Below are 231112 nucleotides of genomic sequence, written 5' to 3'. Positions count from 1 at the left end.
ATGCAAACTCCTTTGTCGCATTATCTATCAATGTCGTGTCCTTAATTGCATGTTTCTTTGCATGCACTATTAAAAAAAATAATAATAATGAAATAAGAAATTTAGGAAAGAAAGCTAGATTTGCCATTACAACAATGTAAAAATAAATAAAAATAAAAGGTATAATTGAGGATTGTATATGCGATTAGTGAGACTTCCTATATACAACCTTGGTTCACGATAGAAAAATAATCAATTCCCTCGGAAATCTTTCCCACTATTGAATAGAGATTATAATGTTTAATTACATCAGAACTAAAAGGTTTTTGTGATACTCATTTTTGTGTAAGCAACCATGATAAAATTTAAAAAAAAAATGGGAGAAGATTAGTATAAATTCCTCCCATAAAATTCTTAAGAAGTGTTCCACATTGCTCGCATCTGAAAACCAAGATAGACAAATTTCAGCCATAGAACTGTTATAGTGTAATTTAGAAATAAACAAAGATGTTTAAATGTATCTGTTCCTGTCCAAATTATAAAAGATTGAATTGCGTATATACGCTGAAGTAATTCAGACTGACACACGGAGTTCAGGTTAAAATAACTTCGAGGAAATTTATTGGCAAGTCAAGCAAGAGCGGGCTCGCAGGCCCTTTTAAGGGGAACTTTGCATCATCATTGATTATCGAGATATCAGTAAATAAACATCGTTAATTGGATTAATTGTTAAGTGTTTGTGTCAGTGACCACCCATCAATATGATTAATTGGCTCAAAAACTAAGTGGTTAGCTAAGTGTCCACCCACCGAGAGGTGGTATTGTTCTGGACACGGGTGTGGACAGAAGGCTCAAGCGCCATCTTTCCCAGCATGAGGTTTACTCGGTGGAAAGGGGGGCTTGAGCGTCATTTTACACAGTTAGTGATGTCAGTCTTGTGGTCAGGTGCAAGGTTCTCTTATGAATAGAACATTTCATTAGTACAGTGTTCTCATGGCCTTCAAATTATACTATGTTGCAAATTACAGGAGATTCAGCAATTCCTGGGTTAGTCATGTCTTTATAGAAAAAACAGTCTCTGTTCATTGTATTAAGTGTTGTTGGGAAATTCTGTCATGTAATGTAGTTTAAAATGGAGAATCTGTCAGGTAATGAGGACAAAATGGAGGGTCTGTCACAGTGTGAGGTTAAAATGGAGTTAGTACAATAATTCAATACAAGTTCAATAAAGATTTTTAATAATTCTACATCAGTCCCCCCTATGAAATGTTAGATTCTAAGAGATAAACTTTATTTGTTAGTACCAGAAGACGTGTTAGCCCAAAGGCACAGAAACCCTGTGGCCGCTAGCTAGATGTTAATGCAAAGTGCAACTCTGTCCCTAACTCTGACCCTAATAGGCTAACTCATCGTCAGCATGGCTCTCGAACACTTCACTCCCATGGGTGGCCCATGGTGGCTTGTCCACCACTTCTCCACACGGGGTCTTTACCATTCACTGACAGATGCTGTCCCTAAGTTGGTCCCTTCCTAGAACTCTCACACTTTATCAACAAAAGGGATAGTTTGCAGCGGTATACAGGGTGAGTTGAGATCTTGGAAATCTTGGTCATCAACTTCGAGATGTGTGAAAGTAGGTGCCGCTTGGTCTACAGTCTTCATGAGGGATTTTCTCAGACAAGGGAGGACACAACAAACGAGAAGAGCAAAGATAAAAAGAAAAATTAGTATTGCTATACCAATATGCATTAAAGCTTCTTGCCATCCTGTCATCCAACCAAACCATCTGTCCCAGGGATCTTTTATCCCAGAATTCCTTTTTAACTCTTCAGAGAGTTCATTCAATTTCTCTATGGCTAAGGTAACTTTACCATTGGGGCCTGTGTTTTCTGGGATGTAAGTACAACATGTCATGGTGTCGGGCAAAATTTTACATACTCCTCCTTTTTCGGCTAGAATCATATCTAAGGCCATTCTATTCTGGAAGGCCATTTGGGATGTTGCCTGCAACTGTTCGGCTAATCCCTGGAGGGCATCCCTGGTGTAGTTAACAAAGCGCTGTTGGTTATAATAAATGTAATTTATCCAATTCAAATTCTTGTTTGCGGTAACTATGGTAAAAAGTGATTCAAATCCTGCAGCAACTTCATCTCTTGCATTAAATTCATTGGGCAACCCCCTAGGCACCCCAATGGCATCAATATAAATGTGAGGATCAAAACTTCCTTTTACTGGGGCTTCGCGCTTAACCTTGGCTGGGGTGTGTTTGGACTCATGGGTGTTGGAGTGTGTGTCAGAGATAATGTGTATAGGCATAATGGCTTTAGCCAAAGTACACTCCCCCCACCATTCCTTGTCCATTCTGTTTCTTAGCTGTAAATCCCCACACAACCAGTAAATATCCCCTAATGACCTAGTATGGAACTGCAACAAGTTCATGGAGACATTTCTGTAGGTAGCACAATACCCCTTAGAGAAGTTACCCAAGAATTTACCAATTCCATCATAATTAGCATAGCAAGTGTAATTACCTTTATATACTGTAATACCATCTGGGGGTTTCACATCCTTGGCTAGAAGAGGATACTCTACTGTCCATGCTTTACATATGGACCTGTTGAAATCGTAGTGATAGGCAAAAAGACTCAAAACACATTCTTCTATATCTACTGGCAGGGTTAAAGGCATGGTGCCCAGGTGAGGCCAGGCACCGCCACACACATAGCATGCGGTTTTGTTATGCTTGTTGGCATTATATTTCATCCATTCTAACCATAGATTAACATCATTAAAACCGGTTTCAGCGGCCATGGTATCTTCAAAAGTGGGGTTAGCGATGGCCATCATGTCCTTAAAGGACTGGATGTGAGGTTTTAATGGATTTGAGACCATATGGGTGGCCCCTTGCCACTCGGAAGAGTTACACATATCTTTAACCCCTTAAGGACCAAACTTCTGGAATAAAAGGGAATCATGACGTGTCAGACACGTCATGTGTCCTTAAGGGGTTAAGGTAGAAATGCCCTAACTTGTTATAGGAACCTTTTTTCCAATACATTCCCATTACATACTGGTCTGCATCGGTTGGGCTTGGATGCTCAATGTTTAGAATTAATTTCATTGGTGTACCTCCTCCAGGCTTTCTCAGAGTCATTCTTTGGAGAAGGGATCTACCATGATCATCTACTTTAGACAAGGCACTTTTTGGTTTGTAACCCCAGGCAGGTCCGGCATTCCATCCCGCCGCCCCCCAATGGTCACAATTATGCCCCCATTGTTTGTCAACTACACAAACATAGGGGTCTTTTCCATGAGGGATATCTCTATAGATATTCTGAATCTGTGATGTAGGGAATGGGCATTCTACGATATCACAGTAATCAAAAGTATAAGTAGACACATGGGTACATGATGAATTATACCAGAAGGTGTACCCACTAACATCTTTGGTGATGGCTACTTGCTGGGCCTTAATTAGGCTAATTAAGGAGATAATGTACCAGAGGTACATGGTTGTGCGGTATCTGCTTCCTCTGGGGCAGGAGTCTTCTTGCAGTGGGAAGCGTGGATCCAATGTGGCCTGCCGGCCAATTTGACGGAGGTTGCGGTGATCAGGAGAACTTGGAATGGACCGTCAAATCTTGGTTCCAGGGTTTTTTTCCGCACAAATTTCTTGACCAGAACCCGATCTCCGGGAAGCAGGTTGTGGGTACCTGTATCCAAATCGGGATCTGGAATTGAAGAGAAAACTTGGGCATGTATTTTGTTTAAGGCACTTGCAAGTTCAGTTACATAGTCTACTAAAACATCAGATTGAAGCTGCAACTGTTGCGGATAATAACAACCTAGTCTGGGTGCTGTCCCAAATAGAATCTCATATGGGGATAATGAGTGCTTCACTCTAGGTGTGTGCCTAACGCTGAATAAAGCTATTGACAGGCTTTCTGGCCAGGGCATCTTTGTTTCTTGTGACATTTTTAACATTCTGGCTTTTAAAGTGCCGTTCATGCGCTCCACTTTACCACTACTTTGTGGGTGGTAAGGGGTGTGAAAGGCTAGGGTCAGCCCCAGAGCAGTCCAAATTTCTTTAGTCACTGTTGCTGTAAAAGCTGGGCCCTGATCACTTTCAATGACTTCTGGAAGTCCAAATCTACATACAATGTCTGTAAGTAGGCGTCTTGCAGTTGTTTTTGCAGTGATATTGGTCACTGGGTAGGCTTCTGGCCAGCCTGAGAACATGTCCACTATTACTAGTGCATATTCATGAGGCCCACTCTTGGGCATTTGTATGTGGTCAATTTGAATTCTCTGGAATGGGTACATGGGTTTAGCCAGGTGTTTCGAGGGCACCTTGGTTGGCTTTCCTGGGTTGCATTTTGCACAAATGACACAGGCCCTACAGAAGCTGTTGATCAATGTTGTGATTCCAGGTGCTTCATAATACTTTTGTATGAGGGCGGCCATTAGGTCTTTTGACAAATGTGCAGGTCCATGTGCCCATTGGACAACTGCTGGGTATACATTTTTAGGAAGGCAGAATTTAAAGTTGTTGTAGTATATTCCGTCCTTTAGGATAGCTCCTTTCTTCTTCCATTTCTGGATTTCTTCGGGGGTAATTGCAGCTTGCTGTTCCCGCAAAATTCTTAGGTCAGTAGGAAGGGTCTGCAGGGTAAAAATAGGAACTTCTTCTTCTTGTCCGGACACTTCTTTATCCACTTCCTGCAACTCTCTGGCTGCTTGCTTAGCAGCCTGATCAGCCAAATGGTTGCCCTTCGCTTCATCTGTTTCCAACTTCCCATGTGCCTTGACTTTCAAAACGGCCACTTCTTCAGGGAGTAGGAGGGCATCCATTAGTTCCTTGATTGCAGAGCTGTGTTTGACTGGTGTACCGGCAGTGGTAAGGAATCCTCTTGTCTTCCAAATGAGGCCGAAGTCATGTGCCACACCCAGAGCATATCTTGAATCTGTGTAGATGTTGGCACGTTTTCCTTTGGAAATTTTGCATGCTGAGGTCAGGGCTTGCAATTCAGCTTCTTGTGCAGACATTGCTGGTGGTAAAGGTGATGACTTGATAACTTCATCTGTTGTGGTTACGGCGTATCCTGTATGGTATTTTCCTTCTTCATCAGCATACCTTGAACCGTCCACAAACAGGGTAAAATCAGGATTTGGTAATGGATTCTCATGCACAGTTGGCAAGTGTATTGTCTCCATTTTCATCTGTTCAAAACAGTCATGAGGTGTTTCTGGGTCATAATCATTCACTATGACCAGATCTTGATATTCTTTTTCCAGGAAATGGCGTGGCCACGCTTCAAGAAGATCAGTTGCTGGGTATTTGGCAATGCCATTTTCCTGTAGTTGTGATTCATCCATGGTGGCCCATAATTTTGCCATGGGCCCAAGATCATTCCATGATCTTGTTTTCAACTTGGTGACAGAGATATGTGGAATAGCAGTATCCCAATGGCGGTACAGGTAATTGAGTTCTGGGGGTAGTTGGATCAGGACCATGCTATTGCCTTCAGAGTCACAGTAGAAATCTTTAGCAGTGAGCTTCGCTTCCATCCAATGATAAAGCTCGTCTTCATAGCAAGGCTCAGGAGTAATGTTTGGCTTGTACCACATGGTACAGAAGGCATAATCAGGGCCTTCACAGAGAGGTGTCTTTTCTTCATAAAATGTTAAATCAGGATGCATTCTCTTGATGCATCCACAGAGAAGGTAGATGTAGGTTTCATCTATGATAAACCCATAGTAGATACCCCCCTCAGGGAGTGGAAGAAGAGTGGATGGATTAAGAACTTGACATCTTTGTATGGAAATGTTGTCAGGGAGAAGAAGATGACACTGTAGACGCAGGTGTCTGGCAGGAGACACGTGCTTGAGCTGGACTTGGTTGATAATGGCAGAAATGTCATGAGGGGCCAGAACAACCAGAGGGTGGCCGAGGACCAGGTCTGCGGTTCTTTCAATAAGTTCTCTTGCAGCAAAAACAGCCCTAAGGCAGGAAGGGGCCCCCCTGGCCACAATATCCAACTGGCAGGAGAAATATCCAATAGGCCTCTGGCGGCCTTTTAAGTCATTTGTTTGGGTAAGGACTCCTGTAGCATGGCCTTGTCTTTCAGAGACAAACAATTTGAAGGGTTTGGTATAGTCTGGTAGGCCCAAAGCAGGAGCAGATGCAATGGCACGTTTTAGAGTGCGAAAATTGTCCAGGGCTTCATTGGTCAGGCAGAATGGGTCTGACTTGAGTGCATCATAGAGAGGTTGCATAAGCAGAGAGGCTTCTGGGATCCATGCTCTGCAGTAGGAAATGAGGCCTAAGAAGGCATGAAGAGATTTTGAAGTCCTTGGAGGTGGAATATCCAGTACTGTTCTGACTCGGTCCCGAGTAAGATGTCTGGTACCTTGAGATAGGCAATGACCAAGGAAAATTACTGAAGGTTGACAGAATTGCAGTTTGAGAAGTGATGTTTTGCACCCTTGTTCTGCCAGATAGCAAAGGAGACTAATTGAACAGGCTTCAGTTGTGGGTATGTCATCTCCACAGAGTAGTAAATCATCCACATACTGGAGCAAAATAACTTCTGGGTGGTCTGCTTGCCATGGGTCAAGGATGGAGCACATGGCTCTTGCAAATTGGCTTGGAGAGTTTTGTGCCCCTTGGGGCATGACAGTCCAGGTATACTGTTGCATCTCATGGGTGAAAGCAAACAGGTATTGGCAGGTTGGAACCAGTGGGACAATGAAGAAGGCATTAGCCAGATCAATGACTGTGAAGTATTTTGCAGATGGTGGGACTCCAGAGAGCAGAGTGTGAGGGTTTGGTACAAGAGGGGTGTCCAGGACAGTTGCTTCATTGACAGCACGGAGATCCTGAACCATTCTGTACTTCTCTGGCTCACCTTTTGGAGTTTTCTTCTTCACAGGAAATAATTGAGTGTTACATTCTGATTTACATTTCACTAGAGCACCCTTCTCCAAGAGTGCTTTGATTTGAATTAAAATAGCTGCAGCCTGAGCTGGTTTTAAAGGATATTGTGGTTTTCTTGGTAACTTTGCTCCTGGAATGAGCTTTACCACCACAGGTGGGACATTTAGGTGACCTATGTCCTCTGGGCCTGAGGACCATAATTTAGCAGGCACCTTTGTTTTTAACACATCTGGAAAGTTGGACCTCTGTTCCGCTGCTTCCCCACGGGGTTCTTCTAAATGCAGCATCAGAGGCAGGGAGCACAAGGCTGAGGTGTCTGATTCAGATAGAGGTGTAGACATTTCTACCTGTCCATCTGGAGTGAAGGTGATAGATGCCTGCAGGCGTGAGAGGACACCAGCGCCTAACAGGTTAATTGGGCATGTGGAGGATACCACGAAACGAGCAAGCAGGCTAGGGTAGTTGCCAACTCGTAATGGAGTTGTTAAAGGACTGTGTCTTGGCTGGCCATCCACTCCAACACAAGAGACATCAATATTTGACAGAAAAGATGGGTCTGGCAGGTCTTGTTCTCGTAGAACACTTCGGGCTGCACCTGTGTCAACAAGAAATGTGGTAGGTTGACCCTCAATGGGTAAAGTCACTGTGGCAAGTGCCCCCCCCCCCCTTATCCCCTGTAGACACTGCCATGACAGGGGTTAATGACACAGGCTTGCCAATTTCCTAATCATCTGGTTCTTCAACTATTGGAACTGTTTTCGTGGCCTTGGGGGCAGGGGCAGGCTTAGGCAGCCTCTTGGGTTCAGGGCAGTCACTTCTGAAATGTCCCTTAGCCCCACAATTAAAGCAATGTCCATCCTCAGGTTTGGTGCCTTTTGGGACAGGAGTGGAGCGGGACACCATGAGAGGAGCTGAACTGGGCCTTCTGGGAGTCTGGGCAGATTCCAGACCTCTAGCAACTAAGAGTAAGGTATCCAGAGGGACTACCTTATATTCAGGGCGTGCAGCAATGATTCCCTTGCGTATGGAGTCCTTAACACCTTGGACAAACGCACCAGACAGCATTTGTGAATGAATCTTGTCAGTAAGATCAAACCCCAAATCTGTAAACATTTGGTACAGTCTTGCATGAAACCTTTCCACTGATTCTCCTTTATCTTGTATAATATCAGTAAGGCCAGCAGCCTGATCTGCAAGTTTGTCCTTAGCCCATTCTCTCAGTTGGTTGCAAAAAGTTACTCCGGAGGGGTAATCAACATCACTTACAAGTAGATCTGTACTGAGGTGGCGGGCCATGCTGGGCCAATATGCATCCCCGGCTTTAATAGCACAAATGCTCAGTAAATCACGCCATGCTGCGGAATAAGTCTTTTGAATCTGAACTATCCCTCGGTAAAAAGGCATAGGCTGCTTTTCTGGGTCGGGGAGTGATTTCATTAAAGCACTAGCTTGAGTGGGATTAAAAGCAACATATTTAGGAGGGGCCCGTTCTCCCCGACTTTATGTCCAAAAGGATCATCGATGGAACGGTGGGCAGAGGCCCCCGCAGCTTCCAGGGAGTCCTGGGATACCCCGTCATCCTCATTCTCATCTATGATCTGGGCCCTGCTACGTAAGGGGACCACCTGAGGTGACAGAACCGGGGGATGTGAGGGATTCCCAGATGCGGGGGTGGCTAGTGGGTCATAAGCTTGGGATGAATAGTCATCGGGGAGTACCGGCATCAGGGGTGCTGGATGACTGGGGGCCGCCATATTGGAGGCGTGAAAGGAAACTGCATTAGGGTTAAGGGAAGAAGTGGCGGCCATGTTGGATGTGGGCACTTCCGGGGCAGACTGTGCATGACCGGGATCTGGGGAGTGGCTTGGGGAAGGGGGTATGGATAATTCGGATAGGGCAGGGACGTGGGGTATGGGAAGGGGTATGGCCAAGCCATCTGGGTGGGGATTGGTGCGGAACCTGGGGAGGGCGGGACAGTAACATAGGGATTAGGGAAGGAGGTGGGAACTTGGGCCGTGGGAGGAGTGAGTAAGGGAGAGGACGAAGAGGGATTAGTAGAGGTGGGTGTAGGAGGAGGAGCCGGAGCGGGTGCAGTAGGATTGGCAGTCGCAAGGGAGGAGGGGTCAGTTAGTTGGGCGGATGCAGATGGGAGGGTAGGATTATCAACGGAGAGAGAGTGTAGGGAAGAAATGGCAGATGAAATATTCGGATTAGACACAGAAGGTAGTGCAGGGATCGATGAGGATGATGGGAATGTTAGGGATGGAGAAGGGGAAAAGAAAGATCCATCAGAATTCAGGACCGGGCAAACAGGGGAGGTGACGGGATGGGTGTTGGGAGGATTGGGAGTGGGGAACATAGTCAGCTGGCTATCACCTATTGCTGACTGAACCTTGGGGATAGACATCCCCTGGGCGCCATTTTGGGGCGCTGGCTGAGGGAATACCCCAGCAACACAATTATTATGATATACAAACAATTTCACACCTTTGTGATTAATTTCTTCCTCAACCCAACCTTCCTGCTGAATAGCCTTCGCTACTCTGTACCATGCTTCAGCAGTCTTCAAAAGATCGTTATCTGTAAGCTTGCCTTTCTTCTCTGTCAGTAATCTACGCCAGCTTTCTGGCTGCAATCTACCACATGAAGGCACAGCAATTTTACACGCTTTAGCAATCTTTTCAACACCTTTAACCATCTCCTCTCCCTCTCTGTCTTCAACTAAATCACATGCGAGCCAGCCCCTACTGGGCTTACTCAATTCCTGGCCCATATCTCCCCCCCCCCCCATACAGGCGTCCCAGATATAGGGAAAGAAAAATGGAACAGAACGTCTACAATGCTCGACTGCCACTCAAGAAGGGTGGGTCCCCCCTAAGTGTGTCTTCCCAAAACGTAGACTAGTCACTGAATCCGCCTACCCGAGGTGGTAGACACGGATTGGAGCGAGGTGAGAAGTGTGTGACCAATCACTTCTCTATCAAGAGAAATAGGAGTGGATAGAGTAATAATACAGGAAGTGTAGGAAAAGTACGAAGTGAGGTGAAATTTAGAGACAGACACAGGAGTTTGAATGACTCCTAATTAAACAAAAACACAACAATACAATTGAAATACAGTGCATGCATCACAGTTCAAATAAAATCAACAGTATCCCTTTCCTTTACTCGTGTGACCGAAGTCACCTCCCTCAACCTCGTAGTGTCCCCGCTCGGAGAATGACTTCCTCAAGTCTCACTACCAGCGGCCACAGGAAACAGCAATCCTCTCCGACCCGAATCCTGTCTAGCCTCCCTCGTTACAGCAGTCCACTAAGTGTGGCCACCTCTATCCTCACTCCCGTAGCGCCCCTATGAACCCACTCATAAGTCTCACTACCACGTGGTGCTGGAGACAAGCAATGCCTGCTTGAATCCGCCCGCCACAAATAAAAAAATTGGAATTCCACCAGCCTCAGCGCTCGAAGCTGGGGGTTACCACCTCTCTGCAAGCAGAGTTATGTGCACAATGAGGCTAGCTAGGCTATCAAAGTGACACCATGGGGAATCCCCAGGAAGCAATGAGTCTACACCCCTCCACAGATTCCCCCCTCCTCTTTTTCCTTACAGCCACAGCCACGAGGCTCCTAAAAGAGGTAAACAGGCAAAGAAGACCCCCAGGAAAACATCCACAGGTCCACCCCCCTTTTTCCTTACAGCCACAGCCACGTGGCTCCTAAAAGGAGTAAACAGGCAACAGGACTCCAGGCAAATCCCCCGGGTCCACCCCCCTTTATCCCAAAAGGGGTAAACAGACAATCAGGCAAACAGAGGACCCCAGGCAAAACCCCCCGCAGGTCCAACCCCCTTTATCCCAAAAAGGGGTAAACAGACAAACACTCTACCCGGGCACTTAAACTGAAACAGGCCAATTCAAACACACCCAGGCAACAGATAGACTAAATGCAGGTAAACAAGTGAGTAACAAGACACCGGGCAAGATATTACCTGTCTTTGATGTCCTCCCGGGAAGCAGTCACAGACACGTGGACGGGTCAATCAAAGGGGCCGGAACATACCGGTGGCTCTGCAGAAGTCTCTACCGTGTAATTGGAGGTGATCAGTCTCCCCTTCCTTCCCCCTGGATTCCTCCGTCCAACATCATCTTCCTTAGGACGGCTTACCGGCCAGAGGCCATAGCCCGATGCCCCACGTTGGGCGCCAAATTGTTATAGTGTAATTTAGAAATAAACAAAGATGTTTAAATGTATCTGTTCCTGTCCAAATTATAAAAGATTGAATTGCGTATATACGCTGAAGTAATTCAGACTGACACACGGAGTTCAGGTTAAAATAACTTCGAGGAAATTTATTGGCAAGTCAAGCAAGAGCGGGCTCGCAGGCCCTTTTAAGGGGAACTTTGCATCATCATTGATTATCGAGATATCAGTAAATAAACATCGTTAATTGGATTAATTGTTAAGTGTTTGTGTCAGTGACCACCCATCAATATGATTAATTGGCTCAAAAACTAAGTGGTTAGCTAAGTGTCCACCCACCGAGAGGTGGTATTGTTCTGGACACGGGTGTGGACAGAAGGCTCAAGCGCCATCTTTCCCAGCATGAGGTTTACTCGGTGGAAAGGGGGGCTTGAGCGTCATTTTACACAGTTAGTGATGTCAGTCTTGTGGTCAGGTGCAATGTTCTCTTATGAATAGAACATTTCATTAGTACAGTGTTCTCATGGCCTTCAAATTATACTATGTTGCAAATTACAGGAGATTCAGCAATTCCTGGGTTAGTCATGTCTTTATAGAAAATACAGTCTCTGTTCATTGTATTAAGTGTTGTTGGGAAATTTTGTCATGTAATGTACCGTATATACTCGAGTATAAGCCGACCCGAATATAAGCCGAGGCCCCTAATTTTATCAAAAAAAACTGGGAAAACTTATTGACTCGAGTATAAGGCTAGGGTGGGAAATGCAGCAGCTACTGGTAAATTTCTAAATAAAATTAGATCCTAAAAAAAATATATTAATTGAATATTTATTTACAGTGTGTGTATAATGAATGCAGTGTGTGCGTATGAGTGCAGCGTGTGTGTGTGTATGAATGCAGTGTGTGCAGGGCCGGTGCAAGGATATTTGCCGCCGTAGGCAAAAAAATTTTTGCCGCCCCCCCCCCCCCCCGTGGTCCTGACTTCCCCTCCTCCTCCCTCAGTGGTCCTTACCTCCCCACCCCCGTGTTCCTTCACCCCCCCCCCCCGTGGTCCTGACTCACCCCTCCCCTAGTGGTCCTTACCCTCCCCTCCCCTAGTGGTCCTTACTTCCCCCTCCCCTCCCATAGTGGTCCTTATCCCACCCCCTCCCTCTCATAGTGGTCCTTATCCCCCTTCTCCCTCCCATAGTGGTCCTTAACCCCCCCATCCCTCCCATAGTGGTCCTTATCCCCCCCTCCCATAGTGGTCCTTATCCCCCCCTCCCTCCCATAGTGGTCCATATACCCCCCCCTCCCTCCCATAGTGGTCCTTATACCCCCCTTCCCCCCCATAGTGGTCCTTATCCCCCCCTCCCTCCAATAGTGGTCCTTATCCCCCCCTCCCTCTCATAGTGGTCCATATACCCCCCCCTCCCTCCCATAGTGGTCCATATACCCCCCCTCCCCCCCATAGTGGTCCTTATACCCCCCTCCCCCCCATAGTGGTCCTTATCCCCCCCCCCTCCCTCCCATAGTGGTCCTTATCCCCCCCTTTTTTTAATATTTTTTTATTTTATTTATATATTTTTTTTTTGTCCCCCCTCCCTGCTTGATATATGGCAGGGAGGGGGGCTCCTTCCCTGGTGGTCCAGTGGCAGTTCAGTGGGGGGGAGAGGGGGGCTGGCAGAGCTGTAACTTACCTGTTCTGCAGCTCCTGTCAGCTCTCTCCTCCTCTGAGCCGTCCGTGCAGCTCCTTCTATCACCTCACACTGTAAGTTTCGCGAGAGCCGCGGCTCTCGCGAGACTTACACTGGGAGCTGACCGAGGTGCTGAACGGACGGCGCAGAGGAGGAGAGAGCTGACAGGAGCTGCAGAACAGGTAAGTTACAGCTCTGCCAGCCCCCCTCTCCCCCGGTCTGTATTATGGCAATGCAAATTGCCATAATACAGACAGTGACTCGAGTATAAGCAGAGTTGGGTTTTTTCAGCCCAAAAAATGGGCTGAAAAACTCGGCTTATACTCGAGTATATACGGTAGTTTAAAATGGAGAATCTGTCAGGTAATGAGGACAAAATGGAGGGTCTGTCACAGTGTGAGGTTAAAATGGAGTTAGTACAATAATTCAATACAAGTTCAATAAAGATTTTTAATAATTCTACATCAGAATGATGGTCATTAGACTTGATTTTTTCTATCAAACAAGAGGATTGTCTGAAATCTATTAGACTAACCAACAGGAGGATGGATTAGTTCGATATCAATCAACTTTATTTCCGTCTCTCCCTTGCTTCCGTCTATGTTTTATATGTCTAATTCAAAGGCATATTTATCTGTTGACCAAACTTTAATAAAGGGTAATAAAATAAATTAAAAATTGCTAATTAAGCCCTTAAGGACACAGATTCCGAAAGCCTTTCTTGTACTTGGGGACACAAGCAATTGATGCATTTTTTTGCTGATTGTGTTCAACTGCAGGTAGCAATTTTCTCATTTATTGCACCAACAAGTTATATACCATTTTTTAAAGGAGAAAAGGGACTTCAATATGATGTGATATATATATATATATATATATACACACACTTTTTTTTAATAGACTTTTTAATAGACTGTATAGGATGGAATAGTCCCTTTAAAGACATCTGGTGTATCCTGTCCAATATGAATGGAATCTCTCACTTGGATGTGGTCAGAGAATTAACATGGAAATGAAACTCACATGTATGAATTAACACTTCACTTTGATCTATATAGTATGGAAAACCATGCTACTCTACTTGGAATCCACGTGTAACACAAATAGACACATCATATATACATTAAAAGATGTGTACATAAATAATGCGTTCACATTCATGACACTGGAATTTCACTTTGAAGAAGAAAAAGAAAAAGTTCTGAGTGGTCTGAAACAGTATTCGTTTATCTAATGCTGATGCATGTACTCTCAACCCCATAGCGCGCGCACCTCAACAATGGGAACATAATTTTATGCACAGCTACTTGCAGTATATGGGGACTGCAGGCAACACAATGCCAGAACTCCTGACAGATGGCATCAAAGAGGTCTCTTCAGCTTATGCAGGAGCTTATTAAGGAGAGAGCGCAGGTAACTTTTCTTTGGATTTTACTATATGTATTAGCTGATGTGTACTGTAGTCATTGCATAGACCATTTTATATAGTACAAAAAAAAAAAATATATACATTTGGCACATACAATTTCCCCAAAGCAAGTCGATAGGTCACTGAAATACATCATAGCTACAATTAAATAATTAATGTTTGCTAATGTATATACAATTTACTTACATCACCACTTTTGAACCTTATCTGCCCATACCCCTTTCCAGTGCCTGTAATAAGCTTTGCATTTCATTCACACGTAAAACTGGGAATTTGAGCAATTGTGCACATTGAAGAAAAAAAAAAAATTATTATAGTTAAAATTGACATTTTAATCACAGAAGAGAAAAAAAACAACCTTCATATTTTTGTTGGGAACTTGTAGATTATAAAAATATATTTATTGACCACTAACCACAAGGAAAGATATGTAGAAAAACCAAAATCAACACAGTAACTATACATATTTACAACGGAGGAAAAGAAAAAGTCCACGTGTTGTAAAGTTCCATGTTGCAGCTCTGTTTACATGATGGGCCAGAATAAGAAACAGGTGAGGTAGACAATAATGGTTTAGAAGGGGAGGTGAGGGGGGAAGAGCAATCTAATCAGAAGACATGTTTTGTCAAATTTGTCATGAAATTCACTGGCATCCGACTGCATTAGTTTCAGCAAGTCCCTTCGATGCAATGACTTTTGGATTTGTGGCAACACTTTTTGTGGTATTATGAGTCTTATAAATTCCAATCAGTCTGTCGGCAATCTCAAACATGTTGTTCCGTAGAGATATTATTATGAACTGTGCATTTTTAGTTTGCTCCTATAACATAAAAAAGACCATTAAAAATCTAAAAGAAAATTGCATTACAGATTAGTCTGAAAATGAGAACTGTGTCAATGGTACTAAGGAGATTTATAAAAGTCCAGATTTTTCTTGACAATATGACAGGAATGTCCCTTTATTTTTACACAAGATGTTTTTAAAACCCACTATTTCAAAGCTGCTTTGTTGTCTGTAAAAAGTATTTTAGTCTTCAGCCAGGTGTAACTAAAAAGACTTATCGATAATTGCACTATAGTACTTTAGAGGAACTCAAGCAAATAGGTCTTTAAAACTAGCCACTAGCACATATTTTAACTTGGGGAAAAATGTAAGCGCACTCTGGCGATAATCTCCTATTGACAGCTGACAAGGCATTTCTGCAGTAATTTACAAAAGTGCTGATTAAAATGGAATAATCAGCAGCTTTATAAACTGCAATCAAAATGGGAAGGGTCCTGACACATACAGCACATCAGCAATCTGTGGTATTTTAAAGGGACACTATATAGTCACCAAAACATTAAACATTTTTATCTCCCGTTCTGTAAATTGAATTTTAATTACATACATGAGGCTCCTGCAGGGTCTAGCAAGCTATTAAAGCAGGAGATAATGAATTGTAAATTAAACAAAGTGTTAACATAAGATAACTTTACAGGAAGTGTTTAGGAACACTGTGAAAGTCACATATGCAGGGAAGTGTGACTAGGGCTGCATAAACTGTGATTTAACTCCTAAATAGCAGAGGATTGAGCAGTGAGACTGCAGGGGCATGATCTATAACACAAACTACTTCATTAAGCTAAAGTTGTTTTGGTGACTATAGTGTCCCTTTAAAGTTGAGCTGAAGTGGTCTGGCTGCCTTTCCTATATGAAAATCTCACTTTCTGAAAAAGTTTGAAGTCCAAACACACAGGAAAGGTCACCATTTCAGCACCGTGGTCAAATTGTATGCTTACTGGTCCAAATGTGCTCAAGACATACAAGCTTTATAGATTACTTACATAAATATAGAAAGCCACGATGGATACATTTTTGAAGTCCAGAGCTGCATCAATTTCATCCATAAAATAAAGAGGAGTTGGTTTATAATGATGAAGAGCAAATACCAAAGCTAAAGAGCTCAATGTCTTCTCTCCACCTGAGAGGTTAAAGATTTTCTTCCAGCTTTTCTTTGGTGGTCGGACACTAAAATAAAAGTTTTACATAATGAAATAAAATGCTTTAAACATTATATTTTAGATTATAAAATGAGAAATAACCGAACAGGCCCCTCCATGCCTAATAGAACAGTGTCTCTCTCAGCATCAATGGGACTTGGAAAATCTAATTGTTTTAATGCCAGATTGGTCAATTCTACCTAAATGCTGCAGAAAATTCTATTTTCAAACAATACACACACACACAGTTTTCCGGCTTTCTATAGGCCACCTACACAAACTGATTTTTATTAGATTTAAATATAAAGACCAATATTTTAGTCACTTCAGAGTCTGATCTAACCTCCTGAAGTTCACTTCACACACAATCTACTAATGATAAAGGTCATTAACGGACACCTTTAATTCCTAAACTGATTATGCAGTACTCACTGTAGCATGATCCTGCTGTGTATATTCAAGTACACATTGGTGTCCATTACAGCATACACACACACCTAATATTTGCAATGGCAATAAATCTATGAATTAAACAAAAACAACCCCCCACCCCATACACACCAGGGAACCAGTGCATTATGTAAGGAACACCAACTTTAAAACCAAATATTTTTACATTTCTTTAACATATCAGGTATATTAAGTTCATATGGCCAAGAAGGATCTATCAGAGATCAGTTTTTATGGATTTGTCTGGCAAACAGCTTTGAAAGGCTACTAGTTAGCCAGTAGTACAGAAAGGACACATAGGAAGGTTGTATTGCATACCGAATACTTTTGGAAGATTGTAAGGGGAGGCTTAGACTATTTTCCAGGTGGCATAGAGGCAAAACTATGGATATGGAGGAACAGTATATAAAAAAAACAAAACCACAAACCTTGGAGAAACAGATTTTAGTGGTTAGAAAGTTAAAAAGTGACCACTAAATGATTAAAATTTAGAATGTGCCACAAGTCATGATCCTACAGGAAGCCTGAGACTGTGGAGAACCAAAAGAAAAACTGAGGCAAAATCCTGACTATCGCTCCCTTCATTTTCAATGCTCATTGAAGTGAAATGATCATGAATTGATCAGATTTTGGTCAGCACACAATTAAAGCAGTCAACTCAGCTTTGCCCTTAAGAGAATGGAGGATCTCTGCATTAAGAGGGGTCACTGATACATAATGCACACCTGGGATTACCAAGAGCAAGATTACCAGCATTATAGAACTATTAGTAGAATTCCCATATTGCTATGCCAACCTCAAAACTGGTTCTACAACAGCTGAGAAAGAATAATTTGAACAGCTCTAACATACATAAACAATACTTTGTATTGACATATACTTTGGTTTATGTTACAATATGTGACACACCAAAAACACATACATTCACATACTACCTACCTAAACATAATGCCTTCTGAAAATGGATCCAAGCTGTCTACCAGTTCAAGCTCAGCATCTCCTCCTAATGTCAACATCTGGTAATTTTCTTTCAGTTTATTTGTTATAATATTGAATCCTGCCATGAACTCATTGAGCCGTTGCTTACGAAGATCTTCATATGCTCGTCTGAAGTTATCTCTTTCATTTGTAATTTCATCAAGTTCTGCAACTCTTTGTAAATACAATTCTTCCTGTTTAAACAGAAAACATAGATGCATATTTAATGAAACTATTCAAAGACAAAAATACTTGTAGCTAAAACAGCAGATTTTTATTTATGAATTTGGCAAAGTTTTTGACAGTATGTTTACAGTATAAAAATGGTGTCGGCTCTCGTTCATCTGCCACCTCAGATATTTCTATGTGCAGTGTTTTAAATTGTAACACTTCGCATACAGACTCATAGTACCATGACCACTTCAACTCACCATATTAGTAAAGGTGCTTGTTGCAACCCTTTAAGGATGCTACATGCTCATTTATACCATGTCATTTGGAGCAGCTTACCAGTCCATCAAACGAAAGAGTAACCTGATTTGCCTCAGATAGTCCTTTCGTAAAAGCAACAGAGGTGAGGGTACTCCTACTTATCACTACGTCATACACCTGTGCAAGTTAAAATGCCTCATTCAAAACCACAGAAAAAACATTTGTAAATAAGGAGGGGGCTTTCAAATTTATAAAAACAAAAGTATGATCTCCCAAGATGGCAGCTCTCACCACCCAGTTTGTGTAGGAGAGAAGTAGTTCCACAAGTGTTAAAAAAAAAAAAAAAATTATTTCACAATGATGCTCCAGTTGCCTTTACCTTTGTGCTACCTGGAACAACTCACTCCATCTCACACGCGTCAAAAATACATTTTGGAGGGGGTTTAGAGGTAGGATTCTGCCAGGAGATTAGGACACCTCTTATGAAAGAAACTCAGAGGGCCAGTGCAGGGCAGCTTGACCATTGTAACTGCTACATGAACTTCATTTGGTGCAGCTCCAACTATTAGTTGAAGGCCATCTTTGTAGTTATGCACATTAATGTATCTAGATGATCAAACTTATACAATTTGCTAGAAATTAATGCAGGTAGAACACAATGGATTATTTGTGATCCAAGTTAATAAATGAGGTTATAAGGTGTAAGAGTCTGCATTCTGGAAGCCTGAGAGCTATTCGAGGGATAGGGTACAAAATCCTGGGGGAAGAAGAATGCGTCAATACATGAAAGTTCAATGGGTAGAAGGCTAGACTTTTCCCTTTAGAAAAGTTGCATTGGTTCCTGGTGTCAAAGGAAAAGGGACAAACAGCCAAGTGGGACAGTTCGGTGGACCAGTCTCCACTAGTTCCCATTAACACACCATGACTCTTGCAGTACTTTGAAAAGAACATTATGTAGTGCATTTTGATGTTCATGTAGTTCTGTTACCAATAGCATTTCCAACTACTATTTTTATGAACACTACAAAAGCCTAAAAGCAACTCAACTTACTCAAGAGCTTTAGAGGTTAACAGAGTGCCCAGTCTTTAGGACTTCTCCGGAAAGAAAATCTGTACCTATATTAAGTGCCTTAATTGCATACTTTCAGTTGTAGAAGCGTGTGCATCCTGATTGTTTTGTGCCCAGGACAAAGCAGAAGGGGAAAAAATTAGAATGACATTTCTGCCAATTGTTTAACAAATAGGTTCTGAAAATTTGGTTAGTTCACAAACTAACTGAATCAAACATTTATAGAAACATAGAATGTGACGGCAGATAAGAACCATTCGGCCCATCTAGTCTGCCCAATTTTCTAAATACTTTCATTAGTCTCTGGCCTTATCTTATAGTTAGGATAGCCTTATGCCTATCCCACGCATGCTTAAACTCCTTTACTGTGTTAATCTCTACCACTTCAGCTGGAAGCCTATTCCATGCATCCACTACCCTCTCAGTAAAGTAATACTTCTGGATATTATTTTTAAACCTTTGTCCCTCTAATTTAACACTATGTCCTCTTGTTGTGGTAGTTTTTCCTTCTTTTAAATATAGTCTCTTCCTTTACTGTGTTGATTCCCTTTATGTATTTAAATGTTTCTATCATATCCCCCCTGTCTCGTCTTTCCTCCAAGCTATACATGTTAAGATCCTTTAACCTTTCCTGGTAAATTTTATCTTGCAATCCATGAACCAGTTTAGTAGCCCTTCTCTGAACTCTCTCTAAGGTATCAATATCCTTCTGAAGATACGGTCTCCAGTACTGTGTACAATACTCCAAGTGAGGTCTCACCAGTGTTCTGTACAATGGCATGAGCACTTCCCTCTTTCTACTGCTAATACCCCTCCTTATACAACCTAACATTCTGCTAGCATTTCATGCTGCTCTATTACATTGTCTGCCTACCTTTAAGTCATCAGAAATAATCACCCCTAAATCCCTTTCCTCAGATGTTGAGGTTAGGACTCTATCAAATATTCTGTACAGATCCCTGAGGTACCCCACTGGTGACAAGCCCAAGCTTCGAACATACTCCATTGACTACAACCCTCTGTTGCCTGTCACACAGCCACTGCCTCACCCATTCAACAATATTGGAATCCAAACTTAAATATTGCAGTTTATTGATAAGCCTTCTATGTGCAACAGTGTCAAAAGCCTTACTGAAATCTAGGTAAGCATTGTCTACTGCATCACCCTGATCTATAATTTTAGTTACCCAATCAAAAAAATCAATAAGATTAGTTTGGCATGATCTCCCTGAAGTAAACCCATGTTGTCTCTGATCTAGAAATCCATGTGTTTTTAGATGTTCAACAATCCTATCCTTTAACATGGTTTCCATCACTTTCCCCACTACTGAAGTAAGGCTTACTGGCCTATAGTTGCCTGACTCCTCCCTATTACCTTTCTTGTGAATGGGCACAACATTCGCTAACTTTCAATCTTCTGGGACTACTCCTGTTAACAATGATTGGTTAAATAAATCTGTTAATGGTTTTGCCAGTACACCACTAAGCTCTTTTAATAGCTTTGGGTGTATTCCATCAGGTCCCACTGACTTATTTGTCTTTACTTTTGACAGTTGAAATAGAACCTCTTCCTCTGTAAACTCACGTGTAATAAATGACTCATTTATCCTTTTTCTTAACTGAGGTCCCTTTCCTTCATTTTCATCTGTAAATACCGAACAAAAATATTCATTGAGGCAGTCAGATAGACCTTTATCCTCTTCTACATACCTTCCTTCTTTTGTTTTTAATCTAACTAATCCTTGTTTTACTTTTCTTTTCTCATTTATGTATCTAAAAAATGTTGTCCCCATTTTTTATTGACTGTGCCATTTTCTCTTCTGTGTGTGATTTGGAAGCTCTTATAACTGGCTTAGCCTCATCTTCTAGATCATTCTGTCTTCCTCACTCTGGTTTTTTTTTTATAATTACTAAATGCTAACTTTTTGTTTTTTACTATTTTGGCCACATCTGCAGAGTACCACAGTGGTTTCTTGAATTTTTTGCTTTTACTGACAAGCCTAATGCAATTTTCTGTTGCCTTCAGTAGTGCAACTTTTAAATAATCCCATTTCTCTTGGACGCCATTTAAATTGCTCCAGTCTGATAATGACTCCTTTACACATATTCTAATTTTAGAAAAGTCTGTTTTTCTAAAGTCTAAAACTTTTGTTTTTGTGTGGTGTGACTCAGTCACTGTTCTTATATTAAACCACACTGATTGATGATCACTGGATCTTAAACTTTCACCTACAGTAATATTGGATACCAAATCTCCATTTGTTAACACTAAATCTAGTATGGCCTCTTTAAGAGTTGGCTCCTCAACAACTTGTTTTAGAGACAATCCCAGCAGGGAGTTTAGAATATGTGTGCTCCTGGCACAAGCAGCTAGTTTTGGTTTTCCAATTCACATCAGGAAGATTAAAGTAATCCATGATGGTACCTTCCCCCTTCATTGTCATTTTAGCTATTTCCTCAACTAGTAGATTATCTAACTCTTCAATTTGTCCTGGGGGGCCTATAAATTACACCTACACGAATTACTGTGTGATTACCAAATTCTAACGTAACCCAAACGGACTCTATGTTCACCTCACTAACTTTTATTAGGCTAGATTTTATGCTATCCTTCACATACAAGGCCACCCCTCCCCCTTTCCTGCCTTCCCTGTCTTTTCTATATAAAGAGTACCCTGGTATTGCTATGTCCCAGTCATTTTCCTCATTATACCATGTCTCAGTAACAGCGACTAAATCTACACTATCAGTTGCCATTAGTGCCACAAGTTCATGGATCTTGTTCCCTAAACTGCGAGCATTTTATATTAACAGCCTTTTGCTAATTTCGAGGATTCGGATTTGTTTAATTTATAAACCACTTGAATATTTGTGATATATTAGTTAGAAGATTGTAAGGAATTTTATTCAGATGAACCACCTGAAACTAAATTTTGTACAATTCAATTTCTCATAGCTCATTAGATCTTGGTTAACCCTTGTTTTAAGGCATAATTTCTAACTAATAAGAAAAACACAAAGAATTGAACCCCTTAAGGACACATGACATGTCATGATTCCCTTTTATTCCAGAAGTTAGGTCCTTAAGGGGTTAAAAGGGTTAGCGTGATAATACCAACTACCACAAATGACAACTATTTTGTGTCTTTAGTCCATTTCTGATCTCTCACATATATAAGGCATTGTTAAGGCCATTTGCTGCACAAGAGTCAGTAAACATCTGGGTTCTGTAAGCAGGTAAACAGAATCATTGGTCACAGAACAGTTTTTCAAAGAAGAAATATTGAACTCCAATAGTAATGGAAATAGAGAAAACTAGATTTTCCAATTCAAGACAGACTCTGTGGCATATATGGTGAGTTATACATACCTTCTTTTTATATTCTGCAATAGCACCCAGGTTTGGCTTCATTTCAGTACTTTTCGCCTCCAGTAGTGCAATTTGATTTTTTATTTGATCAGGATCTTTTATTGCATCTAGTTCTTCCTGTGTTAGTACAGGAAGAACCTCTTCTGGATTATCTTCTATCCTATGAAGTGTGATCTTTGATATCTAAATTAGGTAAATACAAACATCTTTATAGAATGAAATTATAAAGACAAAAAGTGTTGCAATGAGACAAAAAAAAAAACCCACAAAAAAAAAACAAAAAAAAACTTGAGGGTTACCTCTTTTTGCCAGTATTTGATTTTTGACTGATGTTCTGATATGTGACTGTCAATTTGCTCAATTTTGAGTCTAATGTTAAGCGCTTCCTTTTGGAGGGAATGCTCCTTATCCTGAATAACTTTGATTTCGTGAAGCAAATCGCGATGCTTTTCTTGAATTTCTGGAAGAGAACCCTAAAAAGATAAAGAGAAACAAGAATATGTTTATGTAATACAAGAGGATTGCTTTTTTTGGACCCAACAGTGCCTGCTGGGTGAAGATCACAACTGTAGATCTCCAAGCAAGCTGAAGCTTAGGGGTTTGGACTGTTACCTAGGCTTCACAATAAGATCAAACAATCATACAACATTCCACCTGAAAAGCAATCATTTATTGATTGTAATGAACAATAAACATCAAATTTCTAAGTCAAGAAAAAAAAACAACAACAACAAAAAAACATTTGCCGTTCTTATCTTCAACATATCCTTTTGCAGGTATGCCCTGAGAAAAAGGAGCCCCCCCAAAAAAAGTCTAACAGTGAAAGGCACCCAAAGCATAACCAGAAGCCTCCAGGACCAAAAAGATAAAAGGGCAGGAATATATAGCCATGGCCAAGTTTCATTTCAGTACTAGCCATTGGGGAGTAAAAAATAACCCCTGCTGTGACTCTCAGACCAAGTGCCCTAAGATAGGACTACCCGGCAATCTATCTATGCAGACTGTGTCCTCTGGAGCAGACTGTCAACTCACGATAAAATGGTAGTGGACAGCGCACTGGTATACCAATAACCAATTAATAGTGCATAACGTGATGAACCTTTAACAGGGTGGAGATCCTACACTGTGCTACTTTTATACAGCGGACAGGTTGAGTTATCTGGGGATGCATGACATGTAGGGTTTTTACCGGTGGAGAAATTTAGGTTTTTTTTTGTCAATCTTATTTTTATTAAAGGCATATAAGATGGGGTACAGAAGAGAAATTGGAGGAAATGTACGAGTGATTTACAGCATAGGGTAGATACAACAGTCAACAAAACAAAGTTACATTCCTAAATTGCGATGCCTCATTTTTTATGTTTTTTTTTTTTTTTTTAAAGATAAACAAGTTGTTATATCACGTTTGCTGCAGGTCTCGTCAGTGTATAGCAATCAGCGTTTTACAAGGAAGAGGGGTGATAGACGTGACCTGCATAAAATAATGACTAGCACTCTATTTGACACGGTGAAGTTACACGGGATTAAGTCCCAGGTCATAGGTTTCTATGCATTTCGCAAGTGGGTCCACATGTTAGCTAGGGCATAATAGGCACAAGTGGAGCATATATATGTTGGTAAGGCTATAATTTTAGGCATTGTAAGCAGTATTAGCAGTTTCTAACTCAGGAAGAAAACAAGTATAGCATTCGTTTTTGTGGGAATGTATGTCAAAGTCCGTAATCATCGTGGGTGGCCATTGAATTTGTACGGTTCAGACACTTTACCCGATGCCTGCCTGTGGGTGTGCAGTATCCTGCTGCCATGTTGCTTGCCGCGGGCGTACCCAGCCCACAGTGGATCGGCAGGTGGGTGCTGTCGGTGGAGGGGTTCCACCTGATGCCTTCTTAGTGATGTGCCTGCAGTTGTATCCCCACCGATGTCGCGGCGGTCTCTCAGGAGGGTTCCCGCTTTTTGCTCTGTGGTTGTGAGCAGGGTTGCGAGCAGGCTGGGGGAGTCGTCGTCGTCTCTGGCGCCATTTTCCCAATCTTTGCCGCTTGAGGATAGCTTGTCGATGGCGGGAGCTGGGTGATGGTACGTCGGGCAAGGCGACTGTTGGCTTGCAGGGCTGTTCCTGTTCCAATTTGTCAGCTAGTTTTACCCAAAAGGCTGCAAAGGTACGCTCTATCCGCTTCAGGATATCAGGCTCCTCTGTGTCGTGGCTTGTTATCCACGTGGCGTCCGCCATTATAGTTTGCTCAGTTGTCGCGGGCTGACTGCGAGGTCCAGTTGGCTGTCCGCAGTATGGCCGGGCTTTCTCCCATGGTTGGACCGGGATAACCCCCACCGGTCCGGGGGGGGGGAGGTGGGAGTATCGTGTCTCCCGGGCCACCAGCGAGAGGACGGGGAAAGCGGCCGTCTCTCCCCAGATCCAGTACCCGCAGGCCGCGGTTAAACATCTCGGGTTGCTGTACACCGGTTCTCAGACGAGTGGTACCGAGAGGTTCACGCGTCTACTCAGGAAGCCAGTCAGGCTCCGCCCCCGAAATTTAGGTTTTGTGGTATTTTGTAAGGATCCCTGAAGTCTGGAGGTCATTTAGATTGGCAGTTCTCAATCTAGCCTATTTCCCAGACAGAGGCTCCTGGGAGTAATTTGTGTTGTTTCAGTAAACAACCCCCCTCCTGGGGTTCTGTGTATAAATGTATGAACTGTGACCAATGAAGGCAATTCTATTTTCACCCTTCATCAAGTTTCATGTATGTATGTATGTATGTATGTATGTATGTATGTATGTATGTATGTATGTATGTATGTATGTATGTATGTATGTATGTATGTATGTATGTATGTATGTATGTATGTATGTATGTATGTATGTATGCATATACATATATATATATACATACACACACACACCGTATTTATCGGCGTAAAACACGCACCGGCATATAACACGCACCTCATTTTAAGGAAATTTCCCCACTCCCATAGTGTGTCCCCCCACCTCCCCTCATCCCATAGTATTCTCCACCCCCTCCCATAGTGTTCCCCCCCCCCCCCCCTTTCCATAGTATTCTCCACCCCTCCCAGCGTGCACACTTCCTTTCAGTCCCGCCGGAAACTGAAATTGAAGTTCCAGTACCGCGGTGCGCGCTGAACACCGGCCCACGCTTCAAGACAGGTAAGTAAATATGGTATATCGGCGTATAACACGCACCCATCATTTACCCCCTATTTTCATGGAGAAAAGGTGCGTGTTATACGCCGATAAATACGAATATATAAGATTGCACTTGAGGTCTTCTCCATTAAAAAAACAAAAAACAAAACATTTTATTGAAAAAAGTTAAAAATACAGACCAACGGTTCAGTCCCTGTCTGGGACTTTCATCAGGATCAAGGATGATGTTCTGTATATTACCTTTTATTTTTTTTTAAATGGGGAAGACCGTGAGTGCAAACTTTTCTGGAATGATCTCTACATTTAATTACCCCTGCTGAATGCATCCGGCACTTTAAATTATCTACAGTCTGAGTGCAAGGAATATCCAGTACATCTATTTATATTTCTCTCTACCTACCCCTATATCTCTATATATCTACTCCCCAATCTGTACACACACACACACACACACACATTATCACCTTGCTGAGAGATATCTATCTCACACAGAGAGGAGAAAAAAAAAAGAAAAAAAAGTGCTACCGTAAAGGATTAACAAATTAAGTATTTTCTCTGCAGTTCAACTAAGTGGAATCTCACAGGTATGCATCTGTTAATCTGTTAATTAAAGGAACACTTCAAGCACTATAAACCCTACAGCCTGCTGGCAGTAATGGCACACACTCAGGCTAAGCAGCCAAATAATTTAATAACTTTCCAGGGGTCTGCTAGGCGTTGGAAATCACCTAGAAGACTCCAGGTAAGTTCACAAACTGTATGGCTACTTACGCAGAGAGGGCAAAAACATAGCAGGTTGATGTGGTTATGATGCTTTGAGTGTTTCTTCAACCTCCATGACTACTTCTGCTTTTAGAAGTGGCCATGGAGCAATCTACTTAAAAATTTGCATGTACAGAGTAAGCTGCACTTTTGTGCCAAGGTCTAGTTGCACCCATGGGACACATGATTTAGGCAGCCTAGAATTTTTTTATGGATTGCCTAATGTTAACTCTGAACAAAAACTACACCTGTTATCCGCACATACCGACTTGTTGGTACTTGTGTGATTTTCTTTAAACACCCAGTATAAAACTATGGCAGACTGCAGCGTTGTCTATGTACTGTATTTGTTTATATGTAAATGTTTTAAACTGAATACATGGAAAGAATGCAAAGCAAAAGTGACATGTCTACAACTACCAAAATTCTTTCAGGCAAACAATACATTTTTTTTTTTTAATTAAATAACTGAATGCAATTTTGTTTACAAAAAACAAAACCACAAACCCAGAAAATTAGAAGAGAAACCAATTTATTAATTTCTTTTACCAACATACCTCAGCTTCTTTGCATTCATTCATTACAGCAGTGGCTTTTTCTTCAAGGTTTTTAAGCTCTTCTGTCAATGCCTCAATACTTTCGTCATTTTCTACAATTTCCTGTTCAGTTCGGACAACAGTATCTTCTGCCTTTTTGAGATTTCTTTAAAAATTAAAAACAAATACACAGGCTCAGGCTCTTTCCTTTTATGTCTGCTGTAGTTCTATGTGCATAAATGTGTACTCCTTTAGAGAGACAGAAGACTGAAAATTACCGTATATACTCGAGTATAAGCCGACCCGAATATAAGCCGAGGCCCCTAATTTTATCCAAAAAAACTGGGAAAACTTATTGACTCGAGTATAAGACTAGGGTGGGAAATGCAGCAGCTACTGGTAAATTTCTAAATAAAATTAGATCCTAAAAAAAATATATTAATTGAATATTTATTTACAGTGTGTGTATAATGAATGCAGTGTGTGCGTTTTTTGTGTGTGTATGAGTGCAGCGTGTGTGTATGAGTGCAGCGTGTGTGTATGAGTGCAGCGTGTGTGTATGAGTGCAGCGTGTGTGTATGAGTGCAGTGTGTGTATGAGTGCAGCGTGTGTGTATGAGTGCAGTGTGTGTATGAGTGCAGTGTGTGTGTGTATGAGTGCAGTGTGTGTGTGCATGAATGCAGTGTGTGTGTGTGTATGAATGCAGTGTGTGAATGCAGTGTGTGCAGGGCCGGTGCAAGGATATTTGCCGCCGTAGGCAAAACATTTTTTGCCGCCCCCTCCCCCCCCCCATATGTCCTGACTTCCCCTCCTCCTCCCTCAGTGGTCCTTACCTCCCCACCCCCGTGTTCCTTCACCCCCCCCCCCCCAGTGGTCCTGACTCACCCCTCCCCTAGTGGTCCTTACCCTCCCCTCCCCTAGTGGTCCTTACCCTCCCCTCCCCTAGTGGTCCTTACTTCCCCCTCCCCTCCCATAGTGGTCCTTATCCCACCCCCTCCCTCTCATAGTGGCCCTTATCCCCCTTCTCCCTCCCATAATGTTCCTTATCCCCCCCCATCCCTCCCATAGTGGTCCATATACCCCCCCCCCCCCTCCCTCCCATAGTGGTCCTTATACCCCCCTCCCTCCCATAGTGGTCCTTATACCCCCCTCCCATAGTGGTCCTTATCCCACCCCCTCCCATAGTGGTCCTTATACCCCCCCTCCCTCCCATAGTGGTCCTTATACCCTCCTCCCTCCAATAGTGGTCCTTACCCCCCCCCCCCCCCCCTCCCTCCCATAGTGGTCCTTATACCCCCCCTCCCTCCCATAGTGGTCCTTATCCCCCTTTTTTTTGTTATTAATTTTTTTTTTTATTATTTTTTTTAATTTTATTTATATATTTATTTTTTTTCGTCCCCCCTCCCTGCTTGATATATGGCAGGGAGGGGGGCTCCTTCCCTGGTGGTCCAGTGGCAGTTCAGTGGGGGGGAGAGGGGTGCTGGCAGAGCTGTAACTTACCTGTTCTGCAGCTCCTGTCAGCTCTCTCCTCCTCCGCGCAGCTCCTTCTATCAGCTCACACTGTAAGTCTCGCGAGAGCCGCGGCTCTCGCGAGACTTACACTGGGAGCTGACCGAGGTGCTGAACGGACGGCGCAGAGGAGGAGAGAGCTGACAGGAGCTGCAGGACAGGTAAGTTACAGCTCTGCCAGCACCCCTCTCCCCCGGTCTGTATTATGGCAATGCAAATTGCCATAATACAGACAGTGACTCGAGTATAAGCCGAGTTGGGGTTTTTCAGCCCAAAAAATGGGCTGAAAAACTCGGCTTATACTCGAGTATATACGGTATACTGAGTATCTTGGTAAAAGTAAACAAAACGGTGCAGATCTAATTTTAGAGGCCTTGTGATTGAAACATTAACATGACTATCAAATAAGTGATCAAGATATATTGCACGATAAGTATTCAATTTATGTTTTAAGCTACTCGACTGAAGCTTGCTTCCTAGTCTACTTCAGTAGACTTTGTATATGTGTATATGGCATTTGCAATGGAAATAAAGGAATTGTAAGATTTCCATGCTACTGACATACCTATGATTTATATGTTTGTTTACAGGGTAGGTGCAGAAGATTTATTCTTCATTAATATGGAAAAGTTAAACATGGACAAGAACTAACAATTTAGGTAGCACAATGTAATTATCACGTGCCTCTATTCTATCTCTACATGACTGGTAACACGTTCAACAGGGAGGTAGACCTCCAAACCTCTGTATGAATGGTTAGAGTAGGTAGGTATAGGTTTATGTAAAATGATCATACCTGTCTGCAGTCTTGATTGAAACTTGTGCTTTGGTTATAGCAGATGTGCAGTCGTCTATCTCCTTGCTGATTTTATCCAACTTATCTTGCTGAGCTTTCAACTTGTGATTGTTAATATCAACAATGAGCTTGTGCAATCTTTTAACTTCTTCTTCCACTTTTCCTGACTTCCCTGCTGCTTTTTCATATTCTAAAAAAAAAATAAAAAAATTAGAAGCCAAACTAAATGAATAAAGATACTAATTCTACTCTTGTAACTTCAGTCAGTGTAAATTACTGAACTAGAAAATAAAATACACTGGATAGGAACTTTCTACCAAACTATATAAAAGACATTTTATTTGTTTGCAGATTCCATTCTAGTGCAAGCAATTCCAAAACCACATTATTCATCACAGGCACAGCACTGAACTACAATGCCAGATGGTCATTAGAAGCTCATGCAGCGTCAGCTGTCAACACCATCTATTCAGTTGTGATGGTCACTGAGGGCTCAAGGAGTAAAGGCCAAACAAGCGTATGTACACTGAATGTTCACACCAACAAGATGGCGCTGAAGTCAGTTACCAGGCTACATGACATTGTTTGGACTACTCCTTCAACAATACTCATTCAAATTATTTCTGAAATGAAAGACAGAGGGGTGGTATAAGGAGAGTATGCCTGCCCCGCTTATATAAAATTATTCTCCCCACCTAGACAAGTACCACTTATTCAGACGAGAAAATATTACATACACTTCACAACCCCACGTTCACTCTTAAGTTGAGCATTTTGTATTTTCTCATTTCACATAAAACAAATCCAGAAGGTCTATAGCTAGCTTCTACAGACTGAAGTATACAGACTATAAAATACCTAAAGCAGTAGCCCAATCTACGTATTAGTCATGGCAATCAACTTATCCGGACTCTTAAAATAATGTAAAATAGGAGAATCTGCTTAGAGCCCTGGACATTGACAGTTATTCACTGAACTGCGATATTATGGAATTAAATCAGAATGGAATAAAAGTGTTGGGAAGAGGGGGAGGAAGGAAGAAACCTGATCTGGCAAACCTACTCAAATCCCAGTTAGCGATCACAGCTGTATCATATTTCTCTTTAAAGAGGTGTATTTTAGATTTATCCTCATCTAACTAAAGAACAGAGTACGTCTATCGGAAATGCTGTGCATACTACTTTAAAAAGTTAAACAGTTTTCTAGCTAAGGGCCGAAAGTAGAGAAAGACACTACCAATAAAGCACTTCAGATAAGATGTTAGATGTCTCTTCAAATAAAGTGAAGACACCCGGGGTCACTTACAAGGTGAAAAAGACAGAATTATTAAGTGTAGTTGCTGTTCTATTTGAAGAAAGAACAAGAAGCAGCAGCAAGAATAAGCTACCCTTACCACTGAGAAACAAAAGACTTAATTGACTTGTCACTCCCACGTTACTTGCACTCACAACTAGAGATTCACAGTATAGCCTTCCCTGTGAACTCATCCATAGTAAAAATCCATGCCATAGACAGTATACATCACAAACAAAATACTGGTAGGACACATTTGTGGTGGGGAGTAACATTTAGGTCTGGCTAGTAAGTTAGGACTTAAAAGTAGCTTGAATTATTTGAATGTTTGTTACATTTATACATCTTAAACCAGATAACCAATTACTTATGCTCATTCCATGAAAACAGTTACAGTATTTACTCGAGTATAAGCCAAGCTTTTCAGCACATTTTTTATGCTTGAAAAGCCCCCCCCGCCCCCGCTTATTCTAGAGTGAGGGTCTGTATTATGGCAACTTACATTGCCATAATACAGACCAGGACCACCGGGCTCATGGCAAGCCTGGCAGTCCCAGGTGGCCGCAGAAGCTCTTACCTTCCCAGCAGCTCCCTTGTCTAAATCTCGCGAGTCCCACAGCCGTCAGAGCGTTGCTACGGGTTACCATGGCAACACTCGACGTGGCACGCAGACCGCGAGATTTACACAGGGGAGCTGAAGGAAGCAGCTGGGAAGGCAAGTAAGAGCTTCTGCAGGCCCCCACTGCACAGCTCATGCCACTGGACCACCACGGAATGCCATAGTCCCCCTCCCTGGCCAGGTAACAAGCAGGGAGAGGGGACCAAAAAAAAAAAAAAAAAAAGTTTAAAAATGTAATATTTAAATAATAAATATTAAAATAAAAATGCCCTCCCCCCACCCAGTTTACACACACACACACTCTGCATGTATACACATACACACACACACACACTCTGCATGTATACACATATATATATATACACACACACACACACACACACACACACACACACTAAATAAATATTCAAAAACATTTAAAGGGACACTCCAGGCACCCAGATCACTTCTGCCCATTGGAATGGTCTGGGTGCCAACTCCCACTACACTTAACCCTGCAAGTGTAATTATTGCAGTTTTTATAAACTGCAATAATTACCTTGCTGGGTTAAAGGGACACTCCAGGCACCCAGACCACTTCGGCTCATTGGAGTGGTCTGGGTGCAAACTCCCACTACACTTAACCCTGCAAGTGTAATTATTGCAGTTTTTTTTTTTAAACTACAATAATTACCTTGCAGGGTTAAGTCCTCCCCTAGTGTCTGTCTGTTAGACAGCCACTAGAGGACACTTCCTGCTTCATAGCACAGGTTTTCTGTGCTAGAGCGTCGCTGGACGTCCTCACGCTGTGTGAGGCCCTCCAGCGTCGCTCTATTCCCCATAGGGAAGCATTGAAATTCATTTTCAATGTTTCCCTATGGGGTGCGCTAATGCGCATGCGCGGCATTGCCGCGCATGCGCATTAGGTCTCCTCGGCCGGCCGACGTAAGCAGAAGGAGGAGCGGCAGGGGAGGAGGAAGCAGCGACGTGGGACCTGTCGCTGACCCTGGTAAGTCACTGAAGGGGTTTTCACCCCTTCAGCAACTGGGGATTGGGAGGGAGAGGGACCCTCCAGTGCCAGGAAAACGGATTGTTTTCCTGGCACTGGAGTTTCCCTTTAACGCCTTCTCTGGTGGCAGATTTTCTGTGCTATAACGTCGCTGGATGTCCTCACGCTATGTGAGGACCTCCAGCGTCGCTAAAATCCCCATAGGAAAGCATTGAAAGCATTTTCAATGCTTTCCTATGGGGAGGTCTAATAGGCGTGTGCGGCATTAGGTCTCCCCCGCCTGCTGATATGGTGACGGGGAGGAGCGTGGGCGGACCAAGAAGCAGCCCCGAGGGACGTAGTCTCTGCCTCTGGTTTTGACCCCTTCAGCAACCGGGGAGGGGAGGTGTGAGGGAGAGGGGAACTGCAGTGCCAGGAAAACGGATTGTTTTCTTGGCACTGGATAGACCCTTTAACATACTGATGCCTCAATTAATGTAATTTTATTGGTATCTATTTTTATTTTTAAATTTATACACGAGTCAATACATTTTTCCATTTTTTGTGTGGTAAAATTAGGTGCCTCGGCTTATGCTAGAGTATATACGGTATACATTTTCTAGGACAGGAGTGTCAAACTCAAATTCATCGGGGGCCGCATCAGCAGTTTGGTCACCCTCAAAGGGCCGGTTGTATCTGTAGGACGACAGACAGGACAGACACACGCAGACAGAGACATACACACACACACACACACAGACAGAGACATACACACACACACAGACAGAGACATACACACACACACACACACACAGAGACAGACAGACAGACACACAGACACACAGACAGACACACACACACAGGTTCAGGAGGGTGGCTTACCTGGGATCCAGAGTGCTGCCTGAGGTAGTTGGGAGTTGGAGGAGCTGGTCCTGTCCAGCCCCCCTCCTCTCTGCCCTCTACTGTCTTCTTGGGAGGATTTCCTCCCAGGCTGACGTGAGGGGGCCGGCGGTAGCTCCGCCCCTGCTGGGCGCCAGCCGCGCTGTGTGCTACAGAGGGAGCAGGGATATGACGTGTTCATATCCCCGCCCCCTCCACACAGTCCGCGGCACTGCAGCTTGGCGCTCGGCCACGCTACAAGAAGTGACCGTCAGGAGAGGAGAGCTGTGCGCTTCCCTCCTGCCGGTCACCCGGACATTTGCGCCCCCGGGCCGGTGCGCCCTAAGGCGGCCGCCTGAGCCGCCTTATGGACGCGCCGGCCCTGGGTGAAGGCTGGCGGCGGCTACACGGGCCACATGACGAGGTCTGGCGGGCCGGATTCGGCCCGCGGGCCTTGTGTTTGACACCCGTGTTCTAGGAACAAGCATATCAAATCAAATGGGTTATTATACTAGACATTAAAGTGACTTAGCAAAAATAAACTCATCTGATCTTTTTCTCTATAGCTTCCTGAATATTTGATTTTCCTGAGCACTCTAATTTTCATTACATACAAGAAGAGACTACTTTTCCTACTGTATAACAGTCAGATTGACAAAACATGACAATGGATGTTATTAAAGCAAGTTTCAGTTACCAATCAAATTTACCCACAATCCAAAGTAATAAGAAACAAATCTCTCAGTTTAGGAGCCAGCTTTTAAAACTAGCGGAGTATAATTTATGAGAAATACACAATACTTAAACTGACACTATAGTTAACAGAACCACTACAAGCTTAATGTAGTTCTGGTGCCTATGACCTGTCCCTGTGGCCTTTTTAATGTAAACGCTGCCTTTTCAGAGAAAAGGCAGCATTTACATTGCGGTCTAGAAACACTTCTAGTGACAGTCACTCAGACGCCAACTAGAGAGTCAGGGCAGCGTCTCCACGCTCTGCGTGGACGTGCTGAATGTTACCCATAGAGAACATGTGCAATATCCTCCCAATGCTTTCCTATAGCAAAGCACTGGTTTAGCTGAGATCTTAAAGATTGATTATATCAGACATGAAGGCAGTACAAGCTGTGGAAAACTGTCACGAGTGGGAAAGAAGGGGAGTAAAAACACCTCTTGAGACCGGAGGGGTGCAGGTTCCTAAGCAGACACACAAAGACACCCACCTACAGCCCGCGACAAACACCCTGAAATAGACACACAAATTGACATTTTCCAGTTATAATCCACACAGCCTCCCTGCCTTTGGGAGAAGGGAGTGGGGACTGGGGTCCAGTGTGGGCTGTTCGCTCATCCTACGTGCGAGGGAGCAGTAATTTACATGCTGCTCCCTGTAGTGATGCCAGGGCTGGCATTACGTTGTATTCAGGCACCCAACATCACTATACAGCACGAGGGAGCCTCAGGAAGATTACTGCTCCTTTGTGTGCTGCCCCAGCCTGCCGCCTCCAAGCAACCCAGGACGGCTGCCTCCACGATCCCAGAGTCATCCGTCCGGCTCCACTGATCCACCATTCTGCCTTTAGAATTCAAATCCCAGTTGGCCGGGCAAAATTTCTAATTGCCATGGTGACCTGGGATTTGTTGAGCCCTGATATAATGTACTTAGCATCATGGGAAACCCCAACTTGAAGCAGCTGTAGTGCTAAGGTAGCCTTTTTACCAGCTATTTTAAAAGCCTGAGTTGCAGATCGTTACATTCTCAGGAGATTGGAGATTACACATAAGATTTGTGAGCCTAATAGTATTGTATAAACAGAAAATACCTGCTTCTTAAAAAGGGACATGCATCACTTGACAATTATTTTTTTAAAGCAAACACTTTTAACCACTTATGGACCACATGACTGTCTACACTGTCATGAAGTGCATAGCTTTAATGCCCAGTGACGGCATAGAGGCCATCATGCAGTAAAAGTACCAACAGGGGTTAGATCCCTGCTGGTACCAAGGAACCCAGAATTAGTGGCCCTAAACTGCAATCAATGATTCATATCCCCACAGTTACAATGCTATGGGCAGGACAAAACAAATGAATTGCTTTTCTTAAATGGACACTATAGGCACACAAACCACTTCAGCTCAATTTAAGTGGTCTAGGTGCAACGTTTCTGTCCCCTGTAGTTCTGCAATGTAAATGGTTGCAGTTTTAGAGAAACCGCAATAATTACATTGCAGGACCAAGACTGCCTCTAGTGGCTGTCAGTAAACAGTTAGAGGCATCTCCTGCTTGCTAAGAGTCTTTTAGTTGCCCGACGCTGGACATCCTCATGCAGAACATGAGGACATCAAGCGTCTGTAAAATCCCTATAGTAAAGCATTGCTTTTCTATGGGGAGGGCCTAATAAGTTTCCATCACAGAAATGGCAGGAATTTTGAAAGAGCATCTTTATTAAGAATTTTTATAATGCATTACATTGAGCATCATTCATTATATAGTATCCATTTAAAAAAGCTGTAGTTATAAAACATATCTGCACTTAAGTTATGTAACGTGCAATAAGCAAACAGATAAACATTTTTTTTTTTTTTTTTAAAGATTCTAATTTGTACATATAAAAATAGTAGCATACCTTTTCTAAAGCTTTCCAGGTTTTTTTCCATTTGTTTTTGTTGGTTTTTATCCGGTACAGTAGCAGCGACATTAGCTTCTAGCCCTTTCAACTGGGTTTTCAAGTGTACTTCTTGCTCAGAGAGACTCTAAAAAAAAAGTTACAAAGAAGGAAGTTACAAAGAATAGAGTAATACATTTATCTGATCTGTTACCCTACTTCAAATTGATTCATACTTATTGATATGAAATGAGTTGTAAAAATTAAGTACTCAGCTATCCATTTTGTGTCATGGTATTTTAAAGACTTGAAACCCTTTCTACAAACAATATCACAAGTCAAAATCATTCATCAAGTCAGGAACAAATAACTTAAAAAGAACCTGTCATGACATACAAATGTTTGCAGTTTACTAACCATCTATCTTGACTCATGTTATACAATTAAAGGCACCTATAGGGTCACGAATACAAAATGTGTGTTCCTGATCCTGTAGTGTTAAAAAAACAGTTAAGGCTCTTTGCCCCTCCCTAAATTGTTAGGAAGAGTTCAGCTTCTCCATGTAGAGTGTGGAGATGCTGAACGTTGATGCTGATGTTTTTCTCATAGGGACACTAGTCACCTGAACAACTAGAGCTTAATGTAGTTCTGGTAATTATATTTAGTCTCCGCAGAATTATTACTGTAAACACTTCTTTTAGAGAAAAGGCAGTACTTGCATTGCTACCTAGGGACACCTTCAGTGGCAGTCAGACGGCCACAAAAAGGTGCTTTGTGGGTCAGCGTCTCCATGCTCTAAACTTTCCCCATAGCGATGCATTGAGTCAATACCTCTTTATGAGGAGATGCCGATTTGCCAGCGAGATTTGCAGCACATGCCCAATAGCCTGCCAATGCTTTCCTATGGGAAAGCATTTGATTGGCTGAGATCAATGATTATGAAATCAGCCAAGGATGCGGATCAGGGGACAAAGGAAGCCAGGGGTTTTTACACTACAGGGTCAGGAATATACGTTTGTATTTCTGACCCTATAGTGTTCCTATAATACCATTAAAGCTCATATTTTAATTTAATTCCATTATCCCTGTCTCCTCACGTTTTCAATGGGACTTGCCTCTCTCCTGCCTTCCCCTTTTTAAGAAGCACAGACTTTTTACCCCAAAGCTTTATGGTATGTAAATAAAGCTGTTCTAGCTCTCCACTCTCAGATTCTCCAAAACTCCTGCAATAAATCATTCATGTTCTTTATCTCCATGCTGCTTCACTCACACAGAGCCTGCCATTTCTCCCCCTTGCAAGCATTGCTTTCCTTTAGGCTGAAAGCAAGCAGAACAACCAAAAGAAGTGTTTCCCTGATAACAGACACACAAAGCACAACACTCTTATCTGTGCGGATTGGCAATGACTGAATGGGGGAGACATATTTATCATGATAGGAACTCTTAAAGACTACTAGCATGGTTTATGTACCTGCAGGCTGGCTGTATATTTCTCAAAAGTATTTTTCATCTCTCTTGTTGCTTGGCGAAGTTTGGTTAGCTCCTCTTCCAGCTGTACTTTGCGTTCTTGTATTGCAGCGGCTTTATTGGAGTCAGAATTAAGTTTGGATTCCATTTTTTGTAACTACAAAAGAAAAGAAAACCACCAAAATGAAATGTGTTGCACTACAAACATCTGGTTCTGGTGACAATCAATACCAACCTGTTCATCTGATATTTCAACCATAACAGATGATCCCATTCTGCCTTTCATAACTCTTCCCCCACCACCTGTCATAGTACCTGGAAGCAGAATTAAAAGGAATCATTAAATATAAACATGTTTGCAGGTTTGACTTAAAAAGTATTACAAGGATATGGCGCCTAAATCAAGTCATTTGGCTGTGTTTCTGGAATCATATTAGCCATTGCATAATGGTTATATATACACACACATGCACTAAAAACATTAAACTTTACTGTAATACTTTTCTGTTTGTTATAGGATTAAACATGGACACAAGCGTGTTTATTCACTTAAGCTAAATTACAGTGGCTAAAAGCTTTAGCAACTGGATATGTGCTTTACACATAATGTTTTATTGTTAGGCATTTTCCGGACTTTCCATTAGAAGCCTATAACCCTTCCCCTTTCAGTTCTTATATGGTGATGCTCTTTTTCTTCTAAAATTGCAAAATATGAACAAAATGTGTACAAAACAAGAAAGCTGGAATGTCTGCAATTGAATTTCTTAAAATGTGTCGGAATAGCCAAACTGTCTTTTCAATTCTCAATTAGCAGCACTTTATTCAGTAAGCTGTGAAGTATTTGAGGCTAGTTTCCTCCACAACGCAATCGAGCAAACATTTAAAAATAAATGGGTATTACCAGACTGCTCAATAATTTGTCCTTGCAAAGTTACAACTCTCCATCTTTTATTCTTCTGAAAAGCAACTCTAGTTGCATGGTCCAGATTATCAGCAACTAATGTATCCCGTAACGCAAAGTAGAATGCTGGTCTAATTTGTTCATCTTTTAGTTTCACCATATCAAACAAGCGTGGAATATTTTCAGGGGTCTGAATCTTGTCCATTCCTTTTCCCCAGACCTTCATCTGATTAAGAAAATAAAGCATATAGATCACCAGAATGGAAAAGAAAAAATATACATACATACACAAAAACAACACATCAATACCTTATCTAATCCAATGAATGTTGCTACACCAACATTTTGCTTTTTCAAAAAATTTACACATTCTTGAGCTGTATCGATTGTATCAACAACAATATTATCCAGGGCACCACAGGATGATGAAATAGCCACGTCATACTTCTCATCAATAGCTCCAAGGTCACCCTAAAAGAGAAAAAAGGTATTATTTCAAACTAAGGCACTGTGTGATTAATGCAAATTTGAACAGCCTTTAACAGTATATTTCCTGTTGAAAACAGAAGATGAAGACGGAGCTAAAATCTGCAGATCTGGATGGACAACCGGGTTGCAAATTAGGTTGTCTTACCATAATGTTTATTAGGCATGTAAGTTGTCTAGGTGCTTTAAAAATCTCTGAACAGAATATACAGTGTTTAAAGGGACACAAATCCAATAGGTTTTAAAAGAGACTGTTCTCATTCAGCAAGTAGAAAAAGCAGGTAAAATCTGATTGTTTTTCATATTTACCTGCTTCTTTTGCATTTCATGTTCCAAGCCACTCCTAGGAGGGACACTGATCTTGCTAATGGGTTTCCTATACCTAGGTATCATGTAAAGTAATATTGCACATGCAATGATTTGGTGCCTTGATCATGCTTGACCCAAACTGGGATACCCATTCAATTTACTGGGGTGCTAAGATTTTAGGAGTAAACTACGAATTGTAGGAGTAATCCGGTCTAAAGATGCATTTTTAAAAAAAAATGCGTTTGCAGCCCTGAAAGACTGGAATGGTTCGTTTACCATAAATCTCTTGAAGTTAGATCCTTAATTTATGTATCATGTCACATAATGCTGTGATTGGCTTGTTTTCTGTAGCCTTGTAATGACATTGTATCTTTCCATTTGGTCTTAAGAGTAGAACAAAATAATCTGGTGTGTCATAATGGTCTAAAAAGAGTCTAATCAAGTGTAAACATAGCCTGGTCTTGACACGGTGTCTGAAGTTAGAATATATTTGTTAAAGTCTATAACACCAACAGGCTAGAAGACATCTTGTGTGCAGATTTTCTATCCTGTAGGATTCATGTGGACTAAAATGGACCTGGATTTAATTGGTCTAATAAGAAACTGAATGTCCCAGAAAGAATATGAAATAAGAACAGCAGTCTCCAACACCAATCTGGAGTTTCTCCTTTTTCAGGATAAATGCAAATTGCTGGTATAGGAAGCAAGGGGTAGCACCTTACAGTGTTTCTCACATTGATTAAACATGTTGGCATTTCTTTTTACTCACTCTCTCTCTATAGGAGTCAGAATAAATACAAATTTATTTTAAGACACCCTGGATCCTCCTGCTTTTAATTCACCATACCCTGGACACCAGTTTCCTAGGTGGGGAACAAACCGACTAAGCTGTTTGGATTGAGCAAAACCCCATTTTGCTCCACACTTGTAAGTGATTATCCTACTTGTACCAAGAGACATTACAGTGTGCACTATATTTCTGTTTTATCGAGATATATAAAATAGAGATATAGAGATATATAAAATAGAGATATAGAGATATATAAAATAGAGATATAGAGATATATAAAATAGAGATATAGAGATATATAAAATAGAGATATAGAGATATATAAAATAGAGATATAGAGATATATAAAATAGAGATATAGAGATATATAAAATAGAGATAAAAAAAAAAAAAAAAAAAAAAAACTTTTACAAACTAATAAAATCTGTCAACATTGAAGTTGCTGTTTAGTAGATAGGAGAGTGCGCTGGATCTTGTGTATTTATTGTATAATATGGCCCCCAGCAGCACCCCATTTAAGCATGTTTAGGTGAGTGCAACCATCCCCCCATGGTTTTATATATATATATATATATATATACCCATCCACACTATGCAGAGAGGACTGTCACTCACCAGCATCTCCCAGAGTGGGTATTATACCACTCCATGCTAAATTGTTGGAGTCAACATACAGGTATCCATACCACGTGAGTGCATTTGCATTTCACCTTTTATGCAGATATAATACACTAGATTAGTGAGATAGAGATATAGACACACACCTATTGTCCTCCCCCTGGCCCCCACCCCTGAGTGGCAGCTAATAATAATAATAATAATAATAATAATAATAAAGGGGAGGGGTAGAACCTATTGTCCTCACTAGCAGGTGGGGGCCCTAAATTATAATGGGGAGGGGGGTGAGGACAATAGATCCCCCTTATTGTTTAGGGCCCCCACCCGCCACTCATGGGTGAGGGCAAGGACAATAGGTTCTCCCCCTTATTATAATTTAGGGTCCCCATCCGCCACTCAGGGTTGGGTGCAATATGTCACCCGTTCAGTGTAATAGGCCCCCACTGGCGCGGGAGGGGGGGACACTAGGGTTTGTGTTTTTTGTTACAGTGAGCAACCATCGGCTGCTCACGGTTTACTAGACATACCCCTACTTGCAGTATAGAGAGCAAGGGGAAATTTTACTAATACCACGTAATCTTCACTTAGTATTAGTAAATTTAGGTCTTTCAGCCTTTTGGTAGATCGCTCTCTGATACTGTGTGAATTAGGGAGCAAGATGCAGCCGCGGCACGAATAGGATCAGAATTTTTCATATGAATGAAATTCCGATACGAACAAAGTCCCGAAATGCACTCTAACATGAATGAACAAACTGTTCTCATTCTGTTATGATGAAATTCTGTAGCTTCGCTGGCGTTCTGTCTAAGTGACAACGTTCGGGAATACCGACAGGAAGCATCGCAAGATCATGGATCAAAGGTGAGAATTGTGGGGGGAAAAATTTCACCACCGAAAACTAAGTACACTTTGCTCCTCCGCTGGTCAAGCGTAGGAAAACTCCATAAGACAAAGTAGTCACAGTGGCCATCCAAGGAGTGGCCACCTGGAGGTGTCCCTAGGGGTAATGTAAACACTGCCTATTCTCTGAAGGGAACCATTATACTCACCAGAACAACTACATTAAGCTGTAGTTCTGGTGACTATAGTGTCCCTTTAAACAATATACTAACCCAGGAGTGGGGAACCTTCGGCTCTCCAGATGTTTTGGACTTCACCTCCCATGATGCTTTGCCAGCAATATGTGTGTAAGAGCATTATGGGGGATGTAGTCCACAACATCTGGAGAGCCGAAGGTTGCCTATCCCTGTACTAACCAGCTGTTATCTTGAAGGGAAGTCAGTCTCCCTGACATACATTACAATTTAGGAGATTATGTTGAAATCCAATGTTATACATGATGTCGAATCGACAATACTCCTGGTACCTTTAATGGAGCACTACCTCACTATCGTGAATTGGAATATATTTTTCAGTGCCATCTTATGTGTTGCAACCCCTTGACTTTTTGGAATTCCAATACGGATACACCCTCCATTACAGACTATATACATCCTATTAAGGAGATTTACACCCTCAATCTACTATGATGTCCATCTTGAACATTGCCTTTATCATTATATGATGCGGTCCTGGTACAACCGTCCGGGTGTGTACATCCATGGTTGGCGGTTCATACTTTATTGACAAGCCACACTTGACACATTGTCCATATCCACACCCCTTTAGCTATACACCTCACAAGAAGGACGAACAGGTGAATTGACACTTGCGAGCAGACCCTCCTCAGATGTAACCACACATCTTGGGGCATCCTTAATAATATCAAACTGAATTTGGATAAGTGGACAGATTTTTCCTCAGACTGACAACCATTAGGGAATCACTCTCTCCTCCTGGCTGCAATTGGATATCACCATTGGGTGTTCCTTGAGACGAACCACTTTACAGCCAGACTTGGTTAGCCCTTGGACAAAGGTACAGCAGCACAAACTCAGTGTCTCTTACTACCTCGCACTCAATTTGACACTTTATTGCACACCAATCACTGCTCACATTAAAATTCCTTTTTGCACTCTGTATCCTGTCTAGCTAGATTTCAGGTGGGAGAGGCAGATATAGTAGGCTGACTAATGACTTTCACTTACAACTGAGGTTTTCTTTTCTATTTTCTTAGTTTTAATTACGTACCTCTAGATGGTCAGTGTTGTGATGCATTACATGCTGACTATATTGAAGGATGGCAATAGGGGCGCTGTAGTACTCTTATTACCCTTAGATACGAATTTACAAATAGTGATCCTTGCACTTAATTATATTTTTTGGCATACATTTGAATACTAAATATAAGGTTTAGCCAGTAGAGGAGAGTATCTATTGTCAGTCAGCTAATTTACTCCCTTTCTTAATGTATTATCGCCATTAAGAGCAGATTTCCTGAAATATGTTTTACATGTCCAAATGTGAACATTGCATAATTTATACATCATTACTTCTGGAAGTACATTTATTTCACTTTTTAGTTACATTGTACATATTTATAACATTTTTGTACATATTTCAAGTAGAGATACATTTATTACCAGGTTGAACTATCCTGTTTTCACAGGACTGATCTTTATTTTTGATTACTTCATACAAGGGTCAAGTCTTAGTAGCCCTGGTCCCCCTGAAACATTGCTAAAAGTTTCGGACTCATTTGGAGCTCATTATTAGCAGGGAAGGCTTTTCCTACAAAACAGATATGGACTGGACATGTGTAATCTTAAGTTAAGCAGATGCCAAAACAGAGCGTAGCTCCTGTGAATTTATATACAGTACAGTTAACAATATAGTGAGCCACAGTAAAGCAGATAGGATAATTGCTACTGCATTTTAAACTCATAAGACCAGTCACCAAAGACTAGCGTTTCATCCTAAAGATGCAGTGAGATTCACTAAGCATTGTACAGACCACCTTAAAACATTATGTAACTTTTCTGCAGATTTTTTTCTTTTTTAATGCATTATCTATATAATGCATTAAGTGATTTTAATTGTTTTACCCGTAAAAAAAGGGACTTTCACATTCTAAAGTATTTTTAAACCTTACCAATCTTCCATAAATACCAGGAATTTTTCCAGATTTCTTCTGTTGAATCAGAGCATCAAGAACCTTTCCCCTGCTTTGGTTGGCAGATAAAGAACTCTTTGCTTCTTCTACCTTCTGCCGCAGCTCTCGAACTTGGCTCTTTATATTATTTTCTTCATGCACTAACGATTCATATTCACTTTCTTTCTATATAATAAAAAGAGGAATCATTGCTTGGTTAAACACAGTTTAGTAAAAAGGCTAAGTAAGTTTTAAAAAAGGTTTATTTTAGTATTCCTTCCCTCGAACAGCAAAAATATTAAAAGGACACTCTGGGAACCATACATTCATCTCAAAAACGCTATGGCACAAGGTCCTAGGTGTCGTCTTACCTAAAGGAGTTACACACGAAATTCAAACAAGGATTTTTCCTGCTTATGTTTTATAGTTACAGGGTAGCCTGGTATGCGTTGTTTTCTTCCTTTTCTCCTCTTAGCTTTCTTGAACATGCAATGTGTTCATTGCCTAAATATGATACACTGATATTATATGTAGTTTGGGGAAGAATTTTTTTTCCCTAGGATTTCTTCAATATGTTGTATTATTGTATGTTTTATCTAAACAATGGTGTTTAAATATATTTTGTTATACTTTTTATGATGTTACATGTGGTATAAGATTTTGGCCTAATTGTCCAGATCGGATTTACGATTTGATTGTATGGTCCTAGTTACATAGCTGAAAAGAGACTTGCGACCATCAAGTTCAGCCTTCCTCACATATATGTTTTTGCGGTTGATCCAAAGGGCAAAAAAACTAGTCTGAAGCGCTTCCAATTTTGCAACAAACCAGGGGGGAAAAAAAAATCCTGCTTGACCCCAAAATAGCAGTCAAATGTCTCCTTGGATCCAGCAGCTATTACCCCACTAACTAGAAATTATAGCCCGGTATGTTATGTTTTTGCAAGTATTTATCCAATTGCAGTTTAAACATCTGTATAGACTGATAAAACCACCTCTTCTGGCAGAGAATTCCATATCCTTAATGCTCTTACTGAAAAAAAAACTAAAAAAATAAAAAAAAAAAAAATAACTTTGCCTTAGATTAAATCTCCTTTCTTTCAGCCTAAATGCGTGAGCTCGTGTCCTACTTGTAGCCCTGTTTATGAATAGATTTCCAGTTAATGGTTTGTACTGTCCCCGAATATATTTGTATTATGTTATATCCCCTCTGAGGTGTCGTTTTTACAAATTAAAGAGGTTTAAATTTAACCTTTCTTCGTAACTAAAATGCTACATTCCTTGTATCAGTTTTGTAGCTCGTCTCTGCACTTTTTCTAGTGCCATGATATCCTTCTTTAGAACATGTGCCCAAAATTGCAGTATATTCAAGGTGTGGTCTTACCAGTGATTTATAAAGAGGAGGGAGAGAGAAAGAGAGAGAGAGTGTGAGTGCACACACACACACTTATTTACAGTATACTGATTTATTGGTAACAATTGGAAATGCCTAATTGTCATTTCACCATGTAGATGATATAAGCCCAATTTTGTAGCAGACCAATTTGTTACCTTTTAGCAACTGTGTATGCACTTATGAGCACAGCGGTTACGAAGTATATTATTTGCTTTTTAAAGGTTTTGTTTTAAAATTATATTACAGTTGTGTATGAATAACTTCTATTTACTTTAATTACATTTTTGTGCTGTGTACATTTGAGTTTTACACAATAAACTTCATATTTAACATGGAACCGATTATATAGAGCTTCTACGAAGTTGTTCTGATTTTGTGGTCAATGTAATAGTTAAATTATGCAAAGTAGTTTAATTTTTTTTTTTTTTTAACAATCCAATATGGTTGCTGAACCATGTAACCAACTGACAAACTAAAAAAAAAAAAAAAAAAAATATCGGAATCTGGTTCACATGACTGCACAGCCATGTGTAAATATCCAGGACAATTAATGCTACAGAAGCAGATAATCGTAATGAAAATTATTCAGCAAAATCAAGATGCTTGCCAGGCTATGTGATATATGACATGTGTTGCAAAAAAATATAGTGCACAGGTCTCTACCGTTGTGCCACGTTTTAAGAGTTTTTGATCAACAGTTTGGCTTTTATAGGCATTGGAATAATAGAATCGTAAGAGGGAACAGTCATTTCTCAGGATTTGTAATTTAAGCCTTACTTTTCCCCCTATAGCAAACAAATATGCACTTATGAGGTGTGAAGTTTTAAAAAACAATTCATGGATCCATCACCTCTGCCACCATCTTGCCCTTTCATACTGGCTCGCTGTTTATAAGTTACTACTTGCAGTTTCAGGGAACCATTCAGGTTATTCATAATGGATATGAGTGTGGTGGAACCAGCCTCGCCACTGGGCATTGGAGAAGACTGATTGCCAGCCTCCTGCCATGTGACTATGGCCCCTGGGATGTATTGCCCTTTAAGGAACTGATTAGGGGCTTATGGAATTGTATTGGACTGTGTATGGCCCTTTATGAACTGTATTTGGGCATAATGGATTTTTATTGTACTGTTTCTGGCCCTGTAAGTACTTTGGGAAAGGACCTGCAGTTCTGGCATGGCACTTCGGATGCAGCCAAAGTAGTTGCCATTAGAAAACCAAACACATGGCAGCGGCCATTTTGATTCATTTGAATGCAGTCAGCGGTGTGTGCCGTCAAACTCATGGAACTAAAACCGGCTACAGAACGGCACGAATACCACTGAAGTTTTACCTTCCCTGGAACTAATGCATTCGACAGTTTGACAATGGTTGTCGTTCGTCTTTTTGAACTGACTTTAACATGGGAAATGGACCGCCCGCACAGCCTGATTCTCTGGAACTGTTTTGGGCATGAAAATGTGCTTGCGGTCGGTCATAAAGGACTTCCAGCTAACTTTTTAACCCCTGGACGGAATTTTGGATATGTTTGTAATTAAAGTGTGCTGAGTTCGAATATGCAATTTTTATGAAGATTGAATGTATATTTTTAAAGTTACAGTGTATGTGTAAAAAGTGTATTTTTCCTGCCTGTGATAGTTACATTAACCCAATGTGTTCAGTAATTATATCACAGGCAGAGGGGAGGGTGTGTGTGTAATTGCTGGGAGTGTTTTATTGTAATGTACGTATTTTATTGGTTGTTTCACAAAACCCTGTGGGCGGTATGGTGTGCGTAAAATGGGCATAAAAGCAGAGTGTTGGATTAAAAGTTAATCTTATTGGGGCAATTTGCTACAAGGGATTGCTATGCTTGTCATACTCCCCTGTTAAATCACTACTAAGCTTTTGTAAGAGCTTGTTCCTGCCTTGCTCTCTGGAGGAGTCTACGGTGGTTATTAAGTCTGCTGGAGTGCTTGGAGCCCTCAGGAAGCGCTAGGAGCATCCATCAACAGAGGTACCCAGTCGGGGTGCCAGGTGATCCGTTACAATGAGCTTCCTTGTTCTGTGATTCAGTGTTGGAAGTATGTGCAATGATATAACTTCCTCTCCGTGCTGTCAAGATTGTTGGGCAGGGCAGCCAGCGGAACACAAAAAAAAGTTGCACTCCTCTCCAGAGACTGTCCACCCACTTGAGGAGGTGTGAAGTTAACTTTTAAATTCCCAGTCATCATTAGGTAAGTAAAAGCTGGCCAGTAAAAAGTAGAAACAAATATGGAGATGTCAATCCTATACCTCCATAGAGCAGGTTTAAGATTTCTAGCATAAATTAATCTAATTTCTGAGCATACAATACTTTCTACTGACACTATTACTAGGTTTCACTATGGGATGGTTTTCAATTCTCTGGGAATTTGAACGTTTTTGTGCCAACAAAATTACATGAAAACGAAATAGTGGGGGGCGGGGCTTGGGCATCATGGCGGCTGGCTGCACATCGCCTGAGCTCCTGATCTAAACCTCGCAATCTGCCCGACATCGGGTGCCCAGCCGACCAGCGGTGCCCAGCAAAGCTGCATATAGCTGTAGGCGAACCTGGGGGAAGCCCCAGCGATTTTGCGGACTTACCCGATCGTTTCATCCCACAGAGACCACATTGCGGCCTACCTCCGCTGCCGGGCGGGTGAAACGGCCGCTCACCTGCCCCACGCGAGGCTGCCACAGGGGAGGTCTACCACTCGCCTCGCTGCCCCCCCTCTGGGCCGGGAGGGATATCCCGGTCCCCACTGAAGGACTCACACTCTCAGCACATCAAGTAAGGGGCCGACTCGGGACCCAAGTGGCGCACGCAACATGGCCGCCGTCCCAGTGACTCAGCACCCACTATCAGGCATGAGGACACAGGACTGGCTCACTGCTTTCAACCAAAGATTTGATGACATCTGCCAGAAATTCTGGAGCAGGATCCATGACCGAGCTCAAAGGCAAGCCTCTCATACAGATCACCAGTCCCACAGCAACACAGCCGAAGCACACCACTCACCCAAGCTGGAGGCTATGAAGGGACACGGCTCGCATATACTGACGCCTCCTGCAGTGCGGATGGGAGGTGATGGGGCCTTCCACGCCTGCTCCTCTTCCGAGCCGGGGGCTCTAATGGAGGTAACCCCCCCACCGCCGTCCATATACCCAGAGGGCCGCCCGGAACCCGGAAAACCCATGGGCCCACGATCCTAAGGAAGGGATCAATGGACACCAGGCACGGGCTCCCACAAAGGCCTTGGGCCGAGGACATGGCAGACGGAGGCCCCACGCACTGATACCCAGCCGACGTGAGATGGCACATGACCCCCACGGACTCGGTAAGCTGACGGGCGTGGGATACAAGAGAGAGCCCTACCAAACATGGCATGGACTACCACGAATCCCAAGGGAACTGCCACACACAGGGATTGGCTGATAGCCGGGCTTTTCCTGGATGATGTCGACCTGTGCAACCGAACTTAAGAGACTCCTCTAACTACCACCTGATATGCCTATTATGCTTTAGTTAGGCCTGTTGCCCATTTGTTTTACATTATATTATTTTATGCACCCCTTTGATATACTACATGATCGACGTACACCTGACCGAGCTCTTAGAGGCCTCAGTGGATTAACCATCCCCTCTCTCTGCCGCACCTTTAACCACCCTTATGCATAACAACTGCAACTAGAGAGAGAGCATCACATAATGTTTGCAACTTTCAATCCTTATTTCACACGCAGACATAAAGGTCTCAGCTAATCCTACACCACATTAATCTCTTGCAACCTAACTGCACTCCACAGGTATACTACACTCCATAGCAGTACGTTGTCAGTTCACAGTCAGTCATTTCCACAAAGCTTGTTAACACTCTAATGTGAACCCAGCACGCATACATATAAACCGACGCTGCTATCACGTCTGACATATCACTGCTACCAGCAAAAACCTGCTACTCATGTGCGACCTGTGCAATTGCTCCTGACTATACCTAACATGACAATTCCTGAACTAGCTGGGACCTTGTGTTTAGATCAGCATCTTTCATCCTGACATAAAATCTCAATATTTAGCATGACACTATCATATAAAATTGTGCCGTTTCCTCACATGCCTTGTTAACTACTGTTCAAAATACGCTTATTGATGCTGTTGTGGCACTGTAAGACGAAATGTTATATGTTTTTCACATGCACAAGAAAAATAAAGAATTACAAAAAAAAAAAAAAAAATATTACATGAAAACAGCATTTAAGTGCCCACATCTAATCCGTTATGCTGTCATCCCAATGTCTGCCTGTAATAAATTGGTGGGTTTGAGTCATGGTAGCACCTTTAAAGCTTAAACATAGGAGAAGCAGAAGAAAGAAATTATTAAATTCACCTTCTTAAGGTCTTCAAGAGATTTGGGTAATTTTGTGTCCAACTCTTTTACGGCAGCTGTTCTTTCTTTTAGAGTTGCAGAAGCAACATTTAAAGCCTCCTTAGCTTTGTTAAGTTGTGCAACTGCTGTGTTGTGGCGACTCAAATATATATCCAACTCTGACTGGGCCACATCCATCTTTGAACGAGTTTCATTCACAGCCTTGCTTAGTTCCATCAATTCTTTCTCTTTACCCTTGAATAAAAAAAAAAAAAAAATCAATACAAAGTTAAAATGTGATTATTTTTGTTGTGTTTAGATTGTAGCTAACTGAAACAGCATCAAAACAATGAAGTAAACTATGGAGCAATCCAATATGAAACAGTACATCAAGTTCATAATGAGCTCAGAATTACATAGTTCAATAGACTAAAAAGAGACAAATGTCCATCAAGTTTAGTCTTTCACACATCTGTTTTTTGTAGTTGATCGAAAAGAGTTCCAGGAAAACCATAGTAGGGAAGAAACAAAAAAGTCAACATTGCTCCCTTTTTGTGTGTGTACTTTTATCATTACATTATCTAGGACGCTATATATCAGGTTACACTATTGGTGTCGGTTTTTCTATCCAAAAACTGTCTGTTTCACATCTCTACTAAAAAAAAAAAAAAATATTTTTTCAGGAAGGAGGACAACAGATTGACCTCCAAGAATACTATTTCCAGCAGATTTTATATTTATACCATATTCTTATTATTAGTCAACATTTTTCTGTGGGGGTGGGGAAGGCAGCATGTTTCCCTTTTCCATCATTTTGGATTGTTAGGGTATCCATACTACAGACCTGCTGCCTGTAGAGTTAGCGCTGTATCTATCGCCCCCTCTTTTTTGTATATTAGTAGGGAATAACCCCTTAACATAGAAATGACAAAAAAAAAAAAAGCAAACTGGTTGATTCCTAGAAATGGTGTCCTCCGTTAAAAACAGCTTAATATTGTTAAAACGGTACTAAAGGAAGGAAGGATAGATTCCTGAAGAGAAAAGATCCACAATTTAAAAAAGATAATTTATACTGAATTGTCCAAAAAGGACAGAAGACAATAAAATTACAAGTCATCCTTACTAGTGCAAAAAAAATACTAATTGCATAAACAAAAACTATACCAGCTGCAAACTCCTATAGAGACTAGGTTCTTATTAAACCTAATAAATTAAAAGTGCAATATCATGGCAGGCACCTAGGATACAGTTGCAACATGTAATTATAAGGATGATAAAAAGGTTAACAAATGAATTATTTTTAAGCAGATTAGACTATTCTCACCACAACCAATATTAAGGGCAGTAGTGGGACAAAATTCCAATGAGAGATAAGATGTTGTAAACCAGGTTTATCATAAATTTCCAGACGTTCAGCTATCTTCAACGAACAAATCAAAAGAAAAGCAATTGAAATAGCTTAGCAACGATTGCCTCAAGTGGTTTCTTTAAATTCAACTGAAAATGGAAGCTCTAATGACTTATCAAGTCTCACAATTATTCAACCCCTTTATGGGAAGCATCTTTTATACTTGGTAGAGTACCCTTTTGCGGTTATGACCTGCTGCAAACAAGATGCATAGTGAGAAACCAGCGTTTGTAAACATTTCTAAGGACACTTAGCCCTTCAGCAATGGCCTCCAGTTCAGAAACATTATTGTGTTTGCATGCTGCAACCGCCTTCTCCAAATCCTAGATTTTCCATGAGGTTCAAATATGGTAACTGATGGTCACTTTAGAATTGTTCAGGACTTCCTCTGCAACCAAGCCTTGGTGGAATTTGAGGTACGCGTTGGATCATTGCATTGTTGGAAGGTCCATACTCAGACTGTACGGCATTTTCTCCTAGGATTTCCTAGTACTTTAAGGCATCCATCTTGCCCTCCCCATGATGTAGGTTTTCAAAGCCAGAGGATCACTGAGCCACCACCATGCTTAACTTTAGGTAGTCTTCCTTTTAACGTATGCTTCATTCTTCTTCCTCTAGACATACCGCTGAACTATTAGGCCAGAAAGTTCCAGTTTTATTTCATCACTCCACAGAACAGAATCCTAAACGTTCTGTGGCTTATATAATTGAGTTTATTGGGTCCATTATTTTGTACATCTTGGCGTTCTGGCATGGAAGCCTTCTGTGTTTAGCACGCGCCTTACTGTGCTCACTGAAACCTCAGGGCCTGTTGCTATTATGTCTTGCTGGTCCTTTGAAGTCACTCGCGGGGTTTTCACAACCTGCCCTCTCAGAAATCTGGTTACAGCCATTGATAGCTTCTTTTCTCTGACCTTTTCAGATAGTGTAACCACTGTTCCATCAACTATGAACTTACGAACTATACTTCCAACAATGCCTCTAGGAACATTCAGTGTCATCGCTATCTTTTTGTATCTTGTTAATGAAGGGCGATCTTTTCTCAGCTTTGTGGACCATTCTTTTGACTTTGCCATCTTTCTAACATGCAGTCAAACGTGACTTCTAGCAAATTTATGTATTTCAAGAATTCCAGCTCAAGAGAACCTTGTGCAACTTATGAAGCTCTTCATTAGTTACATCAGGTGTGCTCGAGAACACCCGTTTTGCATATTTGTGCTGTTGTGAGGTATTTTATTCAGAGGGTTAAATAATTTTGAGACCGGATAAGTCATTATAAGATGCTTCTTTAATTGAATTTATGGAAATCACCTGAAACTTTTGTTGTGTTGAGCTATTTCAATTGCTTTTTTCATTGCAAACAGCTTAAAGTCTGCAAATTTTGACAAGAAACCTGTTTATGAGGGTTGAATAATTTTGATTCCAACTTTACAAGATATTAGAGGATTAATGTTAAACAAAAAGAGCGTTCAATCCCCTGCAAAACTAATAGGAATTGTTAACCTAAACTAAAGTGTCCTAACGTGTCTATTAAGGCACCTATGAAACTGATATATTGGGTTTATTGTAAAAAGCCAAAAGGAAACTAATAATCATTATACCAAAGCCATACTATCAACATGAAAGGGTGAGGTGAGCTAGTATAAACATCACATAAATCAGTATGAAATATGAAGCTTGGCAATAGCAGAGTCACGGAAGTGCACATTTTGCCAGTATTTAAAGGCTGTGTTGGTAACTTGTTGCACTAGTAAAAAGGACATTTCATTTTAGCACTTTGTCAACAGTACTTTTTGGACAAGTCAATATAAGTTATGTTTTAAACACAAACATATCCTTCCTTAGTACCATTTTAACATAACTAATAAAAAAAAGTTATGCTTTAATTTAGGACACTTTAGTATATTTACACTAATGTAAATTTTCCACACTTCCATCCTGAGATTCTAAAGAATTAATGCATGATTATTCTAGAGATTTTTGCACACCTTATCATATAGTGTGTTATGAACCAAAGTTACTAAAGCCTATGTTATGTGTATGGAAGCATATTCCCAGCTTTTACTTTTCTGCTAGATTTGTATTGTATGAAAATAAACAGGATTATGGACTACAATGCGAAATCAAGGAGTATTTAAACAGAATTTTTAATTTGAGGTAAAAAATAACCAAACTGGAAAAAGTCAGCTATATTTCCAATCTGGCTACCCTGGCCTTAAATTTGAAATTCACTTTGAAGTATTACAGGATTATTTACCAAAGTGTTAATTCAGATCGTTCACATACATAACTTTAGCAAGCCAGTAACCAGCCTTATACTGACAAATTGCTTTACCTACAAAACTGATCCATGAGTGGTAATCTGGCTTTGCTTCTTGAGCTAGGTTTGAAAGTTTTTATATACAGCAGACATACTCCACTGAATCCATGTATAAAGTGAAGTAAAGGATGCCCACCTAGTTTCCCTTGCGGTGGTAACAGCACAGAAAATGGGAGGTTACTTTGGGAAAGAGCAAGTCCTATGGCTGTACTAGTGTGTGCAGATCTGTGTTTAACAATTTATTTGCTTTTCACTGACTTACGGTTAGAGGGTTTTCACTGACTTACGGTTAGAGGGTTTTCACTGACTTACGGTTAGAGGGTTTTCACTGACTTACGGTTAGAGGGTTTTTCACTTTAACCCACCATAACGCAACTGGTTTGTGTACAAACACTCAAGAAATGAATGAAAAATGTATGTACCTCTTTTTCTTCTTGTAAGCCTTGTGTTTCTTTTTTAAGGCTATCCATGACTGCTTTTAATTTTTCTTCTTCCTTGTCTTTATCTTTTTCCAGTACTTCTTTTCTACTTGTTGCTTCTGCAATAATTTTCTGACTGTTTGCAGGCACACATTTTAATTCTTCCACCTAACAAATAAAAACACAAGTTAAAAAACAAAAAAAACTTTTAAATAAATGATTGCTAGACATTACTAAACATTCTGAAATATTTACTTAAAAACTATACCTTCTCTTTGTCCTTCTGAAGTTGTTTTTGAAGTTTTTTTACTTTGCTTTTTGCATGTTTCAATTTTTCACGAACATCCACATCTTGTAAGTCTAACTGTGTAAATTTTTCTCTGTTTTCTTCAATATATTTTGTAATTTTATTTAGTTGCCTTCAAGAGATATTACAAAGTAAGATACAGCAAAACAGAAGTGGAAAATACATGCAAGAATATAAAAAGATTTCAAAATTAACCTGACACATACGTTTCCACATCTTTCAAAGCCTTATTCTTCACTTTCAGTTCTTCAGCAAGTAATTTACTTTTCTCATTTGTTTCCTTTGTATCTTCTTGAATCTTTTCTTTTTGTGCCTCCATATCTTGACTACGCTTTTGCAAATCATGTCTAACAAAAAACAGAGTTTACATTTCATAATTTTAATGGTTTGGTTTCTATTTAATGCCAAATATTAAAACCGTAAAAACACCAAGAATTTGTCAATCCACTATAAAGCATCATATAAACAAAGGACCTCTGAATAGAAGGATTTTGTTTCAAGCCCAAAGTTCAGCCCTAGAGTGCGTGCATGGAACATCATTATTACGTTTCACTTATTATGCAAGTGTTCCTATATATCATGCTGTGCAATGAGAGGATCAAAGCAATGGGAAATATGAAAATTCAGCCAAGGGTAATAACATTCTGTAGCAGACTTTAGTGAAATCGTTGAAATGGTCTACAGCAGGAGTTCTAAACCCAGTCAAGGACCCCAGGACCAGTCCAGGAGATTACCTGGGTGTGTCCAAGGAAAAAAAAAAAAAAAAAAACACCTTAGACACACCCAAGTAATCACTAAATCCTGGACTGGTAGGGGGTCATTGAGGACTGGGTTGATAATCCCTGGTCTAGAACAATGATTGTGCAATACCACATTTGCCATAAATGAAAGCATTTACTTACATATAATATTGACAGATCTGATTCTTCTTCTTGAAAGTTTCATTCTCTAGTGTCAGGAATTCAATGGCATTGTTTTTCTCTCCTTCTAATGCATCTTTTTCTTTCTCTACCATTTTAACTCTATTTAACTGTTTAGAAAAAAAAAATTAAAAAAAAATGTTGACCTGGAAAATTATTCTACGGATTATTAATGGATTGTTCTATAAATCATAAACACAATATTTTTCAAGATCTTTAATACAGGTTTATCAGTTTACATATACTTTCATGGAAAATAAGGGTGCTAAACTAAAAATATGCAGTATTGGACATGAGTGAATTTCTCCAGCCATTAAGCTGTCATGATGTATAGATTATGTCCCTGCAGCTTCACTGTTCAATTCTATGCCATTAAGGAGTTAAAGTATCCATAGCTCTTCCAACTCCCCCCGCCCCCACCATTTTACATTACTTAAGGTAAAGAGAAGCTAATAGCACCAATAAGATATACAAAAGTTGTTTTTTTTTCTTGTGCTTAATCTTAATACCTGGGCAGAGCCATTTTGTTCTACTCTGTCTTTGAGGTTTGCTGTCTACTCGTCTAAGATTGATTGTACTGATGGATTGTAGCTAAATGTTATTGGTAATTGAAAAAGAACCATGCTTAAAGGAACACTCCAGTGCCAGGAAAGCAAAACGTTTTCCTGGCGCAGGTCCCCTCTCCCTCCCACCCCCCATCCCAGGTTGCTGAAGGGGTTTAAACCCCCTCAGTGACTTACCAGAGTCCAGCGCCGATGTTCCTCGGCGCTGGTCCAGGGTCCGCCCACGCTCCTCCCTTGCCGATGTAATCCGGAGGGGGAGAACGATTGCGCATGTGCGCCCGCCGGCAGGGTGAGACCTAATGTCTAGTAGACAGCCACTAGAGGAGTTATGAAAACTGTAATATTTACAAATGCAAAGTTAAGGGTAGTGGGAGTTGGCACCCAGACCACTCCAATGGGCAGAAGTGGTCTGGGTGCCTGGAGTGTCCCTTTAAAGCTCCACATATTGTCCCTGTTTTGACAACTTGACTATACTTAAAGGAACACAAACTGATTTCTGACCAGATCGTGTTATGACCACAATTTAGGTGGCTTGCCTCCCTATTAAAAAGGGTTAAAACAACCTCTTTCCAACACCGTGCGGATCGCAGTTGACGTCTCTGCCCCTGATCCGCTTTTTTGGCTGACAGAATTTATGATTCAGCCAATCCAATGCCTTCCCATAGGTAAGGCTTTAGATTGGTTGAGATTGCCAAGGAGGGCTCAAACGCCAGCCAGGCCAATCAGCATATCCTTAGATATGCATTGAATCAATGCATCTCTATGAGGAAAGTTCAGCGTCTCCATGCAGAGCGTGGAAACGCTGAATGTCAGTGCTGCATACTGTACCGCACTGCCTCATGAAAAACCTCCAGTGGCCATCTGAGGAGTTGCCACTGAAGGTGTCCCTAAGCTTTGATGTAAACACTGCCTTTTATCTGAATCAAACAGTGTTTGCATGAAAATGCCTGGACGGACTGTCCAGTCACAGAACAACAACTCATTGTAGTTCTGGTGAGTATATCGTGTCCCTTTTCCTTATGTATTTTATGAAAACTATAGCAAGTTAACATGTACTGGGATTTATACATACAGATTAGATAAAGTTTAATGAAAATGAAAGAAAACCTGTTGGTGCTTAGAGTGGGCCTTTAAATAATCAGCTAAAATATGTCCAACCTGAGCACATAAATTCTGATACACTCCACTAAAGAATATGCAAAACAAGAGGGACGGATGAAGAAAGTGCAGACTAAGTAAATGTCCTATCAGTTATACAGAATGTAAAATCTTGTAATGCATATATTAGCATATTGGGATTCCTGACTTGCAATGCCTCTAAAGGAACAGCCTGATGTTCTAACATCAAATTTCCTATCAAAACGTGCTTCCCCTCACAACACGCCAATCATTGGAACTCCTCCCTTGTGAATTCAGTGTCTGAAAAGCCTGCTTGCCAGATCCTGCAAGGTAAAGTTACGGTCACACTTCCACTCCACTGCAGCACTGGGACATATGTAAAAACTTGGACTAAAATTAGGGTTAGGAACTAATTCAGCCTCTCTCAATTCATATTCTAACCCTAGAAGTAAAGTTAAAATTAACCCTGGGTACAATTGCCAATTTTTTCCCCCCCTATGAGTCTGTAATCTGTAAATGAATTACTTCCCAAATCTGAACCCAATTTAGTGACCCATGTTCCAGTGAACTCTTTTGCCATAAGCAGACAGTAACTTCGCTTACTCAGCAAGACCTCACCAACCAGCCTTGTCAGACATATGGATGGGGAGGGAGAGCGCTGTGTGACCATACCTCCTAATTTCAGGCCTCAAGTGTATTACAATGTTTGTATTTACAGACTGTGAGTGCAGCTAAAGTTTGTTGCTAGAGATAAAAATGTTATATAAATAAAGATTTTGCACTCCTACCTCCAGCCAATGGTACCGGGTGCCAAGCCACACTGCAATATAGAAAACGATAGATTTTGCCGGCACACGCTGGAGGGAAGAGGGGGGGAGGAGGGGGGGGGGGGGGGAGAGGCGAGGGGCTCTAAACAAGGTGAGCACTTTAACCTAATTTTATCTATATGAAATCATCAAAGATGCTACACTTAGCTTGAAAAAAATCTGTGTCTTTTATATACGCGGTGGAGAGGAACATACGCACTTTGCCTTGGATAGAGGGGTCGTGTGATCTACCCTAAAAGACAGACGCTTGGAAATTTAGAGCCTAATTAACTTGAAAAGGCTCTAAAAAAAATGTGAGTGTAGACTCATCTGTTAGTCACGTAACCCTTTACTATATTTAACATACTGCACAATTATCTGTATATATTTCTGTTTTCTTTTGTATGTACATTACATTGGAGAATATAAAGGATAATTGTCTCTGAAACACAGGTAATACACTGTGCTCTCACAGATTACATAGCGCTGCACTCTTAAAAAGACAGAAGACCTAAGGGGTGGAAACACCCATTAGGCCTGAAGTCTTCTGTTTCTTGGTGATTGTCTTTGTATGGTGGGTTTTGAGGAGTACCCATAGAGTGTATACAGCAGCTAGAATTTACTTTTCACATTTACTATATAGCGCCACGTATTCCACACCTATTGTAAAAATACACACATCTATAGCTATCTAAAAAAAATCTGTATAAAAGAAACCAAGAGGGCTGCACTCACCTAAACATGCATACATCATAGGGTGCTGCTGAGGCTAAAATATACAAAATACAGAATCCAGTGCACTCTTATTCACTAAACACTGACTTCAAATCTTAAATCTTAGAGATTGTAATAGTTTTATTTAAAAACACCCCATACATAGAGATATAGATTTTATTTTTACACAGATTGCTTTTTAAAAAACTGAATTTTTTTTTTTTACCAGCAGGGGGACTGCCTGTTAGACAGTCCCCCTGCAGGCAGATTCACGGACGCCTATTGCGGCCATGTAACCGCTCTTTCAGAGCGATCACATGGCCGCTGGGTCCTAATTCGTCAAGGGGGACTGCCTGGGCTGTCAGGCAGCCCCCTCAGACCAGGAGCAACACTGTTAGAGATAGATCTATAAATATATGTTTTAGTTCCATGATAGTTAAATTGGGAAGTGCATTTGTAGAAGTTATTTTTAATACTTTTCTACACTGTATATAGTTATTTGAAAGCATACATTGCATCCCTATAATGCTGTAGGTTATCTCCTGGTCCCCCATGTTTCGATAAATGTATAAGAACATTCATTTCTTTAGTAGCTGTCCCTCAATAGAAGAGCTAGAGATTAGATTTTGTATATTTTGCACGTAGCACTTTTAACACCGTTTATATTTGCTTATACTCACATTCCTATACATTAAGCATATACAGCCACTATTAGGCTTCTATTTTTTATATGAGCACTGGCACTTTAACTGTACACACCTTAGGGTGTCATATGGAATATTCACGGATATACTTATTGGAGTGATCATTTGCACATACATATGGAAGTCACTATTTTTAAGACCGAAGAGCAGCCATTTCTACTTTGGAGCGAAATATATATATATATTCACTCCAAAGTAGAAATGGCTGCTCTCCGGTCTTAAAAATATATATATATTATACACACTGTGCAACAATTCCTTTACATCAGTACATACAATCAATTAGCTTCAATTTAGTATCACATGTAAAAAAAAAAACAAAAAAAAATAGGGCAATATTGCCAGTTCACATAAAGTCATAAATAAAGGAAAGAGAAACAGACAAATATATTCATCCAAATAGGTAGCCGCACTCACAGATTTTAAAAGTCCAACATTTATTGATAAATGTTTAAAAACATTCATCAGGATCAAGTGTTTTACTTAGTCTGTTTTTTTTAAACATTTATCAATACATTTTGGAGTTTTAAAATCCGTGAGTGCAGCTACCTATCATACATACATACTATCCCCATCTCTTTCAAGGGCCCTATACAAACATGGCACAGCAGAGCCCCAGAACGAAGGTCTAAAGTTATTATATTAATCACATAGGAGCTGACAATAAGTTGCTAGAATAAGACCTCCCAATAACGGGAAACATTGGTGTTGTGGCTGGTTTATGCAATGTATCAACATATACTGTAACTAAACCCCCATTAATTTTGTCATGTATTTAAAACTCACAAACTAATTTATTTGAGTTGATGTTTAGTGAGTGCACTAGATCTTGTTTTGTGCTTACTTACACAAACAAAAAGTACTGCTCCCCATCCAAATGAGGTGACCCATATCCATTTTGGTTTGTGATAGATATTCTTATGCATACAATTTCCAGTTATTTTATTAAACAGGTGTCTCATTAGGACAATACATATTATACAGACTGCCTATATACAAAAAAAAAAGCTGCACAAGCATATTTTCTGTTAGTATGCCTTTTGTTTATAAAAAAATAAATAAATTATATATATATATATATATATATATATTTTTTTATATTAGATAGCACTCTGGAGTCTTCATAAAGTAAATTCAAACTGCTGCGTTATTAAAGCAAACACAGTGATAAACACAATAGTCGACGTTTCAGTCTATGCAACGTCGACTATTGTGCTTATCACGGTGTTTGCTCAATAAAGCAGCAGTTCGATTTTACTTTAGCCAGACTCCAGAGTGCTCTCTACTAGGTATATATATTTTGGTTGGAGATTGTGCACCGGAGCACACACACACACACATTAGACATACAATTTGTCCCACTGTTACCTTTTCTCCTCTTTGCTCATTTAAGAGTTCAACTCTGCGGCAGAGAATTTGAATGGGCTCCTTTAATCTTTCTGATCCAATTATATCCTCTAAATATTCCAGCATTCCCTCATCATGTTCAGTTTGACCTTTTGGCTTCATCATTGCTATCTGTTCAACTTCACCCTACGGTAGGCCAACAAAGCAAGTTACATTTTGTTTTTTTTGGCGAGACAAAGACAAGACAAACAAACCACCTCACAAAGTCACACAATTTAAATATAGGACATTCTTATAACTTGTATGGCGTAGCAAATTTACGACATGTTGCTGGGATGAAATTTAAGGCTACTTTGGTAAGCAAGTATGGACACGTGTTCGAAAAAAGAAAAAAAGAATACAATGTGATTTTATTAACGCTGTAAATGTTCATAATAGAACATTTGTTAAAGATGGGCTCTAAGAATGTTACAAAACTAATTTTTTTTAAAAATAAGAAAAGTGTACAAAATAAATCAGGGTTAACTACCACACGGCACAAATATGTAAAAGCAAAGATTTGTAGCACACTAAAATATAATTTTAATTGTACTTGTCATGACAGTGTCCCTTTATTTAGAATGAAAATTCACCTATACACTTTCTATTTGAATTACTAGAAATAGCATAAGTGTTAATTTAGTTTAAACATTAAAAGATTGACCTTCGTTGTAAAGACTACAAAACATGGAGGAAAGGTGCATTAGTGTACGTAGTCACAGCACCTTCTAGTGGTGCAACATGCACTTGCACGCAAGGGAATGTAGGGATAGCAGTGAAGTAGCTGCCCAGTCCATTCCAAGTGTCATGTTAAGTGACGAGGAAGTGATCTTCAAAAGTGAATTAAACATGTCAGCTTCACTATTCACTTTAATAATAAGTAAATATATTTACCTATTTTAATACGTATATAAATTATTATATATATAAAAAATATATAAAATAGTGAGGGGAGATACACAGAAAATACATTGACAATCACTACATTATTCAGAGTCAAGAGAACCAACAGTGTTTAAAGACTTTTACACAATGAAAATCCTAGATCGTACTTGTCAAAATATATTTCAATATATAAAAAGGTGTAATATCCAATAATTTATTAAGAAACATGGGAACAATTTTTCCCACCTCAATAGCAAATTTCTTCTGGCTGACAAATAACTTGGTAATATGGTAAGGAAAAGTCACCTTAAGATCCTGTAACTTTGTTTCACTTGAGAGATTTAAAGCTAAATTTAGTTAACCATTTCAATCCCAACAGGTATATGCAGGTGTAAGAAATAAGAATCCATATCCAAACTCCTACTATACGCTTTTCTCACCGCTGTAATAGCTGAAATGAACAGCGAGCTCTTGACTTTAAACTCCGTTATTCAGTAGACTGCATTCACAACAATTTCTAAAGATTAGGCCGGAACAGCAGAATTAGAAATATTCTCCAAGTCATTACAGGTTTGGCCTTACATTTGAAATTCACTTTGAATTCCCAGTAATTCTCAATTTAGTGAATAATCCTAAAGGTTTTAATGGTTTGTGGCCCCCACCCATACACACAAAAATGCAAAGCCATTTTAAGTTCAAGAAATTTAAAAGAAAACCCATGTATGCATAGTGTTGGAGACATCTATTTTAGTTAAAGAGTGAAAATGTTCAAAAATATTCAGTAAGAAATTGAATTTCAAAATAAAGTAGAAAATTCTGAGAATGCAACCTACATGCTTTGCATACAATAAGTCATTCCTACATAATGGCTGGCAAATCACCAATTACTACTATATGCTTGAATTGTTTAATTTGTTTCATATATTCTGAATATAGTATGGCTGTCTCATTGTTAACCTTGCTGTAGTCAATATTGCTATTCAAAAAAAAGCGAGAATATAATTATATTTAAAAAAAAAAAATATATATCGATTTTAACACTGAAATATATTTTTTATATATTTTTAAAAATATCACTGTAGTTAAGTTACTAAATAGTACTAGCAATCACAAAAACAGGTTAAAAAAATAATAATAATAAAAAAAAAAATATATATATATTATATATATATATATATAAGCACAGACTGGCAAAAATGAATTAAGTTGTAATAGATGGGAACATAAAAAAAAAATCCATCATAACTGTAAATTCTATTGATGCAATTACTGGGAGAGTAAGCAGTGAAGGATACAAATTAAAATAAAACTCCAAATACTATTGGGTACTTGCATCAATATCTTCCCATAACACTGAGCAAATATATACATGTGTTATTGCCATGCTTCCAATGCTACAGAATAGGAGCATGGGACAGCACACCATTTATAACATACCTGGTTGTGCCTTGCCAGTCTTTTGTTTCATAAAAAAAAAAACCAACCTAAAAACAGCAAGGAGGGTAGGGCAACCCATGCTCTAGATTTATTACTGCTGCTTAATGTGTTGCCTTTCACTACATTGATGTAGGTTTTTGAGGCAGTATGAAGCTTTAAACAAAATCATGTATTGCTCTAAACTGAAAGTAATAAAAACCCACAATATTAAAAAAAGTTTGCATAATGCCCAGCATTTTGAAAATGCATAAATATATTAACATATTTTGAAACAAATCACTGTGTATTCTACTTGACATCAAAACAATTCTAGAATAAAAAAAAAAAATAAGCAGAGAAATGTTGCCTTATAGGAGGTCCATTTGTAAAGCAAGATAGTTGGTCCCTTGGGCATTATTTGGCATATTACCCAATATATAAGAAGTCTGCATTTGTGAACAACAAATAGACATCTGGCAAGAAACACCACAAATATTTTCAAGGTAATTAAGACCTATTTTAAGGGGTAGAACTCCTCTGCATGCTACACACAGCATAAAAATTACATGCTTTGTGAGACTCATGTGATTGAGTAGTAAAGTGTGTGGTAAATCATGTATTTTATAGTGAGTAAACCCATTTAAGTTTTAATTTTTAAAGGTGTGCTACTTATGCAGTAGAAATTGACCGTTTGCCATCATGAGAGAAGTGATAGCTGTATTTGCAACTTTCAGAAAAATGTGTTCCTCATTTACATATACATTTCACCCTAAGCAGAATGAGATTTTCATTAAGGAGTTTTCAAACAATAAAAATAATGGGGTGCATGTATTATTTTAAAAGGTTACCATTTTTCATTTTAACTGCACATTTGATGATGACATTTTCTATATTATTTATGATGTAGCTGTACTCAAATGTTCACTTGTTATACTGCATATAACCCATTGTACAGCGCTACAGAATTTGCTGGCACTATATAAATAAAATAATATGCAATATTGGAAACCAACACATTGATTCAGCTATAAATATCTGGACAATTAGGATACGAGAAATATTAAAGTCACAAAGGCTCTCAACTAAATTTAAACATTAACCCAATATTGAATATTTGCAAAATCATCCTACTAATCAGTTTTATTTGTCTGGCTAAAAAGCTAAATCAACTGTTTATAGCATGACTGAACGATTCCAAATTACTTTTCGAAGTTAACCCTTGTCCATCCAGTATTGGATCAAGAAAAAAATAAAAATGTAAACAAAAACTATATATCAAGAACATTTCACTAGAATGCCAAACCTCACAATAGTGTCTTTATTTGAAAAAAAATGGTATGTAGAGTGACAGCCTAAAAAAAAAATTAAGAGATTATCCCAGTGCTGGAATAATGTTTTTGTGTTCAGGTTCTTTGCAAGAAGAGGTTTATCTTATCTTTCAACAGTTTATTTATCATATATTTTTTTTAAAAACAGATTTTTCTGATATATATCTAGATATCTATATTTTTTTTTAACACACATTACATCAATACATCACTTAAAGAGAACATTTATTTTTCATTATTACCCCACACTGCATACATATAAACAAAAATAAAAAGCAAACTTTCTAGAGTTTCAAGAAGTGAAAGGTGTCAAATTGAACAGATCATAAAAATTACAACTAAAGAAATGAAAGCAAACTATCTTAAACCACATAAGTCACAAGTTTAAATTGGAAGGGGTGGGGGGGTAATTAAAAAAAAAAAAATAAGACTTTAAAAGAGCTTTAATTCATGAGTGAATATATCAAATCTAAAAACATGTACAAACCATAAAAGGATTTTTTTTTAACATATTGTTCACATAGAAAACAAAACAGACTTCTGAATACACATTGCAACTTTATTGAAAGCATTGATTACAAGGGCCAACAACTAAAATGCTATCTTCTATGGTGCAGCAATTTTGGTCTTGCACATTTAAGACAGTTCTAGGACAGTCATGCAGTTGCACATTCATTTGTGTGCATCAATTATCAGCATAGCATAAAACCATTTCATTTTTGCAATATTAGGATTCTGGATTGATTGTATTATTTATTTCAAAGTACACAGGTTGATAAAAAATAAAATAAAGTATACACGCTATAATATATATCTATTTCTACACACACTTACAATGAAGGGTGTGTGTAGATACACACACACACACACACACACACACACACACACACACACATCTATATAGCAATAACTATACACATCCCAAAAAAATAGAAAGTTAGTTGCCCACAATCCCAAATCCCAATGCATATTTAACTAAGTGGCCATTGGAGTGATACAAAAAAAATAAAATTAAAATAAAAACCTCCAGTTATTTAAAGGTGCATAGGGATTTGGGATTGTAGGTAAGCTTTTTGCTTTGGTTTTATTGTATGTATTGGGGTTGGTGTGTACCATTTTCATTGCTGCCGTCCAGGAGTAGTGGGAGTTTGAGCATAGGGCCTAATTTCTTTATACATACATATATATATATATATATGTATACATATACACAAATAATTTGTTGCTATGATTTGGCTAGATTTATTGGCACCAGTGATCTCAAGATTATACCACTGCAAGCTTGTCTTTTCTTTAAATTAGCCTTCTTCCCAAACAACCACGATGTAAACTGATTTAAGAGGAAATTGTGAAGTATTACAGGTAGAGTCAACTTTGCAACCTAAAAATACAGCTGCAGTTGCCTGACAAGTAACAGACTAAAAACCTTACTTCAGAATAAGTTCTTACTAAACATCATATGGCAGAATAACTACACCCCATGACAAGCTACCTAAACAAATATCAATGCATTAAATTAGCATTTGCATTACATATTAGCTGATCATTTATCTATATAAATTTATCTTTGTGGGAAAGACTAGAGAGAACAAAATTCTGCGACTGTATATGCAGTCATCACCAATGCTACATACATTATGGTGATGCTACATACATTTGAATTTACAGGGTATGCATTAAAGAGGAAGTTCATGCTTAGCCAATGGGAGTGCTGTGTTATGCTGCAGAGCAGTTAATAGAAAGGCTATTCTGGAAAAGGAAAGGTTAAACAGACATAAAATTAGAGTTTGCTTACGCCTTTTTAAATAAGGCTGAATCAATCCGCTTTCTGAGAAGTAGAATTTATCCCGAAGTCTACAAAAACATCACAGGCGGTATTTTTGCTTTGGCAGAATTAACCATTTATTTGCATATATGTGCCAAACGGCTCTATATTAGCTCACACTGAAGTCAAAGAAGTATTGTATGTAAAGTGATTTGAAACACAAAAAGTTTCTCTGGATAGAATTTATATTTATGGTTTCAAATAAGGTTTCTTTTTTTTTTTTTTTTTTTTTTTTAAAGCGTCGAGTTAGGAATTCTAAATGAAATGAACACAGATAAAATTTTAAGGATGCCGGAGCTTGATCCTTGCCACGCTTAAGCAGCACAGTAATATTGGGGTTCACCATTTTATCACCCAATATTTACGTGCTGCTAATGCGGAACAAATATGTCATTACTTTTCTTCATCCTTTCAAAATGTAAGCAAGTGCCAAATGATAGATAACGTCCCCTAGAATCCTGAAGCAGCAAATAATGATTAGTATCTTTAATGTAGCATGCAAATCATGATGTGCTGCTACAGATTTTTAGGGCCTTCCAATATCATATGCTGGGAAAAAAAATTATTTACATACTTAACAGAGTACACTATCCAACTGAAATCTAAAGACAAGACTACAACATGCAAGAGACATGAACCAAGTTCACAATAAATCAAACTTGTAAAAGCCAAAAACTCACCTGCAAAATTAAGAACCTATTATGATCCAAATCAATGCCATGACTTCGTAGCAGCACACCAACATCCTTAAATGTTTTTTTCTTTCCACTTATGTGGTAGACAGAAGAATTATCTTTACAGGCCGTTCGGGAAACATAGAAATTGCTGTTAGGAACAACATCAAAATCATCCCCTTCCTGTTTTGAAAAATTTTAATTAGTATTTTATAAATATATTATATAAAATTAAGCAACTATGTATCATTTGCAAATTTACAAGGATTTATTGAAATTATGTATAAAGCACTGACATTCTGTAGTGCTATCACAAAAACTTACAAACAGACATAAAAAGTATATTGCTGAAAAAGTGAAGAATTATCAACAATTCTAAAATATTTGTCACCATAACAAGACTAGACTAATTAATCAATAAAATATCAATATTTTGTTATAGTTACAAAACATCTTAAACCAATATATTTTCTAAATAAAATGTATGATCAAATACAGTTTTATTTCATAAATAATAAAAAAATTAAAAAAACCAAAACAAAAAACAAACCACTACAAACCCCAATATCTGAAAATACAATTGCGAACTAAGTAGTCAAACATTTTTTTTTACCAGTCAATATTGGCATAATTTCTGTAGCCAATTTTATCTGCATTTCAAAACCATACACTTAAAAGTTACACTGGTGGTTGACACTAAATTTATAATATTACGCCTCATTATATGGACGTTAGACAACAATGGAGAGAGAACATCAGCATGCAAACAGGAAACAAAACTGGGAGGGGAAATCCCATACGAAAAAGTAACAGATTCAAAATAGAAGACACAAGAACATTAAATATAAGGACAGCTACAGTCCATGATTTTACCAACGAAAAAGAAAGGAAGGAGAGCTTCACGTGCGCAAAAAAAAATGAGAAAATATTCAGACAATACAATAAATTGCTAAACAATATTCTTACAATTAACTTATTACCTCAGACCACAGACTGAAACAAAAATATAACCAATTCCCATTAAATTTTAAATTAAAGCACTCACTAACAGATTCCCACCAGCAAAAAAAAACACCATTTGAAACATTTAATCAAACCTAGGAATCAAAACAAAATAAGCCAGTTATGTCTTACCTTGTCTATGATCTTTTGAAAATGAACTTCTACTGTACAACTTTGTACATCTTTGTGCTCATCGGAATTATGTATTAAAACAGAAAGCTTTTTGGATCTTATTTTTTGTGCGCGATATCCGAAAACAAAGAGCATTGAATCGATCACATTGGATTTTCCACTACCATTAGGCCCAATAATGCAAGAAAAGCGCTGAGCAAAATAAAAAAAAAAAATTAACAAGCCATTTAACAAGAGTCATAACTCAGATGCTACAAACATTTGTTATAAAATAAATATGTTACTGTACTTTTTTTTTTTATAAATAAAAACGTTTTGGGAACATTGCTCTTAAAATATGCATAAGCCAAACGTATACCATTTATATCTTCCTAGATCATTTTCTGAGCTACGTATCCAGCTGAGGTACACTGTAACCATTTTCATATTCTAAGGAGCAGAAAAAAAATAATCCCCACAAAAACACATCATCCTAAGGTATGAAAACAAGATAATACCTTATGAAAAGGCCCCAGAATCCTTTCCCCAGCATACGATTTGAAGTTCTGGTTTACAATATGAGTTATCATGAGACGAGGAGCTCCAGCTTCATTGGTCATTGCTTGAGGTGGGGGAGGAGGGATGCTACTCAAAATCTCCTCTAAAGTTCGATTATCAACCACCTCATTTTGGGGCTCTAAAACACAATAGAAAATGTATTCTTTAAAAGTCAGGAGGCAAGTAAACCTGTAAATCATTAAACAGTTGACAAACAATTTTACAGGAATCACAACAGTATTACTCACAAACGCCCTTCTTTCACTGCCCTTTACGCCCCTATTCCTTTAAGGCACCAGTGGACACGCAATGACAAACATACAAAAAAAAAATTTCCAATAAAGTTTTCATGATAATGTTGAGAAGCTGTACCGTAACAGACAGCATCAACTGTTGCCCAACGTTTAAATGTATTAGATTCTACAGGCAATCAACTGAAAGTAAGAAAAAAAAAAAAAGAAAAAAAAAGAGCAAATAACTGATCTATCAAAGACAATGCATTACCAAGACAGTACACCATTCAAACTTACTTGGAAGCATCGGCACATATGTTTAACTGTACAAAAAAGCTCATACAAGCTCACAAGGAGTTAACAGCCCGGGTACGTTATTCTCTGCTTCTGACACAAAGGACACCCCCATCGCTTGCCGAGCATGCAAACTGCCAGCTCCCCTAAAGGTTACAGTCGGCAGAGCAAGGGGTGTATTAGGGAGGCAGCAATGGAAATAACACCCCCACCCCTCATCAGATCACTAGATGACATTGACTCTTTCCATTCCTGCACCTCCCTGTTGGTTATAGCTTTTAAGCAAAAGACTTACACTGGTCAAACGCACTTTTGAGTATAGATTTCTTTCTCTGCCTAAAAACAATGTAGCATTGCGACATTGGCAGTAGTGCTACCCATTTTAAGGGCTGTTCATGTCCTCAGATTAATACAAGGCTAAACGCCCCGGTTGCAATGGAAGGACAATGCCCATCACCTAGTATTCTCACAAGGGGTGCTATCCAATTCAAATTCAGTGCACAAATGCAATGTCATTAAAACATACATCTTAACACAAAAGGTCTTACTTTTTGAAGGTGCCTCCTTATCTCCCTGGGCTTCTTCAGACGACGGGACTGCGTCAGTTTCTTCTACTGGATCCTCACTAGGTTTTGGGGCCACTGCAGTAGAAACCTTGGTCTTCTTGGGTGGCATGATGATCTGGGTATCCAAGACAGGGTACGTGAAGAGTGATCCCTGGAGCGTATTTCCTAAACCAGTGGTAGTTAACCTTTGCAACACAGATGTTTGTAAACCAATTCCCCATGATGCTCAGCCAGCCACGAGGCAGCTGGTTCAAAAACATTTAGAATGCGAAGGTCATCAATGACCCAGTCTTACAGGTGTGCCACTAGACGAACAAGCCAACAGTTTTACTGTTGTCACTGGTAACATTTGGCACCCCCTCACCCCAGAGCAGGCCAATTCACAAATAGTACTACTCTACCACAAATGAAGTCAATAGTAAAAGATATGGCGTTTTTTTTTTTAGAATCCTGGTATCTTAACACTGTAAATGGGAAGTCGTCAATCAATAATTAATAAAAAAAGGGTAAAAAAAATACATTTAGTGCACCTCAAAATTGATCATACATAGCCATTTTAAAATTAACAGTAGAAAGTATGATAGGATCATTATAATCCGAAAATATGGACAACGTCACCCCTGCAAATTAAATAAAACGTGGTCCTTAACCCAGAGAAGGACAAAAGGTAGTCCCCACCATGCCAACTGATGTAGAACTGCAACTCCAGCAGAGCTGTCAGCCTTTTGGCAGACAAAGCATTATGGGAGTTACAGTTTTAAAACAAGAGTTTATTCAACGGATAGGAAACTGGTCCATTAAAAGCAAGTATAAAGGCATACAAAAAAAAAAAAAAAAAGTACACAACAACCCACACTTGAGAAGAGGAAAAAAAAAAAAAAGGGGGGGGGGGAATCTCAGCCAGTTAGTAAAAAGACATGACACTGATAATACATATTCTTATCTTAACCCAGTAACTTAAAACTAACAAGAAATTTTCCACATTAATCAATACCATTTGAATTAACCCCGTAAGGACCAAACTTCTGGAAAAAAAAAGGGAATCATGACATGTCACATGTCATGTGTCCGTACTTAAGGGGTTAATAACCCGGATTCCAGAAATCAAGTGAAATTTTATATATGTACACACACACACACACACACTTGATGTTACAGTTGTGAAAAGAAAAATCTCTGCAAATTTAAAACAAAACTACGGACCAAAAAAAATTAAAGAAAAAGTCAGTTTAATTGAGAATAATAGTAAACGGCCCGGGGGGGGGGGGGGGGATAATATCTGGTGTCATGTCAGCACGGTAAGGGTTAATAAAAGCCCGTGTCACGTCACAAGGACATTTTTATTTAATTTTTTTGACACCCGCCTGCTAATGAAGTTAAACACCCCCCAAAACTTTTTTTGCGGTTTTAATTTTTTTTTTTTTTTTTAAATAAATCAGGCAGTCTGAATAAATGGTGTGACCCCCCGGGAGGTGTCTGGTCCCCCCTGTATGAGGGTGTGGGTGCTGTCAGAGCTGCGGACAGGGCTCTGTTTACACTGTCAGCTCCCAGACCCTCATCCCGCTAAAAAAAATTTAAAATCTCCATTTGAGCTGAAAATCACCTGAAGGAAAGCTCCGGCCGCTCCGCCTTTTCTCCAGGGGGTGCCTTGATTTTTTTGCGGATTTTTGGCGTTGTCCCGGGGCTCCGGTGACGGGGCTTTTTGGAGGTAGAGCTCCTGCTATTTTTTCCGCGGGATGCCCAGACGCTGCCTGCTCCCAGCTCGGCTGCTCCACTCGAAAATGGCGCCCAAAATCCAAACTCGAACCGAAGTTCGTTACAAACGCGCAGGGGATTCTGGGAAGTCACACTCTCTCAGATTTGAAAGAAAAAAAAATGGGGGCGGCGGCCATTTTCCTGGAGAGGAACCAGCGCCTCAGAGTGTAAGAGGGAGATCTATCGCATTCTAACGTCTTATTTGAATCGTCTCTAACGGACGGCGCTCCTTACACCGGATACGTGGATTATGTAAGTGGATCTTTGAAGGGGCCAATATTGATTAATTTTATTACGTTATAAAACTGCCAAGTGTAGCGGTTTGAGAGGGGTGTGGCTTCGTTGCGCAGCAACGGGACCAGGGGGGCGGAGTCCTGGGCGTGGCCGACGAGAACTCCCAAAGTGGGCTGAGCTAGCGGTACTAAGGCGTCAACAAGAGGAAAGCGGATTGTGATTGGTCGGAAGCGAGACACGTGATATCTGTGGGCATGGTTCAACAGTTTCCCTATTTGAATCTGGCAAGAAATAACTAGAAAATAAAGGAATGACAGTTGAAAGCTTGCAAGACGTGTTCAAGCTGAAGGGAATTAAAAATAATACAATGAGGTGGAATGTTACAATAGAATGCCTGTGACAAAAAAAACCCCACAGGATGAAGGGGCGGATAGGGAATGTCTCATGGCATGATTTATCCTGGATTACATAATTCATGATTCCGTACTCTACGTACTGCATTTCATAAACAGTGACGTGTATATACGTCACGCCTGTCGCCAGGTGATCCAGCAGCCCGCAGGAGGGAGAGCGGGGACAGTCTCGCGATAGGTAGCCATAGCAACAGAACGCAGACCCAGCTTTGCAAGGGAACCGCCGCTGCAAGGAGGAGGAGGAGGCCTGCTGGATGTAAGCGGGGTGCGGGTCATGTATTCAGTAGTTGAGGGGCTCTGACCTGGACCCCCACATTGTCTGGGGTCCAGGCTGTGGGACATGTATGTTTTCAATGAGAGTGTGAGTGATAGCTCAGTGTGTGCATGGACTGACACTGGTCATGGGCTAGGTTTTATTTTTGTTCCAGATTTAAGGTAAATCACTGGGGTTGATGCTCTAATGTGGGCTTCCCCCCCCCCCATGGATTGTATTGTGGTTACAGTGCCTGGAACTGGAGACTGAGAAGAGCTGTGAAAGGCTGGCGCATGCTAAGAAATGTGCATTGTGAACACATTTCAGTACGCAATGTTTGTTTTAGAATAGTGGATTTGACCCAAAACTAGATTTTTCATTTGTTGGAATAGACACGTGAGGGTCCAGGCAGCTGCATTTTCACTGTATGGGTTACTGGGTTCCCCAGACAATGCTGAATCCTGGTATACTGCTTATTGGAGGTGTTTTGCTCAATATGTTTTATTGGGATTGAAAAACAGATCACTGAACTAATGTTAGAATTGAAGAAAATGTCACTTTGCTAATTCCATGCATCCAATTTGAGCTCCTGTCAAAGAGGTTTAAATCGAGCCTGTCATAGACCCAGGACACTTGATCCCTGACAGCTAACCTGTTTTTTTTTTATTTTTTTATTTTGAGCCCCAGTACCCAAATTGCAACTTGCTTGACTCAAAGTGCAAAATCTGCAATTAAACCTAAAAACCGATGATGAAAAAAATAAATGTGTATATATCTACAGATGTATAATACCCTTTATTTATTTTTTTTAATACATTTTTATCCTTTCCACAGGCCAATGCACATATGTGTGCATACACACAAACACAAACTCAGTGGCCCATACACTCATACTCCCTTCTTTATATTCATGCACAGTGTCGACCTCTGAAATGCATCATGAAGTTATATCCTGGTGGTCGCAACAGTGCACAAAGATAACTGTGTGTATTGCGAAGAGCGGACTAGCCTGCTACTTCTCTTCGCACCTTCCCAAGTCCCTATCGCTGGTGGCTCTATGCAGTGTATGATAGCTATGGTATGCAGCCAAGAGGAAGGTACACAGCGCTACCTATAGCTCACCTACCAGCAAAGATACCTCTGTTTACCAGCTGTGGCATATGTGCCATATGTTTGACATCATTGGTGTAGGTGCAATCTACACACTTCATTGGACATATCTACAGGGACTGTAGAGATACATATATATTTACCTTAAGTCAATGTGCCCATACCTCCCAAGTGTCCTTGTTTAGGAGGGGCGGACCCTTTTTTTGTCCAAATTCCTCCTTTTCTGTCATAATGTATCTCTGTTCTAGGAACTCCATATTGTTGGTATGTCTGAGCTCTACACCAATAATTCTCACAGTAATTTGTCTTTAAACGTCAATGTGTTTAGAAATCAGTCTGTATAAATAAGATGTTGTTCTTGTTCTAAATTACATTTTAGTTGCATAAATTATGTCACCTAAAACTTCCCATAACAGCATTGCCCCATAAATGAAAGTGTCCCTCTTTGTCCATTTGACATTTTGGGAGGTATGTCTGTGCCATTAGAAGCTATGGTGGCTGTACATAGACTTAACAAACCTCAAGCATTCGAGCCCATGGCACAGCTGTAAAGTACAAGGAGGTCGGAAATGTGTATAGATAAATAACTTTTCATCTGTACATTTAGGCTGGCACAATGTAAAGATTAAATGTTTCTCATGATAGGAGCACTGATTTAGAACTTATTTATGATATTTGCTGAAGTCACTTATTGTGCGTTTTTTGATCTGTGTTTTAACCCCTTAAGGATGGAGTCAATTGTACACAAAACCTGGAATTTGCGCTGTATGTTTGTTCAACCATATTTTTCCTCTTTCATATTACGTGCACCCAGACATATTATATATCATTTTGTTCAGGAGAAACCGGGCTTTCATTTCCTATCAAATATTTAAAAACTTAATATGAAATTTTATTTGTAAAAAATGTGAAATTTACATTTTGTTATTTTTCAAGTTCTGCATGGCATATTAACTGTGAATGTCACAATACTGTTAGATTTTGCTGCAATAAAATACACATATTTGTGTTTAGCGATGTCTTACGAGTACAAAAGTATCCACCATGTACAGGTTTTATGGGAAATTCGAAAAGTTACTGTGTCAAATATAGGGCTTTCTCCTTTTTCATTTTTACACATCGAAATTTGCCAGATTGGTTTGCTGGGCCTATGCTGCCTTTGAGACTGTATGGCAGCCCATCATATCATACCATTTTGCAAAACTAGACAACCCAGGGTATTCAAAATTGCATATGACCAGTCTTTTTTAGTAGCCACTTAGTCACAAACCCTGGCCAAAGTTAGTTTTTTTTTGGAATTTTTCACACAAAAACTGCGCTTTCACTGATGATATCATCATTACAAGTTTTAGTGTTCTAAAACATGCATATTTGTGTTCAACGGAGTCTAATGAGTATAACAGTACCCCATAAGTACAGGTTTTATGGTGTTTTGGAAAGTTAAAGATAAGGCTTGTAAATTAAATTAAATGGATTTTCTGCCTGGGTTGTCAGGCAGGTCCCTTGAATTATAATTAATAACATTAATTATGTACAAATAGATAAATATGCACATTGAATTTTATAATATATTAAATAAAAACAATATATGTGTAATAAAAAATACATAAATTAAAATTATATGTGTGTGTGTGCGGGGAAATGTTATGGTGGGGGGAAATTGTGATTGAAAACCCCTTCTGCCTGTCATCTATGGATAGTCAATACAGTGTTAAACAAAAATCTGCACACCAGTCAGGCCTTAAGACTTGCTTTTCACACAGGAATCACAAATTTGGAGTGATGTTACTACCGCAAAGGATTCTGGGTGTGCATATGCAAATTAATTCAACAAAGAATCACATTTTTGCCTCGTTCCATTTTAAATATGGATTCCTTTGAGTCTGTTTGCTGTATACAACAGCTTTGAAACACAACTTGGAAAAAGATGCAAAGCCAGTGGACCACTCTCGTGGACAGCTGTTTCATTGTTAAAGCATTATCAGCATGAGGTTGGTTACTGGCTTGCTATTGAGGCTTGGCAGTACTTGAGACCCAGAATCCTTTGCGGTAGGAACATCACTGCAAATTTGTGATTTCTGTGGGAAAAGAAGTCTTATGGCTTGACTGGTGTGCAGATTTTATACATACATACCTTACCACCCTCCCAGCGCTGGTCTTTGATGCTTAGCTCTCCTGTCATGATCTTGAGCAGGTTAAAGAGGAGACTTATGCCAGGGTTGACGTCAGGTACTTTATTTGTGCTCTTAGACATAGTATGTATATCATAGTATCATATTATTGTATTAGTAGCCTTTTGGAAATAGGGTTTTATGAGTGAGCACCCTTATCTGTTTTAATTGCCTTAATCTATTGCATAAGGCTGACAATTGGGTGTGCCCACCATTCTTTTGTTAACGTAGGAAAGAGAGAAAACAGAAATAAAAGGGTTTAGGCAATATGCCCTAAATAGATTATAAAGAGGAATGAAAGTAACTAATAAGAAAACCTATAGATAAAAGTAAAAGGTTATAAAAGGACGTCTGGGGGACCAGACGCCCAGACCACTTAATTGAGATGAAGTGGTCTGGGTGCCTATAGTGTTGCTTTAATGTGATCACAATGCCAGAACCATGCACAAACTCATTTTAACACTTTGTTAGTTTCCCGGGCCACTCATGATACTAAAACACAGCCTGAGTTATTGGCAAGGGCCTTCAGATAGTGAGAGAAATAGGCTTTGGCAATGGCGTGGAGGCACTTAAAAAGGTTCAAACCTGGAAAGTGGCTTTAAAAATTGGATATGACCAGTCTTTTTTAGTAACATATAATACACTGGTTAATTGGTGTATTAAACAAAATACAGTACTAGGGCATAGAGACTGGTAGGAATGAAGGAAGGAAGAATATTAATGGGCAAATAGGGTGAAAAGCCTTGTAAATCATATTGAAGAGAAAGCTTTCAAAAGAAAAAAAAAAAGTCAGAAGAAGACACCAGAGAAGACTATGATAATAAGGAAGACTATGTGATTGAATTAAAGTATATATATATATATTTTTTTAAATCTTTTAATTTATTCGTGCATAGGAAGAACAAACACGTTTGCACTGCCACGACAGCTGGTGCAGACAAATATGTAAACATATTATAACATTGGTATGGCATCGAAAACATAGCACATTTTTTTTGTTTTTAAGATTTAAATTAAGTAACAAGTTGAGTGTTGAACATGCTTATATAGTTCGAGCTACTGCTAGTTTACATGTTTTTAATTGTATTGGATTGGAGAATGCATATAATTAGGCAAAACAATAGAGAATAAAGCAAGAACAAAATATTACTTAGCCCCCCAAGCCTGCCCGTCTCCAGTGCCTGATTAGTTAAAGGGTAGTCGATAATTACATGGCATTGTCACCCCTGCTGATGTAGTAATAGTAAGTGCAGTTGATCTGGACGTGAAATGAAAGTCTCTAGTACCAAGACAAGTACTCGGCAGGTGTTGGAGTCAGAGGTGATAGTCAGGCACCATGCTAGAGACAAAGTCCCGTTCTCCCTTCATCTGACGCCATTCACGGGCAGAGCAAGGTTCCCGTGTTGGTGGACTCTTTGTTAGGCTGGCAGGGTACCTTGGTTCCGTGGGTGTTGCAGCTGGAGCCCTTCTGAATCTGCCCGGACCAGCCCTCCTCGCTTGTTGTGAGCCTGAGCTGCGATGTAGCTGCGATGACTGCATGTAATGTTTCCATGCTGTACCCGGCATGTCTCGCCAGACTTGCTTTGCGGTCCGTCGTCGAGGTGGATGGCATGATGGTGCATAGCTTGCTGTTGCCGCCATCTTGTAAGGTAGGCCTTGGGGGTCTCGTGCCGCCTATTCTCCACTCATCTTGAGCTTTTCGCGGGGTGGGGGCCGGGATGACCCCCCGGCCCACAGGGGGGAGGAAACGGGACCGGCCAGCCTCTCAAAAAGCTGGTGTGTGGCAGTTAGGGAGGGAGGCAGGGCGGCGGCCGTCCACCCCGCTCTCCTCCCGAGTAGGCCGCAGCTCCCGAAGCTTCGTGCTTCCCTCAGGGGACCCAAATCTCCCGATCTTGGGGTCCACCGCCTCTTCCCCCACCGTGTGAGTATCTTGTGGGCTCATGTCGAGTACCAGGGCTGTGAATTTTGGCTTAACAGTCCAGATTTATCCGGAGCCTGTCCTGCATGCGACCAGTCAGCATGGCGGTCCGGCCCCGCCCCCGCATTAAATGATATATATAATCCCAATGTTATTGTAGTCTCTAATTTAAGAAACTTGTAAAGTATTTTTACAAACCAATGTCACATTAATGGAATAAACCTTGGAAACCATGTACCATATGTTTCCGTGTATAAGACTACCCCTATTTTGTAAGCCCAAAATTATGAACTATATATGTAACGGATCCCAGTACTCCAGCTGAGTACATCCGTAAAGAATCTCCCAAGTGCCGATTATAAGTGTAAATATAGCTCCCAATCCCCCAAACATGAGCCTAGACTTCATGAAGGTGTAAGGTGATCTGTTTAATCCAGGCTCAATGGCCTGCTTTTATGCAGTACAAGGACACAGAAAACAGGCCCATGACACTCCCACACAAACCAGGGTAATCCCTCCACTGTGCCTCGGAGATAGTTGAATCAGGAACTGTCCAAACTCAATTATCTCCAGGCACAGAAAAACACACAATTTACAAACACCCCAAAAGTACCTTCAAAACACATGGAAACCCCACAAAAGTTGCATCCCCTGATAGTCCTGATCTGGGTGATCAACATATCCAAAAATCACCCAGATTGGTTCAGGGGTTTGACCAACCGCGCACATGGTCCTATGCCCAAAACAGTTCCATGAAATCAGGGCTAATTTGGTAACAGAAAAACAAAGTTTAAATGGATTCCCGAACTGAGGAAGAGAATGGCCCATTGGAAGGCAAAATAGGGGTTTTGTCACAATACATTTTAAACAAATAGAACAACTTTAATATTTTAGAGGTGACTTGAGGAGAACAACATACTTCTGATTCTCATGCCTCCCCTGAGCTATGGTACTCTGTGAAGTTAATGGCTCCATAGTACATGCTGGGAGACTACAGCTCCCAAAATACAGCAGGTGGTGTGAGGGCATGCTGAGACATCACAGCAGTATTCTGCTCCCTGATACTCATTTCCTTTTTATATATATTATATCTCTATCAGAAAAGAAAGACCTACCTGAGGTGGAACATACTTAATATGGCTGCTCCTTTTATGGTGTGGCATGTCTCTGGAGCTCCGTTGGTGGTAAGTGCTGATGTCTGCTGCTGCTCCCACACATATAGGGACCTCTTCCTCCTTGCCACAGCATCAGGAAGGAGGACAGGTATGTGTGTGGGCCGTGGCACACTGAAATGTGGCAAGTGCCATCTTGGCTTAGCCCCCGCACAAGTATTTTTTAGAAAAAACAGTCTTATACATGGAAAAATACAGTAATTAAATAATCTGATTAGCATATTTTACATATATAATTTAATAAGTGGATTTTAATAAATAAATATATATATATATATATATATATATATATATATATATATAAAAGTAAAATTAGAAATCCAGCGCACTCACTTATCAACTAAACAGCTACTTTGATGCTGACAGATTTGACTAGTTTTATTAAAAACACCTAATCTAGGCAAAAAATAATGGGGGTTTAGTTACACTATATGATCATACATTGCATAAGCCTGCCACAAACGTCAATGTACCCCATCTTTGGCAGGTCCTACTCTCACTGCCAACTTTCTACTAAATGAGCTACTCACTTGGGGAAATCCTTCCATCTCGAGTTTTCTGCAGTACAAGGCTTAAATAGGGTCCTGAGATGAGACACCTGTGACAGGGGGCGGTGCAAAACCAAGGAGCTGGCTAGACTCCTAAATATATATGGGAAAACAAGGGACTGGCTGCACTCACCTAAACATGCTTAAATGGGGTGCTGCTGGGGGCCAATAAATACAGTAAAAATAGAAATCCAGCGCACTCACTTATCAACTAAACAGCTACTTTGATGCTGACAGATTTGACTAGTTTTATTAAAAACACCTAATCTACGCAAAAAATAATGGGGGTTTAGTTACACTATATGATCATACATTGCATAAGCCTGCCACAATGTCAATGTACCCCATCTTTGGCAGGTCAAATCTGTCAGCATCAAAGTAGCTGTTTAGTTTATAAGTGAGTGCGCTGGATTTCTATATTTACTGTACTTATAGGCCCCCAGCAGCACCCCATTTAAGCATGTTTAGGTGAGTGCAGCCAGTTTTCCCATATATATTTAGAAGTCTAGCCAGCTCCTTGGTTTTGCACCACCCCCTGTCACAGGTGTCTCATCTCAGGACCCTATTTAAGCCTTGTACTGCAGAAAACTCGAGATGGAAGGATTTCCCCAAGTGAGTAGCTCATTTAGTAGACAGTTGGCAGTGAGAGTAGGACCTGCCAAAGATTAGGTGTTTTTAATAAAACTAGTCAAATCTGTCAGCATCAAAGTAGCTGTTTAGATAAGTGAGTGCGCTGGATATATATATATATATATATATATATATATATATATATATATATATATATATTCCAAAATACACTTAAAATTTAATTATATATGTATTATATATTATTCAGTTGATTTAATTCACTTATAATATATTATACATAGAATAATAAATTATATACATAAAACACAAACGTGTGTGTATGTATGTAACTTTACTTACCTTTTCACCCTCCCAGCGTTAATCTCTGATGTGTAGCTCTGGCCATCTGATTGGTGCAGTGCATCATTTTTTTGTGCATGCGCTCTAGACTCCTGATGCTTTCCTCTGGGAAAGCATTGGATTGGTTAAAATCATCAATACCGATGATTGCAGCCAAAGAGGCAGAGCAACACATCAGAGACATAGTTACATAGCTGAAAAGAGACTTGCGTCCATCAAGTTCAGCCTTCCTCACATATGTTTTTGCTGTTGATCCAAAAGAAGGCAAAAAACCCAGTCTGAAGCGCTTCCAATTTTGCAACAAACTAGGCAAAAATTCCTTCTTGACCCCCAAAGAGCAGTCAGATCAAGCAGCTATTACCCCACTAATTAGAAATTATATCCCTGCATGTTATGTTTTTGCAAGTATTTATCCAATTGCAGTTTAAACATCTGTATAGACTGACAAAACCACCTCTTCAGGCAAAGAATTCCATATCCTTATTGCTCTTACTGTAAAAAAAACTTTTCTTTGCCTTAGATGAAATCTCCAGCGCTGGGAGGGTGAAACGGTAAGTAAAGTAAACACGGTCAACTAAACGGCCACTGAGGCTGCCCTGAGCTTCTTTCTTAAAGTTTAGTCTGACACATTTCGTCCAAAACATAGCGATTTAATCATATACAAAATCACTAAACTACAGTTACTGTTTTTACATTTAGCAAACCAGACTCCTCATACAAACAATGGAGGGTCAAAAAAATATAGCAGATACCTAAAAGTACTGAATACACATTAACCCCATCCTCACCAAATTAACTTAAAGGGACTCTCCAGCCAAGCCTCTTTACTCACCTGGTTCCAGCGCCGGGAGCCTCGTGAAGCCGCGCCCCCTATTTCGTCAAAATGACGAAATAGGCGGGCGCGAGCAGGGAGCAATCAGTGCACACATATGCACATACTTCAGAGGGCGGCATTCATGCCGCCCTCTGAAGTCCTGAGCGCACTACGCGCGGTGTGCGCGGCCGCAAGCTGAGCTGAGTGACAGCTCAGCTTGCGGTCTTTGCCCGCCCCCCTCCTCTGCTGACAGGCTGGAGAGAGAAGGCGCGCACACAGAGCCTTCTCTCTCCTACACATGTCAGACGTATTTTAATACGTCTGACATGTACAGGGCCTTTTTAGGGCCCTGCATGATAGGAAGTCCCTCTGGTGGCCGTCTGAGTGACGGCCACTGGAGGTATTCCTATCAATCAATATAAACACTGTATTTTCTCTGAAAATACAGTGTTTACATTCGATTGCCTGCAGGGAGCTATAGATCATACCCGAACAACGACATTAAGCTGTAGTTCAGGTGACTATAGTGTCCCTTTAAGGAAGAAAACCTAAAATAAAATAAATGCTGTCATAACAGAAGAATAAATCTCTAGCACTACGAATGAAGTACATGTGACATAAGTTATATGATATAATATACCAACAAATTGTAGAAATAGTAATCTAATATCCCCAACATGCGTAAACACAAACTCATTCAAAATAGAAGCTAACATCCCATTCTTGATTTATTCCTAATGTTCTCGTACCCAAAGTAAATTACCAATAACTTCTGTTTTACATAAGAAATGTGATCTTTCCCCTCTAACTGGCAACCCTCTTACTTGTGTGTGTGTGTGTATCTATCACACGACATCCATCATGTATATGTATGTGCCTATTTTTCTTCAGCTGCCTTAATTCAGCTGTTTATAGAAGCTTGTTTTGTGAAAATCATTCTTCAAATAGCAAAAATGTTAATTCTGTTATATTAGCACATATTTTCCACTGCAGCCAAATTGCATATACGTTTTGCTATTTGCATTCAATTTGCAACTAAATCCCCATATTAATCTGACCCTATACTTTTTTTTTTTTTACTTATTTTCTTTACATTCTTTATTTGTAATATTTTTTTCAAAACAAAGATATCAAGATAAACAGGAAATAACAATTATTAGCACAAGTCATTGAATAAGGAAATTGTATTTATTTTTATTATTACTAGTTAGTTTTAGTTCACCTGGTAAAAGCATGCAAATAAAAACCCTTACGAAAAACATCTTCACAATTCACTGCTTGATATGTGTCAACAATAATCAAAAACATTTTTTTTTTCATATCTGTGTTTTAGCGGGCACTAAATTGTTTTTCTAACTTTGTATATTTGTGTTACATATCAGATCGTGCCAGGAGAATTAATACACAAGTTTCAATTTTGTGTCAAATCTATGATTTTTCCCAAATCGTGCAATTCAACAGTGCATTCAGAGCTTGGTGAATTACCCCAGCCTTACATGCTTCATCTTATCTGCGTTCTAGTTAATTATGCTAGTACCATTTAGTGTACACTGTAAAGAAGGGCAGAAGCACACATCTACATTATACATGATAAAAATCTTATAAGGCTGCACAAGAACACCTTTCACAGTTGAAAAATACAGAGAATCACTTATGCAATATGACCATCTCATGGCTACAGCTAACTTCTCCGGTTCTAGTGTAATCCATGGGTAGATTCATCTTCTAAACTGTATTACTTACATTTGGGCTCAAGACTCTTCTTCTTTAATTTATATTTCCCTTCGGACACTTAATGGGGCATCTGTGTGCAGCAGATGGAGGCTTAACCCAGAAGCCTGGTCAAGGCTCGATATACAAACAATACAGGGAAGAAAAGCACTAACCTAAATGTGCATATTTTAATTCAAGCGCTGGTAAAATGACCTAAAATTTATACACAAGGGTATAAGCACACATCTGCATGGGAAAAGCTATAAATCTTTTAAGGCTACATTTAAACACTTTTGTAAAAAAAAAAAAAAAGATTAATTAGCCAGTAATTGCGGGAGTGGTGCTGATATCCTTTTGTATAACTTTTTTTTGGTAATATTATATATATTCAATCTTTTTAACAGGACTATGCAAATCTCTAATGTACTAGAATATGAATATATATATATATATATATATACACAAATGAAGAGAGCACCCACTCAGCCTTTGTTGAAGCAGATTCAGTGTCACAGCAAAAAGTTTGTTTCGGATATATATATATATATATATATATATATATATATACACACACACCCCCAACAAACTTGCACTCAAGGACTTAACGGTGCTAGTGCCCTGTGCAACAATTGGCAGACAACCCACTTTACCAAAAAATATCACTCCAGGGACTTTGTACCCAAATACTGCAAATTATTTATTGGTCAATGTTTCATATGGATATAGCAAACTGTGTGGGTGTTTTTGTTGTTGTTTGTTTTTGGTAAAATATGTGTTTATTTATAAAGATATCTATCTTTTTCACTGGTGAGTGACATGGTCAATTAGATATAACACCATGGAGGGTACACTGTAGCAAAGGACTATAAACTTGAATATATATATATATATATATAGAAATCAGAAAAACGGGAAGCACTCACAGGTCTTCATATAAGTGAACAAGTGGTGTTTAATTAATCCATTAGATGTAAACAAACATCGACCGACGTTTCGACCCTGCCGGGTCTTTCTCAAGATCATTGAATACAAGGCATACATGTGCTTATATACAAAATATGAAAAATAACACTTACCAAACAGTAACGTGAAGTGTCTCTGCCCGTTAGAACCCGGAAGTGAATGGGAGCCGCTGGTAGTGTCACGTGATCCAGACGCAACTTTTGAGGCTGGATTTCCTCACGCTATAGGGAGCAATAGTGCCAGGAAAACAACTTTGTTTTGTTTTCTCTTTAAATCATTGGTTAGTTTTGTCAAAACCGTGACAAGTGTGTAAATCAGACTGAAGTGAATAAAGTAGAGGGTTAGATTGTAGGACGTCTTTTAGCTCTATATACCCAACACTTTTGAGTGTCTTTGTGACAAATGGCAGCAGTGAAATAAACCAGTATTTGGATGTAAGTGTCGGGCTAGGTTCTATTTTGTTTTTTTGGGGGGCGGCTGTAAGGACTGGAGTTTAGATTGCATGCTTAACGGGTGCAGGAAAGACACCAGAGGAGAGGGAGAGAAACAGAAAGGCAAATGTTCGAATAAAATTCAATCAAGGAATAGGTCATGGAGCAAATTAGAAACATTTCCTATGTAATGGTTATCAGTAAGCTTAGGTCTGAAGAGGGAGAGTGTGAATGGGGGAAGGAGAAAGTGTTGAGAGCTCTTTCCTGATTGCGGCTTGGGCACACAGAAGATTGCTGCAAAGTTTGAAGCAGTGGGGTTAGTAGGAAGGGGGTGGTGATGGGGCAATGCTGTGTGTTTTAAAATGTCAAAAATGCTTTTAGGTTCTCAGGAGAGTGTGGTTTATAAGGGAATTGAAGTGACTTTCACTGGTGAGGGAAAGGGGCCACACTGTGCAGCACTGAGATAGGAAGCACTTCTAGTGGTCTGAAAGGGCAGTGTTTAGATTGGAAAACCTGCAGGGACAGGCTACAGACATCAGAACTACTACGTTAAGCTATAATGTCCCTTTTAAACTTTTCATGTTTTATTCATTGCGTATAAGAATGACCGCAGACTTTCTGCTTTTAATGTCTGTAGAAGTTTGTATTGGTAATTTCTTTTCTGTCTTGTCTTTCTAGGTGATTATTTGTATTCCCTGTTCTGAAAAGGTTGGTTCCCTCAATTTTGAATTGGAGCAGTCAGAAAAATGAGGCTGAAGTTGTCGTTACTAAAAGAAGCAAAACATATCCTTTAATTGGTGAAAGCCAAATTTATGTAGGAATATGAAACTTTAGTTAGATACTCTGCCAAACCTAGTGTCCAAACTAATCAATTTTAGAAAAATAAAAATCCAATGATTTAAAGGACTACCGTCACAGATGCTCAGGGACCTAAACCTTTTACAGCATTAGTTAATCAGCTTAAGGTTCATATCCTCATCTAGCAAGACAGGGGTATCTATGAGACAGAAAACATTATATTTGCAAGACTGTGTTGGCAAGTTGGAAAGGCTGGAAAACCTCTTGCAGTCTGTTCTAAATAATTATCCCTTTCTCTTAGAGGGAAATTATCATACGTGACTAAGTGGGAGGCAGAACTAAATAGTAGTTTCACTTTGAAAGAATCCCTTGCTAGAGCACTACTACGTATCAAGGTGTTTATATCATTAGGAAACACTGTAAGCTTATTATGAAATGGTACCTTACTCTGACCAGTCTTGTCCGTGCCTTTACTGAAGCCACTCCTCTCTACTGGTGATGCAAGCAAGCCAACAGCTCCCTCTTACATATTTTCTGGACCTGCTCTGTGCTAGCTTGATTTTGGAAAGCTATTAATGCCATACTTTTCCCATGTACAGGACTACCACTAGAACCCTTTCGTATTGGTATGCTCCCAGCTGATATCCATTGCTCCTATCAAAAACGTCATAGAATTAATATCTTGATAGTTGGATATTCAACTACGGCAGGCTACTGGGGAAAAAAGCAGGAGCCCTACTCACTAACAGGGCTTTAGCTAAAATATTCCAAATGCACCTCTATGAAGGAATGTCTCAGAGTATTTTAGGAAGTAATAAATAAATACAATAGGTAAATAATACAATAATACATTTTAGGAATAAGACCTAAAACAACTCAGAAATACACCTTTCCATCATGCCAGGTTCACCATAATAAGCAGCTCTCGTCTTAGGGAGCAGTATTACAATGGTAGACCACTTCTCTTTCCTTTTTTTTTTATCCTATTTTGTTACCTTGCAACCTGTTTTTTGTTGATGTTTGAAGCCAACAATTATAAACATACATTTGTACTGAAATTCAGTTATTTGTTTGGCACTCTCTTATATTTAGATAAGCTTTTTGTACTGTGAGCTCATTTACAAAATTACAACTTCTTAAACAGGACTCCATAAAATATAGGCCTCGATTATTTTTTTTTTTTAACAAGCTTTTCAAATGATTTCATATTATGAATATATTTTAATAGTTTGATACTTTTTTTTATATATTGATACATATTTTTTATGTATATTTAATATTTTGAAAAAAATAATTTTAAAACATTCTTAAATGTTAATCTAAAACTATTAAGTCATTTGAAAGGTGTTACCCACAAATATTTAATCAAAGTCATCATTTAGGAGAATAAAAATAGACAACTGCCATTAAATTTTCACTTCTCATTTTTGAAAGAGTTTATTACATTTAACGAAACTTAATTTTTCATTTTTATTGATTTTCTAATTAAAATTTGCTGACAGTTGTCCATTTAAGGAATAAATGCCAAGCCAGATCTTCATTTTTTTTCTGCTTTTGTTTTGTTTGGCGTTTTGCTATTACCGCTTAATTATTTTTGGGGGGGGAACAATAAATGCCATGCACCCCCTCCTTCATATAACCCTTCCCGTACATTTTTATAGTCACACGTTATAGCCATACAGTTTCTTCGTTTTTCAGCTCTATAAATGTTCCCTCTTTCTGGCAATCTGTAACATAATACTTGTGCAATTACTGTTTGCACCATAACTATTTATAAGTAATATCTAAGATGTTCTTGTTGGCTCGTATGTGGATTAAAGCTCTCTGGAAGTTCTAGTTCCTTAAACCCAGTAAAGAGTTGTGATGATACTCATGAACACTAAGGCGTCTACAGAGAAAAGCTGTGTCAGTGTTTGTACGCTCAGGCATTTCTGTGTAGAAAAACACCACAGGAGGTGCAAGTATGGGGAATATGTAGTAACTTGAATTAAGTAACTTGAGCATTAGTGGCTCTATGTGGATCTTACGCACTTAATGTAGGAGAAAATAAATCCTCATAATGAGGAGTTTCAGCCCCATAATGCTACTAATGAGGAGTTTTCCTGGGCCTTGTTACTTCTTATTCTCTGTACCTGCGCCTCATGTGGTGTTTTTCATTGGTATCTTGGATGGAGAAGAGTCTTCTGGAGTGCAGCAAGTTGGGAAAGGAATTAATATACACTGATAAGCCACAGCATTAAAACCACCTGCCTTATATCATGTGCTGCCAAAACAGCTCTGATGCGACTCCACAAGATCTCTGAACATGTCTGGCACCAATACATTAACAGCAGATCCTTTAAAAGTACACTATAGTGTTATGGATACAAAACTGTATTCATGTCCCTCTCCCCAGCATATAAAGGGGTGAACTAATTATTTTTCACTTACCTTACTGATCTGCTGAGATCAGTGATGGGAAACCTAATGCGCAAAGGCAGTGATCAATGCGCATTAGGCCTTCTCCAAAGGTAAGCATTCACTAAATGCTGTCCTATGGAGGATTTGAAGATAGTGGGCGTCCTCATGCAAAGCAGTCTTAACCCTAAAACTGCAATATTTTACAATGCATTTAAGTGGTCTGGGTGCCTATAATGTCTCTTTAAAGTAACACTACAGATGTATTTCTAACACAATAGTGTCACTCTACCCACCGCCCTCCCCACGCAGCATTTAACATGTTAAAAAAGACACCTTTAAACTCTCACCAAATTACAGTGCCGAGGTCCATCAACGATGGATCCATCTCAGTCTTTTCCGATGTTATCTTGAGTGCGCACATGCGGCGAGTCCTGCACGAGCATTAGGTATTCCCCATAGGAAAGCAATGAATCAATGTTTTCCTTTAGAAATTTAGAAGGCACTGGATGTCCTTATTCAAAGCATGAGGATGGCCATCGTCGTTTCATGGAGTTAAACACTGTTAAACACTGTGAAAGAACAGGAAGCACCTTTAGTGGCTGTCTGGTAGAAAACATTGCAGTTTCTCTAAACCTGTAGGCACCCAGACCACTTCAGCTCATTGAAGTGGTCTGGGCGCAGTGTTTCAGGCCCCTTAACTCTGCAATTGTAATTATTGCAGTTTTTCATGAACTGGAATAATTACCTTTGAAGGTTTTTCGATGTTTTAGACCTAGTGCTGCAATGTTCATCATTGCAGTTCCAGAGAAACTGTAAAATTGATTCAATGCTTTCCTATGGGGAGGTCTAACGTGCACATTAGGGCATGCTCTTTGCGGGATATCGGAGGGTGCAGAGCGCCGGCCCTGCGCTGAGGGACATCGGTGCTAGGATCAGGTAAGTAAAGAAAAGTTTTTGTATTCCTGGCACTATAGTATACCTTTAAGCGAAAATAATCTGCCACAGCTCTAATAGTGACTTTTAGTCATTCTCCTGGGGGACCAGTGATGACGGAGCTACTTTAAGTGAATGGAATCTCCCTCAGCACTACTAGTGCCTTCTATTCATTCACCTGGGGAACCAAAGGTTTCAGTAGTGGCCAAGGTATTGACTGCATTGTTTGTCACGTCCTGGCTAAAACGGTTTTTATTTAAATTCACAATCTATGTCCTGCATAAAGTAATGAATAAAGTACATTGGAGTGTCCCTCTAGTATCTTGTGCTAAGCAATTGAAACATTTAATAACTAACTTAACCTGCTCCTTATTTGAAAGTAGGGATTGACAGATATAATTTTCCAGGGCTGATGCAGATACAAATTATTGGTTGCCTTTTGTCTATAACCGGTGCGGAGATTCTGTACATTTAATGTTTTGAAAAAGCAACACCATTTCTTCACAAATCTGGCATGAACCGAAAATGATGTCGGCATGCTCTTATCAGTCTCTGCCAGGCCAGTACATAACCGTAGATTATTCACTGTCTCACCTCAAAGGGAGGAGTGACTTGAGGTTGTGACGTGGCCTCTCACTGGCTGGTGACTACAATTTCCGGATGGGGAAGAAGGTGCGCGTTGACAGAGAGAAGTGAGTAAGTTAAAATAATAACAGGCCACATTTTGATAGCTGCCACCTCTTGTTTGCCTAGGTACTGGAAATCTAAAGATATGCCATCACTCAGAGAATTACTGAACCTAATCCTAGAAAATAAAGCACACGAACTATCACATAGAAGTAACTCGCACCTCTTTGCACAATTAAAATACGATTAGGATATGTGGGAAGACGAAATTAAAAAGACCTATAGTCTGTAACAATTTGCCCTATTGTAGCAATGTGTCACTCGAATTGTATGCCTTTATATATTACTATTAGTGATGTCGCGAACATAAAATTTTTCATTTGCTAACGGCGAACGCGAACTTCCGCAAATGTTCGCGAACCACCATAGACTTCAATAGGCAGGCGAATTTTAAAACCCACAGGGACTCTTTCTGGCCACAATAGTGATGTAAAAGTTGTTTCAAGGGGATTAACACCTGGACTGTGGCATGCCGGAGGGGGATCCATGGCAAAACTCCCATGGAAAATTACATAGTTGATGCAGAGTCTGGTTTTAATCCATAAAGGGCATAAATCACCTAACATTCCTAAATTGTTTGGAATAACGCGCTTTAAAACATCAGGTATGATGTTGTATCGATCAGGTAGTGTACAGACCAAACTCCCCGTTTAACGGACCGCAAACAACTGCAAACAGTCCATTTGCACAACCGCAAACTCCCCATTTTCACAAGGTTGGATACCAAGCTAGCCATGTCCCGTTCCTTGTCCTCACTGATGTCATTGAAGGTCTCTTCCTCCACCCAGCCACGTACAACACCAAGGGTCCCCGAAAGGTGACAACAAGCCCCCTGTATTTTTTTTTTTTTTTAAATGTACACTACTGTTACACCAGATATGTGTTGCACTGTTGTGACACTGTGCCCTGGCAGGCCCTGAAACACACACATGTGAAGGAAACTGACTGCTATTATATTACAGTCAAAAAAGTTGTTTTTTTTAAATGCAAGCTATTGTGCCCCCAAAACGTTCGTGTGTGGGGGTGCTGGAATGACGTGGGCCAATGGGAGCCTGAATCAACTTTTGGCTCCCACTGCCCCTTTAAGAGCGAGCTTGTGACTCGAGCCTTGCTTCTAGTGCCAGACGGGCCACGTGACCGATCACTGCGGTCAGTGCACGCGGCTAAGTCAGAAGAGGAGATCAAGCCGCATGCGGCTCGTGTGGAGGCAGGAGTGATCGAGCCACGCGCGGCTCAAGCTTAGGAGCCAGGTCGGTCCCAGGATAAGGTAAATACAGCCACAACCACTTATCCCAATCACACACCTTTCCTAATGTCCTATCCCATTAAAAGCATATTACCGCATATTTAATAAAACAGATAGACCCCCTACTTCATCCAGGTTACCGATCGATGGTTCGATATTCTGAGCCCTCTCTGATTTACTGTACACGACTATTCGATATTCCCACAAATTTTATATAGCATTTTATGTTTGTTTGTGACCACCTTAAAAATATTGGATATCGCTAAAAATCATGATCACTATATACTTTCTCTACAAACCTCTAAAACGAACCAAACTACTCATCCATCCACTATACCACTTTATCCCACCTAGAACTAGTGCCCAGTTAAAATACTTGATTCTTACTTACCCACACTCAGTCATGCCACACACATTTCACCACTACTCTCACTGAATCCCTCTGACTACGGCTAAATTCATCTACATCAGAACACTACTCCTAAGATTGGGTTGTATCCATGTCTCGGGTCTTTCATTTAGAATAGGGGCAGCTTCGGTCTCCTTAAACAATGACACTCCAGTGCATATTATTAAAAGATTGGGCAGATGAAAATCCTCAGTCTACAGCCGATATATTCCTCATCCCGAGAAAGAAATGAGGAAAGCCTTTAAAAGTTTGGCTTTGTAAATTTGATGCAACAAGTGTCTTTTTCTTTAATACCTTTTCACCCTCTTTGCATGAACCCGATTTACATATATTACTAATATGTTTCTGAACATATATATTATATTATTCACTCACTCACTCTCTGGGCCGGCCTAAGACATCATGCTGCCTAGGTCCAATGATAAATGACTATGGGGGATAATGTATAATAAACACAGGTTACTGGCTATGGGGGGGATAATGTATAATAAACACAGGTTACTGGCTATGGGGGGATAATGTATAATAAACACAGGTTACTGGCTATGGGAGGGATAATGTATAATAAGCACAGGTTACTGGCTATGGGAGGATAATGTATAATAAACACAGGTTACTGGCTATGGGAGGGATAATGTATAATAAACACAGGTTACTGGCTATGGGAGGGATAATGTATAATAAACACAGGTTACTGGCTATGGGAGGATAATGTATAATAAACACAGGTTACTGGCTATGGGAGGATAATGTATAATAAACACAGGTTACTGGCTATGGGAGGATAATGTATAATAAACACAGGTTACTGGCTATGGGAGGATAATGTATAATAAACACAGGTTACTGGCTATGGGGGATGATGTATAATAAATACAGGTTACTGGCTACGGGGGGATAATGTATAATTAACACAGGTTACTGGCTATGGGGGATAATGTATAAAAAAGACAAACACAAAAAAAAATGAATGCAGCTTCAGAATTAATCTAAATTGTATGCTGTCTAGGAGGTGGGAGGGTCTGCTGCTGATTGGCTGGAATGTGTCTGCTGACTATGAGGTACAGGGTCAAAGTTTACTCAATGATGACGAATAGGGGGCGGACCGATCATCGCATATGTTCACCGTCCGTGGTGAACGCGAACATGCTATGTTCGCCAGGAACTATTCGCAGACGAACCATTCGGGACATCACTAATTACTATATTAATCGTTCCATTATATGGATCCCCCTCTTTCTTCATCCAAGTTTCCCTTCCCTACACTTGTTACAATGTTTTTATAAACTGTTGTAATCTTACAAAAAAGAAAAACTATTTGAGTGAGTAAGTTATCGGTAAATTACCGATTATCCGAAATATGGCTCTAATTATCAGCTGAACCAATAACCTGTTTCACAGTATTTTTTTTTTATTTAATTAAATATTTTATTATAATATATATATATATATATTAACCCTCCTATGAAAGATCCTTTTGGCAGCTGCATATAAGCTAGAGAAATACATTTTTGTATTGCCCTTGCTTTGGTTTTTCTATGATTCTCTATCTATCCATCCATCCATATCCCATGATTCCTTCGTTTGTAATGTTAATTTCAGAATAACTGATACTTTAGTAGTTTAAAGATGATATTCAAAAATGTTATCCTTTTGTAGTTATTAATAGTAAATAAGTCTAGTCTTTTATATAGCTTTTAAAGAAATAGTATATTTTTCACTGTTGGCTTTAAAATGTTTAGGAAGCATTTCTAGTAGAAATAGAACCCAAGCACAAAGGCTCAGTTACAGAGATTGTCCCATGAAAACAGGGATTTTAGTCTGGTAACCTTATCAAACAAGCAGAATAGGAGTGATCTTATTCCAAACGGCAAAACTTGTGTGTGCAGCGATACAGCTGGTGCATCAGTGAGGACCTGGCCCCCAGGGAAAACCTAGGTCAGGACCTTGTTAGCTTGTGCTCAATCAAAATTAACTTTTCACAATACAGAGAATATGCATTTAAAGAAAGCCATTGAGAAACATCTGGGGCCACGTTCCATACCCCCCAATGGGTAAAAATCCCCCCCCCCATCCCTGAAATTACTTTTTAACAGCTGTTTTACTTTTCTGTTCCTTTTGTATCACTCAACTTATTGCAGGAAAACACCCATCACTCATCCCTCCACACATAAGTAGAGAAATCAATGTTACAGATAGAAAATAAAAGGATTCTATCGGACCTGGATTAAAAGCTGATTGAGCCCTATAGTTTTGGCCTAAAACTTTATGGGTGGCCCATCTGAGAAACAAACAAAAAAAATGGTCATGCTTTTAAGCTCATGTATGCATGTGCAGTATTTCTAAACTACCCCCCCGCCCCCCTTTAGTGCTTCTGAATATTTTATATCAAAGAGAGAAAAACCTGTTAAATAAAATCTAAATATAAAAATATTCCTTGACCCTGCCCATCCTTGTCCTACTTTCTTTCATTACATTTTTCTATATAATTTTATCTTTGTTCCTTTTCTATGTCTTTTGATGTTTTCTTTAGCAGTTTTTTTTTTTTACTACTTCCTATGTATACTACTGCAAAATTCTTTCATTTAACTTTGAATTCTAAAAAGAGTAATCATGAGATATTTAACAATCTTTTGTGTGTTGTTTTAAAAAAAAAAAAATATATATATATATATATATATATATATATATATATATAATTTATTTATTTTTTACACTGGATCCACTTGTTATATTCCTTAATTCCTCTGCACATCAGGAACTGGTTAGTTGTGTGGGTTGGACCTCTGCTGATGAGCTGTATTCCTGCAGTGATGACCACCAGATTCTGAAATGGAATTTATTAAATAGCGAGATAACCTTGGTTGTAAAACTCCAAGATGACACATACCCAATTAACCTTCATTGGTTCCCCAAAAATAATGGCAACAAGAAGCAATCACAGTCTGAAATGTTTGTGCTGACTAGTTCTGATGGTGAGTTGTACAGTAGTTTTTGTAATTAACTATTTGGTAAGTTGTTCACTACTATATTTAGTGTTTGTATAAATGAATCCTTGCTAAAAAAAAAAATAATACGTTTTTTTTATGGCCTTCATAAACCCAAAATACTTTATTCTTTATTGTTTTTTTGCAATTTAAAATCCACTGGTCAGTCCTGCAAAATTCCTGGTTTATTGAATAATCCTATTTGTGTATACTATAAAGTAGCAAAGGACCAAAGGAATGTTAAATAGAAAACAATATTTTACACATATATTGAAAATAGACAGATTTGTCTAAATAAATAATCCATTCCTGATATGGGTAAATCCTAATAAACTATTTGGTGGTATATCATTGTTTCCTGATCACATTTAATAATTCTATTTTTAGGAAAATTCCATTTAATTTCCAAGTTTGGGAGGGTGGAAAAAACCGTGGAGGCTCATTCAGGTGCAGTAATTGCTGGCCGATGGAATTATGAAGGAACAGCTCTGCTTACAGGTAATTTTCTTTTCTTCTTATTTGCTTATCCGTAAACATTTGGAACATTCAGAACATAATCTCCGGGTGTCTCATATTATCCATTCAGTACTTCACTTAAAATTTGCCTTTCAATTATCTACATTGTTGCTGTTCCCCACAAAAATTTGAATTATATGTGGGCATTTCAGGAAATCTCAGGAGGGGATTAGTTTCATATGCCACTCAAAAGTATTGTTTGCGGCACCTCTTAAACCGTTCTTAAAAATCTGTGGGGTACATTGATAGTGTGTACCTTTTGGTGGCCAGGGAAGACTGAGAAGTGCTGGTTTAGAGGACCATTTAGCATAAATCTGATGATATGACTTTGAGTTTAGTGGGTGCTCCACCAGGAAGGCATATGCAGCTTTTTATTTGGTCTAAATCTGATTCATCCAGTTCTTTCTTTAGTCAAAAAAGGGACTCTGCAATGTACGGTTTCTTAAACCTCCTCTACAAGGTCTTACATTTGCCCAGTATATGTTTCTGTTCCTAGTGTATGTTCATGCTGCACTAGGCCCACCAAGTCAGTGCACCCTCTATATTCATACCATAACACATCACTTACAAATCTTTTCATCCAGACATCCATTCACAGATTTACCATACAGATGCATCTAACTACCATAGAGAAATATATAATATATACACACACATATGCAGTCATGCTCACAGCACTGTCTGTAAGTAAAGAATCTAATTTCTTCTTCTACTAGTGTGCAGAGTGTTTTTGCACAGAATTAACATTAGTCGGTCCGAAGCTCCAGGACTCCAGCACTAAGTCACATGAGCAGGGTATATAATTACACCCTTGTACAAAATGAGAGATTTCTCTGTATAGGCTGAAACACTGCACATAAGATTGCTACCACCATAATCACTTCTAAAATCAGAAGTGGTCATGATGCTTAGAGTAACCCTTTCACTATTTGGGTAATGATAAATAGATGTACGTCTGTCCCACATGCACATCTTTCAGCACTTCTGTGTCACTGCTCTTCATCCGTCTCTCCTAGCACTATGTGCACTTGAAGCAGAGTAGCGATTACCTTTTGTTTCATTTCAGCCAAAAATGAGAATATAAAAATGACTGGCCTGATTCTTCATAGCTGGGTTGAGGTTATGTTTCTTCTTTGTCGGCTTAGCAATGGCTTCCTTATGAACAAGGGGAAGCTTCATTGTTCAACTGATGCTCTGACTATGACGTTGAGCAGTACTGTAATTGCTGAGCTCTGGAATTTGGGAAGGCTTGCAGGGTAAGCTTCCAGTTTGTAAGACAGTTTCATCAAGATGGTGTTTTGATGAATATCAGGTAGGGATGTGCATGGGCAAAAAATTTGGTTCGGTTAGGAAATTCAGGTACGTAAAAAAATTTGTCTGCTTCGTCCATTCGGACCAATGGCATTCGGTTTGGCAATTCGGAACTTCGGCAATTCAGACCCTAACCCTAACCACTTGTTTTGCCACTTCTCAGAAATCCGAAGCAATTCGGAACTTCGGCAGTTCGGTTCGTCACTTTGTAAAATTCGGCAATTCGAACTTCGGACATTCGTAAGCATTCGAATGTCCGAATTGCACGAAATTTGTCCGAATGTACATTCAGAACGAATTGCACATGTCTAGTATCAGGTGGTAGTCTATAATGTGGTAGTTTTTATTACTGTTCAATTTTTGGGTAGATGAGAGATTTTTTTGCATCTGTCTACTGATCAGTCTACATTTTGCTAATGATTATGAATTATAATAATCGTGACCATTAACATGTTCAAGAAAGTTGTCTTTACAGACTATTGGGTTTAAAGTGATACTCTTATAACGGAGATAATGTATTTGAAGCAACATGCCAATAATAAGCAGACGTCTGAACTTCTTCATTGGGTGCAATATGCCTATTCTATAGTTCAGTAGTTGCAAGTCATACATAAAGACATGAATGAAATGAATCTAATAGTTTAATTTCACTGTGGAACTATACAGCCGCGATGAGTGATCAGAACAATCACTCATCGAGGGTGTGATGGCTGACGGGTATTGAGGGCATAACCCTAAATAATAACAGATAAAGAAGATGCTGGAATGGGTTAACTAAAAAGTGCTCCCAATTGCAGTCTCTATACCCTGAATGTGACTGCTCCGTTACTGTAGAGCCATAAATTGCTAGTCATGGAGCATAAATAGAACTAAAAATAAATACACTTTATTGGTCCCTCTTAAGGAACAGAAAAAACACAACGAAAATCCCAAACTAAAGATAATGTAAAAAGAAAAAACTTTGGGAAGTACTCAGTGTATATACAGTGTCTTAAAACCGAAATAGGATCATCTGCTATTGTGCAAAACTGTTAATCATATCATATTTAGTGACCATTTAAATGTTTGTAACGATGACTGATATAGATAATCGTTGCCCGCTTGTTAATAACAGTTACTGACAGCTTGTATGCAACATTGTATCAGCAGGATAAGTAAGCAACATATAGCCACTAAAGCGATAGGCTCCGGGTAAACCCTTTAGCGCAGCCAAACATATATCTGCACGTGCAGTTGCTGCCTAATCAGAGTAAGAATATAATGAGAGTATTAAGTATTGCTCAACATCAATTCTGGAGAAACAAAAATACTATTAATCAGTAGGTGTATATATAACGGGGTATCTGGGAACAGTGGTCAGCAGTAAAGCCCGAACTATAAATTAGTCTAGATGCTAACCGACAAAGTACCTACAGTCCCGATTATGACACCCCCATATAGCCCCCAAAGTCAATAGATGGTAGGGAGAATGTGGGGTGCAAGTAATATTAAATCCGGCCGGACAGTGAATAGAGGTAAGCGTAATCCTCTATGGTGATATAGATAAACCTTCAGATTAATCCAAACTCATTAATTCATAGGGCGAGCAAAATCCCTCAAGGAGTCTGATTTATAGCCCAGAAGGATGACTAGTATAGAACAACCTAAATAGCAAGTTGAGAGATATCTTAAAGAAGTCCTACGTATCAAGAGCAAACTAGCTAATGCTCCTAAGACATAGTCGATAGCTATCTAGCTTGATTAGATTGTAAGCCCTAAGTGGTATATAAACAAGCCTCTATTGTAGTAAGCCCTAAAATAATATAAACGAACCCCAGATACTGATTAAATAGTGAGCCCTAAATAGTATAGGTGAACCCTAGACCAAACTAGATAAGGCAGAATAGAAGATGATCCTAAATAAGATTAGTAGTAATCAAAAAGTAACGCTCAATGCGCGTTTCGGCACAGACGTGTGCCTTTGTCAAGAGCTAACCGATTGTGAGGATAGCGCCACTTTTTAAACCTAATATTACCTGCCCCTAATTCATGACATCATGATGGTATTCCGACGGCGCTGCACGTCTGTGCCGAAACACGCGTTGAGCGTTACTTTTTGATTACTACTAATCTTATTTAGGATCATCTTCTATTCCGCCTTATCTAGTATATATCAAGTTTGGTCTAGGGTTCACCTATACTATTTAGGGCTCACTAATTATTTAATCAGTATCTGGGGTTCACTGTCCGGCCGGATTTAATATTTACCTGCACCCCACGTTCTCCCTACCATCTATTGACTTTGGGGGCTATATGGGGATGTCATAATCGGGACTGTAGGTACTTTGTCGGTTAGCATCTAGACTAATTTATAGTTCGGGCTTTACTGCTGACCACTGTTCCCAGATAGTATACCCCGTTATATATAGCCACTGATTAATAGTGTTTTCGTTTCTCCAGAATTGATGTTGAGCAATACTTAATACTCTCATTATATTCTTACTCTGATTAGGCAGCAACTGCACGTGCAGATATATGTTTTGCTGCGCTAAAGGGTTTACCCGGAGCCTATCGCTTTAGTGGCTATATGTTGCTTACTTATCCTGCTGATACAATGTTGCATACAAGCTGTCAGTAACTGTTATTAACAAGCGGGCAACGATTATCTATATCAGTCATCGTTACAAACATTTAAATGGTCACTAAATATGATATGATTAACAGTTTTGCACAATAGCAGATGATCCTATTTCGTTTTTTAAGACACTGTATATACACTGAGTACTTCCCAAAGTTATTTTCTTTTTACATTTAGTTTAGTTTGGGATTTTCGTTGTGTTTTTTCAATAAAGTTTATTTATTTCTAGTTCTATTTATGCTCTATGACTAGCAATTTATGGCTCTACAGTAACGGAGCAGTCACATTCAGGGTATAGAGACTGCAATTGGGAGCACTTTTTAGTTAACCCATTCCAGCCTCTTTTTTATCTAATTTCACTGTGATATAGTAGTGCGTGCGTGCGTGCGTGCGTGCGTGCTTGTGTTTTATTGCTGATTATCCCAGTTGGTCCACAGTCTATCACATAAAATGTGACGGCAGATAAAAACCTTTCAGCCCATCTAGTCTGCCCAATTTTCTTAATACTTTCATTAGTCTCTAATATCTAGGATATCCTTATGCCTATCCCATGCATGCTTAAACTCCTTCACTGTGTTAACCTCTACCACTTTAGCTGGAAGGCTATTCCATGCATCCACTACCCTCTCAGTAAAGTAATACTTCCTGATATTATTTTTAAACCTTTGCCCCTCTAATTTAAGACTTAGTCCTCATGTTTTGGTAGTTTTACTTCTTTACTGTGTTGATTCCCTTTATGTATTTAAATGTTTCTATCATATCCCCCTGTACCGTCTTTCCTCCAAGCTATACATGTTAAAATCGTTTTACCCTGCAATGCATGAACTAGTTTTGTAGCCTTTCTCTTAACTCTTTTCAAAGTATTAATATCCTTCTGGAGATACTGTCTCCAGCACTGCGTACAATACTCATTAAGCTATACTTTTTATACTTTATTAATAAAAAATAAAAAAATCATAACAAAATCAATATAAGTATAAGGTAACTGATAAACATGTTTCACTTGATCATCTTCTTTCTCTTAATATTAATTTAAATGTAATGAAAAATGAAATAAATAACTAAATTGTGTGTCTTGTCTTTCCACAGTTGGTGAAGATGGGTACATAAAAATGTGGTCAAAGAGTGGTATGCTGAGGTCTACTGTAGCCCAGACGGGTAATAATGACATTGATGCTGATTTTGCAAGACCTTAATATAAGGTTTTTTATTTATTTGTAATAAATGTGATTGTTTTTACTCTTCTAATTTGATGTTTGCTTGCGCCAATTTATTAAAGAAATAAAAAAATATATGATGATGCATGTCTTGATCATTATAAGTCTTGGGGTCAGGTAAAAATAAAATCCGATCAAAAGACTTTGCATGAAAAATATTAGGTCATGGTAGTAAAATACATTTCTGTTTATATTCCAGTGCTCACGAGTACTTGTTAAACCTACATATGAAATTTATTGTATTGGGAAATAAAAGCTTTTGAATAATGTTTAATAAGATTAATAAAGAACAATTAATTGGACAAATAAAAATGCGTGACTCCTTTAATGTTCACATTGTCCAGTAAACACTAATAATTACTATATAATTTTTTATTTCTTCGTCATTTATTTAAGGTTCACCTGTTTACTCGGTGGCTTGGGGTCCTGATTCTGAGAAAATACTTTATCCTCTAGGAAAGCAATTGATCATCAAACCACTGCAGCCAAATTCCAAAGTTATACAGGTAATCCAGTAATCAAGTGCCAGTTTGAGAGATGGTGTATTATGAAGGAAGAGTAATTTGCATTGTTGGTACTTTCACATTTTAGGCCAAAAGAACTGTATTGGTAACATTTGCCAGTTTGGATATTTTTTGCCTAAAATTTAATATTAATGTTAGATTTATGGTAGTTCACCCTTTATTGAATAATCTTGAGACTGTATCTCACCAGATAAATGTGCTGTCCAATATAAGCCATCAGTAACACCATATTATCTAATTTAGCCATATTTTGTTCTGCTGATCCACCCCTTGAGTCATTAACTTTTATTTAAAGAGGCCTACACAGAGCAATTGGTAAAGATGGTAAAGGTTGTTTTTTTTTTTTTCCTTGCAGTAATTAGAAAGTGCTTAAAGCTGTAGGGTGCTCTTGTCAAGACACATTTTTTTTTTTAGGGTGGTGAAGGGGTTCGATAACCCAGTGTCTAGACTGATACAATAAAGCATGTTCAAAAGTTTCCCCATTGAGTATTTGTTTAAAAGGGCACTCCAAGCTCCATAACATATGCAGGTTCTTTTTCAAATAGTGATTATGGTGTGATGCGTTTTTGGGTGTCATCATTCTTGTTTCTTTTAATCTGTTATAAGCAGTTTGCACAAAACCAGCGCTCTTCTGGCCCTAAAGATTGTTCCCCTTTTGACATCAGCATAAGCTTGTCAGCAATGATAACCCTAAAATACTGCTGGAGGCTTAGTCCAATGCTCTTAGAGCATCATTGTCTTCCAAGGATGGGTTCCCAACTATGGTACCTAAGCAATGCTTGCACCATAACTAGTACAATGAGCTGTTGTGCTTATAGTGTTTAAAGTGCCTCCAAAGAATGGAATCTTACTTTGGCTCACAGTACTATTAAGTGCTGTGCTAAAGTAAAAAGTGTCAAAATTGTGCAAAAGAAAAAATACAGAGGTGCAGTTTGGAATTGCTAGGTGCACAAATGTTTCTGGCAAACACACCCTTTGTCAATGTAAGGTGCCTCCTGTCTAGTTTGAGTTAACATAATGCTTTGAGCAAAAAATAAGTGAGCAATATCTGTGCCATTAATGGTTTGATATTGTTTGAGTTTATGTTGTCTTTAAATTCTTTAACAGTGGAAAGCCCATGATGGTGTCATTTTAAATGTTGATTGGAACTCCGTTAATGACCGTATCCTGTCAGCTGGAGAGGACTGTAAATATAAGGTGAGCTGCAAATCTTGCCCCCTTTGGTGCATTTAATTTAAGATGTTATGTTATAATTTTGTGCAGCCTGAATAATCTTTGTCTCTTCTTACTTATCGTTTCTATAATTTCCAAATTTCCAAATCTTATATCCTGTAAAAACTATCCAGATTTGGATACCCTGTCCCACTTTTTTTGCGTGATTTCACTGCGTCTACTAAAAATGAAAAACCTCACTAAAAGTTTTATTCTCTGTGCATGTGTGTATGGTTTTCCATAGTTCTCCTGGCATCTACAGGCCTTGTTTAATGGTGATGATTGACATGTCGACACAGTTATATGTATGTGACGTGCTCAAAGGCTCCTAGTATTGGGAGGTGTGTGACTGACCTAATGTATTAATTCCAAAGATGATATCATTTCTGCTGCAATGTAATAAATCCTGTCTTTGTAACAGCACTTTGATTACATTGAAAAAAAAAAAAGTGGGAGACCAACAAACACAGGGTCACAATCAGAAATACATGCATCCAATTTCCTTTAACTATTCAGTATCACCAGGCTTACTTTCCTGGTAATAACGAAAGTATCTGTATAAGGTTATAAATATAGTCTAATTCTTGAGCACTTGAATTAATACATTAAAGGATCTCTGTTAAGTACCATGCTCACTGCTTAGGATGTGGTGCAAGGATGTTTCCTTTTAGTGTTATCCCTGCAAACAGTATCTTGTAACTGCAGTGATTTACAAACGTCCTGCAGCCCCATGTAAAAAGGAGGAAAGTTTGCTTTATCCTTACTGGTCTTAACCTACGTAGTGTTTACTTGCCATGCTGTCTCACGAACATATCCAATCACAAAACTGTGCATGGGGCTGCAAATAAACTGATCAAATCTGATGAGTGAAACTATTGCATTTAAATTGACTACATATCTGATCAACCTCTTCTGGACAGGAGTCATGGGATAAAAAAACAACAACTTCAGACTCTAATGAGAAGCTTTTAATCCGTAGATCATTTTCTTGGTCTGTTAGGGGTGTTTTGGTTTCTGACACTTGCCTGTGAAGTGCAGCAGTTTTATGAACTTAAAAAAAGGTGAATATCTGAAGTTGACTTTGTTACCCTCAAGTTTTGCATCTTGCGGTGGAAATTTAAAGGGACGGTGCACAAATACAAAAATTAAATAGTACATATACTCTCAAATGAAAACATGCATGCATTTAATTATGCATTTTTTTGTGGGTATATCTACAAAACGCTTGCAAGGTTAGTTTATAAAAGTGACAATTTCTATTGACATCTGCACTTTGTGTAAAATGAAAAAAAGCAGACACACTCTTCACACATAACGCAATTCAGCAAGCTAAAGTGGAGTGTCCCTTTAAGTTGCAATTGTTCCACCTCAAGAAGGCTCCATGCATGAAACCAGAGAGAAAAGATGTAGGATTTCCCAGCTGCATCCTGTTAGCTCCTGATAAGAGTACAGAACCTTTTTAAAAAAAAAGGAAAATAAATTATCATATTATGTTTCATACCATGCAGCAGTGAGCTTAAAGTTTGTAATACTAACAAATTCTTAAGAGATTAGATACTTATCTTAAATTTAGTTTCAGCTTCATTAAAATGAACAATCCTCTATTGCACTGACAGCTTGTAATGCGATAGATAAGCTAAGTCACTTGGTACTTTTATAGTACAAAACTGATTTATTAATCGGAGTGTTCCACATAAAATTTTAAATGTTAATAAAGGTGTAAATGTTTTAGACTCATAAAAACTACAAGGCAGGAGAGATCCTTATTTAAAGGAACACTATAGTGTTAGGTATACAAAGCTGCATTCCTAACACTACGGTGTCCCTCTGCGCCCCTCAATCACGGGTGCCCCCTTAATCACAGGCGCCCCCCCTCAATCACGGGCGCCCACCCCCCCCCCCCCCAACCTATGGCAGTTAAAGGTTTAGAAACACTTTAAAACACTTACACAATTCCAGCTTCTTTAAATGTCAGCGCTGAGGAGAAAACTAAAGCGAATTGCGCGGTCAGCCCCATGCACGCATTAAGCTTTTCACGTTGGAAAGCATTGACTCAGTGTTTTCCTATGGGGTTTTTCAAGACATTGGAGGTCCTCATGAAAAGCGAGAGGACACCCAGCATTGTTTCATGGAGTCAAAATCTGTGAAACTGCAGGAAGCGCTTCTAGTGGCTGTCTGGTATAGTCTTAACTCTGCAATATAAACATTCTAGTTTCTAGGAAACATCAATGTTTTACATTGCAGGGTTAATATATTCAATTCCACTTTTTTTTGTTCCTACATTTAAAGTGCTTACTTTTATTAAGTATGTCCCCATCATGGAATCTGTTGTTTTTTTGTTTTTTTTTTCTTACTTACATCCTCCTATTTAGAAGTAACAGATGAATTCAGGATATTATGTGTTATAAAACCTTTGTTGTCAAACGTCTCTCTTGAATTCAGTTGATCTATTTCATTAGTGTGTCTACCCATCTCAATATGTTAGCATAATCGCTAAGCATAATATGGTAATTGGAAATAAATCTTTTTATTTTATTTTATATGAAGGTGTGGGACAGCTATGGGCTCCCTTTATACAGCTCTGCTCCACATGAATATCCGATAACTGCAGTTTCATGGGCACCTGATGGAGAACTGTTTGCTGTGGGATCTTTCCATACATTGCGACTTTGTGATAAAACTGGGGTAAGCAATGTTTTATGCACAGACCTGCCAGTTACAGCAGTGTGAAGATGCTGACTTGGTTGTGAGATGACAGATAACAATATATTTTTATTTTTTTTCCCCTTGTTCCCATCGTTTTTTTTTTTTTTGTTTTTTTTTTTATATAGCTCATTATACTTAAAGAGCATTTGCCATGTTAAAATATAAATAGCAACTCTACAATGGAGTTGATTTGCTAACATTTCGCACCATTTTCCTTTTGCAGCACAGGTTTGCCAACAATTACTTGTAGGAGTATCTAAACTGCTTTAGCAGAAATAAATCTGCTTCAAGCCAGAGCAGAACTGCTCCTTTTTAAACTATAGAAATAATCTACAACATTAACACACATTTGCTAGATATTATACACGTTTTCTGGTTGCAAAATACGACTCTTTTCTGTTAGAATTCATGGCAGTGGAACCTTAGGTAAAAAAAACTAAATGGGCAATAAAACAAATTAATTTATTGTATTATTAGGTAGCTAATAGTGCTGCTCACGTATGCTATTTAATCAGTTAGATATTTTTTACAAGCAAGCTGCCCCAGCACATAGGTGAACAGCACTCGGAGCCAGCCTGGGAATAGGGGAATAGAGCTGTGTGCATTGGCATGTACAGCACTGCTCCTGGTAATGTAAAAGCTGATTTAGCAGTACAAATGTTTTGGTTATGAAATGAGGAAGTAAAGCTTCCTCTAACAATGTCAGAATCCAGGGGTGGACTTGTGGCACTCGTCAATCTGCAATCTATTTAAAAAGCATGGTCGTTTTAAAAGATGAGTGTGCAGGGACAGAATCCATACAATGTAACCACTTCAATAAATGCTAGTGACTGCCCTCACAGAACAAGGTTAAGCCAGGAGATTCAATGAAAAGTTATTAACTGACCAGTATTCACTGCAAGGTAGTTCATACAGAAAGTGTATCACATGCAATCTTTCATTTTAAACAATAATAAAAAATGGTGACCGTTTGCTTTTTAACTGATATAACAGCAAGAAGAGATCCATATATGTTAAGAAGAATCAGTCAAGTCAAAACAATTCGTTTAAAGACGAATATGAATTAGATATTCGTTTTACCTATCGTTAATGGTACTATGTGGAGTTGTGGTAGAAATGCCATATAGATGTTGGCTCCGTCCTGTAGCCTGTGTGACTTGTCTTTGATGCTCTCCGCATTGATAAGATGAAGATGAGTTCAGTGAGGAACCCAGCTGCCACATAATGCGCAATTCCAAAGCTTTCGAGATGGTCTAGAGCCCTTTCCTGTCCTGCTTAGTTCATTCGCCAAACCTTTGATATCAGCAGTAAGTCAAGAAGTAAATGCTCTAACAGTGCTTGTATGAGGAAACCAGCCAAGTTATCCTGCAAAACAAAAAAATCAATTTCATGGGTATTATTGTGATTTATCACCAGACAATATCATGTTACAATAGGTAGAACATTTGGCACATTTTTTCTTTTAGGCAGCACTATATCATTCTTAGCATTGTATCGTACTGTCTGCAAGCCATGGCAGGGTAACGTGTTCACATAAGTGTGCACCATTACTTCTATATAACATTACATAAAATCTCTGCCTCAGCTCTGGTATGCTTACCTCTGTTATTACAGTACCCTAATAAACTAATAGTCTCTCTCACAGATTTGTGTGAAAGGGTATGTATAGCAACCACGCACATATTTGACTGCAATTACTGTTAATTCATGAAAAAATATGTATGCAGCTGCATACTGTTGCTTCTAATAGCTTTGAGTAGTTGGACTACTAGCGACTGATGTGGGGGTTATGAGATATCCATAGCTCTTCAATTAAAAGCAATGTGAGGATTGGAACAGGATTGACTAAGAAACCTCAGCTAATGGTCAGCCCATAAGCTGCCAACGAGAGAAAATGCAAACATATCACTAATTCATTGATGAAGGGTGGCCAGTTCCAGCCTGAAGTGCCCACATTTTATAATTTAGTTTTCTTCAGAGGCTCAACTTTAGATAGTGGAGTATATTAGTTTATTTCTATTTCCTGTAAGATTCACACTCCCTCTGCTGGACAAAATACTCTAAATAAAACTACACCAGTGTCAAGGGTGGTGGTGTTTGTTGGTTTGTTTTTAATTGGAATATACATTACACTGGCTGACCTTTTAGGTCACAGTAGATGCATATTCAAAAAGAAATGGTTGATATGTCAACTCTCTCACGCCTGCAGACTCTTTTCACTTTTTTCCAAATGTATTCCTCAAAGTTCCTTCCTAATGGAGGATACCTGATTCAGGATTTCTTCCAATCTGTAATACAGGAACTTTGTGAACCAGTGTATATTGGATATCTGTCCCTGGAAGCTTTACCTTATTTTATAGTAAACCTTATCTATTTTTTTTGGCAAAAGACCCTAGTGTCCTATGTCTTCCATTGATGCACAAATCGCATGGTTCTCATTTTGATTGACCGGAAATGTTTGTGAAAGCCACCATCTTATATCTTTTCCATTGTTTTTATTTTGAGTATGTTTTAATTATTAAATTACAATTTACCATGTAGCATTATTTAAATTTCAATTGTGACAGTTCTGCATTAGTATAAATCACTTCTTCCTAAAATGGCATACCGAAAATGAACTGGGATATATATTAAAAAAATATGATACAGTGCACACATTTGAAGTCAGACCTATAATAAACGTATGGTCACTATTCTCATCTTGTTTTATTTATTTTTAACAAAGTATAGCAGAACCCTACTCCAGAGCATTTGACACCCGGGGCAGATCCTGTGTTTGGCATACTTCCCCCTCTCTTGAAAATGTAAAAAACACCCACAATATTTTTAAAATGTCCTGCCCGCCGTTCTATAAAATGCATGTCCTGTCCCAGTTCTACAAAATCTCTGCACCTCCCTTCCACAAATCCCCTGTTCAGTCCCCGTTATACAAAATCCCTGTCCCCTGTCTACAAACCCTTGCACCCCCCTTCCCAAAAAGAAACTGCCTCTCCCTCTTAAGCCCCTGCTCAGCCCCTTACAATAGAATTCCTTCAGAGTCCAGTCCCAGGCATATAGTTACAGGCAGACAGTCGCACACCATTACAGGCAACAGTCACACATACATTTACAGGCAGACAGTCACACATACATTTACAGGCAGACAGTGTCACACACACACACACACACACAGTCACAGGCAGGCAGTCACACAAGCACACAGTCACAGGAAGACAGTCTCTCACGCACACACACAAGCACACAATCACAGGCAGATAGTCACACACACACAGTCACAGGCGGACAGACACACACAGACATTTACAGGCAGGCATTCACACGCAGACAGTCCCCCCACACCCACACACACACACACACACACATTTACAGGCAGGCATTCACACTCGCATAGTCACAGGCAGACAGTCCCACACACACAAACATTTACATGCAGGAATTCACACACACACAGTCACAGGCGGACAGTCACACACACAAACTCACAGGCAGACAGTCACAGGCAGACCGTCTCTCTCTCTCTCTCTCTCACACACACACACACATATTCACAGGCAGTCTCACAGACACATTTACAGGAAGGCACTCTCTCTCTCTCTTTTGATTGCTTACAGTCAGCTTGGGCTGGAGGAGGAGTGGATTCAGTCCCTTGCTTTTCCTTGATGTGCAGCAGTAACAGCAGCGGGTGGAGGCCCTGTTTAGCTCCACCCCTGCTGCCTGTTTGGTTCAGCTGCCGATTAGCCCCGCCCCCATTTTTCTTACATGTGGTGGTTTTGAAGTTCTGGGCTGCCTGTCCCTGCGTGTGTGAGCTGTGCGGCTGTCATAGCAACCTGTCCCTCTTGCAAAGCTCACACATCCTAAGGCCGCCCTGGTCATGGCACCCCCCTAGTGAGTGGCACCCGGAGTGGACCGCACCCCCTTAGTACGCCACTGACCCTACTATAAAATACAATATAAATGTAACAATAAATTGAGGGGGGGGGGAATTCAAGTTGCATATGTTTTATACATTTATTTTAACTTCACTATTTATGTTGTCCTATGTTAGCTAAACCTGAGTTAAAGGTTTTTCTTCTTTAGCCTCTAGATTAGAGTAGCTTTAGTGATACTGATGTAAGAGTTGATGTGGTTTGGTGATTATTTTTCTTAAGGGTCAAGATACTGTATGAATATTTGAGACAGAACATACAAAGAGGTGATGAGAACTCTGGTCAAATTAGCTTATTATTATTTACATAGACTCATAGAGCCAACAACCCAAAATGCTGTGTAGCGGAGTTACAATTAATCATTGTCATTTTAATAGCTCCAACATATTTTGTGGCGCTGTGCACTGTACTTGCCATTAATTATACTTTTATAGTGCCAGCATATTCCACAGAGCTATAGTATCACTTTACATTTAATCATTATTATATATATATACATATATACAGTACCAGTATATATTTCAGAGCACTGTGCAAGGGACTTAGAATTAATCACCTTAGCAACCATTCCTCTAGTCCTTCTACTTGGCGATCTATTTGTGTCCATATTTACTTTTGTTTTATTTGCAGATATATTACAAATATAAATATTACTGTACTTAGGTTCATCGTTAAATCCAAATTACATTTAGTAAGCAGCAGGAGGCTGTTCAGGGATGAAGGTTGATTCAAGGTTACTAGAGCCAAAGCCAAGCAGAGTGTGCTGACTCAGCAGTAGCTACAAACACTTTTAATTTTTCCATCTTCACGTTTTCATTTAGCTCCCAGGCAATGCAGCTCAAGTTTTTATTTGCATCAATCTTATATGAATTGGTCTGAGGCCACATAAAGGTCCGTATATTTTCAAATGTGGTAAAAAGTTTACTATCCTGAGTGTGCACTATGACAGTTTGAAATTACAGGCTAAATTACCTAAATATTAGCATTTTAAAATCTATTGGGCTGAGGTCTGTTTGAAGTAGTATATACTATCCTCCCCTGTTTTTCCCATATTCCCAAATCAGAGTATGCAATGAGAGGAGATAAATGACATTGTCTGACTTGAGGGGCCCAGCCAAGCCCTCTGGCAGAGTCATTACTTTTCGGCCATTAAATCATTATCTCCTCAGACAAGGCAAACGTGCTCCTGAGAATACAGGCTCCTTTTTCTGTGATAAATATGGTTTCTCTATTATTATCAAATCCTATTCTCTGCACTTTATGCCCTAAAGATTTCAAAGACCACATTTTTTAGTTAATAAATATGTTAATACATTTAAAAAGCAAATAATAACCTTTTTCAGTAATGCAGATTGATCGACTTTCATTGGGAATGATATTAGGCAACCTTAGGAGGGGAGACGTTTTCACACCACTGTGCATGAATTTTCCGCAAGTGTTTTTTTTTTTTTTTTTTTAAAGCTCATTTAAACAAAATTTTAAATAGTTCACTGCAATAAGAGGTAGTTCTGCAATGTTGGGATATCTACCTATTTGCCACCCCTGGTATGAACTATTCTTAGAATAACAATGGAGTTTTCTCTCTGTGTTGTCATTTTTTTTTTATATATATATTTTTCACAGTTCAGTATATAACCACCCGGGTTGCAGACAGTAGTTCCTGGCAATCAATAATGTCTGAGATTTGCAACGGGTAGACCTAACAGGTGATCTAGAACTACAATTCCCATTGCACCTAGCCAGTTTTAACATTGGGAAAACATTTTGGTAGTTGTGGTTCTACCGCAACTGGGGGTGTACACCTTGGCCACCCTTAAGTAATGTATGCGGAAACCTTGACTCAGTGATTGGTAAGCTTGGCTCTGTTGAAATTTATAGAAAACATTTTTTCATGATGTTTTGTCAACCTAAAACATGTGTGTTTAGGAAACCTAAAGGAAATGTATTTCACAAACACTTGCATTGTCAAGGTAATGCATCTCTGCCTTAGCATTTTGTATTAAGACCGTCCGTCGGGTAATAATTTTGCTCATTACGTATACAAACCTATACAGAATTTAAAGGGACACTGTAGGCACCCAGACCACTTCTGCCCATTGGAGTGGTCTGGGTGCCAACTCCCACTACCCTTAACCCTGCAAGTGTAATTATTGCAGTTTTTTATAAACTTCAATAATTACCTTGCAGGGTTAAGTCCTCCCCTAGTGGCTGTCTATTAGACAGCCACTAGAGGGAACTTCCTGCTCTATAGCACAGGTTTTCTGTGCTAGAGCGTCGCTGGACGTCCTCACGCTGTGTGAGGACCTCCAGCGTCGCTCAATTCCCCATAGGAAATCATTGATAATTCCAAAGAACTTTCCCACGCTGTGTAAAATGATACAGAGCACTGTGATTGGATGGATTTCAAGCCACCCAATCAGAGTGCTCTGTGTCATTTTACACAGCGTGGGAAAGTTCCATAGAACTTTCCCACGCTGTGTAAAATGACACAGAGCACTGTGATTGGATGGATTTCAAGCCACCCAATCAGAGTGCTCTGTGTCATTTTACACAGCGTGGGAAAGTTCTTTGGAATTTTCCCATGGTGTGTAAAATGACAAAGAGCACTCTGATTGGCTTAAACCAACCAATCTTTGTAAGCCTTCCCCCGCCCTGCAGATCTCAGTCTGCGCGGAGCCCTCCATGGGTGAAGATGGATTTTTCGTCTGGATTTTTTTTTGCGCTCGGGTTTTTTATTTTATTTTAAATTCGACGGGTATGATGGCTTTTTATTTGGCCTTTTTTGGGGCTAAAAAATTAAGATTTTAGAAAAAAGACGTTTAATTTTTGTTTACAGGTTAGTTATTTTATTCCCCCTCACTATTTTGTAGGGTGGGGGGGTAGTTAGGGGATAGTTTTATTTGGGTGGGGGGTGACTAGGGGCTTGGGACCCCTAGTCACCTTGATTGGGGGGGGGGGGATTTTTATTTAGGGCCCCCACCCGCCACTCAGGGGTGGGGGCCAGGGGGGAGGACAGTAGGTACCCGCCCCACCATTCTTATATAGGGCCCCCACCCAATGCTCAGGGGTGGGGGCCAGGGGGGAGACCAGTAGGTCCACCCCCCTTATCCTTATTTAGGGCCCCCACCCGCCGCGGGGGGTGGACAATAGGTCCCCCCCAATTGTGATTTATAACCCCCACCCACCGCGCAGGGGGAGGGGAGGACAATAGATAGGTAGGGGCGGTGGGGGAGGACAATAGGTCCCCCCCTAATTGTTATTTAGGGGGCCCCCACCCACCCGTGGAAGGGGGGGGGGGGTGGTTAGTAGTTTTTTTTTTAAACAGTGAGCAGCCACAGGCTGCTCGCTGTTTACTAGACATGCCCCTACTCGCGGTATAGTTCTAAATGTTCTAAATTTGCCCTCCAAGGGTGCAGCATCTCCATGGCTTCTGTGGTACGTTAAGGGGGGAACAAGTAATTATTTCCACTCTATGGATCTGAGTGGATAGTAGATAGTTTCTGAAGTGCTGACCACTCTGCAGCCTTAATTTGCCAACCTGCTTTAGGATTGTTTATAGATTACCTCTTGTACAGCAATGTGAGTGCAGGTCTTATGAGAGTTTAAAGAAATCTTAGACCATACTTTGTTTGTAAGGAGCATGCTAGGACCACAGTCCACTCCTAGGTGTTTATTGTTGGGATTTGGTGCCTGAAGTAATCTGAAAATCTGGGGTGATAATTTTACAAAGGTGGGGGGGTAATCTCTTGCCTGGGTGACAGCAGGGATAGGGGTAGATAAAAAGCTAGTCAGTTGGAAATAGTGAAATCTATCCATAAAGGTGTGAGTCAAAATATCAGTCAAACTGACTAGCAGTTGGAGCCACTCCTCTGAAAGAAAGTTGGCGATAACTACCCTGGGACAAGCTATTCTGCAAAGCCTGTATATGGGTAGAGGGTTGGGTCTGTGAGGTTTATGAGATATTCAGTATAGTTGGGAGAGAGGTGGAAAAATACCTTTTATAGACTTGTGCAACAGTCTTTTTCTATATCTTAAAATATAAGATCTCAAAATAGCTGTATTTTTGCTTGAAATGTTTTATATTTATTTAATTTAAAAAAATGCTGTATTTTGCATCTTAACAGGACACTCACTGCCCAAATAAAAATCAAAAAATAAAATTAACTGTTTAGTAGTCACTGTTTAGTAGCAATACCCGGAAGGAAAACATGTGTGCATTTAAGTATGCCTTTTTTAACTGGTGTTAAAATAGCCTGCAAAAGCTGTAGTTCTCTTGTCTGAAGCCTCTGCAAGGCCCCCCTTCTTCCCCTGCCCAGACTTTTTGTGGCTGTCCAATCACAGACTCCCAATGCAACGCAATGAGAAATCTTGGCAAGGCAGGTGCTCTTAGCAGTTTCTGCCTCTTGAGTTTAACTTCACTGAACTAACAAACCAGGAAGCAGTTGGGCCTGTTTTTTGCTTGAAAGCCAGGGGGATGTAACAAGATTTATTTATAAAAGTGCCAAATTCTGCACTTCTTGTTCAGTGAAAAAGAAGACACACTTTTCACACTTTAAGTATTTCAGCAAGCTAAGGTGCTTCAGGGGTCTGGAGTGTTTTTTGTTTTGTCTGTTTTTTTACTACAGGTTCTGATACCGGAGAAACTGACGGAAGCCAAGCACAGAGAGATGGACACAGGTTTCTTCAGGAAGGAAGAGATTCTTTATTGGATCACCGATCGGGACTCAGAGGGACTAGCGTCACCAAAATACAGCAAAGTCTGAGTACTGAATACATAGAGTACATTCCTTATATAGCACTGTAGCTCCTCCCACAATTAACTACACCCACACATACCCTTAACCTATTTAATAAATAGAGTCTAAACTCATCCATCCGGTCTAACCACGTGGCTCATCTGATACAAAGGAGAGGGACGCGTAATTCCAGTTCTTACATTCCTGCACCTGGTCAGTACAGTGATAACAGTATCTTAGCTACGTGTAATTAACTAACTGATACTACAAACACATATACATACATATGCCTTGTGGCAATCTTAGCCTGCTAAACTTGTATTTTACTGGAATTACATCACATTCCCCCCTTTGATGCCTCTGATATTTCACAATTACTTGAGGCATCACTTAACCTTGGTTTGCATATACCTCAGGTTACCATGAACCAGACCAGACTTATCTTATGATGTGAATCTTTTAACACTCATCTTCCTGCATTGGTTCTCCTTGATCTAGAGCCTTATACTTATATATCGCCATTATCTGTGCAGCAGCCTTCCTCTCTGCTATACTTCCTATCAGGCTTTGCACAGACCTAACTACTAAGGGTATAAGACACGGTAGGAGTAGACACAACAGTAAAATCAGTAGGACTCCACCTACCACTGCCTTAAGCCCTCCAAACCACTCATACCAGCTACCAAACCAACTACTTGGATTGTACCCTTTCCATACCTGAGTAGGCACATGCACTAGTTTAACCATATGGCTAGTAAGCTCAGCTATTGCTTGCCCTTCGTCATCTATTTGAAGACAGCAATTGCTCAGGTTAAACTTCCCACATACACCTCCCTCTACTGCCAAAAGGTAATCCAAGGCTAATCTATTTTGGTACACTGCTGTCCTCATCCTGGTATTATGCTTCGCTAGAAGATTGAGTGCTTGTGAGGTCTCATTAGTAATAATCTCAACCACCGCCTGTAATCTTATAATACGGTTGAGCATATAAATTGGGGTTCTATAACCAAAGGTACCATCTTCTGCCCACGTGGCTGGCCCATAATAATCTATGATACGCTGGGGAGGCCATTCATTATCTTCCCAGGTGCCTATCTCTAAGGGTCCCCTTTTCTTCCTATGATTCACATCATACACTTTAACACCTAAAGTCTCACCTGTTTCAATCGGTAACAAGAAGAAGGATGGTTTGAGCATACCCAACACACATGCCCCTTCCCAGTCCTGTGGCAACTCCGAATAGGCTTTCTTACCACAGATCCAGTACAAATTTGCTGGGGCTCTCCAGGTAGATGTGATGGATAAATCAAACCACACATCCTTTAAACTGGCATATCTAGCAAACGGGTTAGATGGTTCTGAGACATTTGAAGCCGACCACCAAGTTGTATTTTTAGTATCATCATCATAAGCTTTTTGCCCTAGACAAGTTAATTCTCCTACAGAAGTATTATACATTATTCCTTTCCTTGCTATGCAAACATAACCTATGATGGAGGTCTTTAATCTCCACTCAGATTTACCTCTAACACTCAAATGATAATCGGCTTGTGTAGATATTAGTTGGTCAACTGCCTCAGAACCGGACATTACCTCCTTTGCTTCCCAAGGCCATTGGTCTCCCATGTTAGTACCTCCACACACATAGCAGTTGGTAACATTAAGACTACCGGCAATACTTTCAGCTAGGTCAATGAACAGGTTTTTAGCGTTATGGGGGATCTTATTATCTATACTCATCTCTTCATAAAAGGAATGGTATACTTGATGAGTCTGGGAGGATACCGTATCAGTCTCTATTCCTATAAACAATAATGTCCCAGGATCTAAACCCGTCCCGTATATCTGAAACCCAAATAAATTTCCATACTTATCTAGGAACTTGTCGGGGTTATTAATAAGTATATGGACTGGGTTGCATTCCATAGACTTACAATAAGGGCTAGTCGGCAACTTAGTCACTATCATGTCTTTATCTACTGTCTGTCCCCAAGTCGCCCACCCCACACAAGACCAATATGGACAAAAGTTATAGTCTTTATTTGGGCATCTAGGACTCACATATTTATTTTTACTACTGGGACAAATATATTTATCATTAGACCCATACGTCCTCTCCCATCTAAGATCCCCACATACATTCCACGGTTTTCTACCACTTGATATCGCCTTACATGCATCAAATAGCAGAACACCCGAAGAATGTACGGATTCTAACACCGTCTTATTAATTAGGGTCCCCTGAGGATCTCCATTCCTGAGAGTCAACCAAATTGTACGAGGTTGATACTCTGGACTGAAGCACTTAGGTTCTCCTACTCCTAAATGGCACACACTATAGTCTATATTTAGGTATCTACATCTTGATACCTCTCCTTTACATTCGTATTGTGAATGCCAAATTAGGGTTTGGGAAATATGGTTACCTGTTCTCGTAGTCTTAATGCATACCTCACAGCTAGGAGTGTCGGTACCTCTACCTTCCTGAATATAAAAACACATATAAATAAACACAATCAAAAGCACATCTTTCGCCGTCATCCTCAGTCTTCGTCCGTGCGATGGAACCTCAGCTTCCAGGATGTGAGGGCTGCAGGGAATGGAGTTCTGCTCGTCTTCACAGGTGTCCCTTCGAGACTTTCCTGGCTTATACACTATGTGTTGGTAAGCGGACAGGCTTTATTATGGCCTTCTCACTCACACCTGTAACAATAAAATTTGTAATCCACAATAATTCCTCGTTACTCCGACTGAGTAGTGCGTTTCAACCGGATCTTGCAGGGATTCTCTGGATCTGCTGTAATTTGCCAAGAATCGACTGCTGCTGGTTTAACCCTGGAGTGATGTATCCACGGAGTTACTTCGGCTACTTTTATCGCTGTAGGGGTAGACAAAAGAACAACATAAGGACCTCTCCACTTGGGCCCTAACGGTACATTATTCCACTCTTTAATCCACACTTGGTCTCCTGGATGATAACTATGAACAGGGGGATAAATATTCACAGGTAATCTATCTTGTACCCATTTCTGTACCCCCTCCATAGTCTTACCCAACTCTACAACCTGCTGCCGGGTAATTCCTTCTCCCAACTGACTCAAGTCCCCCCTTAAGTTACCAAGTACGGGAGGTGGTCGCCCATACATGATTTCAAAAGGAGAGAGGCCCATCCTTCTGGTAGGGGTACTGCGGATTCGCAATAAAGCTATGGGTAAGAGAACGTTCCACTTAAGTTGGGTTTCCTGACACATTTTAGCCAACTGGTTCTTTATAGTTCTATTCATTCTCTCTACCTTACCAGAACTCTGGGGTCTATATGCAGTATGAAGCCTCCACTTTATACCAAGCATATGAGTCAGTTGTTGTAGGCACTGATGAACAAAAGCTGGACCATTGTCCGATCCTATAGAACAGGGTAGTCCATATCGGGGTATTATTTCTCGTAGCAGGAATCTTACAACTTCTCCTGCTTTCTCTGTACGAGTAGGACATGCTTCTACCCAGCCTGAATAGGTGCACACAATTACCAACAGGTAACGATGTCCACCCGATTTAGGCATTACTGTAAAGTCTATTTGTAGATCGGACATGGGGAGTCCCCCCATAAACTGGACTCCTGGTGGCTTTACTGGTCCTTGTCTTGCATTATTCTTAGCACACGTTACACATCTGCGTACAATGGCCTGAGTCAAGTTGGACAATCTTGGTATGTAGAAATGTTTCCTGAGAGATTCTTCAGTACTGTCTCTCCCAGAATGTGTCCCGTTGTGATAATTTTGGACAATTTCTACCGCTAGTGATGCTGGTATGACTATTCTTCCATCTTCTAGCTGATACCACTTGTTCTCCAAATACTTTCCCGGTTCAGTCTTTAACCACTCCTCTTCTTGAGCTGTATAAACTGGAGTCCATTGGGACAGTGGAGTTGGTATAAGAGCAGCTATATGCCCCACATACTCCTGTCTTCCTGATTCAGCAGCACGCTTAGCTGCACTATCTGCCATCCGATTTCCCTTGGTTACATCACCATCTCCTCTCAGATGCGCTCGACAATGTATGATACCGACTTCTTTCGGCTCCCACACTGCTTCCAATAGTTGTAGGATTTCAGCTGCGTACTTGATTTCTTTGCCTTCTGAATTCAGTAGTCCTCTTTCTTTATACAAAGCTCCGTGGGCATGAGTGGTTAAAAACGCACACTTAGAGTCCGTATAGATATTTACTCTTAAACCTTCAGCCAATTGTAACGCTCGTGTTAGTGCTATTAATTCTGCCTTTTGTGCTGATGTTCCTTTCGCCAGTGGCCGAGCTTCTATCACCTTGTCTATTGTTGTCACTGCATATCCTGCATAGCGGATCCCTTCTTTCACATAACTACTGCCGTCGGTGTAATATTGAACATCGGGGTTCTGGATGGGAAAATCACGAAGATCTGGTCTACTTGAAAATACTTCATCCATTACTTCCAAACAATCATGTTGACTTTCAGTAGGTTGCGGCAAAAGGGTAGCTGGATTTAAGGTGTTTACAGTCTCTAAATGCACTCTTGGGTTTTCACACAACATTGCTTGATACTTGGTCATACGGCTGTTACTAAACCAATGATTTCCTTTGTAATCCAACAACGTCTGTACTGCATGTGGGACTCGTACATAAAGTTCTTGACCCAGAGTGAGTTTATCGGCTTCAGCTACTAGCAGGGCGGCTGCAGCTACGGCTCTTAGACAAGGTGGAAGTCCGCTGGCCACTGCATCCAGTTGCTTAGACATGTAGGCAACAGGTCTTTGCCATGATCCCAAGTACTGTGTCAATACTCCCACAGCCATTCTTCTTTGCTCGTGTACATATAAGTAGAATGGTCGTGTGTGATCAGGTAGACCTAATGCTGGGGCACTCATCAAAGCCTTCTTCACATCTTCAAATGCCGTTTGCTGTTCTTGGGTCCATAAGAAGGGGTCGTGCTCTGTACCTTTGATGGCTGCGTACAGAGGTTTTGCCAGTATCGCATAGCTGGGAATCCATATCCTACAGAAGCCTGCTGCCCCCAAGAATTCTCGCACTTGTCTTCTATTCTTGGGTATTGGTATTTGGCAGACAGTTTCTTTTCTCTCTGGCCCCATAATCCTTTGACCTTCAGAGATATGGAATCCCAGATACTTGACAGTTGGCAAACACAACTGAGCCTTCTTCCTGGACACCTTGTATCCTGCCTTCCAGAGAATATGTAGTAGATCGTGCGTTGCTTGCTGACATTTTTCTTTTGTAACTGCTGCTATCAACAAGTCATCTACATATTGTAACAATACACATTCTCCTGGGATAGACTCGAAATCCAGTAGATCTTGACTTAGAGCTGAACCAAATAGGGTAGGTGAATTTTTAAACCCTTGGGGCAGTCTTGTCCAAGTCATTTGGCGTTTTGAGCCCGTTACAGCGTTCTCCCATTGGAAAGCGAAAATACATTGGCTTTCTGCGGCAATTCGGAGGCAAAAGAAGGCATCTTTGAGATCTAAGACTGTGAAGTAAGTAGCCCCGCCCGGAATTAAAGCAAGCAGGTTATATGGATTGGGTACAACTGGATGTATGCTAACAACCGCATCATTGACTGCTCTTAAGTCCTGTACAGGTCGATACTCATCTGTACCGGGCTTTTGAACAGGCAGCAATGGGGTGTTCCAGGGGGAAGTACAGAATTTTAGGATACCATACCGTATGAACTTATCCAGATAGGATTGGATGTTCTTCTTAGCCTTCTGCGGAATGTGATATTGTCTTAGGCTCACTGGATAAACCCCATGTTTCAGTTCAATTTTTATTGGTGGAATATTGCGGGCCAGTCCTGGTGGGTTGTTCTCTGCCCAAACTCCTGGTATGTTAAACAATGTCTCATCACTCCTAGGGTTTTGGCTAGTCAACACTGTATAAAGTCGCCACTCTTCTTCCTTTGGTACGGATAAAGTCATAATACCTGAAGGTCCATTAAACTTTAAGGATGTTGTTCCATTTGGTAGGAACGTAATCTGCGCTTGTAATTTTGATAGCATATCACGTCCCAGCAATTGGACTGGACATTCAGGCATATAAAGGAATTGGTGTTTTACTACGTGGCCTCCCAATGTACAGAGTCGACTTTTAAGAACCGGTTTTTCAGCACTTCTTCCAGTTGCTCCTATCACAGTAATAGTCCTTCCAGATGGAGGAGCAACTAGATTAGTCACCACTGAATGTTCAGCACCAGTGTCGATCATGAACGCACTCCTTTTCCCCCCTATTGATACATCGACCATAGGCTCCGCTCGACCAAGGGGGATGGAGCCCGGTCGGTATCAATAGTCCTCCATGACAGTGTCAGCCAATCCTACAAAGTCCCTACCTTCTCTATCGCGGGACCTTTGCGCTGCTGGAATATACCTGTCTTCCCTAACACTTCCTCTGTTCCCATTACTCCCTCTATAACCATTACTCCCTCCGGGGCCTCCTCTACCTCTCGCTCTACCTCTAAAGTTTCCGTAGCCTGCCCTGGGTTGGTCTCTCTCGTACTGCTCTCTTTGCGGACATTCGTTCCTCCAATGCCCTTCTTCCTTGCAATACGCGCATTGATCCCTACTCAAAGGCTCCCTACTCCATCTATTATTGCCTCTATCTGGGCCCCGTTTATCTACGCCTGCGATCGCTACCGCTAGCATATCAGCCTTTTTACGCATCTTGCGCTCTTCCTCTTTCTTACTTTCTGTATCCCTGTTCATATAGACCTTATTTGCTACCTCCATTAGTTGGGTGATGGACATACCTGCAAACCCTTCTAACTTTTGTAGCTTGCGCTTAATATCTCCGTATGCTTGGCTGACAAAGGCGGAGTTAACCATTCGGGAATTGTCTGCGTCTTCCGGATTAAAGGGGGTATACAAGCGGTATGCCTCCAATAATCGGTCATAAAAGACACTGGGCGCTTCATCGCTTTTCTGGATCACCTCAACTGTCTTCGACATGTTAATGGCTTTCTTTCCTCCGGCTTTCATGCCAGCAATTATAGCGTCTCTATAGGCTCTGAGTTGAACCATATCAGCACCATTTACGTTCCAATCGGGATCGGTGTTGGGATAGTGTGTCGCGGCCCATGCTGCTGGATTGGCTTGGTTCAAAGCACGGGCTCTATCCTCTAATGCTTTAATGGCTGCTTGATTTATTCTTGTCCTTTCCTCATTGTTAAATAAAGTCATTAGTAACTGCTGGCAATCAGCCCATGTCGGATTATGCGTCTGTACTATTGAGGTGAACAGATCAGTCATAGCTTGTGGTTTCTCAGTATACGAGGAATTATGGGTCTTCCAGTTTAAAAGATCGGTTGTGGTAAATGGGACATATACGAAGACTGGGTCAGCGTGTGCCATTTGACCTGCGGCATCGATATAAGCTGACCCGGGATTCAGACGAAGAGGCATCTGATAGTGCTTTAATTGTTGGGCACCAGTCAACTGTCGGGTTTGGATGGGGCTACGTAGAGAGGCGTCAGTCATGGGTTCCGGTCGGGGAGAGATAGGGTATGGGGATGTGGGAGGTCGGTTTTGGGAAAAGGTCGTAAATAAAACACTTCGAGCCGAGCTAGATGAAGCTTGACCGGAAGTCTGAAGTGGCGCCAAATCAGGATATTCGTTTCTAATGGGGGTGGATTCTGGTTCCGGAAGGGGAGATTTAGTACGAGGGGGGGTGGATCCTGTACTGGAGGAGGAAGCGGAAGTGGATGAGGGTAATGAGGGGAAGGGTGCAGGACTTCCTGCGTTTGCGTCACTTCTTCTTAACGGAAAGTAAGGGGGCGGCAAAGGGATCTCGGACTCAGGGGGCGTGTCCAAAATGGGCCTAACACCAGTCCTAGTGGACGAGCAAGTCCTAGCTACCATGAGGCGACACTGCTCCTCGTGGCATGTCTGGAGCCATTTTGGCGAGTCATTTACGGCCTGTCTCCAACAGTCAATATAAGGAAACTGGCCGTAAAGTTCAGGCCTACCCGATACAGCCACGTGTAAGCGCTGTACCAGAGTTGGATCCAAACTGCCACGTGGCGGCCATGCCGCAACCAAAGTAGGCCACTCCCTAGTACACAAAGTGACCAAACGTACAGGAGACATCTTTACCCCAAAATCACAAACTTTGAATCCCTTTTTAAAATTCTTAACCATACATCCTAAGGGATCCGGAATCGTTGACTGCGACGCACCCATACTTAACAATGGAACGTCGTCGACAACGAATACTATACACGCGTACTATTCAACAGTCACACCCGTTTCCTCTGGCAACAGCACCACGTGGTACGGTTACCAAGTGAAACGTACACAATAACAATAAACACTCAGGGAATTCCCGTACACACACAGCTGTTACACCAGTCACTATATAATCAATATTATGCCCTTTGGCGTAACTATACAGTCACCCACGCTATAATTCTCTATATACGAATTACCCGTCTATAACACACCCCAGTAACATCGTCTTTTACAAATAGCGGTTACAGTACGGTTAGCATAGGTCAAAGCACAAGTTAAGGTCACAATACAATTATTAGTGGTTATGGTGTTAAACATGCAATGGACGACAATGATTAGTACTTATTATATAATGTCAGTAAATATACAGGGTTATGGTACCGTGCACTATAATACAGCAACACACTATTAACACTCTCGCTAGACGGCTGAGCTCGCGCTATCTAACAAGATATACACTTTACTAAAACAATCGTTAACACATTTACAATTCCCAACTAAACTATTGGCCAGTACCTTGAATGGACTACCTAAAACTATATACACCCGTTTTGGTTAGCCACACTGCCCAATCACCACATATATAGCGAGCTAGAGAACCGAATTTACACAGGCGCCTCTTAGTCGCACTATCAAAAGTCTAGTGGGTTCCAAATTTACACGCCTTCCCACTTAGCCCAGATAGGATGAGAACTAGCGAACCGAATTTACACAGGCGCCGCTTAGTCTCCCGGTCCCTCCGACCTAGCGAACGTAATATACACCCTAGAACGCTAGTCTAGACAAGACACCGGTGTCCGGCTAGGGCTATTTACACCAGGACCCCGCCTGACTAACCAAATCAAACGGTCTGACTAAAGAGCGTTCGATCGAGCGGTGCGCCTTCGCTCCTTCCCTCCGACAGAGGGGGCAGATACACTGATTCAAAACCCCTTTGGGCCTACCGCACAATCGGTATACCCCTAGTGGGTCCTGCCGTCTAAAACAGCAGTTGTCTTACCTCCTCGTTCCTGAACCTGAGTTCACACTCATCGACGGGGACACCCCAGCACTTCTCACGTAGAGGCCGATGATCTCCTGGACAACAGACCAGTGGCGCCGAGACGAAGGGAGGTCCACGCAGAAGTTCAGGGGTGCAGCCGTAGAGAACGTGGGCAAAGATAGACCGTCTCACGCCTCTGCCTCTCAGCTACCGTTGAACGATGAGCTTCCCGGCCAATGCACCAAATGATACCGGAGAAACTGACGGAAGCCAAGCACAGAGAGATGGACACAGGTTTCTTCAGGAAGGAAGAGATTCTTTATTGGATCACCGATCGGGACTCAGAGGGACTAGCGTCACCAAAATACAGCAAAGTCTGAGTACTGAATACATAGAGTACATTCCTTATATAGCACTGTAGCTCCTCCCACAATTAACTACACCCACACATACCCTTAACCTATTTAATAAATAGAGTCTAAACTCATCCATCCGGTCTAACCACGTGGCTCATCTGATACAAAGGAGAGGGACGCGTAATTCCAGTTCTTACATTCCTGCACCTGGTCAGTACAGTGATAACAGTATCTTAGCTACGTGTAATTAACTAACTGATACTACAAACACATATACATACATATGCCTTGTGGCAATCTTAGCCTGCTAAACTTGTATTTTACTGGAATTACATCACAGTTCACTTACTATTATATTTTATATATTGTCCAGGGATGTGGAATTTATATTGCCCGATGCCTGGTACTTGCAGTCCTGGGCGCCAGGCAGGAAGATCTTTTTTTATTCTTTCAACCCTGCCTTTAGGTAAGTGGTAGGGCTGCCTTGGGGGTTAGTTAGAGCTCAGGAGGGACTGTATCTCTGCCAGGTGTCCTTTGATGCTGTGACTGGGGTGAGCTGCAGCTCGCACGGAGGTTTGAGGAGTAGCCGCAGCCGACCCCTCTACACAATGCTCAGTACTAATGGCTGCCGAAATTCAGCATGACGTCATATCACTCATATATAATAAATATATATATATATATATATATATATATATATATATATATATATACGGCAGAGTGAGCATAGGACAGGCTGAACATCAGCTGATACTAAACTGTGATGCGTGTCAGAGAATGTGTAGTGTGTGTATGGGTCAGTGTGTTTGTTGTATGGGTAATGTCTTTGTGGGGGGGTCAGTGTGTTCATAACCACATACATACACATGCAGCCAGCACACACCACACACCACGCATACACATCAAATGCAGCCATCACACACGACACACACATCACATAAAGCGAGGACAACCCCACTCCCTCCCTGACACACACACACACACACACTCTTATCATCATCATCATCACATAAAGCCAGGACACACCACACATGACATGCAGCTAGCACACACACACAATGCAGTCAGTACTCTCCGCATGCACATGAGAGAGAGCCAGTACACACTGCACATTCACTTGACATACAGCCAGAAATCACTGCACATACATGACACACAGCAAGCAATTACCACACACCACACACAGTCAGCACACACTGTTAAAAAGGGGGGAGACTATGGGAGGGTAGAGAATAACATACTCTGGGTAATTCACAAGACTCTGAATTTTTGCTAAAATAAATTCAAATGGCAAAACTGTGGCAGAAATAGCCATGTTGTGACTTTAGCAGTTAGCAAATTTTTACTCATTATTTTTGCCTCCATTTTTCCTTTCATTATGAATGCCTACGTGCCCAGGGCTTTTGGCAGTGGCCCCAATCTTTTTATTTTAAACTATTTTAGTCCGGCCATGTAGATTGTCATGGCAGACAAGTAGATTGGCTACAACTTTAGTTCTTTGGACAAGTGAATTTTTTTTTTTTTTTTTTTTTAAATGTCCACACTCCTGTTAGTCATACAATACTATAAAAATACGTTGCCATTGCCTGCCCAATGTACATTCTGTTGTGCCTATTTCTGGATTTCATTTTTGCATGTCTTTAATTTAATTTTAATTTAGTAGCATGTACAATAATATCCGTTCCATTCAGAGAAACATATTACCTTCTATCCATAAAAATTCCATACACACTTATTTAAAAGTTATGTATATTTTGTAATAGTTTTAGTAAGGACCCTTATGTGAATCTTATTCCACACACAATTCTTGTCTAATAATTGTTGTTTTTTTTAAACAATATTACATTATGTAGCTATGATGTGGTAACCTTGAACACTTTAAATGATTTCTTGAGTGCTTAAGCAGTAAACATCTGCATTTACTTGACTTTTTCTCCTGGTTGCTCAATCATAATTTGATAGAAAGGAAACTCTGAGATTTGAAGGATTGACAGCCCAGATCTGATGAATAAGCACTTTTGAAACCATGTGCAAAAGGTTTATGTCAGCACCCAGAAGGCAACATTAACAGTGGAGAGATATACAGTATATCTGATAGGCCAAACTGTTCCAGGCACAAAGAAAGACACTTAACTGAAGCCAGCTGGACTCCTCTCCTTAACAGCCAGAAACACCAATTTATGATGTAGCCTCCCTCCAAGTCTTCCTTCTTGAGCTGTTGTTTTTTCCCCCTCCTGATACCTAATGTAAACCAAGATTCAAGGAATAGGCACTCCAGGACTGGTAGGGGGTTCTGGTTGACTGAGAATGAGTCATATGCCACCACTCTGATTAGTATATGAAGATAACCAGAGCAGCCTATCTGGTCAACACAGTTTTGTTTTTTTTAACATGTCTGATGTAAGATAGCTGATTCAGCAAATTGCCCTCTTGGGATTGTTGTAAAAACCATTCATGTCATTAACCCTTCCCCTGCATGTGTGTTCCATTACACAACTTAATTAAATTAAATCTGTGTATGAGAAAAGAAAACACCAAAGCTGACCTTGGGTAGTGTTTAGCGCATGGTATTTATTTATGGAATCCATGCAACCAGCAAGCGTGCTGGAATGGCCATGTTAACAAACGATGCAATGTGTATGGGAAAATTATACCACTTCGCCACAAATACACAGCAAAAAAAGCAAGCTTAGAAAATGTATATGGTCACATATAGGGGATGAGTAAATATGAAATACAAATCATGAGAAGATGCAGTTCCCCTTTAAATAGGTTCCAGCCTCAAAGTATTCTCTTCAACTACGCTATTTCACTTTGAGTGAATATGCTGTGCTTTTACCCCAAACATTATATGCTCTCTTGACCTTTCATGTGACTAGCATATAATGTTTTTTTTTTTTTATATAAAAAGGATCACTCTAACCAACAAAATCACTTCATCTTAATTAAGTGATTTTTGACCATAGATGCTGTGCCTGTAGCTATGCAAGTTAAAACAGTGCTGTTTGAGAGAAACAGTACTGTTTACATTTTGAAATCCGGACGCCTGCCAGCAGATGAAAGACAGCCACTAGGGACTTCCAAAACGTAGATTGAGTTATTGAATCTATTTGAGTTCCACATAAGTAAAGTGTGCGATCACTGAACACTGGTTGTGTAAATGATTCTCTATAACAGGAGTTTGCAACTGTTAATAGTACTATGCCAAAACAAAATCTTAAAGTCCTTTCGCATGCCGACCCTGTTTTTTATTTTATTATTCAATTGAGCTGTGCATGTTGCTATATTTGCTTGTAGAGAGCAAAGAAAGGTTTAGGCACAGCAAGGTCCAACACAGGCAAATGTATTTGAACCAAATGACAAGCAGCAACGTTTCGACCTTTTAGGTCTCAAAGGTCGAAACGTTGCTGTGTATACCTATGAATGTGGGCTGTGTATGAGGGCTGCTTGTGGAATTGTGTGTATGGATAATATGTCACTTTGTGTTTTTGGTGGTCTGGCTGCTTGTGGTATTGCATGTGACTTGTGGGGTTGTTTGCGTGCATGTGGATTGTCAGTGGTGTTTGTGGGGACTGCGTTTGTTTGGGCTATTTGTATGAGGGGTTGGCTTATTTTGCAGCTTTGTATAAATTTAGGAATGTGGTTTCCCTGGGGTCCAGTGGGGACTAGACTGGCAAGGTCAGGAGCTAGGGTAACTACTGTAAGCTGCTCTACTCCAGTGCCGATTTTCATTCGCAAGTAGGAAGTGATCTGAGATCACTTCCTCTAATTGGTGTAATGCGTGAATTAGGATTGTCCCTCACCACCTGCAATCACAGCTTAGTTTACACTGAGACTCCTGAAAGGTCAGAGCCTGTTTGGTTCTGGCATCCTTGTGTGCCATAGGTTGCTGATCCCTGCTATATAAGAAGATTATGCGATTGCTGTGCACGTGCCATGTGACACTACAGTCACCAGGCCAACTACAGCTTAATGTAATTGTACTGGTCTGTATAGTCAGTCACTGCAGGCTTTTTTTTGTAAACACTGTCTTTTCATAGAAAAAGCTCTGCATGGATACGCTGAAATTTAGAGACGCATTGATCTCTATGAGGAGATGCTGATTGGCCAGGGCAGAATTTTCCCCCTGCCCACCTCCTTGACAATCTCAGCCAACCCAATGCTTTCCCTTTGGGAAAGCATTGGATTGGCTGAGATCATCAATTCTGATGATGTCATCCAAAGAGGCGGATCCCCTGCAGACCAGTGGAAAGCTTGAAATAGGGGAAGTGGTGTTTTTTTTTTTGTTTTGTTTTTTTAGCCCTTTTCAAGGGGTGTTTCTTAAAGGACCACTCTAGTGCCAGGAAAACACTCGTTTTCCTGGCACTAGAGTGCCCTGAGGGTGCCCCCACACTCAGGGTCCCCCTCCTGCCCGGCTCTGGAAAGGGGAAAAGGGGTAAAACTTACCTTTTTTTTCCAGCGCTGGGCGGAGAGCTCTCCTCCTCCTCTCCGCCTCCGTTCCGCCCCGTCGGCTGAATGTGCACGCGCGGCAAGAGCTGCGCGCGCATTCAGCCGGTCGCATAGGAAAGCATTTACAATGCTTTTCTATGGACGCTTGCGTGCTCTCACTGTGATTTTCACAGTGAGAATCACGCAAGCGCCTCTAGCGGCTGTCAATGAGACAGCCATTAGAGGCTTTGGGGGAAGGCTTAACCCATTAATAAACATAGCAGTTTCTCTGAAACTGCTATGTTTATAAAAAAAAATGGGTTAACCCTAGCTGGACCTGGCACCCAGACCACTTCATTAAGCTGAAGTGGTCTGGGTGCCTAGAGTGGTCCTTTAACACTATAGGATTAGGAATACATGTTTGTGTAGTGTTCTTTAATATTTCTTCATGAAAATAATCTGACTTAAAAAAAGTCCAGTTACCTATATACCTATAGACGGATCAGGCTGCATTGAGGATTGTGTCCCATTGCTGGAATAAAGGTAAGATTATAGCTTTTTTTTTTTTCTTTTCCTTTCTTTTCTTTTCTTTTTTTTCTTTTAGCCAATTTAAACAAATAAATCAACAAGGCCCTTACCCTATAAATATTAAGGAACACATCTAATTAAAAATATATTTTAATTAGTGTTCTTTTAATATAGCCCAATATGTTGTGCACCTGCGTTACAAGAAAATCATATGTTAGACAATACAATTGATTAAAAAAATAATAATAAAGATTTTGAGGACCTTGCTCACTAAAGTATTCAGTCTTTGTCTCTATTCAATCTAAATATAAACATATTTCCATATTATAGTTCAATAAAATGTCAGGAACACATTTACCTCAGTACCTATTCAGTGGCATAGAATAATATATTCATTATTTGAAACAAGAACTGACTAATCCACATCAGTACACAGTACTTGGCTCTAAACCTTCAAGAACCAATGATGGAATAATTCTGTTATAACAAACATGCCTTTTAACATCCTATATAATATAGAACATCCCACTCATTTAACATTGTCAGGCTATATAGAACTGCAAATGTGAAATAAGCAAATATGGGCTTTAGGGACCAGATCATGATGATGAGATGAAATATCATTGGTCCTTAGAGGAGTTACTCCCTTTTGGGCATTACTGACCCCCTTCAGCAGAAAAAAAAATAACCTTAGTAAAAGCAATTAACTTACCTTGAATCCAGCACAGAGCAAAGCTTCCTTGGCATGTTTCCATGTCTCTTCTGATGTAATAGCTCCCTCAAACAGCCATTATGGGGATAGGGAGGCGGGGACTGCGAGAAAGTATTAGATGAAGGAGGGAGTGGAGATGCAAGTTTCCTCTGGCAGGCGCTGCCTGGGAGAGTAGAAGCTTTGTATGTCTGTCACCAGAGCTCTGTACACACTGACGACAGATGTAGTTTCTGTACAGAATTTACATTAGGCAGCCCGGAACAGTGTGCCAGGAGTGTAACTAGCACCCGGCAAGTGATTACATCTCTGGATGTGTAGCATTTCAAGCGGAAACACTGCACATACAGACTCCTACCAACATGACCTTTTCTAAAATCAGAAGTGGTCATGGTGGTTGGAGTAACACTTTTAAACAAATACTGTCAGATCCCCTTCAAAAATTGTATGACTTCTTACAATGAAGACTCCTGGCATTATCACCACTACAGTGAGATGTAGTGGGTTATGGTGTTTGAATTGTTCATTTCGAGGGGTTAAATCCTCTGCTTTCCTTTCTATCCAGTGCATGTGTTTGGTGAGTGTATGTATATATATATATATATATATATATATATATATAACAATTCAGGTCCGGAACCAAGGTGTTAGTCTTTGTCTTAGGTAGTTAATACAAAGACAAAGTTGGTTGAGGTGTGCCAGAACCACTGGGCAGGTTAAGCCTGTAAATAGAGAAGCCTACTATAGGATGAGGTTTATCCAGAATGCCTGTGGTACACTGGGACGAGGAGTCTGAGGAGAACAGTAACCCCTGATAATCGGCCCTAAATTCCCCGATACTAATGGTAACCTTGTAGTAGGAGAAAACACCGGGGAAAGGACTCACGGTACTGCAAACCTTCCCTACTCACTACATCTTCCAGTATACTGTGACCCAGAAGTCCTGCAATCTGGAAGTGCTGTTTTGTCAAGAATGTTCATGGTCCTGACGTTCAAGCCACAGGGCAGTTTAAAGTCCGGATTAACCCCTCCCGCAACTACAGGCCAACAGCCTTAACATTTATATGTATATTTATCTATTTATTCAGGCAAACGTCTGAAAGCCTATCCTCTAAAACTACAAGGATTTGACTTTGTCCATCCCCGGAATCTGATTTCAGGGCAGTTTATTTGCATTGTCAATCAAAAAGTCGTTACTTCTACTTGTAAAGTCATTTATATTAATATATTAGTAAAACTACTGCTTACAAGATTATGTGAACAAAGCTGTATATATGTGTGTATACAATAAAATAAAACGAATATATATATACATATATATTTTATAGATGAATTACTTTTTACTGTCAAACTTGCAAATATTTTAGAAAGAAAATCCTTATAGCAGCCCATGCAAAAGCCTTGACAAGCTGTAATATATGTCCTGCCATATGTTTAAGTAGCTAATAGGGCACAAGATCCTTATCTAAAGCACCTTTTACATTAACCAGATGTTTCTTTGGTGAAAGAAACATTTTACATGTTGAGCTCTTGTCCCATGTAAATGCTATCAATCCTTAATGGAATTAAATATTTCCAGCTCTCCACATCTCTTAAAAAAAAAAAAAAAAAAAAGGCTGCAAAGAAATATATGAGAACCGGGTCTAATTCTAATTCTCCCCCCCCCCACAAGGGTCATTAATATTAAAAATCCACTTTAGATGCTAGAAATTGTGCTCCATTCAATATAAAGCTTACTGTTTAGAAGGGTATGGAAGGGGCAGGTACTAAAACTGCTGACGAAATTCGCATAATGCAGTAATCAACAGAACAAAGTTCAGTATGATAGAGAACCACCACAGTATGTCCAATGACCACAGTGTAACTTGTAAACTAAAATTACTTAAAAAAAATATTCCAATGTATCAATAGGCTTTTTATCTTTAAATAAAACTTCAAAGTTCACTTTGAATTCAGGAGAACTACCAGAGTTTATATCTTTAAAATAAGCCATGGACCAGGGGTTTATTGAATAAATTCTATCTTCTTCCCAATTTCATCATCATTTGTTATATGCTTGTCAATATCGTCTAGCATTCGCTGGAAAATGAAATAATCAATCAGGCAATGTTGTTCCCTGAATGAGTAACAGTTGGAACTAAACAATGGCTGCAAGTCCCACGGGAAAAATATGCTGCATATTAACATAATGAAATGGTCTATTCCCTGGTTTTAGGCTCTTTTACTGCACCTGTAGGACTACGTCATTTCCTTACTGTGTATACGAACACTGTTTCTTTATGTGGCACCCCACTAGTTCGACTCCGCCATCAACTCCTTTCATTATATTTTTCATCAACACTGAGCACATTCTGTCCTTTTTGAGTGTGTGTGTGTGTGTGTGTGTGTATATGTGTGTGTGTGTGTGTATATATATATATATATATATATGTGTGTGTGTGTGTATATATATATATATATATATATGTGTATATGTGTGTGTGTGTGTGTATATATATATATATATATGTGTGTGTGTGTGTGTGTGTGTGTGTATATATGTGTGTGTGTGTGTGTATATATATATATATATATGTGTGTGTGTGTGTATATGTGTGTGTGTGTGTGTGTGTATATATATGTGTGTGTGTGTGTGTATATATATATATGTGTGTGTGTGTATATATATGTGTGTGTGTGTGTATATATATATATATATATATATTTCTTTTGCATGTCCTCAGCCTTTTGCTTGAATTTCTTTAAACTATGTGATATGACTCAGATCACTTAATCATGCATATATACAGCCATATTTTTATTTTTACTTAACTATAGTTTGCTTGTTCTTATAGTCCCAGTAAAATCAAAGGTTTGAAAAAGAAAACTTTAAAAATATATATATATATTTTTTCATTCTTCTGCTTTTGTATTCTGGACCTTTGGTCCATGGTTTAATGCTTTAATATACAAATATATCCTAAAAGCTTATTATTATTTTTTTTTGGGGGGGGGGGGAGGGGGGGATTGCTGCCTGCAGAGACCAATTAAAAATCATTCAGGTGCATCCTTGTTTTAGAATCCTGAAAGTTTTTCATTCTGTAATTGTTTCATTTCCACAATTAGAAAGGCTTCAATTGAAATTTGATATGTAAAAGTAAATTTTGTACAATGCATCATCTTCAATGCTACATGAAATGTATTATGTGCAGTTTACCTGTGTCTGTTTCAAGGCTTGTGGATCCATTGCAATTGCCCAAAATGTTGTCCCAATTTGGAGCTTAAGAACCATTGCTGTATAACAGTCAAATACATTGTGTGTTTAATTGCATTAAATGTGTGTTTAAATTAGGTTGTGCCAATAAAAGGCTTACCCGGGGATTTACACAAGTCTATATATATATATAGCTATCAGAAGGATATTGTCACCTAAAAACCTAATTTACACTACCCAAAAATGAATAATTACCAATTTGTAAAATTAAAACACACTTTTTTTTTCTCAATATGTGTATTCTGCCCATTGCACAGTGCTGAGGGATGGTCTGGCACACTAAATATAAACTCATAATAACATAAACCCCACATCTGTGCATTGAATTAGGTATTAATACTTGAGTTTCAAAATTCTTTGTTTAAATACCAGACTAAACCACATATTTTTCGATGTGGTAATCACATTTTTATTGTGCCTGTCATATCTGTGGATTTTAATTATCCATGTGATCATCTGTGCAAGCTAATGTTAAAAAAGAAAGGGGTAGATGGTTAAACACATATACAGGAGATTTTAGTTCCTCAAACTAAAGTCCTGGACTAGTCACTATGCACATCTTTTTCTGTCTGCACTCGGGAAGTGCATCTTTTCCGAAAAACGTGGTTTAATACATACACGTCTTACCATATTTACGTACAATTTAGTGTTATATGCAGTTATCAGGGAGGTACCTTTTTTTCTTATATATAATCCACTTTTTATTTTGCTACCATTGTATCTGGTGCATAAATCTTCCCTTTGTTTTGCACAAATTTTGGTGCAACTGTGACTATTTAAAATGGATACACCCAGTCTTCTGTTTCCAAATGGTAGAACCAAGGAGAAGGGAGAACATTAATGGTGCAGACTTTTAGGGTCTTGTGGATGGTATTTGTGAGAATTTTGATGCAGTGTATTTCAATGAATATGCACAGCAAAGTGGAGAACTTAAATCTCTGCCTTGATGCACACATCAAAATTAAATTGTATAAACTACAGCTACTTATACATTTAACACAGTCGTTAATATAAAATAGTAAACATATGGATATCAAGATTTTGACTCTGAGATCTTCAAGTTGTTATTGTGATGTGTGCGCTAATATTAAATTATACAGATGCAGGCCACTTAGAATTTTGATGGGGTTAACGTGGGTTTCTTAAAAGTTTTGGAGAGGATAAGATAATTTAATATGATACTTTTATTAATAATGCCGAGTAACATACCGTATATACTCGAGTATAAGCCGACCCGAATATAAGCCGAGGCCCCTAATTTTACCCCAAAAAACTGGGAAAACGTATTGACTCGAGTATAAGACTAGGGTGGGAAATGCAGCAGCTACTGGTCAATTTCTAAATAAAATTAGATCCTAAAAAAATTATATTAATTGAATATTTATTTACAGTGTGTGTATATAATGAATGCAGTGTGTGTGTATGAATGCAGCGTGTGTGTATGAGTGCAGCGTGTGTGTATGAGTGCAGCATGTGTGTATGAATGCAGCGTGAGTATATGAGTGCAGTGTGTATGAATGCAGTGTGTGTGTGCAGTGTGTGTATATGAGTGCAGTGTGTGTATGAATGCAGTGTGTGTTTGAATGCAGTGTGTGTTTGAGTGCAGTGTGTGTGTATGAGTGCAGTGTGTGTGCGTGTATGAGTGCAGTGTGTGTGTGCAGTGTGTGTGATCAGTGTGTGTGTATGTGTGCAGTGTATGTGTGCAGTGTGTGTATGAGTATGTGTGCAGTGTGTGTATGAGTATGTGTGCAGTGTGTGTATGAGTGTGTGTGTGTGTGTTGCAGAGCCTTGGTGGGGGGTGGGCAATTTTATTATTCATTTTTTTAATTATTTTAATATTTTATTTTATTATTTTTTATTATTTTATTTTATTTAATTATTATTATTTTTAATTATTTTTATATTTTGTATTGTTATTTTTTATTATTTTATTTATTTGTAATATTATTATTTTACTTATTAATATTTTATTATTTAGATTTTTTTTTCCGTCCCCCCTCCCTGCTTGATACATGGCAGGGAGGGGGGCTCTCCTTCCCTGGTGGTCCAGTGGCATTGGTAGTTCAGTGGGGGGGCTGTGGGGGCTGTGAGAGAGCGTTACTTACCTCTCCTGCAGCTCCTGTCAGCTCTCTCCTCCTCCGCGCCGTCCATTCAGCTCTTCTGTCAGCTCCCACTGTAAGTCTCGCGAGAGCCGCGGCTCTCGCGAGACTTACAGTGGGAGCTGACAGAAGAGCTGAATGGACGGCGCGGAGGAGGAGAGAGCTGACAGGAGCTGCAGGAGAGGTAAGTAACGCTCTCTCACAGCCCCCACAGCCCCAGTCTGTATTATGGCAATGCAAATTGCCATAATACAGACTATTGACTCGAGTATAAGCCGAGTTGGGTTTTTTCAGCACAAAAAATGTGCTGAAAAACTCGGCTTATACTCGAGTATATACGGTATATTATTTTGCAATTATTTATCATGTATAGTATACCTGATCATCTCTTTCTACTTTTGCATTTAAAAATACATTTTAAGTTGAATATAATATTTAAGTTCATCATCCGCTTTAAAAAAGTTGGAAATTGAATGTGAAAAGAAAAAAAAAAGAAAGGTGCGTGGGTTGTTAATATTTATTAATTGGAATAAATATTTAGATTTTTTTTTTTTTTTTTTACTTCTATTACTAAAAAATGGAAATATCATTGCTCATGAACTGCTAAAAGCACACTTTTCTTTTTTTTTTTTGGTATAAATTCTTTAATTTTTCACAAATACAAATAGACATAGAACAAACATTCATACCCACATCTTTGTTATATTCTAAATAATTATACAAATATATTAAAACATGCATAAAAAACCTACGTAACATTCCAAAAAAAAGCACACTTTTTTAATGTTATGTGTTATACACACACAATACCACAAGGAGCCTCCACATACATGCAACACCACATGCAGCCGTCCGGCACACATGCCATACAAGAAGCAGCCTTCGGGGAAACACACAAAATAACACATACAAAAGAAAATGATTTGTTAGCCATTACACTGATGCTGGGCACGTTTAGGTTAAAAAAAAAAAAAAAAAAAAAAGGGTACTCTGTCAAATGATCTTTGCATTATACTACAAATCTGATCTGTAGGAAAGTGTGTTATTATTATTATTTTTGTAACACGTAATTTCTGAAGCTCAGTACAATAGGTACAGTAACAGACAACTATTTGCAACAAGACGAGCTAGACACACAGGACCTGGGGTATTAGAGGGCTCTGCTCAAACATGCTTATATTCTAGTTGTTGAACTATGAAGTAGTTTTACTTGCTTTGTGGTGGTTGTAAAAAGAGCCTGAAGCACATGGTTTTATTTTGCTTCATAACCTGTGAAAAACACTCTGAATGTGTTAGTGTTGCATTTGTGATGCAAATATTAATACAGTAAGAATAACTAAATCTGAATTGAATGGATTGCGCAATATTTGCGTTTCTTTTTCTTTTTTTTAATTTAATTAATACAGATTGCTTCTAAAACTAAATTGCCCAAAGTCTGGGGAACAAAGACGCTAAAATGCTAGTAAATCATTTGTTTTGTAAAAGGAAGGTTAAACCTCACATACTTTATAAATGGAGTTTAATAAAGTACATGTGCATGTCGCATATCACCATGGTCTGAAATGTTAAACTAATGTTATGGGTTTTGTTAAATATTTTTTTACATCTACCATTTTTTGTCAATTTGAGGTTTGTTTGATTAAAACAACTTTCCTTGCTCATTCATCCTTAAAGACCACACTTTTTATTCACCCCTGTACTAATTGCTCCCAGATGTGTTTTATCGTCCATACGGTGCAGAAGTCAATAAATAACATTGAAACCACACTAAATACAATATTGAATATATGTAGAATTGTAAGTTGTTCTGTCATCTCTAAAGACTACACTAAAATGCATGCACAGACACCAGCTAGAAACAAGGTGTTCCACTGTCTTAAAGGGAAACTGACACTTCTCTGGAAATTATACTTCTTTTTTATAAACTATTAGAAATCACAACAATTAACCTTTTTATGTCTTGCTCTATATTCGTTTAAATTTATCTTAATGATTTAGCAAATTGCATTTTAACCCCTTAAGGACACATGACATGTGTGACATGTCATGATTCCCTTTTATTCCAGAAGTTTGGTCCTTAATATATAATATATAATATAAAAAATCATAGAAAGTGTCAATATCCCTTGAAAATGTCACAAACACAGTTGAACTATTTTCTTTATTCTTTGGCAAATTAATAAATTAATCATTAAAGATTATCATTCAAATTATCATGTTTTTTATTTTATAGACAACATAGTAGCAATTGTTAATGTTACAACTGTAGAAACAAATCTGTTTTTAAATCTTATTAGTTTTATAATGACAGCGACGATCCTGGGTGGGTGCAAAGAGGTGAAACGGAAGGTAGTTTAGTGCTAGGCTCCCCCCTCACATTAGGTTCCACCCCCTCTCGGTAAGCTAGAACCAGGGTCGGCCCTGCATAATGATAAATTATATCTGCTATTTCTACTGTAAGCATCTGTAAACATCTGCTTTATTTGAAACACTATAGTGTTAGAAACATAGGAATACAACTCTGTACCCGAACGCTAAACTGTTCCTGTGGATACTTGTAGGCAGGTCCCCCCTCATGCAAAACAATGCTAAAAATATTAAGTTTTACTTACATTGTCCCTTGGCAGTGCTCAGTTCTCCTCCCCATCAATGTCACGGAGGAGGTAGGGCCTCATAAAGTAGCAATCATGACCTCATGTGCAGGACCAGTTTTTATTGGTCTGTGCAGCAAAACCGCCTCTAGTGGCGGTCATACTGCCCGCCACAAGAGGAGGACTTAACCCTGCAATATAAACATTGCAGTTTCTCACAAACTGCAATGTTTTACATTGCAGGGTTAAGGAGACAGAGCCAATGAACCCAGTCTACTTCATTAAAGGAATACTATAGGCATCAAATCAATTTTCGCTTAATGAAGCCGTTTTGGTGTATAGATTGTGCCCCTACAGTCTCACAGCTCTCTGCTATTTAGGAGTTAAATGACTTGTGTTTCTGTCCATGCTGCCCTAGTCACACCTCCCCTGGCTGTGACATACATAGCCTGCATGAAAACAATGGTTTCATTTAATTCAACCACACATAGGAGGTTCCTACAAGGTCTTGAAGGCTACTAACCGAGCTGGAGATAAAGAAATCTAAATTAAACAGACAGTGCAATAAAGGGCGTTTGAACAATGCATCTCTCTTGCAGGAAGTGTATAGGAGGGCTGTGTAAGTCACATGCAGTGAGGTGTAATTTGGGCAGCATAAACAAAGTGGTTTAGCTCCTAAATGGCAGATAATTGAGCAATAAGACTGCAGAGACATGATCTATGCCCCAAAACTGCTTTGTTAAGCCAAAGTTGTTTTTATGCTAATAGTGTCCTTTTTTTGTGCTAGTGTCCCAAAAGGATGAAGCGGTGTTTGTGACAATAGTATTCTTTTAACTTACGCACTTCCCTTATCCCTATTATCTGAGCTTACACACAGTTTTTCACTGAGGTATGTATGACTTGCTGTAATTTGAAGATAAATTTCAAATTTTAGGTAACAATAGGCAAATTTAAAAAATAGAAATTTAGCTATGTTCTTTGGCTTAAAATGTGCTTTCTGTTCAGCATCTTCGACACATATAGAGCATAAAATATCAGAAATGTCCGGTACTTAAAAGTAACAAATGTCAGGTAGTTGAAAAGTAACAATTCAATATCATTTGAGTTAAGGCTCAGTCATTGTGTTTTCTGACATCTGATTCAGTTTTACATTGTTTAATGAAATGTACACATATGATTATCAATGCGGATTATTCTGATTTTAAATTAAACTTTTTATTTACACATTCAAATTGGAACCAAATTTTCTTTCCTTTCTGCCAAAAATGTCCTAACAACTCATATTTCTAAGCACCTCAGGACACCTGGGAATATTGAGAAAAAAAATTCAATGGTTGTAGTGGTTTCTGTTATCCCGCAGAATTTATTAGGAACCAAGTGCTAAGCCCCGTTAATACCCTCTGTGTTTGATCGAAAATCCCCTGCTAGGCACATGGGAGGTAAGGAAAGCTGTAGCTCTTTGAAAGAACAGCACACTACAACAGTAGACTTGTAGCGGGAAATTATATGTGAAACGGCTACTTCATTTTCAGCTCTCCTAATATACTCTCTAGAGACTGATCACATAGTAAACCAACGGAACTACAAGCTATCCAACAGGCCAGGGATAAGGAACATCTAATGTTTTTATATGACTCTTCTGCTTTAACTCTTTCAATATTACAATCTTGGAGCAATATATTTATAGAGATATTGCAAGAAAACTAGTTATGAGAGCAGTGAACCTTATCAGGACCAACACATGTTTTTTTTAGACCCTTATCTTCATTCTATATTTTTATTTTTCCACATAAAAGTGACTATAAATACAAAAAAACTACAGATTGCTGAAGTGCTTTATGTGTGAAGTGTCTTTTTTCCATTTTTTTTTTTTTAAATGTACAGATTTCAATAGAACTTGGCATTTTTATAATTTCACTTGGTCACACCCTCGCCCCTGGCTTCCAAGCAAACAACTGGTCCAGTTACTTAATTTGATTGCGCAGAGGAGCTAAACTCAAGAGGAATGCAATAGCCATAGCACCTGCCTTGCAAAGATTCCTCATTGAGCTCGCTTGAGAAGTCTGTGATTGGACAGCCCCAAAATATCTCAGCAGGGTTAGAAGAGGGAGAGCTTGCACATTGTTTTAGCTGTACCTGAAAAAAAATGCATGATAAAATGGAAACCTGTTTGCATTGGGCGTATATTTACTTAGAAGTGATTTGATTTTTACGTTTTTGTTAGCGCATTGGAGTGTCTTTTAAATATGTAAATTAACAACAATTGCCTCTCCATTGCCAATGAAAAAAAAATCTATATTTAATAGAACTATTAATATATTGCAGGCGGATGTGGCTCTATTATTAGGCCAGTTAAGCAACAACCTGAAGCCTCATACTTGTTGAGGCCTTGCCTCATGTCCATCCTAGAGTCTTGCTGTCACTGTGAGCTCATCAACCAAGGTTTCTTTTTCGAATTTTGCCCAAGGCCTCTCAATCTTTAGAGCCTCCTCTGGTAGTAGGCAGTAATGGCACCTGTTGGCAGCGTTGTACTGAGGTTTCTCCTCCAACACTGCTGGCAACTTAAAGTTAGGTCTTTAACAGATGCTGTTCACCATAAGAAACCTGTGTCTTAGCCACAGTTGATGTTTGGACACTGTAAATAAGTAGTTTTTTTCTTTAGAAGACCTCTCAAGGGTTTATTCTTGTGAGGACTCTTATTTTTGCAATATGTCATCAAGTTCCAAGATAAAAAAAGAAACTTAGCTTTTCCTAGTGTATCTTAATGGACCTACTGGATTGAATAAAAAAAACTGGAAGAACATTACCCACCTGAAGAAGGAGTGACATGGTTATATTGAGGGACAGTTACATTTTTTGCATGCCTAACCACAGGACGCGTTGCACTTCTTATTTTATGATATACGTAAGCTTGTAGTGTCCCGTGATTAAACATAAGTGTACCAAACATTAAGCAACTTTTCTACGCACTGTATAGCCATAAAATAAATTGACTAGCAGTATTTTAAAAGAGTACTTCAGTTGCGCTTTTCTTTTCTCATTATATTTATATATCAACAGTTGACAAGTGTCCCTGGAGCTTGGTATTTTGTGGGTTCATGTGGACTGCAAAAGAAATTAACGTGCTAAATATGGCAAAAACATTAAATATCACTTCCCTAAAGTACAAGACGATGTATCCAGAATTTTGTATTTGGACGTAACAGATGGGGGTTGCTTTTCTTTCTCATTGTGGTTATTGAAGAAAATTCCTTTTCAGTTTATGATTAATGAGTATTTTAATTGCATTTTTAATGTCGGTCCTGTTTTCTTAAGCTGCATCGCCGTATTTATGCTCAATATTATATCAATCTTCATACCTCTCATACACAATGCTAATGGCTCTCCCAGACTTGAACTGCTTCCTCTGTTTCTTAAATATGGCAGGGGTCCTGGGGTCCTGTACTAGCGTGTCTGTTGTTTCATATCCAGCTGTTGCAGGTGCACTTTGACAAAATCAAAACATACTTTTTAAACCTTTTGTTCACAGCAAAACATTATTGATGTGTTTATTTTGAAAGGCTATGAACCCTTGGTAAGTTAATCTGTGGGGTATCTTCTGAACGTCTCTATTCTATGTTTTCTTGCAGTGGTCCTATTCCTTAGAAAAACCAAATACAGGTAGCATCTTTAATATTGCATGGTCTGTTGATGGCACCCAGATGGCCGGGGCTTGTGGAAATGGGCAGGTTATCTTTGCACATGTTGTGGAGCAGCATTGGGAATGGAAGAATTTTGAAGTGACCTTGGTCAAAAGACGGGCAATGCAGGTTCGATTTCTATTTATTTTCCACTGTTGAAAGATATTTTGCTGTGTGTGTTATTTATAAACTTTCATTTAGAAATATACTTATATGAGTTTTAAAGGGACTCTTTAAGCACCATAACCACCACAGCTCATCACACAAAAAGCACATCTCTATTTTCTTCTATAGATATATCCTACAATCTTTGTAGGTTATCCCTTAAAAGTAAAAATAAACAAAAAACTCACAAGCAATCTCAGTATTAGTGCAGTGGTGATAGTTAATAAGCTACCATTAAAATATGTGGTATAGGGACATGTAAACTAGTGGGTACATACTCTAACATGCAGGTGTTGACGAGATTTATTTTTTTGACAGGTACGCAACGTAACCAATGATGCTGTCGATTTACTGGAATTCCGTGACCGAGTCATTAAGGCTTCTTTGAACTATGGACATTTAGTTGTCTCTACCTCTCTTCAATGCTATGTGTTTAGGTAAGTGAGTTCCATGTCTGGGAACTGTTTCCTTTGATGCAGCACTTCTCAATCATGTCCAGGACAAAGGTCTTTCAACCCAACACAATACGAGAACTCCACTCCTTTGTTCAAAAAACTGTCATAGGAAGCAGGTGGTACTGTTACTGCTAATCTATTCTCAAGCACTGAAAAGTCAAAGAATCAAAACATTTGTACCAACGCCAAGAAAAACCTTTTTAAGTAATTGTTTTCGTTCTGAGTATGATGATCTATTTACAAAGTGAAAAGGGGTGGCTTCCAGCAACATTATTATAAGGTCACGTTCTAGGCCAGGGATGGCTAACTTTGGCACTGCACTTGTTTGGGAACTATAGTTCATATGATGCTCAGCTGGCCTACTTCACAAACATCCAGAGTGTCAAAGTTTGCCGTTGTTGTTGTTAGGTTATTTATATAGCACTGTTAAATTCATCAGCAGTTTACAATGTGTAAACAAAGCTTTAAAGTAATTGTGACAAAACCAGTTTAGCTTTAAGGCACACTCTAAGCACCTTAAAAAGATTCTATAGTGTGAGGAATACAAAGTTGTATTCCTTACACTATTGAGCCATCTGGTCCCCCCCTCCACACAAGGCCCCCTCTGGCTCTCAAAGGGTTTAAAGTCCCCTTTTAACACTTACCTGATTCTAGTGTTGATTTCCTTTGGCGCTGGGTCGGCGCTATACCTGCTCCGATGTCACCCGACAGGGTGGGGTTAATGCACATGCATGGCAAGTGCTTCAAGGCTTTCCTATGGGATTTTACTGACGCTGGATGTCCTCATGCAGAGCGTGAGGATGTCCAGCATCAGTTAGGTGACCAAAAGTCAGTTAGCCACCAGGAAATGCCTCTGGTGGCTTTCTCATTGACATTGCAGGACTAAGTGGGACTGGGACAGTGCACCCAGACCACTTCAATGAGATTAAGTGGTCTGGGTGCCAATAGTATCCCTTTAGTTATCTATTATGGTCTGCTACATGCCCTTGGGGCATACCATCCAAAGAATGTCTTCCAAATTTGGGCAATACTGACATTATTAATGAAAATGTTTAACTTCTGCACTAGTAATATCTAGAGCAAGGAGTTGAGCCATTTGAGGGGTTGAGAGGTTTATTTCAAACTGCTTGAATATTGTTTGACACAGAACTGAGGGATGGTACCAAGGCCATGCAGGAACCATAACCTTTATAGCAGGCTATAATGATTATGGCACCTATAGTGCCCCTTTATGGGTCAAGCGGTGATAAGGGCTCTGCTCAAGCAAGCTTTAAGCCATAGCGCTTGCTATGGATATATGTTGTACCATATGGTTCTAAATTTCCTCTGACAATCCACAAGTGTCTTCTATTAATCCTAAAACTTTAATAAATGCTAAAACAACGTTAATCCAGATCTAATTCAGCTTTTCAATTAGAATAAATTTTTACCTTAATTTTGCAATTCGGATTTTCATTTGCTACAATCTAGAGTTTAGTGTGTAACCCAAGTGTGAGCCCATTCCCCCCCACAATATATCATTTTTATTGAATACATTTATCAACAGTATTGAGACTTAGTGCATAACTTTTGTGTAGACATCAATGTGCGTACGTTGTACAGTTGTTTTATACTTTATACAGTGTAGTCCATGAATACTGGTCTTAGCCTACATAAGAGCAGGAACTTGCATCAATAGACATTTAGATATAGAACACATCACGAGAATGGTTAGTATAGAAGAGAAAATTGGTTCGTTAAGCATGCGATATGACAACCTACATCCACTGCTTCGGTACCCAACATACATGGTCTGCAAACGTATCCACGCTAGATACAACATTCTGCCTAGATTCATCATGCTGAGAATTACAGCCTAGAGAAAACATATTTGGGGGAAATAAGGGTAATTAACGATGGAGATAGGTTTTGGAGGAAGGATATTGCCCTTAGCTGTGTGGTCGAGACTTTATAGTTAGCTGCTGATGTGTGGGTGGACCTTTTGGGCCTCCCAACACCAAGATTGCTAGGATTTGGTTTACGCTCCTTGGTCGTCTTGCCTCAGTTTGCGGAGTATGGTGTGGTCTGGACAACCAGCTGGTCCATTTTTTCCCCCTGTCATTTGTTGTTTATTAAAGGTTATTCATGGATACCAGACCTTTCATAGCGACACTACATACATTGCGGATTACTCCATTTAAACATCATTGGTGCTAAATTAACATAAGCTATGACCTATACGTGACAAGCAGCACACATTGACACTTGGAGTGGTTACATGTTCAGTAGTTGAGTACAGTAACATGTAATCTGATCTATATGCGGCACGAGTGATACCAGTGTGAAGGGTCAGTCTGTCCCTACATATGTTGTTGTCACTTGCTGTGTCTCGCACTTGTCTCGACAGTATCCATAAAGGTTAGATAAGGAGGGGGGGGGGACAGAGGCGGCTCTAGACTTTATGAGGCCTTAGGCGAAACGCAAACATGAGGCCCCACTAACAAAAAAGTGTCACATATACACATTGACGCACTGTCTACCTGTGTATGTGCCTGAGAGTGTGTCTGACAGAGAGTATCCTTGTGTGTGCGAATGTATGTCTCTGTGAGCATGTTTGTGTTTTTGTCTGAGACCCTATGTGTATGGGGTAGCTGATGGTGAGAGGGAGCGGGGGGTGTGATGGTGAGAGGGAGTGGACGGTGATGGTGAAAGGGAGCGGGGGGTTGATGGTAATGTGAGAGGGAGCAGGGGGTGATAGTAATGTGAGAGTGAGAGGGGGTAATGTGAGAGTGAGGGGGTTAATGTGAGAGTGAGAGGGGGTAATGTGAGAGTGAGAGGGGGGTAATGTGAGAGTGAGAGGGGGGTAATGTGAGAGTGAGAGGGGGGTAATGTGAGAGTGGGGCGCGTAATGTGAGAGTGGGGGGGGGGTAATGTGAGAGTGAGAGGGGGTAATGTGAGAGTGAGAGGGGGTAATGTGAGAGTGAGAAGGGGGTGATGTGAGAAGGAGGGGGTGATGGTGAGTGGGGGGAAGCTGAGGGTGGTGACGGAGGGTTATGCTGAGGGTGGTGATGCTGAGGGTGGTGGGGGGTAATGCTGAGGGTGGTGAGGGGTGATGCTGAGGGTGGTGATGCTGAGGGTGGTGGGGGGTGATGCTGAGGGGGGTGATGCTGAAGGTGGTGGGGGGAGTGATGCTGAGGGGTGGTGAAGCTGAGGGTGGGGTGAGGCTGAGGGTGGTGGGGGGTGAGGCTGAGGGTGAAGGGGTAATGGTGAGGGTGGTGGGGGTGAGGCTGAGGGTGGGCAGGGGTGAAGCTGAGGGTGGGCAGGGGTGAAGCTGAGGGTGGTGGGGGGTGAAGCTGAGGGTGGTGGGGGTGATGGTGGGGAGGGGTGATGGTGGTGGGGGTTAAGCTGAGGGTGGTGGGGGTGATGGTGGTGGGGTGATGGTGACGGTGGTGGTGGGTGTAGCTGAGGGTGGTGGGGGTGAGGCTGAGGGTGGTGGGGGTGATGGTGGGGAGGGGTGATGGTGGTGGGGGTTAAGCTGAGGGTGGTGGGGGGTGAGGCTGAGGGTGGTGATGGTGGATGATGGTGGTGGGGAATGAGGCTGAGGTTGGTGGGGGGTGATGGTGACGGTGGTGGGGGGGTGAAGCTGATGGTGGTGGTGGGTGTAGCTGAGGGTGGTGGGGGTGAGGCTGAGGGTGGTGGGGGTGATGGTAGGGAGGGGTGATGGTGAGGGTGGTGGGGGTGATGGTGGTGGGTGGTGAGGCTGAGGGTGGTGGGGGGTGAGGCTGAGGGTGGGGAGATGGTGGTGGGGGTGAGGCTGAGGGTGGGGTGATGGTGGTGGGGTGAGGCTGAGGGTGGTGATGGTGGGTGATGGTGGTGGGGAATGAGGCTGAGGTTGGTGGGGGTGATGGTGGTGGGGGGGTGAAGATGGTGGTGGTGGTGGGTGTACCTGAGGGTGGTGGGGGTGATGGTGGTGGGGGTGAGGCTGAGGGTGGTGGGGTTGATGGTGGTGGGGGGTGAAGCTGAGGGTGGTGGGGGGTGATGGTGGTGGGGGGTGAGGCTGAGGGTGGTGGGGGGTGATGGTGAGGGTGGGGGTGAGGTTGATGGTGGTGGGGGGTGAAGCTGAGGGTGGTGGGGGGTGATGGTGGTGGGGGGTGAGGCTGAGGGTGGTGGGGGGTGATGGTGAGGGTGGGGGTGAGGCTGATGGTGGTGGGGGGTGAAGCTGAGGGTGGTGGGGGTGATGGTGGTGGGGGGTGAGGCTGAGGGTGGTGGGGGGTGATGGTGAGGGTGGGGGTGAGGCTGATGGTGGTGGGGGGTGAAGCTGAGGGTGGTGGGGGTGAGGCTGAGGGTGGTGAGGGTGATGGTGGTGGTGAGGCTGAGGGTGGGGTGGTGGGGGTGAGGCTGAGGGTGGTGGGGTTGATGGTGGTGGGGGGTGAAGCTGAGGGTGGTGGGGGGTGATGGTGGTGGGGGGTGAGGCTGAGGGTGGTGGGGGGTGATGGTGAGGGTGGGGGTGAGGCTGATGGTGGTGGGGGGTGACGCTGAGGGTGGTGGGGGTGATGGTGGTGGGGGGTGAGGCTGAGGGTGGTGGGGGGTGATGGTGAGGGTGGGGGTGAGGCTGATGGTGGTGGGGGGTGAAGCTGAGGGTGGTGGGGGTGATGGTGGTGGGGGTGAGGCTGAGGGTGGTGAGGGTGATGGTGGTGAGGCTGAGGGTGGGGTGGTGGGTGTGAGGCTGAGGGTGGTGGGGTTGATGGTGGTGGGGGGTGAAGCTGAGGGTGGTGGGGGTGATGGTGGTGGGGGTGAGGCTGAGGGTGGTGGGGTTGATGGTGGTGGGGGGTGAAGCTGAGGGTGGTGGGGGGTGATGGTGGTGGGGGGTGAGGCTGAGGGTGGTGGGGGGTGATGGTGAGGGTGGGGGTGAGGCTGATGGTGGTGGGGGGTGAAGCTGAGGGTGGTGGGGGTGATGGTGGTGGGGGGTGAGGCTGAGGGTGGTGGGGGGTGATGGTGAGGGTGGGGGTGAGGCTGATGGTGGTGGGGGGTGAAGCTGAGGGTGGTGGGGGTGATGGGGGTGAGGCTGAGGGTGGTGAGGGTGATGGTGGTGGTGAGGCTGAGGGTGGGGTGGTGGGGGTGAGACTGAGGGTGGTGGGGTTGATGGTGGTGGGGGGTGAAGCTGAGGGTGGTGGGGGGTGATGGTGGTGGGGGGTGAGGCTGAGGGTGGTGGGGGGTGATGGTGAGGGTGGGGGTGAGGCTGATGGTGGTGGGGGGTGACGCTGAGGGTGGTGGGGGTGATGGTGGTGGGGGTGAGGGTGTTGGGGGTGATGGTGGTGGGGGGTGAGGCTGAGGGTGGTGGGGGGTGATGGTGAGGGTGGGGGTGAGGCTGATGGTGGTGGGGGGTGACGCTGAGGGTGGTGGGGGTGATGGTGGTGGGGGTGAGGCTGAGGGTGTTGGGGGTGATGGTGGTGGGGGGTGAAGCTAAGGGTGGTGGGGGTGATGGTGGTGGGTGAGCCTACCTTTCCCTGGTGGTCCAGTGGGCTCCCTGGTGGTCCGGTTGCCCCTGCTCCCGGTCTGCAGCTCCACAGAGCTGCAGACCGTGTAATCTCGCGAGATTCAGAGCGTTGCCGTGGTAACCCACGGCAACGCTCTGATTGGCCAATTCTCGCGAGTCACATGGTCTGCAGCTCTGCACACTGCGGAGCTGCAGACCAGTGTCTGCGGTGGCCGGCCTGGCAGCAAGGAGGGGCCTCGCACCCGGCGGCATACTGGGCAAGCCGCCGGGCCCCCTCCTGGTGTCAGGTCTTCGGTCACTGACCGAGGACCTGACACACTCTGCTAACAGGCGGTTTAGGCGGCCGCGAGGCCCCCGCCAGCGCGAGGCCTTAGGCGGCCGCCTAAACCGCCTAATTAGAGAGCCGCCTCTGGGGGGGGAGGGAGAGAGTAAGAGAGTTCCAACAAACCAAAGAAAGGTAGAAGATAGACACGAGGGGGGATACACTAAGGGGTCTCTCTAGGCGTGCATGTGCCTCCGTGCATCTCAGGGGGTCATCTATTAGATTGTAGATTATTTTTTTTTTTAAAACATTTTTTCTACGGTCTCCTTCACCTTAGTTAACGTCTAAAAGGCGTTTTCTTTCTACTATCCAGCTATTCCATAGTTTCTCGTGTGTACTTGGGTTGCCTAGTACCTTACTCATAGTTTTTTTCATACTGATATGTGAGTTCCAGTTTTTTGTGTGAGCCCATTTTAACTTCATAATGGTTTACGAATCTATTTCTATAATATCTAATAGAAACATAGAATGTGACAGCAGGTAAGAACTATTCGGCCCATCTAGTCTGCCCAATTTTCTAAATACTTTCATTAGTCCTTGGCCTTATCTTAAGTCTAGGATAGCCTTATGCCTATCCCACCCATGTTTAAACTCCCTCACTATGTTAACCTCTACCATTTCAGCTGGAAGGCTATTCCATGCATCCACTACCCTCCTACCCTCTCAGTAAAGTAATACTTCCTGATATTATTTTTAAATCTTTGCCCCTCTTGTGGTAGTTTTTCTTCTTTTAAATATAATCTCCTCCTTTACTATGTTGATTCCCTTTATGTATTTAAATGTTTCTATCATATCCCCCTCGTCTCGTCTTTCCTCCAAGCCGTACAGGCTAAGGTCCGTTTATCTTTCCTTGTAAGTTTTATCCTCTAATCCATGAACCAGTTTAGTAGCCCTTCTCTGAACTCTCTCCAAAGTATCAATATCCTTCTGGAGATACGGTCTCCAGTACTGCGTACAATACTCCAAGTGAGGTCTCACCAGTGTTCTGTAAAATGTCAAATTGCCACAGCTCTGACCATTTTTCTAGTTTACCTAAATCATTTGACATTTTGCTTATCGCTCCTGGAACATCAACCCTGTTGCAAATCCTAGTATCATCAGCAAAAAGACATATCTTGCCAACAAGACCTTGTGCAATATCACTAATAAAAATATTAAAGAGAATGGGTCCAAGTATAGATCCCTCAGGTACCCCACTTGTAACTAGAGTTTGCTTTGAATATACTCCATTGACTACTATCCTCTGTTACCTATCACTCAGCCACTGCCTGACCCATTCAGCAGTATTGGAATCCAAACTTAAAGATTGTAGTTTATTGATAAACCTTCTATGTGTAACAGTGACAATCTATTCTCTACAGTTAAACCTCACATGGATCAATTACTTTGGGTGTGGATTAAAAGGCATTTGATACGGACAGATCAGTCCATAGAAATGTTTCTGCAAGTCTATTGGATAGAGTACACTGTAGGCATAATTTCAGATGATCAACTGTTAGAGCATCAAATATTACTGTCATGGGTTTAATTACACAATGATATCGTTTTGATATTAATAGATATATTTTAAAGTTCATTTATAGAACTTCTGGGTCATTGTAACGTCAAAGTCTAAAGCATTGCGATTTCATTTTTTTTTTTTTAATCTGTATATTTGCTTTGCTAAAATGCTTCTTGAAGGCTTAAGATATGCACTTTGTATGACAATCTCACTGAAATAATGTGTATTTTAGATGTTAAATATATAAGTATGTATTATATTTATTAAATATTTAATATAAACTCTGTTTCTTCCTTAGCACAAAGAACTGGAATACACCATTAATCTTTGATCTTAGAGAAGGAACCGTTACCTTAATTTTACAATCTGAAAGGTAGATATTTTTTGGCGGGTGAGGGTCGGAGTTCTGCAGTTGATGTGAAATATGTAAATTCAATATTAATACAACTTTTCCCTTCATTTAAAGGAACACTATAGTCCCCAAAACAACTTTAGCTTAATGAAGCATTTTTTGTTTATAGATCATACCTCAGTCTCACTGCTCAATTCTCTGTCATTTAGGAGTTAAAGCACTTTTGTTTCTGTTTACGCAGCCCTGGATGTGACTGACACAGGCTGCATGAAAGCAAAATGATTTAATTTTCAATCAGATGTAACTTATGCTTAAAGTTTTTATCTCCTGCTTTTGTGCATTTAACTTTAATTACTTACAGAAGGCGCCTGCAGGATCTAGCAAGGTATTAACAGAGCAGGAGATAAGACATTCTAAATTAAACAGAATTTGCAATAAAGGAAGTATAAACATTAGATGACTCTTTACAGGAAGGCTGTGCAAGTGACTTGCAGGGAGGTGTGCCTAGGGCTGCACAACCAAAGTTATTCAACTTCTTAATAACAGAGAATTGAGCAGTAAGACTGCAGGGGAATGTTCTATACACAAATACGTCTTCATTATGCTAAAGTTGCTTTGATGACTATTGTGTCCCTTTAATTTAAGGTATTATATTATTGATATAATGATATTGGTAATTTTATAAATAAGCATGCCAAAGATATGTGTTACATGTTAGCTGTAAAGAGGTTCATCCAAACTGCATTCCTCAGACATTACATCTTTTTTTAATAAGAAAATAAAATTAGATATTTTGCGACTTAAGTGGCACTTATTAAATTCATTTTCCATTACACCAAACGTTCCATAGATGCATTGTATTATAGCATCATTGAAATAAATTTCAGTGCAACTATTACAGAACATTTAACCGAAGGGAAAACAAAACAAAACCCTTTCATTGAAGTGGTTTTTCTTTATCATTGTGTACACAATTTAAATTTTGATGTTTTTTTTTATTTTTTATTTTATGATACACATCATAAATATGAATTAATCATGCATTGTTGTTTTGGTTTTATAATGCATTGTATAAAACAGATTTGTTTTAGTACTGAGAGGGTTAAACAAATACTGCACTTTACATACTTGAACATGCACATGGCTAATTTAAATCAGGATCCCTTGTAAGGCATCCTATCCAATAAGCCATATGCTCAGTGTTTGGTAACAAATGAGTGACATTCCTTTCTGCATTCCTTATGCTCTGTTGTTATTAAAGGAGTGGATCACATGCTTTTTTAAACCTACTAACTGTAGAACTAAAAAAAACAATTAGTGGAACTGTCCTTTACAAAAAGTTGTTTAAAATGCAATCTATATATTATTCACATGTGAATATATTTATTATAAATTATGCCTAGTTGAACTTTACTTCCTGACCATGTGCTAGGCACGGTGAGATGGTGTGTCCTGCATTCTTAGTATATACTAGATACATACACAGCCCACTACAGGAGCCATATGTACGTTTTATGTTGTCGTAACATACTGCTAATTAAAATCTATTTTTAAATCACTCCCCCATTTTGTCTAAGCAATTGATTTAAAAATTATAGCTGAAAATTAAAAGTAAAAAAAATGTTGTTGGTAAAGTTGCTAGCATTTTTTTTATAGCACACGGTATATAGAGAAGAGACTATTACTACCTTTTAAGGTGCTAACATGTTGTATTTTTATAAGATGTGTATATAATTTGACCAGTAATCTCCATTAATTTTTAGGCAATTATATTCCCTTAATAGTAATAAAGAACATGTTGTGGCGGTGTGGCTTTTTAGGGTTAGATTGGCTGTCATTTGCTAATAAACTACATAATACTAGGAGACTTCTCCCCCCCGATTCTCTCCCCCCCCACCGCATTGTACTGAATAGCAAGGGAATATAGACCATCGGCTGACAAAAATCTCCAATTTAGCTATGTCATGTGGGGTTTTGTTTTACCTTATCTGTTTCCTTTCCTTATGTCCCTATTATCCTAATGATTATACTCCTTGCATTTACATGCACCTTGGGTCGGACATTGATTTAAGCAACTCTATGCTAGACTCTATCGCCCTCCCTGCTTCACAGAGCAGTGATATCATCAGACCGACTTGTTAAATTCATACGCTATCTGACACAAAGTGCATGTATATGACCTAAGGATCCTGTCACATATTACGGGAGGGATGATTATTTACTAATTCTCTGTATTTTATTTAAATTAACCTTTTTATATAACTTTTAACTACTTTGGTGTGTGATGATCTTTTGGGCAAATCCATTCTCCAAATATATTGTTTGTTTGATCATTATTTTTCTATGTTTACATGCAGACATTTCCTTCTAATGGACGGAGGCAGTTTATTTCTGTACTCTTATGAAGGTCGCCTCATCTCCACTCCTAAGGTTTCTGGAATGAGAATAGATAATCTGAATTCGCAGACTGTATCTTTAAGCAATGACACCATTGCTATTAAAGACAAAGGAGATGAAAAGTGTAAGTGGAATGCTTGTTGCTGTAACAGTGTCCATTAAAGACACACTCCATTCACAATAAACACTAGATATTATAGTGGGTAAGGTGACAGGACTCTGTAGGTAAAGTCTGTTTTTTGTCAAATCTTTTTGAAGCATTTAAAACATGCCCTATCAACCTGGGATGCCATCCCACGACATTTTACAGCCCTCATTTTACTTCCAAAATATTCGTACAAGTAGACCGTATTCAGCAATTCCAAAGCACCATTTAAACAATGTTACAAGACGCTTTGGTTAAGTCAGCAATGAAATAAAGGATGCCAGCAATTTATGAGAACTAAATCCCACTTAACAAAGATATATTGTATGTATAATAAGCAGAGGCATAACTAGAAACCACGGGGCCCCAGTGCAAAATTTGCCCTGGGGCCCCCCCATACATCTACCTCCCACTCCCCCCCTTTCCCCCCACCCCCACATCCCCACCCCCACATCCCCACCCCTCCCACACACTCACAGACATATACATACACAGACACATACACAAACACTCACAAACACAGACACACACACATACACTCACAGACACACACACACTCACATTCAGACACACACACACACACACAAATTATTCATATTTTTAAAATTTAACATTTAAAAATGTCCACCCAGCCTCCCTACCTGGAAATCTGTCCCTGGGGTCCAGTGGGGCTTCAGTGCAGCGGGCAGCTGTGTTCCAGGCAGAGACGGTGAGGGAGCTGTTTTCTACCTGCTCTGCTCCCTTGTGCTGTGCTGGCCGTCTACTGATGCCAGGAGCCGGAATATGACGTCATGGGGAGATGGGGGGATACTGGGAACGAGGGGGACTAAATACCTATTTTCATGGTCTGGTGGGCTCCCTGGTGGACCGGTGGCCATGGCTGTCAGTCTGCAGATCCAAAGTGTGCAGAGCTGCAGATCATGTATCTCGCCAGCCCCATTGTAACCCACGGCAACGCTCCGATTGGTCAAATCTTGCAATACACATGGTGTGCCCCTCAAAATAATTCAACACACAGCCACTAATGTCTAAACCGTTGCCAACAAATGTGAGCACAGTGGAAATGTCCAAATTGGGCCTAAAGTGTCAATATTTTGTGTGGCCACCATTATTTCCCAGCACTGCCTTAACCCTCATGGGCATGGAGTTCACCAGAGCTTCACAGGTTGCCACTGAAGTCCTCTTCCACTCCTACATGACAACATCATGGAGCTGACCTTGCGCTCCCCCACCTTCCTTTTGAGGATGCACCACAAATGCTCAGTAGGCTTTAGGTCTGGAGACATGCTTGGCCAGTCCATCACCTTTACCTTCAGATTCTTTAGCAAGCTTCTTTAGCAAGGCAGTGGTCGCTTTGGAGGTGTGTTTGGGGTTGTTATCATGTTGGAATACTGCCCTGCGGCCCAGTCTCCGGAGGGAGGAGATCATGCTCTGCTTCAGCATGTCACAGTACATGTTGGCATTCATGGTTCCCTCAATAAACTGTAGCTCCCCAGTGCCTGCAGCACTCATGCAGGCCCAGACCATGACACTCCCACCACCATGCTTGACTGTAGGCAATATACACTTGTCTTTGTACTCCTCACATGGTTGCCGCCACACACGCTTGATGCCATCTGAACCAAATAAGTTTATCTTGGTCTCATTGGACCACAGGACATGGTTCCAGTAATCCATGTACTTAGTCAGTTTGTCTTCAGAAAAACTTTTTGTGGGCTTTCTTGTGCATCATCTTTAGAAGAGGCTTCCTTCTGGGACGACGGCTGAGCACATTCACTCAACTTCTTTGGTCGACCATGGCGATGCTTGTTCTGAGTGGAACCTGTCCTGTGAAACCACTGTATGGTCTTGCCCACCGTGCTTCAGCTCAGTTTCAGGGTCTTGGCAATCTTCTTATAGCCTAGGTCATCTTTATGTAAAGCAACAATTCTTTTTTTCAGATCCTCAGAGAGTTCTTTGCCATGAGGTGCCATGTTGAACGTCCAGTGACCAGTATGAGAGAGTGTGAGAGCGATAACACCAAATGTAACACACCTGCTCCCCATTCACACCTGAGACCTTGTTACACTGAGTCACATGACACCAGGGAGGAAAAATGGCTAATTGGGCCCAATTTTGACATTTCCACCTAGGGGTGTACTCTCTTTTGTTGCCAATGATTTAGACATTAATGATTATGTGTTGTTATTTTGAGGGGACAGCAAATTTACACTGTTATACAGGCTGTACACTTACTACTTATATTGTAGCAGAGTGTCATTTCTTCAGTGTTGTAACATGAAAACATATAATAACATATTTACAAAAATGTGAGGGGTGTACTCACTTTTGTGAGATACTGTATGTGTGTGTATAATATATATATACCAGTAGAGAAGATGACCAGCACTCTCGGATTCCAATAAGTAATTAAAAGTTATACATTTGTTAATCCATCTTAAAAAAGCTGCTCAACGTTTCAGTCCACGTTTGGGACTTTCATCAGGTTCATATATATATATATATATATATATATATATATATATATATATATATTTGTGGTCGGAAACATGATGGTAATATGCGTAATATGTCTTAACGTACGGGTAGGCCTGTAATAAAAGAGGGCCCACCAAGGGTAATATATAATGCATAAGGGGTGCGGTGGGTGGGGTGACGTGAAAGAGGGTTATTGTTTTTTTTTTATTGGTCCACGATAGATTTAAACTTCTCCCACAAATACAGGCCTTTGAACGTAAAATAAATATATATATATATATATATATATATATAATATACATATACACAACAGCATGAAAAAGGTTTTGAAAATTAAGGACAACATTTACACACAAAATTATTGCACTATAAGTCACTGCAATAAGCTGTAGTAGTTATAGTGCTTTGTATGTGTGTCTCTTTAACCCCTTAAGGACCAAACCTCTGGAATAAAAGGGAATCATGACATGTCACACATGTCATGTGTCCTTAAGGGGTTAAATTTCTTACTATTGTCATTTGTTACCTGTTCAGAAATGTCAAAACAGATACTGCAGAACTGCAGCGCAAGAATTTTTTTTTTCTCCTCCTTTTTGTTTCCCTTTCAACCAGCCTTTTTTTCCACCACCCTTCTGTTACTTACCCTTCAACAATTTTCCTACCTTTTCACTTTATTGTTCTTCCTCTTCCCGCCTCTATCTCATCTTCTCCAGTCAGTCTTTTCTCAGTGGGGGCACTTGGACATTTCTTTATGCTCCTCTTGTTTTCTTCCCCATGTTGAACTGGTGTGATTGCAGTGTCCCTGTTCCCTTAACACTGCAATGTAAAACATTGCAATTTTAGTATTAAAACTGTTTTGCAGGGGGCGGGGCTTACCAATCGTCCTGACCAGACGCCATTTCTGAAGCTCCCTAACCTAAAACTCGAATCCAGCAGATATCTGCAAAACCGAACCCAATCCGGCTTCCACACACCCATACACCCATGATGTTCTCTCACAACAGTGAAACTGACAGGTCACCATTACGAACCCATGGCACCTCCCAAACTCTCTGACCCCGTATAGGATTGAACAGCTGTACCTTGATGGAACCTGACATTTGTTTCACACCGTAAACCTCCATGTAAGCCTGCTTGTGTGACTAAGGCCTAGGGGGTCGCAGGCTTGTTGAGCTATAGGCCACCACTTTATCGAAGTAATAATCGTTGCCACTTATACACTGCATAATATCGCAATACATGGTTAAATGCTTGTACTCCATACCTGCACTGTTGTATTATACTTGTTACAAAAAAAATAAAGAGAGGCTGGTTTTTGCTGGAGCTCGTTCCCCCTGACTGCGTTCAGGACCAAGCGAACTCCCATTGTTATGATTTGTACTGTATCATTTAACTGCCTCACTAAAATAAAGAATTTAAAAAAAAAAAAAACTGTTTTGCAGGAGGATGTGCACCGTCTTTAAATCCCAAATAGGAAAGCATTGAGTCAATGTTTTCATATAGAGAAAGCCAAATGTGAGTGGTCTGGGTGCAGTGTTCCTGTCCCCTGTAGACCTGCAATGTAAAAACATTGCTGTTTTAGAGAGACTACAATGTTTACATTGCAGTGTTAAGACTGCCTCTAGTGATTGCCTACCAGACAGCCAGAAACGCTTCCTGCTGTTTCACAGAGTTTGACTTCATGAGACAACGCTGGAATTCCTCAAGCTATGCATGAGGCCATCCCGCACCTAGCAAAACCCCATAGGAAAGCTTTGATTTAACGCTTTCATATGGGGAAAGTCCTAATGCGCATTAGGTCCACACTTTGGATTACGCCGGTGGAAAAGGAGCGTGATTGAAAGGTGTTCCTTTAACCCCTTAAGGACCAAACTTCTGGAATAAAAGGGAATCATGACATGTCACACATGTCATGTGTCCTTAAGGGGTTAAAGATCAACTGTCCTCATATTTTCACTTCTTGGGTTTTTTTTTTTTTTTTTAAATGTTCATTACTTTAAATTAAACTTAAACGGAAACTATAGTGTGTCTTTCCCCCTCCCCAGTGCAGAAGGGGTTAAACAAACTTTCTGTCACCTGGGTCTTACCCTCGGCGCTAGCTCGTGTCCGCCTCTGCACCCTCCTCCACCAATAACAGCCTGTGGGGGAGACCTAATGCACATGAGTGGCAATGGCCACGCTCGCATTAGGATTTCCCCAATGGAAAGCATTATACAACGCTTTCCTGTGGGGATTCTGGTGATGCTGAATATATACACACTTTTATATGCACACTTGATAAGGATTTCAAGAATGATTTGCCAGGCATGATAGCTCTTTTACAAAGTTTACTGCAAAATCATATTGTCTCTGCTATGCTCATCAGAAATACCTTCTGGATATTCTGCTTTTGTACATTAAAATGAGATATGACTTGTTTATTTTCCAGTTATCTATCTATTTGATGCCTTATCAGGAAAGCCACTGGGTGATGGAAAACCTCTCACTCATAAGGTAATTCTTATAAAAGCAGTGGTAGGTGTTATATTTTTCACAAATGTTTTCTGTCAGTTTTTTTAAAACTATATGTAGTGTTTACAATAAAAAAATCTCAAGTAATAAATGAGAACGCAAATTACTTATTTGGTATAATGCCATCATTAGGGATTAATGACAGCGCAAAGGACAGGGCATCCCAAATTAGTTTTAGTGACATTTTACTGCCCCTTTAAGGGATGGTAAAACAAATATCCAAATTTCTCCTATAGAGAAACTAGATATTTTGTAACATTCAAAATCATACATTTGGCCTGGCAATAAGTATTTAATTTAACATTATTCTACTTGTCTGGAGAGTGATAATGTCATCTTGTCATCTGTCAATTTGAAATGTGCACTCCTCATTGCTATGTATTTAATGTTTGAAAATCTAATGAAAATAAAATGTACATAATAATTTGTTAACTGAAATACATCAAATGTTGATTTTTAAAGGTTTAATTTTATTTTTATTTTCAAAAATAAAAATAAAATTTTAAATTAAAACTGCAGGTTGTACAGTGTAATCTAAACCTGCATTTATATAGCCATCTAGCAGCAGTAATTGGCAACATGCCTGTTGACCACTTTCTTTCTCACACTGTACTGTCTCTCATTGGATGTCTAGTTTTAATATAAAATTAGCTGGGTGAGTTCTTGTATGGCTCCTCTATAGATTACTAGGTTGACTATTGAGGCAGCTAAAATGCCTCATTTTATTCCTATAATTAGGTTCATTCATTTTTATCATTTAGACTGTTAAAGCGGCACTGTCATATCGAACTTGCCTTTCTTTAATCGGTTCCTCTTCTCTCCCTCTCTCAGGATCTGTTCTTCATTTATTCCTGTCTGCTCTAGTTTTATTTAAAACATAAGACAAAGTAGGGACTACTTTGTCTTATGGTGGTTTCCTACACCTGACCAGCTATGACCAGCGGAGGAGCAAAGTGTGCTTCATATCCAATGATCAAAGCCATTTTCCCACAATTCTCACCTTTGATCCGTGATCTCGCGATGCTTCCTGTCAGTATTCCCAAACATCCTGTCACTTAGACAGAACGCTGGCGAATCTACAGAATTTTGTCCTAACAGAATGAGAACAGTTTCTCCATTCGTGTTAGAATGCAATTCGGGACTTTGTTCGTATCGGAATTTCATTTGAATGAGTGAAACTCCGATCCTATTCGTGCCGCTGCTTGAGCAGCAGGTGGGGGCCCTAAATAAAAATGGGGGGACCTATTGTCCCCCCCGGGCCCCCACCCCTGAGCAGCGGATGGGGACCCTAAATAAAAATGTGGGGGGAGAAGACCTATTGTCCTTTCCCCCCCTCCCCCCGGCCCCCACCCCTTTGTACCCCCCAAAAAATCAATAAACCCCTACCTACCCTCCTCACCCTAAAAAAATGAGGGGGGGACAATAAAACTAAATCCCTGTAAATAAAAAATAACTTACCATTTGATGTCTTCTTTTTTCTAAAATCTTCTTTTTTTTTATCCCCCAAAAAGTCCATAATACCCGTCGGACATTGAAAAAAACAAACTCGAAAAAAAAAAAAAAAAAGAAAATACAATGAAAAAAACAAACCCGACGCAAAAAAAAATCCATCTTCACCCAGCAAGGGCACCGCGGTTACTGAGCTCCGCAGGGCGGGGAAAGGCCTTCCCACGCCCTGCAATTAGGCTCAGAGCACTGTGATTGGTTGTTTTAAGCCAACCAATCGGAGTGCTCTGGCAGGTAAATGAAGAGACTGACAGGTCTCTACATTTACCTGTCACAGCACTCTGATTGGTTGACTTGAAATCCAACCAATCAGAGTGCTCTGTGTCATTTTACACAGCTTGGGAAAGTTTGTATGCATTTTCCCATGCTGTGTAATTTGACTCATAAATCTCTGATTGGTTGTTTGATAGCAACCAGTCAGAGTGTTGCTATGAGTCAAATTACACAGCATGGGAAAATTCCAAAGAATTGGGGGGTTAACATTTTCATTTTAGGGCCCCCTCCTACCGCTCATGGGCTGTTTACTGTTTAGTAGACGTGCCCCTACTCGCAATATAGTTAGTTATAGTTGCTATGAGTCAAATTACACAACATGGAAAAATTCAAAAAAAATGGGGGAGGGGGGTGGGAGTTAACATTTTAATTTAGGGCCCCCACCCGCTGCTTATGGTGGGGGCTGGGGGGGGGGGACAATAGGTCGTCGTCGTCCCCATCCCCCCCACATTTTCCTTTAGGGCACCCACCCCTGCTCTGGAGGTCCCCCCCTTATTGTTATTTAGGGCCCCCACACGCCGCTCAGGGGGGGAGGACAATAGGTGCCCCCACCTGCCACTGGGGGACGACGGCAGTAGATTCCCCTCCCCTTTATTGTTATTTAGGGCACCCACCCGCCGCTCTGGAGTGGGGGCGCGGAGGAGGAAACTAGGTTTCCCCCCATTTAATTTACTGCCCCCACCCGCCACTCATGGGTGGGGGCCAAGGGAGGGGGGAGGACTCAGGAGAGCCAACAGAACAGGAGCTTCTGGTTTCAAAAGAAGAAGTGATCAACACACGGCAGGTCCCAGTTTAGAAGTTAAAACATTAGCAGATTGTTTGCTTATTCACCTTGGGTTGGGGGTGAGTGTTCCTTTAACATAGCTGAACCAGATATCATGATATATTGTTAACTATCATAAGAAACTGTGGCACAAATATATTTTTTTTTTTTAAATAAAAATTGTGATCTAATCTTTTTGCTTAAGTCTATTGCTTCCTATCATAATGTAGTTTCTAACAGCTGACCGACATATGCAATGCAACCTCTGAACTTCACTGATGTATGTGTTTAGTATAGTAAAGAGGATATAAGGTGAGCATAGCGGTGTGCAGAGAGTGAGGGAGAATAAACATCACAAAGCGCTATGGAATCTGTTGGCGCTATATAAATGGCAATAATAATAATAATCACAACTGGAATGAAAATCAGAAAAACTGTGGTAGTAAAAAGAGTGTAAGGAGAGCGATAGAAAACAACCCATAATAAGTGAGGAAAAGCGATAAAAAGGTTAGGCGATAAAGATACATGGAGAGTGGGGTAAGAGGAGAAGTAGTAGATAAGCGAAACACATGGACACCTTCTGCAATTTCTAAACCCAGACAATGAGCGGTACTAGTATAGTACAAAGAGAGGACTCAATTGAGTAAGCCAACGTTTTGAAACTCCAAGAGTCCCAAATATTGTACCATGATTTTGGAAATGCCCTCGTTCTATTTATTTCCGTATCCTTATCTATTATACAAGAAATAGTTGCTGAAGGTAACTTGGCACCCACATTTTGTGATAAATCTCTCCCCCCAAAAAAATGAACACTGAAAATGTAACACTAAAACCACTTTTATGGGCTGAAATGTTTGTAGTGTCCCACTAAGTGGTTTTATGTACAATATGTATATATATCTCATAAACTGATTTATTCCTCTCCCCCATAGGATTTATTATTTATGTTTTGTTTTCCAGATGGAAATATTGCAGATTGCACTTGACCAAAGTGGACATGCTAATGAACGGAAACTGGTATTTGTTGACAAAAATAGAGATCTTTATATCAGTCCAGCCAGAAGATTTGGGAAAGAGCAGAGAGCTATAAAAATTGGTATGTAGAAGAAATATGTCTAAGCAGTACTGGATCTAAAAGCTGCTGAAAAGTGGTGTGCCTAACAAGTCAGTCCGTGGCTTCTGCAAGAATATTTTGGGGTGGCCTCTGTTTGTAGCCTCTCCCATAACTGTGTTGCAAAACTTAAGTGGAGAAAGATCTGAGTGTGCAGTTCCTTGTGCCTGAGGAACCTGGGGTCTGTACCACTGAGTAACAGAATATAAAACAGTATTCTTGCATGAAAAGTCTTTTTAAGTATGGCAAGATGCATACATACATATACTCTCCTCAATAAACTGCTTGTGACAATGGGGTAACACAAGGTTCTGTAATTTGACAAATATATATCAAAATTCAGTACTCTTCCGCTCTGATTTCCTATTACGAATTACTGAGTTGTGGGGAAAGTTCTATCCATCAGGATAAAGTGAGATCTAGATTTGGAATTATTTTATATGTACCGGTAAACGAAATCCATTGGCTTTTTGGTTAATATTTATCTGTTTGTCTGTTTTTTTATAGGTTCTATGGTATATACTTTAGCCTGGAACGATGTATCTAACATGCTCTGTGGACTTCAGGATAATCGTTTCACAGTTTGGTATTATCCAAATGTTGCTTATGTTGACCAGAACCTTTTGGCAAAAACGATATTTGAAAAAGATGGAAGGTACAGTTTACTATTTCAGTTGATCTGAATCCTGTAGTTAATGGTCAGATGTGTTCTGTTTTTGTTTTTTTCTTCTTGTTGCTGTATAGTGCATAAAATAGAAACAATATTCTTAAATCTTATGAGTCATTTAGCTTCTGTGCTTTGATTAGTTGAAAGTGCAAATGAGCCACAACTATCAGTGAAGAAACCACAAGTTTAAATAAACAAAATGATGCTGTGAGCACTCAAAAATCAAATAAAGGGTGATGACTCAACACAGCATGTTACGGGTTAGAGCATTATTCTCTTAAACCAACACTGACTAAAAGCCTTTAAAAATGATATAATGATTGCAAAACAATGACCAAAGTCCAATGTAGAAGTATAGAAGGAAAAAATAATGCAGTCTTAAGTGCCTAGAGGGAGAGCAAGTGGTATATCCCGTTGGTTCTACCATTCTCTATTCTCTGTGTCCTCTTTTGGCTGTTCTAAAAAAAAAAAAAATTCAAAAATCATTTAAACAATAACATTCCTTAGGTTAGCTATCCCATCATGTAGACATATATCAAAGTAATGACGGTAGCTAATATGTGTATAATTTTTGTTTAATGGATACATAAAGCATATCAAATGTATACATATTGCCAGGTAACATAAAGAGAACATTGCTTTTAAGTAACATTTGTAGCACTTTTATTCAAGGTTCTATGTAGGAAATCATGTGAGCTTACAGTGTAAAAGGACTAAATGCATTGAGACAAAAGATGTCATGGTAGAAAATACAGTTTAAACCTAAGTATATGAAACCCATCTTAAAATAGCCATTTCAGATACGGCACTTGAGGAGTTGCTGAAGTAGTTATCATTTGTATTGTGCATCTCTTTGAGGAGATGCTGATTGGTCCCACCAATGATTCTCTATGGGAAAACATTTGATTGGGTGAAACCATCATTACAGATGATGTCAGTGGTACAAAATAATTTCATAGTATTTGTAAATTGAAGTGTAGTGAATCAATAATCAGGAAGTGCCTGGTGCATCAGCAAGGGACTGGTAGGAAAAAGATGACCCCTAAAAGTCAGTGTAGGGATTCGATTACAAGTAGAGAATAAAGAGAGAAGCCGCCAATCACTCTATAGGAGCCCACTGTGCGGGGGTGAAGTGATGAGCAAAAACTCAACATAGCACTGGCCCGTGCAGTGGCAAGAAAAATATAAAAGCCTTACTCTAAATGTTCTATAGCAATCCATTTCTGGCGTTTGCTTGACAGCGTCATAACAAAGATGTGAAAAACGGTTTAATGTTGAAGTGGAACTTTGTAATCACAATTGATGCATTGTTCCTCTAAACACGCCATGCCTTCAGTAAGTCATGATGGAGGTAGTTTCATGCTTATTTTTTTTTTATCAAGAATTAGGTGTATTTTAAAACTGATGAAAGAGTGACTGCATGTAGTAAAATACAATTAAAGGGACACTATAGTCACCCAGACCACTTCAGCTCAATGAAGTGGTCTGGGTGCCAGGTCCCTCTAGGGTTAACCCTGCCTGCTGTAAACATAGCAGTTTCAGAGAAACTGCTATGTTTACATTTGGGGTTAAGCCAACCTCTAGTGGCTGTCTTCCGGACAGCCACTACATGCGCATCTGCGACGCTGGAGGCATATTATGCCTCCATCACGCAGAGCGTCCATAGGAAAGCATTGAGAAATGCTTTCCAATGGACACTTTGAATGCGCGCGCGGCACTGCCGCGCATGCGCATTCCGCTCCGCTGACGTCGGCAGGGGAGGAGAGGTAAGGGAGTCCGGCGGTGGAAGAAGGTGAGTAACTGAAGGGGTTTTAACTCCTTCAGCACTACGGGAAGGGGACCCTGAGGGTGGAGGCACCCTCTGGGTACTATAGTGTCAGGAAAACCGATTTGTTTTCCTGACACTATAGTGATCCTTTAAATTTTGTCACAACGTGCTTCAGTTGATTAATATTTTTCATCGACTTTTCATTTGGATACTGATGCCAAGCTCATAGCTAAGGCAATAATTAAATAGTTCAAAGACAAATATACAAACATAATACATGGGGCTAGTCAAAGTCCTGATGTCAGTGAGGCGCTACTGCGACGCTGGATGCAAAAATCGAATTCAGCGTGCAGAACGTCCATAGGAAAGCATTGAGAAATGCTTTCCTATGGACTGTTTGAAAACGCGTGCGGCTCTTGCTGCGCATGCGCATTCCACTCCACTCGGGAGCTGACGTCGGTGGGGGAGGAGAGGACACCAGCGCCGAAGGAGCCCGCTGCTGGATTAAGGTAAGTGATTGAAGGGGTTTTAACCCCTTCAGTCCAGCGGGAGGGGGACCCTGAGGGTGGGGGGTACCTAAGGGTTATATAGTGTCAGGAAAACAAGTTTGTTTTCCTGACACTATAGTGATCCTTTAAGCATGTAGTTTTGCTTTTCTCATCAATCTCTTTTAAAACGAATGATCAATTTCATAAAAAATACTTTTACACTATTGTAAATTAGTCTTTCAGTGCTACAGCCAAACAATTAAGCCATGTTGACATTGGAAGACTCATTTGAAAGGCAATTCTATACCATATTGCTGTGTAATGTTTCAAGACACACTTCTAGCACTGCAAGTGTCAAACATTTTCAAATAACTCCTATCCTTTAGCAATTCAAGGACTTTGTTGTTTGCAAATATGTCTCACAGTTCTTGCACCCCCTACCTTTCAAACTATAATATTACATGCAAAATCTAAGCCCAATGTAATTGGAATAGACAGATTTCAAAATAGAGTTGTTGTTTTTTGTGTGTGTGTGGTTTTTACTCCCCCCATTAGATTTGCTATACTGGCCTAACTTTTGTAAATTCAAAATAGTTTTTAGTTTATTACAATACACTTTTTAGTAAGAAAACAAAACAATATACCATGAATTGCAGTGAATTGTAAATTTTAGGTTAAAAGAGTTTTGTTGGAAATATTCATCCATTTTAATCTATTTCATTTAGCTTAGCGTGTTCTCTTCAAAGAAAAAAAACTAGCTTTTTTTTTTTTTTTTTTTTTTTTGTATGTTACACTTTGTACAGAAAACTGGTGAGTCCTCACTTGGAGTATTGTACGCAGTACTGGAGACCGTATCTTCAGAAGGATATTGATACTTTAGAAAGAGTTCAGAGAAGGGCTACTAAACTGGTTCATGGATTGCAGGATAAAACTTACCAGGAAAGGTTAAAGGATCTTAGCATGTATAGCTTGGAGGAAAGACAAGACAGGGGGTAATGATAGAAACATTTAAATACATAAATGATTTGGCTATGGAGCTTACCCAGGAACAATGGATCAATATATCCATAAATATTAAGAAATTTATTAAATCCACTTCACTTATTGAACAAAATAAAAAAATGATTTATAGGTGGTATATGGTCCCAGAACGGATACATAAAATGTTTCCTTCCTTTTTACCTACCTGTTGGAGATGTCAAAATAACATTGGATCAGTTATTCACATATGGTGGAACTGCCCACACCTCCAACCCTTTTGGGAGGAGGTACATATATTGTTACAAAATCTTACAAAACTTAAATTACCATATGACCCCCTTTTGTTTTTGCTATTGTACATGCCATCAGATATCCCCAAATACCTTAAAAAACTAATTTTTCATATAGTACTGACGGCTCAACGCCTTATTGCACGAGCTTGGAAGACTTCAAATATTCCTAAAATTCAGAAAGTATATTCTGAGATGGATGAGAAGAAGCTTTACGAAAGCTGTTTTTCCAACACATACTACTCTACTCAAAATTTTATAGCAATATGGGACAAGTGGAGATTGGGGAAGCAATAATGTATTCTATAGTTCATATTATATTGTCTTACATATGACGATTTTAGAATATCTTAACATTAATTAAGTTTTAGTCAAAGAAACTACTTGGTTATATTGGAATTTGCGATTTAGGAGGGTTTATGGGGATATGTTAAAGTATGTGTATTACCATGGTTAACTACGTCTCTTCTAACTGATGGATGGCACTTGGATGTTACCCCTTCCCCCGTTCCCATTTTTGACTTCTATATCCCTTCCCCATTCTTATGTTTTCTATAAATAGAATAAAAAATGTCAAATTTAAAACAAAAAAAAATACATAAAGGGAATCAACACAGTAAAGGAGGAGACTATATGTAAAAGAAGAAAAACTACCACAACAAGAGGACATAGTCTTAAATTAGAGAAGCAAAAGGTTTAAAAATAATATCCGGAAGTATTACTTTACTGAGAGGATAGTGGATGCATGGAATAGCCTTCCAGCTGAAGTGGTAGAGGTTAACACAGTAAAGGAGTTTAAGCATGCGTGGGATATGCATAAGGCTATCCTAGCTATAAGATAAGGCCAGGGACTAATGAAAGTATTTAGAAAATTGGGCAGACTAGATGGGCTGAATGGTTCTTATCTGCCGTCACGTTCTATTTTTCTATGTTGTAACTTCAGTATTAATGCAAAAGCATAATAATAGTGAAAGGGTCCTAATCCATAAATTGCTTAAATATACTACAGGTGGATTGCAAAGCCACAATCAGTTATGTTTTACAAACTTAAAGGGACACTACAGGCACCCAGACCACTTCTGCCCATTGGAGTGGTCTGGGTGCCAACTCCCACTACTCCTAACCCTGCAACTGTAATTATTGCAGTTTTTTTTATAAACTGCAATAATTACATTGCAGGGTTAACTCCACCTCTAGTGGCTGTCTACTAGACAGCCACTAGAGGGAACTTCCTGATTTCTAGCAAAGATTTTCTTTGCTAGAGCGTCGCTGGACGTCCTCACGCTGTGTGAGGACCTTCAGCGTCGCTCATTTCCCCATAGGAAAGCATTGAAAATCTTTTTCAATGCTTTCCTATGGGGTGCTAATGCGCATGCGCGGCATTGCCACGCATTCGCATTAGGTCTCCTCGGCCGGTGGGCGAGATCAGTCTCGCCCACCGGCCGACGGAATCAGAAGGAGGAGCGGCGCGAAGGAGGAGACAGCGACGAGGGACATCGCCGCTGCCTCAGGTAAGTGACTGAAGGGGTTTTCACCCCTTCAGTAACCGGGGATTGGTGGGTGGGAGGGAGAGGGTACCTCCAGTGCCAGGAAAACGGATTGTTTTCCTGGCACTGGAGTTTCCCTTTAATCTCAGTATTGTACTGGTAAAATAGCCAGGAAATGTATAGATTAAATGTATATTAACCTCAAACTTTTGCCTGTCTCTCCAAGATGACCGCAACATGTATGCATCAGCCTGTCCACAAATGCAGATTGCAATATACAAATATGAGAAGTAATTGTGGCATAATTATGAATCTTTGTAGTTTTCCGCTAAGGGGAGTTTTTCTATTAACCACAGTAGACTTGTTTACACACTTGTAAGTAAAAAGCTTCCGTAGGCAGGTAACAAGCCCATCATGTGCAGAGAAAATCATATTTGGTTCCATGTATACAAAGAATGGACTGCATTCATGGTAGAATAGAATTTCCACTGTAGAGAGTTGCTCCAGACTGTTGGAAAGGCAGACACAAACTATCATTTACAGCATATGAAGGGGGTCCTGGCATCCAGTGATCTTTAAAATGCAGGCTTTAATTTGATGCAATTGTGACGTTTTTGGCCACGTGATGTAACCTTTGTCCAACCCACTTACACATCTATCACATTAGCTGTAATAGTACAACACATTGTATAACAACAACAATTTCACTGTTGACTTTCTTTTAGAACCCTCTTTTTGTTTATTTTTAAAAACATTTTTATTGTGCATGTTAAATACAGCATAGATGTCAAGCACAATCTCAGCCACAGGAAATCTGTCATGGAAGGGATATAGTATCAAGGGTGTACATGAAGCATTCACATTCACTTTTTTGCATTTAACGATAAAACATAGGAAAAAAACAAAACTAAAATGTGTCAATTTAATATTACGATGGAGAATTTCCAGACATTATAGGTGTAGCAAGGGTCGGCAGGATTCTTCTATGTGACAGGTTGTGTCATTTGCCATGTGACTTGTGCTTAATATTCATGGCTACACATTTTATTATATCATCATCAATTGTCTATGCTTTCTTATCACAAATGTTTAACCATGTGATTGACAAAAAAAAAAAAGAAAGAATATATTTTGCCATTACCTCACTCTGATTATTCATTAGGAAGAATAAATGTCACTTTCAGTCAACTCAAACTTTAATTGTTTTATCAGTTTCTGTTGGTTAACCAATGCATCCTTACTTTGCAATCTTGACTAATCTTTGTATGTATATATATGTACCCATTTTGTGTTTTGTTTTTACCTTTATCATGAGCGCTTTAACAAATGTCTGTAAATTAGACATTTAAACCAAATTTGTATTTATTTCCAGTGAATATAGCAAAACTCCTCAGATTGTGAGCTTTGTTGGTAACAGAGTAACTATCAGAAGAAGTGATGGATCGCTAGTGCATACTAATATATCACCCTATCCAGCAATCCTTCAGGACTACGTCACCTCTTCCAAGTGGGATGATGCCGTGAGGCTTTGTCGTTTTGTCAAGGTAAATATGTTACCATATTTTTGTATAATAAATAAACCGAATGGGTGATTTCTGTTTAAATTATTCTCATTAAGGAAGATTTCTACAGTCCACTGGTGTAGTTTACTTTAAGTTAATTAATTAAGTGAAGTATGCTTTACAAGAGCCTAATTTCTATGTACTGTATCTATTGACTGTTTGGTATCCATTCAAAACCTCTTTATCATAACAACATTTAGTTTAGAATATCATATAAAGTAGCAGAGCCCTGAATATATAAATTTTCCAGGGACAGTAATCATTGCTAGTGTAAACAAGGTATAATGTGCACGGGTAACAGTTTACTTTTTGTTTAAAATGTAAAGTGACTTTTAACACCATTTTAACTACCGGTATGTTGTATTCACAAGAACACAGGGTCATTACAGAATCATTCAACAGCCTCGTTTGTAATATCACCGCTAGATATGGGGTTAGGCCAGGTGTGGCGGCCTACTCGCAGGGAACTTGAGTGTCGCTACCAAGGACTCGCCAAGTACTAGCCGAGACTTGGTGTGGGATGAAGTAGAACTGTTTTTATTGCGTGAATGACACGCTTTTTAACCTGGAAAACAATAGACATTGCGACATACTTTGCGCCCAGTTGTTTGTACCTGACCAGATTATTTAATTAGCGACAGTTAACATTTTCAAATCAAAAACAGGGTTCCCGTGCCAACATCCCCAAACAAAGCCGTCCCTGGAATGCTCTCTTCTGAGCACTCATTCTGTAAGAAAAGCCCTCGCATTGGACTTTATTTTCAAGAACAAAAATAAGAGATCTTAACTTAACACATAAAAGGCTGTAAAAAAGACTGGAACCAAACATCATGGGCATTTAACTTATATAAAAAAAGAATGAATATATTCTGATGTTACACACCAGATGTACCAATACTCACACACACTCACTGAGCTGACAAACACTGGCAGACAGACACACACTTACTGACAGACACACACACACACTCACTGATTTTACACACACACATGCATTTTCTCACACACTCACTAATAATTATTATTGTTTGTTATTTTAATTTACGTCCACCCAGCCTTCTTACCTTTGAGAGTGCTTGAGTGCATCCTTTGACTGGGGTCTAGTGGAGATGCTATGATCCTGTAATTTTCAATCTTTTCTTGTTCTGCTCCCTCGCGTGCCTTTTAGTGGTGCCGGAACCGCAGTGACTTCATACTTCAGCTCCCGACATCAGAGCAGGGCACGCGATGGAGCAGGAAGATCACAGCTCCATCACTGCCCGCCTCCATTGCTCACAGCTGCCTGACTCTGGAGGGAGAGGGGCCCTATGGTGACCAGACAGCCAGCTCTTGGGGCCCGATGACAGGTGGAACATAGAGGGCCCTGTCGCACTCGCAACCTCAGCAACCCCTGTAGTTCCGCCACTGCATATTACAGCATTTGCATCAGCAGGCATTCGTGCAAGCAGTGTTGAACGAGCTGTCAAACAGCCAGTCTCCAGGACAAAATTCCTAGGGCCTGAGATTTGTTGAGCTCTGGGTTAGGCGTATTTAGGATTAAGGATTATTTATGATTAAGAAGCTCCAACATTCATGATGCTGCGGCTTTCTTTTTGCTGAGGATAAGTCTGGAGTGTTACCCTGCTCTACACCCACCCAAAAAAAAAAAGGCGATGAAAGGCATATTATAGTAAAACATTTTTTTGAGGTGACAGTTCTTAATTATACAGAGTTACAGTTGCGACAATGTGCATTATAGTGTCCCTATAAGGATAATCAACATTTTCATACTGTCATTTTTTTGAAAATGCATTTTTTTGGGATTGAGGGTACCACAAACTTCCATTATTACAAGATAAAGTCAGAAGACAACAATCAAGTAAGCAATAACAGAGCTTACGTTTTCTAACATCTAACAAGCAGTACATTGTATGAACACAGGTATTTACAACACGTTTAGTAGCAGCATGTGATAGGAAGTTATGCGAAGTCACATTGTTTGGCAAACACAGTGTCATAGAAATACAATAAGAGCCTGGTTGTGCAAAAATAATTAAAGGAAGTCACAGGAAGGATCTGGTAAACGAACATTTGTGGGTACTATAACAATTTTCAAAATGTAAAATAATAACAACGGAAAGTCATTACCAGTCCGCAGACAACCCCCACGCTGCAAGAATTGTAGAGAATACGTCAAGAATTGTCAGGTTAGGCTGTATTGACACTGGGCATGGGATTAGAGCATTCCACAACCTCAGAGGAGAACCAAACCATGGACTCCTGTGTATTTTTTATTCTTATTTGGAAGGAAGGATCTAGAGTGGGGATGTAATTCTTCCACATATGACATTTTTTATTATTTTTTTGCAAATTTTTTTGCTTCATTGGCGTATTTAACCAGTCCATCTTAAAGAGAAAGTGTGGTTTGGTCAGGAACAAGGAAAGATGAGGAGTATCTGCCTGGTTCCAAACCTTGAGCATGGTTTTGCGTCCCACTGCTTATATGGTGGTGTGGAGTTTTTTTTTTTATGGCAGACACTCGACCACGCGATTCCCCGGGGGGACTTTTGCGTGCATACAACGTGTATTCGGGATACCAGCGTTCTTAACGTAACACATTTAACTATGTTCTTTAAATACAGAAGCTACTTAGAAAATTTATTCTGTAATACATTTCTAATTAGAGAGTTTCAAACTTAATCTCACTCTGATGAAATGTTTCTTTTTATCACCAGTAAATATGATGGAGATCAAATTAATTGAGATCCACTGCACATTTTATTTTATGTGAGCCAACGCAATCTAAATAGCTTGATGCAGAGTATCATACTGTGTTATTAGAACAAGCATTTACAGTCCGCCACAATATTCATATTTTTAGTACTTGTAATATTAAGAAATGCTTTTATGACCAATGATTTTCTCCATCTTTGGAGCACTACTTTATAAATAGAAAAATACAAAGTTGCATTTTCCTACAAGGCAAAATAAGCACATCCTTTATTGTTATTGACCAGCATGCTGTGAGCTTTTCAATGTCTCAATGCATAGTTGTGCAGTCGTCCTTACTTTCAAATCACTGTTATAGAAGTTTTTTTTATTTAAATAACATGTTTTTGTTAATCAGGTTTTATTCATGAATTTATTGTGCTCATTTACAGAAAGGGTCTCACAGGACGCAACGATTTGAGAACAAAATGTAAATTGACTCAATGGTCTCACAAATCGTTATAAAGATACATTGTTACATCACCACCTTAGAATTAGTTTAATGACTTAAAGTAAATAGAATTACAGGCATATAGACACAAGCAACGGGGGTGTTAGGAATTGAGATTTCCAAATATAAGCCATGCTCCATAGTCAGGGCCAGATTAAGAGCCCAGTGGGCCTGATGCTAACAATTATGATGGGGCCTAATTACAGAATCTTATCAGCTATAAGAAAACACATACTCTCTGCTAATCTCTTTATCTAATTTATGCTTTCATCTTTTAAGTAAATCCATACCCCCTAACAGCAGTGTCCAGTGAAGCAGGAAGTCAATGTGTGGGGTAAAAGGGTGGGCCACTGATGCGAATCATGTGACCAGAACTGCCAAAAGGGGCGAACATGCCCATGCAAAGAATTTCGAAGGCCAGCATGGCATCAGTGTCCCTATGTATCACAGTGTCAGTGTCCCCATGTCGCCCAGTCCCCTAGTCTCCCAGTGTCGCCATGTCTGTGTGATAGACCTGGGCACACTGAGAGACATGGGGGCACTGGGGCACTTGTCGATACAGACATGGAGACACTGGGAGACATTGGGACACTGAGACATTTGGAGACACTGGGAGAAACGGAGTCAGACACTAGGGACACAGAGACATGGGGACACAGACATTTGGGGAAACTAAGACACTAGGGACACTGAGAGACATGGGAACACAGACACTGGGAGACTTGGGGACACTGGGAGACATGGGAACACAGACACTGGGAGACATAGGGACACAGACACTAGGGACACTGGCTGGGGGGCATGGGGACACAGACACTTGGGAACACTGTGAGACATGGGGACACTGGGAGAAATGGAGTCAGACACTAGGGACACAGAGACATGGGGACACAGACACTAGGAGACATGGGGACAGACATTTGGGGAAACTAAGACACTAGGGACACTGAGAGACATGGGAACACAGACACTGCGAGACTAGGGGACACTGGGAGACATGGGAACACAGACACTGGGAGACTAGGGGACACTGGGAGACATAGGGACACAGACACTAGGGACACTGGCTGGGAGGCATGGGGACACAGACACTTGGGAACACTGGGAGACATGGGGGCACTTGTGGACATAGACATGGGGACACTGAGACATTTAGGGACACTGGGAGACATGGGGACACAGACACAGGGAGACATGGGGACACTAGGGACACTGGCTGGGAGACATAGGGACACTGGGAGACATGGGGACACTGAGACACTGGCTGGGAGACATGTGGGCACTGAGACATGGGGACACAGACATTTGGGGACACTGGGAGACTAGGGGACACTGGGAGCCATGGGGACACTGAGACACTGGCTGGGAGACATGGGGACACTGGGAGACATGGAGACACTGTGTCCCTAGTGTCTCCATGTCCCAATGTGTCTACCTATGTCTCACAGCTTCCCCACATCTCCCAGTGTCCCCTAGTGTCTCAGTGTCCACATGTGTCTCAGTGTCCCCATGTCTCCCTGCTGCTTTCCCCCCCATCCTTCACATATCTGAGCTGTAGTTTGTCTCTGCAGGCTGGAAGCTGCAGTCTGGACTCTCTGTGCTGTGTAACTGCTACCCCGCGGATCAGTGAGTAGAAAGAGGCAGAGAGATGCTGTAACTTCCTATCCCTGCCTCTCTCCATACACAATGTTGATATTGCAGAGTAATCTCCGTTTATACCGAGAAAAATATTTGCATTTGTATTGCCGGTATTACTGCAATACCGTCATGGCCACGCAGCCTCAAATACCGTCTGTGCCTTAAAATACCAGGCAGGTGGCAAACCTAAGAGTAGTGTGTTCTAAAAAAAAAAAAAAAAAAAGTTACAATTTTGTTATTTGTTTAAATGGGCCTGGGCCTGGGCCTGGAGCTGCAGCTCCATCAGCCCCTATGTTAATCCGGCCCTGTCCATAGTCCTGCTTGGAAATAAAATGAAATTAAGTGCCAGAGATAAACACAGGATATAGTATTAGGCTTAAACTGTCTGGTAAGAAGTTAGCGATAAAGATCTACAATAGAATGCTGACTATTTACTGCACAGCTTATAAGATCTGGATTTGTCCATTGCATCTAACCAATGCCGATTTTATGTCAAGACACGGAGGCTCATATTGCTTAACTGTCCACGAATAGCAGTAAAGAAATCAAACCGTAAGAAAAAATGGTAACCATAGTGATAGACCACTCCCATACCAAGTCCAAGTATAATAGTCAGCACCAGGCTCTGGAGAATTGGTGACTGGGAACACCTAGACAGACACTTGGGTGTTCTGATGAAGTTGTCAGATGATAGTAGCTGCCACCCAGCCTCCAGGTTCAATGATGAGCGATTACATTAGTTCATCAAGGCTAGTCGTTCCAGATGCTGGACCTGAGCTGGGCCGTATCCAGAGTTTCTGCAGACTCCTGCAGCTCCTTCGAGGGTGATGTCAATGTCGTGGGTTAATTCCCCATGGCATTCGTCGCCTAGAGTAGGGCGGTCTTCTCATCTTGCCGCTAGTGCCAAAAGGTGTCAGAGGCCAGGTAACCCTCTGGGTCATCTGTGATTCGCAGCAGCAGGCAGCCATATTAGAAACAGGCAGTAAATGTCTGTACGGATTCTTCTGACAGCGGAACTCAATCATATCTATGTCATTTATTTCTGGCAGGCTTTTGTAGTGATGGGCTGCTACGGCATTTGTAGGATGACATTTCATGTTTGCATAACAATCGCTGTCTTTTGCCGTGTTTGCATAATAATACTTTTTGACCACTTGAGGCTTCTGTACTGGAAAATAGCAGAAAATGCTTGTATGGGCTTCCGTGTTTTTTGATAGTGGAGCTTATTACATCTATGTATTTTGTGTCTGGGAGGCTTCTGTAGTCATGGGATGGTCAGTCGCAGCATCTAATGGTGGAATTAAGTAAGTAATGATACACAAAAATAGGATTTAACTGTTTCCAAATCTAAATGATTATAGCTACAGATTTCAGCTGAGTAGTACTGTCCTCTTTTTTAAAGGAACACTATAGGATCAGGAACACAAACACGTATTCCTGACCCTGTTACGTTAAAATCACCATCTAGTACCTCTGGCCCCATTTTGCTTCCCTAAATTCAGTAAAATATTACTTGTATTCAAGTCTGCAGATGCTGAACTGCAGTCTGCCTCTGAGCTGCCTCTGTCTGCTGACATAATCAGAAGTGGTAGTCTGTGCCAATCACAATGCTTCTCCATAGGATTGGCTGAGACTGTCAAGAAGGCAGATCAGGGGTAGAGCCAGCACAAGTCAAACACAGCCCTGGCCAATCAGCATCTCTTCATAGAGATGAATTGAATCAATGCATCTCTATGAGGAAAGTTCAGTGTCTGCATGCAGAGGGGGAGACACTGAATGGCAGTGCTACACACTAGGCAGTACTGCCCCAGGAAGCACCTCTTGTAGCTATCTAAGCATGGTGATTTGCGTTATCACTAGGCTGTAATGTAAACATTGCATTTTCTCTGAAAAGACAGTGTTTACTACAAAAAGCCCGAAAGGAATGATTCTACGAACCAGAACAAATACAATAGGCTGTAGTTGTTTTGGTGACCATAGTGTCCGTTTAAATAATGACTCCTGGTTGGGTAAAATGGGAGAGGGCACCTGTCTGTTGATTTATTAGAGGATTGTTTTTGTTTGACATGGTATTTGTAAAACACCATTGTTTAATGGTTTAATTATGTATTAATTTACTGTTTAATTGTGTACCCTATATAACTTGTTTTTTTACACTTTGGTGTTAGCTTGAGAAAGATCTCTTGGAGATCGAAACCTTGCACTTTTCCAAATAAACCTGCTGTTTAACTGACCATTGAGTGCCTGGACCACAATTTTGTTCAACAAAGGCTGATGGGGTCAGAAAAATAAAATAAAGTTTTACATAAACATTTCCATGGGGTTTGGTTTGTACAATGCATAGATACATAGATACAGATGTTAATCACAGTGAGGGGAAATGTAAGTCCTTAAACAAACACCCAAAACACTAAAGGTGAGCATCCTCATCGTCATACTTTATAAAGGTGCTAATTTCAAGAGAAATTAGCACTTTTATAAATTGCACTTGCACCCACTCAGGCTCTCAGCCACAGGTGTGTTATCATAGATATATATGTGTGTGTAAAAGTGACATACTTTATCTGATGATTTTCTGTTTCCTTAAATACATTTAGGAGGAAAGCCTGTGGTCTTGTCTAGCTGCCATGGCTGTTGCAAGTAAGGAAATGACAACAGCAGAAGTAGCATATGCAGCAATTGGAGAGGTACAGAAACATAAATATCACTCCTTAAATACCAGTTTCATCGTGATGTTGTTTATGTTTTCTGCAATGTTTTCTATATTTCCTACAGATTGATAAAGTTCAGTACATAAATTTAATCAAAGATCTGCCGTCAAAAGAGTCCAGATTGGCTCACATCCAGCTGTTAAGCGGAAACTTTCAAGAAGCTGAGGCCTCTCTCCTTCAGGCTGGTCTCGTATACCAAGCCATACAGCTCAACATTGACTCTTACAACTGGGAGAGGTAATACATTATTGCAATTATGTGTGTTTGTGTATAGTGTATACTAACTTTGTCCGATGCCTACGGTTATTATCTGCTAAAGAGGCAAACACTAAAATTCATGGTACAGAATGAAAAAAATATAGTGGAATACTCACCAGACCTATATGTATTATTTTTAGAGTTTAAAAGAAATATAGAAGACTATGATTTTTGTGTAAATATTGTGTTAATATGATTTTATTGTACAACCTGATTTGTTCCTATGTTGTGCTTGTATAAACATTTGTATATGATGCGATCCATTATTTTTTGTAGCGTGCCATGTGCAGAACTTTTTGCAAGTTTGACCTAGTAACTTTGTTCAGTTGCCATGGTTGAGATAAGTATTGAATGCCTTTCAAATTGATAATGTCAAACAGGACTAGGATAAAAATTTGGCCCGGGCATTTTTTTTATTACAGCGGCTAACTAAGAAGAGGCGGGGCAGAGAGGGTGTGTTTTGTGGTCACTAACGACAAACACGCCCCCTTCTCAAAGTGCAGGCCAGGGCAGACCATGCGCAGAGCTCTGCTAAAGAGCTCTAGTATGAGAAAAAAGCCCTGTATTTGTTCTGCACAGTGCAAGCAAATTTAATAACATGCTTGCACTGTGTTTCCTTGCAACTTGTCTCTGGTGTCTCTATAAATGGATACCAGGAGACAAAAATGGCAGGAAAGAGTATTGTGCTGTGTTTGGAGCCTGCTTGTGGGATTGTGTGTGTGTGTATAGAGTGAGCTGATTGTGGTGTGGTATTGTGTAATAAGGTCGGTTTTAGTCGTGTTGTGTTTGTGGTGTAATGTAATGCATATGTGGCTAGGGGCTGTAGAGAATGTGTGTATAGGGGATGTAGCAAGTGTGTGCATACAGGCAGGGCCAGATTAAGAGCCCTGTGGGCCTGGTGCTGACAATTATGATGGCCTAATTACAGAATCTTATCGACCAAGAACACTAAAACAGTCATACCTCTCAAGCGTCATGTGTCTGATGGAGTTGGTGTTGGAGGAAAACTCAAAGGATGCAACTATAAGAAAACATATACTCTATGCTTGCTAATCTCTCTCTAATTTATGCTTTCATCTTTCAAGTAAATCCATACCCCCTAACAGCAGTGTCCAGTGAAGCAGGAAGTTAATGGGCGAGGTAAAAGGGTCGGCCACTGACGCGAATCACGTTACCAGAACTGCCAAAAAGGGGGTATGTCTGTCCAAAGAATTTGAAGGCCAGCCTGGCATCAGTGTCCCTATGTATCACAGTGTCAGTGTCCCCATGTTGCCCAGTGTCCCGATGTCTCAGTGTGTCCCATGTCACTAGGATACTAGGGGACATTGAGAGACATGGGGACACAGTGAGACCCGGGGACACTGAGAGACCCGGGGACACTGAGAGACCCGGGGACACTGAGAGACATGGGGGCACTTGTGGATACAGACATGGGGACACTGGGAGACATGGGGACACTGGGAGACATGGGGACACTGGGAGACATGGGGACACTGGGAGACATGGGGACACTGGGAGACATGGGGACACTGGGAGACATGGAATCACAGACTCTAGGGACACAGACATGGGGACACAGACACTGGGAGACATGGGGACACTGAGACATTTGTGGACACTGGGAGAAATAGGGTCACAGACACTAGGGACACTAACAGACATGGGAACACTGAGACACTAGGGTCACTGGCTGGGAGGCATGGGGACACTGAGACACTAGGGTCACTGGCTGGGAGGCATGGGGACACTGAGACACTTGGGGACAATGGGAGACTTGTGGACATAGACATGGGGACACATACATTTGGGGACACTGGGAGACATGGGAACACTGAGACACTAGGGACACTGGTTGGGAGACATAGGGACACTGGCTAGGAGACATGTGGACACTGGGAGGCATGTGGACACAGACATTTGGGGACACTGGGAGAAATGGGGACACTGGGAGACTAGGAGACACTGGGAGACACTAGGGACATTGGCTGGGAAACATGGAGACACTGTGTCCCTAGTGTATCCGTGCCCCAATGTGTCTCCCTATGTCTCACAGGGTCCCCATGTGTCTCAGCGTCCCCAAGTGTCTCAGTGTCCCTATGTTTCCCAGTGTCTCCAAGTCTGTGTCCCCTAGTGTCTCAGTGACACTGGATCAGTGAGTAGAATTGTAACTTCCTATCCCTGCCTCTCTCCATACACAGTGACCCCTACTGGCCGGTGCTGGTATTGCAGAGTAATCTCTGTTTATACTGAGAAAAATATTTGCATTTGTATTGCCAGTATTAAAAACCATCACGGCCAGGCCGCCTCAAATACCGGCTGTGCTTTAAAATACCACTCAGGTGGCAAACATAAGAGTAGTGTGAAAAAAAATGTAAAACTAAAAAAAAATTTTTTTTTTATTTTTTTATTTTTTTTTAAATGGGCTTATTCCATGGGCCTGGCCTGGAGCTGCAGCTCCATCAGCCCCTATGTTAATCCGGCCCTGCATACAGGCTATAGTGTGTGTGTATAAGTGATGTAGTGTTTGTAGAGAGTGTGTGTTTAGGGGTTGTAGTATGTGTTTGCTTACAAGGAATCTAGCGTGTGTATAGGGGATCCAGAGTGTGTATGTCAGGAATGTAGTGTGTGTGTGTGTGTGTGTATATATATATATATATATATATATATATATGTTTGGAAGTATTGTGTATGTGTGTGGTGCAGTGTGTTAGGGAGGTTCTGTGTGTATGTGAGGGGTGCAGTATGTGTGTATGATGGATGCTGTGTATGATGTGTATGAGGGTGCTGTGTATGATGTGTGTGAGAGTGATGTGTATGATGTGTTTTGTGATAGTGCTGAGTGTGATGTGTGTGTGTGTGAGTCTGCTGAGTGTGATAGTGCTGTGGATGATGTGTGTGAGTGCGCTGTGTGTGAGAGTGCCGAGTGTGATAGTGCTGTGGATGCTGTGTGAGAGTGCTGTGTGTGATGTGTGTGAGAGTGCTGTGTGTGATGTGTGTGAGAGTGCTGTGTGTGATGTGTGTGAGTGCTGTGTGTGATGTGTTTTGTGATAGTGCTGAGTGTGATGTGCGTGAGAGTGCTGTGTGTGATGTGTTTTGTGATAGTGCTGAGTGTGATGTGTGCTGTGTGTGAGAGTGCTGAGTGTGATAGTGCTGTGGATGATGTGTGAGAGTGCTGTGTATGATGTGTTTTGTGATAGTGCTGAGTGTGATGTGTGTGTGAGTCCTGAGTGCTGTGTGTGATAGTGCTGTGTATGATGTGTTTTGTGATAGTCCTGAGTGTGATGTGTGTGTGAGTCCTGAGTGTGATGTGTGTGAGAGTGCTGTGGATGAAGTGTGTGAGTGCTGAGTGTGATGTGTGTGAGAGTGCTGTGTGTGAAAGTGCTGTGATGGGTGTGAGAGTGCTGTGTGTGATGGGAGTGAGAGTGCTGTGTGTGATGGGTGTGAGAGTGCTGTGTGTGAAAGTGCTGTGATGGGTGTGAGAGTGCTGTGTGTGTGATGGGAGTAAGAGTGCTGTGTGTGATGGGTGTGAGAGTGCTGTGTGTGAATGTTAGAAGGGACTGAGTGTTGGGGGGTCCCTTCTTACCTTTAGCCTGGGAGGTGGGGGGGGACCGGCACGCTGGTGAGTGAGAGGGGGGGACCGGCACGCTGGTATCTTCCCTGGCGGTTCAGTGGGTGAGTGAGTGCAGTGGGTGCGCGGCAAGTGCATTCAAAGTGTCCATAGGAAAGCATTTCTCAATGATTTCCTCTGCACGCTCTGTGCAATGGAGGCAAAATATGCCACCAGCATCGCAGATGCGCCTCTAGTGGCTGTCCGGAAGACAGCCACTAGAGGTTGGCTTAACCCCAAATGTAAACATAGCAGTTTCTCTGAAACTGCTATGTTTACATCTGAAGGGTTAAAACCTGGGAGCCCTTGCACCCAGACCACTTCATTGACTATGGTCTTGGTGACTATACTGTCCCTTTAAAATACAATATAGAGCTTACTATAACTATCTGTGATTAAGTACTATATATAGAGCTTTCCCCACCCTTACACCCATTTTCTCACAAAGTACAATGAACAGATGTGTTCAATATGGGCCAAAGAATAGGAGGAGCTGATAGAATTACCCTTCAGTGAAACTAGCGCAGTCAGGCAGGTTAAAAGGGAAGACATCAAGAGGTGATTTAACTCCATTGTCAAAACCACACGCATTGACTTTGTATTGTGTCCTCTTTAGTTCTGTTCAGCTGGATTTGGCATCCTTCTAGTTTAGACACCCAACTCCAATTAATCCTGGCAGCAACCTCTGCTTTGTTTCTCTATTACATCCACGTAACGCAACCACTTTGCAGATATTTTGCTTGTAACTATAATTTGAATATACAATGCAGTGCTTACCTTGCTGCACATATAGAGTTAATGGCTGCAAGATAAATAAATAAAATGATTTGGCAGCTTTGGTTGTTTACTAAAAAGTGCACTTTACGCATTTTATTCTCAGGGCATTGGATTTAGCTGTGAAACACAAGACACATGTCGATACTGTTTTGGCTTATCGACAAAAGTATCTGGACAACTTCAGGAAGAAGGAAACCAACAAGAGATTCCTGCAGTATGCAGAAGGTGTAAGTAAATGTGTGGACTGCTCTGTGTTATCTTTGCTGTCAAGCTGAATAAGTGTCCTGGAAAATGAGATCGAGAAGACGCTGATATGGTAGAAAAATAGTACAATTATTAAAATACCACTGACACGTCCCACACACTTGCACAGGATGAACCACTAACGATAAAAATCTAGGCAGAACAGTATGCAGTTTCTAGAAGTTATTAATGAAGTTGTGTTTTGAACTGATAGATTTGAATAATGTAGACGATTTCCATCTCCGCGCAGCTAAACAAACATAGCTTCATGAGACCGATATAATTTTAAGAAAAAATTTAAAAAGTAATGCAAATATTCACAACATAATTACAGATTTACTAATTTATGTGGTTTTAAATATGTATATGGTTACCAAACAAACCAGCTGTTAAAACGCTAAACATGAGGATTCTAAGTAAAATTTCTAAAATATAAAGTTCAACTTTTCAAGTTCAATTATTTTGGAACCCAGTACTCGTGCACATGCGTATTTATTATTTATTTATTTTTTGTGTAAAGCAAACTAAACATACTTTTACTAAACTAAAGTTAGTTTTTTTTTGTAATTGTAATTTTAACTTATTGTTTTTGAAAATAATTTTGAGGATAACATTTGAGGATAATGAATGCAGTTAATTAATAAGTGTATTCATTAATATTAATAAGGAAGATAGAGAGGGCAAAAGGAAGGGAAAAAAAAAACCTAAAACAATGCAACTAAAAAAGGCAAGCTATCATTGGGAGATGAAATGTTAGTGGGGAATGTAATTAAGTGAAAATTAGAAAATCGTAAGAAAATCAGTCCTGAGCATTTGCATAAATGTTTACAAGTCATTTGGTAGTAGTTTGTGTTTATTTCCCAAAGTTTAGTTTTAGCGCTCCATCAAATAAACTACTGTTGTATACCCATTCCCGATAAGATGTTTAACTTCGGTGATACCATTTTTACATGGTCAATTAAAGGGACAATATAGTCACCAGAACAACTACAGCTTATTGAATTTGTTCTGGTGAGTAGAATCATTACCTTCAGGCTTTTTGCTGTAAACACTGTCTTTTCAGAGAAAATGCAGTGTTTACATTACAGCCTAGTGATAACTTCACTGGCCACTCCTTAGATGGCTGTTAGAGACCCTTCCTGGGTCATGGCTGCCTAAAATGCATCCAAACATTCAGTGTCTCCTCCCTCTGCATGCAGACACTGAACTTTCCTCATAGAGATTCATTGATTCAATTCAACTCTATGAGGAAATGCTGATTGGCCATGGCTGTGTTTAAATTGTGCTGGCTCTGCCCCTGATCTGCCTCCTACAGTAGCTCTTATGTGGTCGGACCAGACAACCTTCGCTCCCCACATGCATCAATGAGCCTTGTGCGCCCGTGAACCTGATGCTGGTTCACCGGTTGTCCTTCCTTCCACCACTTTTGGTAGGTACTAACCACTGCATACTGGGAACACCCCACAAGACTTCCCGTTGACTTCCCGTTGACTTCCTGTTGTGAAGATGCTCTGACTAAGCCTCTAATCGAATGTATTTGACCTTTGTCGAAGTCACTCTTTTTTCTTGTCCATTCTTCCTGCTTCCAACATATGAAATTTAAGAACTGACTGTTCACTTGCTGCCTTATATATCCCACCACTTAACAGGTGCCATTGTAACAATATAATCATGGTTATTCACTTCACCTGTCAGTGGCTTCAATGTTGTGGCTGATCAATGTGCATATATAGTGTCCAAGCACCTAGCCACCTCCCCCCAAAAATAATTTTTTTCTTTCCCCCTCACCCTAACTCCCACGCACGTCAATAGGTTAGGCACTAGCTGCCCTGTCGCTAGTCTTTTATGACCGTGAGCAAGCACTGACTAAGAGGGTTAGTTATTTAAAAAGGCTGATTGTTTGTCTTTGGGGGTATATCTGAAATCAGCAAATCTCTTCTCTACAGCCTTTTTTCCAGTACAGACTTTCAATCTGTGCTGGGGAATACACCAATGGGAGGCCTTTTATTGACTGTTCTGGAGCCATGAGCGCATGCTTCTTATGGTATTACAGCTCATTGAGAAGTGAGGAAGACTAGCGTGCCAGCACAGTGCACCTGTCGCTTTCAATGAAGAAAACCTCCCCTTAATAGAAAAGTGCCTTTGTCCATTAAAAATCAGCATCTTTATAAACTGTCACAAATGTGACAGGCTTCAGACACATGAAGCACTTAAGCAAGCTAAGGTGCTTTATTTGTGCAGCAGCCATGCATTTGTAGAATATTCATGTAAAAAAAAGTCATGTATTTGTGAACTGTGAAATGCATGTGATTTTGCAAATCAGTCAATCAAGAAATGTGTTATTGTCCTTGCTTCCCATAATTTGCATATTGCACCTTCGTTCTACCCTGTTGTCTCCTACCAAGAAAACTGATTAGACATCTAGACTCCTCCATGAGGATTTAAGTCCATTGCTGGAGGAGAACAGCCAAATATATATATTGTTGGTTTCTAATTCTGGTTTGTTGTAGCTTAACTTGCTCTTTTTGCCATTGGACAAATATAGCCCAATTGTAAAAACACATATGTTGAGATACTGTATATTTGAGAAAGGCTAATGTTTTCTAGTTAAAGGTACAAACCTTGTATTCTCTTTCTTGGAACAGCTGATGATAAAATCGCCTGTAATAATACCTCCCCCCCCCCCCCATCTGTTAAAATAGATTTGAAAATGGTAACATAGGATGGCATCTACAATTTACCTCCATAGAAATCTAGGAGAAAGACAAAATCCCATTTAACATATCATTCAACCTTAGCTCCTACTTTTGCTCTGTTCATTCTTTGAAAGAAAAAAGCCAGCTTGCTCTTATCCCACACAATTCAACCCTTTCTATAGGTTTTGGTGACAGATTTGCAGCCTGGACCTTCCTAGTTGTACCCACATTGAGAAGGTAGTTCTTTTAAGTGCAGAAGATAAATGCTTGTAATCTTTTGAAATTTTCCATTTCATGTGCAATAATTAGGTCATTTTATTAATTACAATTATTTAACCCTATAACTTTCTAAGACACCATAAAACCTGTACATGGGGGGTACTGTTTTACTCAGAAGACTTCACTGAACAAAAATATTGGTGTTTCAAAACAGCAAAATGTATTACAATGATGATATCGTCAGTGAAAGTGAAATTGTTTGCATTTTTCACACACAAATGTCACTTACACGGACTATATAATTATCGTGATACGTTTTACTGTTTTGAAACACTAATATTTGTGTTTAGCAAAGTCTCCTGAGTATAACAGTATCCCTCATGTACAGGTTTTATGGTGTTTTCAAAAGTTAGAGAGTCAACTATAAGCCTTGCATTTCAGTTTTTTCACATTGAAATTCACCAGATTGGTTACGTTGCCTTTGAGACCGTATGGTAGCCCAGGAATAAGAATTACAAATAATAGACAACCCAAGGTATTGCAAATGGGTTTTGTCCAGTCTTTTTTAGTAGTTAAAACCCCTTCAGCTACTCAGCCTTTTGCCCCGTCGGGCTCCCTTACCTCTCCTCCCCCGCCAACATCAGCATCCTTGTCTGACGTCACCAGTGCCGAATGCGCATCCGCGACACTGCCGCGGGCATTCAAAGTGTCCGTAGAAAAGCATTTTTCAATGCTTTCCTATGGACGCTCTGCGTGATTGAGGCATAATATGCCTCAATCATGGCCGAAGCGCCTCTAGTGGCTGTCCGGAAGACAGACAGAGATCAGTGTTTTTAGCCTAATTTTTTTTTTGCGCTCTGGTTTTTTCTTTTTCGTCAGGATTTTTTTTTGGCGCTCTGGTTTTTTATTTTATTTTAAGTTCGACGGGTATAATAGTTTTTTATTTGGCCTTTTTTGGGGCTCAAAAATGAAGATTTTAGAAAAAAGAAGACGTCAAATGGTAAGTTTAATTTTTCTTTACAGGTTAGTTATTTTATTCCCCCCTCACAATTTTTTAGGGTGAGGGGGGTAGGTAGGTGGTAACTTTTTATTTGGGTGGGGGGTTGGGTGACTAGGGGCTTAGGGACCCCTAGTCACCTTTGATGGGAGGGGGGGGGGATTTGTCTTAGGGCTGCCTCCCAGGGTCCCTATTGTAATTTATGGCCCCCACCCGCCGAGCAGGGGTGGGGGCCGGGGGGAGGGCAGTAGGTTTCCCCCCCCTATTGTAATTTATGCGGCGGGTGGGGGCCGGGGGGAGTAGGACAGTAGGTTTCCCCCCCCCATTGTCATTTATGGCCCCCACGCAACGCGCAGGGTTGGAGGACCGTATTGGGGGCAATAGTTTTTTTGGGGTTTTTTTGTGGGGGCCGGGGGGGGGGGGGAGGGCAGTAGGTTTCCCCCCTATTGTAATTCATGCGGCGGGTGGGGGCCGGTGGGGAGGACAGTAGGTCCACCCCCCATTGTAATATATGGCCCCCACCCACCGCGCAGGGGTGGGGGCAGGGGGGGAGGACAGTAGGTCCCCCCATTGTAATTTATGGCCCTAGCCCACCACGCAGGGGTGGGGGCCAGTGGGGGGAGGACAGTAGGTCCCCCCTCATTATCTTTATGGGCCCCACCCATCGCTTAAGGGTGGGGCTGGGGAGGGTAGGACAGTAGGGTCCCCCCCATTGTAATTTATGGCCCCCACCCACCGCGCAGTGATGGGGGCCGTGGAGGACCGTGTTGGGGGCAATAGTTTTTTTTTTGCTCACTCCTTACTAGACATGGCCCTACTCGCAGTATAGCGAGTAGGGACAGATTATTTACTAATACTAAGTATCTTTACTTAGTATTAGTAAATGTGGCTGAAAGACCAATTTAGGTCTTTCAGCCTTTTAGTAGATAGCTCCCTGATACGGTGGGAATTAGTGAGTTATCTACTCAGCGGCTGCAAGATGCAGCCGTGGCAATGAATAGGATCGGAGTTTCATTCATTCGAATGAAATTCCGATCCGAACAAAGTCCCGAATTGCGTTCTAACACGAATGGAGAAACTGTTAGAACGCAATTCGGCAGTTTTGCCGGCTTCCTGTCTAAGTGACAGGACGTTCAGCAATACTGACAGGAGGTATTGTGGGAACAGGGAGGAAAACTAAGGATCATGGGAAAATTGCTGTGACCACCGGAAGCGAAGCACACTTTGCTCCTCTGCTGGTCACTGCGTAGGAAACCTTCAGAATAGAAATAGTCCCTACTTTTTTTAAAGAAAACTAGAGCAGAAAGGAAGAAATGAAGAACAGATCCTGAGAGAGGGAGAGAAAAGGAATCGATTGGGGAAAGGTAAGTTTGGCATGACAGTGCTGCTTTAATGCAGTTTGTGTGAGATATAGCCAAGGGAAATGTGGCTGGGGCTGCATGAACAGAAACAAAAGTGATATAACATCTAAATGGCAGATAATTGAGCAATGAGACTGCTGGGGCACGATCTATACACCAAAACTGTTTCATTAAGCTGAAGATGTTCTGATGCCTATAGGATCCCTTTAACCCCTTAAGGACCAAACTCCTGGAATAAAAGGGAATCATGACATGTCACACATGTCATGTGTCCTTAAGGGGTTAAGGACAAAGTAGACGAACTGGAAGCATAATTGACTTTGAGAATGTTTCCAGTTCATCTACTTTGGTTTTAAATTGGGAATTCTTTATATTCCTGAAACTTTTCATTGTAGTAAATAATCATTGTATCCTCCTGTGTTCCTCACATTTATACTGCACTAATCTTACATCTTTAATAACGTCTCCATTCCACTCCAGAGCCCTGCTCCAAACGCTGCTAAGGTTATCTCTTTGATGTATGTTTAGCTTTGTGTGCTGAATGCTATACTGATCTGCTAATTGTGGACATTTTAAGCACTCCCTAAAACAGAGCCACACAGTTTCACTCCCACCACCATCAGATCTTCTGTGATCATCATATATACATTATATACTGATAGAACTGATTATTATTATACTAGTATGCATTTAAATGTAAGAAAATGACTTCCAGGATGAAAAGTACCCCTTTTTTAATGCATTGTATAGATATTGCGTAAAAAAAAAAAAATTAAAAAGACACCTCCTGTATTTTCCAGGTTTGCAGCTTTAGCAATGTGCTATAACTATCAGGACTTTATGGACTATGTAGTTCAGACCTTGGCAGACATTTTGTTCATTGCATTAACGGAATTGGTGTCCAAGCTAAAAGGAACTTCACTATTGTCATCTCTACTTATATCTCCTGTCACAGTTCTATGAGTGGAGCTGTGAGATCCAATCATGCAGCGTTTCTCCAACCCTTCTTAGATTTTAATAGAATAATGCCCTATTGGCATTATTCTATATCTTGTTTTAATGCATTTTAAAATAAGTTACGGTATTACTTACCTTAATCCAGCGCCAAGCGTAGCTCCCGGCACCGCACTGCGATCCAATCTCACAGAAAAGCCTTTTATTGGAGGAATTAATGCTCAGAGCACATGCACTCGCTCTGAGCCTGCAAGGAGAGGGGTAAAAGGAGGGACGGCAGAGTGGGGAAAAAATATATAGCGTATGGGATAGGGAGGCGGATAGGGGCTACATTCAGTGTGGGAGGGCAGACACATGCTTCCCGTTGCTGGAGCTTAGCAGTAAATTATATATAATATATATTAAAGTGCTCACTGGCACACAATGATGCACACGCTATTAATGGCCTTTATACACACACAGGTTCACATACAGAAATTATGTTAAAAATGCATGCAAAGGCACACACTGTTACACATATACACAATCATACACTCACAAATATACAAAGCTACACACATACACACAAACTGTTACACATACTCACAGATACATTGTCACACATATACACACATTACAGATATATACACATGCACACACTCTGTACACACTCTGTACCACATGCAATTAGAAAAAAACTAGACCAGAAAAAAATAAGTTTATTCCCCACAGCTTCTGGTTACCTTCCCTGGTGCATAGTTGCCATTCTTTGCCCCTAGTTCCTCTATTTCAACTTCCTTCCCCTTCCATTTTATTAATTTGAATTTTTGATAAACAATATGTAAATTGATGCAGTTGAGTAAATTGATCATTTGACATTGTTCTGTTTGATATCTCTAACACAGATCGAGGTAGACTGGGAGAAAATCAAAGCCAAAATTGAGATGGAACTTTCTAAAGAGAGAGAACGTACTGTGTCCGGACCAACTGTTAGAAGCAGCATTTCATCGCAGGCTTGATTGCCATGTGACAAACGAGAGATGGATTCTTTCTCCGTCCATTCTTCTTCCATTTCAAATGTCTAACTTAAATGCTTACTTATTATAAATTATTACAGTTTCATAAAATATTTTTTTTTAAATCTATGAAATATTTTATTTATGCCCCTTGTGTGCCTAAGAACTATTATAGTAATGACAAAAAAAATAATTTTTGTATTTATTTTTGTTCATGATGCTCTCTTTCCAAATAAAATATGGTGTTATACTGCAGTCAAAAAATTGTTATTGTAAAACGAAAAAGAAAATGGGCTAATGTAATGAATTGTTTATAAAGAAAGTGATACTTGAGGTTGAATCTATTACCATTTTTCTTTTGAAATTTTGTCCAACTAAATGGAATTCACTGGCTGTGGGATTATTATTATTATGATATTTATATAGCGCCATCAAATTCCGCAGTGCTTTACAATGGGTGGACGAACAAACATGTAGTTGTAACCAGACAAGTTGGATACACAGGAACAGAGGGGTTGAGGGCCCTGCTCAATGAGCTTACATGCTAGAGGGAGTGCGGTAAAATGACACAAAAAGGTAAGCTAACTCTCTCAGTTAATGAATTACATTCAAAGGTGGACAGAATAGCTATTGCTAATGCAAAAGGGGAACTTCCACTTTAGCAATATCTCTGAAGAAGTTCGAAACTAGACACCTGGGTGGCCAGGTAAGTGTCAAGCTGTTCTAAAACCTTTTAACGCTAAACAGTGGGACATGTGTGGCTTATGGTACCATATCCAGAAGAGTGCGCTGTAGTTGTTGTGGTGCTAGAATTCCTATTTTATACTTTAACATGGAAAATGTTCACATCAAATCTTTAGTTCAACATTTTGGCCATACTCTTACCTACAGAATGAGTTTGATTAATACTAAATTATATGTATCATTGCTCTCTCCCAACAACAAACTTTAATTTCTTATTCTAGAATGCATATCTAATTCCAGATATACCCTCTGCTTTATCTATATATCTCCCCTACCTTTGGCCAATATATGATGTATTTGTCTTGCTGCCCAAGACAATTGCTGTAGGTTGCTTATTCGTCTGTAAATATAGTGCTAACATATTTTTTTTGTGTTCTGTATAAAACTTAACACATTTTTCAAATACATTATTTTGTATGCGATGTCAGAAAATTATATTGTCTCAAAGTTTGTGCTTTAAATATTTTTGTAATGTTACAAATAAAATGTTTGTTTTTACTATTTAGTGTAAAAGATTAATGTGATCTAATAACACTATGTCCCACATCATGTTTCTATGAAATAGTCAGTGGAGTAAATATGTAGCTCAACTTGGGTCACAAATCCGCTAATATAAATTGAAAACTGGCAGCTTAGGTGGGGGGCGTGGCTGACCGAGCTCTAAGTAAGACGTGCTTGAAAGGAGCTCCGTTAAAGAAACCAAAAAAAGCTGTCTAATCACCTTTAAAATCGCTCCAAAAGCAAAGAAAACTGGCAGCTTAGTGCATATTCAAGGGAGTATTAGGAGGAAGTTGCAGCACATATAGTGATACTATCCAAGAAAGGAAAGGATCCATACCAATGTTTCAAACTATAGGCCAATATCAATACTAAAAAAACAATTCTGGACCTTTATGAAAGCAACCATGTCCAGGACAGGCTTGCACGGGAGTGAGGGTGAAAGGATCCCTGTCAGAAGCTGTGCAGATACATAATGGCACTAGACATGATTACCCACTCTTGCCCCTGCTATTTGCTTTAAGCATTGAGCTGTTTTTGGAAGCAATTAGGAAGGACCCTAATGTGAGGGGATTTAGGATAGGGGATTCAGACCACGTTGTGGCGGCATACTCTGACAATTAGTTTTTTTTTTTTATTGAAAACCCAAGAATTGCCTTTCCAAATCTCATGTCTGCATTTGAGTAATATGGTGGCCTGTCCAACCTTAAATTAAACCTGTTTAAGTGTGAGGTGCTCAACCTCATGCTCCCTTAACGGGTTTTAGAGATGTTGCACTTCCAATTCCCATTTCACTGGTGCAGAGACCAAATGAAATATCTGGAGGTCTGGATCACATCCAAAATGATTCAACAAGATCTCAAGTGCTGGGCATACCCCCACATCTCTTGGCTTGGCAGGGTATCCATTTTTAAAATAAAAAATTTACCCAGGCTTCTATACCTGTTCCAAACAATTCCTATTAAAATGGTGAAAGTTTTTATTTTTTATTTTTTTTTAAAGAGCTTGCGATCCACTGGGATTGCCTATGTTTGGCGGGGGGAGAACTCCCAGCTCTGATATGTTTTGAATCTGCTGAGAGCCAATGGCGGCCTGGCAGTAGTGGACGTGCATAGGTACTACCTCGCCACTGCTCTGCTGTGGGTTCTAGAATGGCACATAAACCCCACCACAAAGCTCTGGACGTGGCAAGTGCCTGCATACCAGTGGCGTACACATGACCCATGGGGCCCCGGTGCGAAAATTGATCCGTGCCCCCCCCCCCCCTCGCGCTTACTCTGCGCGGGCCGGGGCAGCAACACATGGCGGTGGGCACCTGGTCGCAGGGGTTGCAGGGCTGCGACCGTGGTATGTACGCCACTGCAAGCAGATGCACACACACTTAAAGGACCACTACAGACACCCAGATCACATCAGCTCAATGAAGTGGTCTGGGTGTCAGGTCCCTCTAGTTTTAACCCTGCAGCTGAAAGCATAGCAGTTTCAGAGAAACTGTTATGTTTCACTGAGGGTTAATCCAGCCTCTAGTGGCTGTCTCACAGACAGCCGCTAGAGGCGCTTCTGCCATTTTAAGACACTGAACGTTCATAGGAAAGCATTGAGTAATGCTTTCCTATGGGCGGTTTGAATGCGTGCGCGGCTCTTGCCGTGCATGCACATTCAGAGCTGAAAGGCGGAGGGATCCCCAGCGCCATGGGAGTCTGGCGCTGGAGAAAGGTAAGTGCTGGAGACACACACACACACACACACTCTCACGAACAAATGCATACACACTAGCTAACAGACACACACATTTACTGACAAAGACACACTCAGCGGCAGACATACATACACACTCACTTACAAAACATACACTCTCACTGACAAACACACACTCACTAACAGACATCAAACAGACTCACTAACACACACACACAAACACACTCAGTAACAGACACACACAGTAACACACTCACTGACACTCACTAGCAGACACACACTCACACTAACACACACACACTAAGACACACACACACACACACACACTAACACTCACACACTAACACTCACACACTCACACACACACACACACTCACTCACTCACACACACTTACACGTTTTTTGTTTTTTAATTTAATCCCCCCAGCCTCCTTACCTTTTGGAGTGCTGAGGGGATTCCCTGGGGTCCAGTGGTGCTGCTGGGCTCCTGGGGGGCCGGTCACCCGGCGTCCGGTCAGGCTGGCTGGTGCGCGAGGGAGCACTCCCCCCTGAGTGCTTCCTCTTCAGCTCCCTCGCGCGCCGGGTACTGATACCGGCGCCGGAAGATGACGTCATCTTCCGGCTCCGTTATCAGTGCGGTGCGCGAGGGAGCTGAAGAGGAAGCACTCAGGGGAGAGTGCTCCCTCGCGCACCAGCCAGCCTGACTGCCCGCCGGGTGTAAGCAGGGCCAGCCTCGGGGGGCCCGGAGGTGGCCGGCTCCTGGGCCCCCCAGGAGAAGAGGCTGGCCCAGAGCATACATACCGGGTCGCAGGGGCGGCCGGGCCCCCTGGTGGGCCGGGCCCGGTCGCAGCCGCGACCCCTGCGACCCTGGTATGTACGCCACTGCTGCATACCACTCCCTATCTTGTAGTGGAACACTATTACAGCTTTGCCAAAGGGAAAACACACTAATGCGGTAGTCTTGCAAAAACTCAGTGTGATTCTCCGTTCAGAGATTTACATAAATTTCCAACACTCCGGATTTGCAATTTCTGGGGCAGAGACAATATGAACCCATCAGTCAAGTACTGAATTCAGACTAAATGAGGAGCCTGAATGAGCTGATGATGGGCAGGGAAACTACTGGCATGGAAAGATATCGATACCTACAAATTCAACATTTCTACCATAGCATTCTGGATAACAAGGCAATTATAGGGACCCAACCTGGTTCGACACCCTGTGCTTGGGGAGCAATGGAATTGAGAGGGCCATCTCAGGTTTACACAGGATCCTGTTGGATGGTAAGGAGGACCCGACTAAGTTCAAACAAGAATGGGAAGAGATCTTGGATAAATCCTTTTCAAATGGCCAGTGATCAAAAGTTCCTATGCACCACAAGAGCTCCATCAAAGCTCGAGATATCAAGAGCTTAATTATAAGCTTATAACTGAGTGGTACCATAATCGCAAATCCCGACACATGATTTAACCATCAACTCCCTTGAAGGGCTGGGATCAATCAGGCACATGTTGTGGGACTGCCCAGTTATCAAGCCCTACTGGTAGATGGTCACAGTGTCACGGCGACATTTCATTTAAAAAAAAAGTTTTGCTACATGTTACACCCTTTCCTATTTTTAAGTACAAAACTATTCATACTACGAAATCTGTTGAATGGTGCAAAGTCACTTATACCTGCCCTCTGGAAAAAAAACTGAAGCACCCACTATGCAGAGTTGGATGGACAAGAACAAAAGAGATTAAAGCGGCTGAATACCTGATAGCCTCCCTAAAAGGAACTGGCACAAAGCACACAGGACTGAGGTACTCTTGGAATGGTAACATGACCTGTCATATGGAAGGGGGAGGGGACAATAGTATAATGGCTAGGCAGCTGAATCGGCAGGGTTCGTTTGAGGATGAGTCGAGGAATCATAGGCGTGTTGTGTGTTAGGTACTTCTTACTATCTCTACTTTCCATCACGCTCTTTTAACTTTTACTCTTAATCTACCAGAGAAATTGTATGACCATTATGTCTGTTGAACCGTACCACAATGTAACCAAGTTTGGAATTGCCTTAACAACCAAACAAGCATTGTTGCTGACATCAACGTTGTTCCATGATGCATTTAAGTGTCTATGTTGTACTTTCTAACATCTTCATTTTCTGTCACTGATATAACTCCACTGAAAAGCATGTTGAATAAAGAGATTTACAAAAAAAAATAAAAAAATATGGGTGTATTAGGAGGAAGTGGGTTCCAAAGCGCAGTTAAATTGTCATCTATAAAAATTAAGAATCACCCCAATGCACTCATTGTCACCATAGGAGACTAACTGTTTATTCAAACTGCATTGAAATATTTATAGAACATTTTCTGCACATGTCCATCCAAACATAAACTTAGTTTATATGCATTTCATCATGGTGTGGCTGCAGCCATGTGCTGATTAATCACTTTGATGTCTCAGGAGTTTAAAGGGAGACAATTTAGTAGAGACTCATTATATTCCACGTTTTAGTGACACTCGTATTACATTATTTGCTGTTATTGATTTAAAAAGTCCTAAAACAGACCGAAAAAATGTCTGCTCTTAATATGTTGCTAGATATCTTGCATTAAAATCCTTTCAGACAGGTATTTGGTTTAAAAACTATAACAGCTGTTACTAATGCTACAACTGCCTAATTAAACATGAATTTTTCATGTTCTCAATCTCATTCATTAGGCAAATATGTCATTTAAATGGGCACTTTATTAGAACCAAAGCTTTAGTGTCCTGCTAACCATAAGCAGTAAAAAAAAAGCCTTTTTACTTGTTTTACTCCTTTGCTGGTCTTGCCGGAGCCACCCCGCCTCACTGGCCGAGCACCTCTGACTCTCGCCTTCAAGACATTTTTTATTGTCTGTGTGTATTGTACAGTATTTTATCCCAGTTGTAAAGCGCTGTGGAATATGTTGTTGCTTTACAAATGGTAATAATAATAGTAACTTGATTAAGTCCTAGTCCTAGTCCTACCTATACAAAGGACAACGCTCCATCCTATGTTGCAATGTATTTACCTCACAATGCGAGTCCAAGACTTATCTGGACAAAGTGCAAAAACGTAATGTCATGAAACATGTGGTGCACAGCTGCAGTCCATAGCTCTTACAAAGAATAAGAAGGAGTACTCTTAAGTAGAACTCTCTGTCTCTCTTCAGTGTCCCAAACGCTACACTACTGGCTTTCAAAAAGTGCATCAAGCCACCTCAACATTTTCCAGTGACACATTGACTTCAGGAATGTATTAGGCTGAATACAGCTTTTAAAGGAGAACACACAGATTATAACAATTAAAAAAATAAAAATGAAAAATCACTACTCATTATATATACCCCCAATGAAAACAAAAGGATTTAGTTTGCTGGTTGTCATTGGGAGTATATCTATATATCTAAAAAGAGTTTGCAAAATGTGCAGTTGCACTCTGCAAGCACTCCCCTTTTTCCCAGCACAGATTTGAAGCCTGCGCCAGGTGTTTCTCCCTGAGAAATCTCTGATTCCAAGCCATAAATGGGCACATGGGTGCTGAGGGTGGGGTCCAGCCTCCATAGACATTAAGCACTTCAGCAAGTTGAAGTGCATCATGTGTGTGGAGTGGTCTTTTAAAATGTGTTTGTTTTTTTAAGATGCGTCCGCATTAAAATTGGAATTATAATGGAAACTAGTAAATCAATCTGGCTAGAAGTACGCAGATTTCTCAAGTAAGACTGCTGAGGCAGGTATGTAGGGATTGGTGCAAAAAAGTTTGGAAACCTATGCTCTTGCACAAATAAATACTGCTACATATTCATAAGTGGTAACTGACCGGAGTTCATGATTTTTGTCATGAAAATATTGCAGAGTACCCTTCACAATGCTGCAGTATTATTACAACTAAAATAAATATGACTTGGTTAATGTAAATCTGATGGTTTATGTGCTTTGGAGCCCTTCTGCTGAATCTCATAAAATCCTGAAATCACAAGATTATACATAGATTATGATTATTTGGCAAAGACATGCAAGGACTACAGTTATTAAGCTACAAAAAGCCAAAAAACTATCAATGTTAAAGGAAAATTGTATTCCTAACGAGTCCTGGACTGGGACGAAAATTCAGCCCGGGCATTTAAAGGTAGAGCAGCGCTAGGATTTGTGTCATAACAAATGACATTCATGCCTCTCCGAGGTGACATGGGGCTGCTAGGTGTGAGAAGGGACATGGAGCTTGTTGTGAGAAAGGGAGACCGGGGCATCTGCGTGTGAGAGAGAACATGGGGCTGCTGGGTGAGAGGGGGAGACAGGGGATGCATGGGAACCTTACATTTGCAATTAAATTATTAGTTTTATTTTGTTTTAAATGTACTGTTTACTGCCGCCTTACTTACCTTGAGCCTTGGTGGGAGGGGGAACAATCATTTTCCCTGGTGGTTTGGTGGATAAAGTAGCTTATCTACACCCCTGTCTTGTGTAGACCATGTGCACTGTGTTGAAACATGCTTGTGCAGGCTGGTGAGGGAGCTCTTTGATCTCCCCACCAGATACAGAACTCCCTCTATGGGCCTGTGGCCAGGCAGCACCAGCCCTAAAGGGGCGGGCCGGGAAGATCCCTTAATTTCCCCATCGGCCTGAGCCCCTGGCCATCGCATTTACCCGATGGCGAGTCCAGGTCTGTTTCTAACACTCTATTGTTCCTTTGCACACCCCTCCTTCCAGCAGTCAAGAAAAGGTTCAGGTCTATCAGTGCTGTATCAGGCTCCTCCTCCCACGACGTCAGGGCAATCCAGGTAACTAGGGCGCAGAGCGCAGCATAGGAATGCATTTAATCAATGCTTTCCTATAGGATTTTTCATGACGCTGGATGTCCTCATGCAAAGTGAGGATGCCTAGTGTTGTTTCACGACGTTAGACTGCAGGAAGCGTCTCTAGTGCTATCTGGGAGACTTCACTGCAACGTAAGCATACAGTGAGGGAAAAAAAGTATTTGATCTCCTGCTGATTTTGAACATTTGTCCACTGATAAAGAAATTATCAGTCTATAATTTTAATGGTAGGTGTATTTTAACAGTGAGAGACAGAATAACAAAAAAATCCAGAAAAACGCATGTCAAAAAAGTTATAAATTGATTTGCATGTCAATGAGTGAAATAAGTATTTGATCCCCTATCAATCAGCAAGATTTCTGGCTCCCAGGTGTTTTTCATACAAGTAACGAGCTGAGATTAGGAGCACTCTTTTAAAGGGAGTGCTCCTAATCTCAGCTCGTTACCTGTATAAAAGATGCCTGTCCACAGAAGCAATCAATCAGATTCTAAACTCTCCACCATGGCCAAGGATGTCAGGGACAAGATTGTAGACCTACACAAGACTGGAATGGGCTACAAGACCATCGCCAAGAAGCTTGGTGAGAAGGTGACAACAGTTGGTGTGAATATTCGTAAATGGAAGAAACACAATTGCCTGGATCCGCCACTGGTCCCCCTGCTCAAGAAAGCACATATACAGGCCTGTCTGATGTTGGCATCCACTCAACTCGCCGTGTTTGGAGGAGGAGGAATGCTGCCTATGACCCCATGAACAGAATCCCTACTATCAAACATGGTGAGGGAAACATAATGCTTTGTGGGTGTTTTTCTGCTAACGGGACATGACAACTGCAGCGTCAAATGAACGGGGCCTTTTAACGTGAAATTAGAGGAAGGTGAGAACCTCCTTCTCTCAGCCAGGGCATTGAAAATTGGTCGTGGATGGGTATTCCAAGCATGACAATGACCCAAAACACACCGCCAAGGAAACAAAGGAGTGGCTCTAGAAGAATCACATTAAGATCTTGGAGTGGCCTAACCAGTCTCCATACCTTAATCCCATAGAAAATCTGTGGAGGGAGCTGAAGGTTCAAGTTGCCAAATGTCAGCCTCGAAACCTTAATGACTTGAAAAGGATCTTGAGATGTGTGCAAACCTGGTGGCCAACTACAAGAAACGTCTGACCTCTGTGATTGCCAACAAGGGTTTTGCCACCAGGTACTAAGTCGAAGGGGTCAAATACTTATTTCACTCATTGACATGCAAATCAATTTACAAATTTTTTTTAATGCGTTTTTCTGGATTTTTTTTTTTTATTCTGTCTCTCACTGTTAAAATACACCTACCATTAAAATTATAGACTGATAATTTCTTTGTCAGTGGGCAAATGTTCAAAATCAGCAAGGGGTCAAATACTTTCCCCCCTTATTGTAAGAGTTTCTCTGAAATGGCAATAATTGCAACTGCAGTGCTAGGAGGACAGAGATTCTGCATCCAGGCCACTTTAATGAGATAAAGCAGTCTTGGTGCCTGTACTGTACCTTGAAGTGAGGGTTCTACAACACTGTACTTAAAACGAGTCTTCTTCTTCTCCTTATACTGAATAAAATGGAATAAACGTAAAATAGAAAAAGAAAGGAAAAATGGAAATCTTTATGGGAACTATGATTCATGAAATGCATATTGAAGAAGACATTGCTCATAGGGCTATTTGCTGGCATGGATAAATGAAAAATATTCTTAGATGCTATTAAAGTGACTCTGTCTCATCTCTACACAGTCTTGTAAAAATAGGGATATGAGGATGTAGGGTTATTTAATTTATAGGAATTCAAAAGAATACCCATTTCTGTCTCATTAGAGATTTTATGTTTTAGTTGTAAGCAGCCAGGTAAAATGTCAGTGAAGGACCTCCTTAATACAGCAGGAGAGCTTACACTTTAATGGTCATTGCGTGATATTAAAAACCTCATTTATATAAATGTGCATTTGGGATAGTGTGCAAGTAACTTTTTTGAATTTATTTATATATTAGGGCCATAGACGTGCGCAGCCTATTGTATAAGGGTGTGCACCCTAAAGCACAAAAACACACGCCGCATATATATATATATATATATATATATATATATATACTGCTGTGTGTGTGTGTGTAGACGCTGTGTGTGTAAGGGCGCTGTGTGTGTGAGGGCGATGTGTGTAAGGGTGCTGTGTGTTTAAGGAGCGCTGTGTGTGTAAGAGCGCTGTGTGTGTAAGGGCGCTGTATGCATGTGTAAGGGTGCTTTTAGTGTGTATATGTGAGGGTGATGTGTGTGTGTATATGTGAGGGTGCTGTTAGTGTGTGTGTGTGTGTGTGTGTGTGTGTGTAAGGGTGCTGTTAGTGTGTATGTGTAAGGGTGATGTTTGTGTGCTGTATGTTTGGGGGATTGTGTGTATTGTGTGGGGGCCGTTTGGTAAATATCCCCCCTCCCTTCTTACCTTATGTAGGGAGGGGGGGACCTTGCTGCTGCTGCCTTCCCTGGTGGTCCAGTGGAGGTGGGGGCAGATTTCTTAATATCCCCCCTCCCGTCTTACATTATGCCTGGGAGGGGGGATCATTTCTGCTGCTGCCTTCCCTGGTGGTCAGAATCCCGCGAGAGGACCCGGCGGAGCTGCTGGCAAGAGCTCCCCGGGTCCTCTCCTGCCTCCCTCTCTGCCTGTGGGTCGGTGGGGAGGGATGCTTAGAGCAGAGCCGGCGCTCGGATAGCGCCGGCTCTGCATGAGCCGACAGGGGAGATCCCAAGATCTCCCCTGCCGGTCTCAATACATAGGCGTGCCGCGGGGATTAGGGTGTGCCCAGGCACACCCGGCACACCCCGTGCGCACGCCTATGATTAGGGCTGATGTATACTAAAGCCATTGCTCACCCAAGAGTAGTGGGAGTTTGAGTGCAGGGTTTATTTCTGTGTTTTTATTACATAACAATGTTACAAGCGCTAGAGTACAGCAGTGACATCAAAGCTTATAAGGACCATCCAGAATAAAATGGCAGCGCTCGCGAGGGATAGGTTCAGGTTAAATCTCACCCGTACCCTCCCTGTACCTCCCCCCCAGCCAACGGACCCCCAACGGCAATATCACTGTCGGGTGTCTTTGCAAATGGTCCCAGACGGTGACCGTGCTGCTTTAAGAATTAATATTTGTTTGTAGTGGTTGGTAAGATTACCCACAACTATCTTATTAGAGATATTACTTTTAAGCTGAAAAAAGCACCCCCCTTGTTTTTCCCCTCATCTCTGTTTTATAATTATGTCACAATATGCAAGGTTCCTCAGCAAGATACAAGACAGTAATGCTACCAAAGGCAAAGTAAGTTTATTAAATTAAGTAAATTTATTCGAGTATAACGCGCACACGTGTATAACGCGCAAAATTTTATACCGATTTTTAATCTAAAATTAGGGTGCTTGTTATACTCGATAATACCGACCGCCGGGCTCATTACAAGCCCGGCGGTCCTGGGGGGGCGGGCAGCAAGCGTTTACTCACCTCCGTGCAGCTCCTCCAGCTTCCCAGTGTAAATCTCGCGAGACCCGCGGCCAGCTCTGACTTGTAATGAGCCCGGCGGTCCTGGGAGGTATATTTATTCGAGTATAACGCGCACCCCTAATTTTAAATTAAAAATCGGTAAAAAAATTTGCGCGTTATACTCGAATAAATACGGTAGGTGCATTACCTTAGAATGGATAATAAAGAAATATCAGAACTATACTAAGCAAATATACAGTTGTGCTCAAAGATTTGCATACCCTGGTAGAAATTGTGAAATTGTGGCATTGATTTTGAAAATATGAATGATCATGCAAAAAATAATATTTTATTAAAGGATAGTGATCAAATGAAGCCATTTATTGTCACATAGTTGTTTGGCTCCTTTTTAAATCATAATAATAAAAACATATATCACCCAAATGGTCATGATCAAAAGTTTACAAAAAAAGTTTTGGCCTTGTTACAGACACACAAGGTGACACACACAGGTTAAAATGGCAATTAAAGGTTAATTTCCCACACCTATGGCTTTTTAAATTGCAATTAGTGTCTTTCTATAAATAGCCAATGAGTATGCTAGCTCTCACGTGGATGCACTGAACAGGCCAGTAAAGAACTATCAAAATACTTTCGTAACAAGGGATATAAAAAGATATCCAGAGCCTTGAAAATGCCAATGCCACAAAAAAAGCCTGGTTGCAATATTGTACAGCGCTACGGAATTTGATGGCGCTTTATAGATAATAAAATAATAATAATAATAATAATAATATGCCCGACAACACCTTGACACACCTCACAGCTTCTGGCACACTGTAATTTGGAGTGACAAGACCAAAATAGAGCTTTATGGTCAGAACCATAAGCACTATGTTTGGAGAAGTGCCAACAAGGCCTATTGTGAAAAGAATACCAACACAGGAATAAGGATAAAACAAAGCAGAATCAGTAAACAAACTGGGTCATCACAGGAATAGAAACATAACAGAAAGTGTAGGTACACTGAAAACAGAGATGGGTCTGTTAGTTAATGAAGACCAGGAAAAGGCAGAAATGTTAAATAACTATTTTTCTTCAGTATATATTAATGAGGATCTTATGGCAAGAGATAAGCAAATGATTGCTGCAACAAACTTGCAGATAACTCGAGACAAGGTGCTACAGCTATTAAAGAAAATTAATGTAAATAAAGCTCCGGGGCCTGACGGTATCCACCCACGAGTACTTAAGGAGCTAAGTGGGGAAATAAGTGAACCTGTGTATTTAATTTTTCAAGATTCTTTTGTTTCAGGTATTGTACTGGAGGATTGGAGGAAGGCAGATGTTGTTCCTAAATTTAAAAAGGGTTCAAAATCCTTGCCTGGAAATTATAGAACTGTGAGCTTAACTTCTGTGACTGGGAAATTATTTGAACGGCTATTAATATTTAGGAATTCATTGGGAAGAACTGTGTTATTAGCAATAATCAGCCTGGTTTTATGAAACATAGGTCATGTCAAACTAACCTAATTGCATTCTACGAAGAAGTAAGTAGAAGTATAGATCAGGGTGTTGCAGTGGATGTGATCTACTTGGATTTTGCCAAGGCATTTGATACGGTTCCTCACAATAGGTTAGTCTTCAAACTAAAAGAAATTGGTCTAGATCAGGGTTTCTCAAGCTTGTCCTCAAGGACCCCCTACCAGTCCAGGGTTTAAGGATTATCTGGGTTTGTCTAAAGTGTTTAGAAAAAGAAAAAAAAACACCTTAGAGTCTTAGGTGTTTTTTCCCCCTTTTTCTAAACACCTTAGACACACCCAGGTAATCCCCAAATCCTGGACTGGTAGGGGGTCCTGAGGACTTGGTTGAGAACCCCTGATCTAGACCAATTTCTTTTAGTTTGAAGACTAACCTATTGTGAGGAACCGTATCAAATGCCTTGGCAAAATCCAAGTAGATCACATCCACTGCAACACCCTGATCTATACTTCTACTTACTTCTTCGTAGAATGCAATTAGGTTAGTTTGACATGACCTATGTTTCATAAAACCATGCTGATTATTGCTAATAACACAGTTCTTCCCAATGAATTCCTAAATATTAATAGCCGTTCAAATAATTTCCCAGTCACAGAAGTTAAGCTCACAGGTCTATAATTTCCAGGCAAGGATTTTGAACCCTTTTTTAATTTAGGAACAACATCTGCCTTCCTCCAATCCTTCAGTACAATACCTGAAACAAAAGAATCTTGAAAAATTAAATACACAGGTTCACTTATTTCCCCACTTAGCTCCTTAAGTACTCGTGGGTGGATACCGTCAGGCCCCGGAGCTTTATTTACATTAATTTTCTTTAATAGCTGTAGCACCTTGTCTCGAGTTATCTGCAAGTTTGTTGCAGCAATCAGATGAATATTCTTGTTCTTGGGTAGAACATGGCTTAAGGATAGAGTACAACGAGTTGTCATTAATGGTAAATTTTCAAACTGGACAAAAGTGGTAAGTGGTGTCCCTCAGGGTTCTGTTTTGGGACCGCTTCTATTTAACATATTTATAAATGATCATGAAATGGGCATTGAAAGCCATGTATCAGTGTTTGCAGATGACACAAAACTTTGTAAAGCAATAAAATGTGAGCAGGATATTGCCTTGCTGCAGAGGGATTTGGATAGATTGGGCATTAAAATGGCAGATGAAATTTAACGTAGAGAAATGCAAAGTTATGCACATTAGGCTTAAGAATGCACAAGCTATTTACACCCTAAATGGTAGTAAACTAGGGATAACCACACACGAGAAGGATTTGGGAATTGTTATAGACAACAAATTAGGCAGCAATATGCAATGTCAATCTGCCGTTGCTAAGGCCAGTAAGGTTTTGTCAGGTATAAATAGGGGCAAAAATTCTCGAGATGAAAATATAATTTTGCCTCTTTATAAATTGCTGGTAAGACCACACCATGAATATGCTGTGCAATTTTGGGCACCTGTTCTAAAGAAAGATATCATGGCACTAGAAGAAGTGCAGAGACGAGCTACAAAATTGATAAAAAGAATGGAGCATTTTAGAAAGAAAGGTTAAAAAATGTAAATCTCTTTAGTTTGGAAAAAGGGCACCTGAGAGGGGATATGATAACATTATACAAATATATTCGGGGCCAGTACAAACCATTATCTGAAAATCTATTCATAAACAGGGCTATACATAGGACACGAGGTCACACATTTAGGCTGGAAGAAAGGAGATTTCATCTAAGGCAAAGAAAAGGTTTTGTTTTTTTTTACAGTAAGAGCAATAAGAATATGGAATTCTTTGCCTGAAGAGGTGGTTTTGTCAGAGTCTATACAGATGTTTAAACTGCAATTGGATAAATACTTGCAAAAACATAACATACAGGGATATAATTTCTAATTAGTGGGGTAATAGCTGCTTGATCCAAGGAGACATCTGACTGCTATTTTGGGGTCAAGAAGGAATTTTTTCCTAGTTTGTTGCAAAATTGGAAGCGCTTCAGACTGGGTTTTTTGCCTTATTTTGGATCTACAGCAAAAACATATGTGAGGAAGGCTGAACTTGATGGACGCAAGTCTCTTTTCAGCTATTTAACTATGTAACTATGTAATCAGAAACAGTATAAACATACTTAAGGGACACAAAAGGGCACTGAGCCATGGGAAAGAAAGGGTATATAAAGGCTGTCATGTTGTGTCATTGATACATGCAGAGAGTATCAGAGAGGAAGCCAACCAATTACAATATAAAAGGGCACCAAGGTCGGGGGCGGGGCCAAGCCAGCAAGCAGAGCGGACGCATGTAAGCTGGGCTCCTGCCTTACTTATCAATTCCGCACAGATACCCGCTAAAATAGAGAAACTATGCAAACTGGGGTGCACTCCCTACAACAGGGGCGCCCCGGTGATCAGCCTGATATCTGTAACAAGCGATTTGGTGACCGGGAATCCAAGGTGGATAGCTGCGGCCTACTGATGGCGGGACCGGGGTGAGACGGACGCTCTCCTCGCCCAAACGTTGGAGACACAAACCCACCAATGCCCTGCTCCCCCCCCTGGACTGGCGGGGGTCATCCCGGTCCAGCCCTGACTGGCAACCTCTCTGCCCAGACCCCAGGGGTGGCACCCAGTGAGCAGCAAGAAACGGCACAGCCAGGCAAGATGGCTGCTGCCACGTGTGCTCGAAGCATGGAGAAAACTGACCTCGAAGCTAAACTGGATGAGCTGTTCACCAGGTTTTGGAGGAAGATAGCAATCCGGGAGCAACAGGCCAAAGCACACAATATCGCCACCATGGTGCCAGTGTACCTCAAACGCGAACACACGCCTCCTCATGTAAACGAAGCCTGCACGCAGCGCTGGGTTTGGCGAAATAGAAGAGCCCGTAAGCCCAAATGACTTGTTATGCGGGTGGAAGCAACCCATCAACCCAAGTGCCTGGCGAAACTGACCTTACCTGAGAAGCAGCAGCGGCACACGGCACCAACTATGGACCGGAAACGGCCATGGGCTCCCGGGCAGACTTCACTGCAACTCCCCAGCCAATGCCATAAAAAATCAGACCCTCACCCGGGCAAACCCCGGAGGCGACACCCCCACCAGCGGTACACTGCCTTTTATAGACCCCTTCACGCTAGCAGTTTCACTCCACCGGAACAAGGCTTGGACCACACCGCTGCAAGGACCTCCAACATCGATTGGAGCGGCAGGCTACACTATCACGGCAAGCAGACCCCGTCGACTAGACTGTGAATTCTGAGATCTGGAATTGGCTAGAGGACTACACAACACCGGCTACCGGAACGAATGCCTGCTCCGGACTACACTGGGACACTTGCACACCTTACTTACACTGTGGACAAATTAATAACAGATAGCAGTGAACTGCTAGGTGTTCCCTGATTTATATTTGCTGCATTTATTACTTTTCTTTTCTTTGCTCCACATCTGTCTCCTAACCGTAAGTACACACTGAGTGCAAAGTCAGCCCCACTGCCGCTTACCAACCCCCACGCCCAACCTCCTAGTGACGATTGAAACTAGCAATTTCATTTAACTTGGCGTTACACCTTGTTCACGGTGGGGGATGAGGGGGGTGCCACTCAGGACCAAGAAACACCAGGCAGAGCCTTCCCGAGTATAGCCTCAATACCTTGCTGCCAGAGATAGTACACAACACGTGTACCTTCGGGTCACCATAACCACAGCTATAATGACAAGGAAGGCTCCAGCCATTAGTAAGCTTATCACCTATGTATAGGTAGACACATTAACACATCAGTCTGTTATGTACATGATTGATTCAACATGTTAGTAACCTATGACAGTTCTGTCTATATCTCTCTTGTAAACGTATCTTTTGCTATTGCCACTCGCAATGTCTAATCTACAGAATCACTCAGCATTACTCTAACATATATAAAAATGTGCCGTTAATCTTAATGCACCAACTGTATTATCTGAATATAAGCTCGAGGACTGCTGTTGGGGCACCACGAGCCTGCATGTTATTCATTCACAGCACAATAAAAATAAAGAATTTAAATTTAAAAAAAGGGCACCAAGGTCGTGACTCACATCACTTAGCTTTGGTTAATTTCAGAATGACACAAGTGTGTCCTGGAAATTGGCGAGACCGCAACTTTATGTAATTGAGGTCTTCTTCTTTGTGGCTGCATTGACATGGTTGAACTAAAGTCAGATTTAGAGTCAGAGGGAATTGTTGTGGCTGTGTCATTTTTGGATCTTCAAAGTCTAATTGACATGGATGCATTCAAATTGAAAACAGAGACCCCGGTCTGTGGCCAAATTGATGCAGAAGTGCTACCAAATATATGTTCCCTGACAAATGGTTACCATTGTTGTATTGCTTTTTATATTTTCACATCTACTACAAGGCCTCGCAAAGTGTCTCTGTGGTGCTCCACTTTTGGCAACATTAGGGAACTGTTCCTGGAAGGCTTAGCTCTCTGTAGATGCATTCATGCTACATTCAGGGCACTAGGACAGTTCCGTGAGGTCCAAACAGTGCTCTCTGCATGGTATGCCCTTAGTGCTCCAGCCGGCTATTCTTTGGGTGGCACATTTTGTCACTGGCCTTCCCCCTTTTATCCTGTCCACCAGTGGCCTGCTTTGAGGATGTCAAAGTTGGGTGCGTATGTACTACATTAAATCATGTGTCAAGGCATTTCGTAATGTTCTATTGTTTTTGTTTTTGCGATAAATATTTACATTTTTCCTATATTGTTATATAATATTATTATTACTTAAAAAATACATTTCATAATAGGAATCCTGTGTACTGTTAGAGAAGGTATAAAATAAGTAGGGTTAAATTAATGCACTAGTTCAAAATTCTGAATCATGAAGTGACTTCCGACACTTTTGTTGTGCAGTTGCATTATGGAATCATTTTTATATAATCAATATGCAAGCTATCTGGATTCCTACTAGAAGTTTCAAAGACTTCTGTCATCTCAAGGGACCAGCTGCACAAACTGCAGACCCCACGGCTACTATGACTTATCAAAGGACATGGAGTTTTACTGCTGTGACCTTAATTACTGTCCTGTTTAAGCAATGTATTGTGTAATTGTATTTAACTTCAGCTTTGAATTTACAGAAAGCTTGAAAACCATACTTAAGTGACACTGTAAGCTTCAAATTTGATTTCATAAGATAATAAAAGTACCACATTGCCATACTGCTAAACTATCTATGCTAAATTTGCAAAAATGTTGAATCGCTTGCATTTGGGGGACTACTGGAGGGTGTTGTATCTGGAGGACAGGGATTTTACTTACTACTCCTCGGTCCATGGTACCTATTCCAGAATCGAATATCTCTCCATGTCCAGGATACGGTCATAAGTGTTGAGACATGGTCGGACTACTCCCTGGCCATAATGTGCATGTCTTCCTCCTTTTAAAGGCAACCGAACGGATGTAACGGTTGAATAAGTTTGTGCTTTTGGACAAGGAAATCCCTCTGGACATCACTTCTACCCTCAATATTTTACCGAAAATGACATGCAAGATGTCCCTCTGGTAATCCTTTGGAAAGCACACAAATGCGTAGTAAGAGGATGCCTCATTTCTATATGTACACAACTTAAAAAGACTTGTGAAGAAATCACTCTCTATGTATAATATTTATTCCATTTTTATTCGGTAGATCTAACTACCGAACAAAGACCACCCCCCTGGCTCGTTAAACGTCAAAGAATGCTTCAATTTAACCCTCTATCTGTGCGGCCAGTGTTCGTACTTCCAAACGCCACGTGGCTGAGAAAATGGCGGCCATCTTTTTTCAAGCGAACAAAGGCAGCGGGATTTGGTCGTCGAGTGTCTGGAACTAAAATCAGACACTCTACTTCCCGAACACCGGTCTCAAACAAGCGAACGCTGGATCTCTATTTCCCGAATAGCTAGAAGAGCGCTATTCGGTACTTTTGTGCATTCAAATGTGGGGAACAATCGCTGCTAAGAGCCAGGGGAATCCACTTGTGGAATTATTTGTTTTTTACCCCTTTACTGAATAGACCGGCAAAACCACCCAAACTCCTGGAACTATTTGGGGCAGCCAGCTCGCGGTTAGCCGGTCATAAAGGACTTCCACACTTTTTGAGAACCCCTGAACCGATCTGGGTGAAATTTGAATATGTTGGTCACCCAGATCGGGGCTATCAGGGGACCTATTATTTGTGGGGATACCCCATGTATAAAGGGGTGTTCTGAATATTGGGAAAAATGTTGATTTTTCTGCCTGGAGATAATCAAGTTATTACTTTATCAGACTTGATTATCTTAAGGACTAGGGGGGGGGGGGGGTTTATGTTTGTGCTGGGTGTGTAACTGATTGGTTATACTGTGTCCCTCCAGGTGGGAGCCTGTGTGTGGTCATTAAAGCCAGTTCTGTTGTACCCTTCTTCTTGACTTCAGCTGATGTTTGGGGATTCGTATGCTTTATTAAGGGAATTATCTTATAAAGCTATTTGTATTCATATGGATTTCGTCTATTTCATCTACCTAACGGAGAGCTATATTCACTGATGCTCTGGCGGTTCGGGAGGAAACTACCGAATGAGGATTAAATATACTAGGCTTCCTTACAAGACTCAATTAGAAAAGATGCAAGCTATACTTAAAAAAATCAAGTAACTTGAGACTAGGCACAAACAATCGCTATCTGAACCACATTATCGGGGATTACTACTGACAAGAAAATAACTTTCTACCATATTGACACAAATATATTTCTTATCACTTCAAAAATCACAATGCTTATCCTACGAACATTCTAACAAATACAGTAGACTTCTCGCCAGGATGCTGAGGAAGCAACATAGGTTCTCTATCCACTGGATAAAACATAAGTCAATAATCCGACATCCTTCACTTGGGACATTGCAGCAGTGTTCCACTGTTATAACACAGACCTATATAATTTAAACCGAGATTTCGCAATAGTTGCAATAGCTGTGAAGCATGAGAAGATCGAGAACTACCTCTCAAAATATGTGCACAACAGTCTGGATGCAGACACAGCATCTTTAATGGAGGCAGACATCACCACTAAAGAAGTGCAGGCAGCAATTAAGACCTCTAAAACTGGAGGGGCTCTGTGATCAGATGGACTTTCCTTAAAATACTACAAATTGTTTGGGGAGATCTTACAACCACGTCTCCTGGTCTCCTTCACTCACTTATCTAGCGGTTTAAGCTGTGAAGGGACTCCCTGAAGGCATATTTCATGGGTTTGCCCACAGAAGACAAAGACCCAGAGGCGTTTTCTAGTTACAGAACAATCTCCTAATGAATTAAGATCTTAAGATTTTAGCAAGCATCCTGGCATTTTGCTTTTTGTAAGTAGTACTATATTTAGTCTTCCCTGATCAAAGTGGCTTTGTTCCTGGTGGAGAGGCCAAGGACAATACGACTCGTCTTTTAATATCATGCAACTAGCCTGAGAGTCAGGTCATCCACTGGTTCTCCTCTCTACAGACGCAGAGATGGCATTTGATAATTTGATAGGGTGGACTTAATGTTTATGCATTTAACTCTCTACAAGATGGGCCTGGGCAAGAACTTCTGCAGGCATAGACGGCAATGGTAAGAATTAATGGGGGTCTTTCAAAACCTGTCAAAATCTCCAATGGTACACGGCAGGGATGCTCTCTCTCTCCCCTGCTGTTTGTTCTCACTCTAGAACCCTTGTTGGAAGCCATTTGGGGGGATAAGGACATCCAGGGATTCAGGCATGCTAGGGTTGAAGTTGAACATAAATTATCTACATATGCTGATGACTTACTCTTCTATGTGAAAGACCTATAACAACCATACCAAATATCTTAAAGGAGGTTAGCATTTACAGAGAATTAAGTAATTCCAAACTTAACCTAGATAAATCGGTGTCACTGAACCTCTCAGTCCTCACTCATAAATAGGGACATTTGGGAGGTATGTATATGTCACACTTACACTGTCAGAATTACTTGTATATTTTGTTTAACCATTGTAAAGCCCTGCTGAATATGTTTGCAGTTTATAGTTATTATTACTAATGATACATTCTGACAGGGAAAGGGTTAACATCTCTATGTGAAATCATACTGTAAGGGTCAGCTTTTAAATGATTATAGGGTTTAGGCCAGACTCTAAAGATCCCTGTTAGAACCACAGACATAAGGAAAGGAAAGGCTGTGGTCTGCTGCAGCTCATTAGGATTGTCGATTCAACATATTTACATAATCAGTGACAAAATAGTTGCATTTCCTCTAAGGTTCTATGAATAATATGTTTTACATTTGGTTGGAGAGCTATACAGAATAATTCCATTCATTTAGGAGATTGTTAGAGACTGACATTTTTATGATTAAGATCAATTAAACATCAATTGAAATCTCTGTCCATTTTATTTTTATACAAAGCATCTAATTATGTATATATAGCAGGAAACAGTAACGCACGCCGGGTCTTCTTTAACAATCTGATTACTATTCCAGCCTTAAGATTATAAATAGTTGTGGACAGGATATGGATTGTGTGCACTTATATACAACTATTTATCAAAGTGTCTACATCTGAAGAAGAAAAATAAACCTGATTAATAGGAGAGGAAAGCATTTCATTTAAATCAATAATTTTGGGATCCCATTGTATTTTACGTACATTAAGATGGCAAAATGGAAATGTAATAAGCAATTATGAATAGTTTCAAAGTTTTTGACTATAATATATCTTTAAAGGGATATTAAAGGCACCATACAACTTTAGCTTAATGAAGTAGTTTTAGTGTATAAAGCATACCCATGCAGTCTCACTGCTCAATTCTCTGCAATTTAGGAGTTAAATCACTTTCTTAATACAGCCCTTATTACACCTGCTAACATGTGACTTGCGCAGAATTCCTTAACACTTCCTGATAAGGTACCTAGATATTCTTGATTCTTTTCATGCACAGTCTGTTTAATTTAGAAATTCTAATCTCCTGCTCTGTAATACCTCCTAGACAGTGCAGGAACCTCCTGTGTGCGATTAAAGTTCAATTTAGAGAGCAGGAGAAAAACATTTGTAAAACAAGTAAATATCTGATTGAAAATAAAACCATTTATTTTTTTCTTTCATTAAGGCTGTGTCAGTCATGGCCAGGGGAGGTGTGTCTAGGCCAGTATAAAGAGAAACAAAAGTTAGTTAACTCCTAAATGGCAGAAAATTTAGCAGTGAGACTACAGGGGCATGATCTATACCCTAAAACTACATCATTAAAGGGACACTATAGTCACCAGAACAACTACAGCTTAATGTAGTTGTTCTGGTGAGTATAATAGCTCCCTTCAGGCATTCATGTAAACACTGCCTTTTCAGAGAAAAGGCAGTGTTTACATTGCCCCTTGGGACAACTCCAAGTGGCCACTCCTCAGATGGCCACTGGAGAGGCTTCCTGGATCAGGGCTGCACAGTAAGCAGCCCTGTGGATCAGTGTCCCCACACTCTGCATGAAGACGCTGAATTTTCCTCATAGAGATACATTGATTCAATGCTTCTCTATGAGGAGGTCCTGCTTGGCCAAAACAGCATTTGGCCCCACCCCTTGCCGATTTTAGCCAATCCATTGTTTTCCCTATGGGAAAGCATTGGTTTGGCTTAAAATCGGCCATTTTGTTGATGTCACAAAGGGGGTGGAGCAAGCACCGGCAGACCCGGCGGCGCTGGAAATAAGGTGAGTTTTAAACTTTTATAGAGGGGCTAAGGGGGGGGGGGGGGGGAAAGCCACCTATATGATGGGTTTAGCACTATAGGGTCAAGAATACATGTTTGTGTTCCTGACCCTATAGTGATCCTTTAAGCTTAAGTTGTTTTTAAACCGATACTATCTCTGTAATACTCAAGACAAACCAAGAAAAGTGATGTGCTAATAATGACTACGTCTTAGTTAAAGCTTATCTGTCAATACTGAAGTTCTCCTACATACCAGCTTATGTTATATTGGAGATCGCTAGCTAGATAATATCGTTATATAAAAATAAAAGGCTAATGTGGATAAGTGAACCAACATGGAGGTTGGGCTGCGTTGGCGACACAGAGAAACAAACGTGTATAAAAAAAATAGTGAATTGAGAACAGGGAGTATAATGAAAAATAAGACAGAACAAATGTTACCTGCAAGTGAGAGAGAAAGTAATCTAAAATGAGGTACTGAGTTTGGGAGGGTTGTTAATACAAAAAGTAGAGAATGGGACTTATCTTACTGGGCAGGTAGAAGCTATGGGTAGGGGCAACAAATGGAGGAACTGAAAACAAAAGGGTAGACAGAGATTTGAACTGAATTTGTAGAAAAGGAAACCCAACAGAGATGGAATACAATTTGGATTTGGTCCATCTTTAAAATGTTCTCTCTTGGAATGTGAGGGGAGCGAATACGCCTATCAAGAGAAGAAAAATCTTAACATACCTTTCCAAACATCAGTCTCAAATTGCCCTACTCCAGGAAACCCACTGGTCCCGTTCCGACAACACTTAACTCAAGTCTCCGTGGATTCAGTCCTGGATAGCAGCCAAATACAACTCTAAGGCTAGAGGTGTGGTGATTCTCCTACACTCCAGCCTGCAATATGTGATCCACAGCTGTGATATTGATCCTGAGGTATGCTACATTATTTTATGTATTACCATTAACACGTGTTAATGCATAGTCAATGTTTATGCCGTAAACTCCTCTACCGCTCCCTTTTTTACTAAGCTCCTCACATTGCTCACTCAGATAGAGGTTGTTTAGCTTATAATGGGGGGAGACTTTAACGCTGTCCTTGACCCGCACAAGGATAGGTCCTCGGCAGGACCCTTGCCTCCCACGGACAGTGATCGCAGGCTCCTTCAGTTCACAACTTCCTTTAATTTGCATGACCCCTGGAGGATACTCCATGGTAATGAAAGAGACTACACATTCCACTCTCCAGTCCACGACTCCTTCTCTCAAATTTATATGTACCTGGTTACCCCAACAGTTTTACCACATGTCAACTGCTCCACTATAGAGACAATCACCATATCTGATCACACACCTGTCACACTACTTCTCACCACAGAGCCCTCATACCCCTTTACCGCAAATTGGCGCTTTCCAGCGTACCTTACAAAAAACCCATCATTCCAGTGCCACTTACAGACTAGCTTGGCTAACTTTGTACATGATAATCTGGAACATGTGGACGACCCTAAATTACTGTGGGAGACATCCAAGGCAGTGATGAGGGGACAAATACTGTCATACACGGCATCAGTCAAAAAACAATGGAGGAGAGACTTTACTTCACTCGAACAGGAGCTCAAACGAGCCCATAGCCACTACTTAGCCAACCCTTCCGATACACATAGGCAGTCATACCAAGATGCCCAACACACCCTAAATACCTTTATAGAAAACCATGCACAATCAAAGGAAGGTCTGGGAGATTGTTGGCCCGAATGGCCAACCCTAAGTCCAATGTCAAGCCTATTACAGCAATCACCTCCCCAGACGGGACCAGGAGTACCTCCCATATGGCCATCAACCAACTATTCTATGATTACTACACAGCAGGATGGAGCACAGCAGGATGACCATAGACATAGCATAGCTTTCCTCAAGAGCCTTGACCTTCCCCAGCTGAGTGAGGAGTCCAGGGGACTTCTCAGTGAACCTATCTCAGAGAGTGAAATTCACATAGCAATAAAGACCCTCAAGACAGGGAAAGCACCAGGTCCTGACGGCTTCACCTCAGAGTACTATAAATCCCGGAAACAACAGCTTAGTCCCACTCTCAAAATCTTGTTCAATAAAATATATTTAGAAGGCCTGCCAATAGATGAACGTAATCAAGGCAGAATAATTCTGATACCCAAACCCGACAGGGATGCTGAGAATTTAGCTTCCTATCGCCCAATATCATTACTTAATCAGGACATCAAACTCCTTACCAAAATCATTGCTCTGAGAATACAATTGTTTCTGCCACTGACACTCACCTCTCACCAACTAGGCTTTGTGCGAGGCAGGCAGGGGGTGGGCACACCTGATTATGGTGTTAAAGTTGAGATACTTCGTCACACATTTGTCCATTTTATTCAAAATTTACACCATCACCCCACCACCTGTTTTACTACAAATGGCCTGGACTTGCCATACTTTGCCCTGGAGAGGGGAGTGCGCCAGGGCTGCCCGCTCTCGCCTCTGCTGTTTAATCTTGCCATCGACTCGTTACTGAGAGCATTGAGAAGCTACAAGGGTTTAGGGGCATACCGATGGGTGACGTTACACTGAACGTCACAGCATTTGCCTTCGCGACATGGCGGGCCTAAGGGTCAATTGGGCCAAATCATGTGCCCTTCACTTGAGTGGACGCCCTCCGCCACCACTCCCTCGAGGACTTCCTCTGTAGTGGCAATTGAGGGCGCTTACATATCTTGGCATTAAGGTCCCTAGAGATCTCTCCCTCATATATAAATTAAATATTCCGACAATCTTAACAGCCATCTTTGCAGAGTTTGAACACTGGCACAAGTTGCCGTTATATTACATTGGAAGGGCCAATCTATACAAATTGGTCAGTTTTCCTAAACTGTTATATCCCCTCTAGATGCTCCCAATATTCCTCTCGAAAAGTGATGTTGAACACACATCTTAGACAATATCTCTGGCACACCTTAGCCTTATCAAATTAAACCAACACAGGGATGATGGTGGTCTAAACCTGCCTAATGCCGGGGAATACAGTTTGGCAGCACAGCTTAGACATGCGCAAGACTGGATTCAATCTCAAAATAGATTTTCTAACTTTCCTTGGAGTCCTATCTGGCATCACCGAACCCACTTGTGGCTCTCCTTCACAGGCCACACCACCTACTCCCTGACCATATCCTATCTAATCCCCTCCTAGCTACCCCTATCAGGGAATGGAAACCAGGGTTCCCATTGCCTAACAAACGATTCCTCCTCATCATGGCAGCGGTGGGACACAAAGCCATCCTGCAGGTCTGGAACCAGCCACTAGTACCCACCATGGAGTTATTTCTAACCAAGCTTGCTTTTGTTCTTAAAATGGGTTGGTTGGACACAGTAACTAACAAAGAACTCCTCGCCACAAAATTTCTCTTGACCTGGAGGTCATATCATCTCACCCCAGACGAATCTTTCAAAACAAAGGTGAAAACCACTTTGGCATACATGGCATGGTTCTCGGCTGAGGTGGTGGTGGGTTGAGATCCCCTGGCAGAAATTCCTTGATGGGCTTATCTCAACCTATCCCCGAACACTGGCTTACCATTGAGCTGGAGGCTAAGGCAAACCGGCAAAATTAGTTTACTATATTCTGTTAAATTTAATTTAGTTTGGTCTTACAATTCAAGCTTTGGTAGCAGAGCACTGGAACCGCAGACCTTCTTTGGTGTACATTCTTTTGCTCTTAACTGTTAAACTGCAAACTATTGTATGTTTCATTGCCCTGATCCACACAAGTGGTATCTCAGAAGAACTGGCAATGGCTGAACCTGCCGGACACCCACAATTAAAGGTGACTGTCTAAGCTCAACCTCCTCCTTATTAACAATGACCTATTTGGTTTGGTAACTCTTATTTGTTTTGTTTTGCTTGTTTTTTCTGTTTTGTTTATGTTGAGAAAACCGCAAAATAGTGGATGTAACTTACCGAGTAACAGCTTAAAAACATAAATGATAATGTCACTTGTGTAATATCTGTGTACCATGCATTCACAATAAAAATGGTTTTGGAAAAAATATGGCTTCCATGCTGATGTTCCCAAGTTCTGTCCATAGTCCCTGATCTCCACCCAGATTCCATTCCAGATTGAAATGCTTATTCAGCCATCTCGCACTATGCACTATATTCCCAATTCATCATTTTTATTCAGTCATGAACCATAATGTTTTGTTGGCTCTAGATCATCTTGACTCTAACGATGGTGCTAGATTCTGAGTCAGACACATGTATTGCTTACATGCTCATTCTCTCCTCGCCCAGCCACAATTACCATATTATATTCCCATAACAATTATTCATCCAGCAATAACATCTCAGTGTACCCCAACCACCTAATTATTCTCCAACCTAGATGTTTTATTAATGATACTAATCTCTGATTCTGATGGTTACATTCTTACTGGTTTATCTCTAAGATTTGTATATATTCAAGAAATTCTTTCAGTATATTTGGAAATATGAACAGATAAAAAAAAAATCAGGCTTTTTAATGAAGTTTCATTGTCATTTATTGCTTTACAAAAATACATTCATTTGTCCACTTCAATCCCTTTTCTCTACAAGAGTAAACTGCTTGACTTGGCATTGCTGGTACCTCCTAGAAGATAGAGAGAGCCTGGGGTTCTAATCACATCCTACTCTCCCAGGCTAGGCAAACGAGATGGGAGCTGTAGTCCACTGCATCTGAAATATGTCCTTGTCCGGTAGCCCTAGGATTAATGTTCATTGTAAACCATTCTCGACTAAACGTGAATAAATGCATCATTCTTTTTTTTTCTTCTCTTTAACCAGGAAGATATCTTAAGCACCAACGTAAAAAAACAAAAACATCTTTATCAAATATAAACTAGGCATCATTGTAACACTGCTCAATAGGTGCCACAGTCCACAGTGCATATTCTGGGATCTCCAAAAAATTTGTCATTTAAATTTTTTAAAGGCAAAATTGTGGCTAGATTTGTTCTTCTACCCATTGTACTGATGAAAATGATTGGACATAGGAGTTTATCACCAAGGTAGGAATATTTGAAAATTCAGAAAGGAACGTCAAATGTTGGGCAAAACCCCCTCCCCCCAAAAACAACTCAGTTGATGATGTTTACCAATTTAGATGTTTGTCCTAAAATATGCAATTCCTGGACTATTTCCACAACTTAAATTTTAGCGAGTAAACCTCATGGTTTGAAGTGGTATATACGTTTAAGCTACAGGATGTTCCAAGAAAAAAACACAGAAAGACATGATATCAGTTACAATAGATTGCTGTTGTGCTATAATGTGTTTCATAATGTTACATTACATTTATGTTTTCTGTTGACCTGGAGGTACATGGCCATAGTAATAATTTTTTTCAGTTTTATAAAAAGGGCAGCATTAGATAAGAGAACTACAACTCTTTTATACAATCTGTAAAATTTACTGATTTCAGCTGTGAAGAATGCATTTTGATTATAAGTGTGGTGAGAATCTGAGAAAAGAATTAGCACTCATCTGGTGGACTCTGGCCAGTGAACGTTGTTCTTAACCCCTGAATCTGGACCCAGAGTCTTCATGCCAGTTACAGTGTTCCCAGTGGATGCTGCAATCAAATATTACTAATCAGGCCCAAAGCAAGTGCACCTGATGGTATACCGTAAGAGTGGTACCTTCGCCATTATAATAGGAACCTCTAACATTGGAAAGGGTATAATGAAAGTGTTTAACATAATTAATTTTAGTACATGTTATTATATAATCAGTTACCAAAAGCATTTCATAATTGCAGAAATGTTGCACAGCTAATAAGGTAATGCCTTGTACATAATTTGGGTCCCTATGTAAAGGGGTTAATAGACATGGGTCTAGGTATTGAGTTGATAGCGAAGTAGTGTTTTTGTTTTTATGTTTCGTTAAAAAAAAAAAAAGCAAATAAACAAAACAAACTAGAGACTTTGGAGGTTAAACCAAATTGCAGCAAGGTAAGGTATTGTTGGATTTAGTACACGCAGAGATCATTGTTCCACTTACAAACACATGCATATGCAACATATGCATATTGCATATCAATTTTGTAAAGTTGTAAAGCTCGATTATTTAAGCTATTGCTTAATACAAACCTGTAATGGCAAGTCTAATTTAATATAACCCTCCCCACCCCTGACCATGCAATGAATTGATACTTTATCGCAGAAATACATTATATATCCAATGTAACATTTTGCGATATTAACTCACATTATCTTTGGTCCATCACAATGATGTCCTCAGATATGTGGGTGTTATGGTTCTGTATCATCCTCCTCTAGCCCATTCTTGCTCCACCGCTTTCTTCTTTGATTTGATCTGCTTGGGAACACTTCCGCAAGCAGGAGATGGTTTCTCAGTGTTGGTGACAATCTAACTTCATTGCCAGCATACTGACGTCAGACCAGAGTGAGTCAGTCACTCTGACCCTATACTCCCTAGCCAATGCTAATGCATCGACTATGAAGTAACCATTGCAAGCGTATATATGCTTGGATAGCAGGAGCCCTGCCTGCAAGAGATGTCTCCTACTCTCCCTGTCACTCAATTTGAAGAATTGATTGACAGGTCGGAGAAAGACTGATTTATATATAGGTTGTTCTCCCAATCTACACATTTGCAAGCATTATGTATAGATAGAATTTCAAGCTCTTTAAATAGAGCACAAGCAGTGTGTACCCTCACAGGTAAACTTCAACATTTCATTATTTAAATTGATACACAACTGGTTAAAAAAATTACTTATCCTTAATAACATCCGTTTAATAACTTTAATTATTTCAAAGGGACATTCTAAGTACCATGACCACTAAATCTCACGAGGTTTAGAGGTTATGGTCCTTGAAGTTTAATTGCCGCCACCCGAAAATGCCCCCACCATGTCTTCTTTTAAATCATTGTGCTGCAGATTGACCAAAACCACAGGGTATCCACAAAAACATTGCAAAACCCACTGCGCTAATAATAAGTTATCAGCTCAAACCTGTCAAACCTTGGACATCAATAATAGTGCCAAGCAAACCCTAGAGTAATGATTCTTAACCTCTGGGTCAAGAATCTCCGTTCAACAGTCAGATCATATTTATCATGTTCCAAGGTGCGGCCAACAATGAATGTACAAACGTAATCGTGCAGAACGAGTGATGCATGTCCCTTTAAGAAGGAACAATTATGGATAATGTTTACTAGACTGCATGTGCTTTTATTTTTCCCCAAGTGTTTCTAGTTGGAAAGTGAACCTTATCACTTTACAAAAGGTATCTGCCATATTTTTGCTGGGTGCGTCATGCAAAATTATATGCTGCAAGAGTTACATTAAGTTATTACAGTTTGTACTGTGATATACCTGCGATGCTTAATTACCTGATGTCACTCTTTCACCTTTAGAATTCTACGTGGAGTATTTCATGCACTGCCACCATGGGCATTGCTAGGGGTGGAGGGTTTTGGTGGCTGAAGGGTTGTAGGGTTCTTCAGCCCTGATTCTTTACAAATGGTGGAAGGGACTGGATTTTTTTTTTTTTATCTTACATGAGGCAGCTGCTTTCCTAAGCAGTTGCCCATTATAAAAAATAAAAAAGCATATTGTTTTTCCAGGTGACTTATGGGAGGAAGTGGTGCACCCCCAGAAGTTATTAAGGAACAGAGGTTTGCCGCATACATACCCCTGTATTAGTTACCTAATGTGGTGGGATCGCTTTAAATAATACTTGGCTGTGCATTTTTATTAAGATACTGGAGAGATCATCAGCATGCTGATCATGGGTAGAGATGAGGTGACATAACTTAAAAACACAGGGATTTGCAAGCCTCTTGATTTAAGGGTCCTCTACCGCCATTCACCTTTAGTCCTCTGGTGTCCTGCATCTGGGGATACCAGGGAGCTGTCGCCAGGCAGCACAGAATGAGTGTATTAATATATCTGTTTGGGCTGTAAAAGAGGCACAATAACTACATAGGGAGAGCTTCAGTAGCACTTCCTGCATGGTCCTGAAGGTTGGGGGCCGGTCAAGGAGCTTGCAAGATGTGGTGGTGGGTTTATTTTACTGATGATACCCTCTCAGGGCCACGCCCACCATGTCCCAGTTTTTCTCTCTCAAATGTTGGAGGTATGGATATGTCAAAACGTGATAACCCCTATCTCTCTGTTAATATAGGGGTTATCACGTTTTCCTTTGGACTTGACATGTTTCTGGAACATAGGAACACCCCAGTACGGCCCTACATGCACCCACGCTATGAATATAAATCTGTCCTTGCCTCTCTACCTAGATGGCCTTTTCATGTTTAACCCAAAATGTATGTTTGTTCACTAATTGTCGTGAACTGAAAACTGAACTGCATACTTCCTATCAATCCAAAATCTAATGAATGTCTCGAGTTCAGTCTCCTGTCCCACCACTTCATATTTGGGAACACGAGGGAACTGTGCCCATCAAGCACAATGTGAGTGCATCATTATAAGTACGTGGGCTGTGGGCTAAATTCTCTATTCTTCTTCTCAACCTAGATTTTCAACAAATCTGCTGTTCATCCCTCATGCACTATAGAACTGGAGAAAATCTGTTGTCCAACTTTGTTCAGGTGATATATATGGAATATATATTCTGCAGTAAATCATCAAAGCCCTACAGGATGCATTGTTTATTTGCTTCCCCATATAAGGGAAGTATATGGTCACCGTCTCACTATCTAAACTACTAATATTACAGACACATTCTCATGCAGGTAGCATTTTCTTAAGCCTGTATTTAAATTTAGTGTTTTGTTTGTTTTTTTATTATATATGCTAATCGCATTTGAGTTTTTTTATTTGTTTAGTTTATGCTGAAGCTTTTTTCCCCCTTCATATTGTTTAGTGTGTATTAAAAGCATTATGTAAATACTTGGCATTAGCCAGAATAGTATATCATATTTTCCTTAAACTAGTTTGTAAGAGTGCAAATGCTTGCCAGGCGCATTGAAACATTGGCACGCTAGTCCCTGTAAATAACAACTCTCTACTTAATTACGACAGGAGCTATAACAGATAGCAGTTAGAATAACAGAAACTGTCAACACTTATGCCGAATAATCAGTAATGCTTCTAAAAAGGTTCCTAATATCAGTGGTGAAACTACCAGGGTCACTACAGTTGCTATGGCAACCGCATAAGGGCCCAGGTTGGTTGGGCTCCCCTTTGCAAAATTGTTATTTAATATAGGGCCTTTTTGGCAATAAAAGACTTTTAAAGTTTTTGAGGCAGTTCTGGCTGTTTATGGCAAAGCTCTGACTCATTGAATGAGCACCAAACAGAGGGAGTGTGTACTATGGGCTGCACGTGTTAGAGGTGCAGACCACACTCTCCTCCACTGGACCAGGGACCCCAGGGAACCTGCTAGCACTCACTGGATCACCAGGTATTAAACCGCCCTACATGCATAAAGGTAAGCAGGATGGGGGTTTAACAATAGACACAGTCACACTCCCACACACTATCACAATCCACCAACTACCCACACAATCACATTCAACCACTTCCACAGTCAGCAATCCACACGTACAATCAAACTGACGTATAAGGCGAAGGAGGGCTAAGATGGGCAGGGAGTAGAGGGGAGGAATGAAGGAAAGGTTTGGGGGACTTTCACGGGTCCCTGCTGTTTAACTATACACCCCTCCCTAACATCCTTCTCTTTTTACATACAAAGGTCCAATACAAAATTTCTATTTAACATTTATCAGTCATGCCCTGAAAAAATAATACAAAAGATGAAAAGTGGAGAAATCACCATGGAAACCCATGGAACCAACAGGCACATTAAAGGGACAATGCAGTCACCAGAATAACTGCAGCTTAATGTAGTTATTCTGATGTCTACAGCATGTCCCTGCAGGTTTTTTCAGAGAAAAGGCAGTGTTTACATTACTGCCTAGTAACACCTCTAGTGGCACTCACTCAAACAGCCACTTCCTGGGTCTGCAAAGAGATACTGAACACTCCCCATAGAGATGCATTGACTCAATGCATCTCTATGAGGAGATGCTGATTGGTGTAGTGCAGCGTTTCGCCGCGCTCGTACAATAGCCTCTGGGAAAGCATTGGGTTGGTTGAGATTCTAAAAATGGTGAGTAAAAACACTTTTTTCAAGGCAGGCAAAGGGGCCAGACACCTAATTAGTCATTTAATCACTAGAGTGTCAGGAATACATGTTTGTGTTCTTGACACCATAGTATTTCTTTAAGCAGGATAATTGGTGACTTTTACATATCTGCATCACTTTGCAGAATATCTATAAATCTTCCCAGAGTGCCTGTTCCATAACGTACTCCGTTACTAATCCCAGATTAGTGGTTTAGGTCTTCCATTAGCAGATAAAAACCTCTGTGGGATCCAGTAACAGAAAAGTAGACATGACTATGACCATGAGACAATAAGAACCACGGGTGTCCTCTCCTGATTGTCAAATCCCATGTACATTTTTCTATTCACTATGCTACATTCTCAATTTAGCCTTTTCAACAATTATTATACAAATTCTTTTTTTACTTCACCAAAATTCAGTTAGTTAAAAATGAATCCCAGCAGTCAGTTCACAAAGCAACGTTATGCTAGTAGCAAATATGAAACCGATAGGGTTATTCACTAAACTCAAAATTATAGCAAAACTAATTTTGAACAGCAAAATATAGCCCAAAAATAACCAAAATCTAGAAAAATTATTTTGGAACTTTACCATTTCAGACTTTAATTTGCTACAATTCAGAGCTCAGTAAAGCACCCACCATATATTAAAGCATTTTCATTCTGGAACCAAGCAATATTACCTCCTGGCTGCAAGATGGTTAATATAAACCTAATTATCTTTATATTTCTATGAACATGCCAGCTCTGACCTCAATATTTCTTTGATGCTGGTTATTTTTGTGCCAAATTCCATTGTTTCCAGCAAAAAAAATATATATTTTCCACTGAAATCAATGCATTTTGTAGAAATTAGCCCATTCATATTACTGTCACAGCCACCACAAATAATTTATAAAAGACAAGAACAAATCAGCATTGCAAATGTATTGAGGATGATTTAGCATGCAAAAGGTCGGAGCAAGAGTCACAGTGTATAAAGGAAATGACAGGTTTAATACTGATGGCATGTGATTGGTTTCCATTCGTTTTAGATTAGGTAAATTGATTAGATTAAATGAAGAATATGGGGTTATTCACTAAGCCACAATTTCTTTTTTTTTTCTTTTTTTTTAAGGATATGCAAATTTAAGGCCAGAATTGCAAAACTGGAATCCTTCTCCAACTCAGACTTTTTCAGTTTAGCTATAAAAACCTAAAATGCACAATTTCTGCTTGCGTATGTATAAACAAGAAAGAAAGAATTACATTGCTGCGTTAGCAAATTGAGTAGATGGATGTCTGTATTCACTGAAGTAGGACTTTTTTTAAACTTTGGGTCACAAATCGCTGCATTTCACTTGTTAGTGAATAAACCCTTTGGAGTGGTAGATACACACAGTTTCTACAGAGAAACTAAACGCTTTCCGATGTTGCTCACAGGGTGAGTAATCACGACCATGGCATTTTAAATTTTGGGCCAGGATATAAGATTTTGGTGCTTTTAAAATTGCAGGTCAATTATTGACAATTCATGGTTTGGTGAATAGCCCGGCTAGACCTCATAGAAATATTTACTAATGGGTTTATACACTAAACTCCAGTCTGTGATGAGCAGCAATCTGAGATATTGAGTAACCCTGTAAGCTGTGACTGTACCCAAACGGAAGATTGTTTTTACCCAAACCAGCTAGTTTAGCCTGCATTTTGCCATCCGAATCTCAAAAAGCTGCAATTCAAAGTTCAGTGAATAAAGCTTTAAACTCTAACATTTAGGTTAAAACATGAAATCAGTGATTAGTTCTAGTTAAACAACATTTGGGCAGTTTGAAGTTATCACTAAACATCGTGGTTTTAAGCAAAGAATCTTAGACAAAATTCATGAAGCTTGAATACTGCAGTGTGCATTTGGTATAGGCATTCCTGATTAAAACCACGGTATTGCCATAACCACCTTGCATGTCTTAATTAGGATGGAATACTGACAAGAAATGCATACTTCAGGGATGTATTTAAATACAGATAGCAGTCTTCATTTCCCTACTGCAAACCTGAAGTATGCATTTGTTATAAGTGCCACTAGTTCGAACAGTAAGGTGGAAATCCAAGACGCCAGCCTTGCAGTAAGCCAACATTTGTAAGAAGGCAACTCTAAAAGCTTAAAAAATTATTTTCAATCAAATAATAAATCATTGAGGTAATCATCAACGTCTAAAAGGACCCAACCCAGCAGCCTAAACGAGAGTTTTTAGCAAATAAATGTCTATAGAATTTTGCTGGACATACACCATTCGTAAGTACTGATGGGCTGCACATGACAAATGATGCAGTACTGCATGGAGAATTCATATGCTCAGGCGGGGAATGAAATTTAATAATCAGGACAATTCTTATAGGAAGGATTCCTATTTGACTAAATGATTTCATTCCCGTAAGCGAGAAATTCTGCATTCATTTCCAGCCGAAAGACATAGGGAAAGTTGTAAATGGGAGTTTTAACATAGGTGAGTTAATAAAACGACTAATCTATTATTATGGTTTTGCAATACTATCTCTGAATTATTTGTAGGGGAGTTCTTGAAGGACTGGAATTTGGGCAAACTCTCAAGTCATGGGTCTTCCAATTCCTAACCCATCAGACGCATTTGATGAAATTGAATCAATCTTACACTGGGAACATACATTTCACATACAGCTAGGGAGCATCCAATAGAAAGCAACTGCATTTCATAAGGAATGCCACTCTCCCTACCGACTGATTCAGCCGAGAAGCAAATCATGCAGGAATCTATGCACGAACATCAAACTGTAGTGAATTGGAAAACAAAATTTAGGCAAAATGTGTTGATCTGGAAAATATCTCCAACTACACATTTTGTCACCACTTGGTTATTTGAGCCTAAATTCAGCAATCTGTTTCGCCACAGGTTAGGGAATGCACTGTGTCCCTCACTTCTACATTTGTATATTGATGATACTAATAATAGTAGGTCAAGCACAGGAAACAATTCTCTACAGGCTCTGGAGCAGGGGTACCCAAAGGGTAGATCACCAGATATTGTAGAACTACAACTCCCATGATGCTTTGCATGCCTTTAAAATTACAAAGCATCATGGAAATTGTCGTTTTAAAAATACAGCTTCCATGGGGACCTACCTTTTGGGCACCCCTATTCTAGAGTAAACACTGTAACAATATTTACCATTACCGTCTAGTACCCAAACAGTAAAATAGGGTGTCGAATCTCAGCACCTCTACATTTGGGCTCCAGCTTCCATAATCTCTGATTGGAAAAGCCTGGTGAAGAATTATGAGAGTGTTAGTCCAGAAACAGCTGCAAGGTCACAATTCGTCATCTATTGTGTAAACAGAAGATGTCATTACACTAATGAAATTACATGTCACCAATCGTTTAAACCGGGTCTTGGATTTCATGTGGTTTTGTATTCCTCAGAAGAAAATACACAGTAGAACTTTCAGAATTCTATATCTCAGTGATCTTACCTATGTATTATTGGTTGTATTGATGGTTAGATTGAATTATTTTGCACAAAGTTTACAAATAGTGCTTAATATCCAAAGCCTATAAAACATGGTGCATTAGAAATTGAAGATATGGTTTTCATCCTAATTCTGCCACAGCTATAAGTTAAGCACCGGGCAAAGTCTATGGCTTGAGCATTTTGTCTTATAAGTACAAAAATAGGTTTAAGGCCCAAAGGACTTTGCCATGATTTGATCGCTAACGCGGAGTGATGTCAGTAAACAGATCCTAAGTACCTCTACACTGCATCTTGCACTCATGATATCCATGGTCCTAAGCGCCTTTGAGCCTGATGAAGGGCAAATTCAATGAACACAGTGTGCAGAATAATATATTTCTCAGGCACTTGCGATATAGCTTGTATATAACAACCAAATGTGTAATGCGATGCTTGTTATGTCACTCAGAAACGGATTCCTGGAGTTTCTAGCAAGTCAGATCTAAAAGTTTATTGATTATCCTATAAAAGGGCAATGTAGTTTTTTTTTTACTGACAAAGGGTTCTGTCAGCGATTAGTATTGCCAAGGACCAAAAGCCGAGTCTAACAACAAATGGAGACAAAAAAAAACCCCAAAGGGTTTCATATTTTGATGCATCTTGTTCCCAATATTTTTTTGCTTTGTGTTTTTCTTCTCCTCAACTTGCAGTCCATTCATGGAAGACTTAATCGTTAAGAGTTCAATACGATCGCATCGTTATTGTAAGCCAGGAATTAAAATGCGATTGCAGTAAAATAGTGCAAGGCATTGACAAGAGCATGGAAAGGCAGAGAAGGGAACTACTTTAGCAGCATTACAGCCGAGAGTTAATCAGTCAGCTGTCCAGGGAGCATGCAGTACATTGAAAAGTGAGAATTTTTATAGGGAAGCGTAATGGGGCATGTGAATCAGATAGAGCGCTATAAAATAGCTTGCGTAATGGGAATCCTATGAAACATAGACGGAATATTAAACAAATTTGTGGACAAAAGGGTTCTGCAGTAGATTGGTGCAGAGGTAAGGATGCTCAGCCGTACAAACCACAGGCATGGAAAGCATTGCACCATCAAATCATCAAATAATGGAATTTAAATAGAATAATTACAGGCCCCTGTACATGCACAGACATACAATAGCATGGGCTTTTACCCATTAAGGGGTAATAGATTTACAAGGAGCTATTCGGGATTTCTTCAAATAACTTTCTGATTTTCTAGAAATGTGTTTGAAGAATTTAGATGAGTTACCTTACATAACCCCCAGCACGTTAACAGTTACTGTATAAAACGAGCTTCTACACCACTGGGGTACCAATCACTGTAACCCATTAAAAGCCCATTCAGCACCCTAGGGGGAATAATAAACAGATCATTTAGGCGATAATTGCCAAATGGATATTTTCATGCAATTTAGATAAGGTGAACATGAGAATCGTCTATAATTTGATGTTTAGGTAGATTCCACAGTGGAAATTGTAGAATAATAAAATGGTATAATGGATACTGAAGCGGTGTAAAGTGATAAGTACTGAAAAGTAGTATATAGCTGATCGTATTGCAGCATGGACAATAATAGGATATTTAAGGGACGGCTAATACAGAACAGACAGTAAGAGGGCATTTGAAGGTATTTAGGAGAACGTACTGTTTAAGAGCAAGAGGGTATTTAATTTAAGTGAAATGTACTGGAGGAGGAACAGTAAAATGCAATTTAGGTAAAATGTACTGCATGATAGAAAGTAAGAGGGTATTTAAATGACGGGTACAGCGGGTTAGGCAGTAAGTAGATGTGACAGTAAGAGGGTACTGTGGGATAAAGAGTAAGAGAATATATAAGTAATATGCACTGCAGAATGGACAATAAGTGGGCATTTAAAGATATAGACAAGATGGACAATAAAGGTATATAAAGTGACAGTACTGTAGTATATACAATAAAATGGTATTTGAAGTGATAGGTACTGGAGGACAGGCAGTCAGAGGGTATTTAAAGTGATAAGTACTGCAGGACAGGCAGAAAGATGTATTTAAAGTGATAGGTACTGCAGGACAGGCAGTAAGATGGTATTTAAAGTAATAGGTACTGCACGACAGGCAATCAGAGGATATTTAAAGTGATAGGTGCAGCAGGACAGGCAGTAAGATGGTATTTAAAGTGGGGCTGGAAAGTAGATAGTGAGAGTTTTTTTTAAGAAAGGCGGGTTAGTGGTGGGATCTTTAAGTTGGGGGTTAGTGGAGGGTTTCACATGGTGGGTATCAGTAGAGGTTACCGATGTTGAGGGTCTGTGACGACCCCCCATGTAGTTGATCATTGTGGGGGTTCTCATTTAGTTGGTTAGTAGCAGTTCCTTATATATGGGTCAATGGGGAGTTCTCATGTAGTTGGTCGGTAGGGGATCCTCATTTTGAAGGTGTTTCCTCATTTTGGGGGTCAGTAGAGGGTTCCTTATGGTGGGTATCAGTAGAGGATACTGCTGTTGGAAGTTAGTGATGTCTACCCATGTAGTTGGTCAGTAGCGGAGTCATCATGTAGTTAATCAGCATCAGTTATTTATGTAGATGGCTAATGAGGACCCCCACCCCATTTAGTTGGTAAGTAGCCGTTCCTTATGTTGGGGGTCAATGGGGAGTTTTCATATAGTTGGTCAGTAAGGGGCTCCTTATTTTGGGGGTTTCTTTGTAGGTGTCTCCTCATCTTGGGGTTCTTCGCAGGTGTCTCCTCATTTTGGGGTGTCAGTGGGGGGTCTGGTTTGCTGTGGCCCCTTCCTCTCCCGCAGGACACACGGGGACCTGTGTGACGGGCAGGATGAGCTGGCTGCCGGGTCCCATGGACTCCTCATAGGTGGGCAGGTACTTGACCTCCTCGTAGCTGGGCAGCTGCAGGAAGGCCGGGGGGGAGATGATCCGCAGTTCGTGCTGTCTCCGGACGCTGTCTATCAGGGAGTCCTGCGAGCTGGTCTCGTTGAGCAGCCCCCCCGGCCCCCGCTGGCCCCTGGGCGGCTGGCGGGAGTACCTGCGCGGGCTGGGGGGGCAGATCATGCGCTGCAGGAAGTATCCGATGGCGAAGAGGACGAGCAGGATGAGCAGCCCGGACAGCTTCCGCACGAACCAGCCCACGTTGTCCAGGAAGGTGTGGAAGGGCAGCTGGCAGCAGCGGATCTCCGTGTGGCTCACATTGCCCAGGACGCAGCAGCCCTCCCGGTCCCCGCACAGGAGATCCCCGCAGCTCCAGCCAGCCTGGGACCCCTGGCAGCACAGCAGCATCGCAGCCACCAGCACCGAGCCCTCCGGACAGCCCATCACGGCGGCACCGACCTCTCCTCCGCCAAGGGCACAGCGAGGAGCACACTGCGGGCAGCCTCTCTCACCAGCCGCACGGTCCGCCAGCCAGGCACCCTCTGTCACCAGCCGCAGAAGACTCACATCTTGCTGAGCCTTTGGGGAGGGGAGCTGGAGAGCAGGACAGCTGATGGCGAGGAGACAGGAGGAGGAGGAGGAGGTGAAGGAGTCTCTTCTTAGGGTTTCTTCTTGCAGTGACCTTGGACGCAGACGACTTGATCATGTTAGGAGAGTGCTGCTGGTGGGGTGCAGAGCAGCTTCCCATAGCCAACACCAGCATCATCATCACCACCATCATCATCATCATCATCACTGGACTGAGACCAGAGAGAGGAGAGAGACATGACAATTAGTGCTGCTCTCAGTCTGGATGGCTTCTGGGAAAGAGACAATGTAAATAGTAGTGCTGGAGAGAATACACATAATAGTGCTGGAGAGAATTTAAATAGTGCAGGAGGGGATTTAAATACATAGTTCTGGAGAGAATTTAAATAGTGCTTTAAAGAGTGCACATGAAAAGGGAATGTGGTGGAGGCAAACTACACATATATTTAAGGTCTGATTATATTTCTAGCTACATAGTGGCAGGTGTGTTATTTTCTAGACTAGAACATTCTAAAATGTCCAGAAAGCAGCAGTATACTACCAGTAACATAGGTTAAATGAGCAGAGCAGCCATACAGTGCTATAGAGTTAGATACTTAGATATAGTTAGAATGCTCTAGATTGTAAACTTTTTGATTAAGGTCCTCGATAAACTTGTTTCTTATTTTCGCTTGTCATAATTTGTTTCTTGTTTTTTGTTAGATCCCCACATTAAAACTGTAAAGCACGAATATGTTATCGCTATATAAATGTCAGTTATAACATTAATATGATTGTAACAGCACTCTAGGACTTACTATGGAATAGAATGTGTATATATTTATTCCAAAATGGAACATCTCAGTTAAACTATCTCCACTTGTCCTCTGCTGTGTTCGGAAAAGAATGGAATCAAAAAGCAATGGGTTAATAAATTAGGGCTGAAATAATATTAAATATAAAGAATACCACTACCCTCTAAAAATGATATAATTTGCAATGTATAGAAAACCAGCTCATGTTTCCCACTCATTCAATGGACTGTGTATTGCAGAGTGTAGGCAATAGATATTGGAAGAAGTTGTGGTGCTATATGCGGTGACACAAATCAATGATCACTCTAGGGATGGAAAAGAAGAGATAAAGGAGTTGCTGAAGGTGGGATGTCAATATCAATGAATATTATGCATCTGGAAATGTCGATTTTAAAGGGACCCTTCCGACTGCATTTGACCATTTGTTGTAATGCATGATATTTGAGGTTATGGAGCAAAAGAAAAACTAAGGAAGATTAAAGGACCACTATAGGCACCCAGACCACTTCAGCTTAATGAAGTGGTCTGGGTGCCAGGTCCAGCTAGGTGTAACCCTTTTTGCTGTAAACATAGCAGTTTCAGAGAAACTGCTATGTTTACTTTCGGGTTAATCCAGCCTCTAGTGGCTGTCTCATTGACAGCCGCTAGAGGCGCTTCCACGCTTCTCACTGTGATTTTCACAGTGAGAAGAAGCCAGCGTCTATAGGAAAGCATTGAGAAATGCTTTCCTATGGACTGATTGAATGCGCGCGTGGCTCATGCGCATTCGGCGGATGACGTTGGAAGAGGGAGGAGAGTTCCCAGCGTCGAGGGAGCACGGCGCTGGTGAAAGGTAAGAATTTAACCCCTTCCTCCCCCTTCAGCCCAGCGGGAGGTGGCCATGAGGGTGGGGACCCAAAGACCCCATAGTGCCAAGAAAACAAGTTTGTTTTCCTGGCACTATAGTGGTCCTTTAACTCTGCCCACTAGCCGCTTTAACAGCAAACAGAAAAATGTTTATAAGGGATGCAGACATGAATCTTCACTTAAAGGGATCCTATAGTGCCAGGAATACAAACCCATTTTCCTGGCACTATAGACTCTTGGAGTGCCCCCCTCCCTCAGCCACTTACCTGGATTAACCCTGCAGTGTAAACATAGATGTGGTGTTAGTACCTTGAGTGCCCCCTCTAAGTAGCAATTAGCAATGTCACGCCCCTCCAAAATGAGCATTTCATAAAGATAATAGCTTTATAAAATACTCGGATTGCGTGTGTTGGAAATTCACTGAAATACCAACACAGTCAAAAGATTTACTGAATCAAAGTAGAGACTTTGTTTCAGTATTTTTCCAACACCAGACAAAACTTGACACTAGTTGGAGCTACCGCTGACTGACAGGAAGAGGATGGTGGCACCCATGAGGGACAGGTTCAGGTCAGTAAATCTAACCTTCCCTGGCAACCGGACCCCGTGTAGAGATGTCACAGTTGAGCGTCTTTGCGAATAATGTAAAGACCCCAGGCGATGACAGAGCCACTTTAAGGTATTCATCTAAATGATTTACAGCTGCATCCTATATGAACGTTAATGGGTTGTGGCCTATTTAACACTTATAGGAGTGATCTCCACAGCAGCTGAGGATTTTAGGATGCTCCTTTCGCAAACCCTCAAATTAACCAATTATATGCATTGTAATGGTACATCTGAGTGCAATTTAAAGATGAGCTGCACATATTCCTCCAAAGTCGACTACTGAAACCCCTTGTTGCACAATGTTAATCTATGAAGGTATACCAGAGTACCAAAGCCTCTTGACATGAGTAATACTTTTATATTTGTGTCAATGGAGATTCATCCATAGGGGCACTTGGGGCAGAGTCCTTCCAGTATTCATGTGGGGACAAAAATGTATTTGCCGAAGTTTAGAAACACTAAGATTCTTTTTCTGGAGGGAAAAAATAGTCTCTTTTAGACATGTGCAATTCGTTTCGGTCCGAATATGTATTCGGACGAATTTCGGACATTCGGGTACTTCCGAATGTCCGAATTACCGAAGTGCCGAATTGCCAAAGTTCCAAAATTACCAAATTTCCGAAGTGTCGAAGTGCCGAAGTTGCCGAAGTTCCGAAGTGTCAAAGTTCCGAAGCACAGTATTGCCTAAGTACTAATATACTTACCCAGTGAAAGAAGAAGAATGTTACATTGTAAATAATTTTAAATAAAAAGTATACAAACATAGCCAGGATTCAGCTGTAAGCATTTGCAACACTTACAACAATCAAGTAACACACATTCATATAAAATGTAAGTTACTTGGCCAGTCAATGTAATGACAGGAATGAATAAGTAGATAACTCCCTAATTCCCACGGTATTAGGTAACTATCTACTAAAAGGCTGAAAGACCTAAATTGGTCTTTCAGCCAAATTTACTAATACTAAGTAAAGATTAGTAAATTATGCCCCTACTCGCTATACACTGTAAAAAAAAAAAAAAAAAGTTCCCCCCTCCCGAGCCCCTGGCCCCCACCCCTGAGCGGTGGGTGGGGGCCCTAATGTAAAATAATGGGGGGGGGGGGGGCCCAATCTGTGCCACTGATTTGGGTGAAAATTTTATTTATATTTGGTGATTTATACTTTTATCTAATTAATTAAAGCTTATCTGATAAATAGTTCAGTTTCTGTACTGTAGTGCAGGTAATAGTTGTAAGTATAAGAGTGAAATCTGTATACATGTAAGATTTATATAAGGATAAAAATGAACGGTATCTTTAAGAAACCTCTTAATTTCCACTGTTCCCACAAACAGCAATAACTGCACCTGTGATCTGCTGCCAAAACTAATTATTCCTACTTTGGCCTGTCTTCTTGGCTACTGCCACAATAATCCAATTGTATGATCTTCTCTGTGCAATCCAGTACTATAGTATTGGCAATAGTATGGAATTGCACAGTGCAGCTCATGGCAAACCATTTTCATTCCCCCTAGCCTTCTGCCCCTATCTCAGTCCTGGACACAAATATTCTGGACACCGGTCTCACTACATTTCACAACAATAGACAGTTCTTTGATTCTAACACAGCCAAGTTAGATGTTTACATCTAAGACCTGTAGACAGTAAATGGTGGCATTTATAGATATTTTCGCCACCTGATTGGGTGAAAACTAGGTGGAATGTCATGTTATTTTATTCTTGTTATAGGGAAACTTTGAAAATTGATTGAAACCTTGTATACTCTAATCTTAATAGTATTATATATGTGAATTGTGTGGTATGCACTGATCAGCCACAACATTAAAACCACCTGCCTAATAAAGTGTAGATCTACCTTTTGCTGTTAAAACAGCCGTAATGCATCGATGCAAGGACTCCACAAGACATCTGAACGTGTCCTGTGGTATCTGGCACCCAGACATTAGCAGCAGATCCTTTATGTCCTAAAAGTTGTGAGCCGTTCACTTGATCTAAAAGAAAATGTGATTCATCACACCAGGTAGCCTTCTTCAATTGTACCATGATCCAGTTCTGATCCTTACATCCCCATTGAAGGCACTATCAGTGGTAAACAGGTGTCATCACGGGAACTCTGACCGGTATACAGCTACGCAGACCTATACAGAGCAAACTGTGATGCACTGTGTGTTCTGACATCTTTTTATCTTGGCCAGCATTACATTGTTCTAAAAGCAATTTGAGCTATAGTAGCTCTTCTGTGTGATTGGACCAAACGGGTAAGCCTTCGCTCCCCATGTGCATTAATGAATCTTGGGTGCCAATGACCCTAACACCGGTTCACCCTTTGTCCTTCCTGGCACCACATTTGGTAGGTACTAACCAATGCATATCAGGAACACCCCATCCCAGGACTTACCATTTTGGAGATGCTCTGACACCATCCTCTAGCCATCACTATTTGGCCCTTCTTTAAGTCATTCTGATCCTTTCACTTTCCCATTTTCCCTGCTTTCAACACATGGAATTGAAGAACAGAATATCCACTTGCTGTCTAATATATTCCACCACTTGATAGGTACCATTGGAACAATATAATCAATGTTATTTACTTCACCTGTCACTGTGTTTAATGTTGTGGCTAATCTGTGTATTTAGTTGTATTCTTTACAATAGGAAGATTTGTTAAACACTAACTGATTTTTACCAATTGAAATGTTTGCATCTACAGACAAGTGTTACACCTACATTTTTGATATATAAAATGTAAATGGGATGACCATTGATGCTTAGTTTAAAGTCTTTGGGAGTGGGTAATTGAAACAAGCCTCAGTTGCCAAAACATAGCACATGTATATGGTATAATTACATAAATATTTTCTTTTAAATTGCTCTTTTAAAGCAAAGCAGGCAAATCTCTATAATCACAGCACATTATAAATTTGAATTCCATTTGAGTAATACCATATAAATGAAATGACAAAAGATAAATGTATACTACTGATCATCATTATTCATTAGGGAACATTTGGAAACACATTCAGGCACCCCTTGCACTCTTATCTGCTTCATGCTATCAATAATAGGTTCCTTTTACTTTTCCTTATACGTATTACTATTTAGATAACGCATACAGTTTAAAGCTTTTCACAAATTGCCTTTGATTAATGACAAAATACGCAATCAATAATGCAACAATGGCAAAATGGAAGTACAAAGGAAAGCCATTTCAATCCAAATAGAAACGTTGGCCCTCTGAGTCAGGAATGTTGGACTCTAGTCTTTGATGGCCTTAGAGATACCAGATTTACAAGGCAAACAATACAAATTGAGATAATCAATAATCTAAGTTATATAATTTCCTACCTTACCACCTAATTATGCTAAAGGCTTGAGTTGGTCAGTACTGCCAGAGTACTATGTCACCAGGAAGAGGCAATTGACTCATGCTTGTATTCAGGTTCACGTTGAGGTATTAGAGGGACACTCCAGACCACTAAAAACTCAGTTTGTTTAAGTGCTTTATGTTTGATGAGTGTGTCCTCTTGTTTCATTTTACAAAATGTGCAGATTTCAATAGAAATTGGCATATTGATAAATTACATTTGTTACACCCTGGCTGTCTGTCAATCTACCGGTCCTTTTACTTCCTGGTTTGTTTAGCTAATTAGAGCTAACTTTAAGAGGCAGGTAATTGCTCAGAGCACCTGTTTTGCAAAGACTTCTCAATGAGCTGCATTAGGAAGACTATAATTGGACAGCCACAGAATGCCTGGGCTCAGGAAAAATGGAGGGTTTGCAAAGTTTCCTGAGAAGAGATTGGCAGCGTTTGCAAGCTGTTTTTAGATATACCCCCAATTTACCCCCATATACCCTTAAAATGCATAATTAAATGCATGCATGTTGGGTATATCTACTAAGATTATAATTGATTACATTTGGTATTTGGGGAGTGAAGTATCTTTTTATCATTATTACTCAGTTGACTCATTTTAATAACCCCGGAACAATGGTTTATTAAGTTGATATTGCTAGGTGAACATGGAACTGAGATACTGCAGCTGGAGATAAAATCTCGGAGATTCCTCATCTCCTTATTTGCATGCAGGTTGCTCTTATCATTATGCACTGTTTTCAGACACAGTCTGGAATCATTACAGTGGAACAACTCTCAGTAATGACTTTTGTCACAGATCCAGCAATGCTCACCTAAACACTATTACTTTTTATTTCATAATGGCCAGAGGATTAGAGAAGGTGGATGTCTACATCGATACATCTTGTACATGTTAGAAATAATCATCTATATGCAATTTGTGGATCTTTGTCCTTTGTCGTTTGATTTGAAGGAAAAAAAAAAAAACTATTAGAAAAGAGCAAGATAATTTCTCCCACCTGCAGACATTAGGCTCAAGGTACAGATCAGACAGGATACAGTATATTACGGCGGTAACTAAATAGTTAAAAGGAGAATAAACATAATAGGAGAAAATGGAGAACACTGAGAAATATTCAGCTCAAAAATAGGGGGTAAAGTAAAAAAAAAAGAGAAAGAAGAAAAGATGGAAATAGAGACTCTAGGAGGATGGTACCAAAGATTGATTAGGATGAGGGAGATACTGAGGGACAAAGAGGCAAAAGACAGGTTAATAAGGTATGAGGGAGGGTGTAAACATTGTTTTAAATGAGTGACAAGAAAAGACTGGTGGTTTAGAGGCATCACTAGAAATCACCATGCGAAAATTGGCCAGGGGCCCCATGTATCACTGCCTCCAGTCATTCCAAGTCTCTCATTCCCCCCCCCAGCCCCTTCATGTTTCTCACTC

The 231112-nt window shown here is 40.6% G+C and overlaps 3 protein-coding genes across 4 annotated transcripts; 1 reads left to right on the top strand and 2 right to left on the bottom strand.

The window, feature by feature from the left end:
- Positions 1–14586: 14586 nt before the first annotated feature.
- On the bottom strand, positions 14587–70358 carry SMC4 (structural maintenance of chromosomes 4). Of its 2 annotated transcripts, XM_063442600.1 has the most exons (24): positions 70161–70358; positions 68540–68672; positions 67425–67603; positions 66928–67119; positions 65800–65976; positions 59648–59812; positions 54356–54483; positions 53660–53800; positions 53415–53565; positions 53150–53314; positions 49021–49254; positions 43235–43420; positions 38310–38471; positions 38001–38226; positions 37335–37414; positions 37104–37256; positions 35654–35780; positions 29266–29455; positions 26982–27126; positions 22801–22974; positions 22502–22684; positions 17592–17824; positions 16047–16230; positions 14587–15039 (listed from the first exon to the last, which is right to left on the bottom strand). In XM_063442600.1, the coding sequence occupies exons 2-24, from the start codon at positions 68664–68666 to the stop codon at positions 14863–14865; spliced, it is 3879 nt and encodes a 1292-aa protein (XP_063298670.1). In that variant the 5' UTR covers positions 68667–68672; positions 70161–70358; the 3' UTR covers positions 14587–14862. The 2 variants fall into 2 exon arrangements, with proteins under 2 accessions (XP_063298670.1, XP_063298671.1); XM_063442601.1 differs by lacking the exons at positions 68540–68672; positions 70161–70358 and adding an exon at positions 67995–68124.
- An 835-nt stretch (positions 70359–71193) lies between these two features.
- IFT80 (intraflagellar transport 80) lies at positions 71194–184650 on the top strand. Its single transcript, XM_063442606.1, has 19 exons — positions 71194–71215; positions 92214–92430; positions 92830–92940; positions 97976–98044; positions 98500–98609; positions 99735–99824; positions 102387–102524; positions 138050–138229; positions 138584–138702; positions 146318–146392; positions 148729–148892; positions 153820–153884; positions 157405–157540; positions 158063–158210; positions 164609–164780; positions 172233–172322; positions 172411–172583; positions 177092–177215; positions 184343–184650. Exons 2-19 carry the CDS (start codon positions 92406–92408, stop codon positions 184454–184456), a joined length of 2103 nt encoding a protein of 700 aa, XP_063298676.1. The 5' UTR covers positions 71194–71215; positions 92214–92405; the 3' UTR covers positions 184457–184650.
- Positions 184651–223282: 38632 nt separating this feature from the next.
- Positions 223283–224000, bottom strand: C2H3orf80 (chromosome 2 C3orf80 homolog). The gene has a single exon (XM_063441029.1). The coding sequence runs from the start codon at positions 223911–223913 to the stop codon at positions 223347–223349; it is 567 nt and encodes a 188-aa protein (XP_063297099.1). The 5' UTR covers positions 223914–224000; the 3' UTR covers positions 223283–223346.
- Between the last annotated feature and the right edge of the window lie 7112 nt (positions 224001–231112).

Source organism: Pelobates fuscus, chromosome 2, assembly GCF_036172605.1.
Source record: "Pelobates fuscus isolate aPelFus1 chromosome 2, aPelFus1.pri, whole genome shotgun sequence".
Lineage (NCBI taxonomy): Eukaryota > Metazoa > Chordata > Amphibia > Anura > Pelobatidae > Pelobates > Pelobates fuscus.
The sequence above is the reverse complement of the archived record's forward strand: the minus strand, read 5'-3'. Positions and strand labels throughout refer to the sequence as shown.

Coding starts and splice junctions, on each gene's coding strand:
- IFT80 (XM_063442606.1), top strand. CDS start 92,406: ATGTTTGTGCTGACTAGTTCTGATG. Junction 98,045..98,499: donor GTCTACTGTAGCCCAGACGG/GTAATAATGACA, acceptor CATTTATTTAAG/GTTCACCTGTTTACTCGGTG. Junction 164,781..172,232: donor GGCTTTGTCGTTTTGTCAAG/GTAAATATGTTA, acceptor AAATACATTTAG/GAGGAAAGCCTGTGGTCTTG.
- C2H3orf80 (XM_063441029.1), bottom strand. CDS start 223,913: ATGGGCTGTCCGGAGGGCTCGGTGCTGGTGGCTGCGATGCTGCTGTGC.
- SMC4 (XM_063442600.1), bottom strand. CDS start 68,666: ATGCCACCCAAGAAGACCAAGGTTTCTACTGCAGTGGCCCCAAAACCT. Junction 67,604..68,539: donor TAAGGAGGCACCTTCAAAAA/GTAAGACCTTTT, acceptor ATTGTGTTTTAG/AGCCCCAAAATGAGGTGGTT. Junction 22,975..26,981: donor ATGAATGCAAAGAAGCTGAG/GTATGTTGGTAA, acceptor TTATCTTTTTAG/GGTTCTCTTCCAGAAATTCA.